The sequence below is a fragment of the Hirundo rustica genome, chromosome 7 (genome assembly GCF_015227805.2).
Source record: "Hirundo rustica isolate bHirRus1 chromosome 7, bHirRus1.pri.v3, whole genome shotgun sequence".
In the NCBI taxonomy this organism is placed as follows: domain Eukaryota; kingdom Metazoa; phylum Chordata; class Aves; order Passeriformes; family Hirundinidae; genus Hirundo; species Hirundo rustica.
This window is the reverse complement of record NC_053456.1, coordinates 34,905,739-35,150,309: the sequence shown is the minus strand read 5'-3', so window position 1 is coordinate 35,150,309 and position 244,571 is coordinate 34,905,739. Positions and strand designations below refer to the sequence as shown.

At 53.8% G+C, this 244,571-nt stretch overlaps 6 protein-coding genes across 44 annotated transcripts; 4 read left to right on the top strand and 2 right to left on the bottom strand.

The window, feature by feature from the left end:
* Positions 1-28,551: 28,551 nt before the first annotated feature.
* On the bottom strand, positions 28,552-58,760 carry NDUFA10 (NADH:ubiquinone oxidoreductase subunit A10). Its single transcript, XM_040069814.2, has 10 exons — positions 58,614-58,760; positions 57,626-57,794; positions 56,967-57,182; positions 56,797-56,883; positions 55,734-55,855; positions 52,586-52,665; positions 49,588-49,642; positions 46,037-46,122; positions 38,420-38,528; positions 28,552-28,993 (listed from the first exon to the last, which is right to left on the bottom strand). The coding sequence occupies exons 1-10, from the start codon at positions 58,713-58,715 to the stop codon at positions 28,925-28,927; spliced, it is 1,095 nt and encodes a 364-aa protein (XP_039925748.1). The 5' UTR covers positions 58,716-58,760; the 3' UTR covers positions 28,552-28,924.
* A 1,890-nt stretch (positions 58,761-60,650) lies between these two features.
* On the top strand, positions 60,651-80,556 carry LOC120755160 (aryl hydrocarbon receptor-like). Its single transcript, XM_040069813.1, is given in 11 exon segments — positions 60,651-60,746; positions 64,310-64,497; positions 72,864-72,979; positions 76,580-76,669; positions 76,922-77,021; positions 77,130-77,272; positions 77,412-77,602; positions 77,919-78,028; positions 78,305-78,446; positions 78,824-80,370; positions 80,373-80,556. Coding segments are annotated over 11 exon segments (2,715 nt in total). The 5' UTR covers positions 60,651-60,705; the 3' UTR covers positions 80,420-80,556.
* Positions 80,557-80,613: 57 nt separating this feature from the next.
* On the top strand, positions 80,614-128,819 carry LOC120755159 (aryl hydrocarbon receptor-like). 7 transcript variants are annotated; one of them, XM_040069806.2, is made up of 15 exons: positions 80,614-83,784; positions 84,208-84,401; positions 93,529-93,635; positions 96,962-97,051; positions 97,918-98,041; positions 98,287-98,417; positions 99,013-99,215; positions 99,302-99,411; positions 99,675-99,816; positions 100,169-101,696; positions 101,809-103,200; positions 103,606-104,199; positions 104,571-104,745; positions 104,930-105,025; positions 128,383-128,819. In XM_040069806.2, the coding sequence occupies exons 1-11, from the start codon at positions 83,744-83,746 to the stop codon at positions 101,947-101,949; spliced, it is 2,811 nt and encodes a 936-aa protein (XP_039925740.1). In that variant the 5' UTR covers positions 80,614-83,743; the 3' UTR covers positions 101,950-103,200; positions 103,606-104,199; positions 104,571-104,745; positions 104,930-105,025; positions 128,383-128,819. The 7 variants fall into 7 exon arrangements, with proteins under 7 accessions (XP_039925740.1, XP_039925746.1, XP_039925739.1 ...); XM_040069812.2 differs by lacking the exon at positions 128,383-128,819 and having other exon boundaries at positions 99,094-99,215; positions 104,930-105,151; XM_040069805.2 differs by lacking the exon at positions 128,383-128,819 and having other exon boundaries at positions 104,930-105,149.
* Positions 128,820-138,370: 9,551 nt separating this feature from the next.
* Positions 138,371-177,389, top strand: COL18A1 (collagen type XVIII alpha 1 chain). 3 transcript variants are annotated; one of them, XM_040069572.1, is made up of 42 exons: positions 138,371-138,416; positions 138,870-138,937; positions 163,895-164,439; positions 167,026-167,106; positions 167,198-167,260; positions 167,426-167,564; positions 167,663-167,766; positions 167,851-167,877; positions 167,974-168,144; positions 168,235-168,261; positions 168,352-168,414; positions 168,504-168,590; positions 168,731-168,784; positions 168,865-169,014; positions 169,136-169,198; positions 169,369-169,413; positions 170,337-170,477; positions 170,559-170,621; positions 170,734-170,760; positions 170,854-170,898; positions 171,020-171,082; positions 171,432-171,467; positions 171,538-171,627; positions 171,764-171,793; positions 171,903-171,929; positions 172,082-172,144; positions 172,282-172,356; positions 172,450-172,485; positions 172,598-172,651; positions 172,864-172,929; positions 173,120-173,191; positions 173,355-173,388; positions 173,516-173,578; positions 173,668-173,711; positions 173,801-173,923; positions 174,019-174,163; positions 174,302-174,375; positions 174,455-174,583; positions 174,763-174,798; positions 175,192-175,734; positions 176,018-176,133; positions 176,216-177,389. In XM_040069572.1, exons 1-42 carry the CDS (start codon positions 138,406-138,408, stop codon positions 176,427-176,429), a joined length of 4,107 nt encoding a protein of 1,368 aa, XP_039925506.1. In that variant the 5' UTR covers positions 138,371-138,405; the 3' UTR covers positions 176,430-177,389. The 3 variants fall into 3 exon arrangements, with proteins under 3 accessions (XP_039925506.1, XP_039925505.1, XP_039925504.1); XM_040069571.2 differs by lacking the exons at positions 138,371-138,416; positions 138,870-138,937 and adding an exon at positions 158,751-159,811 and having other exon boundaries at positions 175,192-175,452; positions 175,537-175,734; XM_040069570.2 differs by lacking the exons at positions 138,371-138,416; positions 138,870-138,937 and adding an exon at positions 158,751-159,811.
* SLC19A1 (solute carrier family 19 member 1) lies at positions 177,385-182,993 on the bottom strand. Of its 2 annotated transcripts, none has more exons than XM_040069575.1 (6): positions 182,887-182,993; positions 180,278-180,559; positions 178,843-179,590; positions 178,395-178,587; positions 178,174-178,315; positions 177,385-178,070 (listed from the first exon to the last, which is right to left on the bottom strand). In XM_040069575.1, the coding sequence occupies exons 2-6, from the start codon at positions 180,473-180,475 to the stop codon at positions 177,882-177,884; spliced, it is 1,470 nt and encodes a 489-aa protein (XP_039925509.1). In that variant the 5' UTR covers positions 180,476-180,559; positions 182,887-182,993; the 3' UTR covers positions 177,385-177,881. The 2 variants fall into 2 exon arrangements, with proteins under 2 accessions (XP_039925509.1, XP_058277314.1); XM_058421331.1 differs by lacking the exon at positions 182,887-182,993 and adding an exon at positions 180,724-180,744.
* A 1,591-nt stretch (positions 182,994-184,584) lies between these two features.
* On the top strand, positions 184,585-238,947 carry PCBP3 (poly(rC) binding protein 3). Of its 30 annotated transcripts, none has more exons than XM_040069583.2 (18): positions 184,585-184,679; positions 187,725-187,815; positions 189,558-189,652; positions 193,894-193,968; positions 195,113-195,221; positions 211,526-211,597; positions 211,875-211,898; positions 212,678-212,710; positions 213,231-213,347; positions 213,850-213,981; positions 214,242-214,370; positions 216,647-216,721; positions 219,203-219,244; positions 223,280-223,355; positions 223,987-224,046; positions 227,213-227,265; positions 229,940-230,109; positions 238,558-238,947. In XM_040069583.2, the coding sequence occupies exons 2-18, from the start codon at positions 187,774-187,776 to the stop codon at positions 238,601-238,603; spliced, it is 1,350 nt and encodes a 449-aa protein (XP_039925517.1). In that variant the 5' UTR covers positions 184,585-184,679; positions 187,725-187,773; the 3' UTR covers positions 238,604-238,947. The 30 variants fall into 30 exon arrangements, with proteins under 30 accessions (XP_039925517.1, XP_039925516.1, XP_039925511.1 ...); XM_040069582.2 differs by having other exon boundaries at positions 223,277-223,355; XM_040069577.2 differs by having other exon boundaries at positions 216,647-216,790.
* The last annotated feature ends 5,624 nt before the right edge of the window (positions 238,948-244,571 follow it).

Here is a 244,571-nt window from a genome sequence, read left to right as displayed (position 1 = left end):
GATTTCTTTCTTTCTTTCTTTCTTTATTTCTTTCTTTCTTTCTTTCTTTCTTTCTTTCTTTCTTTCTTTCTTTCTCTTTCTTCCTTCCTTCCTTCCTTCCTTCCTTCCTTCCTTCCTTCCTTTTTTTCTTTTTTAAAGCAAGCAGGAACTTTAAAAAGAAGGTTTTTGGGAAACGATGTTTTGGCACCAAACCTTTCAGTTTAGTGCTTGGCAGGCACCAAGCATCTAAGCTCTGAAAAACAAAAATTTGTTCAGAGCTTTGGGGTTTTGCTATATATTTTTTTTTTCTTTCTAAATGAAAGTGCATGTTGGTGCGGTGAGTAGGGAGGTTTTGACACACACCCACACACACAAAAAAAACCCCTCAGCACTCATGGATTTCTAGTGATCTCTACATAAAAAGATCTGATTCTGATCAAGTCCAAATTCTCAGGAGGACCACACATGGATTCACGGAGTGATTTCCCCTGAATGACAGCTCCCAGGTAGCATTGAAGGGTGTTGGAATCATGGAATGGTTTGGGTTGGAAAGGACCTTAAAACTCTTCCCATTCCCCCCCTGCCATGGGCAGGGACACCTTCCACTGGTTGCTCCAAACCCTGTCCAACCTGGCCTGGAATACTCCCAGGGATCCAGGGTCAGCCTGTTTGAGGGTGTAAGGGAGTTCATTGTTCCAGACAATAACCACCTGTTTGTGGTGTTTTGGTTTGGGTCTGTCAGAGTGAAAATGCTCCTGGTGAGCGTTCTGTGCATAAAGGGGCTCCCAGTGAGACATCCTGTCCACCAGCTGGGCCCAGCGATGGAAACTCTCCGTGCAGGAACGAGACGGGTGCCTGTGCCACACAGCCTGGAGCCAGTCCCCCTGTTATCCATCGGCCTGTGGAGTACAGAAAAGGTCACCACCCCTTCAAAACCGCATCCTGCATCTCTCTCAGCAGCCCTGCAAAACCTGCGGCGAGCCTCTGTTCCTGGGATACTGGAATGGCTCTGCTTCCAAACTCATCTGCTCCATGGCACCAAAAAACCAAAAAAACAAAAAACAAAACAAAACAAATAAAAAATTTAAAAAAAAAAAAAAGAAAATAAAAAAACCAAAACCCAGCAGAGAGGTAACAAGAGAAACAATGAGGAGCATTTTGCAAATGTGTACCGAACTTCACACAACAAACCCATCAGTTCAGGCGGGCCCCGTCTCTATGGCAACCAAACAGCACGAAAACAAGGCATTAACACCTAAATTTATTAGTGGGCACGTGCTGAGCTTTTGTCACTCCAGGGGTGTATTCCCCTCCACAGCTCGCTGGGGTTCCCAAGGAAGACGGTTCTAGTTCAAATGCCAACGTAAACATCGGAGCGCCATTTACAGACAGCCGAACCGAGGAAGCCTTCGCAGTTTTAATCAGTTTGGAAAACAAACAACAAAACAAAACTGAGAAGAGGCTGTGTGTAGGGGAGTTACCCAATTTCCGCTTTGCTTTGCAAAGTTGTTAAAGGTTTGCAAGTCACGGGTAAAGGACGAGAAATGCTATCCATCCTATCCTAATAGTAAAGATCTTCATCAGGAAGATGAATGGGGGGTACAAACTGGTTCTGCCAAAATAATTTCCAAGTGCCTTGCCTTTTGTTTCTAGTGGATATTACAAGCCCTAGAAAAACGGGTAACCCAATCTCCACTGTGCCACAAGGCTCCAGGTCGTGCCACAGGTCCTGGGGGAGGAGTGGGGCTATTTGGATTTGTTCATTCCAAGAATACACAAGGGCTTGGGGATAAAGATGCTGGAAAGCGGCATTTAAATGCTTCCCATTTAAAGCATCCTCCCATTCCAAGGGTCATGGGTGGATTCCAGTGGCTCCAAGAGCACAGACCACTCTGGGACAGCTTGGAGAAGATGACAAGGTGTCAGATGTCTCTGCAAGTCGGAGTGAGGCAGGAGACCAAAGGATATGTCTCAAGCCCAAGGGACACTTGAGGCTGTGCCAAGGCTAACGATGCTCTTCACGTTTCCCTAAGTGCTCACTGAACTTCCCTTTCCATCTTTGCTCCAGGGTTTAGAAGAACCTCGACTAGGAATAAGGATCTGGCTTTCTTGGGGTGGATAGTCTTAAGGAACCTAATCCTGCTCACTGTCAGAGAGAGGAAATCTCTGCCCAGAGAAGCTGTGGCTGCCCCTGGATCCATGGAAGTGCCCAAAGCCAGGTGGGACGCTGGGGGATGGAGCCCTCTGGAACAGTGGAAGGTGTCCCTGCCTATTGAAAGGTGGGGCGGGGGGCACTGGATGAGCTTTGAGGTCCTTTCCAACCCAAAGCCATTCCCCTTTCCATCATGCACAGGTGTTTCCAGGTGAGGGGCACCTTGTCCTGAGGCTAATTCAGCCCTAATCACTAAACATTCTGGGTCTCCACACAATGACAGCAAGCAGAATCCAGGCTACGCGCTTGGGAAGAACCTTTAGTGGGAAGAGCAGCACCGCATCGGGAAACGGTGCCTTAAAAAACGTGACTGAAACCCATCCTCTCCTCCAGAATCCCTCAGGTGGAGTCAAAACACCACCTCTGCTGCCACCAAGCACAGATTTAGCCCGTCACAGCACAGAAGGGTCTGAGGGCAAATTGCTTGTCACCCGATTTCAGCAAATGCGTGACACAGGGGGGCTGTGATGCACTCACCACACTGCCATCAGCAGCAGCACAACCCAGCAGTGATGTCCCTCCCCGTGTCCTCAGGCAGCACCTCCAACTGGAAGCACACTGACGGCATTTCAGCCGACCAGGGCCCTGCTTCCCAAGCCCTTCAGGCGGGTTGCGAGAAAGCAAACTCACAGGTTGAAACCCTGATAATTTGCTTCTGAAACAAGGTCGCTGAGGATCCCACAAGTCCCCGACTGGCTGGCTTGCTGTCGGCTCAAAGGCATTTCAAGAACATCAGCGCTGGTGCCAAAAATATCTGGGCTCGTCCCTGTGGCAAAAGAGCGGCAGGGGGAGGAGGAGGATGGGATGTGACAGCAGTGTCTGAACAGGCGGAGGCATGGAGGAGCAGAGATGGTTGGGGGGTGTTTTTTGGGGTGCCTCCACTGCTGGGAAGAGTAAACAGAAGAGTTTTAAAGTCTCCTGTCAGCCGCAACTAACTCTGTCACCATGAGGACCCGATGGTTCATAGCTGGACTCGAGGATCTTAGAGGTCTTTTCCCACCTTAATGATCCCACATTTACCTCTGGCAACAGATCTCAGCACTCAGCAGCAAAGCAAGCTGGAAATAAACCTTCAGCATGCCCAGTCCCCTGCAAAAGACTACAAAAATCCTTGCTGACATCATGCCCAGCTCACCAGTGGTTTTCCTCTACTGGGTTTTTTTTTTTTGGGGGGGGGGGGGTGTGTTTGTTTTTTTGTTTGTTTGGTTTGGTTTTGTTTTGGGTGGGGTTTTTTGTGGTTTTTTTTCTTTTTGGTTTTTTGTTTTTTTTTTTTTTTTTGGGGGGGGGGGTGTTTTTGGTTTTTTGTTTTTTTGGTTTTTTTTTTCTTTTTGCACTCTCCAGTCTTGTCTTATAGTCTTTTCAAAATGAGAGGCTTTGGAGTTTTACCGGTGAAATCATTGCTGTGGAACAAAATTCAGTAATCAGAACAACATTTAGCAATCAGAACGATATTCAGCAATTGTAACAAGAACCATACCTGCAAGCTTCAGTACAAACCCAGCTCCAGATGGACCTGGAATAAGATCTCTCATAACCCTCTTTTACAGCATTCACCATTTTATTTTTGGATTTGATGTCTAAATTAAGCATTTAGAGGCCTCCATGCTGAGTCTTGGAGCTTTTTCCCCGAAAGTCCTTCTGGCTGACTGTCTTGGATTATGTAACCTAAAAATGTGTATGCTATTTCATCTGTTGAAAGCTGGTTTTTGGGGAGATGTTTTATCCTTCTAACTCCAGGGGGAAAGGAGGAGGATGCCTCCTGATAATGGCCCAGCCATTAAACCCAGGTGGGGCAGTGTTTCTTATCTCTTTCACCACCCCACCATCCTCCAGGGGGACATCTTCTGATAAGGGTCCATTAGGGCCCACCAGTGACATGACACATTCCATCATCCCATTGGGAGATGCTCCACACAGTGGGGGAGGAGCCAGTTGTTCCAGCTAGATAAAAACTGGGACTGAAGGACGCAAGGTATTCCTGTTTTTCCACTGGATTCCCGGAGGAAGACTGGACCCATCTCATTGCCACTGGACTTTCTACAGGACCATCTCTACCCTACAGAACCACATCTGTTACTCCAGGAGGACTTATATGGACTGCTTCCAACACCCTGACCACCAGGGTGCCGGGTCTTATCCCTGACTCTGTCAGGGTTTTTTCCACGATTTTTGTTTGCTTCCTTGCTTGTTTGGTTGGTTTTTTTTTAATGATTATTTTTATTTTGGTTTTGTTTGTTTGTTTGTTTTGTGTGTGCGAGGTTTTTGTTGTTGTTGTTTTTTGTTGGTGGTTTTGGGGGGGGGTTTTCTGGTACTACTACATTTGTATTTTCCTTTTTTTTTAAAAACATCCCTTGTAAGGAACTGTTACTCCTATTCCCATATCTTTGCCTGAAAGCCCCTAATTGCAAAATTATAATAATTTGAAGAGGAGGGGCTTTACATTCTCCATTCCAAGGCAGGCTTTAGCTTTCCCTGGCAGACAACTGTCTTTCAAAACCAAGGCCCTGACATATCCTTGGGTCGAGGTGGATGCTCTGTTCCTGGTCCTTGTGTGCACAGACCAGCTCTGACTGCTCCTGTCAAACACAGCAGCATTTCTGGGCACAGGGGCAAATGGATTTGAACTGAAGGAGGACGATTAGATGGGATATTGGGAAGGAATCCTTCCCTGTGAGGGTGGGCAGGCCCTGGCACAGGGTGCCCAGAGAAGCTGTGGCTGCCCCTGGATCCCTGGCAGTGCCCAAGGCCAGGCTGGACATCTGTGCTTGGAGCAGCCTGGGACAGTGGGAGGTGTCCCTGCCTGTGGTGAGGGTTTGGGACAAAGGTAAGCTTTAGTGTCCCTCCCAACCCAAACCATTCTGTGATCTGACCCCTAAAATTCACACCTCCAGAACTCTGTCCTGATGGGCAAAACCACCCTGGGACAGATGCAGATCCTGGGAAGCAGCTTCTGGTCGTTGCTGCCCTGACTGCACACACGCCCGCAGAGAGCTGCAGATTGTGCAACAGCTCCGAGAAGCCACCCAGGGCCATGCTGAATGCATTAGCTGTGCTAGGAACAAATGCATGAACCAAAGCCAGTTTTGTTCGTGTGCTGAGGGCAGAGCAGTGAGGCACGGAGCGCCGTGGCACTGCTGTCCCCAGTGTGGCAGATCAGCCGGGGTGCAGCCACACGTGACCCAGAGGTGCCCAGATCCGGATCCTGTCACTGCTGGAGCGTGTTTGCTTTAGCCCTGTTTCCCGGCGTGCGTGTTCCCAGCAGGAGGGGATGCAAACTGGCTCGGCCATGCCTGCCCAGCTCTCCATCCTCCGCCGCGTGCCAGAACTCTTCTGCTCACACTCGTGCGAGGTCACACTTCTTGGCAGGGAGCTCGGCTCCTTCTCCCCTCTCCCTTCCTCCATGCTCCTGGTGAAATATGAAAACAGCCTGCCACCTGCCATTTGCCTGGCCCGCTTCTCTCTGTCTGCCAAAAATTAGCAACGTGCTCCAAAATATAATTGGAAACACTGCACCGCACTGCAGGGGTCCCGTTGCTGTTGCATAGAAGAGGCTTGACAAAAAGCCAATTTAATTTCTAGATTCCCCGGGCTGCATGTAGCTCCTGAGGAGGTAAAAAAAAAAAAAAAAAAAAAAAAAAAGAAAAAAATCCCTTTTATCAGGCCAATTCCTATTAGTAGATTCAGATCTTCCAGCAAGCCATGCCATAGGAATCAGCAAGCTGTCATTGCCAGCAGATTTAGGGCATAGTTTCTTGGAATTGGAGTCATATGGGAGGTCAAGAGTTAGAAGCTGGCATTCCCAAACTTCAGAGCCAGGAGCTGGGGCGTGCAGGGCGGAGCTGGAGGTGGCATAGGATTTGTGAGGGCTGACACTAACCTCAGGAAGGAAACTGCCCCACTCCTCTGCAGCAGAACTTGTGCAAGTCCTGGAGGACCCTTGCAAGGGGGATCTGGAGATGCCTCCCACACCTCTGCGCTCAGGACAGCTCTGACAGAGGAGCGCAGCACCACTGCTGCTACCCAGGCTGCAGGCCAGCCCTGCAGAGCCAGCAGTTCTCTCCTGTTTGCAGGGAAAGGGCAGGACAGGCGAGCAAGAAAATACAGGGCACCTCATTCACACCGTGCCTTGGCAGAGAGCTCGGCCAGCAGATTTGTGAAACTGAAAAGCGACGTTTCACCCTGAAAGAGCTGTTTACGTTGTCAGGGTTGACTTGTCAGTCTTAGGAAAGACCTGTGCCAAACTGGCTTATTATCACCTCCCTTCCCCAAAATACTCAGGGCCTGCTCCTTTGTTATGGGGTGTCTGTATCCATGGAGCTGTGCTGAAATCCAGGTGCCTCGGGGACACCTGTACACACAGACACAGGGAGCTCAGCCACTCTGCCAGCAATGAAGATGGATATTGGGAAGGAATTGTTCCTTGGGAGGGCGGGCAGGCCCTGGCACAAGGTGCCCAGAGCAGCTGTGGCTGCCCCTGGATCCCTGGAAGTGCCCAAGGCCAGGCTTGGAGCAACCTGGGATAGGGGAAGGTGTCCCTGCCCGTGGCAGGGGGTGGAATGGATGAGCTTTAAGGTCTCTTCCAACCCAAGCCATTCTGGGGTTCTGTGGCAAATCAGTTGCCAGGTTGGAGCCAGAGGCTCACTGACCTCGTGTTTCCCCTGCAACTGCGCTCCCTCCTCGACCTTATACCAAGGCTTACGGCACACTCAGGGGATCCAAACAGGAACAATCCTTCTATCTGCTCTTAGGGAGAGATGTGCTTAAACCTGAATCACAGCACTGCTGAATACTTCCCCAAATCCCCCCTGGCCAGGTTCCTTGCAGAAGATGCGCAGGGATGCTTGGATCAGGCACCCTGGGTACACTCAGGTGTGGCTAAAGGCCCCAGCAGGACACTGGGACAATGGAATGCCTCTAGGGATGGAGTCTCCCAGCCCATCTCACGTGATCACAACGTCCTGAGTGGAAGGGACCCACCAGGGTCATGGAATCCTACCCCTGGCCTTGCACAGGGCAGTGCCCAAAATCCCACCCTGTGCCTGAGAATGTTGTGTTTAGGACTGGGGCCCGGGTACCCAAACGCCGTCTCGGATCTGCCGCGTGAGACTGTGGGCTGCCTTCATTTCAGCCTCAGAAGGGCAGGGCAAGAGGGAGCCCTGAGGAAAATCCACATTCCTTCTCATTAGGCTGATCACTGAATAGGCTTTAATAGATCGGGGAATGAAGAATTTGGTTAAGTCTAAATAACTGCTTTGAAATTCTTCAAAAATAGATTTTTTTTAATTTTTTTTTCCTCTATAGCAAGCATGCTATGGAATAAAAAGGGAGACGACCCCATGTTTCCAAAAACTAAAACAGAAAAAAGTCATCACAAAATCCACAGCTGCTCCCCATTTGCAATAAGCTGTTTAAAACAAAATAAACCAATACATTTTGCTCCAAGAAATGCGCATTTGGAACTGGCAGCTTGCTTCCCTCATTCCTCTATCTCCAAACACTTTGAATGGAAGGAGGGGAAAAACCTTGAAGTGATACATGTGTGAGAAGCCTTGAGAACAATAGCTGCTCCCCAGTTGACTCCAGCACTGTTATTAAACTCGAGGTTCCCTTGCTAGAGGAGCACAGCTGGAGCAGCACCAGCATCAGGCGCTGAGAACATCAGCAAAAGTCAGATTTCCACCTACAAATTCCTGGAAGTTTGCAGCCCAAAGAGCAAAACGCCACAGATCCATGTGGGCAGGCTTAGTGGGATGGCATCATGGAGACCTCCCCTCCAAGAGCAAAATATCAGCAGGCTAATCCTCAGATCAGGAGGGGCAGGATCCTGCTTGGAGGATCACCACAATCACCATTGTGTTTTTAAACTGAATTTAACTCACAGTGAGTTGCAGTCGGTACAAAGAGGCTGCAGTAGGTTCGTCACGCCACGGTGTCTGGAATTAGCAGCTTAGTCCCTGGATGTGTCAAGCCGGGTAGAGGAAGCTGAGTGTTGCTATTTGCAAACAGCTCACAGCTCTTGTCCCTCCTGAAAATGAGGGGAAGGACTGGAGGGTGCATCCTGCACCGGGGGTGGCTCTGAGGGTCCCTTTTTCTAGCCTTTGGAAAATGAAGCTTCTCTTGACACCCAGAGCTGCAAGTGTGCAGCTGTTTCCTCCGATTCTCTGGGCACGGAGCTGGCCCGTGGGAAATAACGCCATTAAAGGTTTCTCTGAGTTTGAAAGCTCAGAGGTACCTCTGAAGCACTGCCTTCAAATGAAGCCTTCACCAAGGGACGCCATCAGGAAGTGTGAGCAGCCCAGTCCACTATCCTCACCCCAGGAGAAAACCAGAGATGAGGAAAAAGCTGAGGGAGGAATAAGCCATGCTGTTCAAAATCAGATCTTCGGTATCAAGGACTCAGAAAACCAGGTGTAGGAAGGTTTAAAAGGCTGCCAGAGACACACTTGTACCCCCTGGAAGGCTGCACCTCTTTGCCCACATTAATCTCCTTCCTGCATAGGACACACAAAGGAGATGTTTCACGGCATTCACAGCAGACCTTAACCGGGTTATGCGTCAAATACCTCTCAGCTGTCACTGGATCCCAGTCCCTGATTCCCAGAGACCCCCGACAAACTCCCAGCCCTGCATTAAGGACACCGAGCTCAGCAGCGGGATCTCTCCATGCAGCACAACAATACCCCCACTCCAAGATTTCCCTGAAGGCACATTGCTCAGAGCCACCTTTTCTCCAGCCTGCTGTTCCCAGAACGGCTGGGGAAGGGACCTTAAAATTCCAACCCCCTGCCATGGAGTGGGACGCCTCTCACTATTCTGGGTTGCTCCAAACCCCATCCAACCTGGCCTTGGATACTTCCAAGGATGGGGCAAAGAATAGGGGAGCACAGGAGACTTCCCAGAAAGTTTAAGGTAAGAGGAAGCATCCGGGTTCTCCGCTGAGTGCAGGGATGCTAACACAGGTGTCCAGGAAAACTTTCATCCCAGATGTTTCGGATCTGGGTCTTGTGCTGGTCCAGTCAGAGAGCCCGGCTTGGCATCTGCCACTCCTCTGCTGCTTGTCACATCCAAGTGGAAGCATTTGAAATTTAGAGTAGGGATAAAGCGATCCATTAGCATTCCCGCACAATGACGAAGGGGAGCTCTGCCTCCCAGCCTCTCCGCAGGCTCTCAGAGCCAATGCTTTGCAAACAGCCTGGTGACAACACACAGGGTATTAAGAGTCAAATAAGAGTTTATTAAGAGAGGACACACAAGAGGTACTGGCCTGGATCCAGCGTTGCACCCTTCTGGGCGCAACAAGTCAGCTGGAGCTTTCAGACCTTCCACAGGGAGACCAGAAACAAGCACTCCAAACAGGAGGCTGTGGTGTCTCACAAAACCCCTCTCCCTACCAGCTGTGTTCCAGTCCCCTAAGCACATCCCATGCACAAAAGTTCATTGCAGTCTGTGGCCATTCTAAAGGGGCCACCAGAGACCTGAACTGGCAGAAGACAAGTTGTGAATAACACAAATCAGCTGCCAGAACGAGGCTGTAAATCACCTGAGAGCTCTGATGGAGCCCAAACAGGAAAATCGTTTGGTTTTTGCTGCTCGGGTTGGATCAAAAACATTCAAAGTGGCAAATGCAATATCTGAAGGGAGCTTCCGAAGAAACCCTTGGCACTGCAAGGATTTCAGCTCTCTCCTGCAGAGGTTGCTCAGAGAAGCTGTGGCTGCCCCTGGATCCCTGCAAGTGTCCCAGGCCAGGCTGGACACTGGGTCTTGGAGCAGCTGGGGATAGTGGAAGGTGTCCCTGCCCGTGGCACGGGGTGGCACAGGATGAACTTTGCGGTCCCTTCCAACCCCAGCCATTCTGTGATTCTCTCATTTGGGTGGGGTTTGATTCTGGACACGGTCTGCGTGCAACGCTCCTCTTGTTTCCACTGCCCTCACTGCTGCAGCGGAGCTCTAACACCTGGAGAGGGCTCTGTGCCCTCCCTGATGTCCTGTGCAGCACCTGGCACGGGACTTTCCCTAAACTGGAGAAGCTTTAGCTTGGAGCTGTTCCGGAGACCCTGGGGCAGGGTGCTGCCTCTGCTGATGGGGAAGATGACATGAAGAGGCTCAGAGCAGAGTTCAGGTACCACAGGTACCTGTGCCCTATCACCCTAACCCTGCTGGAAGGGCTTAGGGTGACAGAGATCCCTGGAGCTCTGCTTCCAGCGAGAGCAAGAACCATTTTCATCTGGCATCCCAGCAGAACTGCTCTCACAGGAAGCCTCGCCAGACCTTCTGCAACATTTCCTCCAGCCAGGCCTGTCCCCTGCCTTCCCCAGGAAGGAACATTTTGTTCGAAGACAGCTAATGACCCATTTACATTTGCCTGTAAAACGATGTTGGATTGTTTGTACCTCCCCTCCCGCCTCTCAGCTGCTGCTGGCCTGAAATCTGTCAGGGCTAATTACGTTGGCTTTTCCATGGAGGGAGTTTTCCCTCTTCCCATGTGTTTTCTGTTCAGGGCATAGCGCAGTTTCAACAGGTTTTTGAAGCTGTTGTTGTTGTTCCTGACAAGAGCTGCTGTTATGAAACTCATCCTCACGGCCCCAGCCAAGGCAGAACCAGCTCCCTCTGAGACAGGAGCAAATTGAGACCATTTGGTACTGAGGGCGCTGGACATCTTATTCCATCTGCAAGGGAGCCGTGAGAAGGGCTGAGCTTCTCCTCCCTCCCCTTCCCTTTCAGCGCACTCATTTATCCCTGCCGAAATGCACCGCTTCCCTTCCAGTCTTCCCTCTTCCCTAATCCTATCCATGTGCTGCCAGGCATGGACAAATCACCTGCCTGTCGCTCCCGGCAGATACCCGGGACAGTCCCTGAGCCCTGGGATTGTCAACGCTGGCCCTCGCACCCTTTTGCGGAGCAGCCCAGGCCAAACCCCGGAGGCGGCGCGGGGCAGGGACGCGGTGCAGGGTCCAGGGAGGCGCTGATGGAGCCCAGTTCTGCCGGAGAGCAGCCTGGGCAGGAGCTGCACGTCCCCTGCCAGCGGGACCTTCTCCCTCGTGCGGAGGGGCCCGGGCTGAGGCCACGGCGGGCAGGCCGGGCACTGCCCCGTGCCCCCACACCGCTCCCCAGCGCGGCAGCGGCGCGTTTGTCAGCCAGAGGGGCCAGCAGCAGCCCGGGAAGGGGAAGAGCTGGAGCACAGCTGTGTTCCCGGCAGCCCTCCCAGGGCTCAGGCACCGGGTGGATTCCACCTGCCGGGGACGGCAGGGATGCTCCGGGTGGAGCACGGTGCTGGCTGGAGGGAGGTGACCGAACGAAGCACCCCACGGGCTGCAGAAGGGTGATGGGGTCAGTCGGTGGAGCTCCCTCACTACCCGGGCACAAGGGACGGCAGCACAGTCTCCCCTCCACCTCCTGCCATCTGAGACATCTCAGGGCACTGGCTGCCCCAGAGGAGAGGTCGCTCCCTGCGGGATTCCCTCACAGCCAGCTTGGATCACAGCGGCTTTGCCCAGCCCTGCGCATTACAGAGCTCCGAGCTGCTGCCTGAGGGCTGGACACCACAGACTGACCCTGAGCGGCCCTTGCAGCCCAAAGGAGTGCAGGCGCTGCTTTGATCGAGGGTCTCCTCGAGACCCTGTTTTACCACACACGCCGTCCTGCCGGTGTGAGGAATGAAGAGCCATCCACTCAGGCAATGGGAGTAGCAGTACCTTCACACCTCCTGGCCTTGCCTGGAGAAGACACCAGTGCAAAGGCTGGGTTGTAAATCATTTTCACACGTTAATCCAATTGGTTTTGTCAGGGAAGAAGGGAAATAAGGGAGTACGTGGTCATGTCTTTAAACACTGCATAATGGCTTCGGATTGAAAGGGAGTAACTTAAACTGGATTTCTTGGAAGGAATTGTCCCCCGTGAGAATGGTAAGGCACTGGCACCACCCAGAGAAGCTGTGACTGTCCCTGGATCCCTGGAGGTTGGATATATATAATATAGGTTGGATATTAGGAAAAAGATTTTCATGGAAAGAATGATAAAATACTGGAATAGTCTGCCCGGGGAGGCAGTGGAGTCCCCATCCCTGGGCGTGTTTAAAAAAAGATCTCATGTGGCACTCGATGCCATGATCTAGTTGAGGTGTTAGGGCATGGGTTGGACTCGATGATCTTGAAGGTCTCTTCCAACCTAGGGGGGAAAAAAAAAAAAAGTGTCCAAGACCAGGTTGGACATCGGGGCTTGGAGCAGCCTGGGATAGTGGAAGGTGAGACTGCCCATGGCAGGGGTGGAACAAGATGAGCTTTGAAGTCACTCCCAACCCAAATCATTCTGTGGTTCCTTGTTTCTGTGGTAAAGGAGCTCCAGGAGCCCTTCCTTTTCAGGCAGGATCTGGATCTGCCTCCTGCCACAGGTGGGAGCAGCTCTCCCTGGACAGAGTTCTCCAAGGATGCCCACTAGCACAGCTGCCCCGCTCTCCCTCAGCCAGGCAGCCCTGCGTTTCAGTGAAAGGCTCGTTAAGGAGGAGGCAGAGTTAAGTGACAAAGCAATCAGGCTTATCCAGGTCCAGCTCAGAGCTTGGGAGGGAATGCAGCCTCTGAGCACGTGCCAATATCGTTAATGCCTTTTGGGGCTGCATCTGAGACTGGGTTTGTTTTGGCAGCTGCAAAGGCTGATATCAAAACATATCCTTGGTGCACAGGCTGGCGGAGAGAGCCAAGGCTGCTGAGCAGGGCAGCACAGGGATGCTGCAGTAGCAGAGCCCAAACCTCACCTGGCAGGAATCCACCTGGCTCCAGCCAATCCATTCGCACCAATGGAGCAGCTGGACCCAGCGTTTGTTTGGTTTGTTTGTTTGTTTGACATCTCCTTGGGGCTCCTCCTACTGAATCTGCAGCGTGGTGGGGTTTAGATGCCACAGTGCCGCATGGCTGTCATCAAACCACACCCTGCAGCAGTTCAGCAAGCTGTGATGGGCTGTCCCAGAGCCAGACCTTCCTTGTTGCATCGGGATGGCTTCCCCAGCTCAGATACCCCCAAAACTCAGGGGGGATCAGGCAGTTCAAACAGTTCCAAGAGCGAAAACTGGGAAAAAAGAGGTCTCTGTCAACAACCATGCAAGTTTTTCCGCCTCTCCTGGTACTTCTTCCACAAAAACATGGGGTTAGAGGGCTAAAAATCAGACCAAAGTGGGTTTGTCTCCTGGTTCATGGGCGGTGGGTGACAGTGACTCGTTGATTGATCCGTACAATGAGAGATTTGGGCTGATAAACAAATCTGAAGCACATTTGCATCCTGCAGGCCAGAAAGGAATGGCTTCAGCCCATGAGCCATCAGCGATGGCATCCCAGAAGTGTCATCCTCAGGAGGATAATGGATCACAGGATGCTTTGCATTGGAAGGAACCTGAACCTTCCCTGATACCACTTGAGGTCATTTCCTCTCACCCTGTCCCTGTTCCCTGGGAGCAGAGCCTGAACCCCCTGGCTGTCCCCTCTTGTCAGGGAGTTGTGCAGAGCCAGAAGATCTCCCCTAAGCCTCCTTTTCTCCAGGCTGAGCCCTTTCCCAGCCGCTCCCCATCAGCTTTGAGCGTCTCGGGATTTCTTATTTCGGCGGCGGAGCTGAGATCGCACCCACCGTGCTGCTCTCTCCGCGCTCACCCCACTTTTCCTCCTGCCGCCCCCACTTCAGTCCACATTTTTCACATTTCTGGGGATTGTTTTTCACCTCCCAGTGCTTTCTGGAGCGTGCCCAACAGAAATAAACACAGCCTGGCCATCGCTGGTGGGGCGAGGGGCGGGGGATTATGCTCTCGGTAAATTTAGCCCCTCACTGACAGATTTATCTTCCTTAATCAGGACCGAGCCTAGTTAGCGAGGTTTGTTTTTGTAGACGGCACTTCCCCAAAGTCAGCGCGCACTCACCTCCCCCTCGCTCCCTCCCCAATTACATAAATGCTTTTAGTTAAGAGCTAATTTCCTGGAGTGTGTGCCAGCGCTCCCTCCAAGCAAACAAAGGGAAAAACGACACTGAAAAGAGTCTGCGTTTGGCACTGGAAAGGAAGATTATCCTCAGGAAAAGGTGAGGAATGAGGTGGCAAAGGGTCTCTTTCCCGTTTCTCCTCCTTCATTTGCGCACGGGAGATCAAGCACATGTGGGGAGCATCTTCCCAGCCTGGAAACTCGGGCTTTCTCTGGCAGACCGAGGTTTGGCCAGAACCTCAAACCCACCTCTCATTCAGCAGGAGAGCCTGCAGATCCATCAGCTGCTCAGTTTCCATCCAGGCTGCCTGCTCCCGTCCTTTCCTCACCCCACATTCCCAGGCTGGCACCGAAGCATCCCCGCTGCAGCGTGGGGCAGCGCGGGGCCTGAGCCAGGTTTGGCTCCACCGTCCTCTCCTGGGAACAGTTTGGAGGCTGTGTGGCTGGAGGGACTTTGTGGACATCTTCCCTGATGGGGCTGCTCCTCTGCATCTGTCCACGGTCTTGCTTTCCCCTTTCCTTTTCCATGCCACCACACCATTAATTAGGAACATTCCTAGCACGTGCCAGCCCGGAATGTGTTTTAATGACCATTTCTTTCCTTCTGTTTCAGCTTAAACAATCGTTTTTACTGATCTCATGTGCTTTCCCAGCAATTAAGAGCCACAATGAATTTTGAGAAGGAGTTCTGCCGTGTGAGGGTGGGCAGAACCAGGTACAGGGTGCCCAGAGCAGCTGTGGCTGCCCCTGGATCCCTGGCAGTGTCCAAGGCCAGGTTGGACATTGGGGCTTGGAGCAGCCTGGGACAGTGGAAGGTGTCCTTGCCCATGGCAGGGGTGGAATGAGACAAGCTTTAAAGTGCTTCCCAATCCAAACCATTTGGTGGTTCCATGTTGCTATGACAAATGAGCCCCAGGAGTCCTTCTTTTTCAGGCAGGATCTGGATCTGCCTGTCCCTGCCTCCTCCCATGGATGGTAGCAGCTTTCCCTGGACTAAGCTCTCAAAGGATGTCCACTCACAGCTCCAGCAGCTCGGGATAAACCCCACATATCCCAGGGCATGGACAAATTTCACTGGAGTTGGGTTTCCGTCATAGCACCATGAACACCTTCCCCCATTGGTGCAATAAGGATGAATCCTTCTGTCCCCTTGTACTTAAACCAGCCCTGAGGCACTGCTGAAGCATCGAGAGCTGAGCTAGGCAGAATGGAGAGAAATTCCCTCTGCTAAGAGAAATTACAGGGGAGAGAGGCAGCAAGGCAGAGGGGAGAGGTGCAATGCCACATTTTGTGGATTAGCACAGGCTGAGATGGAGTCCTGACCCCACGACATCACTGATCCACTTCTCCCCCACCTGGACACAAGTCCTGTGCTCCAGAGGGTGAGCTGGGAAAATAAATTTCAGTTTCTTTGTTGGTTTTGGTTTGGGGTTTTTTTTGTGGATTTTTTTTTCCCTTCAGATGAAATTTCCCCTCATTTCCCCTCGAAAGGGAGCACACGTGGGACTATTTTTACCCAGGTTTATTTTTAGCTCCTCTTGCCTCCATTGCCTCTCACACGGCTGCACGGGGAGGGACGGCAGCGGCTCCAAGGACGCATTCTCCCTCTGCTGCACAGCAGGGCTGGGGGCAAACACAGCGGCAGTAATTACAGCACAGCCCTGTTAATCAATGCCTCGCTCAGAGCGCAGCCAGCGAGCTCCCATCCAACACTGCTGCCCGTGCTGCCCGCACCCAAACACATCCCCATCCCACTGGCACTGCCCCAAGGGATCCAGTTCCTGCTGTCCCTCTCCCTGCTGGACCCACAGCTTGGGCACGGGAAGGTGAGTCAGGGGCTGGAGCAGGCTGAAATCCCGGGGAGCTGGGTGGGAGCCAAACCCTGGCCACAGCCACCGGCAGGGCAGGAACGGGGGCACTGCATGGCCCCTCTGGGACAGAGTTTTCTGTGCCTGGCCCTGCCTTCCAAGTGAAGCCTGGCAGGCAGGCAGCTGGGAAAAGGGGGCTGGGATGCTCAGGAGCTGCTGTGACCAGGGAGAAGGCTGCGGGTGCTGACCCAGAGGAGGGTGCACAACACTGGATGCGTTTGGTTGGGATGAGAAACGTACAAAGGTCTGGGTTTCACCCTTTGGAGGAATTCCAACGCAGCCCAGGCCTCGGTGTTTTTTCCCAGAGGGAAATCCCTGCTGCCCCAGCAGCGTGACTAACCTGTCCCATGGCCCGTGGGCTCCATACGGCAGCAGCCAGGCTGGGAGCAGCACTGGGGCTGTGGACGTGGAGGGCAAAGGGGAGGTGCAGGAAGCTGGATCCTGCTCAGGAGACCCTTGTGTCCCACAGCTGACTCTCTCTCTCTCTCTCTCTCTCTGCCACCAGCTTCCAGAGCATCTTCCCAAGGCCTCTGCTGACTTCCAGAAGGAAAAGCACAGTGTCCCCATGGCACCAGCCCTCTCCATCCCGGATCACAGTGTGCCACGGTGCCCATGGTGCCACACTACTTGTGCCAGGCTGCAGCATGCACTGGCAGGTCCTCCATTACCATGGCAATGCCACCAAGGTTCACATCTTTTCCTGAATCCCAATTTACCCTGTTGCTTTATTTCCTCTCCACTCTCCATGCCTCAGGAAGGGTCAGAATGCAGCTCTGCCATCAGGGCTGTGGTCACATTGCATGAAGTCCTTGCACAGGAGTAACAGGCTTGGATCTTCTGTCAGCACAGAGAGAAAGCTGGAATCAGAGAGCAGATACTGATAAATCCTCTGCTGTCTCTTCTCGTTAGTCACAGGGAAAAACCCAAAAGGCCTGAAATGTTTCTGTTAAGTGACAGGGATTTTTTTTTTTTTTTTTCTGGTTGTTATTTTCAAAGAAAAGCCCCCCGTGCAGAGGGGGACAGCTGTGGGTGCAGATCCTTGTCAATGATGGTTTCCCCACCCACATGGCCCTGCCCTGGGTGTCCATCCCATCCCAGTGCCCAGCACCAGCCACCTGGGCAAGCAGGAACCTCCCTTGGAACATCTCCTTGGGGCCATGGTCCCTTTCCATCCGTGTGCTGTTTCATGGAATCACAGATCATGAGGGCTGCAAAAGACCTCCAAGATCCTTGAGCCCAACCCCAGCATCGCCAAGGCCACCACTAAACCGTGTCCCCAAGTGCCACAGCTACATCTCTTTCAAACGCTTCCAGGGATGGGGACTCCACCACTGCCCTGGGCCACCTGGTCCAATGCCTAACCACCCTTTTGGTGAAGGAATTTTTCCCTAATCCTAAAACTAAACCTCCCCTGGGCCAGCCTGAGGCCGTTCCCTCTCCTGTCCCTGTTGCCTGGGAGCAACGCCTGACAGCCCCCACCTCCCTGGCTGTCCCCTCCTGTCAGGGAGTTTGCACAGAGCCTCCTTTCCTCCTGGTGGCCCCCATCCAGCTTCTCCATAGCAACATCCAGACATTCAATATAGATTCCCAAAACTGCCTTTGCTAAATGCCACCTCTCCCTACTACAGAGAAGCATTTTCAGGGAAAATCCCAGCTTGACCCCAGCCAGAGGGGTTCATCATGCAGTGACAGTACCTCACCTGTAGCTGGTAATTCCAGGCTCTTTCCTACACTGACATTGTGTCTCTCATGCACCCGACCCCTTTTAGCCTGTGGTGTGATAGGACGGGAAAGAGAGACCTAAAGGGATTCCAGGAGAGCTGGACAGGGACTTTGGACAAGGCATGGAGTGACAGGAAAAGGGGGGATGGCCTCCAACTGCCAGAGGGCAGGGTTAGATGGGATAATGGGAAGAAATTCCTGCCTGAACTAAACAAAAAGCTCAGTCACTTGGAGCAATCCTTTATCCAAGCAATGATCCCTGTGGGATTGAGGAGCTGGGGCTTGGATTGCCATCCTGCCCTGCTCAGGGCTTTTTCTCCTCACCATCCTTGATTTACAGGAGCTGGTACTTGGCTGAGCATGCTGATGAGCTGATGTTGGGACACGGTTCCAGGAAAGGCAAATCCATTTATCAAAGTGCTTATGGTTCCCAGTTCAAGGCGGGTGAAGCACCAATAAATATCGAACAAAGCAAGGGAATCAGACTCCAAAGTAGCTTCATAAATAAAAGGCTATTAAAATACATATATATATATATCTCTGCAGATGCTTGCACCAGCCTCTCCAGAGTCCCAGCCCAGGTCTGAATCACAGCTGAGAGTGCCTGGCTGCGTCCTCCTGAGCTGACATCCCAGAGGAGAGATGTCCAAGGCACGCTGCAGGCTGCACAGACGTGGGTCAATGGGAAGGGAAGTGCTGTCTGGCAAAGGAATGAGCTGCTAATTTATTGAAATGCTTTGGAAAATAATTGCATTTGGAAGCCTTCAGCTGTCCTGGGTTTGTGCCTTCATGCAGGACTGGAATTTCAAGAGATGGGACATAAAAGGGAGCGGAAAAGCAAAGAGAGCTTTGAAGCTGAGGCAGGCAGCACTCGATCAAATGGAGCAAAAATTCCCACACAGGCGAAACTTTGCAGCTCCCATGGACAAGAATTTAGGGAACAAATCAGCCCTGTTTGTTTTCACAGAGTTGAGAAACGCCTCCAAACCTGGAAGCACCTTTTGGTCCTTCAGACAACTCCGGGGATGGGGAACAGATCGAACATGAAGAAAAGCAAAGGGCAGACAGCAGCCCCACACGGGCTGAGGAGGGAATAAGCATGGAATGAGCACAATTCCAGCCCCGCCATTCCCAGACCCTGCTCTGCCAGGGGTTCCCAGGCACTTTCACAGCGCTCACACCAAGGCAAGCAGAGAGGATGGACGGGGACACTGTTCAGCAGCACAAAAAGGGGTTCAGAGCTGGCTTCCCTCCCTGCTCCCAGGGTCTGCTCACTGCCATCATCCCCACCTTCCTTTTGGGCCATCTCCTGAAGGAACGGTGTCACACAAAGCCGGAGCAATGGCCCACCTTGGAGGGCTGCTCTGAGCATCAGCACACTGAGGGAAAAGCCTCCTTGGTGCCCAGTGGATGGGGCCACGCTGGTTCCAGAGCATACAGAGCTCGTATTCAGGCTCTGCAAACAACGGGCCATTCAGAGGGAATGAAGGGACAGTAAATCCAGAAGTGATGAACATTAAAAAAGCATCTTCTCATACAATTTGTCTCAAGGAACTGTATGTCATATGATGTGGCCAAGGGCAGAGACTTGTGGGATCAAACAACTGCTGAGCCAGCCCTGGGTACTGCTATTGTTCAGACAAAAGAAAAAAAGATGTTAAAGATGGGGAAAACTCACTGAGTGTGAGCAGCAGAAATTGCTCAGGCTATTGAAGGACCATGCTGGAGAAGAATTCCCGAGGATGGAACAGCTCTGCTGGGAACAGCTCCTTGGGAACAGCCTGGAGAAGGTGCAGGACACCCTGCAGCTTTCCCTGAGGTTCCTGGCACCAGCTGCTGAGCCAATAAAACCCCTTTGCTAGCCACAGTGGCAAACAGCCCTCTCAACCACAAGGATTCTCTCCTTCCAGCCACTCCTGGGAGATTTTCCTTACCCCTGGCTTGACCATCCTCTTCATCTCTGCACCTGCCATGCAAGGAGCTGCATCCACTGCTCAGACCATGGAATCATGGAATATGGGTGGGGTTGGAAGGGGCCTTAAAACTCACCTCATCCCACACCCTGTGATGGGTAGGAGCACCCTCCACTGTCCCAGCGTGCTCCAAGCCCCATCCAACCTGCCCTGGACACTTCCAGGGATGGCGATTCCACAGCTTCTCTGTGCACAGAGATCTGCCCTGGGAATTTGGAGTAAAGCATGTTGCTTCCCTTCTAAACTGCAGAGGGAGGGAAAGGTTCAGAGCAGAGGAAGAGCTGCTACAGTATGACATTACCTCCAAAAGCAAATATGCCAACAAAAGCCTCCAAACACCTCCAGTTACGGAAGTTTCCCTATTAGCACTCACAGCATGTTAATTCTCCCCTTTAGCACCACTGATGCAGATGCAAGAGCATAGCCTGGGAAGGATTTGGGATGCTCTTGGAGCTTTCCTTGCTGGATTGAGCCATTCCAGCACATTTCCAGGCTGAGTGAGGCTTTCCAAGCTGCAGAGATGGGGAAGAGAGTGATAACCCAACTCTTCAGCTCAGGTTTTTTGGTGGTTTGGTTTTTTTTAAGCTGGTCAGATAAATGCTTTGAGAAGACACTTTAAAGCCATGGCTGCTCTCCCCAGGGAGCTATTAGGCTAATTTCCTTTGGCCAGAGCACGGTCCCAGGGCCAGGCTGTCAGCGCCTATTAAGATTTGGATGCGCGTCACCGAATGGAAAGCGCTTGGCTTTATTGCTGCTCATTAGATTGCTTTATGATAAATCTAATCATTAACCTACTCCACTTGGCCCAGCTGAAGGTGATAAGGCTGGTGCTCCAGCTGTCCCAGGGGAATCCAAACCAAATGGCTTTCCCAAGAAGGGCAGCTCCATCACGGCCGTGCCAAGTCTCCCTGTCCCTGCATACCAGTGGGATGCACCTGCCCCAGATTTGGACCCAGGTGTGTGGGTCTGGGTAATTAAGGGTAATTACAGCTTGACCATGTGTCACTGCTTCACATCTCCTCCTGCTGCCCCAGCAGGGCACCAGGCTGGGCTCCAGCACCGCTTCATGGGCATCGCTGGGAACAGAGGTGAAAGGCTTCCCCCCTTTTTTTAGGGCTCATCCGTGGATCAAGCTCCCTGTGACCCCTCCCGTGCCACATCCAGGGGCTGAGATCCCGCTGCAGGTGGTACCCACAGGTGTAACAGGGCTGCTGGGGACCCAGGCTGGGACTGAGCCATCCCAGGGTGCCACAGTCTCTGGGCCAGTGGCTTTCTCCCTGGAGATTTGGGCTGAAGGTCTGTCTGCTGCTCATGCTTTAATGCATCCAGAGTAAGGACTCACATCCCCCATCACCATCATCATTTACAGAAACTGAGCAGTTCTTCAAACTCCTCTGACCACCTCCTCTGTGGGCACATGGGTGGGCAGAGAGGTCCAGAGCAGTCACAGTTCCTTCCTCCCCTCCTGAGGACATCCAAGAGGACAGACAGCCCTTCCCCAGGGCACGGGAGCAATCTGAGACCTCTGATCATGGCAAATGTGGCAGCGGTGCCACAGCTCCATGGCTCCTGTGAAATGCTTCCTACCTTTTTCTGGCTTCATGAGCTCACAAATTCATCAAAGGGAATTAAGCTGCCCCTGGCTGAGGCAACCCAGAGAAGCTGCTGGAGTTCTTCTGCTCTTGCAGAGCAGAATGGGAAGGGCTTGGCACCATCAGGACAGGCAGAGCCTCTACCTGGAAATCTGGCAGCAGCCAGGACATGTGTGGTAGGAGTCTGTGCCACCTCCCCAGTCCTGGGCTGCACAGGTCCATCTCCATGGATGCTGCTGGAGATGGGAGATGGACAGTAAACACAAAAGAGCATATTCTCCAAGGAGTTTAGGGAGCTGGAGCAGGAGAGGTGCTGTTGGGAAGCGCAGAGCTGTGTTTCAAGCCACTCAGGGGCAGCAGTGGCTCCTAAAATCGCCAGATCATCAGGACTTCGCTGAAGGAGGCTGCTGCTTTCTAGCAGCTGAGCTGAATTTTCTCTCCAACAAGCTGGCTGAAGTTTCAGGCCCTGGATTAACTTGCCCACAGTATTTTGGGAAGATCTTGTGACGGCAGCATGCATCTGAAGCCTTGGGTGCATCAGGATCCGTCCCAGCAGAAAAGACTCTCCGGGTGGAGCCAGAGGCTCTCCCGGGATGCCGTGGTAGTTTCCCACGCCTGGGGGTGTCCCTGGCAGGGCTGATGCCAGCCCCAGCGCTCCTGCCCGTGTTGACAGGGCAGCCCGGCACAGCCGGCCCGGGGCTGGTCCCGAACCACACACGGAGATGCAGCCACAGACAGCGGGAGCGGCCTCCCCGCTCCCTCCCAGGCACAAGGGCTGCGAACGCAGTTCAAAGTTCTCCTCGGTACAAAAACGGGCTTTGGGGGTAATTTGTTGCAGCTTGAAAGCAGCTGAAGTTAATTACAGAGCAATGAAATATCACAGTTTAACGTTGCTTCATTCGCCTTGGCTGGGCTGCCGCGGAGCGCCGCTCCGTTCCGAGATCCGGGCCCGAGCGCTCTCCCGTCTCCAAATAAATAACAGCCTAGTTAAGGCAGGGAGAGGCAGGCCGTGGGGCGCACGACCCTCCAGAGCTCGGGAGAAGGGGGCACGGGGCTGCACCTGGGGGTTCCCATGTTCAGTGCATCCCTGATCCGTGCCTGCGCGCCCAGGGAGCCTCCGGCCCCGTGCTCTAAGCTCGGCTCCCGCTGGGGCTCCGGGCCTGCTCTCCCCACCCGGCCCAGGGCGCTCCCACAGGCGCTCCCCGCGCTGTGCTGCTGCCTGGCGCGGCCCGGGAAGCCCCTGGCCGCAGGCCAGCACTGCCCGGGTGAGCTCCTGACTCACCTGGCGGCTCTTGAGCAAGAGCCGGAGCGCCGTGGCCAAGGGCAGTGCAGGTGTCTGCATCTTCTGCAGGCCTGGGAAATGCTGCTGGGAGCGTGGAGAGCGGCAGCCTTGTCCTGCCTGGAGCTGGGGCTGGCTCGGTCAGGCAGTCAGATGAGCAGGAGTCATCCTGCTCCTTAGTCACCCCAGAGACGATGCCAAGCGTCCCTCTTGCCCTGGTGCCACTGGAGTGCTTTCTCCCGCTTGGAAATGACACGGAATAAAGCAACAAGGAACACCAGGGTGGATAAAGCACTCGCTACCTGTGTAGCCCGGGCAAGGGACAGACAGATCTGGCCCAAGCATAGCCACAGCCACCGCTACACGAGAGAGGGCACCTCAAAGCCAGAAGGACAGGAGACCCAGCGTCCTTCTTGGTGTCATTAGCCAAAATAGAGTTAAAAGCAAAGATCTGAGAGCCCTTTGCACACACGGAAGGGCTTTGGCCGCCTCAGCCCACCTCCCGGAGGCTGCGGCCCGTTTTTCAGCGCCATCCTCCTGCTGGGCCGCTCAGAGCGGCAGGCTGCATTGCCACCTAATGGGATGCGCTGGGAAAGCCCGAGCATCCCGCTGGAAACCAGCGAGACCAGGGCCCTGGAGGCTCTGCAGGTGCCTCAGCTGCACCCGCCCTCGGCTCTGGGACACAAAGCAGAAGGGCCAGGCAGGATGAGAGAGGGGTTCGTGTGCTCGGGGCCGTGCCAGGGAACCAGGCAGCCTCTCGTGACCCAGCAGTATCACCGCTCACATCTGTCTGGGCACAGCAGGAAAAGGCTTTATGGAGTCTCAAAGTCGTTTTCCACTCGCTGCCTCCCACAGCTCCTAGGAGCTCCTGTCAGTGCAGCCCGTTGAATATTAAGCTCCTTGAGGAAGTGGATGTTGTCCAGTGCAAGTTGCCTTCGTGCCAAAATGCCCCGTGAAGGTAGACACCGAAGGGACAACCGGCTCCACGGGAACTCCAGAGATGGATGAGGGACGGAAAGCAGTGTGGCTCGGAGAAACAGGGGTGGTGATTGTGTCAGGAAAGCACGGGGACCGATGCACTGTGCCAAGCCCACAGCACTGAACACAGCCTTCCAGCCCCGCTCCTCTCCATCACTGTCTGGAGAGCAACACCTTCTGTGGGACATCACGGGGACTGCTAGGAGCAGCAAGGGCCCCATCTCCTGAATTATTGCACTGACAAAGCCACAACTGCCACGCCAGTAGGGCCTGCTCATGTCCCTGCTCCTGCCTGGAGCACCAGCTCACAACCCGGCACAACCTGGCCTGTGACCAGGCAGCAGCGATTAGAGCAGCGGTTTTGATGCCTCGTTCCTGAGCCCCTCACTTCCCTGCAGAGTTCTCTCAGCTCACAACAAGCACCTCAGGGAGAAATCAGAGGGGACTGGAGGCTCCTCAGAGGCCGTGGTGGCTTTGATTTCCCAGCCTCACTGAGGGTACAGTCCCTGCCCACGCCAGCCTGACTTCCAGGACTGCTTCAGCTGCCCACTGAAGGCAATGGGAGCCTGATTTTTACCCATATCCAAGGATAAAGGTGGAAATGGATTTCATCAAGTTCCTTCCTCCTTCAGCCTTGAATCTCTCCTGTAAGCAGAGAAACCAAAACCCAAACAGCAGCAAATGGAGTCTGTCTCCTAATGGCAAATCCCAGTGCAGTTTGACACCCTCACCTTTTGTGACATAAAACAAATCAAATTTGTCTCCCAAAACACCCAGAGGAGAAGGGAACATCATGGGAGTTGCCGTGGACCTTGCCAGGGCTGCACAGGTCACACCTGCTGTATCTTAGCACCTTTTTTTTTTTTTAATGCATCAACTCCTTTTATACACCAGAAACTCTCCTGGGAGCTTTATATCGAAGCATTTGGTTCCCAAAAAGGAAATCTGCTTCCACAGTGAGCAGCAATGTCTGGAGCAGCCACCCTCTTGTAGGCAGGAGAGGAAGCAGAAAAGACCACACCTTTGCATCAGGACCTGGATAAATCACATTTCCTGGTCTGCAGAGGGGCACTGCTGTGCCACCCTGGCACTGTTGCATTGCCCCAAAAGCTGGCTCCCCCGCCGTGCTCCCTGCTCCAGGAGCAGACGGAGGAATGAGGAGCAGTGCTCGCCTCTCCCAGAGGGAACTGCGGCGCCTGTCGCGAATTCCAAGCCCAGCTGCCTTTGAAGATGCTCAGCACTGAGCTAATTGAGCCAGAGCTTTCTCAGGCACAGAAAATTGAAGCCTCATTTGTAGCAGCAGTTTTTGCTTGGGAGGGTGGAGAGCACAGCAGGAATGGTCCCATCAGATAGCAGCAGCCAGGCTGGGCTCCAGCACCTGCAGAGGAATTACACAGCACCGGGAGGCAGCGCGCCAGGCTTGGTCTCGCTGGGAACAAGTGTTTGGCAGAAACCAGGGCTTTCAGCTGGGAACCAGAGCAAGCTTCATGGCATCCTGCCACCCATGGTGCCAGGTGTTAGAGCTCAGCAGGATCACAGGGAGCAATGTCATCGGATCGGATCAGTGTTGGCCAACACAGATGCGAGCTCCCAGGGCCAGGCGCTCCCAAGGAGCTTCGGCCACTATCACACAATTGTGGAATAGTGTGAGCTGAGAGGCACCTTAAAGCACTGCTCAAGCCTTGTCCAACCTGGCCTTGGTCACTTTCAGGGCTCCAGGGGCAACCACTGCAGCTTTAGGGAGCCTGTGCCAGGGCCTCACCTCCCTCATGATCTTCTCTCCTGTCACCCTCACAGCAAATGCAAGTCAAGAGAAGGCCACCCTAAAGAGGACAGTCCATCCTTTTCCTTGATCCACAGGCCTCCTTTTGCTCCAATGGCTCCCTGAACACAAGTAGCTTCTGGGGTTCTCTATAAACACCCAGCTCACACAAAACCTGTGCAAGCACGTTTTTGGGAAGCAGCCCATCAGGTGATATTGCCCCATCCCATCCCATCCCATCCCATCCCATCCCATTCCTCCTCTGTTTTGGTTGCTTCCACTCACTTCTGCACAACTGATTCATTTTGCTTTTGAGAACAGCACTGGAAGCCAGCAGGGATTTGTTGTGCACCCAAATTCCACCTGCTCAGCAGGCTCTTCCACAGAAGGGATTCATTCCAACCTTTTTCTTTGGTGGGGGGGGCACAGCAGAACTGAGGCAGCAGGGATAATATTGAAACCTCACTGTTGCTGTGTTGCCCAGAGAAGCCCTGGCTGCCACAGCCCTGGAAAGATTCCAGGTCAGGTTGGACAGAGCTTGGAGCAACCTGGGCTAGGGGAAGGTGTCCCTGCCCATGGCAGGGGGTGAGAGAGCTTTAGTGGGCTTTAGTGCCCCTTCCAGCCCAATCCCCTTCTGTGGTTCTGTAATTAAAGCATCTAAGTTTCACTGGGAAGGAGAAAGAAGAAAGTTGCTGGATCTCGTAACTGCAGCCCTGGGCTTGATGTCACTGCTGAGGAGCCAATTCCTCACGGAAAAACTTGGCCATGCACAGGTATCCCCACAGCCTGGAGAGTCCTAGCCTGCCCCAGCTGAGGGGGAAGATAATAATACGTAGGAGAGTGTGGGGTAGCTAACTCAATCACTGTCTTCCGGCTTGGCACCCTACATCTCAAAGCTTGTTTTCATTTCTATTTCACTTATAGGTTTCATACTCTTTGAATCTTTTGCCAAGCAATCATATTTGTAAGGCTTTCCTGTTCCATCCTCTCCAACACTAATAGACATACTGGGATAGCACAGACTGTTGGAACTCCAGAGGCTGAAAAATCCCAGGCTTTCTGTTCTAAAAGACACTGACCCTCAAGCAAGCACTGCATTCAACCTGAGGCTGTGGAACAGACTTCCAAAGTTGAGCGATAGCACTGGGGTTGTGGGTGTTTAGTTTGAACAGTATTGTGTGATTTCACAGGGTGAAAAACTTAGATTTAAGATTTTGGTATATAGTAATATATGGGGTAAGAGGGAGGACTTTGAGTGTTGTCTAAGTCCTTCATCTTCTTCTTCATGGGTTTGGGTGGTTTTCTGTAATCGGGTGAAAAAGGCCCACATTGCAGGCCTTGGGTGGTCATTACTGGGTCAGAAATATAAATAATATAGGTGTCACCTCATTATTGGGTGATTAGCACTTAAATAACCTCGGAAAGAGTTAGAGGTATTCCATTTTATCTTCATTTTCTAGCTTGCCAGTTAGAGCTCATGGCTCTTGAGACTGTAATATAGGTAAGAAATAATAAACACCGAGTTCAAACTATGACTCCCATGTATTAACCCCAACCTTGGCAGAAAAAGAAGCCTGTACCATCACAACAGACAAGCACCACTCACTCACCTCCTCTCTCCTTTCTCCCCTCCTGTGCAAAGCGAAGCCAAGAGGGAGGTTTTTGCCAAGCAGGAGTGACCACAGGGAAAGCTGATGGTTTTGCCCATAAATGTGACCTTCCCCAGGGAATCTGCCCCAGGAAAGCAGGCAAAGCCAAGCACGGGACAGGACAGGCAAGAGGCAAACCCCAGGCAATGGGAATTTGGGATAAGAGGACAGACTGCAGATAGTTTCACACAGGCACCTACACAGAAGCGTGGAGAGGATTTGAGCCGTGTTATCTTCCCCAATCTAAGTAAGAACTGGAGATGGATTCATGCAACTGGCACAGCATAGCCTCCAAAACCCAAATCTTTACAGCTGGTTTGCTAAGAGAATTTTTTTGAGGTGTTGGGAGTGGGAAGGAGGGAAGAGAAAAACACAGCTAGCACTCCTTCCTACAGCAAGGGGAGAGAAAGTTATTTCCTTCACAGATTTAGCTTACAAACAGTTTTAAAGCAGAGATAAAGCCTGAATAATTTTATTTTTTTTAAAAAGTGTGCTTGAGATGCATGTTGTCAGACCACAGGGCTCACCAGCACTGCTTTTCCTGACTGGAATTAAAGCCTTTTATATACAAAGCTCAGCTGTCTGTGCTGCTGGAGCAGAGCTGGGGAAGGCTCCTAAAGCTGCTCTGCACCCCAGTGAGCCCCACAGCACAAAACACCTCTCCAGATCTGCCGTGCGGTCACACACACTGACAAGCGAATTCCAGCACCCAGAGAAGGCAGTGACACCGGGATGGACAACACACGGACAAACAGAGCTGCCCTCTCCAAGGGGATCCTAAAACCACAGCAGGTGTTCCTTTCATCCCCACACCCCTCAGAGCTGGGAGATGGTGCTCTGGGCAGGTGGAGGGAGGCTCACAATGCTCAGGGTCTCCCTGCACTGACTGGGAAGTCCTGAAGGATTCAGCCATCCCTTCCCAGAGGACACATGGATGAGGCGTAAAACACAGAAACAGGATCAGCAAAAAGTCACGTTTCTGTCCCACTGCTCTTTCATCCAGCATCTCGCCAGGCCCCCAAAGTTCTCGTTAAGAGATTTTTTTCATACTGGTTTTGATACGGGAAGGGGCATGAGCAAAATTTGTCTGCTTAACTCCAAGGCACTGCCCTAAATTCTGGAATGCCTGGCAGAACTTCTCCTCAGTGACTGAAGCAGTGAGCCCCGTGCTGGAAATGTAAAATTAACTGCAGCCTAAATAATCTGGACAGTGGTGGTTGAACCAATGCCAAGGTACCTCATTTCTGTGACTAATGCCAAATGAATCATTTCTTTTATAAAAAACCCTCCAACTCGGACTTCCAGGGACTTGCAAAAATATTAATTACATTTGTCTTCTATACCCAACAAACATTTGGCTCTATAGTGGAATCAAAGCAAGAAGCTGTGAGCAAAACTGCTGGCGATTATTTTGACTATTTTTTATAATTTTAAGCAGAGATTCCTGCTGTATGCATTGAGATCACTTATTCCCATCTCTCAATGAACTTCTTATGCTTTGCTGAGGTCCAGTCAGTGCCTTTCAGAACACAGTGTTGCTTCTAATGAACCTCATAAAACACCACACATGACAGAGCAAGAAATTAACTTTGTGAGAGCCAGGAGGGTACAGGTTTAATTTCTCTTGAATCAGCAGAACAACAATAATCCTGGATAATAATGTGCCACAGTCTTGAGGAAGAGGAAGTTCAGCTCTGATTTTGAGCCCGCCCCAGCTCACCTGGCTATCATCACACGCTAACTATATCCAACATCCCTGAGTTCCTCAGGGAAAAACAAAACAGAATAAAGTAGCTTTCCTTCTGGAGTCTACTCCCTTCTGCTGGGGATGGGAAATTATTTAAGCAGTGTTTCCTTGGTGCCACACAAATGATGTGGAGCAGGTGCCCTGAATGTGCCTCCTCTTCCCTCAGGTCCTGTGGTCCATCCTGGCCAGGGGTCCAGCGAGAAAGGATTTCATTTCAGCCAGATCCACTTGTCCCCAACATCAGCGTTGTAGCCCGGCTTGTAGTTGCGCCCAGGGAGCTAAAGAAAGCAGAAAGCTCAGTCAGAACTCTGGTCATGCCCCACAGAAAGTTTTGAAGTGCCTTGTGGTATCCCTAGAACATGAAATACTGTTTTTACATCGTAATGATAAAACATACAGAAAAATCAGTCTCTTGGAAAAGACTGAGCTGTGCAGCTGAAGGAGGGACTGCAAAAACCACCATGTCATAATATATGTATGAAAATAAGGCTAATGATCCCAGCACCACATTCCACCTGGATTCATCCAGCTCCCCCCAGCCTGAGTGAGATGGCTCTCCTAACTGTATCATGGAGGAGAAGAACTGAATCTCATTCCAAAATAGGCACACACGCATTATTAAATATATGAAATACTTCATGCATGAGATACTGAGTTAATTACCACATTAAATTAAACTGTTCAAATGAAAACTGCAGATTTAGCCTTCAAGAACTGAACTTAACTTCATTAAAGCAAAAGCAGTATCTGCCTGCCTTCATCAGCAAAGCTGGGAACCACTTTTTGATGGAAAAACCCAAAGATTTTTGAAGCCTTTGCCCAAATTTCAAGGGTACCCTGGGACCTAAGCAGCATCCTGTGAGTCTTAGTGCTAAAGCTGCACCCTTTGGAAGGTACTGACCACAACCTAGACTGCCAGAGATGGTGAGATCCTGGTTCCAAAATCCATCTCCAGGACATCCAGTCCTACCCTCCAGGAATGAAAAAGAAACGGAACAGAATAGCTTTGAGCTCCAATACTGGACCCAAGAAGCAAAGCACCAGAAAAAAAAACCAAGGAGTTTGGTGAGAAAGGCTGAAGCCAGCGCAAAGATGCTGTAATAAAACTCTTCCTTTAAAAATAAGCTATCTGCTGGCAGCCTCTCCAAATAATTAAGCACAGATCATCTGCTCTGTCTCCACACAAACACTGGGTTCACACAAGACCCTAGACTTGTCCTGAGGATTTTTCCTTTCCAAAAAAACACGTGAGAGGATCCTGTTGGGGAAAGCTGCCCCTGCAGAGAGAAGCAAGATGCAGTCTTGATAAAATCTGTACTCAGGCTGCAAAAATGAGCTATTTAATAAAAGATGAAGCCTGTTGTTGTGAGGAAGGGGAGTTGTGTTTATATTCACTTGAATGTCAAAAAACAAGACACTTCTTTCCCTAAAAAATCAAGCTGACAGAAGACCTGACCTCCTCCACCAGACACTCCCCACCCTGCCTTGTCACAAACCATTTGTGATCAGTTTTTCAGAGGTTTTTCAATTAATGTCTTGTCTAAACATTAGCAGAAACCACACAGTCCTGTTGAGCGTTCCCCCCACTGAGCAAAGACGAGATGGGAGATGAAAATAAATGATTACTATCTTTACCCCACAGATTTCCAGCAGTGAGCCAGGGAGGACATGAGACCTGCTGTGACACAAAAACAGCTCTCCGTGGTCCTCTCCAGGCACCACATAATTGGCCCTTTGATACTTGAAGAGATTCCCAGATAAGTAAATTATTAAAGCAACAGGAGATCTCTGGGAAAATACAGTGGTTTACAGTTTTGTTTCTGGGTACATCTGCCCTCTTAAAAAAGCTACAATATCAACCCCAACAGAATTAAAATTCCTTGTCCAAAACAAATTCCCTGGGTGCCTTTGGTTAAAGACATGCAAGACATCAAAGCAAGCATTATAATAAGTATTCATCCATAACTCCATCATTCACAGTGGGCCTTGGCAAAGGCAGGAGAGTCTGGGGATTTGTTACAGCTAAGCTTTCAAAATGGCCAAAAGAAAAAAAAAAAAAGAAAAGAAAAGGGAGGATGGGAGGATGGAAGCAGAGTATACGAGTCCCATATTACCGAGGAAGCAGGAGGATCGGAACTGACGTTCTGTGCACGAGCTGCACAAGTGATGCAGACCACTTCCCCGAACTGTGCTCTTCAAATCCCACATTTTCCAGCTGCGACTGCAGTAAAGGAGCTGCATGCTTTGGAACAGGGTAGGATTCTGCAGAGATGAGTGATAGGAGCACCAGGGAAGATGTGGGGATGTAGGCCAAGGGGTAGGATGTGCTGGTTCTGGTTAAGCTGGTGCTCCAAAGTGCACCAGCTGAAATTCCCAGGCTACTCTTGGCCAGCACAAGGGCAGGGATGGGAATCAGGGACCAGCCCTGAGGCCGTCAGGTTCGTCTAGGCTGGGCAGCCTGGCTGCAAGAGCTGATGGAAAAGGAGATAGGAAGAAGCTCTATGGGCCTTACCAACAGCTGAAACAACAGAGAGGGACTGAATATTCACCTTCTCTTGCGGTACAAGTTCCCTGGAAATGTCCCAGGCCAAGCTGGACCACCCTGGGATAGTGAAAGGTTTCCTTCCCCAAGGCAGGGGGGCTGAGTTGAGGTTTAAGGTCTCTTCCAACCCAACCCATTTCACGATTTTATCATCACAGAGATCTCACCAGGCAGCCCCAAGAGCTCTCCCACATCCCTGCAGCAGGAGGCAAAGCTGAGCTCCTGCCAGGTCACCAAGGAACAGATTTTTCCACTCCACGGAAATTGAGTGAGAATGAAGCCTTGGCCTGCTGCATTACACTGAACAGAGCCCAAAACTTGGCAGTGAGATTATTTCCAGAGGAATGGGATAAAATCCTGAAATGAGCTGTACCCAAAGGTAGAGCCAGCTCAAAGGAACCAACCTGCTCAACTTTAAAAGAGCATTAGGAAAAGAGATGAAAACAAGACCATCTCATCAGTTAAATTAAGAACCTGCCACAGAAGTGCTGTCAAAACTATAAACATGATGAAAAGCCCTATAAAGTGGAAGAGCTGTGGAGGAGCAACAAGCAGCTCCAGCCAGCTGCTTGCTCTGGATCATTCCACACCAGGCAACATACAGGTAGAGCTCTGGAGAGCTCGAACCACCTGGAAAGGTTGTTGAGGAGACTGCCTTGTTTCCCAGCCTTTGGGGAACAAACAGAATCACCGTTTTTGCCTTCTATTCCTGCACTGCTCTGTGCTGATGGCTGGGCTCCATAGCTCCAGGAGCTCTATAAATAGCCTGTTTGGAGCAGCACTAACCAGAGAGCACTTAAAAGCAGAGTCATTACTCTGTGAGCTCAGGCTCATTCATCAATATCCCGATCTCATCCTTCAGTGGCTGTTTAGAACAGCCATAATAATAGCCCCTTCCATCACTGCTGGGGGCAGATGACTGCTTCTTACAGCAGAAATCCTCGCTTCTAAAGGGTTGGGAGTGTTGTAGGCACACAGCTAAAATCTAAGAGAATCCAAGAACATGGAGCTGCAGATAGTGGCTGGATCCTGGGAGGGTTTGGTTCCTGACTGTTCCTTATTATTCCTCCTTTGGTTTCCCTCTACAGCTACACAAAAGGAGGCTGTAGCCAGGTGGGGTTGGTCTCTCCTCCCAAGTTACAAGAGGAAACAGCCTCAAGATGCATAAGGGGATGCTAAAATTGGGTATTAAGGAAAACATTCTCCATGGAAAGGGCTGCCAACCTTGGCACAGGCTGCCCAGGAGTCCCCATCCCTGGAGGGATTTAAAAGCCATGTGGATATGGCACCTGGGGACACGTGCTGGTGGTGGCCTTGGCACTGCTGGGTTTAAGTTGGACTCAATGATCTTCTCCAACCCCACTGATCCTATGCTCCAGAGCAGCAGTTAAAGCAGGAAAGGGGAGCAATTTCCTCCCCAAACACACATCTGAGGTGTGGATGGCTCAGTTCCCAAAGGCCTGGCACAGACAGATGTTTGTTACAGCCTCACTCCTGCCATCCCTCACTCAAATAAAATCCTCACTGCTGTTAACATCCACCACAGCCCAAAAACAAGAGCACCCAAAAGCTTCACTGAATTGAAGCTAAAACAATTCCAGTTTGCTGGAACTGTTCAAGGATTGCTGTCCCACCCTTCAGTCATTCATTAGAAAAACAGACAATAAAAATCCTTTGGAAAGAGAAGTGCCCATAAGAGGATCAGTTATCCACTACAGAGTGCAGGAAAAAGCCAAGGAACTAATCCAAGCCACACAGCACTGTTAAACACGTCAAACTGACTCTACTCCACAGCGTAAGATCCATGAAGATGTTACCCCTCTATTAAATTATATTCCAATTAATTTTAATTTAACAGAGATCGACCCTGGGGATCACATCCCTCCACAGGTATGGGATTGAGAGAGGTTTTGGAAAGGGGGATGTGCTCCCACATAAAGTGTTTCCTTTCACAGGGACAGACTACCAAGTTGAAAATAGACTACTTTAATGCCAGTGAGATATGACTGCCTTTTTGATTTGCAGAGGCACCCCGTGCCTGGGACAGCAGGGGCCATCACCTAAAATAAAACAGACACAACCACCGAACCCAAGATTTGAGACAGTTCCAAGATCTGTCAGGCTTCTTCCCTACTGTTTCTGGGATAGATATCCCTGCCAACTGTCCATGATACTTTTCAGGGGGTGCAGGGTGAAGAAGCTGCCTGTTCCTAAAGAGGGGCTGCTCCCACACTCTCCCCACATGGACAGGATTGGTGAGAGCAGAGGAGAAGCGGGAAGGTGGGAAGAGGAACAGATCCAGGTATCCTTGAGCAACAACTATGTAATTCCCAGGTTTTTGTTATTCCTCAGGTTCTTCTGGTCTTACTGATACCTAGCCAGGCAACATCTTGTTACTTTAGAAAGGGCTAAAAATACTTTTGCAGTGAAAAAAAACAGGAAAAAAAAAATCCAAAACCCTTAAATGAAGCCTTTTCTAATTTATTGGGTGTCTGCTTTCATTCTTTCTTGGATTCAACAGCAGACAGGTCTGGGCATTACAGCTGTCAAACACCTCCTTTAAAACAGAGTTAGGAAAGGAGATCTTGATCCTAAAAAGAATGAAAGCTTCAACAAGCCAAGAAAAAAATGGCAGGAGAGAGAAAACAGAAGGTTCTATCAAAGGCAGCAGCTACAGCAATGATCGCAAACATGGAGAAGGAAAGATACCCTAAGCTCCCTGCTCCTGCAAATGCAAGAGTTGATCCAGACTCTGGCTTTCTGAAAGCTCAAGTATTCCTTTTGTAGCTCTTTTAGGAGGTTTTATGTGAGGAGTTCCCTGCACTCTCAGCAGAGATGGGAGCTAAGGGCCCTGTTAACCATCTGCTTGCCAGCAGCCACCTTCAGCTGCCACAAAGGGCCAGGACTGCTCTTGGACCACCTCAGACCGGGAGAGCCTTCCCTTAATGTCTTCCCTTTGGGGCTGGCTGTGATTTCCCATGACAAACACAAGCTCTTCCAGCACTCTCTGTGTTAGGCTGTGGGACAGAGCTGACTCATGCTGCAGGCTCACCTTCCACCACTCAAAGCTACCACCCCCTACAACCACCTCAAACCTGGAGGCACAGCAGACATTGGAGGATTTCCCCTCCTAAGGCTGCATCCTTATGGAAAGGAGTGATGAAAAGCTTGGCAAAAGAGTGTGGGATTCCCTTCCCCTCCACCCTGTTCCCTCTCCTCCACTTGCTGCTACACTAGGGCCCTGCCAGCCACACATTCCCAAGCCCCAGGGCAGGAGGGAGGAGGATGAGGAGCAGGGTACGAAGATGAAGCTTGGCAAGGCAGCTGAGCTGTGCGCAGCTGCTGGGGAAGGAGCTGGATTGCACCTCACAGCAGTAGCCAGGACTTTGATCTGCTCTAGCTGTCCCTGCCTCATGCTCAGCATCCCTATATTCCAAAAGCAGCCTTCCTCCTAGGAAAACAGGGAGGTAAATAAAATGAGAGCCTTCTCTTGCCTTTCCAGGACAAGGAGGAATTGCCTCACACTGCCAGAGGGCAGGGATGGATGGGATATTGGGAAGAAATGCTCCCCTGTGAGGCTGGTGAGGCCCGGGCACAGGGTGCCCAGAGAAGCTCTGGCTGCCCTTGGATCTCTGGAAGTGCCCAAGGCCAGGTTGGACACAGGCTTGGAGCAACCCGGGATAGCGGAAGGTGTCCCTGCTCGTGGCAGGGGGTGGGAATGAGATGAATTTTAAGGTCCCTTTCAACTCAAAGCATTCTGTGATTCTTTGATTCTCTGAATTCTAGCAAACAGCTGCACTTTTATGTACACAGAAAAGCACACGCACGTCAAAGAAGCTGTTTTTCCCCACTCCAGGAGATGCAGCAGGAGTGTGAAGTACATCAGCACATTATTTAAGTACACTGATTCCATTAAACAGAACCATTTGTTTTCATCTTCACTGCAAACACATCTGCCTAAGTGCTCCAGCTCTCCAGCTTTGTAGGGTGCACATGGAGTTTGGAGCATTTATCCCTGGGGATTGTGTGCACTTGGAAGAAAGGCAGAAAGATACAGCAGTTGTTAAGGGAAAAAAAAAAGAAAAGAAAAAAAAAAAAAGAGTAGTCAAGCCTTTACTAGTCTGACAGTTCCTAAAATAATGTTGCTTCCCTGAAGAATGAATGCACTTATCTCTGATCTACAGAATCTGACTGAGAGGTTGCCTCTCCCTTGCCAGAAAAGCGTCCTTAGAAGTTTCTGAATGCCTGGACCCTACCAGAGGACTTCATGGTATAAGAAGGCTGCAGAAAGCCAGCTCCTCGCACATGAAAAGAGCCCTACCAAGATATTTAGAAGATATACATAAATAAAAAGTGAGTTTTGAGTATTCAGAACTGTATGTGGCCACCTCATTATTTTGTGGAAAAGCATACATACTAAAATCTTGAACTCTGAAGAGTGTTCCCTCCTCCTCCTTCTTGGTTGCTTCTAATGAATATTTTGAACAAAACCCAGCTTCTGCCTGGAATTTGTAAATCTCTGAAAACCACCATTAGTAGGGCAGCATGAATTGTGTGCATGGAGCTCTGAAAAGCACAGCAGTTTGCTGACTATTGGAGAGATCAAGGATTTATGAGTAGTTACAGGGGGAAAAAATCCCCTACGCAAATCATTGTATTTATGTGGTAAACATCATTACAGCAACTTTAAAAGCACGCATTTCCCACAAGGAAAAGTTAAACTTCTGTAATTATCCCATAATTAAGCCTTTACCTACAAGTCAGCCTAAACTTTACTAACAAGTGAGCCTAAGCCCTTTATCTTCAAACGCCAAAGTGGCAGCACAGCTGTGACCACCCCTGCACGGACATGGGGCAAGGCAGGGGACTGTGATTCCCTTTTTACAGACCCAACAACCTCCCAGTCCAAATCTGGGTGTCTGGAAGCTCATCTGCTCTCTATGCCCGAGCTAGCTGGCCTCTTGCTGGATTACCTCTGCACAGGAGCCTTGCCTGAGAAAAAAATTCAGCCTCTCATTTGCTAAACAAAGTTGGATAGTAAAAAAAAAAACCCTAGATCTTCAAAGTTTAAGCGCAAAGAATGCAATCCTCAGAACATAAAACAGCAGGTGGTGCTGGCTTTGTGCTTCCCCATCCAGTAGCTGATGGAAAACAGGAAAACTCAGCATCTTTTGCATTGTGCAGCATCCCTGCACGCCCCCCATTACACAGAAGGATTACAAGTATCCAAGCATTCAGAAGGGAGAAAAAAGAGTATTAATGTAGCCTAAATTTAACAGAACACTTCCTGAAACAAGCAACTCCTCCCGATTCCAAAGGACATTATCACTTTCCGCAGCACTTTCCTGAATCAGGGCCTACAAACAAGGCTGTAGAAGGGAGATTATATTCTGGCAATGGTTTTTTTGCTCAGCTTCAGCTGTCAACTAACTAGCGTGGAGCAGAGCAATCCAACAGCACAGCTTTCCTTCCCAGGTACCCATATTCCTACTCCTAAGCATCCCTTTGCTCCATCTGCAAGGCAAGTCACAAATTTCTCCTGGCAGCCAGTTACTGGATGAGCCAGGACATTCTCAGTTTCCTGCCAGCAAAAAGAGGGATGTGCTGCTATACAGTCAGAGGAAAAAAGGCTTTCAGAAGTCTCACCCCTGGCTGTCAGCACACAGCACCGAGGTCACATCTAGCTGTGTGTCAAGCAGCCTCAGTAATTCCCAGCTCCACAGAGCAAAGGGACATCTCAGCCCCAAAAAAGCCCTCTCATCTTGGGGAAGAAAGGCACTGGCAGTGCAGATGGATGCTGTGTGCTAGAGATGAGGCATGCAGCAGATTCTGCTCAAATCTGTGCTGCACAGCACAGGCGGCTCCTGGAGGGAAGGGCTCCAAAAATCCTGAGCCCAAGCTTGAAGATTTGGATTTAAGATTGTGACAGCAAAGAGGAGGAAATTCTGAGAGCAATTTCTCAGCTGTAGCAGGGAGTTTTCAAACCCATTAGACAACCTCAGATGCTTTCTGCTGCTTTAACCTTTGGCTTTAGCTCCTTTTACAAGCTGGAAAAGTCACATCTCAAATGAGGCAGAACAGTGTGAACCCAGGAACTTCTCCACTACACAGCCAGCTGACGAGGAACAAATTATGTGGAATATTCTGCTTGTTCCAGAAGAAAACATTGGTAGTTCAGTTTCCAAACAAGTCCGTAAATCTGTTACTTACGTTTTAATCTCAGTAAGAGACTGTACACTATCAGGAAAAGAAAAGTTATAGTATTTGGATTATGCAAATCATGGTTTCTAACAATTTATATTGTATATTCCTCCCTTTATCTTCGGGATTGCTTGGGAAATAATAAGATGCAGTGGCAAAGATTTCAGCTCAACTGGAAAAGAGAGGCTCACCTGTAACTCTGGCCACTCAGAATTAATTATCATCATTTCTACAAGTTCTCCAACAAGCTTTTCCAATACCTGGGCCTTAGGCAAAAGCCCTGTGCGGGGGGAGAGGACCCCATGCCAGGGAACCACTGAGCGGCACCAGGGCAGAGCTCCGGGGGCACTGGAAGCTGCTGTCTCCAGAAGCAGCAAGGCAGGAGCTAATTAAAACCCTGTGTGGGAGCCTGCATGAGGTGTACAAGAGCACTGGGCACAACAGGCTTTGGATGCGTGCCCATGTGCAGAAACACTCTATTTAAAGCAACAGCACTTTGGGGAAGCAAGGCAGCATTCATTCCTCCTCAAAAAAACACCCCCTCCCTCAGCATTCGATAAGGAGTCACCATGGGTTTCCAATTTTCTTGTTTGACTTAAGGGATTATTTTAGATTTCGGAGGTCACAGACTCATCAGGGCACAAGACAAAGAAACAAATGAAAACCATTTATCCTTTAGTCTACATCTAAAGATATTAAAAAAAAAAAATAAAAGAAAATCAGCTTATGAAATAAACCATTTGATAAACCACTTGCTTCATTATTCCTCTTGGGAGGAAGCTAGACTTCAAAAAAGGTGGGGATTTGGGCAAAATGCAAGAAGTTCCTGGTAGCAGTGGGCAGGAGGGTGGCAGGCAGGGTGTCCCCAGCAGCAAGGAGCACCCTGGCCATGTCCCCCGGCCATCCCCAGCAGTGAGGAGTACCCTGGCTGTGTCCCCCAGCTGTCTGCAGCAGCACTCACCGCTCGGTACTCGTAGTAGATCTTGTCGTACTCGGTGCCGCCAATGGTGATCTCTGGGATGAAGCGTGGGATGGACACAGAATCCAGCACTCCAGCCTTGTCCTGCACACTGAGGGGAAAAGGAGCACTCAGTTCACACTTTGCCCCAGCAACAGCCAAGTATCGTACCCAGAGAAGCTGTGGCTGCCCCACCCCTGGAAATGTTCTGAGCCAAGCTGGATGGAGAAACTTGATCCATTGGAAGGTGTCCCTGCCCATGGCAGGGGGTGGGACTGCATGGGCTTTAAGGACCCTGCCAACCCCCACCCATTCTAAGATTCATAATCATCATTCTATGATTAAAGAACTGCTTTTCTGTTAAATAAAGCTTCCAAAGGTTTGGGCTGTTTTCCAAACATTCATCCTTCTCACAAATCTATGTTGTATCGCCCCTCAATCCTTGCCTCCAGTTTGCTCCTTCTCCAACTTCCCGCTTCGCCATTTCCCCTCCCAGGTTCTTCCTCCCTGGAGATGCTCCATCCTTCCTGGGACCCTTCTCCATGAATCCCCTCTGGCTTTTTTGCTTTTCTATAAAAGCAGTGTAAAAACCAGTGGTTTTATTGAATGCCACACACTACCTTGCTAAATTCCCATCCTAAATGGACCAATACTGAGACAGCGAGAGGGTCTGGAAGGAGGCAGTGCCGCCACCATCCTGCCTGGGATTACCTTCAGGAAGCTGCTGCAGCGGCTCCAGTGATGGATCTTGGGATCCACCACCAATCCACTCGGCACAGCAGCAGCACTTCAGATATCCCGAATTTAAAATGCCTGAGAAACTGCTAGAAAGCCTCCTGCTGCCTGTGGTTATCCACAGGCCAACAGCGCCACCTGCAAGCGGCTGGCGGGCAAAAACACATCCCTTCCCAGCCAGCACTGACCAAACCCCAAATCCAACACCAGAAACTCTGCAAATTGGATTGTCCTCAGTGAATTACATTTCTCAGCAAATACTGACACGCACATCAAGCACACGGCCTGGGCAAAGCAAAGTTCACCATCTTCAAGCAATTATTTTTACCCCCCAAATCATAAATTTTGAGACCTTTCCTCCCAACAGTGAAGAGTTCCAACAAGTGAACTGGTTTGCTAACATGTCCTGATACTCACACTGTGAATTATCCCACCACAGACAGATTTGTGAGGAAATACAATAATCCAGCCAAAGTTCAGATGGGAGAAGGTGAGGATAAATGCCTTTTTCCAAGATCAGGATCAACACTAAAGATGCTTCCTATATTATTTAAAATGCTGGAAGGCACAAAAAGGAGTCCAGGCACATATAAAGCATAACATCTGTGATGGGTTGAGTGCCCACCAGAATTATTTACTCTTTTTCTGCTGTGAGATAGGATTACAAGAAAAAGCAAAGCAGGCTCAAACTTTAAAGGGTATAAAGAAAGCTTTATTAACCTTACTACAAGAGGGAAAATATAATTAATAAGAATCAAAATAAAGCCTTCAAAACAATTCCCCCTCCCCCCCACAACTTCCTTCCCTTCTCACTGACAACATATAGAGACAAAACTTGGAACTAAGGTCAGTGTACCATCTCTAAAAATAGTCTTTCATCAGGGAGAGGGAAATAGTCTTTCATCTCTCTCAGGGAGAGGACTCTCTTTTGTTACGCTGCTGAAACTTCCCCACAAGAAAAACAATTCTCTCATGGCTTTAATTCTCACAAATAGCAGCTGCCCAGGAATCTGCATTTGTGAAGCCCCTCCCATTTCACACAGCCTTCCCAAAGCTGCATTTATGGGCCATGTGAAATCATGAAGTACCATTTTAAAGATGAGCTGTTCAGAACCAAAGGTTCTCTTCATCTCTCTCTGAGGTAATTTTTATCTCTGGGAACAGAGGTCTTCTTCTCTCCCTGGGGGCAGGTCTTCATCTCATCCCTCCTCTCTCTGTTCAAGCTTCTCATGAGATCACAGCTACTTCAACATTTACTTAATTCAACACAAATGCCTTTACTCAAATCTGCAATTTGAACACTCTTCATCTCCCCGTACATGTTTTCCATGAATTAAAGGGATATACTAGTACATCACAGTCTTATCACCATGGCCTTACGAAAGAATTTCAGCCTAAAACACAGGCAATCTCCTCTTTCTCCTCCCATCTAGCATTTGACTCCTCCTTCATTGACCTTAGTGTCTTCATGTTGTCTCTCTACATGTCTTCACTCTGTCCTTTTCTCTCAAGAGAGGATTAGTGCTCTGCAAGTTTCATCTGTGCAAGGGGGAGCCGGGCCTCCTTGTTACCCCTCTTCCCAGGCCAGAAGGAAAGACTTTCCTGGGGGGGTTTTTTCCAATTTTTAACATGTGTGTTCACAGAGGCACGTTTAGCTTTCCAGTGGTTTAACAAGGTGTCGATATGCCAAATTAGTCACTGATTGGTTTTATGAGGCACGGAGGAAGCTAGAGGTAGCTTCTCAGAGAGAATTGCCTCCTTCCTCCCTCTTCACCACAAATCAAATAATGCAAAACCGGCTCAACATTATACACAGAAATAAGGTTTCGTGGTCACCCAGATTGCAGCGAATCCCTTCCTTCCTGAAACTCAGTCAAGAGGCCATTCGGAGAGGACAACCCCCAGGCACAATTCATTTTAGTTAAGGGCCAAATGACAAACCTGCTGCTAACCAAAACTTCTTCACATAAGAAAATAATGAAAGCTTTCTTTAAACCATCATTTTATCCAATCTCCGTGTTCTCTGCACCTTCAGAAATAATTTGGAATGCCAAGCAAAAGCACACCCCAAGACACCTACCACAATAACGTCTAACCACAAAACCGCAGCCACTTGCCAGGACTAATTCCGTGCTCAGCAGGAAGCACTTACATGCACCTTTTATGTTTCTTTCGTTTTCCCTCTCTCTCCACCAGCAGAAAATTATCATTATTTTTTATTTTCTGACACTTTACCAGACTTTCCTGAAGGAGTTCTCAGCATGCAGCACCTTTAACTTTCAGAATAGGTCATATTTGAAAAGGAACTGAGAGCATGTAAGTGACTGTGTGCTCCCAAGACTTCAGGAACATAAAATTTTAGCTCGTATAACACTCTTAAATATGGTTCTTCCAGAGGAATCCCACCTGGAAGTACTCTACAGCAATGGATAACTCATCTCTTCTCCAAAAGCACCTATTACACAGTAATTCATATACTTCACCCAGCACAACTGCACAAACAGAAGGATCAGGGCTGACACATTCCCGCTTCTTTTTAGAGGAGGAATTCCTGCTTCCCCACAGGCAGCTCACAGCAGGACACACACCATGAACCAAGGTCTGATGAACCTTGCCAAAGGTGCAAGGGTGGGTAAGGGCAGGAGACCAGTTAGAAAAAAAATGAATAAACCAGGCAACCCAACAAAAAAACCTGAGTTTCCATAGATTGGGCTGTGATATCTCAACGCCTGATGCTGGCACAAAATCTCAAGCGACAAGAGAGATCTAAAAGCATTTACTGGCCCAAAAGTCAACACTACAAAAGCATTCAAGGTAAGTTCTGTCTTGATAGATGAAATTAATATTCCTCCTTCTGCCAAAGGGGCTCCATTTCCCTCATTTGGCCAGGCAGAACAGGCATGGCATGGCCGAGGTGAGGCACAGCTACTCCCTTGGTGAGCAAACACTCACCATCAATACCAAGAACAACAACAAAAATACACACTTTCCAAAAAAAGCAGGTCTGCAAGAAAAGGGGAGAAGGTGCAACAACAGCTTGTCAAACCTAGAAAAGCTACTGCAAAGAGAAATCACAAAAGAAAAAGATGGGACAGCAGAGCAGCAAAAAGATGGGAGGGACAGGGCTTGAAGCAACCTCGGGATAGTGCAAGGTGTCCCTGCCTGTGGCAAGGGGAGGGATGAGGTGGGGTTTAAGGTCCTTTCCAACCCAAATCATTCTGGGATTCCGTGATTTCATGATGAAGAGAGAACCAAGGTGCCAAAGAAAACAGTTTGTAGCGCCAGAAGTTTTACAATTAATAGTTAATGAGATTTTTGGAGTCTCCAAGACAGAAGTTTCAAAGCCAGGTCCAACACACATCTTGCCAGCCCCTCTAGTCCTGCTGTCTGCAATCAGACATTTAAACAGGGATACTTCTTCCCTTTGATAATCAAAATTACACCGGGAAGCAGAGCTGCAGGGTCTCTGTCCCTCACTCCTGGGTTCTGAAGGAGCTGCAGGGACAGACGAGGTTTAGCTGTGCAGATAGTTGTCTGACGCAACAAGCGCAGCAAGTTCCCCCCAGGAACAGATAAAGTAACACAGGCAAGGCGTAACACAGTAAATAAAGTAACACAGCCTGCAGCTCCTCATCTCAGACGTGATTTACTCTGCAGTACGTGTGGACAAATGTCACTGGAAGGGCCCAGATAAAAACGCGCCTGAGACAGTGCGGTGGCAGCAGAGGAGTGAGACATTTTAAAAGACGTTGTGAAAGCCAGAATGGTTTTTGTTGGACTCAGCACTTAGAGAGGAAGTGAAGACGTGAAGAACATCACCTGGAAGACCCCTCCAACTTCCAAGCCACACATGCAGCCTTTTTTAACCTTTTATCAGGATCCCACAGCCATGCTGTCAGGGCAAGGTAGAGCACTGAAGGGCAGGCAGGGAGATAAAAGGGACCATTATGCAACCGATTGCCCACGGGTGCGGCTAACCGGTTTGATTAGTGGCTAATTTGCATTAATCACTCAGAGGCTCCGCTGGGGTTTCCATGCATTAGACCCTAGACGTGTGCACTAAAGAAGTTCTCTGAGCCCTGCTCACCCATCCCAGTCCCCCAAACACGCTGGGGGCAAGCTGATGGTGGAAGGGAACAGCGGGGCTGACGCAGCCCCGGGAGCTGGAAAGTCAGTGTGATATATGTCCTAAAGTTAATTCGTGTTAAAAGATGTAAGGTGTAATTCAACCCCTATAAATATAAGTTTTGTTTCTAATCCAGTATACCAAGAGTTAACTCAGACGAAAGCTGCCCAGAGAAGGGTGCAGGAATTTCTTTTGCCAGAAAAGACGTAAGAGGGACACGAGGAAACTATGATAGGAATTACCCGAAAAAGGGACACGAGGATGCCTCTGCTGGGAATCGTTAAAGGGAGAACAAAGACAACGGAAACGGGAGATGGAAGCCTGGAGAACCCGATGATTACATCCATGATTACATCCGATCGATATCTCATGCGTCTCCTCCTGAAATTAACATCTCCACACAGCACCTGGACACAACGATTAAAGACATTGTCTTCACGGGCAACTCCATTCAAAACACCAGAACTGGAACATGAATGTCTAACGAGGCTGCCTCGGAAGAGGGAACCTCGGAGTCCCGAGTTTCTCTCAGTGATCCAGTGTATAAAAAGAGACTGCTCCAAGCCAGAAATGTGAACTTGGGGGGGTGACATACTGACAGAGTGTGTTACCGCGTTCACCCAGCGCTGATCCCAGGCTCGACGCTGTCCTTTTAATTGTGGCTGTCCGAGACTGTCATTTTGTCTCTCAGTAAAATTCCAAAATTTTGATTTATCGAATTTGGTGAATCGTATTTATTACATCAGCAAGGGAAGCCATTGCAGATGGAAAACCAAACAGGACAGAACTTCGATTGGGCATTAGGGGCAATCTCCTCACTGGAAGGCTGGTCAGGCACTGGAACAGTCAGGGTGGAGTCACTGCCCCTCGAAGTGCTCCAGCGCCACGTGCGTGTGCCACCTGGGGCACGGGCTGGCGGCAGGCTCGGCAGTGCTGCGGGAATGGTGAACTCCATGTTTTAATCAGAGGGCTTTTCCAACCTAAACGATCGTAAATAGCTGCCGGAGCCTCCCAGGAACACCCAGGAGAGGGCAGCACGTGCCAGCACACGAGCAGGCACCAGGCACCTGCAGGAAAACCACTTTCCAAAGGAAAAATTCACACAGGTATGGGACACCTGCACATCTGTGGGAACCAGGGGCTCTCTGCTACTCGGGCATTGGAAAAAGCGAGAAAAGAATCAACTTTAGGGTTCACGGACTCACACCTGGGCTGGCCATTGAATTCAGCATGCAATTCCAACACGGATGATCTGCGTCTCTGGGGTTACCACAGGGGAAGATCGTGTCCAAACACGCACATTTTTACAAGGAGGCTCTTCCCAGACTGCCTGAGACGTTACCCAGGATTCCCTCACTCAGCTGAGTGAGGCATGAGCTCAAGATTGGCACAGGATGTGTTGTCACCCCTATATCAATGCCCTGACAGCCCAGCACAGAAAAAGATTCAAAAGCAAACCCCAGGAGCTGGGCTCGATGTTCAGTGTGGGTCCCTTCCACGTAGGATATTTTGATTCTGTCGTTTAAGTAAGCAGTTTATTGCATTCTGGGATCTTCAAACAACCCCACGTTTTTGCCAAAATAAGAAATAATTTCATATTACCTACAGTGACAAGAGCCTTGTGTAAGAGGCTCTCTCACCCTCCTCCAGGGTTCAAGGAAAAATTGAGTCCTTAAAGCAATTCTAAAACTGTGAAATAGAATTTTCATACAGTATCTTAACACACTGCTCTAATTGTAAGGTTTCCTCCAACTCCCTCCTACTCACCACAATTAATATCCCTTTCCTAATACCTGCACTAGTGTGGAGCTACAGGAAAACAAGCAATTTATTTCTTCTTTCAAAGGAAGTCTGATTGGGATGATTTTTTTAAGGCCTAAGTCACCAGATGTTACCCTCCAATTACTACACAAAGAAACCTCATATTTGATACATAAAATGCACCCAAATCATGACTTGTTCCTCTCAGACACCACCCAGCACTGCTCTTCTGCAATCTTCCTTCACTCCTTGATAGAAAACCCATACAATAGGAGCATTATCTCTATTTTTAAGAGGTATTTGAAGTAACAGCACAGAAAAGTAAAATGTAAGAAATATCACAAGTCTGCAAAAAAAGTTTAGCTTGCTAGTCCAATGCCTGTAACAAAGATACAACCTTAGGGGGCAGATATTAGTCTAAAAACCTGTGAGATCACCAGAAAATGAATATAATGTAACTCTTAAATTTTGTTTTAAAAATGTAACTATACTGAAACTTCCACCTGCACATTCAATCTGAAGATGAAGTTACAGCAAAATGGGGAGCCTGTCTCGCTTCTGCTATTACCAGCCTGACAAGTGAATATTCTTTATATACAATGTATACAAGTATGTTCTTTATATATAGTATATACATAAGTATATGTACAAGTGTATATATAATCTTTGTATTTTATATAATCAAAACAGAAATTAAACATGGTGCACTTGCAAAGAATTATTAAAAATCAAATTAAATTCTATTCCAACAAGTCACTTTCCACTTTCTGAGTATGATTTCTTCCAACTGGGCAGCCAAGGATCTTTGACAAAAACCACTCAAGCTTGTCTAGAGCTTCCTATCTCATCAATCAGCAGCAAAAATGCCACACCACCTTCCAGTGCCAAGCACCATTATCACGAAATATAGCCCCAGCTTTAAAAACTCATGGCTTTGACCATTTTCCCTGGGATTTGATGCTAAAAATTGCCCAGTGGCAGGATGATATCACACTTACTAAAGTCTCAAGTGATGGAAAGAAACATCATCTTGCTCTGTCCATGGCCCCTTGTCAAACTTTAGGTACTCGATGTCTTCAATTACCTGGAATCAGAAAAGAAAGCTTTTGATCCAAATATCAATGAAATAATCAAAAGAGGTTATTAAACAAAAGAGAAAGGCTTCACTGCTAAGTTGTAGTAACAAGGCAAATGTCTAGAGATAACACGATCATCTCCCAGTTCTATTTCTGGAGGCTGTGACCCTGCCAGGAGCACTGGGCACACAAGTGAGGGGATCTCCTAACATCCTGTGCTTGCAGCTTTGGATGGCAGGGAATAAACTGGCTGAGAGGTGCCACGTTGCCAAATTCTTACCTGATCCGAGCCATTCTTCCTTAACCTGCTACTGAGGCTGAAAAGCAAAGAAGGGACAGCCCCAACCCTGAGGGAGAATGAGGAGGAAATGGAGGCAAGTCTAAATTTAACTAATTTCTGGTACAAAAATTAAGTTTGGCTGGTTTTATTCCCGGAGAGGCTCAATAACACATTCCCTGAGACAGACAGGGGAGCAGGTGTTGTGTGGTTCACATTGTTTGTTTTCAGGCTGGAAAACTCAGGCCTGCGGGAGCTGCAGTCCAAGGGCTCAGGATTTCACCAGCCATCAGGACCCACCCGTGCGTGAAAGGAAAGGCACACTCACAGCTCAGAACCCTTCAAACAAGCAATGCCAGCTCAGCAAATCATTCCTTCAGCATCCCCAAACTTATCAATTCCGGGTCTGAGCTTCATTTACGGCCCAGCTCCACCAGAAAACAGATCTTTGCTGCTCCAGGAGGTAATTGCTTATCACACCTGGCTGCCTGGAGCTGAGTGAAACCTGCCCTGGTGTCAGGAGGATGCACTTCAGCTGCCTGATGAGGTGGAGATAGCACCTTGGAGCAACCTGGGAAGGAATGGATTGTTACAACTCCAAACATCCCTTTCCAGAGATCTTTTCCAAAGGGCAAGGATAAAGCTGAGGTCATGACCAAATTCCTGATGGCACATTGTCAACCCACTGACAGGTGAGCACATATCAGCAATGAAGTGACAGAATGAGAAACGAAAAATCCTAGTATTCTTTACACTAAATCCATTATAATTATTCCCTGCAAACACTAAATCCCAGCTACTACCACTTACAAAGTAGCCTCAACTATAAAGATCCACTCTTACTAGAACTATGCTTTCATGGTGAGAAAAAAATGGTTTGGACATGACTGAATAAACACTTTTGTGGCACAAACTGCTGCAACACAACTCCAAGACAAGAGAAAGAGAGGTGTAAGGTAAGCTAGTTTAAACATCCATTAATGCTTTGAATTATTTAACTGACAAGCTGAACAAAAGCTATTCCTTCTCCACTTCACAGCTAAGCTTTGGAAGCTCTCTGCTTCTGATAACAGAGTTGCTACAATGGGCTCACAATATGCTACAGGGGGAAAGGAATCTGTACCCAAATTAGTTTTGCTCACTGTTATCATCATGTCAGAAGATCTCTCTCCTAGCAGCTGCTTAACATCAGCTTCTGGCATCAGTTTTCCAACTACAACAGTAGAACAACTTCTTAATTTATAAGGAATGCCCTGCTATCCCCCAGGAATTAGCAGCAAGTATCAAAGGCTTTAAAAGAAATTAAACATACAGCTAACTTTGTATTCCCCGTTTTACCCCCGTGCTAAACCAGTGTGAAACATCCTAATAAAGCTCATTTCAGCACTCATTGCACCTTCAGTCACCAACATCAAAGTTAATTACAACAGGAAACCCCAACTGACCTTTTTAGGACACTTAAAAAAATCATTTCTAAGCTGTGTATATGTGCTCTGAGCAAACCAAAAGTTATTAAACCATAAGGCCCAAAAAAAAATTCAGTTCCCAAATCCCTAAGCAAACAGGCTGGAGTGGGCTAATGAATACTGCTGTCTGTCAAGAGGATGCACCTGTGTAAACACACATCTTTACAAGCCAAAGCCCTCCTGCCAACCATTATTTCCAAATTTCTGCTGTGTCATCCTAAAAGGAAACTCAATCTGAACAGAAAAGGAGGGAAAACAAATTAATTCCTCCAAGTACCATAACTTCCAATACCTACCACCAACACCCAACAACGACAATGAAAACATCACGGGCTGGATAATCTTACAGGGTCTTTTCCAACCTTAATCATTCTGGGGCATTGTACTTTATCTTCCAAATAATAATCCTTCCCCTAGTCCAGATTTGTCCAAGCAAATTAAGGACTCCTCTGGTGCATCTGATGACCCTATTTAGAGCAATGACAAGATTGCTGAGCTCGGGAGACTCACTCCTTGAACAATAAGAGCTTTAGACTGACTTTAAACCCTGATTTAAAGGATTAAAATCAAATCTCTAGCAAGGGGGTTTACTACAAAAAAATCTAGGGAGGAAGCAACCTACTTTATTCTGACCACTTGGAGATGTGTCCAGAAAGGACAGGGAAAAAAACAGGCATTTAAACCCCCTCCCAACTTCCCTTTAATTCACCAAGTACCCATCTTGAAACACCACAGGTCTCAACTCCTATCCTTGCTTTTATGTTGTTATCCAGAAAAAATAATACTAATTGCTCCAGATTCTCTAAATTCACACCACAACCTCAGCTTTTTTGTTCATTTCAGCCTGATTTTTGGTATATTTTTCTACTTATTATCTGTTGTCACACTGAAGCCCCCAGCCCCTTTTTAGGGGTATAAACCCAGACAGCCTCACAGGTCTACTGGTTATTAATGATAACCTTCATTATCAAGTGCAGGAGCACTCAAAAATCCATCCACAAGAGCAGAGGACCCAGAATGTGGAACAAAACCCTGTTCTTATAAAGGGAACCAAAAGGCCTAGAGACAAGCAGCAGTGCACCTATGGGAGGGGATGGAGTGTTAATTTTAGGACCAGAGGAAGTCCTTATCAATATTTTCTGCTTCACACAATCATATAACCAGAACTTCGAAGGATACCTCAGGCAAAAAAAGTAATTTTATTCTGATTAAGGGTCACTTAGATATTAAAATGCATGCTCTGAATATGCTAATAAGCTTAATTAGGTACAGGCTACTGCATATATATATATAAAACTCAATTTTCTGCCAAGATCACACTGCATATAACATAGAAGGAGAGGGAGTTTGGGCTGTGTATTAAGTAGAGCAAAAATTTCACCTCATTAAGTTGAAGACCCAAAAAGCCCTTGGAGACAGCCCATGGACAATTCTCTCCCTCCTCCCAAGTGAGGATGGTTCCTTGGCAAGCTTCCATGTAGGATTACTATCATCCAGTTAATATCATATTACTGTTATTAACAAAGATATATGCCTAGAACTGAAATGGGCCCAAAACCTGTCCAGAGTCTCAAAAACCTTGGTGCTCTTTCCCTTGGAGAACAGCAGCAACAGAGAAAAGTTAATGATGGTGAAGCAAAGACTTCCATTATCCTGCTAGTAACCCTCCAAGAAAGTTCACTGAAATAAGGGAAATCCATTCAACTTACTCCCAGAAAAGCAAAACTTACCTTTTCCACATCCTCAGCTGCACTTGCTGAGTACTGCAGAACTTCACTGCTCTCGCTGCAAAGAACACAGAAATTGAATTCCCTTGATAAAGCTGCTCTACCCATCCTCCCCCAGAGCTCCAAAATGAAAAGAAATTAAGTTAAAAAGGCACAAACACCAAACCAGAATAATTTTTTAGATTGCTCCCAGCTGTTGCAATAGAATTCCTGTGGCACCTGTGAGCTGCTTCTCTGCAGGTGGAAAGTTGCTTTTAAAGGGCAAATGGCCTGGATATCTACATAACTTCGGTTGAAAAAAAAAAACTAAAAACCACACATGAATTTGTTTTCATTTAAACCTATTACAGCTGCCCAATCTACTACTGAAAATAAGTGGAATTTTCAGTCTAATCTAGAACTTCAGTAGACTTTCCTTTTTCCAAGTACACGACTGGCTGCGAGTCATTTCAGGAGAAGAATGCATTCATTTATCATTATTTACTCAGGCTGAGCCAGCCCAAAGAATACAAATGCAGGCAGCAACATCTGTAAGTGTAAAAGCATTTTTAAAAGGTAATGTTTCCCGGTTACAAGATTGGCTTTTTTTATCAGCAAGCAGCCTTCAGAGGAAAGGCACTTGCAGGGCAGAGCCACAGCAGAAGCTCCTACATGAACCTTTCCCACCACACACGTTCAGCCACATTCAGCAATAGCTGTTGCCAGCTGGAAAGCCTGCAAGGCCCTGGAATGGCCCAATATGGCCATTACATGAAACATCACACAGCAAAGTTTACGAGCATGGAGAAAAATTCATAGACTCCTCCTGGCCCTTGTACACTCCTAGAGATGGGGCAGGCACCTGGAATAAGAGATTCTCCTCAGTATCAGCCCAAGGAAGAGGTCAGCCTTCAGGTTGCCTGGCACTGGCAACTGGATTAACGACACCAGGCAAATCACTTGATCTCATCTCTTGATTTGACTCTGCAGATTATCAGGGCTTCATTAGGAGAAAACAGTTGCTCAGTGACTCTGCAGATTATCAGAGCTTTCCTTAAGAGAAAACAGCTGCTCAGTGGAAGCAGTGTTGGATATGAAACAGAACATTACCAATCTTAAGGCTCTGCTCCAGGAAAAGAGGAAAATCAAACAGAACCCAAACACTGTCTGTTCCAAATCACCAGGCAGTACCTGCCACAGCACCCAGCTCACAAAATCACTACCAATAAAAACATAAAAGACATTCATAAGAAGTCAACTAGAAAAAAGCATCAATTATAAAGCAAAAATCCACTATAAATCACTTCAGGCAGCATCAGCTGCTCCAGTTGAGCAGCACAAGATAACAGGAGTTTTGCCCAGTAACAAACTGCTTTCCAAGGAACAAGCAAACAAACTTCAACATGGAAAGCATGAAGGAGTTTGCTCAGCAGTCCATAACAATTCTTTTTAGCCTGTTTAGACCAGATTTTAGGCATCCCCAGGGGTAAGGGAATCAGACTAGGCAGAGTAAGAGGTAACAGCCAGGCATGAACACAGCTCCCTCCACCAGTGTCAGCAAACAGTTAAAGGCAACTGTGGCTTCTGCCTTTATCCCAGATAGCAGCCACTCTGAGGTCCAGAGGCGCACAGAGCTGGATTCATACACTCCCAGCTCTCCCACAGCCAGCAGACAGAGACACAGATCAGTGTGACAGGCTGCTGGGAGCCCATCCACTGCCAGGATCTGCCTAACAGTACTACTGACCACATACACACAGAGAGCAAGGAGGTGAAATCCCAGCAGGATCTAGGATTTAGCCTCACTGAGCATCACAAGATGTACGTGGAGCTCGATCTGATCCAGAGAACAAGCAGCAGTTTTCTCCCCAGTGGTGACTGCAGCAGTTTGCCTGCAGGGGGATGACATTCCCAAGGCTTCCCATTCCCTTCCAAGAGCCGTGTGCTGGCTGTGGGGACACAGGTGGAGGGCACTGACCATACGTGACACCAGCAACACCTGCCTGCATGAGTGACAGGCTCAGCATCAAGTTATTCACTTCAGCAGCTGGCAGAGCCATCACACTGATTCACCCGGGGAGACAGAGCAAGCACCAGGGGAACACAGGCTGCCTATAAAACACCTGGGAATTTACTCTGATTTACATCAGCCTCTCACATACACCAGAACTAACACAGTTAATTCATCTGATACCCTTTGAAAGCTTCCCTTCCAGAATTATGAGGGATCATAACTCTACTTTTAGATTTTTAGGACAATTTTAACTTTCCTAGAGCTCTTTTATAAGAATTGGAAGAGCTGACAAGCTCTGTCTCATCTCGGGTTTACAGGGCACACACTTTTGCTTCCCACCTAGAGGAAGCCAGGGGAGCCCAGAGAGAGACAGGACACAGGGAATGGCTTCCCACTGCCAGAGTGCAGGAGTGGATGGGGTATTGGGAAGGCATTGTTCCCTGGGAGGGCGGGCAGGCCCTGGCACAGGGTGCCCAGAGAAGCTGTGGCTGCCCCTGGACCCCTGGAAGTGTCCAAGACCAGGCTGGACAGGGCTTGGAGCAGCCTGGGACTGTGGAAGGTGTCCCCGCCCATGGCAGGGGGTGGTACTAGATGAGCTTTAAGATCCCTCCAATCCAAACCGTTCTGGGATTCTGTGGCAACTGAAAGGACTTTTTGAGGCGAGAAAAGCCCTAAAGCTTTCCAAAAAGCCCTGAGAAAAGCTTGTATTGCATCACTCTCCCCTCAGGTCATGCAAATACACACAGCCATAGCTGTGGCATTCTGCACGTCACTCCTGAACCCATTTTCATCCTGGAACCCTAGCATCAGGCTTCTGGGATGGCAGAGGTGACTACACTCACACAGTTCTCACGCTGTGAATGCAGCACCTCTTCATTAGGGCACAATACCATACCCTGAAGCACAAGGAGAATTTTTCACATGACCTGTTGATATTGGCAGAGGTTTTAAGGTTTGCACACATTTTTGCTCAAAGACATAAGAGGCAAAACATTTTGCTTCACTAACCTGATCTCTGGTAGGAAGGTCCTCTTGTAAGCATCCTCAATGCTCTGGAGATAGGAAGGAGACACCTTTTTCTCATATGGCTACAAACAAACAGAAAAAGTCGTGGAATTAACTTTCTTTCTTTTTCCACCAGCACAGACTCCAAGGGCTGCTCCACCACCTGCCAAGGCCTCATTCTGGGATAAGCAGTCAAACATCCAAGTGAATCACATGAACATCACTGAAAGGTTCAAAGAATTAAGGCATTTGGAGGGTTTGGAATTCCTTACATGCCATGAAATATCTAAAGTGGCCCTCAGCTTTCCAAGGACTGATTCATCCCTGCTAACTATGCATCCCAGGGAGCTGTAATAGTCACCCAGAAAACAGGAGACTGACTGAGTCCACCTTTTGCATAAGGAGGCCAAATTTGCACCTATTTCCACGGTTTCAGAGAAGTGCATGGGCAAACACCCACTCCAAATTCCTGTGAAATTTCAGGGGTATCATCCCTGCTGTTCACTGGCTTGCTTTCCACACAGTGTACTTTCAGTGCCACATTCGCAAAGCACCAGGAATTTCTCTGATCTACCGTGCGTCCCCCAAATAAGCCCTAGAGAGTGAGCACTACCAATGACCCAAAAAGTCACAAGCTACACCAACAATTTCCATCCAAAGGTTTCAAAAATGCCACCGATTTTCATGCTCACAAGGGCTGAGAACTTACAAGCTCCCCCAATACAAGAAGAATTTTTTTAACTGAGAAATTTTTTTTCTAATAAATCAAAGCTTTCTTTTAATCTGTCTGGTTTTCCAGAGTTATTTCCCATAGCCTTTGAACAAGGAAAGACCAACAGCTTTTAATCCTCATAACACATCTGCAAACAGTTAGTTACGAGCACTCATATAAATATCAAAAAAAGGGGGGGAACCCCCAAATTACAAACCTTACTTAGATTAGCCATTCCTCAAAAGCACCCTACAGCTTTCCTGATGTAAGACTAGTTCAATAACACAGTCACCCAGCAGTGATTTGCTGGATTTCATGGAGTTAAGTGAATCTGATGATCTCAGGTGACTCACACATGAACCCCACAGGTGTGAGGAAGCAGTCAACTGGGAAGCAGGAGCCAGGGAGCCCCAGCCCTGGCACTCAGGAATAAGAAATATATCACCTCTAAGTGCACTGCAAGCAGCACGTCACCTGCCCAGCACTGCTGAAGCGGCAGCTACAAAGCCTGGTATTGTCATGGGTTGGCACAATTTGGTTTTTAGTTAGGGAGGAATGTGGAGCGCTTTTGCCTGTCAGGACCTTGGAACTGTTTTAGAAAGGACAGGGACCTATCAGAAGGCTAGTTTGGGATACTGGCATCTGCTTTGACCACTTTGACCACTGAGAATGTTAAATGTGACTTTGGGAAGTACCCATATAAACCAATTTTGTGCAGGTCTGGCCCTTTTCTCCCTTCCTGGCCAGCTGAACAGGTAACATCGAGTTGGTCCTGCTGTTCCCCCCCACCCCTTGAGGGGGGGGCGGGGAAGCTGGCCCCAAGGCCTGGCCCAGCTCCATCAGCTTCCAGCAGAGGAGAAGAGGTTGCAGCTTAACATCAACTACTTTTTTCAACTTCCCCGGAGCAGGGAGGGATCTCTGCCGGGCCCCTGATATCAGCCATGGGCCCACTGTCGAGGCTGAGGCCGCCCCATTGTCACCGAGGGGGCGGCAGAGCTCTTCCCCCCTCCCCTCGCAATTCCAGAGAGAGAAAAAGAGTGGAGGGAAGAAACCCGTGCCAATCTGAGATGCAGCAAAGACTGCTGCCCCTGCCCGGCAGAAATCACATAGCCACTGCAGGCCCGGGCAGATTTAACCCTTTCCTGGCAACATGGAGCTTCCAAGGCCTAACCCTTTCCTGACAGAGAGAAGAAAGAGACAGAGTGGACATAGAAAAGACACTGCATAAAGTCAGTGGAGCAAGAATGAAAGAACTGATAATATTATTGGACAGAAGGATTGAGGAAGTGGACATTTTTTACCTGGACTTCTCTGGGGTCAACTACAGAGAAATGGACTGTTGCTTGTAACATCTTAATGTTATTTGGGGAATGCTGGTTTTAGTCAAAGTTGAGGATTAATATGATTGAGATTTAAGTAGGAATCTTAAAGCCCCTCACTCCTGGGGTAAAAGGAGATCTCAGTCTTTGAGACGAAGATGATTTTAGAGAGAAAGGGATTTGAAGCCCTCAGCTCCTGGGGTAAAAGGAGGTCCTTATTTCTTTTGAGATAGAGACAATTTTAGAGATAGAAGAAAAGAATCCTTGTTTTGTACTAGAAGAAGCATTCTTAAACAGTATCCCAAATACACTGAGAGGCCCATGAGCAGCCAAGGGAAAGGCTGCTCATGGGTGGAACAGCACAATCTGCAAAACTCCCAGTGGTTACAGATTTGTGACACTGGGAGCCACAAAACTGTTGTAATGAGACACTTGTGGCGAGTGTCTCCATGATACTCTAGACAGACTCCTCTCCCAAAGTGGTGAAAGATTATGTTTAAATGGTGAGGCTGACTGAAAATCACAGGTTGTGTGTCTCTGTTGTTTTGTAGGAAAGTTAACAGTTTGTAGGGGGAGGAAAGAGTGTTTTGGAGTTTCATTCTGTTTTGTTTTAGTTTTTTTCCCAACTTTTCTGTTCCATTCTTTTAGTGTGTGTTAATAAAATGATTTGATTATTTTTAAGCTTAAGCCTGCTTTGCTTTCTCCTGATCTTCTACCACAAAAAAGAGAATAAACACTAAAACCACTACACTAAATGTGGCAATCAGAATTTAGCAAACATGAAACTACCAGAGGTATACACTTCTTCGTAAAACAACAACAACAAAATGTTGCTTTCAAAAAATAACAACAAAATAACAACATATCAATGCAGCCACAAAATAAGTTGATTTTTGCTTTTTTTTTTTTAAATGCAAGCATACCAGAATACCCACAGAGTCATCACCATCACCAACACAGATCTCACACGTCAGAGGACAAGCAGCTCCTCTGAAGCAGCAAACCCCACAGGACTCGCACACAGGGTGTGATTGCAGCAGACATTAGCAGGCAGCACTTGTGAGAGACAAGTAACAATAAAGATAAGAGATAAATAGGCAATAACCAGATATCAAATTACCTTGCCTTTCTCTTGAATCTTCTTCTGCACCTCTGGGACAGGCATATCTATGTAAATGACCAAGTGAGGCGGCAGCAACTCACAAATGCTGATCTCCTTGACCTCTTTGTAGTGATCAAGGCCTGTGTAAAACACAGACAAATCACATTGCCCACCTCTGTATTTGCAGTCTCTTCTTCTTGGCTCATACAGCAAGTTTAGGGTAGCCTTTTCCTCCAACAGAACTCAGGAAGTTTACAGAACAAACTATCTCCAGAGAAGTTCCATGCACTGAGATCTCAGAATCTGAACCCAGTTATATCAAAGGACTTCATTCCTGACTCAGGTTTAGAGGAATCTTTCCCACAGCTTTTCCCCCACCATTTGGAGACAGTAAGCAGCAGTAGCTCTAACCAAGATGCTTGTTTCTAAGGATCCCAGTACAATCCAAACTGGGATTCTGTATTAAATTGTGGGTTTGCTGGGCTTTGCTGCCTCATACATAGGTCATTATAGCTAGCTCTCGAAGTCATGCAGCAACTTACAGCAGGTGGCAAAAAACAAATACACACCTCTTAAATCCAACAGCTAAAACAAGAGGCAGTCAAGAAAACAGTTATCTCCATCTCAGGAGCAGCCAAAAGAACAGATTAACTAGGAACAGGCAGCAAAAACTCAGGAGCTCAGAGCCAATAACCCCAAACAAAATCACTCAGGTTGGGAGGATCATCCCCAAAACACCTGGTTTAAGCACTCTGCCGAGAACTCCACCCACAGCATTTTAAGTATCTCCCCAGGGGGGAGATCCCAGGTGATTTACTCCAGGGTTTGACTCCATTCACAGTGAAAAACAGTTTTTCCTTACAAATTAAACGTACCCTTTATCTTTTGTCCTCTCACTGCCACTGAGACCAGACCGGCTCTACCCAGCACTGAATATTATTGCTCACATATGAGCACTAAATATTTAAAGGAACCCCACCTTCCAAGCAGGAATTTTTTGTTTCTTTTTAAAAGTAAAGTAAAGTACCAGACTTCTGAGAGATTATGGCAAAACAGCTTCCTTTTGCTGGCAAGAACTCACATCTCTTGTGGACATATCCCTGCTTTAACATGGCATCCAGGAACACAAAGTCACTGTAGGGAGAGCGCTCCAGCACCACGCCTTGACCTGCAAGGGAGAACAGGCTCCAGGTTGGAACAAAAAGAGCTGCAAGGTCCCCTCCAGCTCAAACCATTCCATGATTCCCCAACCTGTGCTGAGCAGGTGCTCCAAGGCATCGGCATACTGCAGGACACGGTTCCCAAAGATCCAGGACTGCAGGCGGTAAGAGTGCCCGTCCGGAGACTTGGGGTCTGTGTAGAACTTCTCCAGGTTACAGAAACCACTGAACTTCTCAGGCAGCAGCTTCCCATCCCCGGAGATCCTATCCTGGTAGTGGATGTCTGCCTCAGGGAAGTACTTCATTCCTGACAAGGAGAAGAAACCCACAGCAGAAATAAGCTGTGTTCATTTGCAGGAAATGCCTCTTCAGCTACTGAACACACAGCTGTTCCTTGAACAGCACCCAAACAGCCCCAACCCCTCTGTCCATCACAGCAGAGGGCAATGAACCCAAACTCTGAGCACTGCCACTGCCCCGGGAAAGCTGAGCTGTTCCATGTGGAAAATCCAAACTCTCTGGGACCACAGCAAGCACATCAACTCCTTTAGAACTGAAGCTTCACCGACAACAAATCCCACAGACGTGAAACACATCCCCATGCCAAACCTTGCCAACATCATCCACGAACCCTCCCCATTCCCTCCAGCATTTCCCAGTCCAGAACAGCTGTTCTGGTGAACTTCCTCTACAAAAGAGGCGTGACTAAACTCTGTCAGCTCTCAGAGAAACAGTAAGAGTGAGACATACCAAATTTTTCTGCTATTTGCTGGGCCAACTTGCCCTTCCCAGAAGACAGATTCCCCTCCACTGTGAAGACTTTGCTGTGCTCTGTGAACTTCTTGCTGGCCCTTTCTCCCAACATATATGCCAGCCACCCATACTGCAGGCTCTGCTCAGGACTGATGTGGATTCTTGCCTAGAGGAAAATACATGGAAATCAGCAGATTTGGAAAGGTGTTTTAGCTGAAAATGCAGCTGTTTCAGACACACACACACAGGAAATGCTCTAATGCAAGAAACTTTTACTCAGTAACCTTAGCACTGTCATTTCAGCTTAGCAACTGAAGCAGTGGTTAGGTGGTGTCCCTAGGGTGACTTTATGATGCTTGCAACAATTTTCAGTCTGAAAGCCAGACACACACCACACCCAGAGTTCCCAATGGAGACCCCACATTAAACTTTTGCATGCATTTTGTCTGTTGTTGAGCAGGTAATAACACTAAACCCACTCTCAGGAGAGTTACAGCTTCATTTCTTGGCTTGGCTACATGGCTTAGTAGGCACAAGTTTGGACTTGGTAACCTTGGATGCCTTTTCCAGGCTTAATTTCCATGACTTCTGAAAGGTGTCAAGAGGGACTCTCCTAAGCTATGGAGCTGAAGGCAGGGCCTTTCCAAGCCCTGCTCAGAGCCTCTCACAGACACCGATAAACACTGCACAAACCTCATTCTGAGCGGTAGGGCAACTTCCCTTACACAAAGAGGCGTTCATTTCTAGTTAACACTCCTTTTCTCGCAGCACTACTGACCACAGCCGCAACAGAAGGTCACCGCGCTCCATTCTCAGGCGTTTTGCTCCAGTCTGCCTCGCATTTCACCGCCTCTCCCAGCTCCCTGCTGGGACTGTCCCTTCCCAAGGGACAGCTCAGCCCCGGGGAGAGGTATCTCCGCGCCCAGTTTGTCTCTGCTCACCCACCCCTAGCAGGACGGAGCCCACCCCGGCCTTCCCTGCTCACCCCCGGCAGGACGGAGCCCAGCGCGGCGCTTCCCGGCCCGGAGCTCCCCTGCCGGGCCCGGGCCGTCGCGGCCCGGCCGAGCCGGGACACCCACAAGGACATGGCGGTGCCGAGCGGACAGCGGCGGCGCGCGGAGATGACGTCAGGAGGGAGAGGCGGTGCCGGGCGGACAGCGGCGGCGCGCGGCGATGACGTCAGGAGGGAGCGGCGGCGATGAAGGCGCGGAGAGACCACGCCTCCAGACACGCCCCCAGAAAAGGCCACGCCCACAGCCCTCAGGGCTCTGGTGGGCGTGAGGAGAGGTACGGGCAGCGGGGAATGACCGGGATAGGGAACGGCCCGGGTTCGGGGTGGAGAACACGCGGAACGGGGACTCACCGGGATAGGGAACGACCCGAGTGAGGGATGGAGAGAACGGGGACCCACCGGGATAGGGAAGGACCCGAGTGAGGGATGGAGAGAACGAGGACCCACTGGGATAGGGAACGACCCGAGTGAGGGATGGAGAGAACGAGGACCCACTGGGATAGGGAACGACCCGAGTGAGGGATGGAGAGAATGGGGACCCACCGGGATAGGGAACGACCCGAATGAGGGATGGAGAGAGCGGGGAACCACCGGGATAGGGAACGACCCGAATGAGGGGTGGAGAGAACGGGGACCCACCGGGATAGGGAACGACCCGAGTGAGGGATGGAGAGCAGCGGGACCCGGGAACCCCCGGAATAGGGATGGGGAGAGCAGGGCGAATCACTGGGATAAAGAACGGTTCGGGACCAGCGGGAATAGAGAACAGCTTGGTTAAAGAACACGGGGAACGGGCGCCAGGCGGGACAAGGAATAGCCGAATTAGTGAGCAGGTGGGACAGGAAATAGTCTGGTTAGGAATAGGGACAGGCAGTAGGCGGAACCGGGCACAACCGAATTAGAGAGCAGCGGGATAAGGAACAGCCGGGTTAGGGAGCGGGTGCGTTAGGAAACAGGTGAAATAGGCCGCAGGGGAGACCGGGAACAGGCGGAAATAGGGAGCAGCCGGGTTAGGGAGTGGGTGGAATAGGGAACAGGTGGGACCCGGAGCAAGCAGGACAATGAACAGTCTGGTTAGGGAGCAGACGGGATAAGAGACAGCCAGCTCTGCTAACCTGGCACATTTGTGACAACATTAGTAGCTTCTGCTTTGCCTCCTGGCAAGAAGCAATCAAGTTGCATTTCAGGGAATTATCCCTGGAATTTGCAAACAGCTTGAAAAACCAACCAAACAACCCACAAAGGATGGGTCGGGGTCTCCTTAACAGCTCTGTCTGCAGCCATTCCCATTGGACACTCCAAGCCCTGTCCAACCTGGCCTTGAGCCCTTCCAGGGGTGGGACAGCCACAGCTTCCCTGGTCAACCTGTGCCAGGGCCTCACCACAGCAGCTGGAACTGGTTTTTGGGGGAAGAGAAAAAGCTTTGGGCAGCATTAACTCAGGGAAAGGTGAAGTGGGAGTGAACAGGCTGGTTTTTCCTGAAGGTGCACCAGCAAGGCGGTCAGGCTCTGGAATGGTGGCCCATGGCCATGGTGTTCGCTGTGCCCTGTGGACAATGGCCCAAAGACACGGCATTTCCCACAATCCAATGTTCCCAGAGGATAGTGGCCCACGGATTTCACTGTCACCTGTAGGATACTGGTCCACAGTCATGGTGTTTTGTAGGATTTGGTGGCCCCTGGGAAGAGTGGCTTGTGGACACAGTGTTTTCCAGGATTTGGTGTCCCCTGAGGATTGTGGCCTAGGGGCATGGTATTTCCTAGGATTTGGTGTCCCCTTCTGAGGGTGATCCTCGGGGCTCAGTGTTCGCAGGACTAGGGTGTCACCTGGGGACAGTGCTCCATGGGCACAGTGCTCCCCAGGATCTACCGTCCCCTCCGGGAGGCGTCCCACGGAGGCGGTGTTTCCCGGGATTTGGTGTCCCGGGGGCGCGGCCAGTGTCCCCTGGGCGCGGTGGCCACCCAAGGGCGTGGCCGAGGCGTGGCGTGTGCCGGTGGCCCGGAGCCCCGGAGCCCCGCCCCGGGCGCGGTGCCGCCGCTGCGGTGGGCGCTGCTGCTGCCCGGGGATGTACGCCGGCAGGAAGAGGAAGAAGCCGGTGCCCAGGAGGTGGGTGCAGCGAGGGGGTTCCCCCCCGGTCACCCCCGTGCGTGGGACTGGGCAGGGCGAGCGAAATCCAGGCAGCGGGAGCCCGACTGGTCCTGGGGACGTGCCTGGAGCCGCTCTGGTGCGAGCGCTGGGGGAGCAAAAGGGAGCGGCATGCTTGGGTTATTCTGTTTTAATCAGGGTTAATTGGAGCTAACGCTGTGTCGGACTCTGGCACGCTGGTGGGAGAAGAGAAATCCCAAACATGCTTTTCCCGCATGCCGCAGAGGAAGCTCGCCAGAGAGTTTGAGCTGCTCGGCAATGATTTGTGGTCCGGGCTGTGTTTAGGTGCCCGCTTAAATCAAACATACTGCAATTAGTAATTACCAAAACATCTCGATTCCTTAATTATTAAGTACTGTGCTGCTCGGTAGCTGTTGTATGACATCCCCATCGGTGTGTCCCCGGCGTTTCCTGCCTCCCTCATGCCTTCCCTAGCTCCCGCGTCCCACCAGACTGTTTGACCTCAGCTTTTCCAGGTGTATAGGAACTAAAGGTGGATATATATTTATGGGAGCCTGTGGGGGAGGACGTAGACGAGCTGAATCCAAGGCCGGGATGAACGAGGGAGCATCAACGCTTTAAACCTGTGGAGAGGTGACCCTGAACCTCTCTTGGATATTTATTTGGGAGCCTTGTTGTGTAAACATGAAAGATAACTGTGGTGATTCTAGCTGTCTGGCATACCAGCCTGAGGGTTTGAGCTGGATTTGTCTGGCTCAGGATGCGGGAGAAGGTGTCTCTTTGGAGCAGAAGGGCCCTCGTTCCCTGGTTCTGCAAGGTCAGCCTTGGGAATGGGAAGAGATTCTTTTTTTCTCTGTGATGGGTCAAGTTCTCGGCGCGGGATCCTGCTGAGAGAGGCCAGGCAGAGCAGGGCTGGTGCCCGCAAGATGTGCAGCCAGCTGGAGGGGGCAGGGAGGATGACTGAGGGGCTTCTCCAGCCCCTTTGCAGTTTGCTCAGGGCTTTTTATTTACTAAAAAAACCCCTGTTAATAAGAATTAATAAGACAATAGATCAGCTCAGGCAAATTCCACTGTCGGGAATAATCTCCCTTGGTACTTGCTAGCTTGCAGAAGGGACACACTTCCTACTGGGATCCCGTTCAAAAAGCAGCTGGGGATAAACAAACGCCAGCTGCAACACAGCCATTGCCCTGCTGCGAGCTGAGCTTTCCCTCAGCACAGGGGTCTCCAGCTTCGCCATGAACCCCGTGGCACAGTGTGCTTCATAACCACTGGGCCGAAGGGAAGGGAATTTAAACAGGTTTTAAATGTCCAGAACAAGCTTCACTGTTTCCATGAGGCGTTTTCCTCACTGGCATCCCCCTCTCAAGGCTGGCCATGGAGCACCCTGTGTACTGTAGCTGGGACGTGCAGGAACAGAGGTGTTGGGGTGTCCTCCTTGGGCCGGCTTGCTGCTGGCTGTGTTACCCTGTATGCCTCAGACAGAAGATTTTCAGTGTTTGGCCAGGCTATCCCAACGATTCTGTTCTACCTCAGTGTTTTACCCACTGTCATGCTCATCCCCAGTCATTTTCTCTTCTGTCTATTTGGGGCTGGATTTGGATGAGTAGACAGAAAACTTTAAAGGATATTTGAGGAATCTCAGACAAATTTTCTTCAACCCCTTTTTATTTTTTTTAATCAAAGGAAAACTATTTTAATTTTTCTCCTTCTGGTTGTGTGATTGTGATTTCAAAAGTGTTTAAGCTTTGTAAAAGCTCTGGTGCCAGTGTGTTTTACCCAGCTTGTGCGGGTTAGTTGGAGCTGGGTTGTGCCAGCCTCTCTGAGAGGGGATATCCCTCCTGATGCTGCTCTTACAACCCCGAAGGCTTGAGTTTTCCTGAGGAAATGCTGCAATTTTCCATTCAGCCTTAAAAGACCCCTCAATCTCTCTCTAAGCTGCACCTCAGTGCATTTCATTTAATGCTCATTTCCTCTCGTGTCACACATGCGAGCAGCCCTGCCAGATGAGATTGGAGAGTGGTGGTAGAGGAGAGAGTTTAAATTGCTGCTAAATACTGGCAGATCCTGTTATCCAAAGCTCCTTCCTGAAGCAAGGATTCATGCAGAGAGTGAGTTTGTGGTTAAACAAATTACATCAAACCAAATGAGATGCATGTTAGGGGATGCAGCCCAGTGAGATACAGAGCTGGGCGGGGGGACTGAAGGGTTCATCTTTGAGCTACGAAATTGAGATTGGCATTAAAAAATGAAGGACACAGGGTGACATGCAAGTCTCATTAACGTTATTAACTGAGCTCTTACTGCTGTGCTGGGATTTTGGCTGAGATGGCGTAGTGGTTTTAGTTAAAACTAGGCACAAACATCAGTTAATGTAGTGGTTTCACATTCGCTAATTCTGGTTGTCAAATTTAGTGTAGTGGTCTTAGTGTTTACTTTCTTTTTGTGGAAGAGGATCAGGAGGAACAAAGCAAGCTTAAGCTTAAAAAAAAAAAGGAAAAAAAAATTTATTAACACACACTAAGAGAATGAAAAATTTGAAAAAAAAAAAAACAAAAGAACCCAAACAACAACAACAACAACAAAACCAAAATGAAACTTCAAAACACTCTTCCCTTAATTTGCAAACTGTTAACTTTCTTACAAACAACATAGAGAGAGACACAACCTGTGATGGCTGGGCCATTATCAGGAGGCATCCTCCTCCTTCCCCCCTGGCGGAGCAAGAGGAGGACAAAACATCTCCCCAAAAAAACAGCCTTCAACAGATGAAATAGAATACACATTTCTGGGTTACATAATCCAATACAGTGGTCAAAGCAGATGCTAATATCCCAACCTAACTTCTGATAGGTCCCTGTTATTTCTAAAACAATTCCAAGATCCTGACAGGGCAACACTCCACATTCCTCCCTAACTAAAAACTAAACTAGGCCAGCCCATGACAGGTGCGTGAAATAACTGCAGCTCACAGAGACTGGACCTCATGTAGGCTTCAGGCTGCTCTTCTGGACACTGTTCCTTCTACAGGCTGAGAGTTGTCCCTAGGGCCTAAGTTTGGCATCAAACGCTGGTTTAATTTGGAATTGCCCATCTGAAAGGGTCAGAAATCAAAATATTGGAAGAAAACAAAGCCTTTTCATCATTGTTTTTTTTATTTTAAAGAGAGACTCTTTTCAAAGTGCAATGTCCTAAACCACCCTGTGAGATACCCCTTGGTTTAAGTCATAGAATCCCAGAATGGTTTGGGTTGGAAGGGCCCTTAAAGCTCATCTCATTCTGACCCATGGCTGGATGTGTTCCAGGCCAGGTTGTACAGGGCTTGGAGCACCCTGGGATAGTGGAAGGTGTCTCTGCCCACGGCAGGAGGTGGAACAAGATGGGCTTTAAGATTTCTTCCAACCCAAACCAGTCCGTGATTCTGTGATTTCTAAGAGGAGCAGGGTGTGTGTGGAAAAATCTTAACCATTTCACTCTTGTGGCTGCCCCGAAGCCAGTGCTGGGTTTGGAAAGAGCCAGTTGTACAATCCCAGTTTGATTAACCTCTCCTCTGCCTCTTCCAGCCCCAAACCAACCCCCCCCGAGGGTGTGAAGTCCAACCCCTCCAAGCGGCACCGGGACCGGCTGAACCAGGAGTTGAACAAGTTGACAGGGCTGCTGCCCTTCCCCGAGGATGTGCGCTCCAGGCTGGATAAACTCTCCATCCTCCGGCTGGCCGTGGGCTACCTGAAGGTGAAGAGCTACCTGACGGGTGAGTGTCCGTGCTGGGAGCGGGGAAAAGCCCCTGAGGTCAATCCCCGCCACACAGCTTGTGTCCCACCCCAAACTTTGGGATGGGAAGTTGTGTTTCCTGAAGGGAGCATGATGGTGAGTTGTGGGAGCAGGCCCTTGGATGTTGATACAGGCAGGAAAATGTCACCATGGATGGAGAGAGAAGCTTGGGGGCCTGCCCAGCAGCTGAGACCTCCTGCAAAATTGCTCCATCTCATTAGCAGCCATCCTTTATGTTCAGAACCCTTCCTGTGTTGCACTTCCATCACCCCGTGGAGAAGAAGAGGTGGGTGAAGCAGTGTGTCTTGTTGAACAGCAACATTGCCCTCATCTAACTGGAATGGCAATTTAAAATTAAATTAATGAAGTAATTGAATGTTCGTCATATATCTTACATGTTCCCTTTTATTATATTTCATATTCTGTGTTTCCTTATTTATTCCATATCTGGTATTCTTATATTTATTCCATATTCCTTCTTCCTCCCTACCAATTCTTCTTCAACCCTTTATTATTATTATTATTATTATTATTATTATTATTATTATTACAGTTACAGTATGTTTAATAAATTACAACATTATATATGGTGCAGAGCCTGGTTGGAGGGAGTCACCACACCCAGGAGTCACCAGCACATGCGAATGGGGACATGTTCTCTCTCCAGTGACTTGGGCCTGATGGAATGGGTGATGGATACTGGGGAAGGCATAACATGTGGGGCAGGAAGGCAGCAGCAGCATTTTATATTTAGAGTCTCCTATTGTGTCTTCTCCCTGCTGTAGACTGGATAAACTTGGCTCCCGTGGCTTTTCCCTCATGCCCACTCCACTGGGCTCTCCCAGGGTCCTCTCCAGCTGGGGTGCCGGGCTCCAGGAGGATACTCCTGTGCCAAACTCTCCAGATGGGACCTGTGCCTCCAAGCAGGAGCTGGTTCCCTCTGGATGTGCTCAGCATGTGTTTCCCAGCATGAGAGCTGCTCTGGAAAAGCATTTGGCATTGCAGGGGTTCTGGAGCCCCATTCTGCCAGGACAGTTATTCCCATCTGGCCACTTGCCTGTGATTTCCAGCTCCTTCCCCTTGCTCTGCCCTGAAGTTCATCTAGTTTGACTTCAGATTATCCCAGATTCATCAGGGTATGCCTGGGTCTCAGGCATGCCTGAGGAGGACCTGTGCCAGCTGCAGGTCACAGCAGCCTGCTGCTGGTGTGTCCTGTCAGGCATTTTGGGGGGACACGGTGGCACCCCTCGTGTGCTGCTTTCTGCCTCGAGTTTGCTGTCCTGTGCTTCATGCAGGCTCCTCTCCTGCAGCAGGAGAGCATGGCATCACCCTGTGAGCATCCCTATCCTCTCCCCATCCACAGCCCAACCCTAGCCTTATCTCCAGGCAGGAGAGAGATGGATGTTTTCATAGAGTGGTAATTGCCTTATCTCCAGACAATTGAGAGACCAGTTACGCAGTGGGCTCAGGGTGATGCCCTGAGGCTCTTTTTTCCCTTGTGGTGCATTTCTCCAGCCATAGAGTAGAGCTTCCCGGTGTTGTCTGCAGCTAACACCAGGAGAAATCTAAGAGGCTTCCAGCCTTCTCCATCTTCTCTGCTATTTCTGAGGTGTGGGTACTGTGTGCCTCTGGCTTGGGAACAGACCTCTTTAATGGGGTGTAGGAAGCCTGGCGTCAGGGGCTGAGGCAGTGTTTGGGGTGGGACAGAGCAGAGAACAGCTACAGTGGATTTGGGTGCTGGTGTCAGTGCCTGCTGCACAATGGATATGAGGAAAGGGGCTTGTCATCTGCGTGGGATCCTGGTTTCCATTGCAGGGTAGTGACCCACTGCATTATCCTTTGAATCTGCTTTTGCTTTTAAATGTTCTGCTCTGTCTGTGCTTTAATGAGAAACCAGACTAATTAGTAGTTCGCTGAAAATGCCAAGCTTTGGGCCTAGAGAGGGAAGCTCTTGGAGCTCCATCTGTACCTCTGTGCACATCTGTAATTCCTCTGTGCCCTGGGGCAAATGCTGCAGGTGTTGCACAGTTCTCTGCTGCCTGGGATCTTAGTCTTCCCTGTGCAAAATCAGGGGGCTCAGGGCTTGGTCTCCCCAATTTTGCCCATCAGGCCCAGCCTGTGAGCAATGCTGGGTAGCGGTGACAGCTCTGGTGCTATCACAGCCTGCCTTAAAGGCACTTTCAAGTCTTTGTCAGTCACGTAAATAGTGTCTGAATCTCACTGCCAGACTTGTGCTGAGCTCCGTCTGCAAACCAATTTGCAGTGGTTGCTACTTGGACCTGTATCTGACAGTCTCCCAGACAAATCTGGAGTGACTGTGCTGATCCCTGTCTCTTTGAGAGCAAGTGCCCAAGGAGAAAAGCTTGTATCTATGTTGCCAACTGCTACAATGCTCTGGGCTCTCTGGTGAGACAGGAGCCCCACTTGCTGCAAAGAGAGAGATCTCATGAAAGCTTGGATGGATTTTAGTGCTGAATGGTTTGGAAAACCTCCAGCTAGCTGGAGAGCTGTGCTGGGGTTTGTTTCCTGTGGTTCCTGTAACAGAGGAAGCAGATGTTGGGGGTGCAGATGTGCCCCTGCCAAAGGTGAACAAGAAAATGGGGCTTAAAATGCTCTCTGAGGTGGAGAGGGTGTGATTAGGGAATGTGCTGCCATGCCTTCTTCTAGGACGCCAGACAGGGAGATCTGCAAGAGAGAGGATCACGGAGTCCCAGACTGGTTGGGGTTGGAAGGAAGTTCATCCAGTGCCACCCCCTGGCATGGGCAGGAACAGCTCCCACTATCTCAGGGTGCTCCAAGCCCTGGCCGACCTGGCCTGGAACTCTTCCAGGGTGGGGTATACACAGCTGCACTGGTGATCTGTGCCAGGCCTTCACCACCCTCACAGGGAAGAATTCCTTCCCAACATCCAACCTAACCCAATCTCTTTCAGAACCCGTGGAAAACCCTGTTGTGGTATGAGACCAGAGTCTGAAGTCTGGCAAAGCTTGAGATATCTAACAGTTCCTAGCAAACAGTGCACAGTGGGCTACCTCCCATCCAGCCGACCTGGCTGGAGCAGGGGCTGAGTTTAGGAGGTCTCATCAGGTCTTTTCCCACCTCTGGCGCTGTTCCTCACTGTATTGGATTATGTAACCTAGAAATGTGTATTCTATTTCATCTCTCGAAGGCTGGTTTTTTTGAGAGATGTTTTGTCCTTCTCTTGCCCCTCCAGCAGGGAAGGAGGAGGATGCCTCCTGATAATGGTCCAGCCATTAAACCCAGGTGGGGCAGTGTTTCTTATCTCTTTCACCACCCCACCATCCTCCAGGGGGACATCTTCTGATAAGGGGCCATTGGGGCCCACCAATGACATGACACATTCCATCATCCCATTGGGAGATGCTCCACACAGTGGGGGAGGAGCCAGCTGTTCCCAGCTAGATAAAAACTGGGACTGAAGGACGCAAGGTATTCCTGTTTTTCAACTGGATTCCTGGAGGAAGACCGCACCCATCTCACCACCACTGGATTTTTTACAGGACCATTTCTACTCTACAGAACCACATCTGTTAGTCCAGGAGGACTTATTTGGACTTCTTCCACCACCCTGACCAAGAGGGTGCCAGGTCTTATCCCTGACTCTGTCAGAGTGTTTTCCAGGATCTTTGTTTTCTTCCTTGCTTGTTTTTTTGGTACTAGTACATTTGTATTTTCCTTTTTATTTTTAATATTCCTAGTGAAGAACTGTTACTCCTGTTCCCATATCTTTGTCTGAAAGCCCCTAATTGCAAAATTATAATAATTTGGAGGGGAGGGGGTTTACATTCTCCATTCCAAGGGATGCTCTAGCTTTCCCTGGCAGACAACTGTCTTTCAAAACCAAGACACTCCCAGTTCCCTCCCCGGTGCTCTGCTGCAGGGCAGCTGGCAGCAGGTAATCTCGCTGCAATCAGCACTAAATTAGCTTTTTTATTCATCTCCTTGTTGTTTGTTTTTACCATGGGCCAGAGCTGCAGGGGTCTGGGCCTGAAGTAACTGGGGCAGTGAAAGGAGTCAAGCTCAAATCAGTCCCTGGGCAAGATACTGCAGGACTGCGTGGAATGACGGTTTGCAGCAGCAGCTTGGAGGCTGGTGTGGACTTGGGGATGCCAGCGCTCCCCAGGGCATTTCTGTGCTCCTTAGAAAACACTGAGTGACTTTTCCTAATAATCTGTGAGTTTGGCATTTGTCTGTTTCACTTGGATGGCACGAGCCTGTTCTGCTTGGCACCATGCCTTTGTTAAACAGCTGAGGCAAAGGTTGGTGCTAGTTTGACAGGGTTTTGGGTCACATCCAAGGGGAAAATGGCTGTGTGTGGCTTAGTGTTGCTGGAAGAGCTGAGAGCTCCTGGTTTTTGGATGCCAGGCACCTCTGGAGCCTGTTCATAGTGAAGTGTTTACCATGGGTGAAGCTTGTCAACTCCCCCCAGTGTAACCCAGTCTGTGAGAGCAGATCTGATTCTGGGGTTGTTACCAATACCCTTTTATTTTCAGCTCCAAATCCATGCCAGAGGCAAGGGATGTGTTTCAGCCTCCATGGCTGCCTTGCCATGTTTCTCTTTGGGAATGTGGTGGGCAAAAAAGTGAAGAGATTAAGATGACTTTGCTCCTTTTTCCTTCTTTCTCCTGCTGGAAGTTTTTCCTCCATTGCAGGGCTTAGGAACCTCCTTGCAGAGGCAAGAAAGCCAACCCATAGGGGCACGTCCTGATTCATTGATGCTGGAAACTACTGATCCTGTCTGGCATCTTCCCTGGCTGAGTGAAAGCATTGCAGTCTTTGGGGATCTCACTAGCAGCAGGAAACCTGCGGTGTTCTGGCTGATGTTGGGGTTCATGACAGAGCTGGATTTCGCCCTCCTGTCTTAAAAATTACACCCAGCCTCTGTCCCAGCACTTTGAAAATGTAGCTGATCACCACACTGCTCCAGCAGATGCCTGGGACTTGCCTGGTAACTGCAGACGGCTTTTGGCATGGCTTTTTCATAGAATTATGGAATCATTAAGCTTGGAAAAGACCTCTATGATCATCAAGTCAAACCATTAACCCAGCATTGTCAAGCCCACCACTAACCCATGTCCCTAAGCACCACATCCACATTTTAATTCCCATTAATTGTCCCAAGATGCACTGCAGGAGATGGGAAAAACTGGGCACAAACAGCAGAAGTGCCTTTTCCTTTTACCGAGTTACTTCTGTTGTTGTGGGTATATTATAGCTTGGATATATGTTGGACCCATTTCCTTTAATCCCATTAATTTGTGGTCTCAGCTGCTTTGTATGGGAGTCCTAACTGCTCCATTAGAAGGAGTGTGTTAAGTAGGATGAATTAGCCAGCTTTTAATACAGCTCTTCACCTGCTTTGTCCTGCCTGGCAGCCAGTGGGGGTCTCCTCCTCCTCCTGCCAGCCACTGTTTCCAGTCCATGTTAGCCACTGAGCCCTTGGAGACGTGGCATCAGCAGGCGGAGGATCCATGGCTTCGGGTGGGATTCCAGAAAGTGGCATCTTCCTGTCTTGTCTCAGGCAAGGAGGATGTTTCAGGAGTGATCCCTTCCTCCCATGAGGTTTCCCGTGTTTTAAATGGGTTGGAATGTGATTAAAATGTTGGGTTTTCCTTTCCAAGTCAAAAGGTGACGGGGAATAGCCTCTGTACCCCTGGTGGTTTCATGGGCCTGGACTCCTCTACCTGGAAGTGCTTGGGTTTCTCTTGGGATTGCTCCGAATCCAAATGGTTCTCAGCAGTTTGAGTGAGGATGAGTGCAGCAACCTGTTTGGAGGAGGAGAGCCACAGGAGCACCATTGCCCCTTTGGATGGTGAGCACTGGGTGATCACCAGCGGCTCCACGCCACCAGTGCTTTTGTGGCAGACAACATCTCTTTGAGTTCCCTCTCCTCTCTCCATGCTCCAGACCTTCTCCCAAGGTCAGCTGTGTTCCATGGGAGACAGATTCTGGAGGATTTTTGAGCTCAGCTGTGCAGAAATGGACTGTTCTGTGTTTGAGAGAAGGGGAAGTGAGTACCTTTGGTGGGAGATTAAAGATCAGCTAAGATCTGCTAAGATCAGTGGGAGAGGTGAAGAAATTTTGCTGGAAAGCACAAAATGGGTATTTCCTGCTGGATTCTGAAAGCCACAGCAGCTCTCCTCAGCTTTTCTTGCAGATGCTGCTGGTGGACAGTGGGAGAGAGAGAACTGGAGACAAATGCTCTCAGGATGTGCATGCTCTCAAAAAGTTCTGTGCCCTTTTGGAGCTCTATTTTGGAAGAACTTGTTTCTTTTTGAAATCCCCTGCCAGCCTGCCTCATTTCAATGTTTTAGAGAGGAGCCAGCCCTTCAAAAGAAATCAAATTTTAAACAAGAATCGATGTTTCATTTTGAAACTATTACGCTCCATGAAGTGCAAATTGAAGCCATGTGGTCCAGATGAGACGTTTTTCCTTCAGGATCACACAGCAATCATGTGAGGAGGCTTTTTGTTTGGTGTCTCCCTGTTGAATCTCATCTTTCCCTACCTTTCCCAGAGGTCTCACATCCCCTGAGGAGGCTGGTCTGACAGCACAGGATGGAAAAGAGCAAAAGCTGTAGCTGATGGAGAAGGTGGAGATGCTGCCTGAGCATCTCCAAGAAGTGCTGATGATTTGGGGGAGGAAGAAGTATCCCAGGTCTGCCAGCGATGGAGATGGAGGCTGACTCTGTTCCAGAGCACCCTCTCCACTGCTGTTTGTGTCACCTTATGCTAGACCTGCAGCTGATTACCCTAACCCTACTGTATCCATGCCCTGGCTGCTGATAGCCTCCATGGGTGGGTGCTTGTTGGCACTCAGGCTCCAGGTATAAATACATCCCAGGGATGCTTTGACTCCGAATTTGTTCTGAATTCAAATGTGCCAATCCATCAGGGGAAATGCTTTTGCATGTTGATGGTTTGCTGAAGAGCAAAATGTCCCAGATCAGCAGTTGTATGGGAAACAACTTTAGATTCTAAATTGTTTTGGCTTTGAATTGGGTGTTACCAGGGAAGAAACCAAACAAACTTTCAAAACCTTTCAGTGGTGAAGTGAGAACTTCGGCCATGGAGAAAATAAAATGTATGGTCAGGTGTGGGATGGTTTGAGGCTCTACTTCATTTCCAACATTGAAAGGATCTTCTCCCTTTGGATCCAGTGCCATCTGACATCCAGGGCTGAGACGGGGCAGGCAATACTCTCTGCTGGGATGTGAATTACACAGGGTATGTGAGTTCTGTTGGACCTCAGGGAGCTGCAAGAGCTGGAGGTGGGGGCAGAGGTGGGGTGGTTCCTACAAGGAAGCTATTTTAAGCTTTTCTATGGTTTGGTTTGGTTTTTGTTTTGGTTTGTGGGGTTTTTTGTTTGTTTTTTGTTTGTTTGTGTTTTTTGGGGTTTTTTGTTTGTTTGTTTGTTTTCTTTTTTTTCTTTTTTTTCTGTGAGCTGGCACAAAAACGTGCCTTTGAAAATCATCATTTTGCTGGTGGCTGAGCTTGGATTGAGTTTTTTCAGTGATAATCAGCAGATAAAGGACTACACTGGGGATGTCCCTAGGAGCCTCTGTCCTCATTCCTGTTCCCTAAACAGCCGGTTCTGTGTGAGTCCTGCAAAGCTTGAGGTCCCACAAGCCAGGAGCAGGGCAGCAGGAGGTTTCGTGCCGGCTGCACCCAGGGGTGTTGCCTTGAAGGCATCCAGTGCTGAAGCATGAGGCAGCTCCTGAATCAGCCTGGGGAGATCATGGCAGCAATTCCTGGGAGCTGAGAGCTCTCGGGTATCACCGGGAATGCCATGGCCACCAGCTCTTGATCTGCTTCCAAGCAGCCAAAGGTGGAAGGGAGAAAACAAATATGGGTGCTTTGATGGCATTTCAGGTGCTTTGGGAAGGTTTGCCTGTGTCTTTCTTCAAACCTGAAGGGCAGCAGAGCAGACAGAGCACCCCAGTGGGGTCCTGGAAGCCAACTCCAGCTCTGCCAGGCTCTAACCAGAAGCATCCTGGCTTTGGTGCTTGGTGTTCTCCAGTCTGGGCAGCCCAGAAGCACTCAGTCCCCCTCTGTCCTTTGCATCTCTGCCTCACACCCTGGCAGGAGTGAGGTGTCCCAGAAATGGGATCAAGCAAGGGAAAGAATCTCTTGGAGGAAGCCTCGGGCAAGCTGGGCATGGCTCTGTAAGTGGGCTCTGTGCCAGTTCCCATTAATGTTCTCACCTTCCTCCATGCTGCGTCCATGGGCATCCAGTAGCTGCATGAACAGCCCTGGGGTGGAGGGGAGGGGGGCAGGCTCCTGGCTTGCCCCTTTTACGCTAATTGCTTGCCTTCTCACTTGCAGCTACAGTTCCAAAGGATGGCAACTGCTTGGATCAGCCCAGAGTCCCAGGAGGGGACAGATGGATGGAGCCGAAGGCTGACAGGGAGCTGTTTCCTGAGGGCGAGCTGCTGCTCCAGGTATTGTGCTGTGGCTTGATCATTTGGGCAGCCCCAAGCAGCTCTGGAGGTTGTGGTCCTATCTGTGGAGCAAGAGGAGACCCTGCCTTGCCCAGAGCTGCTTCACTGTGATTTCTGCAGGCGCTGAATTCCTGGGGACAGAGACCAGTGACACTGCCTGGCTGGGATGGGTCCAGATCCTCATTCCCACCGTTCCTCCTCATCCCACTTCAATTTGCTGCCCCTTTGATTATGTTAAATCTCATGGACACAAGCTCCATCCTAATTGTCCTGGTTTGGAAAGACAGGTGTCTGCTAAGGAAGGCAGAAGCCTTCCTTGAAGATATAAACCCTTTCTCTCCAAATTATTATAATTTTAAAATTAAGGAACTCTCAGGACTTTTCCTATATGGGAATAGGAATAACAGTTCTTTATTAATGAACAGTTCTTTATTAAAGAACTTAGTTCTTTATTAATGAATAATTAGTAGTCCAAAAAACCAAACAAACAGATAGAAAACATTGACAGAGTCAGAATACAGCCTGACACCTTGTTGGTCAGGGTGTTGGTAGCAGTCTAGTCAAGTCCTCGTGGAGTGACAGATGTGGTTCTGTTGAAGCAATGATCCTGTACGAGGGTGTAGTTTTCCTCTGAAGGTCAAGTGGTGGTGAGATGTGTCCAGTCTTCGCCTGGGAATCCAGGAATGATCCTGTAGAAGAGTGTAGTTTTCCTCTGAAGGTCCAGTGGTGGTGAGATGTGTCCAGTCTTCGTCTGGGAATCCAGTGGTAACAGGCTGCCTTGGTGTTCTTGACTCAGATTTTTACCCAGGTAGGAATGCTTGGCTCCTCCTGCTGGGTAGAGCATCTCCCAATGGGATGATGTAATTTTATCAGTCATGCAGTGAGACTCGATGGCCCATTAACAGCAGATATCTCCCTGGAGGGAGGATGGGTCGTAGAAGAGATAAAGAACACTGCCCCACCTGGTTGTAACACCTGGCCCATTAACAGAAGATCTCCCCAGAGTTATGAGGGATGGGTCATGGAAGAGATAAAGAACGCTGCCCCATCTGGTTTTAACAGGTGGTAATAGAATGCATACTTCTATAGCATTGTGACAGGACTGTAAAATGCTGCTACCTTCTCGAAGCGTCTCCTTCAGAAGCTGCTCAGAACAGGCCACAGGAACAGCCATTTCAAGTCCAAGCACACATACATGCCTCAGCGGAGGAAAGACAGGAAGGGCCTCCTATATGATATTTCCAGCATGGTTTATTTCAGCATGCCAAAGGGATCATGGGCAGAAGACCAAGCCATGTGCTCTTCACTGGCTTAAGTATGGGGTCCAGTGGCCAGTGACCTGAGGGTAAAGATGTGGTACAGAGGCAGGACAAGGGGCAGCAAACCTATGGGGGGATGAGGGATGAACAACTGAGGAGGTCAGGGTTAAGTGACCAATGAAGGAAGCAGTCCAGGGCTGATTAGAAGTAGTTCTGCAAGACAACATGAAGGAAGTCTTCTCTTTCAACCTAGGCAGGGAACCTCTATGGTAAATCTTCCCTGGGCAAAGCCTGGAAGTTTCCCTGAGGGGATTTTTAGGGTTCCCACATACTTCTGGTTACATCTTGCATTGCAACCTAACACACCAACCAAGAGATTCAGGGATGTCATATGGTGGTGTAAGGTGATCCCTGAATGGTTCCTGAGGTGCTGAGTTGGTTCATTATCTTTAGCAAAGGTCAAGAGGAGAATGTTTAGAGCTGTGTGACAAAACATCCCCCAGGAACTCCTTGCCCTACCTGGGGCATTGCGTGAGGGATGAGTTCACAACCTGCCTGGGATGGGAAAAGCCCAGCTCAGTTTGTAGGTTGTTGGGGAGAAAAGAAGAGCAGTTGGATGTTGGAAAACAGTGGTGGAAAAAAAAACAGTGGGAAATGAGAGCTTTGCTTTGTGGAAAGGCCACGTGTGTCTCATGAAATAGATGCCAGTGAAGCTCGGAGCATGATGAGCTGGTGAATCAGCCTCCCACAATGCTGCTAGTTTGGGCTGCCATCTATCAAAAGTGAGCTGGAAAGGCCTGGCATGGAAAGGTCACAAGGAAAGGTTGACTGCGAAACAAGCATCTGGGCACAGCAGCTGAGGAACATGCTGCTCCCTGGGGCTGCATGTTGAGTTGGTGCAAGACCTTCAATCTTGGCATCTCCTGTGCCTGGGCTTTCACAGAATCCCCGAATTGTTTGGGTGGGAAGGGACCTTAAAGCTCATCTTGTGATGAGCTGCCATGGGCAGGAACACCTTCCACTATCCCAGGCTGCTCCAAGCCCCACCCAAGATGCCCTTGGACGCTTCCAGAATCCTGGGGCAGCCACAGCTTCTCTGGGCACCCTGTGCCAGGGCCTTCCTGTCCTCACAGGGAAGGATTCCTTCTCAAGATGCCGTCTAACCCTGCCCTCTGGCAGCATGAAGCCCTCTTGTCCTGTCCCTCCATGTCTCTCCAGCTCTCTTGTAGGCTTTCTGGGCCTTCAGTCCTCCCACCTCTCCAAACACCAGCAGATGGATGCTTGTCTCTCTTTAAGCCTGACTGCTCGCTTCAGCCCTGCTCCTGCAGGCAGTGTGAGCAGACCTTCAGCAGGAGCCTCCATGTGGGGTTTTGGCAGGGCAGTGACTCCTGGGAGCTCAGTGTGAGTTTTGGCAGTGAATCCCAGACCACACAAGCTCCCCCACGGTCTCAGCTGTGTGTGAGTGTGACAGTCACGGAAGAGCAGCTGGATACCAGGAGCCCCAGCATGGAGCTGCTCCCCAGCACTCCTCAGGGCTTTGGACTCGGACCATATGATGGCAATTTGTTGAGCCACGAGAGCGTTGGCAGGCTGGGGTGATTGAAGGCATATGGAGAGCTTATGAGGTGTTATTGTGACAGAAATCCCCCCGCTGAGCTGCCTGCTGGCTTTTATTCCTCTCCACAAAGATCATTTTAAGCATATACTTTGATCTGCAGAAAACTGACTCAGGGTCGCTCTGGAGGCTGTAGCACACAAAGGGAAGGGACTGGTCCCTCAGCAAGCTGGATCTATACACTAGGTTTCCATTTAGGGTGTTCTTTTCCTAATTTCTCTCCTTCTATTCACTAATAAACATATCACAGTCAAGAGTAGGGGGCATGAGGTACTATCTAGTGCAGTGCTTTGCTTTTGGGAGAAATCAGCCTGAAATGGTCACCAGAATCATAGAATATCCAGAGCTGGAAAGGATCATCGTATCCAAAGCAGACCCCCAGAAGAGTGTAGCTATTCCCAGCTGGAGAGGAGGAAACCAGCTCCAGGTCCTCTATGAAACCTCTCCTTAGCTGAGCCCTCCTAATGCAGGAGCTGCCCTCCAGTGAGAGTTCCATGGGAGGTTGGGAGAAAGTGGTTGGTCCAGCTTGGATTGTTGCTTGTGCTGAGAACGGAAAACTGCACAGAACTGAGTCTTGCAAGTGCTGTCCTTCTTTGTGGGGCTCCTTGTTGAGGAAGAAGGTCCCTTCCTGCCCCTAGGTGCTGAAAAAACAGCTGGGTGATTTCAGCATTCAGCAGCTAGGTTGAAGCTGTGAAGAATAGCTTTGAACTGAACTTTTGCTTTCAGGCACTCAATGGATTTGTCATCGCTGTGACCGGAGATGGCTACATCTTCTACATCTCCTCTACTGTGCAGGAGTACCTGGGCTTCCACCAGGTGAGCACCATGTTTTCCTCACTGGAAACAGATGCATGCAGTCCTGGTGTAGGAAGGAGGTGCAGGTGGGGAGCAAAGCTTCCCAAAGGGCAGCAGCTCCTGTGGCAGGGGAAGGAGCTGGTGTTTGCCTGTTCTTTACACTCAATCCCTGCACTTTCAGTGCCCAGGAAGGGAAATGTTTTACTACGTCCTCCTCAAGACACCTCTGCCAGGCTGTCCAGGAGCAGACACTATTCTCTTGTGTCATTCCAGTCAGATCTCATCTACCAGAGCGTGTATGAGCTGATCCACGCAGATGACAGGGCCACCTTCCACCACCAGCTGCACAGGACTCCACTGCACGCTGCTGACAGTTAGTGCCAGGGTGATCCCTGCGGGGCTTCACTCGAGCAGCTCTGAGCTATGAGCTCAGGGTGTGCAGCACAGCTTGGAAAACTTCCTTTTCTCTTTGATTTTCCAGCCTTTCCCCCTGAGCAGCCACTGCAGGCCAGATGCAGCACCACGTCCAGCCCGCAGCACCTCCATGCTGAGAAGCAATCCTTCGTGGAGAGGAGCTTCACCTGCCGCTTCCGCTGCCTGCTGGATAACTCCTCAGGATTCCTGGTAATGCTGGGACACTGCTCTGCTCCTCCTGTACCTGCAGGATGTTTCCCCAGAGCCACTTGTGTCCCATAGGGATGAGAGCACAATCAGTGCCCACCACCCTGTTTGCTTCACACTCATGTTTTATAATCCCTGTAAGGCCTTGAATTTCCGTGGGCGCTTGAAGTTCCTTCTCGGACAGCAAAAATCAGCAGCACACAAGTCTCCAGTTGCTCTCTTTGCCATTGCCACACTCCTCCAGCCTCTCTCCATCATGGAGCTCCGGACAAAGACACTGATTTTCCAGACAAAGCACAAGCTGGACTTCACTCCCATGGCCTGTGATTCCCGGTAAGGCATCTCTCATTTTCCCCATGGCAAAATCCCTGGTTCTGGACAGAAAACTAGAGCAGGTGGGGACAAGGAACACCTGACCCAGCTCCGGTGACCTGATGCTTTTGTCCCGCTGCTGCAGGCCCCCAGTAACATGGGGAGCAGGTTAACAGGGCACCAGCACTCCTTGTCTGCCGCGGTTTGTGTTCTTTGTGGAACAGGGGATGCAGCTCAGCCTGGGGTGGAGCGTTGCTCCAAAGTGGGGATCTGGCCAGTGGGGTGAAACTGTAGGGGATGCATCCCTGGTGTCACTGCGTTCCTGTGCTGTTTCCAGGGGCAAGGTTGTCCTGGGATACACGGAGGTGGAGCTGTGCAGGAGGGGGTCCGGATACCAGTTTGTGCACGCGGCCGACATGATGCACTGCGCGGAACACCACGTGAGAAGTGAGTGCTGGGGGGCTGCCTGGGGATGTGTTTGTGGGGTCACTCAAGACTCTGGCCTGGGTGTACTATTGCTCCTTGTCCTGGAGCTGGAGTAGCTGTGATAAAGGCTCTTCCTCCTGGGTGAGCTTGGGGAGCTGGCAGAGAGAGAAGCATCCTGCATCTCCTGCCCCCGTAGCATGGCTACGAGGTGATGCTCAGCCTCGTGGCGTCTTGAGCCTGTCATTTGTCTGCCTGTGTGGAGGAACTCTGTCTGTGGCACTTGTGTCCCTGCCCCAGTGATGAAGACAGGGGAGAGCGGGCTGACGGTGTTCCGGCTGCTGACCAAGAGGGGCGGCTGGGTGTGGGTGCAGGCCAATGCACGGCTGGTGTACAAAGGGGACAGACCCGACTGCATCATTGCCCGCCAGCGAGCCCTGTCGTGAGTATTGCTGGCCCCCTTCAGCTGCTCTGGGCGTGGGGGGCTGCCCAAGGCATGCAGAGGCCATGAGGGTGGAGGAAAGGGTACTTGGGATTGACACTTTTGCAGCATTTGTCCTCCTGTAGTGTGAGTGAAACGGCTCTGAGGAGGTGGTTGTGGACATGCTCCTGCCTGGGAGCAGCAGCCCTACCCTGAGCCATGCAGACCTCCCCACAGGGTTCAGAGCCCTCCTGTAGCCAGCCCAATCCAGCCCCCTTTTCCTCTAGAAAAGCCAGGGCAGGGCTGTGAGTTCCCCCCTTGCTGTCAGAAGAGTGGTTTTGCCTGGCCTGGAGGAGCTGTTCATGCTGTTTCCATCCCTTTTTGCCTCCACAATGAAGGAATGAAGAAGGGGAGGAGCATCTCCGGAAGAGAAATCTGCAGCTGCCTTTCAGCTTTGCCACGGGGGAAGCAGTCTTGTATGGGAATGACCTTCCTGGTTTCTTGGACTCATTCCAAGCCCAGGAGGAGTTGCAGGTGCAAGCAAACTCCAACTCAGAGCTGCGCTTTGTAGACCCCAACTCTCTCCTTGGGGCCATGATGAAGCAAGATGCATCCATATACAATTCCCACACTGATAACGTGCCTCAGTTCTCCCTACCAGGTTTCATCCCTGAGCCTGATGGGCTGAGCCAGAATGAGGACGTTAGCAGTGCCCAGGAGGACAGCGACTCCTTCCCAGTGGTCATTGAAACCCTCTTTGAGAAGAGCAAGGTGGATGGAAACATCTGCCAGAGCCTCAGCGTGGACAGCACAGGGCTGCAACAGTGGGAGGAGGCTCTGCTCAGCCTAGGGGCAGAGGAAGAGCTGCCAGCTCAGGGGCTTGGCCACAGGCCAGGCACCAAGGTGACATCCTGTGTGGAGCAGACACTCTTCAAGGAGGGTGCTGGGAAGAGCCTGGACTTCCCACGCTGCCATGAGGAAAACAGTGCTGTGGCTCACTTCCAGCACTGCTGGGCAGCTGGTTCAGTGTTCCCAGCCCCAGCACAGCCCCGGGCAGCAGGCACACGGGGAGGCCAGGGGGCTGTGGGCTCTGCATCCTCCGTTACCTCTGTGGGCAGCTCTGCCCAGCCAGAGCAGCAAGTCCTGTTTAACCCAGCCCGGTCGGTGGCAGGGACTGTGCTGGGTGTCCCCGTCTCCAGCAGCAAATCCTCTGCGGCACTTCAGCTGGCAAACCAAGTGTTTCAGGCAGAAGCTACCCTCTCTGCTCCTGTAGGTAACATTCTTCCTGCTGCTCCGAGCCAGCCTGGGTGCCAGCTGGTGGGCTCAAGCTGCCCATCCCCGTTGCACTCAAACACATTGGTGACTCTGTGGCACAATGTCCCCCTCCAGGCAAACCTAGGCAGTTGGCCATCAGAGGCTTGGCTAACCGTATCTCCAAAAGAGCTGGAAGCTGCAGGAATGAACGTGGAGTCCCAAACTCTGCCAGGTGGCAGCCCTGAGAGCCCCCTCGGGGCCGGGCTGTGGTTGCCACCCCTCTCCCAATCTGATCCTTGCCCTGCCCAGGGCTTGCATGAGTCCTTGTTCTCCAGGGATGGGAACCTCTGTGATGTGGAGGCTGCTGTCCATGCACCCTTAGGAGCCAGGCAGCTGCCAGGGTATGGCGGTTTCCCCAAACAGGCCCTGGTAGCCCATGCAGAGCCCAGCTTTTCCTGGGAAGGGGAGCCGGCAGTGCTCCGAGAAGACAAGTGGTTCTCACAGCTGTGGCTCCCACAGGCTGGAACAGCTCCTCAGAGGAGCCATGGGGCAGGGCCAGTGCACCACAGCGGGCTCCTGCTGAGCTCCAGCATGGATCCCAGTGCCCACCAGATGAACTGTGTTGTGCTGCCCGAGTGCCAGTATGGAAACAGCCTTTTTAGGCATGAGAGCAGCTTCCTGAGGGATGCTGCTAAAGTACCCCTTCCCCAGCAGTCAGGTGCTTTGCCTTGCCCTGCTGAAAGCCACCCTGGAGCACCCTGCTCCTCACCAGGCTTGGTTTCAAGGTGCGCAGCAGCTCTCCCTGTGAAGGTGGGTGCAGCAGAACCCACATGCTCTGGGCAGGGCCCAGGCTGCCCATCAGTTCCATTCTCAGCTAGGCAGGACCCCTGTGCCTGTGAGATCCAGCTCAAGATGAGGTGTGAGGGCTGCAGGACCTGAGGGGTGCCTGGCTCCTGTGGAGGGAGCAAAGGGGTCTGCCACGGGTGCAACCACACCATCCTTTGTGGGCGGCCTGGTTTGGAGCTCACTGTGAACCAGGAGCGCTGTCTTGGAAAGCCACCAGGAACTGTGAGCTCTTCTCATACCCACCAGTGGTACCCCATGCTCCCTGGTCTCTCAGGATTTTGTCTTCCAATGCGTTCAGGCAGTCTAAGATGGAATGGTTTGGACTTTTTGTTCCATGAGAAATCTTTCACAGAGATGCAGCTGTGCCACTGGGGAGGCTTACAGGCTCCTGCGGTCCAAGGAAGGACATTGCTTGAGGGTACATCCATGTGCTTGGGGCAGACCCTTGCAGACGGAGCTGCTGCCTCACAGGCAGATAGCACTGAACTGCTGTTTCTCAACAAAATAGCGTGGTCTCCTCATCTCCTGTGTTGGACCACTCTTGTCATGTTGCTGTTTGGTCCTCTGCATCATATCTCTGCCTGCCTGAGCCTCTTTCCCTCCTGTGCTCTCCATCTCCTCCAGAAACCACCCAAATCCTTTGGAAAAGGTGTTACCAAGCACTTCAAGAAGCTCAGCAGTATTAAAAGGTCTTGGTGGGAGGTGGAGTTGGTAGGAGTGGAGGCATCTTGGGATTTTGGGCTCTCCAGCAGCCTTCCAGGGGAATCTGGGAGAAGGGGGTACCAGGCCACTGTGACCTTTCTGGGATGCAGCGTGGGGAAGGTCTAGCCGAGCTCCCCTTGGGTTTGTCACTGGCTTGTCCTTGCCTTCCTCTCCTCTGCTCCACAGATGCCGTGGGACAGAGGAACAGTGGGCGGTCCCCCTGTGGTTTTGCCAAAGCAGTGGGAAGGAAAGGCAGGGAGGGATGCAGTGACCACTGTCTGTCTCTCCAGACCCACTTGGTGCCCCTCAAACCATTGTCCTGCACCCCACAGAACCACTTTGTTGAATTCTTTTCCTTTTCTATGTATATGTAACCTATATATGTTTTTTCCCCAACATGGAGCAAAGTCTTGCAGATCCATCAGGGAAACTCACAAAAAAAGCAATGACTGGGGAGGGTGGGGATGATTTGAGACCACACTGGCTTGCAACATTGGGTCAGGGAGACCAGAGTGCTTGGGCACATTCACACCTTCCCGTCAGGCACTCATCAACCTGAGCATCACATCTGCCTTGCACACTGGTGATAAGCATTGACTGAGCAAATTAAACCAGGTAGTTAGTGCAGGGCCAGCAGCAAGCCCATATAGCCTGGTGTGGAGTGGCCTCATCTCCCTGGGTCTCTTCCTTCATGCCCAGCTTTGCCTCAGCTGATGGGGCCTGAGAAAGATCAAGCTCCTGTCTATAGGCTGGGAGCAGAGCAGTGTCGAAACATCCTGGACCACTCTAAGGTGGCTTTGAGGAGCACCTAGGACAGGACAAGGAATTGACTGGCCATGATCTGGATCCAAAAAGCAGCAGGATGGACTTTTCTCTCCGGCCTCTGTTGTTCTGGCACCTGTGGGACAGTGTTGTGGTATGCTGGGGGCCCCCAGTGCTGCCAGAGACGGGCCTTGGGGTGGGGGCACTGCTGCTTGGGGCCATGACAGACCCCCCCTGTGCTCTATCACTGGTGTCTGATCTCTCTGTACCTCGTGGCTGTGCAGATAAAATCTGTTCTGGTGGCAGTGTCTCATTTTCCACTCTCTGATTCCTTTGTGCTGCTCATGGCAGCCCAAAGGTGCTGAGGAGAACAGAGCTCTCCGGAGCCTCACCCCTGTGTTTGGTGATGTATTAAAAGGCGATTTGCTTTGTATGGTGCTGATGTTTGTTTTGACCTGAAACCATGTCTCTCCATTTCCTCCTTGACTGAACAAGTGCTGGGAAAAGCCTGGCCCTGGTGCTGGGTGTGACACTCTCGTTGTCACTGTCTCCACCTACTGTGGGCATGCATGGCAGCGGAGGCATGACAGTGTCCTCCCTTTGAGCCCTCAAACTGCCCTGTGGGGTTGTGGGACTCACAGGAAGGGCTACACTCAGCATTGACACACACAGTTGTTAATATCCGACTATTACAAATTATTACAGAGATGCCTCTGCCTGAAATAAGGTGTAAACGACACCATATGCCAGTAGTATGGATTTCTGTTTAACAGTAAATGTGAGCAGGAGAGAGGGAAAAGATAGGAGGGTGGAGAGAAAGTGACAGAGAAACAGACTGTGCAGAAAAAAAACCCGCTACTTTGTAGATTTCAGTGATGTTCCCTTGGTCCTCTTCGAGTCTTCTCCGTGTCTTGCCCAGGTGGTGACTGTAGACTACATCCATCGAGTGGTGAAGGGAAAGAGTCCAACAAACACAGCGTGTGTGGGGTTTATGTTCTGCTGAGGCTATGTGGGAACATCCCCTGTACCTCCCCTGGAGCGGGGAGCTTCACTCTGGATAATATTGTGGATCACTTGGGGACCCTTGACACCTTCTGAGATGTTGCAGCTGTCTTCAAGTGAGCCTAGTTAAATTAATTATGGCTCATCAGTCGAGATGGGTACCTACAGTTTGTGTGAACGTCGCCACTTGGGAACAGTTTTCACAGACAAGCCGTTCAGTGAGGGAGGACATTGGCATGATAAAGACTTAGTCCACATGGCAGGATTTGCCTCTTACTAGCCTCTCCCCTTATCTGCAAGCCCTTCTGCACCCTGCAGGCCGTTCTGTGCTCCAAACCAGGTGGATTGTTCGAGCTATTAGCACCCATGGTGCAGTCCCCACCTGCCCATCAACACCCTCACATCCCCACCTACAGCCCTGTCACACCCCAAATCCTCCTTCAGCCTCCCCCATTCCTTATCACCCCCCACTCCTTTCACACGCCTTTCACACCTCAAATCCCTCTTCAGCACCCTTCACCTCCTCCTCCTTAATCCCCTTCATCCCTCCCACCTATCACCCCTTCTCTCTATCGGGTCCGACTCCCTCTCCAGCCCCAAATCCCTCCTCAGCTCCATCGTACATCAATCCCCCGCCGCCCCAAATCCCCGTCCATCCCCCGTCTCCCTCTCGCCGGGGGCGGGCCGGTCCCGTTCCCGCTCTCTTGCTTCTCTCCCTGAGGGAGCGGCGCTCGGGCGCTGCCGACCCGGCCATGTACGCGGGGCGCAGGCGGAGGAAGCCGGTGCCGCGGCCGTGAGTGAGGGCGAGGGGGCTGAGGGGGCCGGGGCAGGGTTGGGGCGGTGGGTTCCGCCGGTGCCGCGGCCGTGAGTGAGGGCGACGGGGCTGAGGGGGCCGGGGCAGGGTTGGGGCGTGGGGTTCCGCCGGTGCCGCGGCCGTGAGTGAGGGCGAGGGGGCCGGGGCAGGGTTGGGGTGGGGGGTTCCGCCGGTGCCGCGGCCGTGAGTGAGGGCGACGGGGCTGAGGGGGCCGGGGCAGGGTGGGGGTTCCGCCGGTGCCGCGGCCGTGAGTGAGGGCGAGGGGGCTGAGGGGGCCGGGGCAGGGCAGGGTGGGGGTTCCGCCGGTGCCGCGGCCGTGAGTGAGGGCGACGGGGCTGAGGGGGCCGGGGCAGAGTTGTGGGGGGTTCCCCCTCTCCCCAGTAACGCGGCCGTGCTCGGCAGGACGCGGCCGGGCCCGGCCGAAGGGGGCGGCGGTGGCTCCAACCCGTCCAAGCGGCACCGGGAGCGGCTGAACCGGGAGCTGGAGCGGCTGGCGAGGCTGCTGCCCTTCCCGCCGGACGTGGCGGCCGGGCTGGACAAGCTGTCGGTGCTCCGTCTCAGCGCTGGCTTCCTGCGCGCCAGGAGCTTCTTCGACGGTAAGGGATTTTCCCAGCGCTTCCCCCTGCTCTCAATTCCTGCCTGGTATTGTGCGCTGTCCCCCTCCTTCCTCGCCGCTGCGTCCTCCTGCAGCTGTGTCACCCCCTCTCGGGATGTTGTTGCGCCCCTCGGCAATTCCCTTGTCCCTCCACTCTATAAAATACTTCGTGGGTTTGTTTTCCTCCACAGAGTATTTTTCATTTAGAATTTTTAGTGGGTTGGATTTTTTTTTTTTCCCCCTAGAGCTTTTTTTACGGGGTTTCCCTCGCCAAAAACTTGTTTTCCTTCCCTCCCAGAATTGTGCTTTTTCTCCCCCTAGAATTTTTGGGGTTTCCTCCCCAGTTTCAGGAATTTCGACTCGATCCCTCCTCGAATTTTTTGGGGTGTTTCCCCCCCGCCGCCCCCCCCCATCGCATCTTGTGCTTCCCTCCTGAAATTTTGACGGGTTTTCCCCCTACTTGGATTGTGTGGGATTTCTGCCCTCGAATGTTTGTGTCTCTTAAAAGCGTCGATTTTTTTTTCTACTTGAAATTGATTCCCTCCTTCCGCATCGAATTTTGTGGGATTTCCCTCTCCTCCGCGAATTTTGCTGTTGGGTTGGGTTTTTTCCCTTCGCATTTTGGGTTTGGTGTCATCCCCCCCCTTTGATTTTTGGGGCTCCTTCCCACTCTATTTTTTTTTTTTTTACTACCTCAAGTTCTGGTGGGTTTTATCCCCTCGAATTTTGTGTCTTTCCTGTCTTTACGCCTCTGGAATTTTGCCGTGCCCACCTGTAATATTGTTTCCCCCTCCCCCCGAATATTTTGTTCTATACCTGCCCTAGAATTTCATCTTTTTACCCGTCAGAATTTTGGTTTCTTTCCCCTAGAATTGCCTTTCCCCCTTTTCTAGACCACATTTCCTCGCTGGAGCTGTGTCCCGCACTGCCGTGGGACCGGAGGAATGAAGTTGTTTGGTTGTTGTTGTTTTTGGGGGGGTTTTTTTGGTTTTTTTGTTTGTTTTGGGTTTTTTGTTTTGTTTTTGGGGTTTTTTTTTGTGTGAGTTCCGCTGAAGTAGAAAATCCCGGTTTGTGCGGGAGGGTGAGGCAGAGCCTTGCGTGTCCTGGTTGGAGGGTTTCCCCATGGAAGTCACTTTTTCTCTCTGTTTCTATAGACTCGCTGTGCTGGCAGTGAGTGGTAATTCCTTGTGATGTGCTTACAGTTTATCAGGGAGTCTTTTATTGCTGGGAACGGTTCCACCACGCTATAATTGTGATTAAGAGAAGCCCTCCGGAGGGCACTGAGGCATCCCTGGATTTTCCTGGTGGAGTAGCAGTGGCTTGAAAATATTGCGTTTTCAGGCCACAGAAACCCCACAATTTCATGCTTAATATAGTCAGCGCCTTTTCCTTCCCCCCCACCTCTTTTAACCGCGCTTAAAGGATTGGCAGCTGGGTGAGCTGGGAAAGGAATGGCCTGGGAGAGTTGTTTTCCTTGCAACACCAAGTCACCAGGAAATTTACTGTTCTGAGATTGTTTCGTTTGTTTTGGGTGTCTTTTTCCCCTCTGTCATTCCATCTAGTTTAATTCCATGGCACCGTTTGTCTGAGGCTGTGGAAGAGCTTTGAGGCAGGTGTGGCAGGGAAGGAGGAAAGCTTCAGCCTTTCAGATGTGAGATAGGATTGCAAACTGAGCTGAGTCATTCGTGATGCTTAGTAACAATTAAAAAGGACTCTAAGTGGAATTCTGGGCAAGCTTATCAACAAAATAATTGATTTAAAGTTACTTTATTTATTTATCTATCTAGCCACCCTCCTTGAGCGGTCCCTGAAAGAAGATCAAGGGAAAGCAAGGACAAAACCTGGGATGTGCTGCCACATATTGTGAGGAGAAACAGCTGGAGCAGGTCCCAGGTGTTGCCCATGATTGCTGACAGAAATTCACCCAGCAGGTTTATGCCAGCCCATCCCCTGCCAGAATAAATAAATAATTATTGATTTATTAATTATTAACTGGTTTTAATGTTACTTCACCATCTCTGTTTACAAACAGCTGGTACATGGGGGAACTTGTACAGGCTTAAAGGCCTTTGGTTTTTATAAGGATGTGTTTTTCCTGGGGACATGAGGATTTTTATTCTTTATATAGCCCGAAGGGAAGCTGTCCCTGCTGCCTCTCTGCCTGCATGGGGGCATCACTAAAGGCCTGCAGTTCAGTGACAGGAATCAGAGGATTTAAGGCTGCTCAGTGTTCTGTTGTTTAATCTTTGGAGTGGTTTAGAGATCATCAAGCACTGCCTTTGCTGAGCAGGGTTATTTACCCAAGCAAACCCTTCCGCAGGCTGATGTGCTGGGTTGGTGGCTTTCTGCAGAGCTTTGGAAGAGTGAAGGACAAGAGCATCCTGTGTGTGTTTGTGGACTGATTCCACTCAATTTTTTTCCATTGAAATCTTTCCAGTTTAATAAAGCAGGAAGCAGCTCAGTGCCAGGTGTGTTCAGCAGCTCTGGCGGAGGAGGGATCTCAGCCTCCAAGGTCTCCTCCTGATCCATGGCAGATGGAAGAGGCTCCCTTTGTAGTGGGGCACCACTGTTCTCTGTGAGATTTCCCTTCCCCCATTGCCTGACTTTGCAGTCCCAAGTTCACACAAGTGCTTCCTTGCCATGAAAGAGGTGAGCATAGGAGGGGAGCAGGATCATGGGAGGGATGGAAACATTGGGAGAGGTGTCCTGCCAGGGAACAGGATATCCAGCCCATCCAACATCCATCCTACTGGAGAAGCAGCACCGCCCAGAGCCCAGCACCGGGATCAGAAGGGCCAAAAGGAGCTGAGGTTGGCTTCCAAGCTGAGGGTCCTATCCAAACATCAGTGCCATCTGATTTAAAGGCTTGTACCTCCTCCTTTCCCATCCAGGTCTCTTCCCCTACAACAGTCCTCCCAAATGCCTTTTTTCTTATCTGCCTTGGTAAGCAAATATTATTAATTCTTGTTCATTACCCTGACCTTCCTCCCTGCCCTGCTGGAGGCTCTTTCAGCTCATGCGGTTTGGTGGAGGTGGGACTGTGCTGCAGGGCACCTCCCTGTGCACCTCCCTGGCACCTCCCCCAGCCTGTGTGCTGCTGTTCGCCTGCCGTGCCACGGGGTGCACAGCATGTCACACCAGCTGTGTGCCAGCAGCTTATCCCGGTGGTGCCTGTCAGGGCTGCTCCCCTCTAATCCCTCCCTGTTCCTCTTGGCCCAGCAAACACTGCTGGGAAGGGAGGAGGGGTCCCTGTCTCTTCCACCTCCCTCACCTTCTGGTAAGCGAGGGGGGAGAAGGAAAGATGCTCCGGGGGGAAGGTTTGCTGTCTTGCTCTGCATGAGGATTTCTTACCAAAAAAAAGAAGATGCCTCAAAGGTGCCTTGTCATGTGGCTGTCAGGTGCCATCTGTGTAGCTTCGGCCACTTAAACTCCTGGTGGGAGGTCAACTGGCAGATGTCACAACAGCCAAGGGCTCATTTTGGAGAAGTGTCTCTCGGAGTTTGTTCCTGCAGTGTGCTGGTGTGCTGGCTTGAAGGCAGAACCAGTGAGAGATTCCAAGTCAGAAAAAACAATTTAATAGGAGAGGAAAAAAAAAAGGTAAAATAAAATAAAGCACATGCAGTAGTACAAAAGACCACTGACAGAGTCAGAATACAAGCTGACACTGTGGTGGTAGCAGTCCAGATGAAGTGGTCTTGTTGAAGCAGTGTTCCCACAGAAAGGTCTGGTAGCTCTTGTCCTCTGGGAATCCAGTGGGTAAGGCTGCTTGTGCTGTCCCAAATCCCAGATTCTATCCAGGTGGGAATGCTTGGCTCCTCCCCCTGGGGGGAGCATCTCATAATGGGCTGATGTCATTTTATCAGTCTTGGAATGGGTCCTTGATTGCCCATTAAACAGAGATAGCTCCTGGAGGGAGTTACCTATGAGTCGTGTGGCAAGGCATTGATGGGCCACTAACAGAAGATAGTCTGGAGAGAGGGGGCAAGAGAAACACTGCCCAGCCTAGTTTCAACAGCTCATGTAGATGGTGATAGATACTTTGGGCACATCTTACATTGTAACCCAGGACAGCTGAGAAGTTCATCCACACTGTGCTTCCCATCCTACAGCAAGCCCGGCCCTTCTGGTGTGTGAGTGTAGCCCTGCTGGGCACGCACTTGCCCCTGGGGGCCAGCTGAGTGTCCCCAGGCTGCCCTATGCCTGTCACAGACCCGTGCCTGATGTTCAGTGTTTGACCTGTGGGATTTTTCTTGGTGCTCTGAATCAAGTCTAGGGTTTATGAGCAGTAGGAAAAGGTCAGTCCATGGTGTTGGGAGCTGCATGTTTGAACCCCATAGCAATGGGATAACCCTGCCTTGAAGCGTGAATCCTCAGAGATACAGATGCATCTCTGCCTGTGTGCAGCGTCCTGCCTGGCTTTCTGGGCCATCACTGGCTGGGACGAGAGGGGGAAATACCCTGACACGTGTTGTGGCCTTAGAAACTTTTGGCTCCAGAGGGACTTGTTGGCTGCACAAGTTTGTGACTGTGGATCAGAGAGTTGTTCTGGTCTCTATGTGGGTTTGAGCTCTGCACGGGTCTCTTCTGTATAGAAGCTTAAGGTCATGTATCCAAAACTTAAGCAGATTTTCTCTCCCATGTATCTTTAAAAGATAACACTTTTGTGGAATTTGAGGCCTTGGGGATTTTCCCAGAGTCCTCTTAAAATCGTCAGTGGCTATTGTACTATCGACTGCAGCCTCGGGGCTGAGCCTCACCCTTTGGACTGTGGTATGAACCCAGATTGTTATTGCTGGAGCTGTGGTGGCCCAGACAGTGCCTGACCTGCAGCCAGGTCAGGCTGGAAAGGTGCTTTTGATTATATAATTATTATAGACTATATAACTGTGCCCCTGAAACCTCTGCTTAGGGATGAGGTCTCGAGATGGAGTGTGTGGGACTAACGCTGCTCACCCCTTCGCTTGTGTGCCCTCCCTCCTCCTGAGCTGTTTATCAAGCACTGCAGAGAGCTGTAGCAGTGAAGTCTAAGGGCTGGTTTAAGAAAAACAAAGCCTGGTCCTGTGATCACCATGCAGTCTTAATTGCCTAGATAAAGAGCTGACCTCGGAGGAGCAATTTAAGGTGGAGAAGTCTTGTGACTTCCCTAAGGTAGGCAGTTTTCTGCTGCATGCTTTCCTTGCCAAGTGTTTTTTCCTGACTCTCAGGGAAGCAGCTGGTGGCAGTTGGAGCTCCCTGGGGCTCACAGCAGGCTCCTGGGGGCTGCCTGCTCTGCTACCTGCAAGCAACTGGGCTGTCTCAAGGGCCCCTGCAAAGGCAGGCAGGGGAGCAGGGCTGGGAAGAAACTCCAGGCTGAGGCTTTGGGCTGGGATAATCCTTCCTGGTCTAGTGGAAGGTATCCCACGGTAGGGGAGTGGAACTAAGTGGTGGTTAAGGTCCCTTCCAACCTAAACCGTTCTATGATGGGTGCTAAAGCTGCTGAGGGAGGAGCAGTGGGAGAGGGAGGGTTCAAACAGTTGATGAAGCTGCAGGAAGAAGGAAAATCTGGCAGGTCCTTGTCATCTTTGTCCTTGTTTAAAATCCTGCACGTGCTTCTCCTTTTGACACAACAAAAAGCTACATGTAGTCAAGGCCTCCTTGCTTCTAAAAGTGCAGTGAGATCTTTTGAGAGGCCATCCATTATTAACCATAAGTGTTCTTGAAAAGTGATGTATCCACATCATTCAGGCAGGGATAAATAATTCATTTGTTTAATGAAATTTCTGCCAAATGAGAAGCTCTGGCAGGTATAAAGTTGAGTAAAACTATGGTATCCATTATGTATTAACAAATGGGAAGTCAGGAAGTATTTGCCAGTGGCTGGAAAATAGGTTTTGAGCAGCACTGATGAGAACCCAACTGATGGTTCAGCAAGGCAGGGAGAAGATGGCTCTGTGGCCTGGCATTGGCAAATCTCTGCCTACTTCCCTCACCATTTACATGATGTTTTCTTAATTTCCAATATTTTCTCTCTTACTAGCAATAACAGGTAGGTAAAAAACAATGTTGAGGGATTATTTGATGTGAGGGGGGTGTACCAAGCAGCAGAGCTGCAGGTCCCTCTGCCAGTGAGAAAGGAGAAGCTGGAGAAATGGATGGGAAAGGGAGATCTGGAGATCCTCTTGTTGGAGTAGAGACTTTACCATGAGGTAAGATCAACTCTTCATGGGACTGGCACAAATGACAGAAAGAGAGAAGTGGATAAAAGACAGTTTTGTTAGGAAATCAATCAATCAATCCTTCCCCTAGAGCAGCTGGAACACACTGGCCTGTTTGGCAGAAGGCTTGTACCAAAATCTTTCTCTTTCCCCGCTCTACAACCTGCTCAGACTGACAGTGGCCATACAGATGGCCCAGCCCTCTCCTGCGGCTCTTATAGAGTCAGGAAGCAGTTTGGTTTCCTTCTCCTTCATCAACACCTGAGGGTTTGGGATCGAGTGTTTTGATTTTTCTCCTTTGCAGTCAGTGGCTGATGGAAACCCTGCTCCCACCAGCTTTTGCTGTGTGGAGGGAAGGGGGCTAGGAGATAGCCTCTCTAAAATGTTAACTCCTGCTTGGTGGTGCAGAGATTTCCCGGATCTACAAAGCCCCTGGCAGGTTTAGGAGTTCACTGGCAAACCTGGTAGGAAGCAAGGTATCCCTGAAGAGCCACATGAAACAGATTCCCAGGCTGGGAAGCACCTGGAGATAGAGGGAGGAAACCCACCCGTGGTAGCCCCTCTGCAGGACCAGCAGAGAGCTGGTGTGTACCGTGTGTGAGAATGGCCACAGGGCAGGGAGCATCCTCCTCCTGTGTGGAGGCAGCTGTAGGCTGGGAACTTGTTCCCCAGAGATGGGAGAGATTTTCTTCCTCTCAGCTAAAAGGCTTTTTGTGGCCAGATAGCCTGCAGGGCCTGGCACGAGCTGTTTCTTGGAAGAAATAGCAGTAAAGTTGTGAAAGTCTCACTGCTTTTAGGTGACCAGCTTCTGTCTCCTCACCTTTCTCCTTCCAGCAGAAAAGATGACACTGGTTGCCAGAAGGAGGGAGCCCAGGAAAAGCCAGTTCTCTCCTTTTTATTCTGTTTTTTCCTGCAAGTGCCTCTCCCAGGGTATGCAGTGAGAACAAAGGCTGCACTTGGTTTTGCTGCCCTAGGTGAAGGGGAGTGCTGTTCCTGGAGTGTATTCCACCTTTCCTGGTGCCCAGCTCTGGGTGGGATGCACAAAGTAGGGAGGCTGTGGCAGTTCCCTGGCTCATTCTGCTCCGTCAGCCTGATGTGCTGTGACAGTTCTGCTGAATTGCTGACCCCAGGGGCAGCACGGGGCTATTTATGGACACATGAAGCCGGGGGACACTGGGTGGGACCACAGTCTGGTGTGGCCACAGCCAAGAGCCTGTCCTCTTTGGGGATCCTTGGATGACTCGGACAGAAAAGGCACTGTTTGGTGAAGTTCATGGGGAAACCTCCATGGGAATTCTGGTTTATCCCTCACACCCCGGTGGTTGGATCCTGTTTAGTGGCAGACATCCCTCAGCAGGCTGTCCTCTAGTGTCTCCTCTGGCCCCAGAGCCCAGATGCTGATAGCACAGCCTGTTTGTAGGCAGTGGTTGGGATCAAGATTGCCATTTGCAGGGACAATATCAAACCATTAAACCAGAGCCCTGAGCAGAGAGCAGCACCTTTAGCTGCTCTCCAGTCAGCCAGGTTTATTTTTATCTCTCACTTCCAGCACAGCGGGCTGGGCGCTCACAGAGGAGGACTGGAGATCTTGAATAATTCATAGCTCCCGCATTTTGCTCCCAGCGATCAGAAAAGCCAGTTGCTGTGCTGGAAGGGCGCTGGCACAAACCTGCTCTTTTGTTCCCAAAGCCTGACTGGAATATCCACCTTTTGCCGCATCTGAGATCTTTCAGGATCGGCTCCATGCAGATGGAGGAGCTGAGTTTCAGCAGCTGCTTTGGCAAAGCACAGGGAGCGTGGAGCCTGTTTCAGAGCCTGGCTTTGTTCGTGTGCTGGTGGCTGTTGCCTTCTGACTCGCTGTTCAATTGCTTCCCGAGTCTACTTGATGCTTCCATCACCTCTGAGCCTGAAAATGCTGCAGTCCAGGAGCTGGGAAAGGCAGATCCGTGAGAGCTCTTGCTCCATCTGTACACTGGTGGTGCTGCAGCTGGTGTTTCACACCTTTCCTCCCGAATCCCAGTGGGAGCAGCTGGTTTACCAGAAGCCAAATGTTGTCCTCTGTCCTTGTGGTGCTGGCAAGAGGCTTCCCAGCTTTCCTGAGTTCCTTTGTCCTCTGGACAGGCCTGTCATGCACAGGCTTGTTGCCATTTTATCCTTTAATTATTATCCGCATCAAAATATCCCCAAGAATTGTTCTCTCGGGGAGTACAGAACAACATTTACGGGCACATCCTTCAGTTCAGTTGTGTGACAGATTCCCTCATGCGTGTGGATCGTGCATCAACCACTATTAGATCTCGGGTGTCTGTGTCTGGATCTGTGTGTTTTCTGTGTTGTTTTTCTCCAACTATGAGCTGTGGCTTGCCTTAATTTGTTTGAGTAAACTCACTGTGTTGCTGAACTGTAACAAGACATCATTGACTGAGCTGTGCACATTCCTTATCCTGGGTTTTGCTGCAATGCCTCCTGTGTGGGGCAGACTTCTGCTGTTGTTGGCCAGCATCTGTCAGGTGTTTAGGAAGGCCAGGGCAGTGACTGTCACCTGTGCTGGGCATTGCTGGGGCTGCACCTTGAATCCTGTGTTCACTTTTGGCCCCTCGCAACAAGAAAGACACTGAAGGGCTGGAGCACATCCAGTGAAGGGAGCAGAGCTGGGGAAGGGTCTGGAGCACAATTCTGATGAGGAGCAGCTGAGTGAGTTGGGAAAGGAGGGTCAGCCTGGAGAAAAGGAGGCTCAGAAGCGACATTTGTATTCTCCACAGGAGGGGGCTTGGCTCTTTAAACATCCTGTTAATAATTGACTCTTGTGAGGGGTGAAGCAAAGGGCTGTGACTGTATGGTGCCTTCCCCTGCACTGTCCAGTTTTGCAGCATTCCAGCTGTTGTGGCAGTGTGTTCCTGCAGCACTGATGTCCCTTCTCTTTCCTGGGTGCAGTTGCTCTGAAGAATCCTGCTGACAAAGAAGCCCAGAGGGACAGAGCCTGTGGCACCGGACCAGCTCCAGGCTTGGCAGCAGTTCCAGAGGGTGAGCTGCTCCTGCAGGTTAGTTCTCCTCACAAATGCCTTCATGGGATCTTCCTCTTGTCCCTCTTCCAGCCTCTTTGGGTTTTACCCCAAAGCCAGGCTGTTCTGTTGCTGATGGCAGGTGATTTGTGATTTCATGTGGTATAGTTCACCGGGCAAAGGTTTAAGACCTCCAAAGGTCCCTGGGGCATAAATTGTGTTTCTTCTTCCCTGCTTTTCCCATTATTCCTGGAAAAAACTTGCTATCTGTAAATAGTCCCTATGTAGGGAACATCTTGCTGGATTTCTGAGCATGGTGTTTCATCTTTTCTGCTTCTCTGCCCTCATGTGTAAATGTTCCAGAGGTGTAACATAGAAACCAAATGGAGCAAGGTGTTTGAGTGCTGTTTTTAGCATGGGCACACTGATCCTGACTCGAGGATATTGTCCAAATGCTGGTGAAAACACAGAAGAGAATGTCCTGGAAGTCTCCCCTGGTTATGAGGAAGGAATGTGTGACACTGAGCACACAGATTGATGCTGATGGGCCATGTGCTCATTCCTTAAACACAGGTTAGATGAGTGTATCCCAGGAGCTCTGTTTTTCCCAGGTGGTCTCCTTTGGGGGTGCTGGAGACAAGGCTGGTGATGCTGCAGCTGCCATGATTCATTCAGAGATGCCAGGAGGTCACCTTCTGTCCCCAAACTTTGCACAGAGAATGGGAGGAGGTCAGGCTCTGGGAGGATGAGGTCCTTCAAGGACACAGGTCTGCCGTCCCCCGCCTGGCATCTGGGCACAGGCTGTGGCACTGTCCCCTGCCTGCCTGGCTGTCCTCCAGCAAGGGCTGAGCACGCTGGGCAGCCCCAGCTCCTGTCTAAACGCTCACTCAGCACGAAGTGTAGTTATTGTCCTGCCTGAGAGCTGGGGATCTCTGTGTCTCCTGGGAGAAGGGCTAAGGCCAGCCTGGTTAATAGCTAGGAACCTGAGGGTTTTCCCTCAGGATGTAACAAAACTGCTCATCGGGTTGATGTCCTCTCATCAGCTCCTCCCACAGCTGGGTACCGTTTTTCTAGAGGTAGCAAACTGGGTCTGAAAAGCTGGTTCAGCTCTCTCAGTGTCTATCTGTGTGACGCTGGATGTGGCAGGAGCTTAGAATCGGTCTCTGAGCCCCTGAGGAAACATTCCTCCATACTTATGCTTCAGCTTGGTCTGTCACCTCTGATGGCCGAACTTCCTTTGTCTCTTGGTCTGCTCTGATTCTTCCCCTCTTCTCCTCTGAAGCTGCTCAAAGGGTTAAAGTGCAATTGGCAGCACTAATTAACCTCTGCAGCAGATTCCCACACACTGAGATTTACCCCACTAAATAGAGAGAGCGTTTGTGCCTGGAATAAAGGGAAGGAGAGGGGGGAGAAACTCTGACCTGGATGATGAAACAGGAGTTGGCAGCAACAATAGCTGGACTTGGCTGAGACTACATGCCAAGCCCTAATTAATGCTGATGTCTGCACATTATGAATTGGGGGAAGCAGGCCAGGGCTGGCTACTGTGGCTTCCCTGCCAGGTTAGTGGTGCAGGATGGTTTTGGCTCTGAAAAGCCACAGGGCTCACACTCTGCCTTCCAGAGAGGTCCTGCTTTGTGCTGCCATAGTGTCCCTGTGGAGATCTGTTGTCCTTAGGGAGGGGTGGCCATGTGGTGGTGTCAGGCCAGTGAAAGCTCTTCAGCTTCTGGGAAGATAAACCGATGATTTTCATTGGGTTTCAGTGCCTTTGCTCTTGGGCAGCACCACAGGCTTGAAGGTGTCTGCTGAGTGACTGATGATTTTCAGAGTTGGGGACACTGAGCCACAGAGTGAAGTCTGGCAGCTGGGCTCAGGGAGTACTGCTGTGGGGCTGCTCTCAGCCCTGGCAGTGGGATGACAAGGTCTCCAAAGCACTGGGCTCTGTGCCACAGAGGCTTGCAAGGGTTGGTGCTGTGCCTGCAGCACTTCAGGGTGCTTCCCAGGATCCTGCCAGTGCCTGTGTCAGCAATGTTCTGCCTGTGGGCTCCTGCCTGCTGCCAGAGAGCAGGGATGGAAAGCCAGGACTCCTGGAAAGGAGCTGCACTCCCAAACTGGTAGAGAAGCTCCTCTGCCCCTTCTACTCTTCTCCAGGTGTAAAGGACACTGTCAGCCAGCACCCTGGACCCTTCTCATATGTCCTGTCCTGCCAGCTGTGGGGGTTTTAGCTCAGGGAAAACATCCAAATTACTTGCCAAATGTATTAAACTGGTAGCAGTGAGCCCCTCTTGAGTATGACAGAGGCTCTGATCAGCTCAGCCCATTCCTGCCGGGAAGCCCAGTGCTCCCTTGAAAATTGACTTTGCAGTCCTGGAGCTTGAGGAGTGGGTGGAAGAGCCAGCGAACTGTGAAATGTCTAAGTGTGTAACATTAAAAATGCAATGGAAACTTCAGATAGACAGCTGCATTTGCTCTTCTCTGCGGGGAGGGTTTGGAGCTTCAAACCCACACAGGCACAGCAGCTTTGGGTATTTATTTTGTGAAAACAGAGCACAGTATTCAGCCCTAAGGGGTGTGGGTTGTGCATAAGCGAGGTAGTGCTCCAGAGGAAGTGACCTTGGAGGTGGTGATCAAAGAGGGGTTCTCCAATCTGAATGATTTGGCGATGTATTTGCAGAAAGGAAAAGGTGCTCCGGGGTCACCCAGGGATTCTGTGGTTTTCCCCCAAGTTCAGGCACCAGACTCAGCCTGAATTCCCTGCTGCTTTGGAAGAAATTGGCTTTTCAGAAATCAGATTGGTTTTGCTGCAATTTCAAATCCGAACCCTTATGCTTTAGCTTTTGGCTTTTCCATTTCTGCCTGTTAAGGCCCTTTCAACACTGGCCGCATTGAGGAGGGAGCAGGCAGCAGACATAACACTTTCCTTGGCCTTGTTCCTTGCCCATGGATCACCATGTCCAGGCACACCATGGTCCTTCTCCAGACCACTTCTCTGGAACCTGGGATGGCCACACACAGCTGCCAAGGGCCTCAAGGCTGTTGGAAAGATTCATCTCCACCAGAATGGACTAGTTCCTGATGGTGTCCGCTTTCATCCTGCAAGCAGTTCAGAGGTTTTTATCTGCTTCCTGCACGGGATGAGGATAAATGTCTAAAGCTGAGTCTGAGTGAATGCTCCCAGGATGGAAGCACAGTTTTCTGTCAGTCTGGATTAGGATATTCTCGGGCAGCTGTATGGAAGAGCTGCATGACCTTGGAGAGGCCATCTGTGGTGGCTCAGCTGTCTGCTGGCGAGGCTTTGGGTAACCAGTGTCCTCCTGGAAAAGTGACATGATCATGGCCTGTACCTGCTGATCTCTCTCCTACAGGCTCTCAATGGCTTCGTGCTGGTGGTGACATCAGAAGGGCTGATATTTTACTCCTCACATACAATCCAGGATTATCTAGGATTTCATCAGGTTGGTGGGACTCTGACTTGTTGTGGAGAGTCAATTTTTCCTTGGTTGTGCAGAATAGCCCCAAGTTCCCTGCAGAGAGAAGGCTCTGCAAGGATCACTGGGTCTCAGGGAGCTGTTTGGGGCATTTCCTTGGTCTTGGGTATTTGGACTCTATATTGCCAGACGCGGTCACTGGTAGGTGACAAGGGACTTAATCAGCCCAGAGATACTTTCCAGCAGCCATGTTGATGTGCCTCCACGGTGTTCATGGCTGTGGTGAGATTTCTGGGGTTCCTTGTGCAGTTTGCCTGGGGAATCCACTCAAATCCTGGTAAATCCCACAAGCACTTTGGGCACCCAGGTAACTTGGAGGGCACTAGATGAGATTTACAGGGAAGTGGGACATAGCTGCAGTCCTTCAGCTGCTGTGGGTTGGTGTCACCCACACACAGCTGGCTGTCCCCAGCACCTGAGGTAGATGAGACCTATCCACCTGGGTGCAGGGAACAAGTCCCAGGGCATTGTTCTCTTGAGAATAGTCTAGAGGTGGGGGAGCATTGCTGCTGTTTTGTTCCCAAATCCATGTTTTCATCTCACTTCTGAAGTCAGCACTAGGATTTTGAGTTATGGGGATGTCAGAGGGAAGCCCTGTTGGCTCTTTAGGCTTTTGGGGGGAGGAAGTCAGGTCCAACATGGGCAAGGGGTCCTTAAAGCCAGATGTGCCGTTTGTTCCCACCAACATCAGTTCTGGGGGAAAGTTTCTGATCTCATTTAGCAAGGGACCCCTTTGAGCCCCAGGGCAACTGGTTAAGATAAAACCAACTGGGGCTGTGAAAACTGGCACTGGGGACAGGCTGCAGAGCTCACAGGTGGCATGTCCCCTCTAGGCCGATGTCATGCACCAGAGTGTCTTTGAGCTCATCCACACCGAGGACCATCCGGAGTTCAGACGCAACCTCCACTGGGCCCTGGACCCACCACACACTCCTGAGGGTGAGCCTTCTCCAGCAGGTAAAGGCAGACTGCCATCCTAAGTGGCGCAAGGTGCGTGGCTTCCCAGGGATGCTGGGAGCCCAGCTCGTTGTTGCCACTTGCGCCCGTGTGGCTCAGGCCACAGCTTTATCCAAACGTTGTGGCCTTACCCCAGTTTCTGTTGCTATGCTCTGCAAACTGCTGCAGTACCCAGTGCTGGGGACCTCCAACCCTCGCAGGGGTGAATCCTTGTTCAATCCTCTCTCGGTCCCTCTCTTCCACAGTGGGGAAGGGTCTTGACTCTTCTGCTGTCATCTACAAACCAGATCAGCTGCCCCCAGAAAACTCCTCCTTCCTGGAGAGGAGCTTTGTGTGCCGCTTTCGCTGCCTCCTGGATAATTCCTCTGGCTTCCTGGTAAGTACAGACCCTCCCCAGCAGGGGAGGGGCAGGCTCACCACAAATGTTCATACTGCCACTGAAACCACCCCCTGGAAAGATCCCTTGCCCCTTTCTGCCACATGCAGCACCTGCCTTTTTCAGCAAGAGACTTTCCCTGTTTTTCATAGGTTTGGCCTGTACCTACAGCCTCTCCCTGTGAGTTTTGTTCCTCCTCTCAGAAATGCTGAATCTTGAATGAAAGTGCTTTTCTGCCCTGTGTTTTGCTTGGTTTTTCTGTTAAAAGCGTGTCATAAGATCAAGTAGATTGTGGTCATCCCTCCTCCTCTCTGCACTGGAAGCCACAGGGTGCCCAGAGAAGCTGTGGCTGCCCCTGGATCCCTGGAAGTGTCCAAGGGCCAGATTGGATGGGGCTTGGGGAAACCTGGGCTAATGGAAGGTGTCGTGGCCTATGGCAGGGGGATTGGAATGAAATGATTAAGGTCATTCCAAACCTAAATCACGCTGTGATTCAATGATTCTATTTACACCAACTCTGCAGACAGGTGTCTTGCTTTCTGTGCAGGTCTCTTCCTTCTCGCTTTTCTGCATGACACTGTGCTTTTCTTCATAGGCTTTAAACCTTCAAGGCAGGTTGAAATTCCTTCATGGGCGAAACAAAAGATCTGAAGATGGCTCTGTACTGCCCCCCCAGCTCGCTCTGTTCGCCATCTCCACGCCTCTGCAGCCCCCGTCCATCCTGCAGATCCGAACCAAGAGCATGATCTTCAGGACCAAGCACAAGCTGGACTTCACCCCCTTGGCATGTGATCCCAAGTAAGCAGCAGAGCTCCCAGTGCTCCATTCCTGACATCCCACCCCAGCCCTGCCTCTGAGCTGGGTGTGCTCTCTGTCTCTCACAGGGGAAAGATCATCCTGGGCTACACTGAGGCAGAGCTGCGGATGTGTGGCTCCGGCTACCAGTTTGTCCACGCTGCTGACACGCTGTACTGTGCCGAGAACCACGTCAGGAGTAAGAGTCCCCTCCCTGGTCACTTGTGCTGATGGGTGGGCTGGTGCTGGGGCAGCTCCGTTGGCTGTTCTATTAAGCCCAGTGGCTCTTCCCTCACAGGATGCTTTGCTGTGCTGCTCCTGTCACTGCAGAGAGCTTGGGGTGGAGTGGAGGGGAGGGGTGTTCACCTGCATGGTGTCCCCTGTGCCTGCCGGCCATGTTGCTGTTTCCAGCTGGAAAGGGCAGTGTGCCATGGTGACAGCCCTTTTGCCTCCTCCCGGCAGTGATGAAGACGGGGGAGAGCGGCCTGACGGTGTTCCGGCTGCTGACCAAGGACAACCACTGGAAGTGGGTGCAGGCCAACGCACGGCTCGTCTACAAGAACGGCAAACCCGAGTACATTGTGGTCACACAGAGACCCCTCGTGTACGTGCCGGGGCTGACGTGGGCACAGCCTGGCTTTTCCCATGGCTCTGGGATGTCCTGAGCAGGGCAGGATGTTGGATTTGTTGTTGCTGCTTGTACCTTTTAAAGGAGCAGCTGTGGGATTCTGTGTTTTGTGCTGTTCAGTCACATCCCTGTCTGCAAGGCCACCCCTCAACAGGGGTGATACTTGCTTATGCTGCAGATGTTTGGGTTTTGTGTATGTGTGTGTGAGTGCATGCTGGTTGTAGCAAAGGGGCTTTGGCTTGCAGGGATCACAATTGCCCATTGAAGAAGCACTTGTGCGGTGGGTTTGTGCACATAGCAGCCACAGTGTCCTCTTCATGCCCTGCAGAGATGAAGAAGGAGGAGAGTACCTTCGGAAGCGGTCCATGCATCTTCCCTTTACCTTTGCTACAGGAGAGGCGCTTCTATACCAAAGTGCTCACCCTCTCCCAGGCTTACCTGACCTTTTCCAGAGTAAAGGGAAACCCAGCAAGTTCAAGAAGCCCTCCTGCAGCCATGTAGGGCGCTCCCAGAAGAATGGCATTGACCCCCAGTCTCTGCTCGGCAAGGCGGTGTACACCTCGCACCCAGCTCCCACTCAGGACCCTTCCTTCAGCAGCACTTTCCAGCTTGGGCTTGTGTCCTTGCCAAGTGCAGGAGGGGATGCTTGGAGTATGGGCAGAGATCCAGTTTCTTCAAGGGGCAACGGCCTCCAAGAGAAGCTGCTGGAGAACCCTCTCTTGGCCACCATGGACTCACTCTCAGTTAAGAGAGATGAGAGCTGTTCCAACAAGCTCTTCAGTGCTTTGGAGGGTCTGGGCTTGAATGCTGAGGACCTGGAGCTCCTGCTGCTGGATGAGAAAATGGTGATGGTCAGTATGGACCGAGACCAGTCCCCATCTCTAAACAGCCTGGCTAGCAACCAGATTCTCTCCTACGTTCCCAGCTGTCCAGTGGATGAGCATGAGGGAGAACAGCAGGTGTGTCCCCTGCCAGGCATGCCCTCCAGCCCACAGGGAGGCACTGCTCCATGCCACACGGAGAACAAGGACTCAAAGTGCCACCTGGCACAGCATGCAGGGCAGCCCAGCACTGCCCTGGGCCAGCCCCCCATCCCTCTGTGGGGGCAGCCCATCGGTGCTGTGCCAGGGCTGCTCCCAGAGCTGGCTGAGCAGGAAGAGCTCTCCAGTGGCTCCCAGTGGGGACTAGTTGGGGAGGAGACTGTACTCCACTTCTTCCAGCCAGCACAGGGCGCCCCCTGGGACAGGGCCCCCAGCTCAGCCCTGGAAGCCCCCTGCCCACAGGAGCCATCTGGGGCCCAGCAGCTGCAGGGAGACTTCCCAGCTGTGCAGCCCTCCCAAGAGGATACCCACCAGTCCTTCTCCCTGTCCAGCCTGTGCCAAGGTTGTGTGGCACCACCAGGCCAGCGGAAACATCATCACTTGCTGATGAATGGGAGGTGTGGCACCAGCCCCAACTCCTCTCCACACCCCAGTCCATGGCAGGACTATGTTTGCCCCCTCCTGGGGTCTCCAGCTCGGCCTGGCATTTATGGCCTCAGCCAAGACTTGCTCTCCCAGCCCCAGGGCTGTTTGGGCCCTGGGCCTGGCTTGCCTCCACAGCACTTTAACCTGAATGGATTATGCAGCATGGAAGCTGTGGGCACTGGGGACTCCTGGGAAGAGATGTCTTCATACCCCAGGTGTTCTCCCCCTTCCTACCAGCTTATTCCTGAGAAGCCGCTGAGCCCTCTTCCCTTTGTGCCCCAGCACCCTTTCCCCAGCTCAGCTGCAGGGCAGTTTGGGAGCATTGGCAGCCCTCTGGAGACTTCATATGGGGGACACACCTCTGCACTGAGCCAGGAGGGCAGGCACAAGGTAAGGGCCTTGCTGTACTCCGGGGCTGAGTGTTTTCTGTGCTGGGAATCTGCTCAGCCAGTGCTAATAACCCCTTGCAAAGTGCCTCACCACTGTTCTCTCTCTCTCCCAGCCCCACAGCACCTGTGGTTTGCCCAGCTCTCCCATGGGACTGCCCCAAGACTGCCCAGTGCTGGGGGGAAGTCTGGCACTGCCCTGCCAGCCTCAGCTGCCAGATCCCCCTCATGCTTCCAGGGGATACTTCTGTCTCTAGGAGAGACAGGAATGGACAAAGCAGGACTGTTCCCCGGGAAAGGAGCTACCTTCAAGCTGCAGATAACAAACCTTCCCCACTGCTGTGCACATCCTGCTGGTGCTATTGATGTTGGTTGCTTTGGCTCACTTGGGTTTTTGCTCTTCCCTCAACTTCCCACCGTCCTCCCCATGCTGTTCCTGTGCTGGTGTCCCTGGCCTGGGAAGGGACAGCAACACAGCTGGAGGACAGATTTCCCAGGGTGCTTGAGCAAGCTGAGCTGTGGTTGCAGGTCAGCCCATGAGTGCAACCGAAGCTTTGCATTTACATGCATGATCCAGCATGGATACCAGCCTCACGAAAGCCTGTCCTAAAAAAGACAGAAAATGTTTTCACCTCTGGTATTAAATTTCCTGCCATCCCAGCCAGGCACCTGTGGCTGTGGCCAAGTTGTACAGATACTGCTTGTTTAGTAAGGAAAATGAGCCCTGTATGGTGTTCTTGTGTTGCTCTGCTTCTTCCCCATCCCTGATTTCCCTGTGTCCCAAGTGTTCTCAGTGTTTGGGATCCAGGTTAGAGCTCCTGTAGCAAACACCCTGGGCTTTGCTGTACTATACAAGGCATGCCCAGATTGGCTGCTAAACTGGTTTTCTCTGGGTGCTGGCCTCTCAGGTACCCTCAGACTTCAAGTCTCAAATTTTTCAGTTAAAAACCCAGAAATTTCTATAAGATAAAGAAAATAAGTTAATAAGTACTTAATTGTAAGTACTGAGAGAGCGATACCTTCCCACAGAAGAAAAAACCCACAGCCCATATGTGTGTATATGAGTTGACAGATTTATTTTTATGCCACTCCAGTGGAAGGAAAAAAACTTCTTACCATTCCAAAGCAGCATCCTCTGGAATGCGATGAAGAGGTTGTTTAAAAGATCAGAAACGCAGTGACCCTTTAAGAAACCCAACAAAGCTCATATCTTCTGCTTGCCCAGCTTTGGATTAATGTGAACTCCTGTTGGTTTTGTTTCAATAAATGGTTTTGGAGCTCCTCCCTGATGTTTCCCTTGCTGGCTGTGTGTCTTCCTGATCTGGAGCATGTCAGGGTTTGCTGGCTGCAGCACTGGAGCCTAGGCCTTGCCACGGGTGATCTGGGATGGAATGGGCTGAGTTGGATCAGATCCTGAGGAGCACTTGGAGCCTTTGGGGTGTACACAGTCCATCTGCCAGTTCCTTCCATAGATGTTTGAAAGGAACTGGGAAATCTGACAGAGAAGGGTGAGTGCATTAAGAAAATGTACAATATTTATATGTTATAATAAAATAGTATTATATGTATATAAAATTGCATGTAGATCTATTGAAATACAAAGTATGTGTATTTATAAAGTGTCTATATATAGTTTCTAGTATGTAATAGAAAACATATTTTAAGACAAATGAGCTGATTCTTTTCCCCTGCGCTGTTGTTTTTCGACCTGGAAATTAGAAATAACAGGTTTGTTTTCTCCGAATGCTGAATTTTCTAGCATTCCCACCCCTACCTGGCACTTGCTTTTCCTTAGCAAAACAAAGCAGTTTTGTTTTGTAAGATTTCTGAATTTTTGATGGAGATATGCTGGGGGCGTTTGGTCTTTTATAGTTTCTGTGCCTTACTCTGCTTTTTCCTCCCTGTTCCTTCAGAGAAGTTGACTCTGGGCAGCACCACCTGCACTGAGGGGGATGGTGGGACGGCACCAGAGCATCCCTGAGGCTGCAGCTCGGTGACATCCAACCGAGTCCCAGGTGCTGAGCACAACCTGACCACTGTCAAATTTCCTTCTTGAGGCAGGTACTGGATGTGTGGGCAACCATTCCATGGCCAGTTGCCCTGATGGGTTTCTCCTCTTCCTTGCCGTGCATCTCCACAGCACCACGAGCTTCCCTGCAGCCCAGGTGACCTTGGGGAACTGCAGCCCTGCTGGCTGTGTCACCAGGGCTCTGTGTTTCAGCGAGCGCAGCGTGGATTTCTCCAGCGCTCTGTCTGTGAGGCATGTGGAGGACAGGCCATGGTTTCTGTGGAGGGAGGTGCCTTCTGCTCCCAAAGCAGGCTGGCACATCCATAATCCATGCCCATCCTCACGCCAGTTGCTGCCTGTCCTCTGGGCCTCGTGACATTGATTCTTGACACACCAGGCTGGCCCAGGGAGCCTGGCTGGAGAGAAAATTTCCTGCTGGAGCAAGAGAGATGCCTCTGTTTATCACCGCAGCATCTGCAGCCTGCCCTGAGCCATGGTGGTAAGAAAGGGGAGTTGGACAGCTGTGCTGTTGTGCTCTGGTTTGCACAGCTGGAGAGAGCACGGTCCCATGGGGTACATTGATCCCAGAGAGCTGGATGTGGCCAAGGAAGGTGTGAGAAAAGAGTTTGGAGAGATACAGAACCATAGAATATCCTGAGTTGGAAGGATCGCTGATGTCCTGGCCCTGCACAGGGCAGCTCCAAGAATCCCACGATGTGCTTGGGTTTGGGGAAGGGCAGGAAGAGCTGTGGTGCTCCTTGCAGCAGAGTAAGATGCACCGATGGAGGGGCAGGAGGAGGAGAGCAGGGGGTATTTATTGTTTGCCTCTTTTCTCTTTCCCTTTCTGCCCGCCGTTTTCCCAAATGCCAGCCAGGACAAGGACATGTGAGACACAGCCTGCAGCAAAAGGGAGCTCCTTTCTCAAGCCAGCTGAGAGAGGTGACATCTGATACTGGCTGCATCCATAAGGCTGAAAGCACCAGTACCCAGCTGGCATCACGGAGGCCAGGATATCTCCCTGGGCCTCAGGGCAGCAGAGAGCAAGGTAAGTATTTCTTTAGAAGTCCCTTAATAGGGGGGCACTTCAAAAGATCACTCTTGGAACTCCCACTGCAGAGTTGAGTGGCCAGCCATGTACACAACCTTCTGTGCCCATGGTTTTCAAGTATAGTGGACTTTGGATAGCAGTCGTCTGCCCCTAAAAATATATTTGTGCATCTTTTTAATAGGTCCAAAGACTTTCCAAGCCTGGCCAGAAAGGTCTAAAGAGTGATGGGGCACATTAACCATCATCCTGGGGTGAAGGATCAGCACATGGCTACCAGGTACTTTGGAATAATGGCACTGTTGTTTGTGGTGTTATCATCATCATCAGATATTGTCATCATTATTTTCTGAACCGAGGAGAGTTTGATATGAAGAATTTCCATATTGTTTGATAAATGTATGTGCCTCAAAAAAAAAAAAAATCTCAAATCTAATGTGAAATCTCACAATTACAGGATGGTTTAGGTTGGAACCTTAAAGCTCATCCTGCTCTGCCCCCTGCCATGGGCAGGGACACCTCCCACTATCCCAGGTTGCTCCAAGCCCCGTCCACCCTGGCCTTGGACACTGCCAGGGATCCAGGGGCAGCCACAGCTTCTCTGGGTACTCTGTGCCAGGGTTTCCCCACCCTCACAGTGAGGATTTCTTCCCAGTATCTCATCTATCCCTGCCCTCTGGCACTGGGAAGCCATTCCCCCTGGAACTTGTCCTGTAACTCCAGGCCCTTATCCAAAGTCCTTCTCCAGGTCTCTTGGAGCCCTTTTAGGCACTAGAAGGCTCTAAAATAAATGTTTTTAGCTCCCATTTAATTATTTTACGCTGAAACTTAGTTCGGTTTCTTTAATGGGTTTAGAAGCATTTATGTTTTATATTCCTTACCTTCTGCTGACATATCCCTGCCCCTTCTCCTGACACGGGGGCTGTTGCTCTGCAGCTGTGAGGACTCCTGCCCTTGCTAACAGATGTACCATTGTTATTACATTGCTAATGTTCTCCCACGTGTCTTTCCACTGAGCAGAGGAGTGTTCCAGGGCTGTTTGGTGTCATGGTGTCCCATCTCTGCTTTAAATTTCGCCATCCGTCCCAGTCCTTAATTCCCCTTTTCCTGGCCAGCTGTGGCTGCTAAACCTTCAAGTGGTTGCTAAACCCTCAAATGCATCCAGGAATATTTCCAAGCTGAACAGGTGGACCAAGTGTCACATCTACCTTGCACAGTCCTCTGTACTGGTGCTGGGTTCCAGCCCCAGCTGTTGCAGCCATCTCTGGTGGGTTTGGCTCTCCAGAGGAGGAAATGTCTTTTTCAAGCTTGCCCAAGAACAGTTTGCACCTCTGAACTTGCTGCCTAGTCACAGGATGTTTCATGCCAGAAACTCCCTTGGCTTGAGTTTGAAATATATCCAGTATTAAAAATCCCAGCTCAGGCTGATGGTGGCCTGGCCACACAAGGGGAAGGGAGCTCTCGAGGGAGAAGGAAACCTATTTTCACCTTGGCCCTAGGCACCGTCAATAGCTGGGATTACTGTGCAGAGAGCAGAGCTTGGCAGGGAAGGATCAGACAAACAAGCAATGGGAGTTCTGCACATAAAGTGGAGGAGCTCAAAGGAGGATTGAGCTGGTCAGCCCAGCATGGAGAGGGGCCTTTGAGGGCTGCCTGCAGAGCAGCTCCTGTGAGACAGGGCAAGATCAACCTTCTCTTTCCCCTCAGCAGGACTGAAGTACCTGCGGCGAATGAGGATTTGAAAAAAGAGGGAAGGGAGGCTGGGCAAGGCTGTGGCAAGCTGGGAGAGGAACGGGCTGAGCATTATCCGTGCTGGCTGAGCTCCCGTGGAGGTAATCTCGTAGTTATTTTAGTCTCCAGCTGGGATGCAGCTCTGATCCCAGCTTTTGCAATATCCTGCCAAGCCCAGGCTCCAAATCTGCCCTTGCTGGCTCTGAGCAAGGCAGGACCATGTGGTGAGAACCTGCCAGCATAAATCGAGGGGAAAGACCCTTACACTGCTACCTTTTTGTGCCTTGCTGTCCATTTTGGGGCTCCTGGGAAGGGGCTCTAAACCTTAGGCTTGGTTGCTTGGTTTGGGGTTCCCTGCCCCCCCCCCCCCCCCCCCCCCCCCCCCCCCCCCCCCAATAATACTCAGATTTAAAGACAAAACTGGAGCATTTGTGTCCGTGCCTCTCTCTGCTGAATAGTTCCTTGCTCTCTAAAACCATTCCATACGAACTTGAGAGCTCTCTCTCCTGGGATATGCTTGATTTGGGTCTGTGTCCTGGAAATACATGAGAAGGCCGTAGAGAAGCTCAAATCTGAGCTCCTCCCTGTTCATCAGCAGGGCTGGCTGCTCCTCCAGCAGTATTTCTGTACCTTCCTTGGGTGTGGAGTAAGTTACAAGGATCATATCTCCTGGACACACTGGCTACTTGCTCTGGGTGGCTTCAACCTCCCTGATAAGCTCAGCAATGCTCCTCAACCAGCAAGGCTGGGTTGAATCAGCTGCAACTGCTTCTGGTCTTCATACCCACAAAGATTTGAACCCTTGCCCAGTTTCAACTGGAAACTGCTTTGTTTTGGTGGGTTCTCAGAGATGGATCAACAGATACTCTTTGGAGTTTGGTTTGCTTCTTTGTTTTCAGGATGGAAAAGAAAAACCCAGCTGGTTTGGGGGAAAAGGGAGGATGGAAAGGCCTCTATTTAAAGCAAGCTTTGCTTTCCTAGCCAGGTTGTTTTAGGAAGTCTCCATATGCCTTGAAATAGATTAAGTGTTGCTCCAGGGGCCATTGTGGAGAGTGAGCACTGTAAAAATGCAGATTTCAGGGAAAGCCTTATGCACTGTGACAATTTAAAGTACCCCCAAAGGGCATTAATTCAGGCAGAAACACACTTTATTTGGAGCACATTATGAATGAGACAGGGGAACAATTTTTTTGCTGGAGATGGGCAGAGGATCAATTAAGCAGAGCAGAGGGCACAGAGCAAGTCAATTTGCAAAACGTCAAAACACAGAGGAGGTGGCTACATCCTGTCTGGTTTCCAGGGTGTTCTCTCCACTGGGATGGAGCTGGGGAGCCTGAGTGCCTCTGGCATCCCTGGAGGAGGGTATTTGCCTGCCCTGAGGAAGAGGCTCAGTGTGGTGCCTTGTGGGCACTCTTCCAGAGCCATTGGGTATCCCCTTGGCTCTGCTCTTCCTCCTGGTTGTCCTGATCATCAGGGTTGGGGGCATTTACCAGTGTGTTGGGACAGTTGCTGAGACTCAGCTGTGTCGCTCCAGGATCAGCTCTCCAGGTGCTAACAGCTCACTTGGCTGCATGGAAATACTGGGAAACCAAACCCTGAGCATTTTTGGAGACAGAAAAAGGAAGTCCATTTGTGTTTTTTGGGTCAAAGGAGGAGCTGACTGCTTTGGAATTGAATTGATCTTCTTTTTGAAAGGAAGGGAGGGCAAAGTGCTCAGAACTACAAAATCTTACTGGACACCAAATCCAAATTTTTTAAATGGGTGAAGGAGATATCTCAAAGAATAAAGGAATATTTTTCTTCCCAGAGCCTATCTGAAAGTGGCTGGGGGAAAAAAGCAAGATGGAAGCCTTAAAACTCCTTGGGTGTGCATGTTTTTATGCTCCATGGGATGTGCCCGAGTTAACAACTGTGAGGACCACGTATGTCCTTCTGAACTTCAAATTTCATGACCTCAAAGCATATCCTTAATGACTAAAAGCATCCTTCTGAATTTTGAGAAACCGTACATCCTGCTGAGTGCTCAGAAGTTAATTGGACTATGAGGAAAAAAAAATCATTCCCTGGCTAGTGGGTGGTGGGCAACCTAGAATGGTCATATGGCGTTTTTTGTGGACACGGTTTAGGGGTGAACTTGGCAGTGCTGGGGAATGGTTGTGCTCAAGAACCTCAAAGGGCTTTTCCAACTTTAGTGATTCCCTGATTCTGTAATTCTCCTGCCATCTTGTGTCACTTGGTGCAGGCCCTATAACAAGCACAGGCATTCTGCTGCTTCTTATCTTGAAGGACCTGTCCAGAGGTAACTGAGGGTTTCATTCAACACAAAAAGCCCTCAGTTTCTCACTGTGCCACCAACCCCTAGTAAGAAACTGCTCATAGCTCTGGACAAGACATGGGATTTTTATAAAAGGACAGCTCTTCCCACTCCCTGGGAGTCCAGGTCCCTGTGTAGATACTTCCATCGATGAAAACATAACCATCATATTTATGCTTTGTTGTGTTTGCTTTGGCCACGCTGAGATTTCAGTCCCTAAAATTCCTGCTGTTTCTCGCAGTGGCTGAACATGCCCAGCCCTGGTAACTGTCCCGCGAGCTTCCCCTCCATTCTGGCTCCTGTGGTTGGAAGCAGTGACCCACAGGCTTCAGCTGGAATCACAGAGAGCAGCACAGCAGCTTGGAACAGCCTTCCCTCTGGGAGCTGCCCGACTAATGAGCTGTGTCATGGGCAAGTCTTCCTGCCTGCAGTGAACCCTGGGCAAGCCACTGCCAGAGGCAACTCCAGACTGGGGGTTGTGGATAACCTTGTCAGCAGGCTGGTCGTTCTGCTTGTTTGGGTTTTGTCACTGTGTGTCCTGATACATGGCAACATTGACAGCAGCAACGCCAGACATTTCCTTGTGAGGTGTGTGAGGGAGATGGATGTGCCTCGCCACCCTCGAAGCAAAGAATCTCTTCTTAATAGCTGATCCAAACTTGCCCTCTGTCACTTGGGAGAGCTGCTTGGATTTCATGGGAATGAGGAGTTTTGGTGCATTTGAACCAAAAAAAAGCATTTCTGGGGATGGCAGGTGCATTTTGTTTCTGTCTTTGCCTTATCTCAGATGCTCTCTAAGGTCTGTTTCAGCCCCTATCATTCCACGATTCTGAGATCCCTTTAGCAGGGAAAATTCTGATTTGCAGCCAACACTTAGCTCTCTGTGTTTGGAAGATATGTATATTATAGACAGGACTGGCAGGGCTAGCCAACATTTTCCTTTAAAAAATACAAGCAGAGAGGAAACTGGGTTTCAAATGCAATGAGTGTTCATTTGAGTGTTTGTTGTTTCCAGGAAAAATGCTGGCATTTTTGTTGAAATACCTATTTAAGATGTGTTTTGTATTGCAAAGGAAGCTGGTTTGGGTTTCTATGAAGAATTATTTATTTATTTATTATATCTCCTGAATCCTGTGTCCTAAAGATGGTATTTTCCTAAGCTGCAGCCAAAGTACTTTATGGGGTTTTAATCCTTTGTATCTGCAGAAGTGTTTTTTTTCTCCCACCTCACAGAGTCCCAAAGCTCTTCCTGTGATTCCCTTGTACTGTTTCCTAGAGTTTATTTTGTACTGGATGTGTTTGCAATCCCCAGGAATGCATCGCTCCACCTTAGCAGGCAGACCTGAGTCCCAGGGATTTATACCAGAGACTGGCAGAGCTCTCTGGCTTTCTGAAACTGGGATGTCAGGAGCTTGATGCCTGCAGGAAGGTCACTCTCCTGTGTTCCAGTGGAGGCAGAAGGCATGGGGTGCCTGTGGTGTACCCACATAATTTCTCATATTCCATTATGCCCTGGTTTGAAAAGACAGGTGTCTGCTAGGGAGAGGCAGGCCTCTCTAGGAATGGGGAATTCAAATCCTTCCCTCCGTGTTATTATAATTTGGAAGATTAAAAAATATCTTTTCAGTCAGAGCTATGGGGAGAGGAGTAACAGTCCTTGACTAGTAACTATAACAGGACAGACAAACAACAACAGCAATTATAATAATAGTAAAACAGAACCAAGAACCCCAAGGGGCAAACGGTGGAAACTCCGGTGCTGATGGCTGGAAGCGGTGGATTGTCCTCCGCAGGCAGGGGGGTGTCCTGGCAGGTGGAGCGAGCAGTGCCGGAGAACCCGCAGCCGCTGGACCCGGGCTGACCCAAAATCCAGCAGGGCAGGCAAAAAACCTCCGAATTCCTGGGCGCTCCAACAGATAATAGAATTCCCAGGACCAGACTCCTCCATTAACTGTGGACTCCACACAGCTTCCAGTCGCCGACCGTCCTCCCCGGAAAACCGAGAGCAGTGAGCCCACCACCCTCAGCTCTTGGGAGCCTTTTCCCTCCCCCAAAAACTAAGTGATCAACTTCCTTTGTCCGGGTTGACCACCCTTTAACTATCAGTATTTAGTCTCCTAGCAACTTATGGGGGGGAAAAAATTCCACAGGAAAACTTAACCCCCAACACATTAAATATCTGCAGGGGTCTAAGAGTGGCACGAGAGTTTGATACTGACTGTTTTTTCCCCATGCGCTTTTCCCCTGTGGCAAAGCTCCCTCAGCCCCAAGAGGGAGCTGCCATTTCCCTGGGAATGCAGTAGGATCTCCAGGGTTAAATGCCACATGTGTGGCTTGGCCTGAAAATCTCACCAAAGGCATCACCTTCACTGTGGGGGGATGTTAATTGATTTGCTAGCACCTACCCCTTTGTTTGGAAATAGCCAAATCCTTCCTGATGTTGCTCTGGAAGAGCCTCTACAAAGGCTTTTCCAATGCTTCCCAGAGCAACACCAGAGGAAGAGCAGAGGGTGAAGGAAAGTTTAGTAGGTACTTAGAAAACTCACCCCCAGCCACATTCCCTTGGCTGAGCTAGAGCTTGTCATTCCCACCTCATGGTTGGGGATCCAGGGCTGAGCTTCAATAGCTGTGGCTGAGTAGAGATCCCAGTAGAGGGGCTGGTCAGGGCCGCTAAGGTTTATTAGTGCCCTCAGCACCCTGACAGGGATGAGGAGAGATTCCTTGACAGCAGTTTTGGGATTAGCAGCTCCCTGACTGGAAATTTTAGGTGAGGAGGGAGGATTGTGAGGTGAGATGAGGTGTGAACTGATCTTTTCCACAGTGAACAAGGAGGAACTGGCAGGTTTGGAAGTTCAACCCAAGTCACTTTACTGGAGAAGTTGCTTCTGCTTTTCCAAAAATACACCCTTGAAAAGCTTTCCAAGTTGGGCAGCCAAGAGTAAAGCCACCCAGAGCCACCGGTTACACCATAGTGAAAAATGCTGCACTCACCTGGTGAGTCATACTGGGCAGTAAAAAATGCTCCCTGGGGCTGCTGTTTGTGCACGGGCCGATGTGCTCGCATGGGTTTCCTAAGTTATTCTTGCATTGCCCTTATGACTGTTGCTATTAATTACTGAAAAAAGAAAGAGCCTGATAATGTCAGGACAGAGAGGTGAAGGAGAGCTCCAAGCTGCACGAATCTCTTCTCCCTTCTCTTGAAGGCAGACTGTAATGACTGGGTGGCCTTTTCTAAGCTTCTGTGTCTTCCTTACATCTGTAGCTGAGGAGAACCTTAAAAAGCAAATACAAGAGAAGACAGTACACGGCTCTCTGGAAAGAAGGGAACCATTCAGGGCATCTCCCTCTGATTTGATGTGACAGCAGAGCACTCTAAGCACTGTCTCAGGAAACCAAGTATAGGCAAAATGCTTCCATCTCCTGCAGCCTGTCCCCTGCACTTACTGCTGAGATACGACTGCAGTTCACTGACTATGTCATGTCTGGCAGGAGGGTCTGTTCTCAAGTGTATAAGACAGCTTGAGAAATGAACAGACAGACAGAAATGAACTTCTGTAATGGCTCAAAAAGTGAAAATGGCTCTTCTGCCTGCTCATTTCGGGCAGGCAAGTCAAGAGAAAGCCTTTGTGGCCAACTCTGCTGAAGCCTTTTGCCAAACCCATTTGGCATCCTGGCGGGTGCAAATGCCTCATTGTGCAGGTGCTGGCAGTCAGGGTGCTACTGTTCCTGTGCACACTCTGGTGCTGTTTCCGTGGGGTCCAGAGTGACTTGGGCAGCAGCGACTCCGCAGCCCCGCTCGAGGGGACGTCGCCGCCCTCCCCGTGGTGGCAGCAGCTCTGCGGCCCCAGAGCTCTGCGTCAGGGTGGCCTCGGTCACAGCACCGCAGCCTGGGCAGCCACGAGGGCCTGGGCTGGCCGCCAGCCCTGCCTCTGCCCGCTGCCCCTTATTGGCAGCACCCAGCGGCCGTGCCCTGGCAGCGTGCCCCTGCCTGCGCTCCCTGTGCCCAGTCATCCCAGCCGGGACACCTCGGGGGAGTCCCCACCCTTCTGGTGGGGTGGTGTCCCCGCCTCGAGGGCTTCTACCGTAGGCCCGCCAGGTCTGCTTTGGGGAAGCACCAGGGCAGCCGGGTGGCAGGAACAAGGCGGCTGCCTGGGGGCTGCTCATGGCCTCTGACACCCAGTTCCTCAGGACTTCCCACCACCCCAGCCCCTCAGGGTCTCCCTCAGCCCGGCCGAGCTGCCTGGCAGCAGCGCCGCAGCCCCGCAGGAGCTCCAGAGGAGCCCGTTCAAGAGGCACCTCGGAGCCCTCAGCCATCCAGCCAGCAACACACGGGCAGGAGGACACAGAAGGCGCTTCCTGGCTGGTACAGGGCGTGTGACCATCTCCGGGCACCGGTCTCGCAGCGATCCCCGCAGCTCGGGCCGCTGCCCACCCGCTCTGTTGGCAGTGCAAAGGCTTCAGTGGGACCACCACAGCCCAAGGGGCTTCTGGCCATTTTCCCTGCAAGGCTGCACGCCTGGGCAGCTCGCTGAGCGCAAGCACCCTTTTCCCCCCTCTTCCCCTCTGCCCTGCATGCTCTGGGCAGCAAAAGAAATCTCCTTGCATCCTATTTTAAGACATTGTATATTTATAGACTAAAGAAGAACAAAAAAGAAGAGAAGAATAATCTTGAAGGAGAAGAAAATCTCCACTGGCTCAGGTGGCCTTGGCCTCAAGCAGACAGAGTGTCCCGGATCAGCTCTCTGCAGAGCTGCAGCACCGCAGCCAGCCGAGGCGCGACAGTCGAGGCCGTGTCCTCCATACCCTACGGAGCTCATTTTGCAGGTTCTCGAACATAGAATATCGAGATCTGTCTATTGCCCAGAGGATATAGGAGGTTTGAAGTGCCAGGCGACAGATGGCAGGACTGACATCATCTGCCATGTCTTCAAGGGCTGGAAGAGAAAGGAACAGAGCCACGGTCGGATCCCGCAGCTGCGGGGACCCGAGGAGAGCCCCCTGCTAGGGCCAGTCCAGCCCGCTCTTGCCGCGGCCAGGAGGGAGCAGGGACCAACGGGATCAGCCCAAAGCTGCTGGACACCAATGCGCCACGTGTCCCTGCAATCGCTGTGTGCTCTGCCCACGCCCTCCTCGTCCGCACAGGGAGCAGAGCCCCCGCAGCCCGGCCAGGGCTTGCGGCTTCCCCCGCCGGCCCCGCTGACAGCCCGCTGCCCTCACTCACCTTTGTAGATGAGCTGGAGCTGTTCCCGCTGCCTCCTCAGGCTCCGCCCGCAGATTCCTGTGAACACAGAGCCTGTCACGGTCCCAGGGGCACAGCTCCCTGCCAGCGGCACAGCTGCCGGCCCTGTGGCCACACAGCCTCCTGGCCCTGGCGCTTGCCGCCTGCTGCCGCCCAAGGGCACGGCTGCGAGAGGGCGGCAGCAGCCCCGAGGCCAGGCGGGGCTCCAGGGCGCCGGGCCCGGACGCCACTGCCGGGGCAGCATCCAGGGCCGGGGCCGAGCTACGGCGGGCTGGGGAGGGAGCTGGGGCTCGTGGCTCACCGATGAACCTGATGGCCGCCTCTCGCAGGGGCTCCTGGGGGCTCTCCAGGTATGGCAGGGCCTGGTGCAGGAGCTCGGCCACTCGGCTGCTGTTCTCTTGCAGCTGGAGAGAGCGGCAGGAGGGAAGGGTTGGGGTGGGCTCAGCCCCCCGGCCGGGCTCTCACTGCACCCAGCCCCAGCCTCCCGTGCCCGCACAGCCCTGAGGCCTGGCCAGCAGCCGCTGGCGCCGGGCTCTGGAGGGGGCAGAGAGCCGAGTGCTGCCCGGGCCTGCCTCGCCCATCGGCTCGGGGCCACAGGAGCCTGGAGAAGAGCCCACACGGGCCCTGGATCCAGCACTGGGCAGAGGCACAGCTGCCAAGCCCACACACCGAGCACCGCAGTCAGGGGGCTTCTCCAGGCTGAGGCTGGGGCTTCCAGGCCGTTCTTACCAGGCACTCGCTGAACATCCACAACTTCTTCTTCTTCACTAGTTTTTCAAGATCCCTCCTCTTTAGGAACATGGCCGCACAAAGCAGTGTTGCCCAAGAAGCCTGGAGAGCAGCAGAGACACGTAGATGGCACCACAGCCCAGGCTACAGGAGCCGCGTCCCTGTGCCAAGTCCTGGAGGGCCTGCAGCCCGCAAGGCGCCAGGGCAGGAGGCAGCCGAGCCCCCTCCCAGGGGGACACACCAGCAGCCCACGAGTCCTCACCTCTGCCACATCCTGGTCCTCATCATGGCAATGGAAGAACAGTGGAAGCAGGCTCTGGCGTACGTGTGTCTTCAGGGCCTTTTTTTCCTTTTCCACTGAAACAGTCACCGATTTTTGGAAGAGCAATATGGACAGCAGCCGCACCTGGCTCTTACACTGTATGAAAGGAAGAAAAAAAGACCTCAGCCGTGGCTGCTTGGGGCTCAGCCAGGCGCAAGCCTGCAAATCCACGTGGCATCAAATGCCTGGGCAGCACCCAGTGGCTGTGGCTGGGGCTACAGAGCCTTACGTGGTCAAAGAGTGGCAGGAGCGCCTCAGCCAGCTGCAGGGCAAAGGGGCTGGGTATCAGCAGGGCCTTGTCCAAGACTATGAAGCTGAGTAGCATGACTGTCGTTTGGACTATTTCTCCATCTGGGTCTTCCAGGAGCTCCACAAGACTTTCAGTCAGGCTCCACATTTTTTCAGTCTGTGCGGAACACAAGTCTGTGAAACGCCACCCTGGTGCTGCAGGGCCCAGAGGCCAAAGGCCTGTCCTGAAGCCCTCGGGCAGCTGAACCGGGAGGCAGGAGAGCTGGGAGCAGCTGCCTCAGTGCCCAAAACCCAGCGCAGCCCAAGCGACTGCGCTCCCCATCCCCATGCTGCCCGCACGGCTTCAGCCGCTGCTCCCTTCTCACCATCGAGGGATCGTCAGTGAGCACAAGGAGTGCCCTGAGCGCCAGGTGACGCCTGTCCCTGGACTCGCTCCGCAGGAGCCTTGACAAGATTTGTAGGACTCTGTTACGACCGCGTTCACTCAAGTCCAGGCAGTCAAGGGCCTGAAAGGCACAGGGCAGTGACAGGAGACCCGGCTGCCAGGAGCCCAGGAGCGCACAGGGCTGGGCCCAGGCAGCAGCAGCAGCAGCGCGGGGCGCGGGCACCGTCCCAGGCAGCTGCGGCTACGAGAGGGCAGAGAGCTGGGAGGCAGCTCAGCCAGGCAGCGCTGGCCTTCAGGCTCACCTCCACAAGGAATGCCAGGGCGGGCAGATCCCAGCGTGTCTGCCGTGTGCTCAGCAGGCGGAGCAGGTAGCGAGCGATCCGGGAACACAAGGGTGTGGAGACGCAGGACATCTCCCTGGCAGGAGAAAAAGTAACCAAGACTGTGAGCTCGGGGGACAAATCTCTCCCAGGGCCGACTCACAGAGGTCTGGTCTTTCACCACCATTCTGCAAGGGGACCTGAGCCATTTGAGAGGCGGCTCCTTCTGGGCAGCCTCCTCTCCCAGACTTTCCAGCCTTTTTGGCAGACCCTCGGTGACCAGGCCATCTGGCCCACGACCACGGGGACTGTGCGGGCCACCCCGGGCACAGGGAACAAATGCCTGAGGCAGCGGGGAGAAGGGGGTCTCACCTGGCCAGCAGACCCACGGCATAGTGGTGGGTGTCCGCACAGAGCAGCGTGTCCCAGCCACACTTGCGTTCCATTGACACCACCACATGCTCACAGTGCATTTCACAGAGCAGGGACTTCAGGGTCTGCACTGCAAAGCTGTGTGCAGAGCAAAGCCCCGGTCACGCTGGGAGCACTGGCTGCTGCCCTGGGGACGTGGCAGGCACAGGAGGACTGGGATGGAGCACCTGTTGGGGCTAGTGGCAAGGCCATGTTGCTTCTGGCATGCCTTCCAGAAGGTATCGACCTCCTCTGGTATATCCAAAGTGCTGAAGAACACTTGGGAGAGCAGATGCACAAAGAGGCGGGCAAAATACACCGACACCATATGCGGGACACAGGGCACCTGGAGGATCTTCCACATCACCACAGTTGCCTGCAAAGGACAAAGCATCCCGAGACAGCGCTCGCTGCCGAGGTGTCCGTGCAGCAGGGCCCGAGCCTGGCCGGGAGAGGCCAGGGGAGACGCAGGGGGAGCACCGGGCCTGGTGCCCCCTGGAGCTGCCCCTAGGCCAGGTTTCATCCCCGTGCCTGGGGCAGGGAGATGCAGCAGGGCAAGGAGCATGAAAAGCTGCTGGAGAGGCAGCCTTGGGGTGAGCAAAGGCCACTTCCAGAAACTCACAGCCAGGGCAAAGACTCCCGTTTTGTCCCCATCAGAGGTGCACGTGCTGTGCTCTGGCCAGTTCTCCAGCACATCGACGAGTTTCAGCTGCACACGCTCCGCGGTCCTGGGCGAGCACAGGATCGTCTTCCACATGGACATAGCAGCTCTGTGGGGTCAGAACTCGGTCTCAGCGGGGTCTCAGACACAGCGCCGTGGCCTGGGCAGCAGCAGGGAGCTGAGCTGGCTGCCAGCTCTGCCTCTGCCCACTGCCCCTCACCAGCAGCGGCCAGGCAGCCCAGCCCTGTGGGGACAGGCCCCTGAGGGGCAGGGAAGAAGCATGGCAGCAGGCTCGGGGCCTGACATGCCAGGGCTGGGAAAGGGAGCAGCCAGAGGGCCCTGGAATTCTCCTCTGGTCACACACCTGGGGCAGGCTGTACAGGATAATGGGCTGGGGTGCCCTGAGCCCTCTGGGCAGGTGGGCCCCATACCTGTCACACAGTGGGGCCACACGCAGGAGAGTCATCACCACGTCATCGGGCTGCGCGTCGGTGAGATCCAGCAGGGTCCTGAACAGCTTGTGCTCAGAGCCCTCATTAGCCATGAGCCAGTGGTGGATGTACCTCACCATGGCGGGCACCTGGAGAAGGCACAGGGAGACTTGCAAAGCTGCCAGAGGGAGTCATGGTTGCCCAGCTTCCCCAGAGAAGTGCTGCCCTTCCCACCACACTGCCATGGCCTCAAAGCTTCCCAGGGACCAGCAGGCGCGGCTTGGGAGGCCAAGCAGTTCCTGGGAGGATCAAAGCCTGGGCACAGGCTGCTTACTTGCTTTGGACTGGAAAAACCCTCCTCTACAAGCATATCCAGCAGGGCAGCACTGGTCTTGGTTTTGAAGATGGGAGAGTATCCTCTGACCCCAGTGCCCATGGCGCTGGTCTCTTCCTCCCGAATTCTCTTGATGAATTTGCAAACCAGCTGGAGGAGAAGGGCAAGAAGCCAGGGATGTTCCATGGAGCGCTCCAAGCACGGTGCTGGGCTGAGCAGCGACGGCAGGCCCAGCCCAGGTCGGGGGGATGGCCGCAGGTACCTGCGCTGTTGTGCGGAAGAGGCCACGGGCGGGGTCCTGCTCTTGTGTCCGGTCCAGGGCTGCATCTGGCAAAGAGCGAGCGCAGCTGCTTTGGCTGCGGGAGAGGCCGGAGAACAGAGCCCAGCCCTGCGCTCCCCAGGCAGGGAGAGCCCCGGGATGCCCCAGGGGATGGAGCAGGGCCGCTGCGGGGTTCAGCTCCAGCCCATCTTCTGTCCTGTGCAGGGGTATGTCCCCAGGGGACGGGATGCCATGCGATGCCATGCGGCCAAGCTGGCTGCAGGCACTGGCCCTGCGGCCCGGCTCTGCCACTCACCCTCCTGCAGTGGCTGGAACTGCTGCACCTCTTCAGTCTCTGCAGCTACTCCAGGGCCGCCTTCCTCCTCGTCCACCCAGGCCAGCTTGGGCACTCTCGGGGGTCTCTGCTCCACGTCTGTTATAACACTCTTCCACCCTATCCATGGGTACAATGGCATGACATGCAATGGGTTGGGGCCAAGCTGGCTGCAGGCACCGGCCCTGTGGCCCGGCTCTGCCACTCACCCTCCTGCAGTGGCTGGAACGGCTGCACCTCTTCCGTCTCTTCTGCTTGGGCAGCACCAGGGCCTTCTTCCTCCACTTCGTCCATCCAGGCCAGCTTGGGCACTCTCGGGGGTCTCTGCTCCATGTCAGTGACTGGATTTATGGCTACTTGCAGGAAAGTTGGCTTGGAAAACCTCCGAGTCGGCAAGTCCTGCAGTTGTGCCTGGAAGGCACCTGCAAGTCTGAAGTACTGGGGAGCATACAGGACTGCAAGTCTTGCACTCTGGTCTCGAGGGCTCCTGCCACAAGGACAGGAGTCTCCTCGTCAAGGATTGTGCTCTGGTCTTGAGAGCACCGGCAGCAGGGATGGGAGATGCCTCGGAAAAGCTCCGGGTCAGACAAAACCGAGTGTGCTGTGGGGGGGGCTCCTCACGACACCGCTCTATCCCGTCCGGTCCCGTTGCGTGCTCCGAGCACTGTGGCGTGGCTGCGTCGCCGCCGGCACCTGTGTCACCACGTGTCACAAAGGGCCCTTTGACACCCTGTCCCATTCCATCCCATGGCAACCATGCTGTCACCATGTGTCACCAAGGGCCCTTGCACACGCTGCCACCTGCGCTGGGGCTGCCCTCAGCCCACCCAAAGTGGCCCAGGTTGAAAGGATTCCCTCAGCCCGGGTGTCCAAGACAGCCCAACAGGATCTTTAGGAGCGGCTCAAGCCAGCAGCAAACGCTGCCCTGCTCTGCGGGCTCAGGGCAGCAGAAGGAGCCCCCAGGGCTGCCGACGCAGCCGCCGTGGGAAGGGCACGGGGCCTTCCACAGAAGCTGGCACGGCCTCCTTGGGACACGTCCCGGCTGGTGGCCATCCTAAACCCGCGGGTGTGACACAGACACGAGGCACGTGTGGGCCGGGGCAGGAATGCTGCTCGGACCCCTGGGGCCCAGGGAGCACTGAAATCGGCGGGTGTGGCAGAGTCCCCGCCCAAGCAGACCTGCCACCCCCCTGAGGCCCGGCAGCGCTGCTGTCATCTCCTGCCCCAGAGACCTGTGCCCCGGGGGGCTTCTGTGCCGGAGGGAGCCAAAGCCAACGTGCTCTGGGGGCTGTGCTCCTTCTCCTGGGGCTGTGGGCAGGAGCACCTGCAGCAACTACTGGCAACTCTTGGTAGTTGTCAGATGATGTTGCTCCTTCATGGAATGTTTGGGGGTTTTTTTCCCATAAAAGGGAGTGGCAGTAGCACCAGAGCACCATCAGCTGCTGAGTTTCCCAGGACGATTAGATTGTACAGAGACACTGTCATGTTTCAATGTGACCTTCTGTCTCTTCTTCTGGGAAAAAATGTTAGCTCTGTCTCTGCTGTTCAACGCTCCAGTTGCTGTGTGTCTGTCGGTGCTGTAGCTGATGCAAGGCAAAGATTACCTCCAGACCCAAAGAGTCTTGTCTGAAAAGTCACTGGCCTGCATCTAATTTTAATTGTTTTCTGTGTTTTCTAGAGCCTGCTGATAATTTTCAAGGTTTTCTCCCTATCCTTAGGCCACATTCTCTGGATGTTCTGCTCTTACATCCTTTTGCATTTAGTGAAAGTTACCTGCAGTGACCCGTCGATCAAAGCCCTGGGAAAACTTGAACCCCTGGGTGAAGCCAGGCAAAACATCGATTTCCCACGTCTGAAGGCATTAACTGCCAAGCACTGTCCCCAGTGTCACACCCTGTCCCCTGTAAGTTTTCCGATGCCATTTAAAAGGGGTTCCCAAGGGAAGCAAGTGAAATATTTTTGTAATTTCCGCATCAGCATTAAAATCCTTGACCAGATAAATCACATGTCAACCTTTCTAGGATTTTTAAGTACCAAAGCAGTCATTTTTCACTCTGGATTTTTGTGTCTCTGAACAGTCAGCTTTTAGTTTTAGACACTACAGAAAGTCTCTGGTGTTCAGCTATGCCTTTGCATCAATGTACACTCTTGATGATTACTTTAGGCAGGAGCAGCAAACCCAAGAATGAGCCTAACAGGCTATTCCTGTGTTCTCATGTCCTGCACAGCACTGAGGACTCAGGAGTCTCAGGGTGCACAGGAGGCCACAAAGACTTTGGGATGCTGAAATGGACCAACCTGGTGCCTGTGCCCGGGCTGCACAGGGCTGAACGGCAACTGGATGACCTAACAACGGTTGAATGGACATACCATGGCCCATTGGAGACTCCTATTCCTAGTTCTGTGAGCTACAATATTCAGCTGTAACCAGCTGATTTTTTCATGTTTGCTTGAAATCCAGGAGAGGAAAAGGGAAACATGGAGAAGTGCTCTTCCAATTCTAGTGACAGCTGTGCCTGCCCACCACCTGTGCCCATGGCGGGGTGGTTGGAACTGGACGATCTTTATGATCCTCTCAAATACAAAGCGCACTGGGATGCTGTGATTCCCCAAGTGGAGAGCAAAACTGAGCCATATAAGTCTCTGCTTTTCTTCAGCGCCTACTGCTTCTTCCATTGCTCCAGGCAAGTCCAGGATTTAGTTTCCGAGCTCACGCATGTGTCTTTAAGGTGCCTGCATGGAGGAGAGGGAGGGCCGCTGCAGCGCAGGGCTCGTGCGCCGTCAGAGCCTCTGTCTCACGATGGCACCAATGCCGCTGCCTTGGGACGCCCGACTGTGCAAGGCGAGCCTGGCCTCAAGGACGGCCATCGGAGTCAGTCAGGGGCACAAGCTGCAGCTGAAGCTGCCAAGCGTTACCATGGGGCTGGCAGGTGGAGAGAAACTTACTGTGGCCAGCTCTGCTGAAGCCTTTTGCCAACCCTCAGGCAATTGTGCCCACGTTCTCCTCCCATTTGGCATCCCGGCTGGTGTGGATGCCTCACTGCGCACGTGCTGCTGTTCCTGTGCACACTCTGGTGCTGTTTCCGTGGGGTCCAGAGTGACTTGGGCAGCAGCGACTCCGCAGCCCCGCTCGAGGGGACGTCGCCGCCCTCCCCGTGGTGGCAGCAGCTCTGCGGCCCCAGAGCTCTGCGTCAGGGTGGCCTCGGTCACAGCACCGCAGCCTGGGCAGCCACGAGGGCCTGGGCTGGCCGCCAGCCCTGCCTCTGCCCGCTGCCCCTTATTGGCAGCACCCAGCGGCCGTGCCCTGGCAGCGTGCCCCTGCCTGCCCTCCCTGTGCCCAGTCATCCCAGCCGGGACACCTCGGGGGAGTCCCCACCCTTCTGGTGGGGTGGTGTCCCCGCCTCGAGGGCTTCTACCGTAGGCCCGCCAGGTCTGCTTTGGGGAAGCACCAGGGCAGCCGGGTGGCAGGAACAAGGCGGCTGCCTGGGGGCTGCTCATGGCCTCTGACACCCAGTTCCTCAGGACTTCCCACCACCCCAGCCCCTCAGGGTCTCCCTCAGCCCGGCCGAGCTGCCTGGCAGCAGCGCTGCAGCCCCACAGGAGCTCCAGAGGAGCCCGTTCAAGAGGCACCTCGGAGCCCTCAGCCATCCAGCCAGCAACACACGGGCAGGAGGACACAGAAGGCGCTTCCTGGCTGGCACAGGGCGTGTGACCATCTCCGGGCACCGGTCTCGCAGCGATCCCCGCAGCTCGGGCTGCTGCCCACCCGCTCTGTCGGCAGTGCAAAGGCTTCAGCGGGACCACCACAGGCCAAGGGGCTTCTGGCCATTTTCCCTGCAAGGCTGCACGCCTGGGCAGCTCGCTGAGCACAATCACCCTTTTCCCCCCTCTTCCTCTCTGCCCTGCATACCCTGGGCAGCAAAAGAAAGATCCTGGATCTTTGTGTTGACAACAGCAATTTCATATTTCCATGCTGAGATGAGGTCTTCCCTGCAGACTCAGGTCACCTGAGCAGATGGAACTCCTGGGATTAGTCATTCATAGACTTTCACAGAGGAGGCTTCCTACCCCTCACCCTTCTGCAAGTAGTCTTGCACCTTCTGAAACCTGGAGAATACGGAGCTCTCTGTGCAGCTCTTAAGAGGTGCAGGGTTTGAAGTGCCAAGCTCGAGACGGCAGGACTGATGTCCTCAGTCAGGTCCTGAAGGGCTGAAACAGAGAGGAACAGAGGTCAGATCCCGGAGCTGCGGGGACCCGAGGAGAGCCCCCTGCCAGGGCCAGCCCAGCCCGTTCTTGCCGTGGCCAGGAGGGAGCAGGGACCAACGGGATCAGCCCAAAGCTGCTGGACACGAATGCACCACGTGTCCCTGCAATCGCTGTGTGCTCTGCCCACGCCCTCCTCGTCCGCACAGGGAGCAGAGCCCCCGCAGCCGGGCCAGGGCTTGCGGCTTCCCCTGCCGGCCCCACTGACGGCCCGCTGCCCTCACTCACCTTCGTAGACGAGCTGGAGCTCTTCCTGCTGCCTGTTCAAGAACTGCCCTGCAATCCCTGGGAACACAGAGCATGTCATGGACCCTGGCCCGGATGCTGCTGTGGCAGAACAGGGAGGGAGCTCGGGCTCGTGGCTCACCGATGAACCTGATGGCCGCCTCTCGCAGGGGCTCCTGGGGGCTCTCCAGGTATGGCAGGGCTTGGCTCAGGAGCTCGGCCACTCGGCTTCTGTTCTCTTGCAGCTGGAGAGAGCGGCAGGAGGGAAGGGTTGGGGTGGGCTCAGCCCCTCAGCCGGGCTCTCTGCACCCAGCCCCGGCCACCCGTGCCCGCAAAACCCTGAGGCCCGGCCAGCAGCCGCTGGCGCCGGGCTCTGGAGGGGGCAGAGAGCCGAGTGCAGCCTGGGGAGGCATGGTGCCACCTCGCCCTGTGGCCCCGCTGGGCCGGGGCTCCATTGGCACCTGTCTCAGGGCCACGGGAGCCTAGAGAAGAGCCCACGTGGCCCAGAGAAGGGAGCAGCATGTGGGGCACAGGCTGGCGCCCCTGGTTGCAGCACTGGGCAAAGGCAAGGCTGCCACCCCCGCACACCGAGCACGACGGTCAGGGGAGTTCTCCTGGCTGAGGCTGAGGCTTCCAGGCTGCCCTTACCAGGTGCTCGCCAAACCTCCATGGTTGCTTCTTCACCAGCTGCTTCAGATGCCTCCTCTTCAGGAACTTGGTGGCACAAAGCAGCGTTTCCAGAGAAGCCTGTGGGGAAGCCGAGATGCGTAGATGGCACCACAGCCCAGGGTACGGGAGCCGCGTCCCTGTGCCAAGTCCTGGAGGGCCTGCAGCCCGCAAGGCGCCAGGGCAGGAGGCAGCCGAGCCCCCTCCCAGCGGGACACACCAGCAGCCCACGAGTCCTCACCTCTGCCACACGCTGGTTCTGGTCATGGCAGTGGAAGAACAGTGGAAGCAGGCTCTGGCGTACGTGTGTCTTCAGGGCCTTTTTTCCCTTGTCTATTACCAGCTCCATCACCTCTCGGAAGAGGCGAATAGAGAGCAGCTGCACATAGCTGTTCTGTATGAGAGGAAAAGGAAAAGAACCAGCAATAGTTTCTCCAGGCCCACCTGGGTATAGGCCTGAAAATCCACAGTGAAAATCCTGCACCAAGTGTCTGGGCAGCACCCAGTGGCCATGGCTGGCGGCACGGAGCCTTACATGATCAAAAAGTGGCTGGAGCGCCTCAGCCAACTGCAGGGCAGTGGGGCTGGATATTAGGGTGGCTCTGTCCTGGATCTCATTCAGGAATACAGAGAGGATCAATACAGCCACCTCTCCGTCTGCATCCTGCAGTAGGCCCATGAGGCTTTGTGTCAGACTCCGGATACCTTCCGCCTGTACAGGACACAATGTTGCACTGTGAAACTATGAATTGTAGAATCATAGCATATCCTGAGTTAGAAGGGACTCCCAAGGATCATCCAGTCCAACCCCTGGCCCTGTACAGACACCCCAGCAATCCCACCCTGTGCCTGAAAGCATTGTCCAAACACTCCTTGAATTCTGGCAGCCTTGGGGCTGTGATCATTCCCTGGGGAGTCTGGTCAGTGCCCCAGAACCCTCTGGGAGAAGAACCTCTGTCTATCATCCAGCCTGAACCTCTCCTGACACAGCTCCAGCTGTTCCCTTGAGTACTGTCACTGGTCACCAGAGAGCAGAGGTTGGAGCTGCCCTTCCACTTCCCTGGCAATGAAGCTACAGATCGCAACGAGGTCTCCCGTCGGTCTCCTTCAGGCAGAACAAGTCAAGTGCCCTCAGCCACTCCTCCTATGGCTTCCTCTCTAGATCCTTCACTATTTTCATATCCTCCTTTGGAAAATCTCTAATAGTTTCATGGGTTTTTTACATTATGGTGCCCAAAATTGCACCCAGCATTTGAGGAGAGGCTACGCCGCTCCAGAGCAGAGCAGGACATTCCCATTCCTTGCCCAGCTGGTAATGCTGTGCCTGACTCAGACACCCCTCCTGGCTGCCAGGGCACTGTTGACTCCTACTCTCCATCACAGGATCTCCACAGGTCCCTTTCCACAGTGCAGCTCTCCGGTCTCTCGTTCCTTGCTCTAGACACATGACCAGGCTGCCCATGCCAGGTGCAGTGTCTGGCACCTGCCCTTGTTGGTCTTCATATGGTTGGTGATTACTCAGCCCTCAGATTTGTCTCTGCAGGGCCTCTGCCCTTGAGGGAGTCAGCAGCGCCTCCCAATGTAGTATCATCGGCAAACTTATTTAGTATTTCTTCAAGTGCTGTGTCCAAGTCATTTATGAATAGTTGCACCACCAATGCCACTCTGGCACTGCTACCGCACCCTGCTCCTGTGGGGCCCAGAGGCCAAAAGCCCGTCCGAAGCGCTCAGGCAGCTGAACCGGGAGGCAGGAGAGCTGGGAGCAGCTGCCTCAGTGCCCAAAACCCAGCCCAGCCCAAGCGACTGCGCTCCCCATCCCCACGCTGCCCGCACGGCTTCAACCGCTGCTCCCTTCTCACCACCAAGGGATCTTTGCTGAGAACCACGAGGCCTCTGAGTGCCAAGCGACGCTTTTCCTTCGATTTGCTCCGCAGGCACCTTGAAATGATCTCCAGGGCACTGTCACTCCATTCCCTCATGTCATGACACTCAAGGACCTGAAAGGCACAGGGCAGTGACAGGAGACCCGGCTGCCAGGAGCCCAGGAGCGCACAGGGCCGGGCCCAGGCAGCAGCAGCAGCAGCAGCAGCGCGGGGCGCGGGCACCGTCCCAGGCAGCTGCGGCTACGAGAGGGCAGAGAGCTGGGAGGCAGCTCAGCCAGGCAGCGCTGGCCTTCAGGCTCACCTCCACAAGGAACGCCAGGGCGGGCAGATCCCAGCGTGGCTGCCGTGTGCTCAGCAGCCCCAGCAGGCGGAGCGCAATGCAGGAGCACAAGGGGTTCAAGGTATGGCGCATCTCCCTGGAAGGCAGAAAAAGGCACCAAGACCCTGAGCCAGCAGGGGCAAAACTTTCCCAGGACTGACTCACACAGTTCTCGTCTTTCCCCGCCACCATCCTGCAAGGGGACCTGAGCCTTTTCGGAGGCAGCTGCGCTTGGGCATCCTCCTCTCCCAGCCTTTTCCAGTCTCCTTGGCCGTGCCTCATTAACAAGGCCTTCTGGCCCACAACCACGGGGACTGTGCGGGCCACCCGGGGCACAGGGAACAAAGTGAAGGGGGTCTCACCTGGCCAGCAGACCCACGGCATAGTGGTGGGTGTCCGCACAGAGCAGCGTGTCCCAGCCATGCTTGCGCTCCATTCCCACCAGTAAATCCAGGCACCGCAGATGGTGGAACAGTGCCCTCACAGTCTGCACTGCAAACCTGTATGCAGAGCAAAGCCCAGGTCACGCTGGGAGCGCTGGATCCTGCCCTGGCAACATGGGAGAGATGGGATGGAGCACCTGTTGATACTGGTCGGAAGGCCATGTTGCTCCTGGCATTCCTTCCAGAAGGTATTGACCTCCTCTGGTATATCCAAAGTGCTGACAAAAACTTGGAAGAGCAGAGCCACGAGGAGGCGGGGGGAACACTCCATAAATGATGCTGGGCACCAGGGCAGGCAGAGAATCTCCCAAACCACCCTGGTTGCCTGCAAAGGACAAAGCATCCCGAGACAGCGCTCGCTGCCGAGGTGTCCGTGCGGCAGGGCCCGAGCCTGGCCGGGAGAGGCCAGGGGAGACGCAGGGGGAGCACCGGGCCTGGTGCCCCCTGGAGCTGCCCCTAGGCCAGGTTTCATCCCCGTGCCTGAGGCAGGGAGATGCAGCAGGGCAAGGAGCATGAAAAGCTGCTGGAGAGGCAGCCTTGGGGTGAGCAAAGGCCACTTCCAGAAACTCACAGCCAGGGCAAAGACTCCCGTTTTGTCCCCATCAGAGGTGGACACTCTGTGCAGTGGCCAGTCCTCCAGCACACAGAGCAGTGTTGGCAGCACCTTGTCCAGTGCCATTCCTGATGAGGCTATGTTTCTCCACATGATTGTAGCCGCTCTGTGGGACCAGAGAGGAGGGCGTCTCAGCCACATCACCATGGCCTGGGCAGCTCTGGGGGCCCGGGTGACAGAGCCCTGGTGCCCTGAGGGGCAGGGAGAGAGCATTGGCAGCAGGCTGGGCGGCTGACATACGATGCCTGGGAAACAGAGGACCTGGTGGCTCCTGGAATTCTCCACCTGTCTGTCAGACTCCACTGGACAGGCTGTACAGGGTGATGAGCCCTAAAGGCCAATGAGCCCTGAGGCCACAAGGAAGGTGGCTTCCGTACCTGTCACATGATGGGGCACAGCGGAGGAGGGTGACCGCGACATCAGTGGGGTGTGCCTCAGTCAGCCTCAGGATGTCCATGAACAGCCTGTCCTCTGGAGATGCATTGAATACAAGTCTCTGGTGCATGTTTCTCACAAAGTCTGGCACCTGGAGGAAGCACAGGGAGAGCTGGAGAGCTGCCAGAAGAGCAGCTCCCCAGCTTCCTCTGAGAAGTGCTTCCCTTCCCATCACACTCTAATGTCTTCAAAGGCTGAGAGGGCCCAGCGGACCTGGCTTGAGGAGCCACACAATTCATGGGGGTATCCAGCCCTGGCCACAGGCTCCTTACTTCATTTGGGTGGGAAACAAGTCTCTCCCCAAAAAAATCCAGGTTGGGAGCAGAAGCCTTTGTGTTTGCCATGCTCTGAGTGGGTGTGATGTCAGTGTTGGCCATGCGGTCAGTGTGATGTCAGGGTTTGCATCCTCCTTCTTCTCCAGGCCATGCTGCAAGGTCTCTCCCTTCTCCCACTGAGATCTGTCCCTAAGGGCAAATGGAGAAAAAAAAGAAATTATTACAGCCTGGGGACAATAAGGAACAAGGTGGCTGCTCAGGATCTCCCTGTAGCACCACCCTGTCCCATTGCTTCCTCTGGACACTGTGGCCACCAGCAGATGTCTTATGATGTGTTACAAAGGGCCTTGTGACACAGGGCCACATTCCTCCCCACAGTGCCCACCATCACAAAGGGCCCTTGCACACAGTGCCAAGTGCCCTGGGGCGTCCCCCAGCCCAGCCAACCTGCCCTGCTGTGGGGCAGCTCTGAGGGAGCTCTACAGGAATAAAAGACACGCTGATTCTCCTGACCCCACTGGGACACACAACTGGAACAGACAGTTCTTACCCTCCATAACCATTGGGGGACATATGGGAGCCCCAAAATCAGAGTGTTCTGCCTTAACAGATTCCAAAGGGTGATGATCCTGCTCCAAGCAGTGCAAAGGATCCACTGCCACTGAGGTTGCCCACAGGCCAACCCATCTTGGTGTTGTTCCTATGACCTAGGCAGATCTAGTGTTGGTTATTACTGCCTGTTTGTTTGCCCTTATTATTGTTGATTGATATATCTCTTTGTCTCTTTCTGCTGTAGGATGAGAAGCCTGTGTGGAGGTTGCAGTGTGACCCTCTGGGACAAAAAGAAAACCCTGAAGGAGGAGACTGAGGGGAGACCTCATTGTGTCTGCATCCTCTCCTCATGAGGAGCAGTGGAGGGACAGCTCCCATCTCTGCTCTCTGTGATGAGTGACAGCACCCAAGTGAATGCCTGGAGCTGTGCCAGGAGAGGTTGAGGCTGGGGATCAGGAAAAGGTTCTTCCCTCAGAGTGTGCTGGGCACTGCCCGGGTTCCCCAGGGAATGGGCACGGCCCCAAGGCTGCCAGAGCTCCAGGAACGTTTGGACAGCGCTCTCAGGCACAGGGTGGGATTGTTGGAATATCTGTGCAGGGCCATCCTCAAAACAACCCATCCCTCCAATCCACATTCCTTTGGATGAACATGACCTCTCTATCAGTAAACTCATATTCATGGCCACTGCCTCTCCAGGCTTTTCAGTCTTATTATCACTGTTTTTTCAGTCTTATTAAAATTCACAGAAAATTTTGCTATGAATATTTTCCCCCCCTCCTTTTAAATCGTGAATGGGCACTTCCCGGTGTGCCTCAGTGCTAGCTCCAGGTGAGCGCCGATGACGCTACAGGTGCAGCTTGTTAGTGCACGGGCAGCGGGGTAATGGTCTCGCTGCGTGTTCCACTGGGAAAAATCTCCTGTTTTACAGCTTAGGCTGGCTTTCAAACAAGCAGGGCATCCTCTGGATCCAGCCCTGACTCCAGACTGTGCAAACGTGGTTGTCTGTGTGAGCATCCCTGGGAAGCTCGTCCTTTGAGATAGCCTCGAACGTTCTCCTAGGCAGGAACCGCCGTCTGTGTCCTGCCCATGTGTTGGAAGATCGGCAGAGGGCAGGGCAATCCCACCGAAGGATGGATGAGGATCTATATACCAGGATCCGGTATCCCACAGCAGTGCCGTGGGAGGCGCCTACGATGGAGAGGAGGCCAGAGTGCTCAGTCGACCCCCTTCCCAGGGAGGGTGCAGCCAGCTGGGCAGGGTCCCTGGCAGAAAATAGGGTGCCAGTGAAAGTGCTCTTGGAGGTGCCAGAATTCCTTCTCTCCGCATCCTTTGGGAGACAGGGAGCAAGCTGTCTACAAGAGTAGTGTGAGGTCCACCCAGGAAGCAGCAGCTGAGATAAGCTACCTGTTGCACAGGTGCAAGGTCCATCTGGACACGGAGACATCAATAAGCACACCCTCCCAGAGCTCAGCCAGGAGTGAGCTCAGGTGCCTGGGGCTGGGACTGAAGGATGTGTGGGTGGGGACCCCAGGTGAGGCCAGGACACCCCTCAGTGCCCTCAGGGGCCCAGCACTTGGGGTGGCCCAAGGTTTGACAGGATGAGTGCCTCGAGGGCACCTCCTCAGGATGGGGGCTGTGGGGGGCTGCATGGTCGTGGTGCCCATCTCCATGGCCAGCTCCCTGCAACCTTTTCCAGTGTGGACAGGACTATACAGATTTTTTGGGAGCTGGTTCAGGAAAGGGGGGGAAGAGCTGGGCACTGTGTTTGCAAAGAAGTTCTGCCAGAGCCCAAAGTACCCCAAACACCTGGTACCTTTGCTTCTGTGAAGTTCCAGGAGTACCTGGGTCGTTGAGCTTTGGAAAGGGTCATTGGCTCCTCAAGGCTGACTTGCTCGTGCTCTCCTGGACGCTTGGCTTTCAGGGGTCCTTGGCACTTGGAATGTGAATGTGCACAGAGGAGTCTCATCCCCTGGAGATGCTCTTTGCCCATCCCAGCAGATGGGCAGCAGAGAAAAGCCCCAACTTTCCTACCCATGAATTGTAGCCAGAGAAATTAAGCAGATGAGCGTGCAGATGTGCTGCCGGGGTAATGTGCCAGAAAGACAATTTCTGCCTGGGGCTGGAGGCCAGGCAGGGGTGGGGGAGCTGCACCTTCTGCAGAGGCCTTGGGGAGGCGGGGTGGAAGGCAGAAAAATCGTGAATCCACAGCCTAGATCAGCAGCCTTCTTCCTGCAGCAACAGCCACGCTCATATGCAGCAGGAAGTATGGAGAAGCAATTGGAGATGAAAAAATAAATAAATCACAGGAGGCAACTGCTCAAGGGACCCCAGCCCTGTGGAGTACACCGGGAGCAGAGAGGTGCTCGCTGCCCAGCAGGGCACTGTGAGGGGAGCACAAGGAGCTGCAAACCCACACCTGTGTCTTCTGCCTGCTGCATTTGGGGATAGCTCTGACATCTCAAGTTCTCTCTGGGGCAGAACCAGCCCATTCCCCGGGACACTCAACCCAGGCATTGGAGGAGAGTGGAGGGGACCCCTTCCTCCCCACCTCCAGCAGACATCAATGGCAGAAGTGGAAGTGAACAGAAAGCCTCCAGGGGCCAAATTTGCACCTTGTTTTGCTGCTGGGGGCTGGGGGTGGGAATTTGGCAGCTGTCCTTTGGAAAGGGTCCAGCTGCCTTAGGAGAGAAATTCCTTGCATAGCTTTGCTGTGAAGAAAGCGCTGACCTGTTTGGGGGCGTTTGCTGAGCAAGTGAAGACGAGCCAAAGGCAGCTTGTAAGTGCTGGGGGAAAATGGCAGTTTGCTCATCACCGGGGTTAGGCAGCAGGTCAGGCTCCCTGGGGGAAGCGGTGCCTGGGGACAGTGGCTTTGTGTGCCATAAGGGAGGCCGTGAGGATGTCCTGATGTTCCCTGGCTACACACACTTCCAGAGAGATGATCTGACCGTGGCACAGAGGCTGCTGGTGTCACGCCATGGGAGCATCAGAGGTGACTTGGCAGCTACATCCGGACGCTGGTGCCCAGGAAAAGCCCACCATTCCCAGGGATGAGACCCAGGGGACACCTGTAGAGCTGGAATCTCAGGGTGGCAATGAGACGGTGGGTCAGGGAGGGGGCGTTTACCTATGGCTTGACCCGGGAGCACACCTTGGGATGCAAGGGACACCCACTGATCACTTCGGTGTCAAGGGGGTTTAAACCAGCAGCAGGTGGCTGGGGGAGAGGGCATGGTGGGACTGAGGTGGGAAATGCATCCCACATTCACTTCTGGAAATGCCAGCAGGAAAACAAACAGTGCAGTTGCAATAAATATGGGAGGGAAATCCGACCTCCTGCAGTGCCAGGAGAGCAGCCAGTGTGTGACTAAGAGAGCGTTGATTTGGTTTAGATAAAAGGCAGCATTTTTTTTAGGGTGAGGGTGGTGGAACCCTGGCACAGCTTTGCCCAGGGAGGTGGTGGATGCTCCATCCCTGGGAACATTCAAGGTTAGGATGGATAGGGCTCTGAGCAACCTGGTCTAGTGAAAGGTGTTCCTGCCCATGAGATGGTGTTTAAATGTCCCTTCCAACCCAAACCATTCTGGAATTCTATGATTCCATTATTCCATGTTGCTTTGCCTGGACAACAGAGCAAGGGCAAACCTAAATGTGCTCCCACACCAACACCAGACATCTAAACCGGCGGATTTTAGGGGAGGCTGTAATAAGGAGACACTTCAACTTGCAGACTGGATTGAAGGGTCGGGGGATAAGATATAAGGATAAAACTTTTGAATGCACTACCCCTGGTGCCATTCCCTCTGAAACAGTCTGAGAACCACCAGGAAAAGGTGCTACTCTGGATCTGCTCTGAAAATGAGGAAATGTGTAAAAAACCCCACAAACACAAAAAACAATGAAGCGGGCCAATCCTAGACCCAAAAAAAAAAAAAAAAAAAAAAAAAAAAAAAAAAAAAAAAAAAAAAAAAAAAGTGTCTGAGTAAAATGTAGAGCAAAGAGCAAACAGGGCAATCGTGTAAAGCCCTCACACATCTGATGGGAAAGAAGGGGGAGTACAAGGAAAAGTGATGCTGAGGAGCAGAAGGTCTCCCAGAAGAACAGGAAAATGAAAAAACACATCAAGTCAGATGTAAATATGGAAGCAAGATGACTATGAGCAAGCTGGAGGCTTGTCCTGCTAAAGTGGCTGATCAGCTCAGCCAGTCTTCTGCAGGGACTGGGAGGTGGGAAGGGTACACAGGGATGGGATGGACACAGTGACAAGGCTTTCTCTTGGGGGCAGTCACACTCACACCCTTGGGGTTTTTTTTCCCCTCAAGGTGGGAAAGGGTCTTAAATTGGAATAGAAATCCTGGTGGGGTTATCCAGGAGAGACAAGCTAAATGTCCTGGACAGTTTGGAAGGGGCCAACACCAGGATGCGGACATTGATGGTCAGTAAGAGCATGTCAGGTCCTGTCCTAGGGGAGCATGAGGATCTTCAAGCGTGGATCCTCACAGGAGCAATCCTTCCATGAGGGCATCCCCTTCCCCAGAGGGGAGCCTGTGCATCCTGGCACAGGGAACTGGGACAGAACCTCGGGGTATCCAGCTGCTGAGCAGCCTGGAGCAGTCCATTGGGAGCTGGGAATTTCCTTTTCCCAGAGAGGAAACAGATCTTATTTTGAGTCTTGCTGGAACAGAGGACATTGATTCCTCTTTTTTTTTTTTTTTTTTTTTTTTTTTTTTTTTTTTTTTTTTTTTTCCTCCAGATGAGTCAAAATTGACCACTTCTCTGCAGAGGAGATGCCCAGTGCAGCCAGGGAGAGAAGAGGTGACAGCCTCAAGGGTGCTGGGACAATCCCCAAGGAAGCAGCGGGTACATGCCAGCATCTTCCATTTGGGGGCTGTGTTACTTGCACACAGGGAAAGCCCAGGTGTGTTCCACCACCCACAGCATCTCCAGGGCACTGCTGCTCCCTCATGCAGCCACCACCCTGCACTTCAGCCTGTCCACATCCAGCTCCCTGTGAGGCCAGAGACAGCCACAGTCAGCCCTATGCCTGCCAAAGTGACAGGGATGCTTTCAGGGCTGTCCCCCAAGTGACAGCTTGGGTTCAGCCCTGTTACTTCTTCCTGGAGCTCTTTGTCTTGCCTGGCTGGATTTCAAAGCTCTTCCTTGAGCAAGCACCTGTCTGGCAATGCAGAAAGGAGGAAGAACCTGTTCTTTTTCCCCAGTTAAAAATGAACTGCTTTTCAAGTGGTCCCTCTGGAAGGGCTGCTGAGGGGAAACAGGAATCCAGATGAGTTTCCTTGCTTTGAGGCTGCTGGCCCCAGCTCTCACCCAGCAGGGAGGGCAGTCGGTGATGAATTGAATTGAATTGAATTGAATTGAATTGAATTGAATTGAATTGAATTGAACTGCACTTAGGGGAGAAAACAGGAAGGTGGCAGGGGCACAGTCCATGGAAAGGAGAGAGATCCTGGCAAACCTATCTCAGCCAGGACTTGGAGGCTGTGGATGGTCTCCACTGGACATAGAAGGGACGTGGAGGGGCTGGAGCTGGCAGCCAGGGTGTTCTAGTGTGGGAGAAGGACTCCTCCCTTTCATGAGCAATTCAGGCATCACAGAAGGTTTTGGGAGCTCTCCCAACCTTCATGAATTTGGCAGAGGTGAGGAACAGCTCAGCCCTGTTCCCAGCGAGCCCCTGCCCTGCAGAGGGATGGACTTTTGGGCAGGATGTGCAGTAGGATGGGGGAAAGGGGTGGTCTCTTCATCCTCTCCAATGGATCCCTCAGAAACTTTTGGGGGACCAAACCTGCACCCCGCAGCTGTGGTGTGGATGCCCGGAGGTCTGAGGTGGCTGCAGAGCTCTGCCCTCCTCCCCTTGCAATGCTGGCCCGTGACTGCAGAGCGGGAAGGGAAACAAGTGCCATTTCCCATAGCCAGCCGAGAGGCAGGGGCCCGAGGGCGAGCCGTTGGGATGAGGCATTCAAGAAGCATCCGCCGCGTCCCCTTTCCCATGGAATGCTTCCCCCGGTCCTTTCTCTGATGTGTGCTGAAGTATTGGTTTTCCACTGGAGTGGATGAGTCACGGAGAAAGTCGGGAGGGAGCGGGGGCTGCCCGGACAATCCCAGGTGTCCTGTCCGCTGCAGGCTGTGTGGGAGGGAGCAGGCACTGCCCAGGGGTGCGGGCAGAGGGCAGGAAAGGCGCGTGTGAACCGGGGAGCTGGGGCTGGCTTCTGTCCCTCCGGACATCGCACGGGATCCCCAGTTCCGGGAAAGGAAGGGGAGGTCCCTCCTTTGGTCCCCCTCACCCTTCCCCGGAGAGGAGGTCACTGTGTGTAGGGGTGAGCTCCCAGCTGTCCCTCTGCTGAGCGAGTGGCTGTGTCTCTGCTGGCTCTGCAGAGCTCTCACTTGCCCTTCTCTCTTGGCAATTTCATTGACAATGTCCAGCTTGGGGACGTGCCAGGCCGGTCCTGTCACGTCAGGATTCCGCCAGATGGGAGTTCTCCACAGCAGCGGCCGCGGAATGTGGCCAGGGCTGGGGTCCCCTGCACAGCAGCTCTATCTATAGGGCTGTGGGCTGTGGGCTGTGGCACCTGGAACCTGTACTGCCCCTGCTGCGCCAGGAGGTGATGGTGTGGTAGTTCCCTGGCCCAGCTCACCTCCCTGCTGACCCTCAGCACTCTCTGCTATCCTATCCCGTCCTCTTTGCAACCACGGCTGCAGTGCGGGTTGGCTCCAGATCCCGCAGCGTTTCTGCTGCCAGCGAGGTCTCCAGCCGCCCCTAGAACACCTGGTGCCCGCTGCAGCCCCTCGCTAACACATCCACCAGCTCCGGCTGCCGGGGCTGGGCGTGGCGCTGCACCGCTCCCGGCCCCGGCGATGCGGCCTGGCTGAGCTCATCCCCCGCCTACGTGGGCAGGTGAGGCGCTCTCGCCTCAGCCAAGCCCTTGTGCCTGCCAGCTTTCCTCACCGAGGGATTATCTGGATTTCCAACCGTTCCCACTCCCTGCCTGTGCTGCCTGGGTCATTCCCAAACGCCCACCTTTGTGGCTGTGTGCTTCACCTCTGCAAAGGAGGGATGGTTTTCACCTCATCCCTCGCCAGAGGAGTCAGCTGAAGGCAGGGATGCCCTTTCCTGAGGACATCCTGGCAAGTCTTGGGGCATTAGCAGACACAGATTTCTGAGCCCGAGCAACTGATGTGGCAGCAAGATGCAAAACCAGCTGCTCCCAAGTGGTCCCGAGAACTCACACCCGGAGGCCGCTCCGGGAGGAGGTGGCTTTAACAGGGACAAACAGCACATCAAAGTGGTAGCACCAGCCGCAGCCTCCCCTTGGGGGCTGGCCCAGATTGGACCGCCTTGCCAGTCTGCGGCTTTCCGCTCCCTCTGCCTGCTTCAGCCTTTGTTTTTCTGTAGGGATACTCGCCAAATATTGTCCTCCGCCTTCTCGTCCTTTATTGCCCCCCTGACACAATTCCCGTGTCCTCCACTGATCCCCGGACTCCTCACTCGGCATGGTGGCAGCGGGACTAAGCGGGTCAGAGGAGCAGTACACAAGGCACGTTTTGGGGCCCTGGGGACGGCTGGCGGTGCCCGCTGGCACCCCCACCGCTCCCACGGCTCCTGGGTCACGGCTCCCGGGGCTGCCGGCGCCTGAGGACACGCTGCCCCTTCCAGCCGGCGGCGGGGCACGGGCCCTGGCCACGCGTGCCAGCCCCGGAGCCGCTGCCAGGGACGCGCCTGGGCCGCGGTAGACGGAGTTTCCAACCCCTCCTCTTTGCCCGAAGGAGGGAAAACGGGCCGGTGTCCCGCAGGGTTGCCAGGGGGACATTTTCTGGCAGCCGTGATGTCGCAGCCGCTGAGCTGGCAAGGGCTGCGTGCCGGGAGCTCTGTCCCCGCACCGGGGTGCCCCTGCCCGGGGCCACCCAGCAGCGTGGGACCACCGGCCGTGGGATACAGGTGGGAGCCAGGCACAGGGATGGGGGGACAGCGGGACGCTGCAGGAGCCACGCGGCGATGAAAAATACCGAAGCTTTGCTGGAGCTGGGAGCCTGCGGAGTAGGAGAGCCTTTTTGGATGGGGCTTGGGAAGTCTGGGCTGCGAGCTGCAGAGCCACCATCAGAGCACCACTGGTTTCTATTTGGTCGGCTTTCGAAAGAGCTGCCTCCAATGGCAGCGTGGGTGTCCCCCCTCCCACGGCGGGCAGTGTTTGTTTGCTTGGGAAAAGATGAGCCTCATTATCTATCCTCCGTGGCTCTCGGACTTTAAAGCTCAGCAGGAGGAGGTTTTACGATGGGAAACTGCCCTGGTGTCAGGCAGGCTTTGCACGGAGGTCTGCCGGCGAGCGGGGGTGGGGGGAGCCGCTGCTCCGATTTGGCGGTGGGGACGGCACCAGGGCTGAGACACGGGCGAGACGGGAGGGTGGCAGAAGGTGATGCACTCGAACAAGTGCAGCCAGGTCCGGCAGAGTCCGGAGGTGCAGCAAGGAGGAAGTGTGGGATGTAATGCAGCTCCGTGTTCACCTGCAGCAGCGATAACATCGCTGTGCTCCGTGTGTGGGAAGGTCCGGGCAGGCAGTCAGCGTAGCCCCGGGTGTTTGCACCTCCCACCCTCGGCAGTGCTGATAACGTTGGAAAGGGCCAGAATTCCCCCTCGGAGCCACAGCAGCCTTTCTAGAGCTGCCCACAGACTCTCCCACCGCACTAGAGCACTTATCCGCCCACTCTGATCCAGCCCGTATAAAGCCAGGTCACTTTGAACAGGTCTCTGCTGTCAGACAGGATCCTTCTCCATTTTCAAGGAGGTTTTTTTTTTTCCCAAGCACCATCCTTGCCCCAGGACACTCCTCCTGCTTGCCTCACGCAGTCCAGACCCTGAAGCCCATCCACCCCTCCAAAATGCCTTCGTGGAAGGGCAGCCCGGTGATTCAGGGCTGCCACGTGTTGCCTTTTGTGTAGCTCAGGTATTCCAGCCTTTACCTGGAGGAAAGGAATCCAGCTGCGGGAGAAGAAAGGGCTGGTAAATCTCTCAGCATCCAGCTGGGAAAGCATAAATTGAAGAGTCCTGACCACGTGAAAACATTCTGCAGCCAAACAAGAGGCAGCTTCGGTGTGTATTCATGGCCTCCAGACCCGGGCTGAGCTGAGGGGCTGCCTGCCTTTGGCGCCGTTGAAAGATTTACAGCCAAAATTCGGAGAGCGCTAGCGTGCCCCTGTGCGAGCGCAGAGCCGAGCAGCTGGATGTCATGGTTTATCCTGCCAGATCCAAACCCTGCCTTAGACTAAACAAGCCTCTGCCATCGTTAGTGAATCACTTCTACATCCCCTCGAAGCTTCCAGGACTTGGATTTCAGAAGTTTTTTGCTGCTGCAGGGCAGTAAAATGCTACGGAAGACAAAGCAAGGTGTGGCAGCAGGTTTTGTGGGTATTATCCCGCTGGGATAATCCTGGAGCTGGAAGAAGATGAAAGCTGGGATACGGGGAGGAGTGAAAGTGGGCAGCAGCCTCAACTTTAACCCATTTCCCGGCTCGGGCAGGGTGAGGTGCGGGGCACCGCTGCCCTGGCTCTGGCCGTGCAGCCCGCAGCCAGAGCTGCCCCGGGAGGGTGTCCGGGACCCCCGCGGCTTCGCACCACGCTCCCGGCCCGGGCTGGCTTCAAGGCACGATGGAGGAGGCAGGATCGTGGAGCTCCCGAGCCCCACGCACACAGTGAGGGCGACCTAAGAGCCACGAAAGGAGAACAGCGGGTACCATGCTGGGAGCGCCCAGCCCTGCTCCGTGCCCCGGGGCTCGTATAAGTGCTGGGAGACGGAATGAACTCAGCCCGCTGATTCACTCCCTCCTTCAAGACCAGACCTGGCCTGCGAGCCGAAGCCCAGGGCTTGGTGGAGCAGGAGGTGCCAGGACAAGTCCTGCGGGCGGTGGGTGCCCTTTGGGGGTGAGGGTGCTCCCCGGCGCCCCGGGCAGAGGCGGGATGCTCCTCGGGGCGGGATGTTCCTCGGGAGGGATGCTCCTCGGGGAGCAGAGCTGCGCCTCCCCCGCTCACCCATCCCCGGGGAATGTCCCCGACCCTCTCCCGGCTGCAGGAGACCGGCGGCCGTGAGAGCCCCGGCCCCGGGGGCTGGGGGCGGGCTGAGCCCCGGCCCCGACTCACCCGGCCGGGGCGGGCCGGCCCTGCCGCCCCTCCCCTCCCCTCCCCGCCCCCCGGGCCGTGCCGATCCCGCCGCTCCGAGCCGAGCCGAGCCGAGCCGCGCCGCGCTGCCGGCACAGAGCGGGCACCATGCGCACGGGGTGAGCGCCGGGGCTGCGGGGGGCACGGGGGCCCCTGAAGCCTCCGGAGGTGGGGTGGGGGGGCGCAGGTAGTGCGGGAAGCACGGAGCCGCCGTGGGAAGGCGGCGCCGGAGGCACCGGGACCCCGGGACAGGACGAGGGAGGGAGGGCGAGGATCCTGGAGGCCGGGGGTCCTCGGTGTAGCCGCGGCGGGACCCCAGGGGCGCCGGTACCGTGGGGACACCGGGGAAGCTCGGCACCAGGACCGGGAAGCCGCCGGGGTGCGGGGCAGGGCTGGCGCGGGCAGCCCGGTGCCCCGGGAACACGAGGGGCTGGGGGGTACCGGGACCCTGGAGCCGCTGGGGCTGCGGGGCCCCGCTGTGACCGCGGGAGGACCTCGGAGTGGGGCTGGGGGTCGAGGGGCGCCCATCATTCGGCGGGACGGCGGGTGACCTCTCTCTCCCCTTCCCGCAGGTGCCCCCTGCCGCGGCTGCTGCTCGGGCTCTTTGTCCTGTTGGTCCCCGCCGCTTCCCAGGAGCCGGGTAACGTGCAGGGAATGCTGCGGGATGCTGGGGAGGGGGGGGGTGCCTGCCGCCGTGCGCGGGGTCCCTTACTTCTCCCTGTCCTGAAGCCCCCCATCCCCGGGGAGGCTCTCCTCTGCAGGAATGGGGGCTGGAGCCTTCCCTCGGGCCAAATTCTGTGCCCCGTCGTGATTCCCGAAGCTGGGGGTGATCTCTTCAATGGCCACATCCCTCGCGGCTATCGATTCCGGGGAGTCCCGTGTGCTCCATCCCCTCAGCGGTCAGGGATGCCGGGGAAATCCCTGGCTGTAGTTCCCTGGGAGGAGAGTGGTTTGTCAGGTCCGTGATGGTTGTGGGACAGGCGGGATGGCGTTGCCCCAAAGCGGCCGTGCTCCGTCTGTTAGCGGTTTCTCCACGAGTCCTCCCCGTGGCCGCAATGTCCTTGGAAGCGCTGTGAGTGGTCGGGAGCCTCGAGCGTGTGCCCTGGGGATGTAACACCTCCCACACCCTCCTGGGCTTTTCCCTGCCTTCGGGGCTCCCTGTGACGCCCCGCTTCTCAAGCTGCTGGTGCGCTGGGAGAGGGGAATTCAGCGCTGACTCAGCTCTGCAGCCCTTCGTTCCCCACGAGGCACAGAGCCGGTTCTCCCACTGCCTGTGTTTCTGGTGAACTTTACCTCCCCGACAGGGAAGCTTCCTGCCGGCTGCCAGGCGGGATGAAAGCCCTCCTCCCCTTGCAGCCAGTCTCTGGAGGCGTGCCCGGCGCCCGGAGGCGGGAATAGCCACGACTGACACAGGGAGCCCCCCACTTGGATCCCATGAACCCCAACTGCCAAAGCGGCTGAGCTGCAAGTGACAACCCAAAAACCAGGATAGAGTGGGGTAGTGTCTTTGGCTTGTGGCAGCATGGTGTGAAGCATCGCTCATGTCCCTCTCTCCTGTCACAGACTGGGCACGATGTTCCTGCTAGTGGCATCCCCAGGTACAGGCGAGCTGGAAGTTGGCCGTGAAATTTGTGGATAATTTACTGGAGCAAGGCTTTGTGTCATCTAGGAACAGCTCTGACACTGCTCCATGGGCAGCGGGGTCAGCTGTGGAGGCCAGGAGGCCGGCAGGGCAGCGGGGGTGCCCCGCTCTCCCAGAGCACGTCTGGGAACACTGGTAGAAGCTCTCCAAGTGCCCAAGGCTGCGTTTATGATGCTGCTTCCCATGGCTTGGGTGCTTCCCCAGGGACCGCGGGAACAAAGCTCCCCTTGGAGGTCTGCAGACATGGCAACATCGTTCCCAAGTGAAATCCTGAACTGGCTATTTTAGGTCCCTGGACACTGTCCAGTGTGGCTGAACCGAGCAAGGGCCGGGTGCTGCTTTAATATTGGGTATTCAGGGTCATCTGTGCCCTTCCCGTCCTCTCTCCGTCAGCATCCTCGGGCACTCAGGGCTGCCCAGGACCCTTTGCCGAGCTGCAGGTGCATCCCCCAGCTTTAAGCAGCCGTGCTGGGAGGCCCCAGGAGGTTTCCCAGGGCGTGCAGAGGGGATGAGTGCCGGGGGAGCGCGGCCGGTGCCGGTCACTGCTGGCAGGGAGGTGCCCGTCTCACCCAGCTGACTTGGCCGTCTCCCAAAGGCAAGCTGCGGGTCGGGTTTTAAAGGAATTCAGCGGGCTGGTGTGGCTTTTTTTTTCCTTCTTTTCTTTTTTTCTTCTCCCCCTTCCCTTGGTTCAATGTCCAAGGACTGCAGGGCCTGTTCTGCGAGCTCGCCTTTGTGGTGGCTCCTGGGGAATGTTTGCTCCAAAGGCTGTCCTGGCATGGAGATAACCTTTCTGTTTATCTGCCTGTCTTAATTTGGGGGCTTAGCTTCCCCAAGCTGGGCTAGCCTCTTATCACTGGATCTCTGGGATTCCTCAGTAAGGGCACGGAGCCGTGAGGAGCAGTGTGGGGATGCTGCCATGGGTCTGGTCTGGAGAGCGTGGGGGAATCACAAGTAGGGCTACGAGTGACCCCAAGCGTGGGCTGGGTCAGACTCTGGGGAAATCCCCATTCCCAGGGGGGCAGTGCTGTGCCAGGTCCCTGGATAGGGGCAATCAGCTGGCCAGGCCACCCCAGTCTGCTGGTAGAAGCAACCAAGCGTTGGAACAGACCACCCGGGGAAGGGATGGAATTGCCATCCCTGGAAGTGTTTGAAAAATGTGTAGATGTGGCTCTTGGGGACATGGTTTAATGGCATAACTGGATGTGCTGGGTTAGTGGTTGGATCTGATGATCTTGGAGGTCTTTTACAACAGTAATGCTTCAATGATTCTGTTATCTTCTCCCAAACTGAATTTCTGTGCATCAGTTTGGGGCTGAGAGGAGCCCCAAAAGCAGCCCTAGCTCTCTGCTGTGCTACTGCTGAGGGTACAGGCAGCACCTGTGAATCCACGCTGCTTCCTCTTGCTGTTATGGACAGCAGGTGCTGGAGCTGCAGGTGGAGAGGCTCATTCCTGGTAATTTCCATCCCCAGTGGGCCACGGGTCTTGCTGGCTGGGATTCCTCACAAGCCCACAGTGATTTACACCAGCAAAGCGATTTACAGCCTGTGACACAACTGCTCTGGCATCAGCACCTGGGGGGGTTTGACAGGTGGGTGAGAGCTTTCCTAGCATTATTTTAGGGATTTCTGCAAAAGACATGGGGGAAGTAGCTGTGGGGCAGCACCCAGCATCGTGGGCTTGGCTCTGGCAGGGTTAGCACCTCTCAGCTCTGACAGCGTCGTTTGACTGCCAGGGTTCCCAGCAGGGGCTGGAAGAATCGGGGAGGATGCTGTGCTCCAGAATCTTCTCAGGCTCCTCACCTCATTATCAGCTCCCAGGACTGCTGTTTGGAAAGCCTTATCTGTGCTGTGGGAGCTGCTGGGGAGGGGGAGCTGCCCCAGGCTGCCCGCAGCTGGAAGGAGCCGAGGCCGCGGGCATCTCCCTGCAGCACCTCTGGGCTCCTGCTCTGTCACCCCGGCAGGTGGATCCCATCCTTCCTGCCTATCCCAGGGAGGTGGCGGCAGGGATGAAGTGGCTGTGCTCGGACGGTGCTTTGGGGCCGGAAATTAGGTTTGAAAAGAGACTGAGTGTTCCTGCAGTGGCTGCTCTCCCTGACAGGAGCTTGCTCCCGTTGAAGCACACGACCTTCTCAAGCCCTAATCCTAACTTTTCCATTCCTTCTCCAGCTCTGTACCAGAACTTGGTCCATCCACAGGATCCGTTCTCGCAGAACTCTTGCCTTGGTTTCCATGTGGTGTCTGCGGGCCCAGCGTGGCCGTGAGTGCCTGGAAGCTTCCTCCCCAGTGCTGCATGTCCCTGGAGGGATGGAGAGCTGAGCTGCTCTTGCCCGTGGCCACTAGAAAACCCTGCCCATACACTCCCATATTCTGGAGAAGCAGGGTTTTATTGCTCTGAAGAGCAGCCTCTCAGTGACACTGCTCCCTATTTATTTTGGCTTGCAGCTGGACTAACCTCTCCTTCCAGTGTTTATGGTGACAAAACTTGGGTGCTGTTAAACAGCAAATCCAAGCCCTTGGAGAGAACATTTTGCAATCCTGCTTCGAGCGTCATTGCCTGGCTTAAAAAAATCCCTGAGCAGAAAAAACTGTTCTGCTGGGAAACTGACTTTGCTCTTGGTAGGGGATGTCACCACTTCTTTATAGGGAGGCAGAAGCATGTGGAGCAGGGGGCGAGGACTCACCCAAGGCTGCATCCTCTGATAAAAAAAGAGGGAGAAGGATTTTTTACATGAGCCTGGAGTGACAGAACAAAAGTAAATGGCTTCATAGTGATCGAGGGGAGGGTTGGATGGGATATTGGGAAGGAATGGTCCCAGCGATGTCCTGACACAGGGTGCCCAGAGAAGCTGTGGCTTCCTGGATCCCTGGAAGTGTTCCAGACTAGGTTGGATGGGCTTGGAGCAACCTGGGATAGTGAAAGGTGTCCCTGCCTGTGGCAGGGGGTGGAACAACAAGAGGTTTAGTGCCCCTTCCAATCCAGCCCGTATTCTGTGACAAGGACATTGCATCCCTCCTGCCCCACTCTGGCCTGTCGTGACTGTTAGGGATGACACTCTAAGCCCTGGAATAACAATCCCAGCAAGTGCGCTGTCTTTTTTCCCAAACTCTTGATAGTTACCAAGCAAAGAATTAATTCTGGCATTTCACTAGAGAGTTCAAAGTGCCGAAGGAGACGTCTGGGATTAAGTATCGATGTATATCAGCAGCCCCGAGGTTTGGGATTAATAAAACATTCTAACGATTCTTCTGGTGCATCTGATTACATTTGGGAAAGCATTGGAGAGGAATCCTTTCCAAGAGCATGCTGCATGTCTCTGACTGAGTGTGCAGCCTGGAGGCAGTGTTCTGGATGTTAGGAAGAAATTCTTCCCTCTGAAGGTTTCGAGGCACTGGTAGGGGTTGATGGGAGAAGCTGTGGCTGCCTCACTCCTGGGAATGTCCAAGGTCGGGTTGGACAGGGCTTGGAGCAGCCTGGGACAGTGCAAGGTGTCCCTTCCCATGGCAGGGGGTGGGACTGGAGGGACTTTAAGGTCCCTTCCCATCCAAACCACTCTGAGGTTCCACAATGGAAGGCCTCCACCTCACCCCATGTTTCCAGTTTCCTCCCTGCCAGCTGTGGGGGTGCTCTCCCTGGCTCTCCTGTCCTCAAGCCACATCCCTCATCCTTTGGGTAGTGATGTTTTTGAGGAGCAGTGGTGCTGCTGCCCTCAGGAGGATGTGTGTTCCCTGTCCTGCTGATGGGTGGGAGGTAGTGCAGGGGAAACCTGCAATGGTTTCAGCTGGTGCTAAGTCCCCTTAAATCCCAAAGACTGGGAACAAGTCCCTGACTTTGTGCACAGAGGGAGGCACGTGGTAGGGAGTGTGTGGCTTTTTGCATCAGGCTTGGTTAGCCTGGGGAGCTCGTTGCCAAAGATATCATTGAAGCACGAGGAGCTAAACAGAGTTAGAAAATGGTTTGGGAATCTGTACAGGTAGCAGGGGCCCTGCCGTTGCCTTAATATGGATTTGGAGCCACTGGGAAAGACAGAGGGAGAGCTGGAGTGGGCTAAAGGGCAAAAAGCCTCCACAGCCTCCAGGTGTGAATGTGGTTTATCAGCCCTTTGGGGGTGAAGGGGTGGTTCCCACCAGCCAAAGGTGGGTGGCTTTGACCTCCTGTGGCGTGCTGGGATGGAGCAGCACCATTTTCTAACGCTGACACCCCCCGGGCTGTGGGCTGGGGCTCCTCCAAGGTCGAGGCTCCAGAGGCTTGCTGTGCTCATGGCTCTGACCGGCAGTGGCCCCAGCACTGAGGCTTTCTCAGCAAGAAACATCTGGTCCGGAACATCCCAAGTTTTAAAAAGGTTGCTTTTGTGGAATTTTTATTGCTTTTTTTTTTTGGCATCGCCTCCCAGCCCTTTTCTAAGATGGGAATTGGTCATTAGTGGATTTTATTGTAGTTTTATTTTATTCCCATACTCAGTCTGCTGGTTTCCTCCTCCCCTGGGGACTGCAAGATCTGGCTGTTCCTCTGACCCTGTCCCCAGGTTGTGGGAGGCTGCTCAAAGAGTGGGAATAGCAGCTGGGGCACCTGCATCACCATCCCCATGCTCTTCCTGCTGTCACCACTGGCATCAATCTCCAACAGCCCGACGGTCCTTGATGCTATCTTTGAGTTTATAATTCTGAAGTTAGCCACCTGCCTGCCCTCTGGGAAACACAGTAATCGAACCAATTTATTCTTTTCCACCCTCCTCATTAGTCTGTAACTTCACGGAGTTGGAGATTGCTGACTTTTGGATAAACAGCAACTTTGTGATAACCCCCAGATAAGCTTGTGGTGCTCACTTGTGGCGTGGTGGGAAGGCATCTGTATAGCTTGGTCCTTCCCATGGGGTCCCAAAATACTTTCCAGAGGGGCCAGGACCTTATCCTGGGGACCCAGGATGTGTGGGTGGCATGGAGTCCCTGGACACCTCGTGTGACCCTATCAGTGATGCTGGCGTCTCCCAGCTGGGTTCCAGAGCTGGAGAAGTGCCCTGTGCCACTGAGAGCTGGGGCCTGGGGGCACTGATGGGCAGAAGCAGATGCAGTAGAAACCTGCAATGATTCCAGGTGGCACTAAGCCCCCTAGGATGTCAGGGAGTGAGAGAAAGTCCCGGACCCTGGCACTGTGGATGGAGGGGGGTGTGTGGCAGCAGCCAGCCTGTGATTTTTGGCTTTTACTGTAGATTCTTTGACTGGTTTGGCTTGGAAGGGACCTCAAAGCTCATCTCAGTCCACCCCCTGCCGCGGGCAGGGACACCTTCCACTTTCCCAGGTAGCTCAGACTTCAGGATGGGATTAGCCAGTTGTTACTTCTGCAGCTGCTCTGGGCACATCTTTTAGGTGGGGAGATGGTGATGTCAGGCCACGATGGTGCAGGGTGTGTGGGGGTCCCGGTATCCCCCATGCCCGTGTGTGGTACCCGGTGGGCTCTTGGTCAGGTGTAATCCCACCAGGATTCTCCCAGTGCTGGGCTGCACGGAGATGTCAGGCAGCTCCCTCCCAGCCAGGATGCAATGGCGTGGTGGGCCTGGCTCCCTCTGGACATCTTCCGAGGCTGAGCTGCTAGACTGGCTCCAGCCAGCCCCTGGCTGATGCTGATGGCTCTTTCCCGCCTTCTCCCTGGGCTCAGCCGAAAGAGTTAAGGAAGCCACTGGAGAGGGGCCCCCACAGGCAACCGCTGGAGGTAATAATCTTCCTTCGGCTCTTTTGTCTTCTCCCCTGCTAACTGCGGAGTTAACATCGTTCCCTCTCATGAAAGGCTCTTTTGTCAGCCGAGTTGCCGAGCAAAGCCCGGGCTTGGCAGCAGGTTGCGAGCCCCGGGCGTCTCCTGCACATCCCTCTCGGCGGCAGGTACTGAAACGACTCTTTCAGCAACAGCGATGTCCCTCCCTCCTTGGCTGCCATCTGCAACAAAACCGAACGCCTCAACAGCGACAAAATCCCTCCTTTTAGCCAACGGGGCCCGATTTTCGGCTGGTTCCACCTCAGCAGCAGAGGGAAAGGTCAGCCCGTCTAGACTCTAATCCGACAAGTGTTGTATTTCTTTGCCCGTGGGTGTCCTAGCAACGGGATTAATCCGCGGTGCGGGGCGGACATGGGCTGGATCCCGCTCCATCCTGGGCCGCGGCTCCGGATGTGCCCTTCGCATGGCCGGGCAGCCCCAGCGGCGGGCTGGGCCCCGGCCCTGCTCCCTGTGCCTCCCCATGGCCCTGCTCCCTGTGCTCCCCATGGCTCTGCTCCCTGTGCCTCCCCATGGCTCTGCTCCCTGTGCTTCCCCATGGCTCTGCTCCCTGTGCTTCCCCATGGCTCTGCTCCCTGTGCCTCCCCATGGCTCTGCTCCCTGTGCTTCCCCATGGCCCTGCTCCCTGTGCCTCCCCATGGCCCTGCTCCCTGTGCCTCCCCTGGGCTCTGCTCCCTGTGCCTCCCCATGGCCCTGCTCCCTGTGCTCCCCATGGCCCTGCTCCCTGTGCCTCCCCATGGCCCTGCTCCCTGTGCTTCCCCTGGGCTCTGCTCCCTGTGCTTCCCCATGGCTCTGCTCCCTGTGCCTCCCCATGGCCCTGCTCCCTGTGCCTCCCCTGAGCCCTGCTCCCTGTGCTTCCCCATGGCCCTGCTCCCTGTGCCTCCCCATGGCCCTGCTCCCTGTGCCTCCCCATGGCCCTGCTCCCTGTGCCTCCCCATGGCCCTGCTCCCTGTGCCTCCCCATGGCCCTGCTCCCTGTGCCTCCCCATGGCCCTGCTCCCTGTGCCTCCCCATGGCTCTGCTCCCTGTGCCTCCCCATGGCCCTGCTCCCTGTGCTTCCCCTGGGCTCTGCTCCCTGTGCCTCCCCATGGCCCTGCTCCCTGTGCCTCCCCATGGCCCTGCTCCCTGTGCTTCCCCTGAGCCCTGCTCCCTGTGCCTCCCCATGGCTCTGCTCCCTGTGCCTCCCCATGGCCCTGCTCCCTGTGCTTCCCCTGGGCTCTGCTCCCTGTGCCTCCCCATGGCCCTGCTCCCTGTGCCTCCCCATAGCTCTGCTCCCTGTGCCTCCCCATGGCCCTGCTCCCTGTGCCTCCCCTGGGCTCTGCTCCCTGTGCCTCCCCATGGCCCTGCTCCCTGTGCCTCCCCATAGCTCTGCTCCCTGTGCCTCCCCATGGCCCTGCTCCCTGTGCTTCCCCTGGGCTCTGCTCCCTGTGCTTCCCCTGAGCCCTGCTCCCTGTGCCTCCCCATGGCCCTGCTCCCTGTGCTTCCCCTGGGCTCTGCTCCCTGTGCCTCCCCATGGCTCTGCTCCCTGTGCCTCCCCATGGCCCTGCTCCCTGTGCTTCCCCATGGCCCTGCACCCTGTGCTTCCCCATGGCTCTGCTCCCTGTGCCTCCCCTGGGCTCTGCTCCCTGTGCCTCCCCATGGCCCTGCTCCCTGTGCCTCCCCATGGCCCTGCTCCCTGTGCCTCCCCTGGGCTCTCCTCCCTGTGCCTCCCCCAGGCTCTGCTCCCTGTGCCTCCCCATGGCCCTGCTCCCTGTGCCTCCCCATGGCCCTGCTCCCTGTGCCTCCCCATGGCTCTGCCCCCTGTGCCTCCCCTGAGCCCTGCTCCCTGTGCCTCCCCATGGCTCTGCTCCCTGTGCCTCCCCATGGCTCTGCTCCCTGTGCCTCCCCATGGCTCTGCTCCCTGTGCCTCCCCATGGCTCTGCTCCCTGTGCCTCCCCATGGCTCTGCTCCCTGTGCCTCCCCATGGCTCTGCTCCCTGTGCCTCCCCATGGCTCTGCTCCCTGTGCCTCCCCATGGCTCTGCTCCCTGTGCCTCCCCATGGCTCTGCTCCCTGTGCTTCCTCTGGGCTCTGCCCCCTGTGCCTCCCCATGGCCCTGCTCCCTGTGCCTCCCCATGGCTCTGCTCCCTGTGCTTCCTCTGGGCTCTGCCCCCTGTGCCTCCCCATGGCCCTGCTCCCTGTGCCTCCCCATGGCTCTGCTCCCTGTGCTTCCTCTGGGCTCTGCTCCCTGTGCCTCCCCATGGCCCTGCTCCCTGTGCCTCCCCATGGCCCTGCGCCCTGTGCCTCCCCATGGCTCTGCTCCCTGTGCCTCCCCATGGCCCTGCTCCCTGTGCCTCCCCATGGCCCTGCTCCCTGTGCCTCCCCATGGCCCTGCTCCCTGTGCCTCCCCATGGCCCTGCTCCCTGTGCCTCCCCATGGCTCTGCTCCCTGTGCCTCCCCATGGCCCTGCTCCCTGTGCTTCCCCTGGGCTCTGCTCCCTGTGGCTCCCCATGGCCCTGCTCCCTGTGCCTCCCCATAGCTCTGCTCCCTGTGCCTCCCCATGGCCCTGCTCCCTGTGCCTCCCCTGGGCTCTGCTCCCTGTGCCTCCCCATGGCCCTGCTCCCTGTGCCTCCTCATAGCTCTGCTCCCTGTGCCTCCCCATGGCCCTGCTCCCTGTGCTTCCCCTGGGCTCTGCTCCCTGTGCTTCCCCTGAGCCCTGCTCCCTGTGCCTCCCCATGGCCCTGCTCCCTGTGCTTCCCCTGGGCTCTGCTCCCTGTGCCTCCCCTGGGCTCTGCTCCCTGTGCCTCCCCATGGCCCTGCTCCCTGTGCTTCCCCATGGCCCTGCACCCTGTGCTTCCCCATGGCTCTGCTCCCTGTGCCTCCCCTGGGCTCTGCTCCCTGTGCCTCCCCTGGGCTCTGCTCCCTGTGCCTCCCCATGGCCCTGCTCCCTGTGCCTCCCCATGGCTCTGCTCCCTGTGCCTCCCCTGGGCTCTCCTCCCTGTGCCTCCCCCGGGCTCTGCTCCCTGTGCCTCCCCATGGCTCTGCTCCCTGTGCCTCCCCATGGCTCTGCTCCCTGTGCCTCCCCATGGCCCTGCTCCCTGTGCCTCCCCCGGGCTCTGCTCCCTGTGCCTCCCCTGGGCTCTGCTCCCTGTGCCTCCCCATGGCTCTGCTCCCTGTGCTTCCCCTGGGCTCTGCTCCCTGTGCCTCCCCTGGGCTCTGCTCCCTGTGCCTCCCCATGGCCCTGCTCCCTGTGCTTCCCCATGGCCCTGCACCCTGTGCTTCCCCATGGCTCTGCTCCCTGTGCCTCCCCTGGGCTCTGCTCCCTGTGCCTCCCCTGGGCTCTGCTCCCTGTGCCTCCCCATGGCCCTGCTCCCTGTGCCTCCCCATGGCCCTGCTCCCTGTGCTTCCCCTGGGCTCTGCTCCCTGTGCCTCCCCTGGGCCCTGCTCCCTGTGCCTCCCCTGAGCCCTGCTCCCTGTGCCTCCCCTGGGCTCTGCCAGCGGCTCCTGGTGCCGAGCATCAGTCCAGCGGCAGGGGAATGGAGGATGCTGTTGGTAGACCAGGCTTGTGGCTGTTTGATCCGCCCCGGGTGAGGTATCTCTGCCCCAAGAAGGACACCAGGCCTGGTTTGGGGACCATGCCGGAGTGGGATGCTCCACAGCAGCATCATGGGACTGCCTGTGTCACTGTAAATCTGACTCTCACCGTGGGAATGGGTCTCCCGGTGCATCCCCTGATCTCAGTGCTCTGATCTCACTCCCAGAATATCCCTTGCCTACCAGCGCTCTGTATCTCGGCACCTGGCTCTCCCAGGACATCTCTCGCTCTGCTCCAGCTGTGCAGGGGTGGCTGTTAACCCCTGGCATCCCTCTAGCCTTGGGGTCAGCCTCGGTTGGCAGCAAAACCAGCAAAAAATGCATCTGTTTGGGTCGGGACCAAAAATATCTCCCATTTCCTTCATTCAGCAGTTTAATCTTTTTGTCTCGCTGCTGCTGCTGCTCAGTCACCTGACGGCCCCAGTTTGCCTCCGGGTGTTGCTGGTGGAGCTCCCTGCCCACGTGCAGCTGGTGCCAGAGCTCAGTACCCAAACATCCCATGGGTGGTTCCCGGTGGGTGCCGTGCATCTGGAGTCCCCCCACGTCCGTGGCACAGCTGCCTTGTGACACTGTCCCATTTCAGGGTTTTTCAGCCTTTCCTCTGCTTTTCCAGCGGCCCCTTTCCAGGCATTCTCCTGCCTTCTTTCCTCGTGGAGTGGCCAGCCAGGGTTTCTCTCACGAGCCACGCAAGCTTTGCTTTTCCCCTGTCCTGCTGAGCTCCCATGTCCCCCAGTGCAGGGTGCAAAGGAGCCAAAGGGGGTTTGAGGAGCAATGTCTGGATTTAATCTTCGCTGCTGCAACGGAGAGGAGCCAGGGGCTGGCTCCCAGTGCAGCCCCAGGAGCTGCTGCAGGCTCCAGCATCTGCCAAAGCAGGGTGCTGCTTGCGGGGCATGGCTCTCCCCAAGCTGCTGGAGCCTCAGCACTCCAGCTCTGCGCCCTGCAAGTGGCCACACGCTCTGATGAGGAGCTGTCGAGGCTGCAGGCCTGGGAGAAGGGGGGGCTCATTCCCTCAAATCCCAGCTGAGTGCTCTGGAGACAGGCTGCAGCTTGCCCAGAGTCCCAGAGCGTAGCTCCTGCCTACGTGGGATTTTTTTTTTTCCCCCTGCAGCTGGAGCGGGTTAAGTGGGGTTTTAGGACCATTTTCTTTTCTCCTGGGTGCTTAAAACAACAACAAATAAAATCCCAGCCTGGCGTGTGACGAGTGACGCTGCTGCGAGGAGAGGAAGATGTTGCTCCGCTGATTTATGGGGATTTGGTTGGTTTTTTTTTTTAACTTTACAGGTCACTGCTAGCATTTGTAGAATTGGCTTTGCTGAAGGAAAAACTGGCTTCCAGCATTCCCGTTAGGAAGAAACTTCTGCAATCGTGTAATTGAAATGCAGAAGAAAATAAAATAGCAATGGATGAGTAGATATCAGAGGAGCTGGTGCTCGTAGCTAGGTCCTTTGGAGTGTGTGTCCTCTGCCTTATTCTGACCTTGCCTATGCTGCTTGCAGCCTGTGGCAGGGGGAAAAAAAATGGCTCTTTTTGCACTTTTTCTGGGCTTTCTGGTTCCTGCACCAGCCTGCAAAAGCAGAAAAAAAAAAAAAAAAAATCTACATTTTGACTATGGGAACGTTTTAATCCATCTTGAGGCAGTCTCCAGAGTTTGTTTATCACCTTATCTGAGCTGGGGCTGGCACCAGGATGAACTCCTGTTAGGCAGGGAATGTTGGGACTCTGACTCCTCCATCCCATAAATGAAAAATTATGGATTTGACTCATCCCCCTCCTCTTGCAGTAGGACAGCAGCAGACTGCAGAGTCTCATCCTGGGGGTCCCAGCTCCTCAGAACTTTTAATCAGGGAAGGGAAACTCTGCTTCCATAGGATTATTTTCAGGGAGGTTGTTTTTTGGGGGGGGGGGGGGTGTTTTTTGGTTTTTGTGGGGTTTTTTGTTTTGGTTTTGGTTTGGTTTGGTTTCCAGAAAGGATTCACTGCTTAGACTTGGATGTTTGGGAGGCGAACATTTTTTCATCTGGGCTGGCAATGGGGTAAAAGACCCCTTGATTTTTGGGGCACCTTGAACCAAAGGCATGGCCTTCAGGAATAAAACTATATCCCAAAGCCCAGAATCTCAGGTTTGGGTTGAAAGGGACCTTAAAGCTCATCCACCTGCTGTGTGCCAGCCCCTGCTATGCAGGGACACCTTCCACTGTCCCAGGCTGCTCCAAGCTCCATCCAGCCTGGCCTTGGATGCTCCCAGGGATCCAGGGGCGGCCACAGCTTCTCTGGGCACCCTGTGCCAGGGCCTGCCCACCCTCCCAGGGAACGACTCCCAATCTCCCATCCCTCCCTGCCCTCTGGCAGTGGGAAGCCATTCCCCGTGTCCTGTCCCCAGTCCCTCTCCAGCTCTCCTGGAGCCCCTTTAGGCACTGGCAGGGGCTCTGAGCTCTCCTTCTTTGACAGTGCTCAACCCCCACCTGGGCTGGTGCTGTGCAGCCAGCTGGAGGTGACCCTGCTTCAGCAGAGCTTGGCTTTGCCCATCTCCAGAGGTCACCCCCAGGCTCGGCGCTCCGGGATCCTGGGAATGACGTCCCCACAGGGCTGCCCAGGCTTCCCAGCCCGCCCCCTCTTTGAACCCTCTGGTATGTGAATTTTTTGCTGGTGTCAGAGGGTCGGCGGCCGCAAAATCCCTCCCGGTTAAGGGGTGGGAACACCAGTGTGTGCAGCTTGGGATAATTACCAGTTGTCAGCAAAACAATAGTGGCATTGTAGGGCGGGAGCGGAGGGAAAGGGCCCCTGTCTTGGGCAGTAATGTTACTTTTCTATTTCAGCTGCCATCGTCTTTGCTGAGAAATGGCCCTATTCTCTCTAATCCTCCCCTTCAGGCATGCCTGCTGGGCTTTTTTGTGTGGTTTGGGGTTTTTCTTTTAACCCTTTATTATCCCAGGAAACAGCCTGTGTGCACGTATCTCGTGGCGCTGTGCTGCAGGGATGCCTTTGGCCCCTGGCATTGTGCCTGTCGGCTGGGCGGATTTGCTTTGGGATGCTGAAGCCCGGGATGGTGCCTGGCTGTGGCATCGTCCCTGTGCTCGGGGTGGGGGCAAACCTGATCTGGAATCTCCACCTTCATGCAAGCAGGAACACAATTTACACCCCTCCTTGTTCTTGGCACCTATCCTGTGGTGAGCTTCAGTGCATTAAAGCTGTTTATTGGCGTTTTATTTTGCTTTGAAACCAAGTGACTTGTAGAAAAAGGGAATTGGTCAAATACTGCCTCTGGTTATTAGATGGAGAGGGATGATGAGGTTCTGGCCTCATCTGGCTCCTGATGACTTTCCCCAGCACTTGCACGGAGCAGCAAAGGATCACCCACCTGTTTGACCCCTTTACTTACAGTCTCCAAAGCTATTTGGACTTCCTCAAAAGATCTGTTTTTCTGCTCAAATACTTGCAGGGACGTGGAAGGGAGAGGGGGATTTCAGCCTTGGCTGATGTCAGGCTGTCATTGTTCAGCTTGATTTCAAAGCACTCAACTGACTGATTTCTCACCGTGGCATTGGGGATGTGCGCAGCGGGGTGGGTTCAAGGCCTCGGTGACGCTTTCCCTGTTCCAGTGGCCCCTCATCCAGGCTGTTCATGACCCCAGCATCCACCCCCAAAGGGCCAGACACCGCTCCCGTCGTGTGCCCAGTTCGGGGGCCCACAGAGGTGCCCCGCAGACAGCCCGGGATGGGGTGCAGTGGGATGTGACGGCAAAGCACGATGGCCAAGGTCGGCCGTCTGGTGCAGAGGAAGCTTTGGAAGGAGCCAAAACTTTGGAAATGCCGCCAAAGTCAGCGGCACAGACAAGCTATTGTCTGAGGAGCGCAAAGAGGACCAGGGAGCGGACACGGAGTCTTGTTATGAGCACAGCCGGGGGGCTTCCAAGCCAAACAAAGTCCCCTGCACCGCAGGAGGGCAGCGCTGACAAAAGCCAGGCTGGTTGGATGAGCTGGAGATTGCAGCTGAAATCCCAAAACAAACCCCCCACCCAGATCCCCTTTTTCATGTCCATTCCCTGCGAAAATAGCGTTGCTCACCGCCTGGTCCCGCAGCAAGCGCGCGAGCTTGGATTCTGTTTGCTGCACACCGCGCTGTGGCTGAGGTTAATGACCTGCCAGCTAGTTTTCCTCCCTGAAAACCCATGGCGAGGCTCTGTAAAGCACCCGTGAGCTGTGGCAGTTGCCTCCTGCAGCAGCACGGATCAGCTGGCACCCAGCATCCCTGGCTGGGGTGGGTGCAGGATGGATGACATTCCACGGGGCTGGAGGCTGTGACGCTCCGTTGTAGCTTCAGGTACGACATCGCTTGGTAGCTCTTCGGTATTTTGTTTGGTGAATTGGGATTTTTAAGCTGTGTTGGTATTTTCTTCGCTTCCGAAGGCCTGGAAAACAGCCGAGAATGGGCAGCTTCCAGTTTTTGTTGTGTAGGCGTCAAAGTCGGTGCTGGGTTGGTGCTTTGTTGCTCTGTCGCATTGGAGGGTTAAATCCTGGCACGGCTGAGGCACATCGTTGGCTTGAAAAGTTCTGTTTGAGCTCTGGGGACAAGTACTCCACCTGGGTGCCCTGTCCTCCTCTGATTTTCCGGCTGGGATGGCATTGAGTCTGATCATAAACCCTCCGTCCCACCCCTCATCTCCCCTCATCCTCCTACGCAGCATCTGTCCACGCTGACCGGGGTGCCAGGTGCATTGATCTCCCAGGGAAAGAAGTGCCTGGGAATGGGAATGCACTTCCTCCCTGTGCAACCAACCTGTGCAACCAACCTGGGCAACCAACCTGGGCAACCAACCCCCCTCCACCAACTGCCTGTCCCAAGGGTGGTGACGGTGCTGCCGGGAGCCCCTCGGTGCTGCCGAAGCCTCTCGGCTTCATGCGGAGGCAGGAATGCCAGGAACTCGATTGAAATTTGGGGCTCCCTGGCTGAGCCAGAGCCTCGGTGGGGGGTGAGGAGTGGAGTCTTCCCCTGTCCAGGGCGCAATTAATCTGCAAGGCGATTTATTAACGTGGAGGAGGATGATCCTGGGGGTCGCATTCCTTCCCTCGCCTTCCCTTTCCTTATCTCCGGACTGTCGGTTGGCCCCGGGGGGGTGGGAGGGGGCCGAGGTGAGTGATTGGAAGCAGAGCATATGGCTCCCGTGGAGGCAGGATGAGGGGGGACTGGGGGCTACAGCTCACCCCAAGCTCATCTTGTGTTTAGTACGCCTCTCTTGGGTTCAGCTGTGCCTGGGTATTGATGGTCCCTCTCCACCATCCGTTCTCCCCAGGAAACCTCATGGGGTGGCCAAAATCCCTCCAGCCCCAATCCTCTGCTGCCCTGTCCCCTTCTTCGTGTGGGTGGGGCAGAGTGGGACACCAGCACCTCTCGGCTGTGCCTTGTCCAGCCCTGCTCAGTTCAGGAGCAGGAGGAGGATGCAGGTAATGACAGGGGTTTGGGTACGCTGCCCTTCTTTCCCTCCCGGGGCTATTTGGCTATTTGATGGCTCCCCCAGGCAGTCATGACATTTTCACGGTTTATCTTCTCGAGGAATTTGCCAGGAGGATGCTTCTGGCTCTCCATGAGTAAATGTTTAGGAACGCTGCAGTCCCGGGGGGGCGCGGGGGGGGTTGGGGGGGGGGGGTGTGCGTTGCTGCGCCGTGGTGTTGCACAGCTGGAGGCGTGGGGGAAACACTGTCACTGCCCCGGAGGCAGAGCCTGGCAGAGTGGCACCTGTCATTTTTAGGGCTCTGCCGACTGCTGTCACTCCCGCCAGCCGGGCTCCTGTGCATCTTTGTCTCCCGTCTCCCCATCTCCCTGGCTCTGCGCCCACCCATGGGCTGCGTGCCCCTGCCTCTCTCCAGGCACTGTCTCGGCAGGGGAGATCAGTGGCTTGGGATGTGGCAACATCCTCGGCGTGCGTCCCCAGGAGGGCTTTTCAACTGCTCTTTGGGGCTTTTAGATGGGGATTAGAATCCCAAATGTCAATAGGATTTATAGATACCATCTGCTGCTGATAGTCCCCGAATTCTTCTGCTCAGTCCAAGAGTGCTCCTGCCTCTGGCTCTCTGGCTTTCTGGCTATGCTGTTGTCAGAATTCCCTTCCCTTCCCTTCCCTTCCCTTCCCTTCCCTTCCCTTCCCTTCCCTTCCCTTCCCTTCCCTTCCCTTCCCTTCCCTTCCCTTCCCTTCCCTTCCCTTCCCTTCCCTTCCCTTCCCTTCCCTTCCCTTCCCTTCCCTTCCCTTCCCTTCCCTTCCCTTCCCTTCCCTTCCCTTCCCTTCCCCTCCCCTCCCCTGGTTCCAGGAGGGCTGTGCCCACCCGTGCTGTCTCCCAGTCCCTGCCCGGAGCTCTGTGATCTCAGGGCTGGGTCCAGCGAAGTGGGGTCTCCTGAGGAAGCGCCCGCGCTCCGCTCAGCCTGAGGCTCCCTCTGCTGTCCGTCTGTCCGTCCGTCCGTCCCTCTGCCTGTGCGTCCATCTGCCCGGCTCTCGCCGGGCAATCCTTGGGATGAGCAGGAGGAATCGCTGAGCTGGGCTGAGGCAGGCTCCCTGTCCTCTCCCAAAATCCTGCACGGAGAGCAACCCCAGAGAGAAACACCGGTGTGCTTTGACCACGGATGAAAGGCTGTAGGTCTGAATGATAGGTTCTTTTTTCCTACTTTTTATCTATTTTTCCCTCTTTTCCCCCCCTTTTATCCCCCCCTCTTTTTACCCCCATTTTCTTTTTCCAGTTTCCTTTCTTCACCTCTTTTTTTCCTTTTGTCTTTTTTCTTTTTTCCCTTTTCTCTTTCCCTCCCCTTCCCCCTCTTGCCTTGTCTCCCCCTCTTTTCCTTCTTCTCTTCTCCCTCTTCTCCTTTTTCTGTTATTTGCTGTGTTCTTTTCCCTCCTCTTTTTTCCTCTCTCTTCTCCTTTCTCCCCTCTTTTCTCTCTCCTTCACCCTCCTTTCCTACTCTCATTTTCCACTTCTTCCACTTCCCCCCTCCCCACTTTCCTCCACTTCCCACTCTTTCCTTGACTTCCCCAGTCTCTTTTTTTCTCTTTTCACCTTTTCCTCCTCTCTAATTTTCCCCTTCTCTTCTCCCCACTCTCTTTCCCCCACCCTCTTCCCTCAATCTCTTTTCTTCCCATCTCCACTCTCTTCCCCCACCTCTAGTTTTTCCTCTCTTTTCCCTTTCCTCCCCCACTCTCTATCCTTCTGGCCCAGGACGGAGCCCTCAGTGCCTTCTTAGGGCCCAGCCCAATCCCCCTTTTCATGAAGAGCCACGCTGCAACACCAGACGCCCGACAGTTTTGGGAAGATGCAGCCAGCCTCTTTGGGAGGGAACTGGGACTAGGGTGTAGGTCCATATTTACTTTTTAGGAAGTCCAAGGTTATGGCAGCATCTGATGGAGTGTGCAAGTGTGTGCTGGAGATGCTGGCAGCAGCATCTCATGGAGCGTGCAAAGTGCTTTTTGGGAGGCTGGAGGAGGCTAAAACAAGGGGTTTTCCCTGCTCTGCCAGCAAGCCAGCTGCCACGGCTTCTCCTTGGGGGAATAATTCTCAAAAATGTTTCGCCAGCTGGTGCCTTCCCGGTCCGTGCCTGGCTGCTTGCTCAGCGGTGGAGCTTGTTGTTCCAGGCCAAGATGCTCTAGTGCCACCTGTGTCACAAGCCTACCCTCGAGGCACCTAGTTTGGAAATCCCTTTTCTTGGGGATGCACCAGCCCTGACTCCTTCCTGGAGAGCTGCCAGCAAGGACGTGTGCAGCGAAACGGAGATCATTGACTTAACGAGGGTGTCCCACGGGACTGCTGCTCCACTCGGCTGTCATGAGCTGCCTAATCTCAGCAGAAGGCAGAAGTGGGAATCTCTCTGGCTGGGCATCCTGTCCGCACACGCTTGGAGTACCCCAGCAGGGTGCTGCTGCCCAAATCCTTCTGGCAAAGACCGGGCACCTCATGGGGGCATGTGATCCCCACCCTGGCAGCTGCACGGCTCTGAAGCAGGGAGGGGCTGCAGGAACACCAAGCTTTTCCATCCCACTGGCGGGAATAGGAGCAGCAGTCACTCCTATCCCTCTGGGATGTGCCAAGGAGTCCTGCACCGAACAGTGCCACCGCACCCTGGCCCCAGGGAAGCCAAGCCTGTCAGGACACACCAAAGAAGGCTGGCAGGAACCTGGCTCCTTTCCCAGGCTGATGGGAGCATGGGAGCTCCGGGAGGGAGCCAGACGGAAGCTCTGCCATCTGGACAAACCCGTGTCCCGCGCGGATTGCTGGGGGCTGTTCCACAGCAGGCACCCCTAACAGCATCGGTCATAGGGACAGCAGCCAGCTCCCATTTTCAGGGGATAACTCACCCGTTTCGCTTCAAAAATAGTGTGGGAAGTGTTGCATAAAGCGAAATGGACAACTGAGCATTTGTCTCGGTGGTTTTCCTGAATATTTTTAAACTGGAGCATCAGCTCCAGCATGTGGAGATCTCTACTCCGCAGGACCATGTTATGGCATACTGTGACTTTCCTGGTCACACAGCCAAGGGGAGCCAAAATTATCACCTCCCCATCCAAACACTGTCTCAGGGACACTTCTTCAGCCATGGAGTGACTTGCCTGGTGTCGCCATGGCAGTGCAGGCCCTGGGAATTCTCCATCTCTGCTTGGCCATCCCTAGGAATGAGGGGCACCATCACCAGAGCTGGAGAAGTGGATACGGGGGTAACATTTTTAAGTCAAGCCAAAGAATATTTGAGATTTTTGGGGCGTGGGAGAGTGCCAGCCCGGCTCAGGGGAGATTTTCATCCTGGGCTCCAGGAAAACTTGTGATTGGGAAACTTGTGATTGCTCAGACCTGGCTTCAAGGCATTGCTGGCGCCAGGTGCTTGGAGGGAGCACGAAAGCTGCAGCGCACTCCTTGCCATCCTGTGACAGCACCTGCGGGGTCCTGGCTCTGTAACCAATCTGGGAAAGCAGCTTTAAACACTTGGCTTTGGGGACTTGTGTTTCCGGCTGGTGGAAGTATTGGAAAAGTTTTCTGGGCTTTGTTTCCCTCCTCGTTCAGTTTTGCTCTAAGATTATAACCTTTTCCCGAGGCCTGAAGTGGGGTGTCCCACCAAAGCTGGGTATGTATGAGGACCCCACCAGGTACAGCTCTGGATGCTGGTGATTTAACCAGAGCCACTAGGCAGGGAGAGAGGATTTAGGATTTTTCTGGGCAGGAAGGAGTTAAACATTCGGCGGCAGCATCTGCCGGGACAGGCAGTAGGGTGCGTCTGAAGGCTGGCTTGGCTCCCAGAGGTTTTGGGGGGCTCAGGTGGGTCCCCAGGCAGGCGTCGGGGTCCCGAGGGGCCGTGCCGGCAGCGGGAGGCTGGCGCTGGGGAGAGGAGGGCTTGGCAGGGCCGGCGGCGCGGCCACTCCTCCCCCTGCTCCGCTCCGGTTTGAAGGGTCCAGTGCCGAGGCTTGGGAAGGGAGAGCGATGTGAGTGCTCCCAGAGTCTGGCCGGGGCAGAACTCCTGCCTCTTCCCCCCTTTCCTTCCTCCAGCCTCTCCACGCCGCTCTCGGGAGCAAGGGAGCTCGTTTTCCCCTTCCAATGGCCCCACCTCGATTGAGGTTTCTCCTCCTCCTGGCTTGCTGCTTCTCCTGCTCTGAAACACAGCTCCTGGACTGGGTTTGGGACAGCACGAAAACCACAGGAAGCCCAGCAGCACCCAGCGAGGGAATCCTGGCGTCGGACCCACCGGCCTCAGAGGCAGCTGCGGCTCCCAGCCCATCCCCAGGGACGTGGGGTGGCGAGGTGCTGGGGAATGTCAGCACCCCGCCGTGGCAGGAGTCAGATCCTGCTACAGCAGCACCTGTGGGTGGGGGAACTGCAGCCAAAACCACGGAGCAGTGGGACAGGAATGCCACAAGGCTGCTGGAGAGCACGGCACGGCCAAGCGTCGCTCCTCCCCGCAGCATGTCACCTGCCCCAGGACAGCAAGCCAGCAGCACCACCGACGATCCCCAGCTCCTGGGGACAGGGACCCACAAGGATCCGCAGCTCCTGAGGATGAGGACCACCAAAGACACCCAGTTCCTGGGGCCAGTGACCTCCAAGGACCCGCAGCTCCTGGGGACAAGGACTACTGAGAATCTGCAGCTGCTGGGGTCAGGAAGCACTGAAAACCCACAGCTCCTGAGGATGGAGATCACGGAGGACTCCCCGCTCCTGGGGTCAGGGACTACTGAGGACCTGCAGCTGCTGGGGTTGGGCACCACTGAGGACCAACAGCTCCTAGGGACGATGAGTACCACAGACCTGCAGCTCCTGGAAACAGGGCACACCGAGGACCCACAGCTCCCGGGCATGGGGACCACTGAGAATCCGCAGCTCCTGGCGATGAGGAACACCAAGGACACACAGCTCCTGAGGACAGTGACCACTGAGAACCCAGAGCTCCTGGGGAACACTGAGAACCCACTGCTCCTGTGGACGGTGACCCCTGAGGACCCAGAGCTCCTGAGGACAGAAACTCCTACAGCAATGGAGACACAGGTGTCCTTGCAGAGACCAGTGGGTCCCCAGCCAGGTAGTGCCCCTTTTCCTTTCTCACCTGGTGACAGTACCCCTGAACACGCGGTACCGTTCCAGAACCCCTCGGCACCACCTCCCCGTCACCTCCACGGAGCGTCGCCGAACACACGGCACGGCACCAGCCACCTGGGGCTGGCTCTGGCCAGCAGGAGTGGGAGCCAGAGCCCCCCTTGGCTTGACCAGAGGGTGGATAAGGGTGTGGATCCTCCTGCTGCCGATAACTTTGTCCCTGTGGAGTTCAATTTACTAACTGCTACCATGCGGCTCTACGGGAGTGGCGGCGTGGGGCTCGCGTCCTTCTTCCCGGGACTGACAACAGGGGCTGGCCGTTGCCAGCCCGTACCGACCCACCTGCCCTTCTGCAGCGTGCTGGGCACCAGCCGTGTCCGATTGCCAAATTACCTCCGGCACGGCAGCGAGGAGGAAATTTGGGCGGCTTTGCATGAGTGGGAGGGGCTGCTTGAGTCGCGGTGCCATCGCTACCTGGAGTGGTTCCTCTGCTTGCTGCTGCTCCCCGGCTGTAGTCCCTCGGTGCCCGTAACCCCCCCACCGTGCCAGGGCTTCTGCGAGGCTGTCAGAGACCAGTGTTGGACTCACTTGGCTGGTGGGCGCCTGCCTCTGCCTTGCGATGCTCTCCCCGAGGAGGATGACGGGGTTTCTTGTGTCTTTATTAACGTTTCTGCAGGTAATGGGGCCGGGTGACGTCCGTGCGTTGCGTCTCCCCTGCCCGGATTCCCCCAGGCGCTGGAGGATGCTTCTGCCTTGTGCCCGTGGGAGGCTGACAAATGCAGAATCACTTTCCACCCAGCCTTGGCTTTTCCAAACAGAACCAGTGAGTTTTGGCTCCCCCCACAAGGCCGAGCATCGCTCCCGGTGAATCGCAGTGGCCAGCACAGGGGATGCTCCCCAAGCGCATTGTGCTGGCGTTCAGGGCCCGTTCCCAGGCGCCACGGGGCTTTGGGGTACCTATCCTGGCTGGGATCAGAGCGCTTGGAGAGCTGGCAGCTCTGCACAGAAACAGGACAAGGACCCAGACCCCATGACCGCCCAGCCACAGCACCGTGGTGGCGAGTGGGTTTCAAGGTGACCCTCAGCCGTGCCCGCAAGCTTCCCACTCCCGGAGCGGCCCTTCGGGGTTAATGATTCATCTGATGATGGCTAATGTTTGATCCCCGCTGCTTGGAAAAGTGGGAGAGGTTTCTTCACCCCCAGCTTCGCCATTCGGTGCCTGTGACCTTCCAGGGCCCCAGACAGGGAAGGGGGGTGAGAGACGGGAGCCGGGGAGTGACTCGTGCTTGGAGAAATGCAGTTAGGATGAAAGCTGGAGCCCCCCCCACCTCATCCCCGCCCGCCAAAGCCTCTCTGAATGAGGCTGTGTTCCCCTGCCGATCCCTGTGCCCTCGGGAGATGGCCGGGAGATGGCAAGGAGGAACGCTGAGACTGGGGGCTGGCAAACCGGGGTCACACACAGGGTCCCCTCAGTGTCAAAGAGGCTCTGTTCGTGGGGGGGCTGCACTGGGATCATGTGGATGCTTGCAGAGGCGAGCATCCTAGAGTCCATCTAGGACTGCACTGTGCTTGCTTGGTTGGGAATGAGTGAGGAATTTGGGGGCTGTGGTGCACCCCATGGAGTGACTCGATGTGCTGCTGTGTACTGGGGTTACCTTGAATGCCATGGGAAGGTGGCTTGGAGCATCCTGGGTACTTTTCCAATGGCAGAATCACTGCATCCAGAGACATCCCCACAGCCATCCCGTGCCAGCACCAAACCCGCTGCCGCTCCCACCATCTCTCCATGTTCTGTGGTGGGTGCTGCCAGTTTGCCACAGGGACGATGGGCTGCAATATTTGGGCTCTGGATGCCCTTTGGAAAAAGCAGGCGTGGCCTGAAAGCTCTGGAGATGAGAAGGGGCACTTGGCTTTTGCAGGGGACCAGACGTTTGAAAGGCTCTCCTCTTATCCCTCTGTTCCCTAGTCCCCATGCAGCCTCTGTCACGCAGGAAAAGAGTCCATTTGCTTTGGGAAGTGCTAGCACCCAGCTCCCACCCCGGACTCGGGGGCGAGTGGCATGTTTGAGGAGGAGAGAGACTCCCAGAGCCGGCTGCAGCTCCAAGGGGAGAATGGTTGCAAATTGCCCTGCTAACAAAAGCCTCTTTCAGCATGTCCCCATCATCCTGAGCCCTGGGGGGAGGCACAATGACTTCTCTGCAGGAATCGCAGCACTGGCTCTTATCCCCTGTGTGGACCCCCAGAAGGAAGCTCTGGTTTCCTTTTTCCTTAACGCTGCTGTGGATTTGGCTTCCTCCAACCCCAGATAAATGCAATCCCTGCATCCTGGCATTTGCAGTTGGAACAAGCTTGTGAGGTGCTGAGCACAGTATGACTCGAGGGTGGGCGGCAGGCTGGGAGTCTGGGGGAGCCCCACTCACTCACCCCATCAGCTGTGGTGTAGGGCTGTGTGCATCTGGGAGTGGAAGGCTGCTGGACTCCAGGATCTTAGAGGTTCTCCTCTAAGCAGATTGGGGATGCCACATGGCGAAGCCTGATCCCAGTAGAGGGCAGATGAAGGGGCTAGAACTGGTGGAAGACTGGGAAGGAGATTTTCTCCCAGCCAGGTGCTCGGTTTTGGGGTGCCAAGGTTGGGAAGGACTAGGGGCTTGGGGAGCAGGGTGGACATGGAGAAGTTTCAGAGCCAGAATTACAGAGGATTGGTGTGTCTGGCTCTGGCAGAACAAAAATTTGCCTCCACCTTTAGTTGGTGGCACTTCCTATGTCTCCACTGCTGAGTCCCTGTCATGGGGCTGGCACTGACATTGGGGCTTGGCAGTGGGGGAGCCTGGGAATGCTCCATGTCCCCCAGGCTTTGGAAGAGGCACCCAGGTTTTCATCACCATCCCAAGAGATGTGTTTTCCTTTTGGGCTGGGCAAGGCTGGGCTGATTCCTTTTTTTTTTTTTAAGAGCTCTGGAGGACAATGCCTGGCTCCAGAGCTGGGTGGAGGTTCCTGGCTGATCCTCCTAGGTTCATACCTCAGGATACACCTCTGATTCCCCCCACTCCCCACTGCTCACATGAAAATCAGGGATGGAACTGGGGACACTGAATTGTGTCAGCTCCCGCTCCTGGCTCGGGATAGGGCCAAAACTCAGCGCTGAGCATCCATTCCCAGGGCAGATCCCTCTGCAGTTTTGGAGCCAGGGTGGTTGGGTTTCCTCCCTCCCAGGAAAGGAGAGGTTAAAAAGCCTCTCCTTTGGAGCTGGCGCTGGCCCGAGCGGTTGACATAGGAGAGGAGGAATCCAGCTCCCGGTGTGTGGGCGATGAGGATGTGCTGGCTGCCAGAACAACGGGAGCTGGCGGACACAGCGTTGGCTCACCCTGACCAGATGTTCAGCTACGCTGGGTAGGAGAGAGGTCTCCAGCAGAACTTCCTCAATTCTCTAATTCTCAATAGGAGTTGGGAAATGAGTCGACCTCCAAATTGAGAGCATCTGGGAAGCTGAGTTGGCTTAAGCTGCGTTCCCAGGGTGTTGCGAGGGGATGGCTCTGATTTATTCCCAGCTGGGGTGACTGTAGGATCTTGTTCTGGGATGATGCAAGGGGTCACTGTGATCCTGGAATGAGTATGGGTGCAACACACTTCCCTGGGGCTCCATGGTGGCTCAGCATCCAGGTGTTCCAGCAGCATCTCCCTACCAGGAGCAGGACGCCTTTGGTTTTATCCCATCTCAGGGAATCTGGGCAACCTGGTCTAGTGGAGTGCCTCCTTGCTCACGGCAGGGGGATTGGAATGAGACGGTCTTTAAAGTCCCTTCTTCCCACCCAAGTCATGCCATGATTCTGTGATGTCCCAGCTACGGCTGAAGGGCCAGCAGCTGGGAATGGGAGACATATTGGGAGACGAATGATGTGGTGGGAGTGGCTCAAGGTCACTGCCTTGGCCAATGCACAAATCTTGGGCTGGGTGAGTGAAGGGAGCCGCTGAAGAGCAGTCCATTTGGGAGGCATGGGCAGGGGTGTCCTTGCTGAATGACCATCCTTGCCTGGCTGGTTGAGATCATCCCTGTCCTTCCTCCTTGCAGAGAGCCTGAGTGCCGAGGTCAGCCTGCTGGAGCTGATCGGGGACCCACCGACGGAGGAAATCCACAGAATTTATGGTCCCGACAACAACCCTGGCTATGTCTTCGGTCCCAACGCCAACACGGGCCAGGTGGCCCGGTACCACCTGCCGAGCCCTTTCTACCGGGACTTCTCGCTGCTCTTCCACATCCAGCCCACCACGCCCCGGGCTGGCGTGCTCTTTGCTGTCACGGACTCCTCGCAGAGCATCATCTACGTGGGCGTCAAGCTCTCAGAGCTGCAGGCGGGCCAGCAGCAGATCATCTTCTACTACACGGAACCGGGCTCGCCCAGCTCCTACCCAGCTGCCACCTTCACCGTGCCCACCCTGCTCAACCAGTGGACGCGCTTCGCCATCAGTGTGGAGGAGGAGGAAGTTGTCCTCTACCTGGATTGTGAGGAGCACGAGCGCGTCCATTTCGAGCGCTCCCCGGACGAGATGGAGCTGGAGGAGGGCTCCGGGCTCTTTGTTGCTCAGGCTGGAGGGGCGGACCCGGATAAGTACCAGGTAAGAGCTTGGGTCACCCCAGGGAGTGTCTCCCAGAAGCCTGGAGAGATGTGACGCCGCCCATGCCCAGAAGACAACCAGCTCCATGTGTGTGTCCCTGGGGAAGGGGACACCTGAGATGGAGGGGAAGGGGGCTTGAGGTGCCACCGATTTATGGTCTCGGGGCTCACCAAGGCAAAGCTCTCAAGCTGGGCTGGCAGGAAGACACGGGGTTGCCGTGCAGCTCCCGCATTTTCCCAGCAAATACACGGAGCCTCTTCAGATCTCCCCATTCCTAAAAATACCCAGCTCCTTTGGTGGAGAAGCTGGTTTGGCTGGGAAAATATCTCTCTTACGTGGAAAAAATGCACGGGCTGGAGCATATCTTTGCTGGCTGATGTTGGGCGGTATCTGCAGGAAGAGTATGGAGAGCGAGGAAGGATGTGATAGTTCAGCCCGTGCTTTGAGCAGGACCCGTGTTCCAGATAAGGGTTGTGGAAAGTGTGGGGAAAATGCCCAGCTCACATGGAAATCCCCTGCAGGACTTGAGGAGAGGAATGTTCAGGTTTATCCTGGGCTGAGCAGGATTTGCCCAGCAACAGAGGCTCTGCTGAGGGGAGCAATGTTTTCCCTGTGGAGTTCTGCAAAGCACGTTTCTGAGCTTAAACATCATCCTGACTGTACTGCCACATTCCCCCCGGAATGGCTTTGGGCAGGGAAAGCTCCGCCTGGAAGGGGTTAATCATTGATGGGCACTGGGAGTCGGGTTGGTCCCTTGAAGAGCAACTCTTTGCTCTTGAAGAGCAACTTCTTTGCTCTTGAACGTGCTGGGAGGGCCAGGTCGTGGCTGTGGAGTAGCTCCTCTCCCCAGCTGGAGGGGTTTGGCACCATATGGAGAGCGTGGCAACAGCCTGGAGCAGAGCAGACCCTTTTAGCAGGTGACACTCCCAGGCTCGCCAACACCCAATCCCACTGCCCGCCCCCGGGTTTCCCATGGGGGATAGCTGTCCATAGAGGGAAGGAGGCCTTGGCTGGGTGAGAAGGGAGCAGCATCTGACTGCCTCGTGGTGTTCCCATCACTGTCCAGCCCTGCCTCGCATTATCTGGAACTAACGGGGCATCAAGCAGATTAAAGCCTGGCCCTGGGTCAAGCCTCAGGATGAAGCTGTTGAGAGGCAGCTGGAGGGGTGTCCTGGCACCTCTGCTCTTTCCTGAGTCGCCTTTGTGTCTGTGGCAAGAAACCTTGAGGGACGAAGCCTGAGAGTGACGCAGAAGCCCCTGGGACAGCAGCTCTCAAGGGGCCAAATGGGGTCTCAGCTGGGGTTTGGGAGGAGGGTTCATTTGCAGCTGGATGTGGCACCTGGGGACATGGTTGAGTGGGGGACCTGGCAGTGCTGTGTTAATGGTTGGACTCTACGGTCCTAGAGGGCTTTTCCAGCTTTAAGGATTCCATCTGTAAGATCTGTGGTGCTGCTGCTCTCTTTATCAGAGCAAAGAGGCTGCGAAGGGCCCCTATCACCATCCCTCAGGGGACTGCCTCGCTTCAGGGCTTGGAACTGGCTTGTTTCCCATGCCTCTGGAAAGCACCAGGTTTCAGCCTTGCAGGCCCTGCCCAGCGCCACCAGCTTGGCTTGGCAAGCCTCACGCCAGAGCCAGCACCACATGGGCTGAGCAGAGATAGTGGCCAGACACCCAGCAGAGCTTTTACAGGGATATTTTGGTTGCGCTCCTTGGTTTTCCTCTCCCAAGGGCACCCTGGCCACAGCCAACTGCCCTGCCCCACATGAGGACAGCTGGCAGGTTCTGCAGCCCACGTGCTGTATTTCCTGGCATAAGCTGAACTTCCTTCCTATTTATTTGTGTTTTGCAAGCACCGCGTGTATCCAGGCCACTTGTTTATACAAGAAATGGCCACAAACCCCTTCTTAAGGATGCTGCCTCCAGACAAACCCCCACAGCATCCTGGCCTCAGCAGGAGAGGGGATGTGGGTACCAGCCTGAACCCCACAGATCCCACTGCAACCAGGGTCACCCAGCACATCCCAGAGCCCAGCCCAGGTCCTCGCTGCTGGGTAGGACACAGGGATGCTGTCGGGGCGGGAGTCTGCCAAGCTGGGATGCTGCCCATCCGTCTGATCCCGGTGGGGAGGAGCAGGGAACCACGCTGGGAAGCCAGCTCAGAGAGAGGAGATACCTCCCCCTCGCTGTCTCTTCTTTGGGCAAGACACCTAAAATAATATTTGGGCTGGCCTGAAAGCACAGCGCACCACGTCTGGGCAAGGAGAGGCAACGGGCTTAGGAAAACAAGGATCGGGGGTAGTTGCAGCCCAGCCAGGCTGACTGTGACATGATTTGAATGTATTATAAGTAGATCAAGTTATATAATAAATATATTCTAGATATATAGTTTGTATATAATTTAAAAATTATATCAAGCGAATACCCTCAGTTGGGTGGCGACCTCTTCTAGCTGCTCGCGGTGCTGACGGCAGATCTCATCCATCCTTTTTCTCCCGCTTGAGGACATGGTGGCCGAGCGGCGCAGCAGGTCATGTCACAGCAGGGTGGCTTGTCCATGTCCCCCACCTGTCCATGGTCTCCTTCCAGGGGGTGATTGCAGATTTGAAGCTGCGAGGGGACCCGCGGGCGGCCGAGCGCCAGTGCGAGGAAGAGGAGGACGATGCAGAGGTGAGAGCTGGCAGCACGGCTGGGGGCAGCTCAGGCCTGCCCCCACGTGCTCCCAGCTCAGCCCTCATCCCTTCTCCATGGGCAAATGCAGGTGTCTGGGGATTTTGGCAGCGGTATGGAAGGTGGACAGCAGCCCTCCTCGGGCAAGGTCGAGGTGAGTTGCTGCCCGCAGGTGTTGCACTCAGGGCGAAACCCCAAAATTCTAGCGACGAGAAGGGGCTGAGTGCCCCGCGTGGCTGAGGGCATGGGACGCTTGAAGGTGTCCCAGCACCTTACGGGAATGCGCTGGGAGGTGAACGGTCCCTTGTTGTTGGCGCAGGGTGTCCCAGGGCTGGTGAATGCTGTCCCCGTGACCTCCCCCCCCGTGGCGGGGAGCAGTGGCCCGAGGAGCGGCGGGGGGTCCCCACAGCAAGCTGAGAGGACCAGGGCGGAGGAGACGCTGCGGGTCTCCACGGGAGGTAATTCCAGCAGGTTTCCCCTTCCCCAAGGCACACAAGTGGGGACATGGTGGTGTGGCCATCCCCAACCACGAGTGGGTCCTTTTCCTTTTCCACAGGCACTGGCTGGAAAGGCGAAAAGGGGGAGAAGGGGGAACGTGGCTTGAAAGGAGACTCAGGGACTGGTGGCATCGTAGGGCCAGGCAGTGTCAAGGGTCAAAAGGTGAGTGAGAGCTGGTCCCTGGGGCTCCAGGGTGCCGGTGACACGTCTGTGTTTAACACACGCTTCTCTCTTTCTGATTCTCAGGGGGAAAAAGGAGACTTGGGAGTCAAGGTGAGCATTGCTGGCAGAGCTGGCACCAAGCCATGCCCTGCCTGGGCTGCCACCACAGGGACCTGCCAGCCATCCCCATCTCCCTCCCCTCCCCAGGGCAGTGCAGGATTTGGCTATCCTGGCTCTAAGGGCCAAAAAGGAGAACCAGGTGACCCTGGACGCCCCGGGACCCTCTCTCGGCACGCTGATGGCTCGGTGGTGGAGCAGGTCACCGGCCCCCCAGGGCCGCCGGGGAAGGACGGATTCCCTGGCAGGGATGGTGAGCCTGTGAGTCAATTCCTCCCGCAGTAGGATGTCTCCTGTCCCCCACACCCTACCCACCTGCACGCTGACCCCTCCCGTCTCTGTCATCCCTAGGGAGATCCTGGCGAGGATGGCAAACCGGTAAGTAGGGCAGAGGGGGTGGCAGGGAGATGGGGGGCAGCCACCCCCTTGCCTTGCTGTCAGCTGAGCCCCCACCGCTCTCCTTTGCAGGGTGAAATGGGGCCCCCGGGGTTCCCCGGGATGCCGGGGGAGCCGGGCCTGAAGGGGGAGAAGGTGAGTGCCGGTGTTGGGGGGCAGAACCCCCCTTCCTCTCGCCCCCAGCTCAGCTGATCCCCCAAACCACGCTCTTTCCTCTGTGCCAGGGTGACCCAGGCCTGGGGCCGAGGGGGCCCCCTGGACCACCTGGGCCTCCAGGACCGCCGGGACCCTCCTCCAAGAATGACAAGCTGGTGAGTGCCCCCTGGGACACAGGGATTTGAGGGATGGGGGAGTCCATTAAGCCACAGAGGTGCAGGGCGCTGCCACCAGCCCTTGGGCGAGCTCCAGTGCCACCGGGTGCCCTGACATCCCCCTTGTGCTTCTCCCCCAGACCTTCATCGACATGGAGGGCTCCGGCTTCGGCAGTGACTTGGAGAGCCTGCGGGTGAGTGGGGGTGAGTGCCTGTCCTGCCAGATGGGAGTGGGGGAACACCCTCAGCCATGGCCCCCCCACATCTCTTCTAGGGTCCACGAGGGCCCCCTGGTCCCCCAGGGCCACCTGGCGTGCCCGGTTTGCCAGGGGAGCCAGGACGGTTTGGGATGAACCGCACAGACCTGCCGGGACCACCAGGGCTGCCAGGCAGGGACGGGATCCCCGGGCCCCCAGGGCCAGCGGTAGGTCTGTGGGGTGGCCAAGGGGACCCATGCCAGGGCCACTCCGTGGTGGTGGGGGTCCCGGTGCCCACTAGCCCTGCGGGGCTTTCCTGTGCTGGAACCAACTCCTGGGGTTTTACAGGGTCCTCAGGGTCCTCCAGGAAGAGACGGGGAGGCTGGGCAGCCGGGGCCCAAAGGAGAGCGGGTGAGTGTCCCCTGTCCCCCAGGAACACGTCACAGCTGTCCCACAGGGCAGCCGGCATCTTTGGCCCATCTCTGGGAGGCCCCAGTTCCCGGGCTGGGGAGCACCGTTCTGCTCCTGCCTGGAGCTGGGCAGCTTCTTCACACCCTCTTCTCCCTCCTTCTCCTTCCTAGGGTGATGTAGGTGACCTCGGCCTCCCTGGCCTGCCGGGACCCAAGGTACTGTGCCTGGTGTGGGATTTTTGGGGTTTTCCGGTGCAGACTGGAGGCAGGAGTTTTGCCTGGGAGAGCCATCTTACGCAGGAATGGGGAGGGGGGCACTGCTCTTCGTGCTCCTCCCAGTTCAGTGTCACAGCTCAAAGGTGCATGGAGCTGCTGACACCACAAGGGATGCTCACTGGGCTCCTACCGCCCTGCCTTGGCTTTGCTCCAGGCACTGCCACGTCAGGAAGTGGGCAGGAAAATCAAGGGGGGGTGTTTCAAGACACGGGAGAGCTTGCTTGGGGGGTGCCCACACCCCATTGGAGAACAGCCCGTCTTCTGCACATCATTCTCTCCTGCCTGTTTGCTCCAGCTTCTTTCCACCCTGCATCCCCAAGGATGGAAATAGAGGCTTGCTGGGAGCCCCTTAGAGCTGGGATGCCGCCCCTTGATTTGACCATCCTCTGCAGCCTGAGCTGGGGGCAAGAGCCTCAAAACTCAAAGTTTCTTAACCTTAATTCTAATTAACTTTCTGCACTTCTGCAGCAGCCAGAGGGGCAGATGGGGTGGCAGCGGGTGTAAGGTCCAATCCTGTTGCTTCCAGACCCATTGCAATCCCAGGAATGCCTGCAAGCATTCCTTTACGGCACTGAGCTCTGCTGCCGCGCTGGAGCCAGCCCCATGTGCAAAAATATTCCCATTCATGATTTTAGACGAGCCTCTGGCGGCCACTGTGGATATTACATGGGAAGCTGGTGGGAGGAAGGGTGCCCGAGCTGGGCGATGCCCCCTCCCACAAAGCCCCTAGACAGGGGAGCATCAGGACAAGCATCCACGTCCTATCCCAGAAGGGATTTGTGTGGGGATGCTCTGCCTCCTGCTTGCAGGCTCCAAGCAGTGGCCACTGCCACTTTCCGTCTGTCCCACTGTCCCCTTTGCAGGGCAGCAAAGGAGAACCAGGACCAGCAGGACCGCCAGGAGAAATGGGCTTAGCTGGCCTTCCTGGGCCCATTGGACCGCAAGGGCAGCCAGGGCCCCCTGGCCCCCCAGGACCACCAGGGCCAGGCTACGAGGCTGGATTTGTGAGTGGTCACTGCAGCGATGGGGTGGGGTGAGCTGGAGCCAGGGACAGCGACAGCTCAGCCCCTTCCCTCTGCGTTTAGGGTGACATGGAGGGCTCGGGGCTGTCATTCACCCCTGGACCACCTGGACCTGCAGGACCACAGGTAGGGCCCTTCCTGCCCTTCCCCTCCTCTCTATCCTGGGCTCCCTGGGGTATTCCCTGCCGTTGTGTCCCCTGCCATCACCCAGTGCTCATCGTCCCTTTGTTGCTTGCAGGGTGTGCTGGGACTGCCGGGGATGAAGGTGAGGAACCCTTCCAACATGCTTCTGGCTCCATCCATGTAGGATGCCTGCCAGCAGCCTGTAGGGATGCCTCTGACACCTCTTTCCTTGCAGGGAGAGGTCGGCAGCCCCGGACAGCCTGGCTTGCCGGGACCGAAGGTAGGAGCCCTGGGAGACTGGAACGGCTTTGTGCCAGCATCTGGGTGTGCAGGGCAGCGGGCACGACCCCTGTGCTCCCCGACCTGGGGCTGCATCCTGCCCTTTCCCACTCTCATTGCAGGGAGATGCTGGCATGCCTGGTGTGGATGGCCGCCCTGGCCTGGAGGGTTTCCCTGGACCACAGGTAGGAGCCTTAGCGCCCCGCTCCAGAAAACCCCCCCACTCCAGGCAGGGCGCCCTTGATTGCAGCTGCTCCATCCCCCAGCAGCCAAAACTCCCTCTCACTGCTGTGGGACCCGGCTCACTGCATGCCAGGGGTGCCCACCCTCTTAAGAATCCTGTCCCCACCACCTTGCTGCCCCGCTGGCCACCACCTCCACTCAAAATCATCATAGCCTGCCTCGTTGCCAGGAGCTGAAGGCAGATGTGGGGTTGCCTGGAGGATTTTTTTGAGCCAGAGGTGGGAGGGGGTCTGTAGTTGTGAGCCAGAGTGTCTCCAGGGGGTGCTTACTCCCTCCTGCTCCTCTTTGCAGGGACCCAAAGGTGACAAAGGCAGCGCCGGTGAGAAGGTAGGTGCCACCAGGCTGGGGATGGGGACCAGCCACTGGTGGCTCTGGGCTGATGCCTTGTGTCTTCCAGGGAGAGCGAGGCCAAGATGGAGTGGGGCTGCCTGGCCCCCCTGGCCCGCCTGGTCCCCCTGGACAGGTCATCACTGTCTCCGGTGAAGATGTAAGTGGTGACTGACTTCAGCACAGGGCAGGGGAAGGGGTATTCCAGCGGCCGTTAGGAGGGAGACCTCACCAGCGGCTCTGACCCTCAGAGACAAGCTCAGGGGGGAAAAACCTCATTTTGTCTCTTTTTGCAGAAGTCTTTGGTGGCTTTTCCCGGTCCAGAGGTAGGTGCCCTCCTGCCACCTGTGCCTACCCCTCAGCAATGTCAGGAGGGGACCCTGTTTTTGGAAAGAGGGGGTTTGCTCTTAGGGGCATCTCTGCTTCTCTCTGCAGGGCAGACCAGGCCATGCTGGCTTCCCGGTAAGTCAGTGACGCGTCTGGGGACCATGGGGTGGCCCTGGTGACAGCTGTGGTTGCCAGCCCTGCTGCGCTTTGCTGCAGAGCGGTGGTGATGGATGGGGCCTGCCTTTGGTGGGCTGGGAATGACGTGGGCTCCGTGTCCTTCCTTGCAGGGTCCAGTGGGACCGAAAGGAGACCAGGGGTCAACTGGTCCCCAGGGTGCCCCAGGGTTGAAGGTAACTGCTCCAGGTCACCTGCATCCCATGGGGTGGTCACATTCCCCCATTCTACGTGGCCACCAGGTGACACCAGCCCTGTCACAGGAGGGAGCCTGATCCTTCCATGTCCCTTCCCACCTCCTCTTCTCTTGCAGGGGGAGAAGGGGGAGCCCGGTGTCATCATCAGCCCTGATGGGACTGTGGTCACTGCCAAGGTGAAAGGAGAAAAGGTGTGTTCCTGGCAGGAATGGGGGGCACATCCCCATGGGACAGGTGCCACGTGGTCCCACTGGTGATGCCCTTTCCCTCTTCATTGTTTGCAGGGGGAGCCAGGGCTGCGGGGCCCGATGGGACCATCGGTAAGTCGCCATCACCATCCTCCTCCTTGTGTCCCCTGGGGAGAGATGGGAATGATCCTAGACAGAGGGGGTGGCCCCATACTGAGCCATCCTCATCTTCTCTCCCTTCCAGGGTCCTCCAGGACGAGCAGGGATGAAGGGAGAGATCGGCTTTCCAGGCAGACCTGTAAGACCTGCTCCCGGTTTGTTTGTGTCCATCACCTCCACCGCGTCCCCCTCCCCGTCTGCACATTCTGCACCCGCTGAGCCCCACACCCTGCCGTGTCCCTGGGGGATGGGGCGGTGCTGGGGTGTTAGAGGTGACTCTGAAGCACCAGATGTGACATCAGGGGCTGGCAGGGGGATGGGGACGGGGCTCATTGTGCTGCTCATCTGCAGGGACGTCCTGGCATGAACGGGCTGAAGGGTGAGAAGGGTGACCCTGCGGATGTGCTGGGCTCGCGGGTAAGCACTGCTGTGACCCCCCCCAGCTGCTGACCCTGCAAGGTGGGGCACACAGCCTAAGGGTCTCCCCAAGGACCCCAGTCTCTTAGGCAAAGGGCGCATCTCCTTCTCTCAGGGGCTGGCTATCCTCCTCCGTGGTGGGGACTGGCTGCTTTGCAGGACCTTGACAAATCTTCTTGCCCCCCCACAGGGTCCCCCAGGCCCCCCAGGACCCCCTGGGCCTCCTGGGCCACCTGGCAGCATAGTCTACAACAACGGCAATGTGAGTATCACCACGGTCACCATGATGGACATGCTGGCGATTGGGCCACCAGATGCTCTGGTGACATCCTGGCTGAGGCTGGCATGTGAGACTGTCACCAGCATTAGGGGGGGTATCCGAGGATGCTGCTGTCTCTGCAGCCACTTCCTTTGCATCTTCACAGACCTTCAGTGACTCCAGCCATCCAGCGTTCCCTGGTAAGCGGGTGTCCCTCTCACAGCTCCCTCCGGCCAGTTCGGGGAACCTCGACAAATCAGAGCTGGGGGGAAACCCCCTCCCTCCCTTCAAGCTGCAGCTCTGAGATGGCATCTCTGCTGCCCACAGGCTTCCATCGGTTCCCAGGACAAAAGGGAGAGAAAGGTGACACTGGACCCCCAGGACCCCCAGGTAGGTGACTGGTCCCTGCTGGCAGAGGCACGTAGGGGGTGGCTCATGCCCATCCCGGCTCCTCTCTCTTCCTCGCCCTCTCTCTGCAGGCCAGCTCCCCTATGATGTGAGTCACTTCACTACTAGCCTGCGGGTAAGCCCTTTGGACACTGGCAGCTGGAAGGCAGGTTTGGGGCACTTAGTGTGCCCCAGTGCTCACCCTAAGGCTGTGCCATTCCACAGGGGGACAAGGGGGATGCAGGTCCCAAGGGTGAGAAGGGCGAGCCGGGCAGCACCCCACTCTACGGTCCTGGGGTCTCTGGACTTCCAGGGCCTCCAGGGCCCCAGGGATATCCTGGGCTGCCGGTGAGTACCTTATGGGGTGGACAGTGAAGAGGGGCGCGGTGGGGATGGCATTCCTGGGGGCTTTGCTTCAACAGATGTTGTCTCACACTGCCTAGGGTCCCAAGGGGGACAGTATTGTTGGGCCACCGGGGCCTCCAGGACCTCAAGGTCCCCCTGGTGTGGGATACGAGGGGAGGCAGGGACCCCCTGGCCCTCCTGGTCCACCTGGGCCACCTTCCTTCCCAGGTCCCCACAGACAAGGTGAGTACCTGCTCCACTGCATCCCTCCCTGCACCCACAGCAGGAGGATACCTGCTTGTATCCCATGCAACCCTCCTTGCAGCTCTGCATTCCTCCCTGTGCTGCCTGTCTCTCCATCTCACCCTCCTTCCCTCACAGCTGTCAGCATCCCTGGACCCCCAGGACCACCAGGACCCCCCGGACCTCCAGGCACTAGCGGGATGTCCCTGGGGGTGAGTTGGGGCTCTGGGCAGGGGTTGCCTGTGGTGCAGGCAGCCGATCCCTGAGCCCCGCCCCGGGCTGTCACTGCAGCTCCGGGCCATGCCCACGTACCAGGCAATGCTGAGCGCCGCACATGAGCTGCCCGAGGGCAGCCTCGTCTTCCTGACCAGCCGGCAGGAGCTCTATGTCCGCCTGCGTGGGGGCTTCCGCAGGGTGCTGGTGAGTGGCGGGGATGGAGGGGCACCCGGCCGTGGCTGTGCTGCCTGGCCTGAGGGTAGCATGGACAGCACCGCCCCAGGGGCTCGGTGGTGACTTGGCGATGCTCGGGGTTCCCCCCACCCGTGCGTGAGGAAGAGGAGGGGGGGGCAGCTGGGATCTGATGTGCCATGCCCTTGCAGCTGGAGGAGCACAACCTGATCCCCAGTTCGGCTCTGGTGAGTCCTCTGTTCGTGCACATCCTCATCCCTATCCTCTTTCCCAATCCCATCCCTATCCTCCATCCTCACCTATCCTCATCCCATCCCTAACCATCTCCATGCCCAACCATCTCTATCCATCCCCAATCAACTTCATCGCCTTCTCCATTCATCCCCAACCATATCAATCCCCATCCCCAATCAACTTCATCGCCTTCTCCATTCATCCCCAACCATATCAATCCCCATCCCCAATCATCTCCATCTCCATCCCCGTCCCCATCTCCATCCAATCCCGACCATGCCCATCTTCATCCAACCACAACGATCTTCCTCCATCCCCAACATTCTCCATTTCCAACCCCACCTGGGGCACCACACCCCCCCCGCACGCCTTGTCCCCCTCCCCAGGACAACGAGGTGTACGACAAGCCACCCACCCTCCACTACGCCAGCCCCCAGCCCCGTGGGCCCCTCCACCCGCTCCGCAACCACGTCCCCCCGGCCACCGCCCGTCCCTGGCACGGGGACGAGGTGGTGGCCAACCAGCACCGCCTGCCTGAGAAGCCCCTGCTGCACCACCAGCAAGAGCTCATCAATGGGTACTATGTCCACCACCGGCCAGATCCCGCCCCTGTGGCCGCCCACGTGCACCAGGACTTCCAGCCTGCCGTGAGTGCCACGTGCTGGCCAAGGGGAGCTGATGGCGGTGGCCAAAGACGTGTCCCTCAAGCCCCTGTCATCTCCTCTTGGCAGCTCCACCTGGTGGCCCTGAACACCCCGCAGAGCGGCGGCATGCGCGGCATCCGGGGCGCCGATTTCCAGTGCTTCCAGCAAGCCCGGCAGGTTGGGCTGGCCGGCACCTTCCGCGCCTTCCTGTCCTCGCGCCTGCAGGATCTCTACAGCATCGTGCGCAGGGCTGACCGCACCGACGTCCCCATCGTCAACCTCCGGGTACGTGCGTCCCCATCCCCTTCCAGACACTCTCTGACTTCCGAGGGATCACAGAATAGGATAACGGAGCCATTATGGATGGAAAAGATCTCTTTAAGATCATTGAGGCCAACTAGTAAACCAGCACCGCCGAGGTCTAGGATGCAGAGCGTACCAAAGCCCCCATCCATCGTGAAGCACCCCCTTCCCAGAGGCTGCTGGGGCTTGGAGCCTCTGGGATGCTCTTGGGGTGCAGGCAGGGCTAAACCCCCCTCCTCCTCCATTCTCCCTCCCTTCCCACCAGGATGAAGTGCTCTTCAATAACTGGGAAGCCCTTTTCATGGGCAGTGGGGCCCCGCTGCGAGCCGGCACTCGCATCCTCTCCTTTGATGGCCGGGATGTCCTGCAGGATGCGGGATGGTGAGTGCAGGATTGAGCCGCGGGGAAATGGGGTTTGGAGCGTGGCAAGGCAGCAGCAGCCCCCCACCTTTCACTCTTCCAGGCCACAGAAGAATGTCTGGCACGGCTCAGACGCCAAGGGCCGGCGCCTGCCCGAGAGCTACTGCGAGACATGGCGGACAGAGGAGCGCGCAGTCACTGGCCAGGCTTCCTCCCTGGCCTCTGGAAAACTGCTGGAGCAGGCGGCCAGCAGCTGCCAGCATGCCTTCATTGTCCTCTGCATCGAGAACAGCTTCATGACTGCCGCCAAAAAGTGACACCTGCCCTGATGCCCCCTGGGTACCGCCATGTCCCCAGGGAGGGTTGGGCCAGCCTGCAGTCCGGCACCCCTGGGCCCCTCAGCTCCCTCCACATGCCCGCTCTCGCCCCGCAGGGTTTCCTTCTCCCGCAGACCTGAAGCCAAAGAGTATTGCCATGGCCCCTGCCCTGGGTTGGCAGGGGCTTAGGTCCACCCCCCGGGGCAGGGCAGCCATGGGCTGGTGGCCTCCTCCAACTCCTAATATTTAACCATTCAGCTTGTTCCCCTCCCTGCTCAAATGCTCTCTTTGGGGTGGCTGGGTGGAAGGATGCTCAGCAGGGAGATTTCTGTGCTGCCATGCAGGCTGTCCCCCCAAAAAAGCCTGTGGGGCCTCTCTCACCAGCTCCCCCGGCCCTGCGCTATCCTCACCAGGAGCTTGGGGTTGGACACAAATCCCTGCTGCTGAGGCCATGGGGTCTTCTCCAGCCAAGACCCCAGCATCCCAACCAAGGCACTGTCCCATTGTGATGTTGGGGCTCTCCCAGATGGTCTCCATCCTCCTCAGGTAAGGACCATCCCATCATCATCCTCATCTCCACCTCCCAGCCAGCAGAGCTCTGGTGGGGGTCCGATCTTCCCCATCCCATCCACGCACCCTGGGGACCCCCAGCTGTGCCCCCACAGCCCAGGTACAGCCCCAGCCAGCCCAGCACAGCACAGGTACTGGGGTGACAGGGTGGCTCCGAGGCACGGCAAGCTGTGCCCTTGGCATGTGTTTCTCTGTGTGTGCGTGTTGAGCACGTGTGGGTACCGAGGACAAGCACCGCTCTCCCTCCTCCCCATGCCACCCTTGGTGGGCTCGGACCGCAAAGGCGCAGCAAAGCTGGTCAGAATTGCTGTGGGCAAATCCAAGGTGCTAAAAAAAAAAAAAAAAAAACCAAAAAAACCCCCACAAACGAGGAAAAGAAGAAAGAGAAATTTGTAACTAGCTTTTTTTTGTTATTGTATGGAAATTATTACCATAAAGCTGTGCGAGTTACACGGTCTCTATTTCTTACAGTCTACTGTATTTTGTGTAATTAATGCAATTTAAAGCCTGTGGATCTTTATATTATTTTTTTTGTCATCGGATGTGTCCTATAAACTGTTTTGTAAAGGCACTGAATAAAGAAACATCCTCTTGTAGCCTGGCTCTGTGCCATGACGGGGATGCGGTGGGATGGGGTTTCTATCCACACCCTTGCGTGGCACACGGCGGCGGCACCATGGCAATCCTGCCCCGACTCTGTGTATGGGGACAGGGAAGGGGCACGGCCCTGTCCTCACGGAGCAGAAAACATGTCCCAAGGGCCACATCCTCGACAGAATAGCACCCAGGACCAGCAGTGGGATAGGACGCCAAGCACACGGTGACGATGACGATGCTCACTTGGGTAGCCAAGAGCTGGCCACAGTGCCATGGTGCCAGCGTTCAGGCTTGCACGTTGCCTGCCTCCGGGCTTTTCTCCTGTGCTGGACTCTCCACTGAGGGCTGGCACAGCTCCTTGGCCAGGGCCAGCTCCACTGGCTGCCTGCGGTGGCTGTGCTGGACACCCACTCTGATGGCTGCCAGCAGGTAGACCACAGCCAGCAGCGTGAAGTAGCCAAAATATACATAAAACTGCAGAAGAGGAGAGATGGGAGAACAGCACTTGAAGCCCTCCCTCCCTTCATCCTGCACCCTTCAGGGACCACATCCATCCTAGACATCCCCTCATCCCTACCTGGGGATGCACGGATAAGCCCAAGCCCCTCTTGTCAGCCACAATGACGGTGATGACGGTCTTCAGCACGGTGGCAAAGAATGTGTTGACCCCGAAGACCAGAGCGCAGAGCTCTTTGGAGAGGGAGGTAGCAATCTGGAAACTGGGAAAAACGGGAGCACTGGTGAACCCATCAACCTGGCTGCCAGGGTGGGGGCGGGGCCCTAAGAAGCACCACGCACATGGCAATGGGCACCAGGAACTGGTGTGAGCCACGGAAGAGGATGTAGGCAGCATAGCAGAGCCAGATGTTGGTGGTGGAGTTCATGAGCAGGAGCAATCCTGCCTGGAATGCTGTCACCACTCCAATCACCAGCTCTGACCACAGCGTCCAGCGGATCTTCACGTAGCCAGCAGCAAAGGAGGTGACCGCTCCTGAAGAGGAATGAAGGATACTGTGAGCACCTCAAGGATCCCCTGCCCTACCTAGGCTGGAACCCAGCCCAGTGACCATCACGTCATCCCCAATGTCAAACCACCAAACATTCCATAAGGACCACCGCTCCCAAGGGGTGCAGCAGGGCAGCGGTGACCCCCTGCCTCTCTGGTGTCCCCAGCCATTCCCACAGGAGGCAGCAGGATGTGAGTGTCCCCCTCACATCCCCAGTGTCTCCATCCCAGGCGAATTACCCAGCAGCGTGGAGGCAGCATCCACGCCTCCATTGTACACCCGGCGGTTGTCCGTGGTGGGAGAGATCTCATTCCAGAGGATGTGTGCGTAGTACAGCATCAGGTAGTACCCAGCCGAGTTGAAGACCCACCACAGGGACCAGAGGCGGAGCTGGGGCTGCTTGGCCAGCGCTCCCAGCTCCCACAGCATACGGCACAGCACCATGTCCCGCCAGCCCCGTGTCCCCCCACCAGCGTCCCCCCCGGCTATCCTGTCCAGCTCAGTGGGGACAGTGGCATCACCAGACCCCCCAGGCCGGTTGAAGAAGAGGCTGCGCCGCGGCCGCTCGAGGAAGAGGGTGAGGATGAGGCCGAAGCTGACGAAGCCCAAGGAGACATAGTTGAGGGTGAGGAAGCGGATGCCGCCCAAGGTGACGCAGAGCTGGCCCAACACAGAGCTAGTGAAGACCCCCAGGAGCACGGCGGAGCGGGAATAACTGGCCATCCGCTGGTAGCGGGACGGGGCCACCAGGGAGAAGATGTAGGAGGAGTAGGCGATGCGGGCGGCCATGGTGATGCTGTAGAAGAATTCCATCAGCTGCATGGCCAGGATGGAGGTGCCCAGCACCAGCAGCAGCCAGATGGAGATGTGGCTCAGGCTCTGCAGCACCAGCACGGGCTTGTAGCGCAGGTAGTCCGTCAGCAGGAAGATGGGCACTAGCACGGCCATGTAGGAGTAGGACAGCACCGGTGTGATCTCGTTGGTCACCTGCCATGAGGGCAAGGAGGGGCTGAGCGCCGGGCACACCCCTGGGGACACACCCCAACCTGTGGACTGTGTGGGCACCGGCTGCTGACCCTCATGGCAGCACCTCCTTGGGGAGGAATGTGACTAGCAGCACGCTCAGCTGGGGGTCTGGCTGAGCCTCGGCCCCTTCCCATGCTGGGAACGCAATGTTCCCACAGGCTCAGCGGCTGGCTGGGTTTGGGCCAGCATCCCTTGGTTGGGAGATGATGACATCGTGGCCCCACCTCGTCTAACCCCATCACTGCCAGTGGCTTGGCAGTGCACCTTGCAAATGTCTCCCCCATGGGGTGGGGCATAGCTTCTCCCAGCCCAGCACCCTCCCAGCATCCCACAGGTTACTAAGGTGGGCAGGGGTCACACACTGCCTCCAAATCAGATGCCAGCCTGGGGCAACGAGGTTTTATGCCTGGGCATAGTTGAGCCTGGGACTCAGGGGACAGGGTAACCTCGCAGCCACGTGAGACAGGGTGCCACACCATCTCCCCTGCCCAGAAAGCACCACCACGAGTCAGCACACACCAACATGCCCAGGACATGACACCCCTGTGCACCCCAGAAGCATGGAGGGATGCTCTGGGCAGCCCCGGGATAGTGATCATGGCCAGAAAGGGAGACACCAGGGTAGGGGACCAGGTGCCCACAGCTCACCTCTGCCTTTGTGAAGTTCTTGTCAGCCCCCAGCAGATAGGGGGTGATGAAGCTCTCCCCGGGCCGGATCTGCGTCATGAAGCCATAGAAGCAGAGGTAGAAGACTTGTAGCTTCCAGCGCTGGTCTGGTGCCATCTCCGACGCCGGCTTTTTGGGCATGGCTCTGCAGCAGTACAAGGGCATTGTCCCGGGAGCCATCAGCCACACAGGCTCTGCTGGACCACGCCGCCCCTCTCTGTCCACCGGCACTCAGACGCACGGAAAACCAGGGCGCTGCAGTTTCTGCGGAAAAAGCAGCATTTGGCACTGGCTCAAAATTCCTCCAGAATTGCAAGGCAAATAAATACCACTACCTTCTCCCCAGGAGATGTTCTGGGAAGAAGAAAAGCAGCCGTGCATCTTGCTGTGCAGAAGCAGGGGGGGGTCATTTCGGTCAGCATTCGTACATCACGTGCATCCGGAGCCTGGCTGCACGGAGCATCTGGATCCACAGTGGGACATCCTCAGCTCCCATTACCTCCTTTTCCTCCCCTTTAAGACTCAGTGGGGTTTTGCCACTTCCTGGAGCAACGCCTCCCTCTGATCTGCAGAGGCAGAGGGATGCAGACACCCTGCACCAGGGATGCTCTGGAGGGGAAGGCACAGGAATGTGCTGGCTGTGGAAATGAGTTAATGTGCACAGCAGGCACGGGGCTGCCCGTGTTACTCAGTAGCTGGATGGCTAACAGAACCTCAGCTGAGCCGCAGGCAAGTGGCTGCCCCTTGGCTCTTCCCAGTGAGACACAATGCCCAGCCTGGGGAGAACGCAAAACGCCACGAGATTCATGGTCCAGAGGGGGATTAAAAGCTCAGATCCTGAGGTATGGCTGCAGGAAAGCTGGCAGTGCCAGGAGACCTGATTAACAGTCACGGGATGAGGGCAGGGACAGGAGAAGGCCTGGACTGGGCATCCTCCCAGCGCTCCCCACTCCCACAAGAAGTCACCAAGGTGATTTCCATGCCATAAAATTCCACGTATGCCAATACACGCCACTGGAGCAAGGTCTAGAAACCCGATTACCCTGATAACCGCAGAACAACTAATCGCAGTCATTAAAAAGTAAGTTCACGGTCCCAGTCTGTGTTCCACGCACATTTTGGAGGATAATCCCCCCCTGCTGCTGGATAACAGGACACATGGGGACACAAGCCAGCACCGGTGGTGGCAGAGGAAAGCTGGTGGTGACCAAAACCTACAGGAAGCCGAGTGCCCATTTGACCCAGTGAGGACCCACCACTCCAGCAGCATTCCTGTGGGATTTCAGCCTGGCGCCTGAATTTCACCAAAACACTCGTGTGCCAGAGCTCATGGCTGGACAAACAGCTCCCACCTCCTAAAGAGATCGCTGGGGATCAAGGCAGTTGCTTGCTCACTCGCTGCCCAGCCAGCCTGTCCGGCACTGTCTGGAGCACTGGCCCCCTGCTGCGGCAGGAAGAGCAAGGGGCAAGGAGGAAGGGCTAACCCCCACCAAACACCGACCCCAGCACCATGCCAGGGCCACTGCCAGCTGCAAGTGTCTGGACTCTGCCCCATCGCCTTCTTGTCCCCAAGCTGGGCTGTGGATGTCACGTGCAGCAGCCGCTCGCTGCCATGTGCACCACGACCCCTGTGGGACGTTTGCCACCCTCTGCTCCCCATTTCCTGCCATGTCCATCCAGGAGGGACACACACATGCATCCCTGGCCCACAGGAAACCATCCACACTAAATCCAGGATGCAGCTCCATGAATCTGCTCCATCGCCAGGAGCACTGTCTCCTAAATCCCAGCATTTGTCTCCTCATACACAGAGGAACTCCAGACCAGAACCCATCTGGCTGCACTCAATTCCCTTTCTCCAGAACATCCATGGAGCTTCTCTGCTCGACGTGAGTGGGCACAAGTCCCAGGGAATGTGCCATCCTTCGTTCCTGGTGCAAGCCAGTGAGTGGAAGGAAGACGGAGAGGGAAAAGAGAGAGAGAGGGAGGGAGAGGGAGCAGAACCGGTCCGTTATCACCATGTGAACCTGTTTATCGCCGGGTTATCGGGGTGTGACCTCGATATGGATCACTGCCACGCCACACACCGCTGTCACCCCGGGGTCACGGGTGACACGGGTGGCCGAGCTCCGGCTCAGCTCTCCGCAGAGCCACGGCCACCGCGGTCCAGATGTCGGGGGAATACTCTCCCCCCAGCCGCGTGTCGGTGACTTACAAGCGACACTGCCAAGGCACCATGTGTTTTGCGGGGGAGCTGCCACGCCGAATGGGGAGCGCGAGTCCCTGGGGCACCTTCCCTAAAACAAGGGCTGGAAAGCTCCTGAAAATACACCCTCGCCCACCGTGCGGGCACCTTTTTGCCTCCCACCGCTTAGCACCAAGGGACGGGCGCTGCGGGGCGGTGCGGCGTGCACTTGGCACAGGAGGATGCTGGGGGGGACACGGCACCTGCTCACCCTGAAACGGAGGCGGCGGGAAACAACACAACACCCGGCACACATCCCCAGCGCCTGGAGGAAACAACACTGCCGGCATCCACCAGGGACCCCGCCGGGCACGCCACCAACCCCGGCGACACCAGCACCCCGTACCTGGTGGGCGGCGGGCATGGGCGCGGCGGGCATGGGCGCTGCGGGCCGGGGCAAGGCGGGGATCCGGAGCTCCCCGCCGCCACCGGAGCCCGACCCGCGGTGAGCCCGGCACAGCGCAGGCGGCGGAGGCGGAGGCGGAGGCGACAGCAGCAGCAGCGGCAGGAGGAGGATGTGCGGGATCTCGGGAAATGTAGTCGCGCCCCACGTGCGGGGCGGCGCGGGAACTACAAACCCCACAGTGCAGCGGGCGGGAGGAAGGGGAGGAGGAGGGGCGGGAGTAACCCGCCCCCCTCCCCCGCGGGAGAGAGCTGCGCCGGCACCTGTGTGTCCCGTACTGGGACAAATCCCCCTCCGAAAACATCGGCAGGGCGTGAAGGACCGCCTTTTCCAGTGCCCTCAGCCGGGGTCGGCTCCTCGCCCGTCTGCCATGGCCTCTGGGGTGCGGGCCTTGGGGAACTCTGCCTCCGCCTCGGCTCCCTCCGCTGATGGTGTACGATGTCCATGGCTGCTTGCGTTTATTTCTGCACCCCGTTCGTTTCCCGGGGGTGGATTTGTTCCAGTCCGCGTTGTGCAGCATCCCAGAGGGTCTCGAACAGTTGCCCCCGCTGTGCTCCCAGCAGAGCTCCCGAAACTTCTCATCCCCCCCCCGCCCAACCTGGCAGCAGCCCCCGAAAGTTGCTTATGGGGTGAGTCCGGCGGTCAGGACCAGGAGGGGGCTGAAGTACGGCCGTGCACTTCTCCCGGAGAGAAGAGCATTCTTAGAGGAGGTGGAGCCCCCCGAGAATCGGGCTCCGGAGCTGGGGCCCATCCCCATCTCCCGAGAGATGACGAAACTTCCCGAGCGCATCTTCTCTCCCCGCCTCTCCTCCCCCTTTCCCAGCTCTCACGCTGCCAGAAGCAAATGCAAGCTGACAGGGCTCGGCTATTCCGCTGAAATATTTATCTCTTCCCGCCTGGAAGTGCGGCAGCAGGATTGCAGACGTCCGGGGACTGTCACACACACCCGCCCCACCCAAGCCAGCCTGTAAGGTGCAGGCAGCCCTGGATATTCCCACCCAGAGGCCACCAGCCCTCCTGAGCCGCCCGGGTGGTCCTGGGGAGGGTGGCCAAAGCACAGCAGGCGTGTCCGCCAGCTCCCTGCTCACACCCTGTCCCTCCCGCGGGCAGGTGGGATCTGTCTGTCCAGCCCCGATGGCCTGGACGGTGGAAGGGTTAGGTGCCTCCCTTAATCGCAGCCGGGTCCGGGTGCAGGAGCTCTGCAGGGTGTGGGTCCGGGGCGATGCCGGGCACCCGAGCGGTGCCAGCACGCTGGGGCAGAGTCACCCGCGGCAGCGTCACCTGGGACTGCCCGCAGCCGGCACAGGGCAGCGGCAGGGGCTGGGCAGGGGCAGAGCTGCGTTAGGGGCATGAGCAGGGGCTGTAGGAGAGCGAGGCCAGTGAAGGGGCGGCAGCAGGAGTAGGGACGGAGCAGGGAGAAAAGCAGGAGTTAGGCAGGAGAGGAGCAGGTACAGGGGCCGGGGCTGTATTAGAGAGGGGCCAGTGGAGGGGCAGGAGCAGGAGCAGGGGCTAGAGGAGGAGTTAGGTCAGGGGAGGAGCGGGTTTAAAGACGGGAACAGAGGCAGGGACTGGGTCTGGGACGGGAAGGGACGGGGCAGGGGCAGGAAGTTGGGGGGCTGGGCAGAGCCGGGGGGGCGGTGGGCAGTGCCGGGCGCTCCCGCTCGGCTCCGGCTGCCGCCGCCCCTGAGTCAGCCCCGCCGCCGCCCGCCCTGCCCCAGCCGTCCGTCCGGACACAGGTAGGGCTTTTCCTTCTCTGGGGAGTGTGTTCGGGGCGCGGGGGTCCGGGACGGCGCTCCCGGTCCCGCAGGGGCGCCCCGGCCCTCGGAGCGGAGATGGAGGGTCCTCATGCGGGGACGCGGATGGGTGTGGTGGCGGCAGCGCCGGGGCGAGGCGGCTCCCGGTGCGGCATCACTCCGGGGAGCGGAGGGCGTGCACCCACCGACCCTGTCCCCGTGTCCCCTCTGTTCCCAGGAGTTTCGCCCGTGTGTTGCCACCTTCCTGGCTCGGCGACTCTGCCAGACTGCTGGGAGTTCTCTGTCCCTGGCTCCCAGCCTTGGGAAACTCCCGGGCTGTGCTGAAACAATCCAAAAGTGCTGTCCGCGCTTGGGGATAAGTGGGGGGTCTCCAAGGGAGGCGGCTTTCCGACCCCCCACCTCCCCCCCCGCTCCCCCCCCCTCGCACTCGCCACTTGGCCACTGCAGGGGGAGAAGTGGGCATGGGGATGGGTGACGGCGGGGATGCTGCATGGTTTTGGGTGGGAACATCCCAAGCGGTCCCACAGTGTGTTTCTGAGCTCTGGCTGCTGTGTTTTGGGTGCCAGGACCCGTGCGGTCTCACGAGTGTCAGGCTGGTGGTCATTTATGAGCCCATAGTCCCGGTGTGGTGGTCACCAAGCAGTGCAGCTGCCTCAGCATCAGTGCTGAGGGGTCCCAGGCCTCCAAACTTCCCCTGTAGCTGGGTGAATATCTCCTGGGAGCCCATTTCCCCAGGCAGGACTTTTCTGTCCTTCCTCCAAAATCAGGATCATCATAGAATCACAGAACGTTTTGGGTTGGAAAGGGACCTTAGAGACATCTAATTTTAACACAGGCAGGGCTGCCACCCACTTGGTCACTGAGCTGGCTCTTCAGCATGTGCCTCAAGGGAGCAGGGGGTGCCCTGCACTGGGGTCGCTCCCCACTGGAGCCGCCACCTCTCATCGCGTGGAGCTCAGGAGGGCTCAGTTTATTCAGCTCTGGCTCCTGGGGCAGCGTTTATTGCCCACCTCCTGAAAGCAGGTCCTCCTAGGGTCTGGGTGAGACCCATCCTGGGGAGGGGATGTGCAGCAGCAGAGCCAGTGCAGCATCCTCTGGCATGCGCTGCGCCACAGAGCATCCCCACCCCACGCAGGTGCTGCATGGCATCCCGGGAATCGCTGCAGGGATTCCCCCCAGTGCTGCAGGCAGCCAGGGCAGATGGGGCAGCGTGGGGTCGTGGTGCCCCTGGTGCTGGGGGTGTGGGAGAGTGCCTGCTGCTGAGCTACAGATTGGGTGTTCCAGGCTTTCCAGGCCTGGACGGTTCCTGCTGCTCATCCTTGGGAGAGTAGAGAGCGTTGGCGCATCCTGAGGGATGCAGTACAAGGGAGCGGGTGGTCCTGGTGGGGAATACAGGACACTGCTTCTGGGGTCTGGGGTGGGCTGGCAGGGGCAAAGGGATGCCCCAGGGTGGAGGGGACGCTCAGCAGCCCCTGCTGCAGGCTGTAAGGAAGCAAACTGGGGATGGAGAACCCTGTAGAAGGTAGAAGGCACTCAAAATCTCCGTGACCTAATCCATGCTTTCAAGGAGCATTTCTACTGCGGCCCGTGGGAGGGTGTGAGAGCAAAAATCCCTGTCTCAGCTCGCTTTAAATGCCCTGGGCAGGTCTCTACAGATACCAAAATGCTGCCAGACTGCTGGGGTGGGTCGAGCAATGCTTGGATCCATGGGGCTGTGGCGGGAGGCTCCAGCCCAGTTTAGTGAGTACCAGTATAACCCCCAGCACCTTTCCCTTCTACTCAGGAGAGGCTGGGCTTTTTGAGGTCCTGTACAGCAAGTCTGTGGTGCTGCAGCCACTCCTGGGTGGACCCTTCACTCCCGGCTCTGGACAAGGAGCATCATCCTCCATCCTCTTGCCCTTGTCCTAGCTCAGTGATGCTCAATGCCCACTGCCACAGCCATGGTTTGAAGCTCCCATCCTTCCATGCTGCGGGAATAGGTCCAATGTCATCAGACTGGCAGGAAAGCTGGGTGCTGGCACCTCTCTGCCAGCCTGCAGGGAGGAAAACCTCTTTTTAACACAGAAATTCCTGAGGGAAAACAGTCCCCAAGGGGCTGTTTTCTGTCAAGGAGGGATGGGATTCTCCAGCAGGCTCATTCCCTCTGTTTTGGGGAAAGCCCATCATGCCTTGGCACACCAAACAAGGAGGATCCCATCGAAGCTACAGGTGGTTGGTGGGTTCCTAAATGAAACAAGGACTCAGGAGTGAAGGAATCAAGAGCCTTCCCCCCAAAACAGCGAAATAAAGAGCTTTAAATTTTCCACCTTATTTTTCTGAGTTGTGTTTTCCCTTTGGTGGACTGCAGACATTGTTCTGTTTGCCGAGCAGGCTTTGTGATGGGAAACGTTGAAGAGAAATGCCGTTCCCCGTTTGGAGGACCTGCATTTCCAACCTCATTGGGTCTGGCAGCAGCCCATCACTGGGGTCTCATGGCATGTCCCCCTCCCTGCCCTTGCTAGGGGCAGCGTTGGCATCATGTCCACCAATCCGGTGGGTGCACATAGTGGGAAAATCCAGCACTGAGCAGAGGAGGAGAAGGGATATATGCATGGGAGGGCAGCCAGCCAGCTTCTGCCAGGAATGGGTTAATCCTGGAGCTCCAGCTCTGGTATCCTATTGCTGGCTTCTTTGGGTAAAAGCTTTTTTGGCTCTGTTTCAAGGGCATCAGGCTGGAGGATGACTCATGCATCCCTGCCACCAAGGAGCAAACCTTCTTGTCTCTACTTTCCTAGCACAAGGTGATGATTTCCTGAAAATCCAAGTGCCCCAGAAGCATCTGATTATGCCTTAGAGGAGTCTGGTCAGCTGGGTGGGGAACAGCTGCATCTAGGACTTGTTTGTCCTGAGGGAATTGTGGTGGTGACATCTCTGGCGTGGGTTCAAGCCCTTGTGTGGGTGTCCCCAGGATGAGGACCTGCTGTGGGGGCCACATTGTTTGGAGGATGCTTTTGCCCCATAACTGACTCTCATCCCTTTCTTCCGCAGGGAAGGAGCCAACCATCCAGCTGCTGCTCCACCCTTCCAGCGCTGCCAGATGTGCCTTCACATTGTGCTGCACCTGCTACCCGCTCCGGAGGTGAGGAGGCAGGAACGGCCCCACCGCAGGCCTGAGGCTCTCCAGGGGACCCTCGGGGTGGTGGTGCCCTGTTCCCCCCTGGCACAGGTCGTGCAAGCTGGTGGCCATTCCAGGCTGGATGCTGCTGTGGGCATGGGGTCCCAGCTCTAGGCATGGGGATGTCATCACTGTGGGTGCCACCGTGGACTGGTCCCCTTTTATTCGGGTGATGATCTGCGGTGAGGTCCCTGCTGCCCATCGTGCTCTGAAAAGGATAAAAATGAGGCCTTTTGGAGATGGCAGTTGGTGAGGGCAGCCAGGGAGCATCTCCTTGTGTGCTGGCAGAAAAATGGAGGGGTTGGAAAAAGTTTTGAGGTTTCAAGGGTGGAGTCATTTCATGCCAGGCAGCCTAATCCATCTCTGGAGTGACCCTCCTTGGGGTGGGAGCTGGGCCAGAGGCCTCCAAAGATGCTCACTTGCTCTGTGCCTCTAAGCTTTCCTTAAAATATGGAAACAATTCCCCATTTAAAGGCTTTTATTGGACTGATAACATGAAGGCAGGCCGTGATGACGTGAGCCCAGGGTATCTGGGACATGAAGCCCTTCCCTGGGACAGTGTGGCTCCACGGGGCAGGCAAGCCTGTCCGTGGTGGTTTCCTCTGTGACTCAGTTTCCCCACCTGGAAAACAGGTTTTTCTGGGGTTCCCTCAGGGAAATGTTGGGATTTTCCCCAAATCTCCCCCCCCTGGGGCATGGGGATGGGTTAGTGAGGGACTTGAAATTGCCTGTTTTGACTGCGTGGCTGCAGTGGCTGTGGTCCCCAGGGACGCACCAATGGCTCATCCTCTGTCCCAGGCCATTCCTTTGGATGTGCAGTGGCACCCAGAGAGGTGGCACTGGTGCCGTGCCACACTGCTTGGTGTCACACCTCATCAGGGCTTCCCTGGGCTCTGCTGGCCATCCATCATCCCCCACCCGAGGTACAGGGTGCAGTTCCAACCCAGATGTCACACACTTCAGCCTGTACCTTTTCCATCCTCTCCCTGGGCTACAACCTCCTCCTCCCGAGTGTTTCTGAGTGCTCTCCTGCCTGTCCTCATCAGCTCTCCTGCCTCAGAGTTTTCTGAGTAGGGCTGACAATATCAGGCGAGACATTTGTCCCTTGCAAGCACATAGGAGGAGTTTTCCAGCCCTTAGGCAAGGGAATAGGGGACGCAAGAAAGAAAGGAGGAGAGGCACAAAATTTGCTGACCTCCTCACTTTCCATGGCCTTTGGAGCAGAAGGAAAATGAGTTGGAGAGGGTTAGGTTCTTGTGGATGGCTCCAGGAGCAGGACTGGGCTGTGTGTCCTTGGGCTGACCTCTGGTTTGGGGTCTTTGGGGCAGAAACACCTTTCTGAAGGACACGGGGGGAGCGTGGCTGGGGGTGATGTCCATGGTGGGATCTGCTGTGGGGCTTTGACGTCAGCACGTTATCATTCCCAGTCCTTCTGGGGTTGTCTGTGTTTTGGAGAGAGCGTGTTTGGCTGTCCAGATCAAATCCTCTGGACCTGGACTAACCCAGTCCAGTGGACTTAATCATCCACCAGCTGTGAGGAAGGACCAGGGATTCCATTGTGGGCAATCCACCTCATCCCAGTGGCTGCTTCTCTGGCTTCCCACACCCACCAAGGACCTCTCAGTCTTGAAGAAGCCTCAGTCCTTCGTGGCTGGGGAGCGTTTTGGCAGTTTTAAGAGCTCACCAGATGTGTTTTTTCCCCACAGAGACGCCAACTGCCATGTCTCCCTGCACGAGGCACGAAAGTCTTAGCTGGCTGTGACCTAAATGTCTGCTTGTCCCCAGACGGGGTCTCCACCAGGTACCCAAACTCCCTGGCGCTGCCTCTGCCTCGAGGTGCTGTGATCCCTCTGGGTGTGCCGGGTGCAGCTGCGTTTGCCAGCGGAGGGAGGAAGAGGTTGAATGTTGAGCTTCTCCTCCTTGCCAGCCCATTTGTCCTCTGGGAGATTAGTCCCTTCCCAGGCTTATGGGGGGATTTGTGGCTGCTCCATCTGCTCGAGCCCAGCAGGTCATCAGGTGCCAGGGAGGAGCAGCCTGAGCCCAGCTACTGTTTGCACTCCCAGGCAACCCAGGGAAAGGGCTGCAGCTTTCTTTTGGGCGTTTCTGGGCGTATATTTGTTGGAAAGGAGCAAAAATCCCTGGAACCAGGCAGGTGAAAGTCATGCTTGTAATGGGGTTTAGACCCCTGACTGTTGATGGAGGTGGTGCAAACCACGTGGAGTAATGTCAGTGTTTTAAAGCTGCTTTTTAGGCTGGCGGAAAGCCTTGAGGACGCTCCAGGATATCCCCTTTCAGCCAGGATAGTTGCAGGGAGATGATTTTCCTGTAAATCCACTTGGCCTTTGGAAAAGCAAGCAGGCAGGTGGAGAGAAGAGCGTCTCCCTGTGGGATTTGGTGGGGGCACGGGGGTGTTTGCTGGCTCACAAGTACTTTTAGAGCCTGGTTTTCCTGAGGGGAAAATTGAGAGGCAATAGGGGCAATACAGGGCTCTCCCTTCTCTTCCTCCCTTGCTCCTGTCTCACCACCAGTGGAAGGTGGTGGGTAGGGAAAAGGCTGGAGGTAGGGTGAGTTAGGGAAGAGCTTGTGACAAGTGGGCTTAGGGAGGCTGGATTAATGGGGGCTGACAGAATTAGGTTTGTGGAAGCGTGGGGGAGCTGCTGGGTGACACTGGGGGCTGGAGCATTGCTGAGTGCCACCTTACTCTGGGGATGTGGAGACCAGGGGACACAAGGAGCCTTTGCCCATGCCCAGATCCCAGCCTAGAGCGGGTCTGGTGTGCTGCTGGACCCAAGAACATGCTCCCTGCCATGCTGCTGCCTTTCCCTGGGGTATGGGATGACCTGAGACCCTGCCAGACCACTGCCCCCCCCTCCCCCCCCCGGCCCCCCAGCTCCCAAGAAGCATCAGTTTCTCTTCTAAGGTGGCAGAAAATCACAAACAGGAGATTTGGGCAGCATGGACGAGCTGCTGAGATGTCAACCCCGTGCTCATGCAGGTCATCCATCCCTGCGGAGTCGGGAGGTGACCGGCTCCAGCCCCTCCACCGCTGTTCTCCTCCCCCCGCCGCTTGGTCAGGAGCGCCGGCAGAGGCTGCCAGGTGTCAGCTCGGAAATCTTTCAACTTTCCCTCTTCTCCACAAATGGACAGTGTCTCCACTCATTAGGTACCCGCCCAGGGGGCAGATGTCGGCTCTGCTCATGGCTTTTCTCAGCTCATCCATGCCCAGGCTCCTGACGTCTCTGCAGCGCTTGGGTCTCGTCGTGTCCCCGGCTCTGCCCGTGGGGGCTGCCCCTCTGCCAGCCCAGCAGCACCTCCCCTCCGACCCCCACCCCTGGCTCGCTGACTCCCCCTCCTCATGAGCAGGGTTTGCAAGGATTTTTGGTTAAAAGGCTGGGAAATCACAGGCACCGGTGACACGGTGTGCGTGTCTGTGTGTGTCTGTGTGTGCGCGAAGCTGGAATTGGTTTTCCTCGCCCAGGCAGTGCCTGGGAGGAGAAGGCAGCTCTGAAAGCTGCCCTGTGAGGCTGATGCATCCTGACAGCTTGTTCACTGGGACATTAAAATCATTGCCTCTGTCTGTGTGGAGCGCCCGGGCGGGCGGATGACGGGAACACAGGTCGGGGGAGGATCCCTCTCTCCCTGCACGGGGAGTGTCAGCGCCCAGAACCCCGGAGCAAAGCGGATCCCGGCAACGTGAAGTGTGGCTGCATCCCCAGTGGAGGGAATTCCCTCCAGCACAAAGGGGGCTGGCAGCCAGGGGGGCAATGCATATGGAGCCATCTCACTGACATTCCTGTCTGTGGGGTGTACTATAGATCAGGGTTTGGTTGTATGGTGGGAGAAGATCCCTATCCTATCTCCATTCCATCTCGACTCGTCTCATTCCATCCCATCCTATCCTGCCCCATCCCATCCATCTCATTCCATCATATCCTGTCTCATCCCCATCGCATCCCATCCCCATCCCTCCCCTCCCTCACCACTGCACAGCATGTCTTCCAAAAGACCTTGAATTTTCCCTGGAGGGTCACAGCAGAGCCAGAGGACGTCTCCAAGCTCACCATGCTCTCTGCAGAGCTTGGACATCAGACAGGTGCCTCTTGGTCCCAAAGATCCCAAGGAAGGTTCCTGATGGTCAAAACAGCCAGGGACTCACCTGTGAGGGGAAGCTGAAGTCCTGAGTTTGCAGGAAAGGCAGGGTGGGTGTTGCAGCAGGCTTTGGTATTTTTGGGAAAGGGGAGTGGTATGGAGTAGGGGATGTGATATTTGGGATGGTAGGATAGGGCATCCTGCGCTGCCTGAGCAAAAGCAGGGAGTTTTCACAGCCCTGTGGGGCCAGGCACAGGAACTGCTCCCATGTGGAAGTAACACCAGCTCATCTCAGAGGCTGGGCATGAGCAGGGAGCCACCTTCGACTCCTTCGCCTTGGCATCCTGCTAATGCCTTTTCTTTGGACCAGGTTTGTCCAAGTCTTTGTGTTTCCTCCATTCCCATCGCAGACTAAAGTTTGAGCCCCCTGGAATGAGGTGGCCAAGGGCTCTGGTGCGGGTGGGGCTGTCAAGATGTGGGTGCTGCCCAGCCCCTGGGTCCCTGTGGCCTCACTGGGATGAGTTAAGGACAGTGACACGCTGTGGTCTCCAGGGGCTGATTTTTGGGATTGGGCACATAGGTGCATTGGAATTCATTGCATCCTCAGGTGCTTTTATGTAGGAACAATAGGTGGGATTTTGCTGGGGTCTGGTCACTGCTGTTCGGAAATGACTCCTTCAGCATCCTGAGTGATCCTTGTGAACATTCCTGACCAAATATCCTGATGGGACATAGGCCATGAGAGCTATTAGGCCAGCTGGCCACGCAGGAATGTAGCCGTGCTCCTCACTGCCACGGATCAGGAGCTGGAAAGCTGTTGGTGGGAGAAGTTTACTGGTGCCTCTCTCGGCACCAGTGCATGCTTCACTGGAGAGAGCAACCAGGAAAAAAATTTAATTGGCCCCTTTGCTTGTACTGTCAGGGCAGCCACGAGGTGCAGGGGCTTTGGCTGTGCTGGAGAGAGGATTTGGGAGGTGATGGCGAGGGTGAAAGTCCCCCAGTAGCCCAAATGTTGCTTGTCCGTCTCATGATGCCTTTTAAGACAATTCCTGAGTGCCTTGGACTCATCAGCGATGGAACCACTGTGAAGGAACCACTGTGGCGTGATGTGGCAGGTGCTGGATGGCTGTGCCCAGCAGAATCTTCTGGAAACAGCCCCACTGGAGCTTAAACAGCCAAGATGGCTTTGCAGCGCTGAGGTTTCTGCCTGGAGGCTGCTTTTGAGTTGCTTGAGGTTCACTCTTACCTGTGCTGGAGCTGAGGTTGTCCCAGCACGGCACCAGTCCTGTGGGACACACAGGCATGGGTGTACCTGGAAGTGACCTGCACCCTGATGGCAGAGAACCCCTCCTGGGTGTGCACTGGTGCCTGATACAGGAGCACGGGGTCAGGGCTGGGATCTCACCTGCAGCTTCACGGTGGAAGGAGTGGGACATAACGAGGAGCAGAGCTGCTGAGAGATGAACACACTTTTGATTAAGAAAACCGCTAACAAATTCCTTGATGCTGCGTTCCCTGGATGCTAAGCCTTGTGATAAACTCAAACCTAGGGCCTGGAAGATGAGTGCAGGTCTATTCCGTCGTGAATCTGTGCAGTGTGGGTGGATGATTTGTGCTCACACTGGCTCTGGGAAGGATTGGAGTTTCCTTGCAACCCCTTGTTCTTCCAGCGTACCTAAATCCTTGCCTGAGCTCCCCTTTCATTGGTATGTTGATGAGACTGGTGCCGTGGTGAGGATTTTCTCTTCTTACAATCAGTCCTGGAATCAGTGACCAACAATTGGTACTGATTGGAATAAAGCAAATACCGAGGACTCCTCTGACTTGCCCCTGGGCTTCCCCGTTCCCTGTGTTGCCCTCAGCCGTGGCAGCAGGGCTGGGAGGATGCTCTGTGGATTCCAAGTTGGGGGACTGCCTGGGCTCCTTAGGGTGCTGAGATGTGCTGTCTTCCAGATCCTTCCCTGCCTCCAGCCCTGCTGACCACCAGCTCCACGGGATCCCCAACCTGTCCCTGCGGGTCCTCCAATGGTGAGTCACAGTTTGGGGTTTCCATTCTTACCAGTTTTTTAGCTTTGGCCGGAGCCCATGGGACTGGAGTGCTGTGATTGCAGCAGTTACTGGGATTTAGAATTTATCTGACTTGTGCAGGCTCAGTGGAGGGCAGGGGAGTCCCTCAGAGTCCATCCTGGAACCTGTGCTGCTTGCAGGTGACACCAGCTGAGGATGTAGCCACTACCTTGGAGGACATGGAGAGGACTACTGAGAGCAAAGGCATAAATTCTGAGGACAGCTGGTTGCTGAGAGAGGCTCTGTATGCTCCATCCTTGGAGGTTTTCACCTCCAGAAGAATGAAGCCCTGAGCAACCCGCTCTGACCTTAGTGCCGATGCTGCTGTGAGCATCAGCAGGACTGAAGGCTGACCTCAGGAGGGTCCTGTGAGCTTCCCTGCCACCGACAGGCTCCTTCCCATGGCGGGGCAGTGCCCCGGTCGCTGGGGATGGGCACGGAGCTTGCTGAGTCACCGGGACGCGGCAGGTTTTCCTCTGTTAAAACACGAGGTGCGCCAGCACACTAAAAGCAGCACCAAGTCCAAGCAAGGGGTCTGCAGCTCACCCACCCTGCTGCCCAGGGAATATTTTGGGCAGTGGAGAGATTTTCCTGCCCTCTGGCGCTTGGTTTATTAGCGGCTGATGCTGCTCCATTGATTGTATTGACGGATAGTGCATGCTCCAGTTAACTTATTGGGAGCAGCAGCAAAAATCCAGCTGGCACCTGGCACCCGTGGTGCTGAAACGTGCTGGATTCTTTCCACCACCGTTAGAGTTCTGCAGGAAGCAGGCTCCTGGCTCCACAGCTGGGCACGAGCACAGAGGAGCACTGCTGGGCTGTGGTTACCGAGGAGTCTCTCTTGCATCCCAGGGATCCCCTCCTCCGCAGGATGATCTTCCGTGGTCGGTAGATGCTGAGGGTCTGCCCAAACCTGTTTGCAATGTAGAGAAAAATAGAAGTTCTGCTTGCCTACCCCAGATACAACCTGGAGGTGATGCTCTTGATCATTCTCCCCTGACCCCCAGCCCAGTCTGTTAAATTATTTCTCTCTGAAGTTCACATTAAGCAGCTTTGGTCTTTCCTCCGTGCCATGCCTTAACCTCTGCCATGTCCTGGTCTGCAGGCTCGTGCCGTGGACTGCTGTGCTCCCCCCCCCCTCGCTCAGCATGCCCTTTTCTGGTGCAGCCAGACCCTCCCAGGAATCACTCTGGAGCTCAAGGCCATCCCATAGGGTAAGGTAAGGTCCTTCCCAAGTCATACAGTCCCGGAATGGTTCGGATTGGAAGGGGCCTTAAAGCTCATTTTGTTCCTCAGTCCGCAGTCCCCGTTCAGCCTGGCCTAGGACACTTCCAGGGATGGGGCAGCCACACCTTCTCTGGGCAAATCCTGGGAGGAGGGCTCTTTGCAGGTCCCTTAGGCTGTAAAACACCTGCAGGGAGGGTGATGGGGCCTCTCTCCTGCATCCCTGCAGGTCTCCCGTGCCACTGTCTCCGCCCTCACCGCCTGCTTTCCGCCACACTGGCCATTCCATTAAAACCAGCGAAAGATCTAAGCTGGGAAGTGCGGAGATTTTCATCAGCCGCTCTGCTTTTGTGACTAAAATAGATCCGGAGTGGCCCCAGGTCATCGTGTTGTCCCAGACATTGACTGGCACGAATGGATGGCGGGACAGCATTTTCCATTAGCAGAGAGGAGGATGCGTGTCTCTGAGGCAGAAGACAGCTCCATAAAGCAGAAATGTTGTCGTGAAAGACAAACCCATTTCTCTTTTCTCCCATTCCTTTTACGAGTGTCGTTTATCCCTGTTTCCTGCACGAAAAATGTTGGGAGGGACCAGCCAGAGCAAACAGCCTGCGCCTGCAGCACAAGGGTGTGTTTTGGACAGGGGGATGGAGGCTTCCCAGAGGAGCTGCAGGTGACCCACTAAGGTGCAGCAAGCATAGAACTTGCCAGAAAAGCTGAGGAGGTTTATCCATGCCCTCTGGTGATGTGGTGGGTATTGGTTATGTCTGGTCTGAGGTTTCTGACATCACCTGTGCAGCAAGTGTGTTTTATTCTCTGGCTTTAGTGAATACACTTTCCTGCAGTATAAGGCTAAATCTGGGTGAGCATCGCAACATCTCATAGCTCCCGTCTCCCTCTGGGAAGGTCTCTGACATAATTTTTCTGCCTTCTCGTGCTCCCTGTCCACCATCCCATCCCTTCTCCCGGGTCTGTGTCCCAGCCCCTCTCCCACATCCACAGGCAGGAGAGGAGCCTGGCGCCTGTCTCTACCCAAGCCCTCCCCAGGGCTGTGGGATTCTGTCCTCAGGACTCGAGGCTGATCCTGTGTGTGTGGTACCATGACATTTTTATAGAAAAACTACAGCTGAGAGAGGCACCTGGAAGAGCACAAGGTGGGATTCTGGGCATTGTCTTGTGCAGGGCCAGGAGTTGGATTCAATGATCCTTGTATATTTCTTCCAACTCTGGATATTCTGGGACTTCACACTGGAAAAATTGCTGCTCCATTTCCCGTCCGGGTGGTGGGATGAGTGGTCACTGCTGATGCTGGAAGATGGAGATTCTACGGGGTTAGCAATGTGCTCAGGTGGGAATGCTGATTCTGGAGATGCTGTGGGGTGGGAATTGTCCATTCCAGCAAGGCAAACAACTGTGACATGAGGCTGCAGGGATGTGTCTGCCAGCGCCAAACCGTTTCCCGGTTTGACCCTTCTGCTCAATCTGAACTTGAAGGTGAATGAGCTGAGCTCACCCATCGATCCAAAATGGACTGATGAGCACCATGCCCTGCGGAGAGCTCGGCCCCCAACGCCAGCTCCTTCTCTCCCCGTTTTGTTCCTGCCTCCCCTTCACGCCTTTCCAAAGCCATCAGTCAGAGCGCAGCACCCCGGGCCACTGACCTTGCTGGGGGCCAGGGGGACAACATATAGGTTCCTGTAGAGAGCTGTCCCACTGTCTGATGGGCTTCTCCCAGCTGCCACTGCCACCTCTGCACTGCTGGTAAGCCTGGCATCCGCCTGCCATCAGCTCGGGGGTGTGGGGAGGCACGGGACCAGGCAAAGGGGTTGGTGCCCATCGTGCTAGGAGCCGCATTTTTCGTAGGCAGTGACATTATCTGCCAAGCCATGCACGGATTCTCCTGATTGAAGGGCTCTGATGGCTTTACGTGGGCAAAATGCAACTTGAAGGGCTCTTAATCTTCAGGAAAATGACATATGAACTGGCAAAGTGTATTTTTCTACCTGTTGCGAAGCAAAACCTGATTTGAGCTCGGAAATTTAGAACTTGTTGTGGCTAATGCATAAAAAGTTTGGGTTTGGGGTGGGAAAGAAGATGATGCCCCTTCGCTATGCATCTTCTGTACTTTAGCAACAGATTTTTTCCTGCAGCTGAAAATAACAAACCATTTTAATCTAAGTATTGCTTGTTCAGATCTTTTAATCCAGCTTGCTTTCTATTAGCACAGCAGCCTGAAATGATTTATCCGCCTGCCTCTCTATTATATAATTATTGGGAAGATTACTGGGGAGCAAGCTTTAGCTTTGCTGGGGAAGGAGGAGGGGGCTGAAAGGTGGGGCGGGGGTTTGCGGAGTCACAGAGTCGTGGAATGCTTTGGGTTGGAAGGAATGTTGAAGCTCATCTCGCTCTGATCCCCTGCCCTGGGCAGGGAGACCTTCCACGGTCCTCAGGTTTCTTCTCTGTGGCCATCAGAAAACGTGGGAGGAGCAAGCAGCGAGCTGGGTGCTTTGGCCTGTGGCCGTAGTTTGCATTTGAAAATTTCAGTGTGGAAAGTTTCTCCCTCAGTGTTTATTTGTTGGAATTGAGTGCCCCGTGATCTGGCTGGAGCGTGACCCTCTGAGCCAGAGAAGATTTGGGTGAAACCCTGCACTTTTCTACACTCTTTGAGACCTTTTATGACTCTGCTTGTGGTTTTGGGAGCAGCGTGGTGAGACAGTCTGGCCTCGGGAAGAATCTGGACTTAGAGGCTGTTCTCCTCATGCTTCCCGTCCCTGTACAGAGCTTTTGAGGGGGAACATCAGCATTTGGGACATGATGGTGATACCGGGAAGGGCTGGAGGTGGCCGTGGCTGTTTCACCAAGCTCAGCTGTCCTCCAAGGAGCCTTAGGTGCCGCCCCTGGATAAGAAGGGCTCGAGCCCTTGGGTGATGGGGTGGCTGGGGTCAGCTGCTCTGCAGAACTGACATCCAAGGGCAGATGCCCAGGGTAGATTTGGCCAGAGCTTTTGGGTGAACGTCCCTGGCATGGAAAGATGGCAAAGCCTTGGCTTGGCACAGCCAGGTGGAGACTTGGGTTGCCAGAAAAACGCAGCTTTCGACTGGCGTGACCAATGGGCTTGAGCTTTGATGGGCAAAACATGAGGATGTCTGGGGGCTCCAAAAATTCCTTTTCCCTTCCCCAAACTGAATGTCTGGACACCAAAGGGCTGGTGCCTGCCCTGGCTACTGAGGGAAGGGCAGGAGGTGCTTGGCCTATGGACCATGGCCAGCTGGGATGTGGAGGCTCAGATCTGGCACAAGGGGACACCCCCAGCACAAGTCAAAATCAGATACTGGGAGCAGCAGCTTGGCTTTCCTTGCTCCACATGGTTTCAGGGACCTTTTTGGGATCCCCAGAACTGTGCTGCATTTTGGGCTGGGTGAGTGTCTGTGGGGGGACGCTGAAACACCCTTTGGATCTGGCGTGGCCATGGGCTGGTGGGAGCAGGTGGTGCCCACCTGGAATGTGCTACGTTCCCTCCACTGCTCTTGGTCCAGCTTCCCAGAAAGCTCCCAGCAGCCTCCAAAGGAGGAGATTGTCTTCTCCTGGAGCAGTTGTTTGGTGTGTCAGCCAGGAGGGCAGCAGAGGATGGGAAGAGCCACAGGATCATCTGGCTTGGGTGATGGAGCAGTTGTAACACATCCCCTTCCCGCAGGGAGCAAGCTGAACTCTGGGACATGCAGGCAGGGCTTCAGCCTGGTCCTTCCCACCATGCTGCTCCCCCTGAGGTGGAGGGTTTAGCACAGCCCTCCCGTCCCTCCCGGAGGCTCTGACCCCACACTGGATGGGCTGGCACCCTTTAAAACGTGCCCAAATTTTCCCCTGCACGCAGGCAGCCCAGCGGAGCTCATCTCCTGCTGAGCTCTTTTCTCCTTCACGTTGGAAGCGTTGGCTGGTTTGCCCTCATTGCCTCGAGGCGTCCAGATTTGCTCAGTGGCCTTTAAAAATAAATAAATAAATAAATAAATCAAAGCCCATGAAATGACAAGAACATCAGCAGTGGGTGCATCCCTCTTTCCAGCAAACCCAGGGATTTGGGAGAAAATAGGTCACATGCTCTTCATCCCATGCCACGTGGTGGATCTCCTAGGGCCAATGAGGTTGGGAGCCCTTCTGCGCTGAACAGCGGAATAGGAAAAAAAAAAAAAAAAAAAAAATCACTGGGATTTTTTTCCCCCCTGTAGCATTTTTCATCATTTCCAAACGTGAAAAGACTGGCCATCTGTCTGGATCCCCCTCCCGCCAAAGCGGCACGAAAGCGGCTCTTTGGGAAAGGTAAGGAGATTTAAAAGATTGTCTTGGTGGAAGATGACCTGCCGCGGGCAACTTTTCACACCAGTGTAAGTCAGGGAAGAATCCTGGAATGAGCCGGGTCCTGGGCTCCAGTGTGGGTTGGAAGAGCTTTGAATTCTTAGGAGCAGTTTTAAAGGAATCTCTCATGGAGGAAATTTAAGTCTGTGGCAGCGTGAGGCGGGATTATGGGAGACATTGGCACGCAAGCAGCGGGATTCTCTTAAGTTAGCGGCTGCTCCCCAAGTCTCTCCTGGGAGAAATTCCTAAAATATTGTTGGGAAATTATTTTGCCGAATATTTTTTTGCTTTTGTTTTTGCCAAAAAAAACCCCCAGAATTTGCAAAGAATTTTGCAAAAAGAATATTTTTTGCAAGTTAAATTTGAAAAATCTTGCTGCAGATTTGTTTTGCAAAATCGCTGTTCTCAAAGCGCGTGCTTTATTTTAGTTAAATTCCATTTTACCTATGCCTGGCAGCCAGTGCCAAAGATTGTCTCTCTGGGTAGGGAAGCATCCATCTCTTCCTTAACCAGAATATCCAGCTGTTCTCTAAATTCCAGGATTTGCAGCTCAGGCTTTGGACAGTGTCATTTGTGTGTGCGCTTGGGTGGGAATGGCACAAATGGAGTTGCCTTCAAGGAATGGACACTAAAATACCAGGGATGTTAATCATGTCTTAGTGTGGCAACATAATAATACCCCCAACCCTGGTTCATTTGGTTTTTACCTTCCATTATTTTGTTTTGTTTGGTTTTAAGTATTTATTTTTTAGTTCCAGTATATTTCCAAATTTTTAATGTTTTTACTTGGAATTCCATTCTAGTTCTAGTATTTTTTAAAAAAATATTTCTAATTCCATTCCATGTCCATTAATTTTAATCCTGTAAATATTACTATTATTATTTAATTCCATCCTATTTCCATTCAAGTTTCTTCCTTTTGCCAGGGAAATTTGATTTGGAGAGAGGATTCCCTTGTGTTATGATGCTCGCTTTGTTTTCTGTTTGCCCTCAGATACCTGTTTTCCTCAGAATGTTGAAATTCTTCCTGATACCATCATGTTTCTGTTGCATCTTCCTTGGTTTCATTATCACTTTATAAGTAGAAAAGTGAAATATTAGGGGCAGATGTTGTAGAGGACTCAAAAGCTGTTGAAATCAACCCCAAATTATCATCTCCGTACTCTAAAGGAAAAATATTCTCAGATATGTTTTTTTCATAATCTGAGTTTTCTGGGATAATGTAATTTGAATGCGAACCATCTTAAAAAATCTGATTTTATTAATCACGTCCAGCTTAAAAATAAACCTGAAACAGTGGCTCAAGGACATTGTGTTTGTTTCCATAAAATGATTGACCTTTGTTTTGACAGATGCAAGGGCAGATGCTGGGCTGCATTCTGATACAGAAACCCAACCCTGAATTAAAAAAAAAAAAAAAAAAAAAAGAAAAAAAGAAAAAAAAAACCAAAACCACAAAAAACCCCCAGACATTCTTTCCTAATAGCTGCGGTTTTGCTCTTAATACAGAATTCCAGAATAGCTCGGTAATATTTCCAAAGCTCTTAATCTCAGACTTCCCTCTTTCTTTTAGGGATACGTTTGTATAAATATTTTCACCGTTCTCAGACACGAAAGCAAATTTTTCTTCTTGGAAAGTAACTGCAGGAAATGTTCTTTTAGTCTTGCTGAATTAAGAGGATGTTTATTCCCGCAAAGAAAAACAATCATTTTGATTTGGGGACAAAAGGCTGCTGGTCGAGGCGGAGGGAAAAATCTCTTCCTAAGTGCCTCCAACATTATTTGAATGCCTTCAGAATGGCATTGGAGAAGCTGCGGGAACGTAGAGTGGGATGAGGGAAGAGGAATGCTGTCAGGATTGCTGGCGGATGGAGCGAATCCCTCTGTGGTAGCCAGCCCCCTTTTGGGGTGGACCAGGTAGCACAGAGACCTGCTCACCCCCCAGCTTGAGGGATGCTCCCCTGGGTACCAGCCACCCGTGCTGCTTTGGTGATCTCAGGATTGCTTTTCCCAGGGGATCAATTGCTTTTCCCAGTCTCCCTCTTGGAAAGTGGGTGTTTGCTGCAGAGCGGGTGGAGAGGGCACCTTGCCGGCGGTGCGGCTCTTGGCCGCGGTGGCGGGGACACTCCTGGCACGCCGGGATAAGCGCGATCTCAGCGGTGACAGAGCACCGGGAGCCCTGGCTCCTGGCTGCGTGGGCCTTTGGACAGCAGGGAATGGTCCCCAAACCCGCGGGGTGGCACCTCTGCCCTCGAGCCCGCCGGTCCTGCAGCGTGAGGGTGAGTGACAGCCCCCACGACGTGAGTCTGCTGGTTCTCCTCCGCAGCTGCTTTATGGCCAGCTGAGCTGGAGAGGGAATTTGGGGGCTTCGCCAGTTGTTGAGGGCTCTCTCCATCCGCTGAGCTTTTTCTTAGCTTCCCGCTGAACACATCCATCCCCGTGCTGTGATTTCCCCCCACACACACACAGATCTGGTATAATTTATTTAATTTGGGGGTTGCTTACAGCAATCCCCGAATTAAATAAATTATTAAGTGAGCGGGCAGCAGGCAGTGAGTGCATCCTGCTGCCACCAAACCCCCTCCACTCCATGGATGCAGCTTTGGAGCTGGATACCACCCGCAACAGAGGCAGGTTGTGGTATCGGTGATATCAGTGGCACACCCCCACGGGTTTTGACAGAGACCCACAGCCCTGCAGGGATGTAACCACTGCGGTGGCTGTGCCCTCGGTGCCAGGGACGCATTTGGGAACGGGGCAGTCATGACCCTGTCTCCGGCAGCCCCAGTTCCCAGTGGAGCCCGTTCATCCATTCCCCGGCTGGGGTTTGGCTCAGTGTTGAGAGCTGAGGTTACAGAGGACCTACCGCAGGGAGAAGGGGAGAGGAGAGGCGGCTCTCCTTGATTGTAATCGGGGTTGAGGTTTAGCTGAAGTGAAAACAGATCAGGAGTGACAGTTTTGGAGCCTGCTGTCAGGGTCTGAGCGCAGCACGCTGGCGATCCACCCCCGGATGCCGAGGGCCCCGTCCTCCTCGCCAGCCGGAGCGGGGAGAGCCAGCGCCGCGCGGGATGGGGACAGGGCAGCCCGACACGGCCACCGCACAGCCCTGTCACACACTGCCCTGCAGCCCCTTCCTTTTGGCTGGGGACGGTGGCAGGCAGGGTATGGCCCTGTGGTGGCCATTGGTGTGGGATCGCCTCCTCCTACACCTCCGGCCCCGCAGCAGTGGGGACTTGGCGAAGGAGGGATGGGGTCAGTGTGCATCCTGACTGATCCCTCGGGGTGCTGCGTCGCTTCTCCAGGGCAGGCAGAGACAAGAGTCTCCCTTCCCACGTCTCTGATTGGTCGCCCATTCCCAAAAAGCATCTGTGGCCAGGGTGAAAGTCACGGGTTTGGGATTATGGACAAAGAGCACTGGATCCCACCAGGATTGATGGGAACAGGGTGGTTTTGACTGCCCCCGTCACCTTTCCTTGATCCCCATGTGTTTTCTGTTCTCTGCGTCATCTGTCCCTTACATCCCCAGCATGGCAGCTGGGGGGAATGGGAAGACCCGTTCCCCCATGCCTGGATCAGGAGGGCTAGGACCTGCCCCAGGTGCTTTGACAAGTTGGGTGGCGTTCATGAGAGTAGCCCAAGCCTCCCGTGTTTCTGTCCAGCAGCGCCTGGATAGGCCTCTGCGGGACAGCCCATGTGCTCCAAACCTCGTCCCTGTTTCCAGGGATTAGAGAAATGGAGATGGGATGAGATGAAGCGGTAGATTGCTTTGCTCTCAGGATGAAGGGATTTGTGGACTGCCCCCAGATCGGTGGATTGAAAATGGAGGGAAGTGGATTGAAAATGGAGGAAATTATTGGGATGATGCTGCCTGTGGGATTAAAGCTGGGGCAGCTGGCAGGCTCTGGAGGAGGAGGGGAATGAGGGGGGTTGTGGGATGGCTGCTGCTGGGAGATGCCTCTGGTTGCATCCTCATCTGTTTTGGAGGATGCCCTGGAAGGTGGATGCTTTCTGCTTTCCCAGGTTCGTGCAGGGGTTCTCCTCTCAGCTGTCCCCCCTAGCTGCAAGGATGTTGGGAATGTGCCTGGAGCTTTTTGCAGTGCTGTGCCTCTCATTTCCAGAATGCTGGAGAACAAGCTGCTTGTCTCTGGAGGTCCACACACCTCCCTGCGCTCTCTCCTTCTTTGTGAGCATCCAGCATGGGTCTGTGGCCATGAGCATCCTTTTTGGGGAGTCTTTTGGGTTCCCCTGAAAAATGGCATCTCAAATCTGGCACTTAGAGGGCTGATATGTAACTGTCTCATCCCTTGAGGTGTGTTTCCAACTGCACTGGGGCAAGATATGGGTCCTTTGGGGCTAATGCACAACCCTGGCAGAGCATCCCTGGGGCATCTCCTGCTACAAAGCAGCATCTCCTGGTTTCCATTCCTTGGCCTTTGGCTGGGAGGAAAAATCCCTGAACTGGGTGCATTTGGCTCTGTGCCAAGGTTGTAAGTGTGGTTGTTTAACAGAGATGAGCTTTATTTGCCAATATGTGAATATTTGGAAGATTTAAAGAAGGATGACTGGCAGCTTGGCATGGCTGTGGAGAAGCTCTTTTCTTGGATCTTCTTCAGTGCAGCTTAAGCCCCTCACTCAAGGCCCTCCCATGCCTCTGCCCCCCTGTACCACAGAGCCTTGGTTTCTCCAGTCCTTCCCTGTACGGCCGTGTTTGCTGGCCCCGGGGGTCTGGGGTTGCTCTCTGCTGCCTGGATTTCCTTTGAAGGGCCATTTCACCATTCCTGCTTTCCTTCTGCTGATCCTGCAAGTCAGCCTGTTGCTCCCAGCCACTTTCAGGTGGATGGGGAGCATTTCCTCTGTTCCTGTGCACTTAATTGCACACAGTTAAGTTCAGTTCTCCTTGCAGAATTCCATCTTACTTCCTTCACATCGCTAAGCTCATTTTGGCTTCTTGCCCTGCTCGCCAAGAGCTTCTTCCATCTGGGTTGGCACCTGGCATTTTAAAAGGATCCCCTGATCAATGTTTTGGGGGCTTTTAGAGCATTCCCCAGCCATTTTCCAGTGATGTCACCCACGCCAGCTCCCTGCAGACCCCACGGTTACTCCACTCTCCAGCAGGCTCAGTCTGGCTGTCCTCTGCCCACTGTCTGTGTTGCTTCCCAAGTCCCACTGGCCCAGTGAGGGATGCGGATGCAGAGGGTGGCACTGAAGCAGTCACTTTCCCGGTCTCTGAAGTGCCAGGCAGTAACATTGGAGGTTTGGGATTCTTTCCCCTGGCTTGGTTTCTGCAGCAGAACCCGCCCCACTCCGCAGTGCCGAGCCCCGTGGCAGGGTCCAGGCTGGGGAGGCAGTGTGCTGCTGCTGGCTCTGCCTCCCTTGGCCCACTGGGGCATCGGGCATCAGCCAAGACCCAGCCAATGCCTGCTCCTCAGCTGCTCCAGTGGATGTTCCCAGCCTCTCCAAAATAATGGCTTGGGTGTGGAGGGACAGTCGATACTTCGGGAAAAAACTGTAATGGATTTTTTTTTTAATGTATCCTTTAATCTGCTGGCAGACCAAAGGAGAAAGAGGTGATGTTTCTTATCCCAAGAGATGTTATTTCCTTGGCGCTCAGGGTCTTGCTAAAGGCTCGCAGATATCTGACAGTGCTTCTGGTCACTGAGTAGTGGTGGACTCAGCTGCAAAGAGCATTGGCTTTCATCACCTCACTGGGGGAAGTTCCTGATGCACTTACACTGTGGTGTAAGTGGATGTGACATCCACTGAAAATACTGTTTTCTTTGGCAAGTTGTTCCAGAAGTAACTAATAGAGTGGTTTGGAAGTGGCTGAATTATAGCACAATGTTCTCCTCCCCTCCCTGCTCACCCCAACCTTCCAAAATCAGCTTTAATTAAACAAATTAAATCAGGACCCATTATTCTTCTAATAACTCTTTATAATTCTAATAACCTTGTTGTGGTGGGGGTTAAACAGGTTCAAGCCACTGGTTTTGCTCAGGGTACCTCAATCAAAAAGCCTTGAAACCAGCACAAATAAGGTTTTCTGGCTTTCCTAAGGACATCTGATATCCAGCTGCTACTACATCGCATTTCCCTCACTCGTCTGTGTCTGACCTCTGCTTGCAGCACTGCAGCATCTCATGCAAATGAATGGGAATTCTGCTTGCTGTAGATCTCTGCAGATATATCTCTCAGGTACCTGAATTAACACAAACCTCAAGATTTTTGTCTCCCACAAATGTATCAGGGCACAGAGACAGGTACTCTCACCCTGCTGTCCTGTTGCAGGGCGGAAAATGATATTCCAGACCATCATCCTGGGGAGGCAGGCAGGGAAAAGTTGAAATTTCGTCCCCTGATCTTCACACAGAAGATTGTGATAATGGCACTGCCACCGCAACAAAACAAGTCCTTCTGGACTGAGCTTGCTGTGGTGGAGACTAATGCCTGAGCCCATAAGTGGGGTTCACCAGATAAAGGAGAAAGCCAGGAAATCAACTGGGAATTTCCTGGAGGAGAGGGCAGACTTTCTCCTTTGGCTGGGACGTGGCTGAGCCCGCTGCAGTGTGACTGTGCGGGGGTTTTGCGTCATCGTATCAGCGCAGATGTTCAGAGCGAGGAAATGGCCTCAGGGTGCGCCACAGGGGGTTTAGATTGGATATTAGGAAAAAACTTCTTCATGGAAAGGGTGGTCAGGCGCTGGCGCAGGTTGTCCAGGGCAGTGGTGGAGTCCACGTCCCTGAAACTGTTAATGAGGCACGTGGATGTGGCGCATGGGGACAGGGTTCAGTGGTTGACTCTGACAGTGCTGGGGAAACAGCTGGACTCAGTGGTCATAAAGGTCTTTTCCAACCTAAATGATTCTGTGAGGCTGTGATCTCAGCTGGAGGGGAGCAGGGAAATGAGAGCAGGTAACTGAAATCTCAAGAGATGCCTGCTGTGAGGGCCAGAGCAGGATATTTGTCTCCTGTACTGCTTGGAATGATCACAGGCAGGGGAGAGGCAGAAACATCCTGCTGGCTGATGAACTGGGAGGGCACAGGGCATCTTTTTTGGTTAGAGATACCTAAAATATTTCCACTGAAGCCGGAGAGTAGACAGGAGGAAAGGTCAGCCAAAATGACTACAGCTGTTGAAAACGGCAGCAGCTGGAATTGCAGCTTTGTTCCCAATTGGTGTTCGATGTCACTCACGTAGATGGTGCTACTGCCCTCCCACAGCTTCATCTCCCAACAGCCGAAGCTCACCGCTGGCTGTTGCATTTCTGTGTGGTCTAAGGGAATGCTTGGCTTTGGGTTTCCACCCCCATCTTGACCTGGCCAGGCTGTGCCGTCATCGTAATCCCGAGCTGGCTGCATTGCCGAGCTTCCCAGCCACTAAAACACCGTGCTGGAAATTGTCAGATTAGCTCTTAATGGCAGGATCAAGTCAGCGGGAGATGAGTGGGGAGAAAGCTCCTGCTTACACAGGTGGACAAGCAGTCCTCCTTGAGAAAGCAGGCTAGAAAGCCTAAAATGTCAGAAAAACATCCTCTTTCCTGGCCTCTCCGGCTTTTCTCTGCTTTTAACACATCCGTCGTTTTCTAAGGGTCAGAAAACCCTGCTCTGAGTTTTGAGAAGACGGTATGGAGAGGTCAGAGGTGTTTAAACATTTCCTCCCTCACAGGGGAAAATGCTGTCTTGAGCAGTGGACATTCTGTCCCAGGTGTTAATTCCCAGCACTAAATTCTGCCACCCCCGTTGGAAATCCTGGCTCTGGGATGTTGCAGTGTGCTGGAGGATGCCTGGGGTTTGTGACTGTCTTTAACACCCGTGCTGATGGGGCTCCTGGAACACCAGAGACCCTGGGAAGTACGGTAGATGTTTTCCAGGGTGGCATTACCACTGAGCGACTGAGATGCTCCAGGGTGGGGTTTTGAGGGTGGTCCTTCGGGAAGATGCCACAGCAGGGATTGCACGGATCAAGGCCCTGGCCACCCTGCTCGTTACCTGCACGGGTCATCAAGGGCTCTCGGTCACCAGGGCTCTGAGGTGTTGGATTTTATCAGCCTGCACTGACCAGGAGAAGCTGTGGCTGCCCCTGGAAGTGTCCAAGGCCAGGTTGGACAGGGCTTGAAGCAACCTGTGGGAGTGGAGGGTGTCCCTGACCATGGCAGGGGGTGGAACGAGATGAGCGTTAAGGTCCCTTCCATCCCAAACCATTTTGTGATTCTGTGATACACCTGCAAGAAAGTGGGATTTTCTGGAGGCACTGTGATGGTCGAGGGGGTGATGGAGACTTTCTCCTTTGCATTTGCTTGGTGGTGCCTGTGAACTTTCCATCCAAACCTTTCAGGGAGGGGATGAATTGTGTCACTGGGGCATCTTTGCACAGAGTTGTCCTCTCTGTTTGTTTTCGGGCAGCTTGAACAAAGCGTTGCCATACCACCCAAAAATAACTGCAGGAAGCAAAGGCTTGCTCACATGGGGCTCATGCACCCAGCAAGCCCTAGGAATGCATGGCAGGACGAGGAGGACAACGGCTAGCTTCAGCAAGCACAGAGCCAGCAATGTCACCCAGCCCCTGCAGGGATTTGGGCTCTGCTCAAGCTCAGCTGAGCCCCCTGGCATCAGGGATAGCATCCCTGATAGGATATCAGAGGCTTGATTGCCTGGATCCCAGCATCCGCTTTTCCAGCTCCTGTAGGGAAGCTAGGCTGGAGACCAACTTCCAGCCCGGAGCTCCATTTCCCTCCTCCTATTCTGCTCCATGCGCCTTATCCTGGATGGGAGATGATCGCGTTATTAAATTAATTCAATGCACAGTGTTCAGGTTTCCCCTAGTTGGAAGGGAATTACTTGGATTTTAGGGATGTGTTGGTATTTGTGAGGTATCAGCAAGCATAAACACAAGAGCGCCATCTGAGGCAATTGGTCCAACCCCTAAAAAATGGGAAAAGAGAAAAATTGAAGCACGTACGTTTGCACGCAGGGAAGAGGAGTCTTCCTGCTGTTCTGGGTTTTCATTTTCCTTCCTGTTCCTCGATCACCGATTCCTGAGTTGCTTTTTCAGACATAGGGTATTCCTGGTAGGTTAAGGAAATTTCCCAGAATTTAATATATTTGAACCAAGGAGAGCCAGATTACTTTGAGAACTGATGATGGCTCTTCCAGGTACTCTTGCAAAGGCAGGAATTAACAGGCCTATTTATTGTGGAATGGGATCATCCTTTGGAAGGGCATTGTCCAGCTTTGGGGCAGATCTCCCCTTGCTGTGGTGCAAAAACTTCTGGCTGCTCCCCATACGTGGAAGGAGAATGCTCCAGTCCTTCACCCGTGATCGCCCAGGTGTGATGCTTGGCGGAGCCTGGCTTGGCTCGCTGTGCGACTTCTCTTTTGGGGCAAAGCTTGCCACTTCTGTCTCCTAATTCCATGTCTTTGACCTCTGTGGGGCTGCACCTGCTTCACACTGGGCTGGAGCTAGCTGGGGTCTGTATCTACTCTGTCCATTGGGCTGGATGTAATGGTGTCCTCAGGGCTTTCAAGTGGGTGGACAAAGGAGCCATTTCAAAGCTGTGGTGAACAAGGCACAACACGATGGCGAAGAGGACAGGGCTGAGATGGTTCTCTCTCCAGGCAGAGAATGCTCTGAAACGCTCAAAATGGCATTTTGGGGGATAATTTTCCCCAGCCCTTTGTCTGCGAAGAATGAGGACTGTTTGGGGAGGCCTGTGCTTAGACTAAATGCTTCAGCTCTATTGTTGCCATGCCTTCCACTGAGCTCATAAGCCCCCTATAAAACACTTACCTTTCACTAGTATGATTAAGAAAAGGCCAATGTAGCTTTCCCGCTCACTGGAGCATGAAGCGTGTGTAATTTAATAATGCTGATAAATCTTAAAGCCAGGAGCATTTGGCTAACACATGACCCACTTTTTCAATCATTTGGAAGCATTTACATAACGGCTCGATGCTGGGTTCCTCCTGCGAAGGATGTGGAGCTGGGGATGGCAAACACCCTCCCTGCCACAGTACCAGGAGGAACAGCTTTAGACTGAAAGGGGGGAGGATTAGATGTGATTTCAGGAAGAAATTCTTCCCTGTGAGGGTGGGCAGGCCCTGGCACAGGGTGCCCAGAGAAGCTGTGGCTGCCCCTGGATCCCTGGAAGTGTCCAAGGCCAGGCTGGACACTGGGGCTTGGAGCAACCTGGGATAGTGGAAGGTGTCCCTGCCCATGGTGGGGGGGGCGGGGAAACGTGGAATGGTATATCTTAAGTTTCCTTCCAACCCAAACCATTCCATGATTCTGTGATGTCTCTGGTGCAGGAGTTTGTGTCCTGGCACATTGTGAGCACTGGAAATGCTGACCTCCACCTAGCAGCTTATTGACCCTTTCTGACACGGCCTCCCATGCACAGGAGTCAGCCTGGGGTTAACCAACACAGCCAGTTACTCTTTTCCTTCATTGTTTACCTTACAGTGGGCTCAGTCTTTAAAATTCCTTATCTTGCCTTGTTCTGTTACAGTCTCTCAGCCCATTCCCATTGCCTTAATCTCCAGTGTCATCACCTTCTTCCTCAGAAATATTCTCCTTTTCCCCACCGTTAAAAGCACCTTTTGGCTTGACATAGAAGCAGAGAAGAGCAGCATGGGTTGGAAGGGACCCTAAAGCTCATCTCATTTCACCCCCTGCCATGGGCAGGGACACCTTCCACTATCCCAGGTTGCTCCAAGCCCAGTCCAGCCTGGCCTTGGACACTGTCAGGGATGGGGAATCCACAACCTCTCTGGTCAACCTGTGCCAGTGAACCTGTTTTGGCGTTCAGCACATTTAATTTCTCATTCTTGTGACAATTTCATCCTTTTTTTCAACTCATAACATACAGCAGCCTCAAGCCCTGCGTTTGCATGTAGGTCATAAGCAGCCTGATTCCCAGCGAGTCAGTGTCCTTTAGCTCTAGGGAATTCTATCTCCCTGCAAACCACGTGGGTTTATCCATTTTGGCTTTCATAATAACCTCTGGGAAGAGGTTTTGCATCAGGCCCATCTCCCAGCCGTGGTCTGTGCGTTGCTGCTGTTTATTCATCCCAACTTGCATTAAAGCAGTACTTGAGTACTTGTTTACCTCCCGCTTTTTTTGCTCATGTAAGTCCCTGTCTGAGCAAAGGGCCAGATGCTTGTGAGCAGGATGAAAAATCTCCCATCTGATACAGACTGAGGGATTAAATAAGATGAGGGAGAAGTGCTCTGTATCTCTCAGCATTGCATGTAGAAGGATGCTGTCACCTCCCTCTGGGATGGGTCTGCTCTCCCCATGCAGTGGGCTGCAGGGACATTTCATGTGCCATGTCGTCATACAGAGATGCTCCTAAAGAGGCATCAGGAATGAAAAATGAAGAATTTGTTGCCATTCGGTGGTTTTTATTTCTTTCCCCTTACCCCGTGCCTTCAAAACATCAGTGGCCCCTCGAGAGGGTAGAGGAGGAAAGAGAGAGAATGGAGAAGGAAAACAGCATGGATTTTTTAGGTATGTGTGACATGGATGGCTTGGAGGTGGCGTGGTCCACAGTCTGCCCAGCTGGGGAGCTCTCAGGTCAGGATGTGTGGCAACCAGGGTGCCAGTCCTGTCCTTCCCATTTGGTGCTCCTGGGGTCAGATAGACAATTCCTGGTCACTGAAAAGGTGCCTTGTGGTTTTCTTTATGCTGGAAATGGTGAACTTTGGTTTGCTAGATAGGTGCTGTGGGTCTTTTAAAGCCCCACTGCAGCTGCTGGCCTTAGGCCAGGCTACTATCTGATACTCATCTAGTGCAGAGTTGTTTTCTGGCTGCTCTGTGGGGTCTGTCCCACCCCAAGGAGCCTGTTCTGAGAGCACACCTTCTCTGCTGTGTCCCCAGGTGATCCAGCCAAGGTGCTGTCTGTGCCGGGGCTGCTCTCCCAGCTAACACACATCTCCCGTCCCCTGGTAGGAAATGGAGTCCAAGGTTTCCGAAGGTGGTCTCAACGTCACCCTCACCATCCGACTGCTGATGCATGGCAAGGTAAAGGGCTCCCACATCAGAGGTGTCCTCACAGCTGCCCCTCCCACCTGCCCAGCCCCACACACAGCTCTGTCCAGCTGTCCCAGCCCTGGGAGTAGCTGTCCTGCCAGTGGGGAGGGTGTCACGATGCTCCTGCTCCCTCTCACTTCCTGCCCCTCAACCCTATCCCTCTGCTGGCGGCAGTGTCCACCAGGTCTTTACTTCATTACGGGGTTGGGCTGGATTCTCATCGCATTTTCTAATCAGTTCCTCTGTTTTTGACTTTTTCTCCATGTAGGAAGTTGGAAGCATCATTGGGAAGGTAAGAATGCCTTTTAATGTACCTTCTTTACCGTTCCTGCACCTGTGGTGTGGTAGATGCCATAGTCACCTCTTCCCTGTGATGTCCTGAAAAGTGTGGGATGCCTGAGCTAGTTGTTGCATTTGTGAGCCAGAAATTAGGAGACACCCACAGAGAGGTCTAAGACCATTCCCCTAAAAGCCCCACGAACCACCAGTCTGTTCCCAGCTGCTTCACTGCGTGACGGCTCGGAGGTTATGGTCATGTTGCTCCTGTGTTTTCATCAAATAACTTCATTAAGAGGTACTAAAAATGTCACACTGATACATTTAAATTATATTTTAAGTAATTCTATAGCCCCTGTCTCTGAGGCCAGAGGACTCCATTTACCTTGTGCAAAAAAGGCTTACTGAGTTGCTCTGGTGTTTCCACGGTGCTTTGGAAAGTCCTGGCTATACAAGATTAGGGGGTTTTTTAGGTGGTTTTAAAATAAAGGGTTATGGTGGCAAAAATTTGCAGCGTGAACACGTTGTCCCTGTGAGCTTGTGCCCTGTTTTTCCATCAGCGTGTCCAGCTCTGGGAAGATGCACAGTTGTGAATTTGTATATATATATATTTGATGATGTACATGCTCAGCTCTTCAGCTGACCATCACGTGGCGATGCAGGGCCAGGCAGCACAGCTTTCATGGTTTTGGCTACATATCGCCTTGTATTAGGGGGATGCATTTTGGCTAGGGTTGTTTTAAAGGTAGAATCCTTGGATTTTCGGTAATGGCTTGGCTTTCCCTCTTGTTTCAGAAAGGAGAGACCGTGAAGAAGATGCGTGAGGAGGTGAGCAGCCTGCTCTGTGGATGATTTGTAGGAGAAGGGGAGTGCGGAGTGGCCAGAGCTGCGCATTGCTCTGTGTGATATGTGCAGTAATTCCCAGGGTCAGGACAATCAAGCCAGCTATCCCCAGAGCTCTTTGGACTGATTTTCTCCTTTCACACTCAAACTCCTATCACATTTTCCAGAGTCAAGTGTTTAGTTAAATTAAATCACTTGTAAGATGCTTTGAGTTTATCCCGAGTCTTTGTGCCTGCAGCTCCCAGGGAATTGTCAGAGCAGTGAGCAAAACTCTTCACAGGCAATGACCCCATGACCTGGTCTTGCTTCAATCCCGTGGGTTTTCTTTGCAGTAAAACATTGGAAACCATTTCTGAGGGTTGGAATCTGAAATCACTCCAGAGGAAGGGTGGGAGTTTGGAAGGTTAGGTGGAATGCTGTGAGGCTAGCACAGGAATCAGGCTGAGGGAGGACCCAACCTGATTGCTTGGCTGTGGCTATTCCAGGACTCCTCTTCTCTTTCCAGAGTGGCGCAAGGATCAACATCTCGGAGGGGAACTGCCCTGAGCGTATCGTGACCATCACTGGCCCCACCGATGCCATCTTCAAGGCTTTTGCCATGATCGCCTACAAATTTGAGGAGGTGAGAAATGTGATTCAGCCCATGACCGGGGACAGCAGTGCTTCATTGGATTTGCCTAACTGGGACATGGCCTCAGCACAGAACCTTTCACACATCTCTAGGACTGGTCTGGAGCACAAGTCTGATGGGGAGCAGCTGAGGGAGCTGGGGGACTCAGCCTGGAGAAAAAGAGGCTCAGGGGGGACCTTCTCACTCTCTACAACTGCTTGGAAGGAGAGTGTTGCTGTTTAAGGGTTGGTCTCCTCTCCCAGGTAACAAGTGACAGGACCAGAGGAAGTGACCTTTAGATTTGAGTTGGATATTTGGGAAAATTTCTTCACTGGAAGGTTGGTCAGGTCTTGGAACAGGCTGCCCAGGGCAGTGGTGGTCACCATCCCTGGAAGCGTTCAAGAGGGAACACTTTAGTCACCGGACCACAGCATGCGTGGATGCGGCTCCTGGGCACTGGCTGTGGCGCTGGTCAGGTACCAAGGGCTGACGCGCTGTGCTTTTCCTTCCCAAGGACATAACCAACTCCATGAGCAATAGCACTGCTACCAGCAAACCTCCGGTGACACTGCGTCTGGTGGTGCCAGCGAGTCAGTGTGGTTCCCTCATCGGCAAGGGGGGCTCCAAGATCAAGGAAATCCGAGAGGTGAGGCAGATTCCATTCCGTTACTGCACTTGAGCGCGGCTCCTCGGAGCTGATCTGCGGCCAAGGGGGAGCTGTCGTGGAAAAGGGGCTCCCTGTGCTGCGTCGTGCTTCCCGCGGTGGTCTGGCTGATGCGAGAGCAGCATCCCATGAGGTGCCAGGCGCTGGGCCCTTGGGAGGCGCATAGCGTCGGAGCTGGAGCTGGCTCCGGGTGAAAGCGTTCAGCTGTGGGATTTCTCCTTCCTCTCTCCTTCTGTCTCCAGTCCACAGGTGCTCAGGTCCAAGTGGCCGGGGACATGCTGCCCAACTCCACAGAGCGGGCGGTGACAATCTCGGGGACACCCGACGCAATTATCCAGTGTGTCAAACAGATCTGTGTGGTGATGCTGGAGGTACAGTCTGTAACAAAGCGGGTAAAGTATATACAGAAAAAAATCCCAGCTGGCTCCACCAGAGTGCTGGGAGGTGTGGAGCGTGTGTCTCTCGTCCCCTTCTCCAGGCCTTGTCGGACCACTCTCATTTCCTGGTACCTCCACTGGAAACACACCCCGTGTCTTTTCCTCACTATTGTCCATAGTTTCTGGAGTCCCACTCTGGAAGCCTGTCTGGTCGGGTGCCCCAAAGGAGGTGGTTTGTGTCAGAGTAGAGGGTGGCTTCGGGGCAGAGGGGTGCCAGCAAACTGGGACAGCCTGGCCTGGTGTCCCAGCAGCACCCAGCTGCCGTGGGAAGGAGGTGGGGGCTGCAGCCACTGCTCCAAGCACCTGGGCTCTGCCTCACAAGGACCACAACCAGGAGGAGGAGGAGGAGGAGGAAGGCCAGAGCATCCCCTGCACTGGGGGAGCTGGAACTGGGAGCACAAGGCTATGTTCCAGTGTGGCACAGTGGGAATGGTAGTGAGGAAGGCTGGTGAAGAGCAGGGACTGTAGGGCACATGGATATATGTCCAAGATGCCATTTTCTGGGATAAATGCTGACAAGCAGAGCTGGAAGATCTCTGCCATGGAGATGCTACTGTACCAGCTGCTGGAGATGACCTCAGCCGCATTCCCCACATCCACACCTGCCACCTCAGGTGGGAGAAGCTCCAGGAGGAAAGCCCCTGGGACACACGATGGCGACACATTCCACTCCTGGTGCATCCCAGAGACAGACAAAGCAGGGACCGACGCAAGTGCCCTCTGCCTACGGCCTGACTGCACGGCCCTTTCACAGCAGGGAGGAGCACGCTCCCCTCTGGAAAAGCTTCAGATGGGGATGGCGAGGCTTGGTGAAGATGAAGCAAAGCCAGATGGAAGCACCTTCAGCTTGGCAGCAGCACATCTCAGGAGGGATAGCTAGGAGCCACGTTACCCATCCCTGCCGGCTGTGACGGTCAGGCAGCTGCTCTGCTTCCAGAGGAGTTTTAGGCACGAGGTGACTCCAGGTCACAGACTGCAGCAGAGATGAGCCTGAGGTGATGCTTGCCACGTGTGTTAAAAAGTCTTTTCTCACAAAGCAAGATGTGCTGCTCCTCTGTATGGCTCAGCCATGGGAAAGAGAAAAACCCACAGGTCTTGTTGCAGCTTAAAATGTGGAAAGTGCCCTGACTTTAATGGCTCACAGAGATGCTCCATATCACCTTTCAGTCTTTAAAAGATAATCCTGGCTTGCCCCTCCAAGATTTGTAATGCAGTAAAAGAACAAGTAGGTTTGGGAGATGTGCTTTGATCAGCTTTCCCACAGAAAGGTGCTTAGCAGGAGGATTTAGATAATGCTACTTGCCTGGAAGTAAGTAGTCATCCGAAGAATGTAAAAAAGAACTTTCCATGAGATAGTGTAATTTCTGTTGCCTGTCCTTATATGGCAGTGACTGAGTTGTTTAATTTTGAATAGAAGCAGAAGGAGACCTGAAGTCTCTCCTGATCCCTAGGAACCTCCATGTTTCCTGTGGCTTGTAAGTTGTTCAGGAGAAAACCAGGAGGGAGAACCTGGGTGAGCAGCTCCTGCCCATCACACCAGCAGCTCAGTCACTGCAGCTCTGCTCAGACCTACCCAGGGGCCAGACAGAGAGCAGCAAGACCGCAGAGTCACGCGATTGTGGAATGGTGTGGGTTGGAAGGGACCTTAAAGGCTATGTAATTCCAGCCCCATCGTGTGCAGGGACACCTCTCAGCTGACCACAGCTGCCTCGCAAGCACCCACATCCCAGTCCGGACAGTGACGGACCGCACCAAGGCCTGAAGGTGACCCTCTTCTGGCAGTGAGGAAGATGAGAGCAGCCAAGGAGCATGGGCGTGACGCCGAGTCGCTCATGTGGGCTGTACCTCGCCGTCTTGCTGCTTGAGGCTCTCCTCAGGGCCTTCTGAGGAGGGCTCCTGGAGCCTAGGGCGGACGATGTGGTTTGTGCAGAGCAGAGCGAAGCTGAGGGAGGCAGCGGAGGTCCAGGAGGCCGTTTGGGGGCCTGTGCCTTGGCAGGAGATCTCCTGTGCCCCGGGCTGTCCTTGTTGCCCACGAAACCCCTCTTTCCGCTGCGTGCTCCTGTCCAGAAACACGGTGTTGCCTGGTGCGGGTGTTGCTGTGGCGGCCCCGGGGGCTGTGCTCCATTAGGTGCTTTCTAACACTCTTTTTGCCGCTGTTTCAGGAAAGCTGTTCTAATGTTCTCTCTCCCTCTCCTTATCCCTTTTCCTAGTCCCCACCAAAAGGTGCCACCATTCCCTACCGCCCAAAGCCCGCCTCCACCCCTGTCATTTTTGCAGGTGGTCAGGTAAGAGCCGACCCGCTTGCAGCCTCCACTGCCAACCTCAGCCTTTTACTGCAGCACCAGCCGCTGCCCGTTAGTGCACTCAGGTTTCTTGCCTTCTGACTTGCATGGTGTCATCCCATCCGTCGTGTGCCACGGCCGCTGGACTGAAAGCTCTTGGCTTAGCTGCCGCGTTGGATGCTCGACAGTGAGGAGGAGGGGAGGGCCAGCCTGGGTGTCATCTCTGTGTCAAGGTGTCACACAAAGGAAAGGCTGGAATTTACTTCGTTAGGCCTAAGTTCAGTATTTGTCAGTGGTTGAGAGGGAGAGGATTAGAAAAGCGTTGCTGAGCAAGAGGCTGTCCCTGCTCTCCGGCAACTCCAGCCCAGTTAAAAATACCTTTGTGTAGCTGTAGTTGATCCGAGGGAGGAAGGGTTTGTTGCAGCTACTCCTCTGCTCAGGGTAGCCCCGGTGGAAGAGCTGTGTCCCCCTCCCTGGTGCTCGGCTGGTTTGGGGTGCTGCATCCCCCTGTGGCAGAGCCTGCACAGTGTCACCCCCAGTGACACTGCAGCCTTGCAGGCACCATCTGCTATTTCCAGCAGCGAGCCTTGGGGTGGTTTTTCCTTTGTGGGATGACCATCATGCGGGTGAGCTGGAGGTTGTTCTGAAAACAAAAATCAGCAGAAATGAGCAACTGAGCGCGTGGCTGTTTCTAAAGAGGGAACTTGCACCTTTGCTTTCTCCATCTCATGTCCTCGCCTCGCCTGGTGACCGAGGGCCTGCCTGTAGATGCCACCATGCTGTGGTGCATCATACCCAGCAGGGGATGTACCTTCCCAAGAGCTCCAGCAGCCAGGTAGGGCCAGCACCATAAAACCCCAGCTTATGACACCCAGAGCAGCTCCACACGAGTTATTTCATTTCTCTCCAGCTGTAATAGAAGGACAAACTAAGACCAGGAGCAAAGCCCAGAGCACAGGCTATTTCAGGCTGAATTAGTCATTGCCAGGATCAGGAGTGTGTCACTCCATCTGAGCAGCTGTCCTGGAAAAGAGCTTTGAGTCCAGCTGCCTGGTGAACTGATCTTTTAAAAGGGAGAGTGAGATGGAGGCGGCAGTTCTCCTGCTGTGAATGGTTGGTGTCATGGACAGAAGCAATATCTCGGGAAGAAGCAACTGTCTCTGAAGTGAGAGCTCTTCCCAAGGCTGGGCGCCCTTTGGCTCTGTCCGAGGGGTGGCACGGAGCGGATGGGCATAGGACAGCTGGTGACAGTAGTGGCAAGTGTCTGGGGTGGGATGAGCCTCAACAGGGTGAGGGATGTAGCGACCAGCGGCAGCTGCCAAAGGGACCAGCCCTCCATGGGCAACGTCAGAGTTGAGTTGCATCTGTCCAAGATACCTTCCTACCCTTAATTACCTTTTTGGCTCAATTTTTCTAATCAAAAACCAGTGGCTAAATAAAACCACCAGGACAGGCAACTCTTCAGCCTCTGTTGTGTCCCCGTTGTGCTGGGATGCTGGTGGGCACTGGGACAGCCATTTTCCCTTTTCCTCCTCCGTGACTGGGGCTTTCCTTCACGCCAAGCACTTTGCTCTTTGCAAACAGTGCAGCGAATTTGCATGAGGTTCCAAGGTTTTTTTTCTTTGATTTTTCTTGGCAAACTTTACTCTCCCTTTTCAAAGTGTTCTCCATCTCTTTTGCCATTTCTTTCAGAATCATCTGAGTAATGTGTCAACCAGTGAGATACATTTTGCTAGCTGGTTAAGTCCTAAGTATTGGGCTCTCTAGTCTCTGGCTCTTCACCCACGCTGGTGCTTATTTTGGGGTTATTTACAAACAAAAAGAGAAAAGATTGCTGCAAAGGATGGGAAAAATGCACAAACCCATTTGCCTGGTAGATACTTGCATGGATTTACCAATGACAGCTGGTGAAAGGCATCGCAGTGCAGGCAGCCCTCGGCTCGATGCCTTTCCAATGCCCCAGCAGAGCACTGGAATATACTGGGTGGGTGTAAAGCATCCGCTGGGACTTGCGCACCTGGAAATACAGAGAGGCTCACGGAGCTGGCTTGCTTCTTGAGATCACGCTTGGGCAGTGATGTCACTTGCGCACCTGCTACACGGGCAGTTGTGGTTATCAGAGAATCACAGGAGGGTTTGGGTTGGAAGGGAGACTAAAGATCACCCATTTCCAACCCCCGTGCCGCTGATCCTTATATTTTGTACAGCAAAGACCGGCTACAGCCTGATATTCCTGCTCCATGCAATGATGGCACCTATAAAGAGCTGATTCTTTCCTTTTGAAAAAGCCAAACTGAGCCTGAGACCTTGAAGTCAGGTAGCTCAGCATGCTCTAGGTTGGATTGGAGGTGGAATGTCTCCCTCCTGCCCCAAGGATTTGGTGCCCCAGGGAATTTAATGTGGCACAGGGGGTCTCAGCAGAGGGACGGAGCTTTCTCCCCGTGTCCTGCCAGCCCTGGTAACATCTTTGTTTTTCCTTTACAGGCCTATACAATTCAGGGACAATACGCTATTCCACACCCAGATGTGAGTTTTACCCTAATTTTTCTTATACCCTTTTCTGTCACCTGCATGCTCATGTTAATTCACATAATATTAATATTAGCCAATAATATTAATAATGTATTTTCAAAGTAATTGGCCATGTGAAGTATCTGTAATACCTCAAGTAGCCTTTTAACCTGTTAGCACTAAACTTTATTACTTCTGAGGACTTGGCCTGATGCTAAATTGTTTGCATTATTCAATGCTATCCCTTCATTCTGAGAGAAATCATACTCTGCATTTTGTGCCTCAAAGTGGTCAAAACAAGGAAAAAAAAAAAAAGAAAAAAGAAAATAATAATAATTTCGCTTCTATTTTCCCCCTTGTCTTTAAAATGTTGGTAAGCCAAGGGCGTATTTAGCTGCGGAGTGCCTTGGTGGGGTGGGAAGAAGCCAGAGCTCCAGGGATTTTGTGCTTGAAGCCTGGGCAGGGATGTGCCTTTCTGAGGGGGTGCTCCTTCGGGTGATGTGGAAATTGGATAAACACCCCCCACCGTGTCTCCCAGAGGGGTGGGGAAGGCGTGTGCTTCTGGATCTCGCCTTGCTGAGGGCGCCCAGACCGACGTGGTCGCCTTGGGTTTGGTGGCTGTCTCAGTGCTGTGGGTGGCTGTCTCAGTGCTGTGGGTGGCTGTCTCAGTGCTGTGGGTGGCTGTCACCCATGCCAGGGCAGCCCCCACTTCACCTCGGGCTCCTTGGTGCAGAGACAGGAGCTGCTCTGACTGGGGTTTGCTGATGATGGGATCCCCCGGGCTCCCATGCCTGTGGGAGGTCAGGGAGCACTTCTGTGGGGGGACATGTAGGGATCAACGGCTAGGATGTGTGCACCTGAAATTATCAAGGGAAATAGAAAAATCACTCTGTTTGAAGGATTTCTTTGAGGAAAGCAGTGAAGCTCAGCTTCTGAGGTGGCCATGGCTCTTGGAAAAAGCAGGGAATTTCTAAATGTGTTTCCAAGGGGATAAAATACCCATTGAGTCCCACTGCAGAGGGCCCCTCCTGCTGTGAGGCAGGGGTCTGCAGTGGGGCTGAGGATGTGGCAGTGGGTGGAAAACCTCCAGCCATCCCACCCATGGGAAGGGGTTGATGCTGCTCAGTGGTCCCATTTTCAGTGAGTGCATTGGGTAGTAAACCATGGAATTACTTTTTCCATGGTTGAGAAGGTGGCAAGGCTGTTTGATACCATGAATGCCTGCCCCATATGGGAACATTTGGGAACTTTAGGCTGAATTTTTATCTTAGGAGAAGTGGTTTCACTGGAATTAGAGGAATCCAGGCTTTGGCTTTCCATGTGACGCCAGTATGTGTGTACTCTGAACAGCCTGCTGTGATGGTTGATAAGAAATATTTGTAATTAGGTACTCTTTGCTTTTGCTCCATAAACAGAATATAACACAATAACCTTTGTATTTAGGGTAGATCAGTGCAGTCTTTATCCCAGTTTTTCTTTGCAAGAGGTGCCAACAGCTTAGTGTTTTCTTTGTTCCTATATTCCTCTGATTGTCAGGATTAAAATAAAGGATTAAAATTTGCTGGCTGCACTCCGCCCCACTCCCAGCAAATTTCCTGAATAAAGCAGTTGGTACAGGGGCTACTCACTTACTCTCATCCTTACTCTCAGGGTGTTCTTTCAATGACTGGTCATTTTAAACAATGTTCAGTGCAGAATCCAGTCTAGAACGTGCTTTTAGGGCATTTAAAACACGTTTTAAGCGTCTGCGTTTAGTGGCTGCCTTTTGCAAAGCGGGCAGAATTTTCAATGCCCAGCATGTGCTCCTGCCTTGATTTTGTGCCCTGGAGAAATGCCCCAGGATAGAGGAAGCTTTGGCTCATGAGGGGCTTCAGCGTTGCCTGCGTGTTTTTGGCTGTTTGGGATGTGACGTGTAGCTGCCTGCCTTCCCAAAAGCTGCAGGATCACAGAGTCACAGAATGGGTTGGGGTTGGAAGGGTCCTTAAAATTCATTTCACTCCGCACCCCTGCCATGGGCGGGGACACCTTCCACTGTCCCAGGCTGCTTCAAGCCCCGATGTCCAACCTGGCCTTGGATACTCTGAGGGATCCAGGGGCAGCCACAGCTTCTCTGGGCACCCTGTGCCAGGGCCTGCCCACCCTCCCGGGCAAGAATTTCTCCCCGGAATCGTATGTAACCCTGCCGCTGTGTCAGTGTGAAGCCATTCTCCCCCGATGTGTCACTCCGGACCCTTGTCCAAAGCCCATCTCCAGCTCTCTCGGAGCCCCTTCGGCCCTTTACAGCATCTCCGTGACCTCCTCTGGACTCGCTCCAACAGATCCGTGTCGTTCTTATGCTGGAGCCCCCAGAACTGGATGCAGTACCTCAGGTACAGTCTCGCCAGAGCAGAGGGGGGAAATCCCCTCCCTCGACCATGGAAGATGAGCTGGAAGAGATGGACGTAGCAGCTTTTTCTGTGACACCTGGCTGCAGCCATCTTCTCCTCTCCTAGGCTTGTTTATTGCTCTAATTGCAGGGGCTGCATAAATGCCACTATCCAAACGATGTCTGGAAGGTCTGCTGGGTCATTATTAGAAAGGATTTTGGTCTGCCCCACTTGGCAAAGCAGGACCCCTGTCCCAGGGCATGGCTGGAGCCCACCCGGCAAAGAGGTTTCACCTGGAGTCCTGCCAGTGGGACCAGGTGTCAGGAGGAATTCCAGAAACAGGGTGCAGCTCCAGAAAACAGGATAGTTCTGAAGCTGAAGAGCAGTGGATGCCAATGTCCCTGCTCCCTGCAGGAGCAGTAGCACGCCCCAGTGTTATCTGGAGACAGCTGTGTTGTGGCAGGAACCCGTCATATCACACCTTTGGCTAAAATAAGCCAAAGACAGCCAAAATAAGCATAGAGATGTGCAGACACCTCTTTTTGTGAAGTGGTGAGACCTCTCCCCTGAGGCAGTGGAGTCTGGGTGTCCTGATGCCTCTTCAGGCAGGACAGGGATCCCAGGGGTACCTGTCCAGGGATTTGCAGGGGACTTCACCCGTTCCTGCTGCCTCCCTCCTGCCTTCCCCAGTGTGTGCAGCCCCCCGGGTCAGTTCCAGCTCTTCCCAGCATTTCCCCCTCACCGCTGCCAGCCAGACCTCCCTGCTCTCCCTCCCCAGCCCTGCTGCAGCAGCAAGGAGGTGTTTGAGTCTTGCTGTCCCCCAAAAACATTGAAACGATAACTCATGTGTCCCCATTGCCAGGGATGATGGGCAAAACAAGTCGTTTGAGTTAGGGGGGTGATGCTGTGCTGACAACTCCCTGAGCACCTGTGAAAGTGGGAGGTGATAAAGAGCCTCCCTCCTGCTCACTGCCAGACTTCAGCCTAGCTTGGTTTGTTTTCTTTTCTTTTCCAGTCTTTTTGGTTTTTTGGTTTGTTTGGGGTTTTTTTTTGTTGTTGTTGTTTTTTGTTTGTTTGTTTGTTTTAATTTGGAGCAGTAAAACTGAGCACAAAATGTATTCCAAACAAATAAATACATCCCTGTAAAACTGCTTCCTGATCGGGCAGCAGAATCCCCGGCACAACAAGGGATAAAAGGACCTGAAATACCTACTGGTCATGACTGAGGCCCACAGTTCCCCATATTCCTAATGAGTTGGCATTTAGAAACAGAGTTTATCCATCTCCCAGAGGCACTTCCCATCAGAGGCACAGCACAAGAACACGTGCTGCGGGGACAAACGGTGACAATGCGGCTCTGATGGCACAAAGAGGGTCCCTGGGTGCTGGCTGTGACACCCACCAGCTGGCCCCGCGCTGAGGCAGAGGAGTTGAACTGACACAAAGATTTGGGCTTTATTGTACTATACCCAGGCCAAGTCCTTTCTGCTAATGTTTTTGCCATGTCTCACCATGGCTTCCTGGTTTGGTTGGTTTTTGGTTGGTTTTTTTTTTTCTATTTTTGAGTTTGTTTTCCTTCCCCTCCCCGCCCCCATTATAATTTTGTTCTTGCTTTTCGGTGTGACTTGTTGTACTCTATGACAATAACCTTCTTAGCTCTAATGTCCCTCCTACCCCTCAGCAGTTGACCAAGCTCCACCAGTTGGCTATGCAGCAAACCCCCTTTACTCCCCTTGGACAGACCACCCCCGCTTTCCCTGGTACGTACCCACACGCCCTTTCAAGATATCCTTCTCTTACCTGTAGAGTTTCTCTCTCTTTCTAAACTCTTGTCGTTTAATGGAAATGAGCAGGGCAAGTAAAAAAGTGGCAATACCCGTGGGGAGAGGTTAAGGAGAGCCTTGAGGGATGTTGTGGGGGTTACGGTGCTCAAGGGTGAGCTCTCAGCCTGGGCTCTCCCGGCAGAAGCCGTGAGCACCGTCCCTCTGTCCCTCCGCGGAGGAGGCAGCGTCCCGTGCCCGAGCTGCTCCGCATCCCGGCGGGACATCCGCGCTCTCCCGGAGGGAGCGGCTCGGCCGGGGGTGCTGCCTCGGGCACGGCGCTGAGCCGGGCAGGACGGCACCGGCGCGGTGGGAAGGAGTCGTGGCCAGAGGGGGCTGCGCTGCAGGGAGGACCGCCGGCGCGGCGTGGCCCGAACCTTGTCCTCAAGGCCGGCATGTCCCGCTGACCTGGGAAGCAGAAAGAGCGCAGGGGATGGAGGTACCTAAAGTACCGCTTGGAAATTACTTTACTGACAGTATGTTCATCATATTTTGAGCTTCCTAGATGAAGTGACGTTGCTTATCTCCTCGAAGGCAAAAGCATTAAACCTGTTTCTTCTTTGCTCTTCAGGAGAAAAGCTGCCCTTACATTCCTCCGAAGAAGCTCAAAATCTGATGGGCCAGTCATCAGGTAAAACATAAAGCTAGAGAGAAGTAAGCAAGCTTTGGTTGAAATATATTCTGTAAATAGGACTATGCAATTTTTGTGCTCTGAGAGGAATCATGGTGTTTGTGGAGAAGACGGCAGATTTTCTTGGTGGGTAGGGAGAGGTCGGGCAGCACCCTTCTCCTTGGTGCAGCATGTCAAAGGAAAAGTGCCTGGGCTTTGTTGCCTCTATCTGTGATGTGTGTGTATAACTGCCATAGAGCCACAGAATATCCTGAGTTGGAAGGGACCCCACAAGGATCAAAGTCCTACCCCTGGCCCTGCACAGACGCCCCAACTGTCCCACGCTATGTATACCCGAGAGCACTGTTCAAATGCTCCTTGGACTCTGGCAGCCTCGGGGCCGTGCCCATTCCCTGGGGAGCCTGGGCATTGCCCAGCACCCTCTGGGGGAAGAACCTTTCCCTGATCTCCAGCCTGACCCTTCCCTGGCACAGCTCCGTGCTGTTCCTTCAGGTGCTGTCCTTGGGCACAGAGGGCAGAGATTGGAAGTACCCCTCAGGTGTGGTGAGATCTCCCTCAATGCTATCTGTGTAATGGGAAGATACTAGAGTCACCACCCTTATTCCTGCATTTAATTTTGCATGAACTTTGCTCAGAAACCACAGAACAGTGCCGGTGGGAACAGCCATGACATGCAGCTCTAGCCATCTCCAAGCCATTCAGGGTGAGTTGCAGTTTTAGTGGGACAGGACCCTGAGGAGCCAAAGTGTGGCTGCACCTTTGGAGACGTTTTGCTGTCAAATGTCCCACATTCATCTGTATGTGAGGAAGAGATCTGTCTTTTTTTTCCTACCATTGCATAGAGGAGCTATCCTGAGACCTGGAAGCTTCCAGGCAGGATGAACCAGACCTGGAGCGCACAGCCATCCCATGCATGCCTCAAAGGTTTGGGGACAGCACCTAACTATGAAAGCAAGCGTAGCCTGAGCAAATAGACCCCAGAAGACTGCAGAAATAGATAGCTGGACACTGACCTGTGCAGCCATGTTTTCTGCATGCCCCCTTTGCCCTTTGCAGTCGCCCAAGGCATTAATCCTGCCCTGACACCCTCATTGCAGCCTCAAGGACTGCTTGTACATATCAGAGAGGGAGGATCTGCAGTGATGAAATAAACAGCCTCCAGATCATGGAGAAGGATGTTGCCATTCCTCAAGGGCTGTGTGATGCAGGGATGGTGCAGTACCATGGCACCAGGTATCCCAAGGGTTTTCAGTATCATCCGTGTCATCTGAGTGTGGGATGGAGAATGCTGCCTGTGAGTCTGAGGAGCTTAGCTTATATTCCCTAAGATCCTTGGATGCCTCAGTGCTACTCAGTGCCCTCAGTGGTGCTCTGCTCCCTTCAGAAGACATTTTCTGCCACACCCAGGCTGCTGCCGAGCTGAGCCTTGTAACACAAAGGAGAGGGACACCCTCACCAGAGGGACATGTCTGTGATAGGTGCAGTCCACTTTGCCCCAAACTGTGAGGAGGCTCAGTGTACAGGCCAGTCCAAATGAAGTGTGTGCTGTAAATTCTCATTGCCTGTGGTGTAATACCTGAGCAGGAGATGTTTTGTTCAGGTTTTGGCACTAGTACCTCTGGCAGTACTAATGCCAAAGGCAGGACGGCAGAAGACTGCCTGCTGGAGGATCTGTATCCTTTTTCCCTGCATTTCCTCTCCTCTCTGTGCTCCCAAGTGAAAAATCTGGTGAGGAAGCCTCCTGCAGGCGGATGCTAGTGAGGTGTGTCTAGGAAGCTGCATTCATGAAAGCACAGGAAGTACAGTGTCACATAATCATGGAATGGTTTGGGTTGGAAGGACTCTTACAGCCCGTCTTGTTCCACTCCCGTGCCGTGGGCAGGGACACCTTTTACTAGACCAGGTTGCTCTAAATCCCGTCTACCCTGGCCCTGAACACTTCCAGGGATGGGACAGCCCCAGCTTCTCTGGACACCCAGTGCCAGGGCCTCCTCACCTTCATTTCCTAATATCCTAAGATCACGCATGAGCACATCAGAGATACCCAGAGCTCCTCTTCGTCTGTGCTGAGGCACTCCATGGAATGATATGTGAGGAATTGGGTGCTACTGCTGTCTTGTTTTGCAGGAGTCCTGCACTTCCAGTCTCCTTGCTCTTCTTCATTCTGCGCCTCCTTAAACACCCCCTTTCCATGGATACAGATCTGGCAGTCTCTTCTGCTCTTACAAGCCTTCATCAGTGGTTTATATAAGGGGCTTTTTTTTACAGTTACTGCAAATTCCTGTCAGGCACCAGGCAGCTTCTTTCTTGCAGATTTGACATGTGGTGTCCCTGCTTCAGCACTGAGGTGATTTAATATGAGAAATCATGGGAGACGCAGGCTTTGACCTAGGAGCACTACGGCATGGTGTCCTCTTATGTCTGGAGCTGCACTCACAGGGTATCCTTCTGGCTCCAGCCATTCCCACCATGGAGGAGAGAGCTCTCCCTGATCCAGGAGAGGCTGGGAGGAAGCAAGTCGCTGCCTTTGCTCCTCGCTGTGTGATTTTGCAGAGAGGCAGGATCCAAATCCCCATACTGTTCATCTAGCTTTCCCTTGGGGATAAGAGGGACAGCTGGTCCTGGATCCAGCTAGGTTGCATGTCTTAGCAGTCTGGCTCATATTCAGTGTGAGAATCTGTGGGGCTTAACTTGCAGAGGACTCGTGCCGCCGGATCCCACGGGGACACCGGTTTTGGGGCACCAAGCTGCTGTCACACCCCAGCAGCTCAATGCTGCTGCATCCAGAGAGAGCTGGAGGGTGCGTGGACAGCATTCTTGTGGGGCTGGTGGGTGTACCAGGCAGCATGCTCTCTGCTGCTCTGTGGGAAGGTGTTTCACCCGCCTCTCTTCGTTGGTGCTGGAACCTTGCACCTTCCTCTGAAGCCGTTCCCAGTGGGAGAATGAAGGGTGAGAAGTGAGGCACTCATGGGATGCAGGGAAGGTGACACCCAGCTCCAGCACAGTGAGGCAGCAACCGTCTTCCTCCTCCTTGTCCCAGAGTGTGTGATCCCCTTCCCCTCCCAGCCCGGAGCAGGATGCAGCCTTGGCAGTGTTGCAGGAAAGCAGCGAAGCTCCAGCACGTTGCCTCTGCCAGCTCTAACCATGTTCCCTTGCATCTGCCCAGGTTTGGATGCCAGTCCCCCGGCCAGTACTCATGAACTCACCATTCCCAATGATGTAAGTAAATCCAAGTGCTTCCTTGGCATATCTGTGTGTGCATGTGTGTAGACACATAGATGTTTATATATGCGTACATATGTCTGTGTGTAAGCTGCAGCCATTTGGTTTTGTTAAATATATTTAGAGATGCCCCTTCCTCATGTTCCCTCATCCATGTGCAGTCCATTGGGGATCGGCCTGCAGCACAAAGCACCCACTGGACTTTACCCCATCAGTGGCTTCCCTAGGTACAATCCTTAATGCTCCATTTCCCTTTCCAAGTGAACTCAGTGCTCATGAAACATGCCCAGTTGACAGCACTGGGAAAGGGAGAGAGCTCCTATGCCAGCCCTGATTAAACTCTTAATTGCTTAATCAGGCCGTGGCAGGTGTGAGATTATGTTCCAGCTCAAGGGTAGTGACTGGGTGGGATGCTGGAGAAGATGAGGTAAGTAAGTGACGTTTCTGATGCCACAAAGTGCCACACCGGTGTCTGAAGGACAGTGCGTCTCAGTACTGCTGGCAGGCAGCTGTGGGGTCTGATAGGTGGAAGCTTTGTGGTAACGTGGGTGCTGGACTGGGATGTTTGCTGGGAGGAGGCTGGAGCCACACTGGGCAGGGAGGAGGTGGGGTGGAGAGCACGACACGGCCAGCACCTGGATCCGTGAGCCTCGCTTGCTTCTGGACCGCTTTCTGTGGATTAAGACCCAGTCTGTGCTCAAATCAGGATGAGGACAATGAAGGGATGTCATCCAGTCTCTGTTCCCATCTCCATCACTGCCAAGCACCTTCAACCCATCCTCATCAGGAGTCTCTGGATGGGGTCTGGCAGCTGTTGCTTTTTCTTCCTGCTGTTCACCAGCAGCCAGCAGAGCCATGGAAGGGCAGCTATCCCAGCTGCAGCTGCCAGGCGCCTCTGCCAAGATCTCTGTCCCCCTAGAAACTTGACAGTGCGAGAGCCTGTGAGCACCTGCTGACTGAAACCCTTGGACGTGCTTTGCCCTGGGCCAAATCACCACAGGAGGGATCTGCAGAGGAGCCAGTGGGGGCTGATGCCAGAGCTGCTGCTGTCCACCTGGCGGGGATCCCTCTCCAGGAGGCTGCAGGGAGCTCTGTGAGCACTCCTGAGGTTCCAACAGCCGTGTCTGCTGAACGTGGAGGACGTAGCAATGAAGGCATCTTCAGGAATATAAAGAGACCCCCTGCAAAAGGACTCACGTGGGAGGAAGGGATGCCAGGAGACCTCTGAGAACTCAGGAGCACTTGGAACATCCACTTGCCAGAGACCCAGTTCTCATCAGACCTGGGAGACATTAGATGTCATCACCTGCATCTGGAAAAGACTCGTCCTTAGCTCTCCCCACTGTTGTTTCAAAGGCTTTTAAACATCCACTGCCACCCTCTCAGGAACCAGAGGACAGGTTTGGGTTCCTTTAAAGAGTCACCAGGTGTGTTTTAGTGGTGTAGCTTGGAGTTGTGCTGCAGTGGAAGGAAATCTGATGATACCCATCTTGCTGCTTCTCTGACTGTCAGGAGAAACTTGAATGCTGTTCAACTTGGGTGTAGCTGAGCATCTGCCTAAATAGTTTAGCTCTTCAGGTCTCTCCAGCAGAGTTTCATTTGCTGAAGCATCTTGGAGTCATTTCTGTGCTGTGAAGACCAGGTTGAGCTGAACATCCCCCCACAAACCCTGGGACAGTGGATACTGTTCCAGTGTATATTCAGGTCCATAAGGGATAAACCACCATGGCAGCTCCACGGTCTGACCAAAGGATCAGGAAATATTTGGAGGAGTAATCATCTTTACTTTGTGCAGAAGTCCAGCATCTGCCACGATGAACATCCTATGTATTAAATGCCCTTGGAAAAAAAGCTCAAATGGCCAAAAAGGGCACACAGAGCACTTCACACCCGTATTGGTCAAGCTGGCTATCCCCATACGTGTTACCAGCCTTTGGAGATGCTTTGAGGGAGGTGCACAAATGAGGAAAGACTACTGAAGAAATTCAAGCCACTGAGGACCATTGAGGAAATTCAAGGGATAAACAGCTGAAGAATTTCAAGCCTCCAGCTGGCTCTGATTTTTTCACAAGAGTATGAAGGATGCATTTTTACGTAGGGTCCATCTTTTCTGTGGCTGCCACAGCCGCATGGTGCTCTCCTGTGCCCACTGGCAAGCCACTGGATTGAACCAAAAGAGCTGGAGGGCGTAGCAGTGGCACTGAGGGTGTGCTGGTGGGATAGAAGAAATGGGGATGGGGTCACTGCAGCAGCTGATGAGGGGGCTCCTGGGGTTGGCCTGTCCCCAGGGAAGGCAGCAGGCTTGTTTCCTTCTAGTAACATGTCCAAACCATCTTTGGGTTTGCTGTGATGGGCAAGGGGATAAGTACTTGCAAAACGTTGGTCATTCATTAAACCATGAAAATTATTATTTACTGAATTAAGCCCTCTGAGGTGCTGCGCACCACATGCGGATAATGGAGATTCTTCCCCCACAAGGAGCAGAGCAGGGCAGGTCTCTGGGTACGTCCTTGGAGGACCATGCTCACGCACTGGTAGGGTTCACCCTGGGCTGTCCCTCTCCTGTTTTCATGAGCATTAAGGTCACTCTTGTCCCAGGCGTGCTCGCGTCCCGCCGGTGACTGCCAGAGCTGCCGCTTCTCAGACGTTCCCTCCATGCTTTCTTTCCTAGCTAATAGGCTGCATAATTGGACGCCAAGGGACCAAAATCAATGAAATTCGGCAGATGTCGGGAGCGCAGATCAAAATCGCAAATGCCACGGAAGGGTCATCGGAGCGCCAAATTACCATCACAGGAACCCCTGCAAACATCAGCCTTGCGCAGTACCTCATCAATGCCAGGTGAGACACCCCGCCGACCTCCACCGCCGCCGACCACGGCCGACCCCGTCCCACCAGCCTGCTGGGAGCAACCCGTGCTCCCAGTGCCGTGGGCCAGCAGGGGCTTCCCAAGGCTGGCTGGGATGGATGGTGTCTTGCTGAGACCTCTGAGCAGGGACCAGACGTCTCCAGCAGGACATCCCCCCCCAGCTGGCACTTTGACTGGGGACTGGGAGCCACCACACTGCTGGAGGAGTGGCCACAGGTCGCGCCGGGCACCTGCCCTCCTGCCACCCTCGCTCAAGGATTTTGCTCGCAGGTGGGCAGAGGTGCTGCCGTCTTTACCTGTGGATGAGGCGGGGGACGGGGACAGGAACGGAGCTGAGCCATTGGCAGGGAAGCATCACTTGGGACCTGCTTGCTGGGATCCCAGCATTGCTTACTGCCTGTTCCACGTGCTTCCAGGCCTTCCAAAGGCTTTCCTCCATTTAGTGAAAACAGTCCAGTAAACGCCAGACATGGGAACGGCCTGACTGCTTCTTTTCCATCCTGAAAAGCTTGGCACAGCAGGACTTCACAGGGGCCAAGGGTTCCCAGCACTGCCGCCGGCTGGTGGGAGACGCAGCCCGTGCCATGGGGGCCAGGGGCTGGCAAGAGCCTGCAAGGGGAGCGTGCAGGGGAGGCATAGCTGCAGAGATGAGCTGGGGACCTGCTCCGTGCAGGCAGCGATCTCTGCTGTCCAGGGTGCTCACTCAGACCTGTTTGCCTGTATCTGCGGACTCATGGGGAGCAAGTTTGAGGGGATGCAGGACCTTCCTGGTAGCTTTGCACCCACCTGGCAGAGCAACTTAAACGGGCTCATCCACCCTCAGACGGGCCCACGACTTATGCCGTGCCAACCCACCGCCAGCCCCGGAAGCGCACAGGGTCCCGAGGACGGGGGGCTGCTGGTGGCGACTCTGACACTTGCTGGGGTGTGGGCTGGGAGCGCCGGTGAGGTCTGTATGTGCTTTCTCCCCTTTGTACCTAACCCACCCGAGCCCCGACTCGCAGCAGACCCCCGCCGTCCCATCCTGCCCTGCTACCCCGTTGCCCATGCCGGTGGCACCTCTCCCCCCTGCTCGGGTGAGGGAGACGAGGCCAGGCCCCTGCCCGCGGGCATGGCTGAGTGGCTTCCCTACGGATCCTTGCCAATCCCCTCCCCACTCTCTGAGACAGGAGAGAGAAAGAAAAGAAAAAGAAACGGCTCTTAGTTGCTGGGATGGGCTGGCTGAGCTGCCCCCTGTGCAGAGGTCACCTGGGTGACCCACCAGGACGCCGCTCTTCTCTCCCATAGTTTCCAAACCAGAGCAAAACGAAGCAGCCAGGGGAGCTGGCGTAGCTGCCTGTCCCCTATGGGAGGGATGCTGCTGGAAGAGAAGTTGTGCTCTGGGATGACCCCTGCCAGCACCTCTGGTGGGTGACACCCCTGCCATGACACGGTGACAGAAAAGGGCTCCACCTGGCCACATCAAGGAGAGGGGAAGGCAGCCAGCCATTAGGTGGGCTCTGTGCTCTAGCCCCTCGTGCCCTCCACGGGGGAGCCCCAGGCCACCCAGTGATGCTCTGCCCACTCTGTCTATGCAGGGTCTGGGCAAGAGGAGGAGCGCTGCCCGTAGGATCTTCATTTTCTTTTCCGCTCCGGTGATTAAGCACTTGTTTTTTGTCTCCCCCCCACCCCTCTCTCTGCCCCTGTCTATTCTAGGCTGACGTCTGAGGTCACTGGAATGGGCGCACTCTAATTTCCACCCACCATCCTCCACTCCGCACCACCCGACCCTCTCCAGCCACCGGCACTCCACCCAGCCTGTACTGCCCGTACAGACATTTACCGTCTTCCCTTTGCCTCCACAGATACTCTTTTCTTTACTAACAAATATATATATATATACACATATATATATATACACACACAAACATGCGCGCGCGTATGCACACACTGGAACGTTTCTTTACGAGCCCTTTACTCTGTGCTTCCGAGGCTGCTCCCGAACTCTTTGGTTATGGTCTTTGTTTTCAGTGTTACAGTGTTCATTCTTCATCTGCTTTTTGGGGACGAGGGAGGGGGGAAGGGGGCGTTGGTTTCTTTCTCTCACTGGCGAGACTTCAGGAGCTGGCGGGGTCTCTAGTGTCAGTCTAGCGTCGATACCTGCACGTTTGATTTGACATTGGTGGTACTTTCTGTAGCCTGTGGACATATGTGATGCCACACAGAGCTGTGCATACTTCAGATGACTTAACTTTTCTCCCCTTCCTTCCTCTGGTGCTCCCCCTTGCTTGTCCCAGCTCACCTTTGCCACCTCACACCCCTGCCCTCAAGGTAAGGGCATACTTTTCACCTGGTGTTATTTGGGAAGCAGAAGCCCAAGCGTGGGTTCAACCCGCAGGCTTCTCTCTTGGAACATGGCATGATCCAGACAAGCCCTTTTTCCTACTAAGCTAAGGGAATCACACACACACACACGTAGATGCTCATTTTTTTTAACTAACGGGCACCTGGAAGTGGGAAGAACTCAGCTGTATGGGATTCACACCCCCAGGGGCCTTTGAAAGCACTCTTTTGGCAATCCCCCACAAAGCAAAACCTTTGGACGATAGTTCAGGAAGCTCTGTGAGCCAGCTGTGTTTGTCATTGTGTTCAATAAATGTCTGTGCAGCTCTGATACCGATGGGCTCCGACTGTTCTTCTCCTCTGTCGCCCTGGCAATGCCAGCCCCATCCTTCCTTCTGCATCCTTCCACACCTTTTTAGCTGCTTGGAGGGAAGGTGGGGGTTGTATGCAAGAGTTCTCCATTTCTTTATTATTATCATTACTATTATTACTATTATTATCATCGCCATCTTTTTGTTTGTTTGTTTGTTTCATTTTTTAGATAAGGTCCCCATGACCAAAGCCCTTCCTGAGTGATTCCATGCTTTCTGGTGTTTCTTTTTTATTTCCAAAGGGAGAGTATCTGACTTGCATAATCCTTTGGTTTTCCCTGAGATCAGTTTATGAGTTATGGTGTGACAACCGTCATCTCTCACTGCTCCCTTGTCTGGATGGATCTGCCATGTCTGTGCGCCACACCCTTCCCCGAGACCCTCTCTGCCCAGCCCTGCCTTCTGCTTCCAGGCTTTTCTTCTCTCTCCTATCTCTCCAACAGGAAACGTACATTTTCCATCTGTTAATTCCTGACTGTCCCTTTTCCCAGATTGCAAATGAGGGGACCATGATACACCCACCATGTCCCCAGGCAGCTGAAGCAGCCACATAGTACCTTTTTGCACTGTGCCGCATTGGAAATACATTGTTTTTCCAGGTGAGCCCCAAGACTTCCTGGCTTTTACCTCTCTTTGACCCTCAGTACCAGCAGGCACCAATGACAGCTTCCCACTCTTCTTCTGCCCCTCCTGTCTGTAGCACTGCCTGCTCAGCACCCTCACAGGCTGTGTCGGGCACCCCAGGTGATGCCACTGCTCAGCGGAGCCGAGGATGGGCAGGGGGCTGTGGGCTCCAGCAGGGAGCTGGTAGGGGTGAGAGCACAGCGCAGGAGCCCAGAAAGGTGAAAGCGGTGCTGCTGAGCATCAGGGTTTGCTCTGACCAGCTGTCCCAAAAACCTGGGCATGCTCAGCTCTGCAGAGCACTCCAAGTTTCTGTGGATGAAGGTGCTCCCAGATACTCCATAAAGTGCTTTTGCTGCCTGTCTCCATCCCCTTGCCCTACTCTCCCTGGCACTTTGGGTTCAGCTGGTGCCTTTTGGGTGGCCCAGCAGCCACGCAGGCTCAAGAGCATCCCCCGGTTGCCCATCCAGAGGAGCACGGGTGCTCTGGGGAGTGCTGGGTCTCAGGTGGAGGTGGCAGCCTTTGCCGGCACCTCCCCCATGTATTCGTGCTGATGCTGAGGATGGAGGGAGGTGGCAACAAACGGGGCCTCCTCCAAGTTGCCAACTGGCCAGCAAAGCACAGAACCACCCGCCAAGGTGGGCAGGGGACACGCCTCATCTTCTCCCGTTCCTCGCTCTGCTTCAGACCAAGTGTTTTTCCTGTTGGAAGAATGAAATATTTGTGTGTGAGACCCAGTGAAAACAACCACGCTGGTGGCCTGGGGGCTGAGCCATGGCAAAAGCTCCACATCCCACTGCCACCACCCTCTACGGCAGCCTGGGGTGCTGCCCCCTCGGAGAGGGATGGTGCGTGGAGGAAGCCAGCCCCTCCTGCCATTCTCAGCTCTTCCATGGGGCTGCAGGAAGGCTGGAGCATGAGGAGGGCTTCTTCACAAGGTGATAGAGGCACAGCAGCAGCAGAATCATGTTGATCAAGACTGAGAATTCCATCCCAAGGATGTGGGTTGTCCCACAACAAGGCTGTGGGATTTGGACACCTGGGGAAGGCCGGGGAGTGACGGCGTCCTGGACACAGAAATGGCCCGCAGATCACGGCTGCCCTGAATTCCTCTGCTCCCTGCTTGTGCTCCCTATGCCATTCCATTCCCCACCTCCACTGAGACCGCCCTGCCCAAAATAGCAAATGCCAGATTGGGTCTGCCAGATGCAGCTGAGCTCGGAGGCTGCTGGAGAGGGGGAGCAGACTGTAGCAGTATCTCTGCACCCATCCCCACGCCGGCAAACTCACGGATAACACCCCCCCTCGGGGTACCATCCCCATCCCAGCCTGCTGCCAGGCAGCCATCACCCAGCCAGGCTGTGGAAAACCCACCCCAGGAATCAGTGGTGAGGGAGAAGAGGCTGGATATGAGCGTTGCTCTGGCATCAGGCAGGTGTCCAAGATGTCGTGTCAAGGCCTGTGCTGCCACAAGGATCTGTGCTCATGGGAGTGCTGCAGGGAACGCTGGATGCAGTCACAGGGGAACGAGGGATGGTCCAAGCAGTAGCAGTCACCTGAGTCCCCTCACAGGAGCACTGCACAGTCATGGAATCACAGAATATCCTCAGCTGGAAGGGATCCACAAGGATCATCGAGTCCAACTCCTGATTCTGAACAGGACAACCCGAGGCATCCCTCCTGGCATTCTCTTTGACTTCACAGCTTTTCTTTGAGGATCACATTGCCAAGGTCATTTTGCAAATATTTTAAAAAAAAAAAAAAAAAAAAAGATAAAACAGCAGGGTTATGTGGGAATCAGCTTATCCATCATCACCTGGGCTTGAGCAAGGTTTGGAGAAAGAGGTGTTGAAACCATTGGCAGCATCTCCTGGAAGAATGTTGATGACACCAAGGACAACAACAAAATCACATAAATGTATCAAATTCAGCTTTGTTTTGCAATGATTCAAAAAGAGATTTGCTATTTTCTTTGGAAGGACCCTCAGTGTTTCCCTTTGATTTGTGATAGGTCTTGGGTTTTTGGATGAACTTAAAAATACTGTGATGATGCATCCACAGCCATGCCACTGGGAAAAATCTCTTAATATTGGAGTGAATATTCAGTACAAGGTGAATGTTGCAGTTAATCAACAGAATAGCTTCAATACATTGCTTTTCTCTCCCAAAACTATGCAATGTTATCCATCCAGAATGATTCAACATTTCTGGAAGCAACCAACTCAGTCAGACTCTGTAGAGGTGAGTTCTTTAGGGGGATGTTTTGACTTTGACTGGAAAGTATTGGTGCAATGCCTCCCCCTGCCCCTTGAGTGTCAGGGTCCCTATCAGAGGGGCCAGTTGAGGTCTGTGCTCAGCCCCTTGGCCTCAGCTGAAGGTATCCCCTGCATATCCTTGTCACGCTCCCAAAACTGTTCGGAGTATTGTTTTGTACTTTTTGTTCCCCCCTGGACTGTATTTGCAAATCTAGTACAAAACAAGGCTGAAAAAATAAACCGTTTCCCCTAAGGGAAAGTGACTTTCACCAGGGAGACTCTAAATTTCATATTCTCTTCGAGCTGTTATTCTGGCATTTGTTATTGTATCCATGCTAGTCACTTTTAATTATGCCAATTCCCAGTTTATGCTTCCTTAGCATTTCCTGCCTCCGGTGCGGGCGGTGGTGGAGTTTCTGGAGGACCTCTGCACGGTGTGGCAGGGATGAACGCCTAATCCCATTTTCTCCTTGGCCACAGCAATGGGAGGCATCCCCCCTAGCCCTGCCTGGCTGCAGCCCCCCGCCCCGGGGGGGTGCCCAGCCCTGGGCGCCTCGGGCTGATCACTAGATGTCCCCATTGCCCAGCTTTTCATGGATGCATCCGCAGGGATGTGGGCGGCGCGGGGATGTGCGGTGCTTCCAGCCGCTGCTCCCATGCGTGCAGAGGAAAGGAAGCGGGCTTTTGTGTGTGTGCGTGTCCCTGACGCTGGTGACAGGCAGTGACATCTCGCCAGCGGGCGGCTGGCACCGTGTCCCTCTGCAGGAACGGTCCCGTCGGTCCTGGGACCTTCATGGAGCCCGACCTGAGCCCGCTCGGGCTGGCAGAAGGACAAGGTTTTGCTGGAGAGGTCCCAGGAGTCTCCAGCCCTGTGGTCCCCACGGAGGCATTCCCAAACCAGCTTCTCTGTGCCTTGGCTGGCAGCAGGAGCTGCTGGAATGGCTTGCAGAAAGGTCACGGTCTCCATGCAATACTCCTGCTCCCATGCTGGATGTTACAGGGAGCTGGGACTCTGCTGAGAGGGATATTTTTGCTTTCCCTTCAAAAGGAATGCAGCTGCAGATCCTGATCTGTTGTGCAGCGAGCCCCAGGCCCCTGTCCAAAGGGTAACGTGGCAGTGACTTCTAGGAAGTACTGAATGTACCAGATGAGCAATTCCCTCCGCTCCAGATGTGCAGCCCCCCTCCCACTCTGCCCCAGTGCCCTTGTCCTGCAAAGAGAAAGATGAGATTCCAGATCTCCCCGAAAGCATCCCACAGACCAAACGCAGCCAAGTGCAAAGCCAGGCTGGCTCTGCATTCCCACACTTGTGTTTAGGCAGTTTACCTACAGTGATGTCTCTTCCCAGAAGTTATGAAGTCCACTCTGCACGTGGGGAACAAAACCAGCCAGGAGATGGGGATGAGGATGGAGCACTGGGAAGAGGCTTTGGGTGTGAGCCCCATGCTGAACCATGGCCTGTGGCTGATTTAGGACGCACGTGCTGTTTCCAAAAGGAATTGCTTGGATCCTGAAAGGACAGGCTGGGATGTGCATGAGGACTGGAATGTTTGAAGCACACTTGGAGCTCTGTGTCCTGGTTCCCTGCAGGCAGTGCCACTATTTGTCCTTGGAGAAAGCCTGTGTCTGAGATCGTTTGTGTCTGGATCGAATGGGATGAGTGGTGCTTGGCTCAGAAGCTTCTCAGGGTTTTGTTGTGTCCGATGGGACTGGGTGGCACAAGATGCCCCACAGGAGCGTGGGCATGGCAGGGGTGTGAGATGCGCTGTGGAAGCGTGGGCACAGGGCTGATGGGCCAGCAGCCAGCTGGCAGCATGGCCAGGCACAGATAGTGCCGAGGGACGGGGCAGCATCACTCCTGAGCTCAGAACTGCGTGCACAGCTTGGGATCAAACCACAATGGATATCCAACAGGATTTCCCAGTGCAAACGGGAGTAGGCCACGATGTGCTCACCCAAAAGCAGTCAGTTAGTTGTTTGGAGAGTTTTTTGGTGGGAGGACATTGCAGTGATGTAACCTAAGGCTACTGCTGCAGCTGCTGATGTGATTTTCCCAAGGGATGTTGCTCTGTGCTATCAAGCGTGCAGCCGTGATCCTGAATCTCTTACAGGAGAGCTTCAGAGGAACTCTCAGTAAAAAAAAACAGTTAAAAATGCAAACCAAGATAAACCTCCAGCTCTATGCTTAAAACAAATTTTCAGTTGCAGACTAAAATTTATTCTTGCTGCAGGTAGACCGCCCCTCCCCATATTTTGGTCTGAAATGTGATTTCCAGAGGCACAGGGCGGTGCAGTGCAGCACCAGGGAGAGGTTGTGGGGGATGTGTGCCCTTTCCCAGTGCTTCTCTCTCAGGTGTCCATCACCCCTAGCACAGCAGTGCCCTTGCCCATCACCCCCAAATCTTGCTGACGCGGTCCAGCAGAACCAGCTCTCCTCAGTCACCAGCCCTGCAGCCGGAGGTTTGTAGGGCAGATCCTCAAATAACCTCAGTGTGTTCAGATGGCTTCTCTGAAGCTCCCAAAAAGCTGCTCTCAGCCCTCAGTGAGAGCCCCTGAGGCAAATGCAGCATGCCAGGCAACGACCTGGGCTCGCCTGGCAGCCCAGTTCATGCTGGATGTGTTTGGTGTGAGCTCCCATGGAAAAAATGGGAGGCTTGTTGTGGTGTAGCAGAGCTCTGTGTGGGCAGGGCTCCTCCACCTTGACTTTTTGGGGCGTGTTGATTTCAGCATCACGCTGGAGAATTGCTCCGGGTGTTGAAGCAGCCTCACACTTGTGCAGCCTGAGACGCCAGGAGGCACCAGTACCAGAGCCTTGGCTGAGCCCTGACCATCTCCCTTGCTTGCCCCCTAGCTCTGCAGACCCTGACCTCCACGGGAGGAACACCTTCACCATCTGACCTGGCGCCAGTGGCTGATGCTCGAGCCCCCTCCGAAGACGCTGCCAGCTTCCCGCGAGCTTCTCCCGCTCCTTCGTGGCATCCTTGGAGCCGCTGCCCAACGCCCACGGCTGCCCACAGCTGCCCAGACCCCACTTCCTTGGCCAGGGCAGCGGCAGGCTCAGGGGGCTGGGGCAGCAGCTCTCAGGACAGCAGCTTGCAGCCAGCGTGCGGCAGTACCCGCTGCAAGCCAGCGCTTCCCACCGCCCCTCTCTGCGCTTCCTCGCCGCCCCTCGCGCCCCGACCGCTTGGTGATGTATTTTGTGGTTTACCCGTGTCACGGCAATAAAGGTGTTGTTGCTTCAGATGCCTTCCGTGTGCGTGGGATGAGGCTGGGGAGCTCTGGTTTGGAGCAGCGGGGCTCCCACGTGGAGAGGAGAGGCGTGCTGGGGCTGCCCCCCCCGGCACAAAAGCCGCGGTGCCCCCCGAAAGGTTAACGGGGAAACTCAGCCCGCGAAGCAAATGGCGGTTTGGAAAATGGGCCTCAGAGCCCTGGCTCCACTCAGCATCAGGAAATGATCCCACATGGGAGCAGGGCTGCCAGGAGGGAGGGGGAACGGGGCAGGGGGAGCGCTGCAAAGAGAATCCAGAGCGTTCCTGAAAGGCAGCGACAACTGGGATTCATTATCCATCGGGAGTTGTGTTTATAACAAGCGTGAGTCACTGCCGGGCCCTGGGAGCAGCCCAGCAACCCGGATGGGATCCAGGCTCTCCATCCAGCCCCACGCAATGGCAGCTCTCGAACATGCCCCACCAGGCCACCGCATGCCCGCCCTGCTGGACCTTGGAGCAGCCAAGGTGCTATTTTTGGACACATTGGGGCATGCTTTTTCTCCGGGATGCTTCCTCTCAACTCGAGAAGAGAAGCCGGAGCACCGCTTCAGCTCTGCATGTTCTCCTGGTGCAGTGAGGGTCTCCATCTCCAGCCCATCCAGCCTTGGGCTTGACACACATCCAGGAGAGGCCAGCACTGTCTGCCCAGACCTCTGCCCTATGTGGAAACAAAGGCAAAAACCTTTTATCTCCGTCTGGAATTTTATTTTCTGAGTGCACCTCACCCCTATTCCTGTTTGGCCCTGCAGAGGGGCTCTGGGCAGGCAGGCAGGGCACTTCACCCTTAGCTACATCCTTGCTAAGCCCCAGGCAGCAGCAGCCCCAAATCTCTGTGGAACCTGGAAGACATCCTGCCCTTGTTTGCGTCACCCCTGACATGCTCTTGGCTGGGGTGCCCAGCCCTGCTCCCTGACAAGCCACAAAGCCAACCACAATGTACAGCTCCAGGCCTGGCACCCACTTTTGACTAAAAACCAGGTTTCCTGGGTTTCTCCTGCCCAGGAGTTGGTTGCATGCTTACACTTGGAGAAAAGCCCCTGTTGCTGTTCCTGTCCCGTTCCCAGAGCAGCAGCTCCATGGAGAGCGCCCCAAAGCAGGGCGTCACCAACTGAGAGCAATGCTCTGGGAATCGTGGCTCGGGACTCCGTTCCCACCTCCCTGCAAGCCCTGGGCTGCCCATGAAGCACCTTCTGTGGCCTTTGCTGAGCTGGAAGACATTCCCAGAGCCAGAGTCAGCCCCAGGTGAAGGTGAAGGACATTCCCGGGGAAGGAATCAGTGGGACTGCGTGTGCAAACACCCCCAAAAGTTACTGCGTCCAGCACAGGGCTTTAATCCCTGCCCAGGCTGGAGAGGGGATGCAGAGGGTTGTGAAGCACCTGCATGCACTGGCTTAACCTCTGCAGGACTCATCAGCTGCAAGAGGAAGCTTCTGTGCCCCACTGAAGGCATTTAAGGGTGCAGAGGCCCCACAGCCCTGTCCTGTGCTGGCTGCAGCTCCATGGCTTCCACTTGAGACGGTGAGTGTTTGGAGACTGAAACAGCCTGTTTACATTTGGCTGTGCCTCTGAAAAATAATGATGCTGTAGGCGGGAGATGCTTATCTTTACACCCTGCTGGGATTCCCGTGCCTGCAGCTTGTGCTGGGATCTGCTGCATGGAGCAGAGGAAATAGGCTTGAGGAGGGCAATCCTAGAACCACAGGGTGGTTTGGGATAGGAGGGACCTTAAAGACCATCTCATTCCACCCCCTGCCATGGGCAGGGACACCTTCTACTATCCCAGGCTGCTCCAAGCCCTGTCCAGCCTGGCCTTGGACACTGTCAGGGATCCAGGGGCAGCCACAGCTTCTCTGGGCAACCTGCACCAAAGCCTCACCACCCTCACAGGGAAGGATTCCTTCCATATATCCAACGAAAACCTACTTTCAGTGTAAAGCTCTTCCCCCTTCTCCATGGCTGGATGGTTTGCATTCACTCCTCATTGTCTGTGAAAGATCCAAGGAAGATGCTCGACGCTGCTTGGAGTAGGCTGGGAAGGCATTATTGCCAGGAAGGGTGGCTGGCTTGCTTCATCCCTCTAGGAAAAGGCTGCAGCTGGATCTGGCTCTGGTATGGAGGGAGCTGGGCTGCATGCCTTGCTGCATCCCAGCGCTGCTCTGGAAGGGCACAGCCACACCCAGAGCCTGGACAGCTGCTTGGGCGGTAAAAATAACAAGTACGAACACGCATGCTTAATAAAAACAGGAGCAGAAACAGCCCGGGAAGGGGCTACTGGGAACTTCTGGGAGTTTGCTAGACACTGCAAACTCCTGGGCTGGGGTGGATCATCCCTGTGGAAAGGATCAGGCTGGCTCTTGCTGCGCTGTGCCAGGAAGCCAGCTGAGATATGCAGAGGGCAGCCAGCAAGGAAGATGCTTTCTCTGTCCTTCCCAAGGCTTTGGGGTTTGATGCCTGCATCCACACCGATGCAGAGATGGGGGTTGCAATCTACTGCAGAGGAAAAGCAGGTTTTCAACCCATGTTGCTCATCCCTTTGCAGTTTGTCGTTGCAGGCTGGACTCTGGGAGTGCGGGGCTGTGTGGAACCAGCACCTGCAGTCCACCCAGCTGGAGGCAGGGCTGTGTCTGGCGGCTGCTTGGCTGTTCCTCGAGTGCTTGGGGGCTGCCTTCCCCAGGGAACACGGGCCCAGCCTGTCAGGCACGCTCTGCTCCCTGGGAATCACCCAGGCCATGCCTTTTATCACAGAAGAATGGAGAATATCCCCTGCTCAGCGGATGGTGGGGTTAGTGCAGGTTTTTCCACCTGTTTTTTCCTGGATGTGCTCTACGAGAGGGGTTCCTCTGTCCCCTGTCCCTCCAGTGATGTCCCCAGGGTTGAAGGTGGCATGTCCCAGGGTGCTGCCTTTTCTCCAAAACAGGAAGACAGTGCGGGTGTTGCTGATCTTTCTGGTTTGAGCCAGTTCTGCTCCCGAACGATGATGGTCCCAACTCCCCAAACCCCGTGCTTTGGGCTGTTTTCTGAGTGTAAAATGGAGGCAGGGGGGAAGCCCTGGAAGTGAATTTTGCTGCCCACCTTCAAGCCTCCGCTGTGGGACAGAAGAAGAGAGCGGGACCCTTTCACCATGAGGTATCCCAAATGTGTGACGTCCTGGCATCCCATGGCTCCCCTGCCAGTCGAGGATCCCTGAAAACACTGGGGCTGCGCAGGGAAAGGATCCTGAAAGCATTACCTCCTCTCCTCCAGCTCCCACACCACATCCGCTACCTCCCCTTTCATTCGATCCTCTCATCTTCCCTAAGAAACCGAGCCAAGCTTTCCCACAGACCCAGACAGCTCTTAGAGAAATATTACCAGATGGTTTGGCTTTTTCCATAAGAGCAGAGGCCAGAGTGAAGTAATGGGGAAAACATTAACCCGAGCACGCACCATCCTGGGTGTGGGGATGCTGATTTGCTGCTGGAGCCGTGCTGTGTCCTGGCTGTGCCAGCATGGAAGGGGTTCTGCAGGGTGGGCTGGAGGGGGGCACTCGCCCTCTGGATGTATGTGCTGGATGGGTGGGAGCTGGAAATCCCCGCTGGAGTCGCGGTGACTCCCTGAGGTGGTTTGGGAAGGGAAGAGTGTAGCCCCAAGCGGTGCTGGAAGGGAGGGAAGGCTCGCCCCTGCCAGCTCAGACACAGCTCAGCTGGCAAAGAGCACAGCAGGGAAGTTTGTGCCTGGTCAGCGGTTCGGAGAAGCACCAGGTACCAAAGGCGCTGCATCTTCCAGGGTGGTTTCGAGCCCTTGGCAAGGAAAAGGTGGAAAGGATCTGCTTCGTAGGACTGTCAAGGGATTTGGAAGATGGGTTGTCTCTTCCACTGGTTTTTGCAGGTGGGTGGATGCCAGATCCCCCTCTGGTGCTGCCTAGGCCATGGTGAGATTCTCCTAAGACACCTCTGGGAGAGGTGGTTCTCCTGCTCAGAGGGGTTTTTCCACTGCCTTCTCCTGCAGACATCCGCTGTGGGAGGCTGAATTATTGTGTGCATAAGCACCATAAGCCACATTCCTCGCAGTGGGATTTGTGGTTGGTACAGTTCTGGGCTCACAGCATGGCTGCTCCTGTGGCTCAGGACTGAGCACGGAGACGGGAGGACACTCGGATGGAGGCTGGGACAGACACTTTGGGGTCCTGCAGCCAGTCTGGGGAGGTGCAGCCAGCCCCTGGTAACCAGACACATGGAAATATCCGTCACACCAAACATTTCCATCGCTGGGTGCCCACACCCCCAGCGGCGGGGGGAAGGTGACAAAGATGACTCAGGCAGCTGGCAGGGCATCGATGTGCTTTGTGTTATTACAGCCAGGGAGATTTCAGTGTTCTCTTTCTGGGCGTCTCCCAGCACCATCTGAGGGGACAAAGTAATTCCAGCTGCAACCTGGCACTTGGTCCTTCCCTGCTTTCCAAAGCACCCTTCGGTTCTGTATGTACTGATGGGTTCAATCCTTTTTTTTTTTTTTTCCCCGTGGGAATTAATTTCTGCTACTTTCCATGTTTCCCATGGAAGCACAGTTTTCCACTTCCAAGTGGTTCAAGAGAAGAAGAGGTTATACGAAAGAGTTAATATCAGAAAAACGGAGCAAACGCATTCTTTTCTCAGTCTCTGGGAGAAGAAAAAGCAAAAATTCTGTCCCGAGTGCTGTCACGAAGACACACAAAGCAATCACACGCAGACAAGAGATTTTCGCAGAGGTTCTTCTGATCCAGCTCCCAGCTGAAAGAGCGGAGAGAAGAGACCCCTTTGTTTATTCTTTTACTTTTATACATTTGTGGGTCTAGCAGAAGATTGGCTTTTTGGGGTTTCCACCCCTCAGCCTCAGTGGCCAGACGAATTGTCAGTTACAATTGTTTTCAGGTTAGAAATATGCAAACAAAGGACAAAGAATGAAAAACAAAGGATTTGTTTATATTACTTCTGTGGGAAAGGTAGAAAAACTGCTCTAATATTCTACAGTAACTAAAAGATCTGACTCCATTTATGAAAATCAAAAGGCTAATAAAAAACTCAGAAAAACCAGGGTAACAGAGTGCACTTTGTTTTTTTTCCCCAGCACCCAGTTTGGTCTGGAATTGGACTGAAAATTTAGTGCAGTGCCGTGGTCTGGGACTGGAGAAAGGGAACACCCATTCCCTGGGGCCCTTAGGCACCCTGGAGGGCCTTTCTTTGCCTATCTTCATGGCACTCTAGAGGGAGGCTGATAGATAGAAGAGGTTCTCTGCTCCTGCCAGGGGGGACAGAGCCATAAGGTTTCATTTCCCTGGCCTCATCTGAAGAGGAAGGGAGCGGGGACATCCCTCACAGGCACGCGTTGTTGAATTTTGAGACACGATGGTATGCTGCTAGTCCCAGTGACTTGAGAGTGGTAATTTTTTCCTGCAAAACCAGCCCACACTCTTCCAAGGAAATGGTTATTCAGTGTCCTGGGGACACTGCTGGCTGTTGGCCATGGTTTAGCACCACAGACCTGGAAAAGACAATGATTTAAAATGCCTTGGGAGTTGGACACTGCTCCAGTCCAGCGATCCGGTCAGATGCTCTGGAGAGTGATTGTGCCTGATTAC

Excerpts from the sequence above, each read along its gene's own strand:
- NDUFA10 (XM_040069814.2), bottom strand. The coding sequence starts at position 58,715 with ATGTCCTTGTGGGTGTCCCGGCTCGGCCGGGCCGCGACGGCCCGGGCC. Across the intron at positions 56,884-56,966 it reads GGAGCACCTGCTCAGCACAG|GTCAAGGCGTGGTGCTGGAG; the intron begins GTTGGGGAATCA and ends TCTCCCTTGCAG. Across the intron at positions 28,994-38,419 it reads TCTACTACGAGTACCGAGCG|CTCCCTGGGCGCAACTACAA; the intron begins GTGAGTGCTGCT and ends TGCTTTCTTTAG.
- LOC120755159 (XM_040069806.2), top strand. The coding sequence starts at position 83,744 with ATGTACGCGGGGCGCAGGCGGAGGAAGCCGGTGCCGCGGCC. Across the intron at positions 99,412-99,674 it reads TGCCGAGAACCACGTCAGGA|TGATGAAGACGGGGGAGAGC; the intron begins GTAAGAGTCCCC and ends TCCTCCCGGCAG. Across the intron at positions 99,817-100,168 it reads GTCACACAGAGACCCCTCGT|AGATGAAGAAGGAGGAGAGT; the intron begins GTACGTGCCGGG and ends CATGCCCTGCAG.
- COL18A1 (XM_040069570.2), top strand. The coding sequence starts at position 158,833 with ATGGCCCCACCTCGATTGAGGTTTCTCCTCCTCCTGGCTTGCTGCTTC. Across the intron at positions 170,478-170,558 it reads CAGGCTACGAGGCTGGATTT|GGTGACATGGAGGGCTCGGG; the intron begins GTGAGTGGTCAC and ends CTCTGCGTTTAG. Across the intron at positions 170,899-171,019 it reads CTGGCTTGCCGGGACCGAAG|GGAGATGCTGGCATGCCTGG; the intron begins GTAGGAGCCCTG and ends CTCTCATTGCAG.
- SLC19A1 (XM_040069575.1), bottom strand. The coding sequence starts at position 180,475 with ATGGCTCCCGGGACAATGCCCTTGTACTGCTGCAGAGCCATGCCCAAA. Across the intron at positions 178,588-178,842 it reads TGCTGCCTCCACGCTGCTGG|GAGCGGTCACCTCCTTTGCT; the intron begins GTAATTCGCCTG and ends ATTCCTCTTCAG. Across the intron at positions 178,071-178,173 it reads GCTTATCCGTGCATCCCCAG|TTTTATGTATATTTTGGCTA; the intron begins GTAGGGATGAGG and ends CCTCTTCTGCAG.
- PCBP3 (XM_040069576.2), top strand. The coding sequence starts at position 187,774 with ATGTGCCTTCACATTGTGCTGCACCTGCTACCCGCTCCGGAG. Across the intron at positions 187,816-189,557 it reads ACCTGCTACCCGCTCCGGAG|AGACGCCAACTGCCATGTCT; the intron begins GTGAGGAGGCAG and ends TTTTCCCCACAG. Across the intron at positions 211,899-212,677 it reads TTGGAAGCATCATTGGGAAG|AAAGGAGAGACCGTGAAGAA; the intron begins GTAAGAATGCCT and ends CTCTTGTTTCAG.